Source organism: Pleuronectes platessa, chromosome 22, assembly GCF_947347685.1.
Source record: "Pleuronectes platessa chromosome 22, fPlePla1.1, whole genome shotgun sequence".
Lineage (NCBI taxonomy): Eukaryota > Metazoa > Chordata > Actinopteri > Pleuronectiformes > Pleuronectidae > Pleuronectes > Pleuronectes platessa.
This window is the reverse complement of record NC_070647.1, coordinates 6,654,835-6,943,192: the sequence shown is the minus strand read 5'-3', so window position 1 is coordinate 6,943,192 and position 288,358 is coordinate 6,654,835. Positions and strand designations below refer to the sequence as shown.

The window sequence follows — 288,358 nt, the reverse complement described above, 5'->3', positions numbered from 1 at the left end:
GCATTTCTAACTATTGAATGCATAATCGTAATAAGGATTCCGTGTCATTTCCCCCCCCCCCCTCAACTAAAACTACAGTCCACAGTCTGTGAAACTACGGGGGGTGAAATATGGCATGACCGCAGTGGAGTATTTTTCCTTATGTTGGACCTCACATGAGGAGCAAGTGGCAGAATGAGCTGCGCTGCTGACGGATGAACAACATTTGGCCGCGAGCCCACGGCTTCCTACTATGTTCCCATTCGGTAGCGATCACTCTGAAATAGTTGAATGACTTCCAGCAGCAATATTTCTCTACTCTTCTCTCCAACATAAGCTACAAGGACAAGGACCCAAACACAGTTGGGAAAATAAAGCAGTATCTGTTATCTTCATTATTTGTCTGTGACTGACAGAGAACCCCCGAAAAAGATATTTTCCATAACTGGACCTGTAGGATTACGGAGTAGTAAATATAGCACATGGGGAATAGCATCAATGACAAATGTGAACATGGCAGAAGTTAGAGTTAAATAAATCTATAATTGGAAAAAGGTCGTAGAAACTCATCACCTTTCTGATTAGTTGATGTTTAATTTTGCCAGAGAGGTCGAAGGCCTCCGTGTTCACATGCTGTGAAAGGATGACTTGTTTGTGTCGTCTGCTGGGTGATAACTTTGTGTGGTTGTTATGAGAGAGTTGCCGAGGCCCAGCGCTGCATGAGATCCAGACCCACTTCTGCTGCAGTGGCCACACGGCTGCAGGTGGTAGCCACAGAGCGCCTCATAGAAGTTAATTACATTGCAGGGCATCATGACAAAATGTCAAAGCAACGTAAAACAATGCAAATTATAAGCATTTAGAGATAAATCTAAATCAGTGACATAAAGAGTAAATAATAAGAGAAAATCAGTATTGATTTGATTTAATTTCGACCTGTAGTTCTCTGGGAGCTGGCTCCAGACATTCCCTGATTGACCCCCAAATCTAAATTGCAATGATCAGATTCCCTCTGATTTGTGCTGTTCACACTGAAAAATCTGATTTATCTGAAAAGATCAGATAAGTGACCACATGTAGCTTCCTTCACTGTTTGGATAGTAAGGGGGCAAAGTAGGACAATACGAAAGTACAACTGGCACAGCTATGACATTAGCTTGATTTCGATAGGAAAGCAACAATTGTTCAGTCTGCACCGATGTGGATATGGTAGAGTAGAATAAAGATGTTGACAGCTGGGTTAAATCTGCTAATAAATTTGAAGTCTTGTAAATGTCCAAGGGTTATGTAACTGCACTCTCAATTATTTTTAATGATGGCATTGACAGTGTTGGAACACAAGGCGGTCTAGATTTATTTAAAACAGTATTACAGTAACTTGGAAATCCCCGATCAACAAAGGAAGTCTTTCTGTCCTCGTTACACTTTTCCCATGGATCGAGACAGTTTCCCAAAGGGTTCCATTGTAAGATTTACTACAACTAAAAGCAGTGTGGAGAGACTTCCAACAAATAAGTGAGACTTGTTTGTCAACCAGTATAACCTCCAAGCCTCAATCGGCATTCCGGAGATCATTTCTCTATTACCAAATGAACCCTTTGTTATGTAACTTGCAGCGTGCTCTCCTCTGCACGCCTTGCAGCTTTTCGACGGCTGGGACCTTTTTTATCAAGGCCAAGTCTGGCTGGCTGATATCTCATCTGGTCCAGCAGGATGATCACTGTTACTTCTTCTATTTAACATCTGCACATCTGCATCGACTCCTATAGCAAAGACGGGGTTGAAAAAAGACATCTAAATAATAGAGTTTGTTGCCAAAAATAACAAGGGTAGACCAGTAAATGTTTCTGTAATAGTTTGATACAGGGCGTCAGGGCTTCAAAATAACTGTCTTCTACTAAGTAATTACTACTATTAACCTAATGGTGGATAAGATGAGAACAGAGGGTTTTCTATTAGAAACAAAGCTGGGTCTAGATACATCATCTATCCCACCATGTAACAAGCATCAGACAAAGTTTATACATTAAGTATATGATGTATAGATGTTCATAAACCAATAACAATCTACACAGTGTTGGCGAATTGCACAGAAATCGCTCAGGGGAAGCACCGCAGACTTGCAATCAATGGCCTGAACAGAGGTTTAAGACTTAGCCAGTCATGTGGTCTTTATTATCTGGTCATAATAATGATTTCTGGTTTTAAAATGATGTTTTTTTCAGCCACCGGAATAAAAATACTGATAACACTAGTCGCCCGAAGGCCCACATTAAAGACGACCAGCTGAGGAAAGAGGTCATAGGGATATTCACGGCTTTCACACCAACCTTAAAATAAAGACCACCGTTTTTTCTCTCTTTTTGCTGAATTAGATTTCATAGACCACAAATTATTCACTTCATGTTCTATTTATAATGGTGGGTACAATAGTTGGTACAGCTGGGAGAAGATTTTCTTATTTTTTGCCAGCTTGTATTTGTGGCATAGGAATTTAAATATGACAACAAATTAAATTTTTAATTGATATGTTCCGAGTGTCACAGGTCTTGCCTTGTCCATTCTTAAAATGGACTCTCCAACCTATTGCCATTGTTTAATAGTGCAATCATCACCTACGCCAGCATTATGATCTCTGAGTACACAAACCAGATGTGCTGAACCAGTAAACCATGTATATGTGCACCACTTGATGGAAGAATGGTGGATAAAGATTAAACACTTTCATTAAGAACAAGGTTGGCCTATCACGTAGCAGCAGAGGCGTCGTTAGTGATCGTATAGGCAATTTCAAATGCATTCTAATCAACCTACTCATTCCACAAACATCTCTATCGAACTGTTCATCTTGTGGGCTTCACACTTGGAATGTGCATTGCAAAATTCCCAGAGGAAGTGCAGTGGCAAGTTTGATTTCGACCCGAGATACGTTCAATAAGCAACACTGTTCTGTGACGGTCAGTGTGGGTGTGAGTGGGGACGGGGGCAGCGTGCCTCAACAATAAAGTCTGCCGACTGTATCGAGCACGTCTTCCTCTATATCCTCAAACGTATCTATATAAACCAAACACATGAACAATAAGAAAGAAATTCTGTTTCATTTTCCGAAGAATGACGACTAAGCAATCCTCACTGCTGATAAACCAGGTAGGATGAACCCAACGTTTTCTAACTTCACTCGGCGCCAAAAAAATATTTAAATTGATAAAGATTGTTTTTTAGAGAGCCTCTTAATAATTAATTATCTGTTCATATTGTTTTTGTAATATTTGAATATATCTCAGTGAGCTTTTCCAAATAGTTACCCCCGCTTCAGGAGCCACCAGAAAGATGATACCTTCTATTAAGCAGTATCAAAGGTACTCCGGCACAAGTGCTCCTGTATCATTGCCTGTCTCATCGGGGCAACAGTCCGTATGGTCCAGACGCTTTGACGTCACGTTAGGGAGGTTTCCACTGGGACAACTGCTGGAGGATATTGCTGTGACGTGCAAACCACTTCATGAATGGACGTCTGTTGCTCAGCGGATGAAAAGGCCTCGTAATCCGCATGTCTGATTCTAAACGGATCTTATGCTAAACCCACCTACATCCTCTTCATCTCCCACTTCCCGTTCTGTCCCTCATCATTGCGCCACGTTCCACTGCCCAGTTTACCCCACAATCCAACTTCATTAGGGAAATGAGATTTGATGTAAAGTCCAAACGGATGTGTTCACTCAATCCAGAGGGGCAGCAAGGGGGGGGGGGGGGGGGGGGGGGGGTGATGGCGAGGGCTTCCCTGATGATGTTGCAGGAGGATTAACGGCCCACTCCGCCACCTCTGTGCCAGATTACGACTTTCGGATTATGTCTACATTTGCCCAAAGAAAAAAACATGGCCCGACTTCTAACCCCTAGTGGAAACGCTGTGACTTATTTAAATGAGAGGCAGTTCTGTGGTCAACAGCGGTGCAGAAATCAATCAAGTCTCTGAGAAGGGAAAGACAGTTAAGACATTTCATTATTTCAATTTTTTTTATATTAACTGTTCAGCTGCGCTAAAATGTTGATGAAAAAAGTCTGAGAGTCAGGTTTCCCAATATAGCTTTAAACTATGTTTTTTCTTTGACAATTTGAACATTTCAACAAGAGTCTTTGTCAAATTTAGTTTTTTTTTCTTGAAAAAAAAAGGAAAAATGCAGCGTAACAATGATCATTACCATATAGTAATAAAAAAATTATTAAAGAAATCATAGCGCAACCCTGCAGTACCAATGTATATATAGTCTACTGAAATGAACCGAAACCGGAAGGCGACAGTTCCAGGATGTAAAGTGTTCATGGTGTAAACCATAAGCTTTAGCATCGGTATGATAAACTGGAAATATATTAATATGAAATTATAAAAAGTGCATGTGTGTATCCATATTGGAGTTTGTGTGCGTGTGTGTAATCCGTGCATGCCATCAGAAGAGCAGTGATTAACGCTCATCTCCACTTCCTGGTGGATTAGTCTGTGATCATCGTGTGTACCGTCACGACAGCGGCAGGAGGATGTGACCCGTTACAGGGACGGTGACCCGCCCCTCTCCCTCGGTGTCGCCGACCCTGCGTGGTCCGTTGGACGTTTCATTCAGAAATAAAAGTATGAGCTTGGGCTTGTGGATAATGGAAATGTCCATTATGTCCATAACTGTGTAAATACAGTTTGTATGTCTTAGATTTGTGTGTTTTTTAAGTTTGATAAAAGGGTACTGACAGTAAATATAAAAACAATCTGGTGTGCATTCTGTAGATCTGGATTTATTCTAGTGTGACAGCAACCTGAGATAAGATCCCTCTCTTTTCTTTTTTATTTCCCTTCTGTTACTGCGCAGTTTTTAATCAGACAGAGAATTACGTCATTATAAACTTCTGTGGCAGATCCTCATCCAACACTGCGTTTGCTCCCAGCCACAACAAGTGAAAGGATAAACAGCGAGAGTCTGTTCAACCTTGGTACACGTGATTATAAGATAAAGGAACAGTCAGCAAAATCACATCGTGCATAACACCTAACCCAGACACATTCATTTAACACTTATCAGCTCTAAACTCATCATCATTTGTCTCTCCACCGTCAGGGCCAGGGAAGCCAAGTGTTGAACTTAGAGCATCACAGAGCACCGGATTTCAGCACCAAAGTCCATTCAAGGAGTGTGGTCTCTCATATTGAAAGCACCAGTTCTTAAATTCCCATTCAGACTGTGTGATGCATCCCCTAAAAACTGTCAATGTCATCCCTGGTATTCAATTGAGTGAACACAAGCAACCTGAGCACAAGGAAAATAACTCAAATTCCACAGGGCATTTGTGCATCAACTGGATACTGAGCACAGATGAAGAGGAGCAGAGCACATCTGCAAATTTGAGCAGGGGCTGTTTGAAAATGAAAACAAGACCCTTATGAGTAAAGAAAGGAATTAAACTCCATAATTTATAGTCTTATGAGAGGCTGTACTTAGCATCTGTTATAAAGATGAAGGTCATATCTTCTTGCATAACAAGAGGAGCAAACACATGCTACAAAGACAGTTCACTTCACACTGTATCTGTCTGTACTGTCTGTGACACTGACAGACATTTCACGTCGAACTCGAACTGGGAGTAATACAATTATCCATTAAAGTACGTATTTAAATTTGATAGAAAAATACGTTTTCCAAAATCAGTTGAAAAAAGTTTACAACTTTTGATGCTCTTACATATATTGTGTTATTGATTTGTTGGCTTGTTGTTCTGGGAGAATAAAGGAACTCAAATCCCTGACGAATCAAGATCCTTCAATACACCGCTGCCTAAGTCATAGACACAAGCAAAGTAGCTAAACCCCTGAAATAACCTATAGTGCAGTTAAGCATCTTGACATTACCTATCACCTCATAGTCCGGACTAGGACTCACAGATTCGGCTCAACCACAGCCAGACAGTCTGCCAACATTTATAACAGAACCTTTATTGCTGTGTTTACTGGTGTTTCTTGTATAACACAGATAAGTGGAGTCAGCATGCTATCTGATGGCTCAAGGAACATTGCATTGTCAGCGCACTGTAAATGGGCTCTTGGTGTGATCACACCCTGAGGACAACATGGGCCGCATTTGTTCATGAAAGGCGCCTCTGATCGCACTGTTGATTACATAACACCGGCTCCATTAATGTCAGCCAGACCCACCATAGGCACTAAAACAATTTGAGACGCCCAGTATGCTGCGAAGGTGGCATGGAAACAATGCTGCGCTTATGAGCTATGTGAAATTTCCCGATTTGCCTCTGGGCGTTGAGTTCTTGAACGGTATGGGAACCTGTAGCACTCAGCAGAGAGAGACTGACAAAGACACCCCCCCCCCCCGCCCCGCCCCCCAGGAGATCGGCTGCTCTTTACCAGACTGCCCTGACTGAGATGGTTTGTTGAAAAAGCAGATTACATAACACTACAGTGCAGTCATTATTAGAGTGTAGTGTGGATTTTTAAAAGGCTCCAGTGATGCCCACAGACACTCTGCCTCTTATGATACAGTTTTACGGCAGCTGTTATGAAATGTCCTGTTCCGACACCCTCGGTCAAACCAGGATACTCCTGACGAGGTTTCGTAACGGTGGCGAACAGAGTGTTATTGTAACAGCTACACTTGGCTGCTGTGTCCATGCACCCCTGACCACAAGCCAGCTTCTATGCAAATGTTTGAAGTTAATCTTTCTGCTCATCTTTATGTTGTTATTGTTTTTCGTGTTGGGATGGTTTTATCGACCCTTCACGTCAAACGTCGACAATGCTTGGGTACAAATAATGACCCCATTTGTTTCGTGGAAAAAAGTACACATAATAAGTTTAGTGGACAATTTTGAAGCAACGCCTTAAAATAATAACAGCTTCAAAATAATTTTAATACAATAGCATGTCTGTCATTGCCATAGCGCCCCCTGGACTCCTGGACCTGAACTATATGTATCTTCTTTAGGCATATATCTCAAAAACCAAAATCCAGAATTAGCAGCTAGCTCTAACAGACGAGATATCACTGACAGAGTCACAGACGAAACTGAAGAGGAGATTGTCGGAAGAAGCAAAATAAAAGAGGAAAAGACAAATTGAAAGTGTAGGAAACCGAACAAGAATGAATATCAGAACATATTTCACTTGCTGGCGAGAAAGGAAAGAGGCCAAAGGATGCAGGCGAGATGCTGAGCTGGCGTTGTTGTTATTACACAAATAATTCATCACTTTTGCTTGTTTGCTATGTCTTGTGTTATGCTAGCTTGATGTGAGTTAAGATCTCGACTTGCTCATTTATCCCATCGGAACCCTTATCGACAGAGGTTTAGCAAGTTAGCTCGAACATTTATAACTTACTTGGTAGATGTGTTAGCTTGTGTGCTACTATTTGATTCTGAGTTGAGTGCATTTAATGTACAAACTTACACTGACAGGCCCCCGAAACCCTTCGGATGAATTTAACTATTTTAATTTTTGCACTGTGGGAATTTGGATTTGGCATTTTGGATGAATCTGTTTGTTTTTTTTCATGACTGTTATGAATTATCTGGAGCCCTGCTGTAACCCTTCTGACTGGTGTCTTCTGTATTGTGCTATCAGATGCTGTTTGCTATAGCGAAAAATAAAAACTATAATTTCTCCGAAAAATTTAATCAAGATAATTGTGCGGTGTGTCATGTCAGAGATGGTGTTGCGTATTTGAGCAGTAATGCTTTGATCGTTTTTGTTACACTAAACTGAAATTACAATGGAATAAATAAAATAAAAATCATGTTTGGTCAAATTCTTTCATTTGTAGTATTAGCTAAAATCTGAAATGTGGTTATCTTTTTAATGGGGGTTGAATGTATTACTATCCCACAAAAAAAGGCAACAAAGATAAACAATAATGAGAGATCTGATAATTAATTCAACCACAAAAAGCTTGAGTGTTAAATCCCTCATTTTCTAACTAAATAAACAAAATTTTGTATTCAAACCACATCACAGCTTTGTAAAGCAGCTGTGGTTAAGCTCCAACAATTTATTAAAGCCGCACTTGCTCACACATATTTTCATATCAACATGTGTATTGTGAAAGGTGACTGCGGTTCATCCCAGTTTTGAGGAGTGATTCTTTAGATTTACAGCAGCAAATGTAACTTTTCCGTTTAAACTTGTCTGTACTTGCCCAGTTCCAAACAGCAGACAGACACTGTTAATGACTGACGATCAGAATTGTTTTTATAGTTAAAGTACAAATAATGTGGATACTTAACTCACAATCATAAGGTCGTCAGAAACACAAATTTAAATGAATGCTACTGTTCTGCTCTATGGAAACCCCCCTTGAAACATCACAAGATGATATTCCATAGTATGCAGCTATAGGCTGAACCTTAGATCAACTCTGTCAGCGAACAAGTTTGATCTTGACTGTCTTAAGCACAGTGCTTTTCTCAATGTGCATGAAAGAGATCCACTATTGAGAAACCTGGTTACATAACCGGGTCTGGACTGGCTGGAGGCGCTGAAAAAGCTAGTCTGAGACCTCTTTTATTGCAGAGATGTCGCAGAACAATAAAACATTTGGAATCCGCGATTTGACACCAAACTAACTTTCACACCACACAAGAGCTTTACACAAACTGCTCACAAGTGCTGTTAAGTATCCTGGATGTCACAAGCTCTGTCTTTCTATTAATACTGTATGTGCGGGAGTTAGGGGAATTCGGAGGGTACAGTGTTGTGTGTTGAAGCAGCCTTTTAGGACAGTGGTACTGTTGTCAGCCTGATTGGTGACTTTGGACCAGCAGAAACTTTCAGGAATACACAGATGTCTGTGGCACTGATGCTTCCTGCAACACCAGATTCTAGGGATGAGAGCACCATTTAGATCAAAATGGATGAACCACTTCTCACTGTTAATCTCCTTTATACATCAATATATACATTCTCTTGCACAAATTTATTCCCAAATATTTGAAGGTATTCGTTCTCCCACTGACTTGCCCAGTTTCCTTCCCACTAAATACAACTCAAGACAAAGATTGAAGAGTTACACAATAAGTTTACTACATCAGCTCAATGCGAAGACTGGTAACAGTGAAAAAGAAACAAATAAGTCACCAGAACTTCCTCTAAGTAACCGTACAGCTCATTAATATATCTAATATTAATATGTGTTATAGCTGGTTTGTTTAATTGAAGTGTAAATTAGGGTATTCAAGTATGTTGCAGCGAGGTTGCAGCACATAATCCTTCATAAAACCAGTGAAGTGGGTTTTTAATACATTTTACTTAACCATTCTAGGTATTTGTCAAAGTTTCTAGTATTTTGTTGCTTTGAAATGGGTTAATTTTTTATAAGTTCACCTGTTAAATAAATATAAATGCCTCTCTGATGGTTTTCATAATGGTTACTAAGTTATTAATTCTAGTTTTAGTTGAATTACCCTTTTCACACAGGAGATAAGTGTTGATATCACCAGCGGCCCCATCTTTTCCATTTGTTATCATGCTTTTCCATTTGCTGTATTATGCTACCTGCCTTCCATCGTACTAGACTGTTAGCCTCTGTGGCTTCGAAACACAGAAAATAACATTGAGTACATGTGGACGTTGCCTAGCAATGGTGATCTCACAACTTGACCACTTAAATAGCAAGTACACAGTGTGCACAACTTTGTCATAACCGCAAGCTCACAACTTCAATTTGATCAACTAGCTGTAGCTTCATATAAAGAGTACAGACTTGCTATTGTGAAATGTCATACATTTAGGATTTTAATAGGTTTGCATCCAGATACACCTTGCCTAGAGGACCGCAAGCCTAAAGCGCAGCTGGGGCTCAGGAGGTACAGCGGGTTTGTGGACAAACCAAACGATCTGTTGATCCCTGTCTTCCCCATTCTGCATGCCGTCGTGTCCTTGGGCAAGATACTGAACCCCGAAATTGGCCCAAGTGCTGCACATGGATCGAAAAGCTGTACTGGTTGAAAAGTGCTATATAAACTCTTTACAGACCATGCACCAAAAAAGACCAGCGTATGTTTTGGGATACTTAGGCCACATTTGCTATTTAAAATAGTCTCAAATCCATATTTTCTCAAGAAGAAGGCCAGGAATCCCACATCATTGCCTGAGGTGGATAATGCTATGTGGATAACGCCCACGTTTGCACAGGATTCTTGAACGTTGGGGTAAACATTTTTCTTTGAGCTCTCAAACTCGACTGATCCTTTTATTCTTTGGATTGCTGAAACAATGTCTTTAATCAATCATTACTTTAGCTGCTGGAAATACCTGGAAGTGGCACACAAATCAGCACACAAGCTCCACTGGCACGAGTATGGCGAGCTAGGAAACAACATGGCTCTGTGCCGGCCATCTACATGGGAAAGAATTTAGGAGCTATTCCCAGTCAAGTTATTTTTTTCCCCATATGTCAAATGTTGAGTCGCTCACAACTGGCAAGGGAAAACAGGGTGACTGCATCCAAATAAAATCGAGCAAGACAGACAGACGTCACTGATTCAATTTAATATGTGGTGTGATCATTGTTGTAATTGGTTATGAAGTTCTCAAAACCTTTCAGCTGTTCATCTAAAGCAGTTGTTTTGCACTTTTATGTGACAGTAATATTTAATGCGGATTTCAGATGATTCTGCCAGTCGGGAAACTAACTTTAGCTCTGGGCCCCATAGCGTCACATTCAGTCCAGTATTATTCTCCTGGGAAATGCTAGTTTGTCATTTATTCCAGTAAAACAGAGCCAGAACAGGCTACTATCTTACACAGTCATTACAGAAGATTAATAGGGTTATCTCAAGTGGCTGTGGAGGCTTTGTGGGTGTGATTTTAAAATCCTCAAAAATGGATTTCAGTGAGTTTTTCAGTTTTCCCGCAACTATTTAAGTGAAAATGTGGATGTTTGACACTTCTGCTCAGAATTCCTTCACCAAATTTTCTCAATTATCGACGACAACAGTCTTATTTGTGCACTTAAAAAATCACAGCTGGTTGTGTTTGTGGATGGGAAGCAGGTCATGTTGTCAAACATTACAGTTGTAATGTCTCCCCTCAAAGAATAATTCATGTTCGTTTCAACCCAGCATTTTTTCCCTAAATATGACCAACTCTATTGTTTTCCAGAGAACTCCTTCTGAAGCAGGTGATGCGAAAAGGGTGACGAGGTGATGCCATCGACGTTGTCCGGAAAACAATGGTTGTGCCAGAAATCCCCCACTCATTCACTAACCCCTACTTCATCTCACTATACTACTTCTACGTAGAGGTAAAAGTTAAAAAAAACATTCTGACATGACTCGAGCGAATTACGTCATTGTTGCTGGATTGACAACTTCAGTTGTCGGAAAATGCCATAATAAATTCTAAATGTTTATTTACAAAGTAAACAGCACGTTAAATGTAGAAAAAACTTGTTAGCCACAGCTCGGACTGTTCCCTCTGCCCTCTCTGCTGCGAGTGCAATGCTTGATGGTATATATTGCTTGGATAGTGACCATCGGCTGTACGCCGCTTTTCACGATGCATTATGGGAAACAACGAGTGCAGTATAGAGGGTATACAAAATGTCACTAAATATTCAGACAGTTTATTGTTATATTTAGGGTTTACTGTGTTTCATGCTAATGTTATGGTACTAGCTAAGAGACATACACAGGGAATTATATTTACAACCAGATGAACACACACCATGTTACTCAGCTGTCAGATTGACAACCCTACGAATCCAATCGTTGACAAATTTGTGAACATTGGCGATACAAATCAAATTGTATTGATTGATTTACGACATTTGATTGGCTAGTGTCTACACCTGAATATTTGTACAAATGATAAAATTGGCGTCAACATATTGATTTGAATGATGTCATCACATTCTAAATGCATGAGCAATGTTTTGGTTGGAGTTCACTTGATTGTATGAGTTCACAGGTAACATCATGTGCATGAGTTCACAATTTAATTTTAAGCTTTGGGTTGTTGATGGATTTTGTTTTTTCTTAAGGTTTTTGGGTAGCTAGCTATAGAAATGACCCAGTGACACAAGTCAAAGCAACTTTGGCGGTGAAATTGAAGTGATCGTTGCATGTCAGCTGATCCTCTGTTGCATCCTATTATCAGCTCTAGCAAGTCATGGCCATGTCATGGAACTAATTTAACAACACTGTTTTCAAATGGTAAATGGATGGCCTCAACACTACACTACAATTAGATAAATACAATTATATGTAAAATGTCCTTATCTCCAAGTAAAACTCAAAAACCGAATCAAATTCGGTTTTACTTATTGACATGTTCACATTACATTTTTAGCTAATAAGAAATTGTTTTTTCTAGAGCTGTGAAAAATAACGCGTTATGATTAAATTACAGGATTAATTCTTTTTTTTTTTAACGCATTTAACGCATGCGCAGAAGGACCTTCCAATTCCGCCGCCCCTGCACTAGTTGCCGCTCTAACGCCGGGTTCACACCGGACGCGGAAGCGACGCCGAAGCGAGGCGTAAGCGCAGCGCCAATCCTCTGGCTCCCATCCACTCCCATGTTAAACCGCAGCGCTGAACACACCGGAGGCTGAAGGGCTGCCTAGCGCCGTGAAGCGATCGTTTCGGCGTCGAGTCTATTTTTTCCGCTTGACGCGAGCGTATCGCGACAGGAAACACACTGAAAAATGATTTTAAACGATATAGATGACATATTTTATATGATATAAATGATCAAATATGCATCCCATACTTTGTATTCACGTTCTGTTGTCTTGGAGTTTTAATTTTACCACTTTTACCAAGCACGTTATTTAATGTCCCCCTCTGCCCATCCACTACAGCCACACAAGCAGTCATAAAGATAAAAAGAGAGGGGGGGCTACGTATTCTCCACATAGGCTTGAGTGGAGAATACGTAATTTACCCTCGACACCCGACATTTACCGGAGCTAACAGCGGAGAAGTTCTTCAACATGGATGACATTAAATGAATCATTGAAGTGGAGAAGTAACTTGAGTTGTTGATTCTCAGCATATGTTGTATAAAGACAACACCAAAAAAGACACATGTTGGGATGCTGTTGCTTAATGTTGGAGCAACAAGTAAGTATATGCTTGAAAAAAATGATTAAATGCCGTTTTTACTGCAGGCTGATAACAGCAGAAGTATGTGATATTATAAGTAATGCGCGGCGCTTCGGCGTCGCTACCGCGTCCGGTGTGACCAGCCAAGTGCCGGCGCGCCAGGGATTAGCGCTTACGCCACGCTTCGGCGTCGCTTCCGCGTCCGGTGTGAACCCGGCGTAATGCAGTCAGACGGCAGCTGCCATTCAAACAAACAAACAACATGGATAATTCTGATGAACCTGAGGACCTTCTGGACGGGAAGATCGTGTTCCAAAAAAACAAAGATCGAACATTCAGTAAAACCAAGGTGATATGCACACTCTGCGAGAAGTTATCGTTTCGACGTAGCAATACCCGCCTAACCACCGCAACGCGAAGCATGTGTTGGTCGGCGAGGGGCGTTCAAGTGGAATGCGCCAAACCAGACTCACTCGCCGGACACATTGTGCAAAAGAAGCGGTCAGCTTTACTGTCAGAGAATTTGAACAAGTTAGTTTGCCTCACCAACTGGCTAAAGACCGAGTAGCTAAGAGGGCCTTTAGAGGCATTAGATTGTATCATGGTGTGGTTAATGGTTGTGTGACAAAAAATATAAAAAATGTCAACCATCCTATGGCTAAGAAGCTCAAATAATTTCTGTTTGATTTAAAAAAAAAAAAAGTTTTATTCAACCACACAATGGCTAAGGAGCCCGAATATTGTTTAGGATGAAGATTATATTAATGTTCCATATGGAAAAGCAATGATAACTGCTGAAGAACTGCTGAGTTGCAGCACAAAAGAAAAGTTAAATGTCATAAATCTTGTTTTCACAAAAATATTCCGAGAAAATCGGTAATGTGATTAATCATGATTAATCCATAGAAACCTGTGATTAATTTGATTAAAAATTTTTATCATTTCACAGCCCAATTTTTTCTTCTTGTGTAAGCAGAAAAGAGTGAAAGGAAGCATATTTACTGTTAAATCTGTGTGTTGAAATGGTGGTAGTAAAGTGAAATCAGATCTCCTGTCTCTGTTTCTCATCAGAGGGCCAGCGGAGGCTCTCGGCCTCACTGGGGAAAACAAGCAGGTTTATTTCATTAAAAAACAGCAACAGCTCGTGCTGAAAGGATTCGAGGAAACATTTCGAGTGGAGCCAAAAACCCAGGGGACCTGAAACAGAGAAGCGTAACAACTTTCTCACACGTGAACTTTCATGTTGACAGAAGAAAGAGAAGGGCAATGACAGATGAGCAACCTTTAACAAAAACCTCCTGAGTGGAAGCCATACCATCTCTCTGCGTTTCTCTCTCTATCCATCAAGCCCCCATCAGACAATGTTTTGACATTTCTGTCTGCCAGCCGCCCCAACACTTCACTTCCTCTCCATTACCTCTCTCTGCCTCCATCGTGTCCCCACGCTCACATCCTGACTCTTCGCCTCCTGCCTCCTAAACGGTCATACCCTCAAGTCTTGATTGTGCACACAGTGGACTATTAAGACTCCATTGTCGACTCCTTGCTTAGCGTCAAACAACATATAGATAAAGTTATTTATTAGCTGGTAAACAAAGTGGAGCGTTTAAAAGGTAAAGAGCAAGAAATTCTTCTCAGTAGATCAAAAATGGTAAAAATATGTAAATGCATGCTAATGTTGCATATCTGCTTAACCAGTGTTCCCAGTCCATGAAGGTCTGGCCTTTGTTGGCTCTCTCAGTATGCTCTGACGGAGCAGGGCGAGTGTTTAGCCGAGGCTTTCCCGCCTGCTGAGAACTGTGTGCTTGTCATGTGAATTCACGCGGTAAAAGTGTTAAAGCTGAATCCTGCCTGCCTGTTGAGGATGCTAAAAACTTTATGGATGTTTTAATGGGCCACCAAAGTGGGTGGGGTGTCTCCCAGTGACAGATCGTTATGTTGATGTGAGAGAGAAAGTGAAAGAGAGAGCGACAGCAGGGCTAAAAACGCTGCACAGTTTGAGTATCAGTGCAAAGTTAGAGATCCTTTATGTTGTTGTGTTATAGAACACTTGCAGACCTTCTACTCACACTTCCCAATCCTGTGCAATTCCTACACTGCGGTACTGCATTCACACTCCATAGATCAATGTTTTCATTTTGTATTTAAAGTTTTCCCGTTTGACTGCTGAGAACAGTGTTTTTTGGGTTAGTCATACGAGTCAGGTTGTGACAAGCAGTCATTTCAGTTTTGAGGGTAAGGACAAAGCAGTAGGGCATAACCTTATCTGGAATCTTAAACTAGGAATCTGAAGTTATACAAACGTCAATCACTCCTAGGTTGCCTTGAGCAGAAATTCCGAAAACGAAAAAAATACTGCATCAGCAAACAATTCTGCTGATAACTCTGGCACAGATGAGCAGTATTTCAATATTCTTCCTCAGAGGCAGTTGGATAAAGACAGCTCTGGCTAAATGTATTTCTTTTCAGAAGCAGGTCAACAGAACACCGGTAATCCTACGATCCTACAATCCTACATGTGGCACCTTCAAACAATGAAAGAGTTAAACTGGAACAAGAAGAATTTCTTGATTCACCGACTGAAAGCGTAGCTGGAAGATGAAGGATGTGGAGTGACTTTTGGTGTCCTGAATCCCTCCCTTTGCCTCTCTTTACAGGACAGGGCCGTGGAAATAATTAATGTTCTGTGTCTGTCTTCCCTGGGAAAAAGTAAAAAAAAAAACTGCTGACATGTCTGGGACGGGAGGAGAGGACACGAGAAGGATTTCTAAAAAAGAGAGATGTGACGTAGAGAGAGATTGATGGGGAGGGTGAAAGCGGGAGGCAGAAAAGAGTGTGTGACAGAGAGAGAGTCGTCAAAATTTGGCTTCTTTGCTGTTTTGAGTTCCTTGCTTCAACTCAGTGTGTGTGTGTGTGCTTTGAGTCAGAACCCCTGCTATCTGAAAACCAAAATTACATTCTGTAGTACAAATAAGCAGATAAACAAATTATTATATAAGTATAACACGCAGGCTTAAATCCTAACGCCAAGACCAGAACTTTAGTGGTTAGGGGATGTTAACATGTGCTTATGTAATATATACTCATATTTATCTGAAAAAAACTCTCAGGGAACACTTCCTATTACACAGGAATTCCTTCCAGGACCCTAAAAACCTTTAACTCATCCAACCTCTTTGCGCAAATCCTTTCATTACTTTGAGTCTCAGCTCGAAATGATTAGGCGATGTTATAAACGTCTAACTCAAAACTGATAGGATTCTGATTTGAGCTGGAATCTTCACTGGAAACCCCTGGAACCATCTCAAACAGATGTGGCCTCTGGTTCCCTCTCATTAAACGCCCTGGGGTCCATTCAAGATCACGTCCCATGCAGTTCTTTTAAGGACTCCAGGGTGCCTGTCAAGAACTTTGCAACAAGGACCTAGAAACCCAGGGGTAATTTCATGGAAGGTGCAACATTTCATTTAAAAAATATAAAATATTAGTTTGTAATGGCTCAATGCACATTACCAGACTGCATATGTTTAATTTCTGGATAAATCCACTTCAGATAAAATACATGTTTCGCAACTTGTCTCCATTAGTCGGATCAGAAATCTGTTAAGGTTCCATGTTTGTTATTATTAGTAGGATAAACCCCTTCAGAGGAATTATCTCATTTCCTTCACACAAAAAAAACTACAGACAAACAACAGGGAATACAATCATACACATTCAAACAGAAGGTCTTCCACACCTTGCTACACCCTCTAGATCCCCAATGATGACAAGTTACAAGTAATATAAATATAATTTTTGTTGTTGGATTCATCATCATCATTTAATCCCATTAAAACCCTGGAATTTTAGAGATAAGTGTGGTCATTTGATTTTAGAGTACTGAGCACTGACAACAAAACCTGTTTGTGTTTCTACCTCTTCGCGCACATGCACACACACACGCACATGTACACACTGTCTGGCCTGTAATCAGAGCCATGTGATTTTTTGACAGAAACTTGAACCTATTCTTGTTTAATCTAATGTGTAGTATCATGCCCCTATAGGAGCTATACCCTCTGGTCACTCTTCTGTGTGTGTGTGTGTGTGTGTGTGTGTGTGTGTCGGTGTGCGTGTGTTGGGAACAGATATCTGACTGAAAGACTAAAACCAGTTAATTAGGGGCAGCATGTCCAATAGGGGAAAAAGCTTTGTCCTGAATTGGGGCAATTGATTTTGAGGTCAGTGGTAATGTTCCCTGTCCAGGATGGTGACCTGTGACAACATGTGTGTACATGAGTCTAATCACTCTTAAAAAGGAAATAACCTTTGTCCGTTTATGGTGTGGCATTTCATTTTTATAATGATAATGTGAAAATATAGCTGTGACTCAACGCAGATTTGTCTGCACATATCACATGTTCACAACACTGACTCAAGAACAGGTTGCAGAGTCAAACACATGACAGAGCCTGAAGACACAAAGGAAACAATACTGGAGGGGAAGAAGAGAACATTAGAAAAATAACTCTCTGTTGTTCTCTCTTCCTGCTACTGCAGTCTGCGATGCTAATTTAGTAACTGATCCTGAGATTCTGCACTGAAGTTAGTCTCTCTGTGTGTGTGTGTGTGTGTGTGTGTGTGTGTGTGTGTGTGAGCCACAGCCCTTCTTGTTCTGAATCAGGGATGTGGAAGAGGAAGAACGGTCAGCCCCTGGGAAAGCTAAAAAAGGAGGAAATTGCAGGGAAACTAAATAGAAACTACTGAATAGGAGAAAGGTCTAAATGTGGAGCCGAGGCAGAAAAAGGGAAGTGATTATGAAAGCAAAAGATGGCTGCTCTTAAGAGAACCCAACAGGTTTAAATCAAACAAACTAAAATTCTTATTTTGACTTTCTTCAACTAAATTGTTTGGTGGAAATGAAGGTTTTCCAGGAATATGCATTCAGTGTATTTACATTCAGTAATTACCTTTCCTATAGTTGTTTTCATTGGCAGCAGCTGAGTGAGCCGTTCCTGTGAGGGATTTACATTACTTGCCCACGCACAAGACATGTACAGGAAATGAGTGTGTAATCCAGATGTGATGTTTTGATCCTCTCTATCAGTGTCGCTGTTTCCTGTTCATTCTCCTGCTGCCGTATCAGAACTGGATTATGTAACTGCCAATGTAAACCCAACATTTCCCCGTGCTGCCGCTTCCCATTATAGAAGTGTTCAACTGCTGAAACACAAGTTCCCTCGGAGGAAACCGTGTATGTGTCAGCGAAGATTTGTCCTAGTAGAAGAAAAGAAAACGAGAATTGATCTTTTCACTACTTCTTTATGACAGTGGATGAGTTTGAGATGTTTAGGGAGCAACAAAACATGACACTGATGTTGCAGTACCACAGCAACCAGGAAGGAAATCTTATGCCGTGTTCACACCGAAGCAAATGGTGGTGTCGTGTTACTCAGACGAGTTTGACCACAGTATAATATTTGCCTTTTCTACAGAAAAGAGGAGCGGAATCCGCAAAAGCTTCTGGGGGCCCACACAGCTCGGTGAATAACTCTGACTGCTCTGGGAGCTGTGTCTGGATAATGGCCGATTCCAGGTCCACAAGTGGCCAGTTTGATGCCAGGACCTGTCTCCCGTGAGTTTCCTTCTCAACGCTGATTAGTGTAGGCATATAATCTCAACAAATTTGTGATGCAAATAATGCTAAATTTGCGTGTATCCCGGAGTGTCATTAGCCAGTTCACAACATCCAGACCGTTCGTGTGGCCGGACACGAGTTTCAAAACTATTTGCATGTATTTGCACTGAGTTTGGATGTACATATATTCCCATGGTGTGCGAAAAATGTACTTTGCATTTGATGGGAACGCACCATTCAAGGGGCTATTTTTAGGTTTTTGCTATTGACTAAGTATGAATTGCAATTTACCCAGCAGTCAAGGAGAAATAGCATCAAACACAATTCCCTTATTTGCCAAAAGCTGCTTTGCTATTTCTATCACTTCTACCTCTGAGGCTGTTCCGATAGAGAAACGTCGAAAGCACCTTTAAAGAATCAAACACAAGATGTAATTTTCATTACGGAACAGTATTTAACTATTTTTTATGAGTTCATGTGCTCATGGGCCATATTTTGAAAAGAAAGAAAGGTTTACAGGCTTTAGGGGCTTAGATGCACAATGAGTAATGGACCAAAATGATGTATTTCATATGAAGGCTAAGCTGGTCTTGAGAAAACACATGTGCTGTGAAAATTCCAGACTGTCTATGGACACATGTAGCTGACAGAACAAACGGTGATGGCAGTATTTCACCCTGGTCTCTGTGAGCAGAAGGCAGTTAAGGATAATTGTCAGGACGTGGCTAAAGGGGTTCATTAGAAATAAACCCAAACACTTCATGCCTGTAACATAAATAATATGGCGTTTTACAACAATTTAATACACAACAGAACAAGGGTAAACAAGGTAAGATTCATAATTTGACATGTTTATTAACTTGAGTTAAAATTGCACAAACTACACACTCATTTGCACCACTAGATTTCAATGAGCCTGCCTGTCCTTAGTCATCGCTCCATATGCGCTAGCAGATGATGAAAAAAAGGTGCTGTTTTCGACATATATTATATTAAGTTACTTTAAATGCTGCCAGCAATAAAAAGCACAATCATGATTTTTATTAGAAGTGCCAGTAATTTGGTTCTTAATTAAATGCTTATGATTTGTATATTTAGATGTTTTTGTTATGATGTCAAAGAATGTTTTAAGGCTGAGGTTGATCACAACCAGAAACACAGCAGATGCCTACTCTGGCAAAAATAGAAGCCAGGCATTAGCCGAGCCTCACTGAGATTATCCAGGTTTCTGCAAATGCAATACACGTTCACAGGTTTTTTCCATATAGAAATATTTGTTGTTTGATAATGGCACATAGTGAAACACATCTCAGATCAGAATTCTTGCCCATTGAAAAAGAAATGTACCCAGAAAATCTATTTAACTTGTAGGTGATCATGTACAATTTGCTTTGAATGTTACAATTGAAATGTTTTGTACCATGAGGTTGTTTATCTACCGTGTTTTACAAATGTGTACACAGTGAAGGAAAACCATGAAAATACTAAACAAGCAGGAGAGATTTGTTGCTCCTTTAACTGACTGTATGATTTATAGGCTTTAAAGTTATTGATAGAATTTATGTCATCTCGCAGGACCCTTTGGTGAGTTATGGCTTTTAGTGACTTCCCAAATTCAGTACAGCACAATTTTAACACAATTTATTACAGAGGATTTTACAGATTTCCCAGGAGATATTAAAAAGCTGTATTACTATAAGCTGCAACTTAAAGAAAATCTGATAATGAAAATATGGACTCAATTAAAAATCTTACATTAAAAAATATATATGTTTCTCACCACTTTTCTTCAGTGGTCTTTTTAAGCTTTGTTGGCCCAGCACATGGACAGTGTAATGCCCACAGCATGAAACACATTGAAACATGTGGGAAAGGTTCATCGGATGCAGACTTATTTTGGCTGAATCCACAGGAAGAATGTTTCTAATTTTGCCTAAATTTTCCAAGTATTTCATTGTGTCTTCAAATTAAGATTTGTAACCATTATGGCACCAAGATATTTTAATTCAGTAATTATAGGGCGCTGAACATTAGTTTATGGGATTCTTAAGCTGTTGTACAGCTTTTACCCCAGGTGTTTTACATGGGTGTACACAACAGGTCAATACAACTGACATAAATGTACAATTCTATCCACTGATATGAGGATTATCCGACTAAATGATATGGGGCCTGACACTGATCCCTGAGGTATACCTGTGATTGACATGATGTTACTGGACAGTGCATCAATTATTGTAACACAATGCTCTAGTTAGATAAAAATGAATCCATATATAATAAACCTCTAAATTAAACAATATAATTGAGACACAGTAGAAATTTACGTAAATTAAACAAATATAGCAGCAACTAATCTTAGAGCTTTTATGTGCCCTGTTTATGCTGTAAATCTAACCTGGATGAGCGGCCACTTTCCCAGAGTGTCTTCAACAATCTATAACTTGAAACTTTGGATAGAGTTACAGAGTATGCCTGGAGGCCCGGGAGGGGTCAAAGGTTAGGGTCACATTCACAGTTGTGGTGTAAGGTCACCTGCAGCGGAAAGAAATGCCTCTCACACTTTCTCTGTCGCTCACAACTATAACTTTGCAGAAGAACTTTTGCCACCGAGTCGACTCTGACACTGTCTTCATTCACTCTGGGGGGTTTGTGTGTGTGCGTGTGTCTGTAAGCAATCCGCATGCGAAAGTAATGGAAAATCAAGAGAGCCGCCTGTCAATACAGATAGAGATTAGAAGGATAAGAGATTCTGCTTTCAATTTGCCAATGTGTCTTGTCTTACTCAACATTTTGGTTTGTGAGTGTGTGTGTGTGTGTGTGTGCGTGTGTTTTACGGATTGAGAGGGTCAAAAGAAAAAGACACTTCCATTCATCAATGTCAGAGGTGAAAGGAATTGCTAAGGTTTTGTTTATACCAAGTCACCACGACCACACACAAGGAATTGTCTAGCAGCTCAGCACATTTGTGCGACAATTTCATGGTAATTTCCCCCGAATGTGTTTGTGGATGTGTATATGTGTGATGCCTTGGAGGATAATGTGGAGAACTTTGAAGTCGGATTGATAATGCCATAATTTATTTGACCTTTTCTAGCTATCCAGAATGCACTGACCAGTCGTGATACTTTCTATAGTTACTATGGGATTTGTTTTTACCCGGAAAGTATCGATCATCATGTGCTGATCAGTGTTGATACTGTGGCGGCGGGGGTCACAAACCAATTAAGAGACGAGAAAATACAATTGATTCATAGTGAAGCTGCAGCGGGTTGAGTTGAGGTCAGCTGATGAGGAGGTCCTTCATATGTGGCCCAGGACACCTTTGCGTTCACACTGTTTAAAGACTCTGGGCACATGTGGCCAAGACCACCTCCGAATGTGGTCTGGGGGGATTGGATCTGTATCCGATCTGAGTGCGTTCACACCTGCTGTTCACCTGAGATCACAAAAACCACATGTTAACACCAGCTCTGCACGGGGCCAGAGCCTGATCTAATCTAAGACGTTATCCTTTATTCAGAAAGTAGCTGTGATCTTACAAACTGATGTCTTCACTTGTCTTCATGTCTTCAGTGTTGACGTCTCTCCATCGGTCACTTTATGAAAGAGTGTGTTGTACGGTTTAAAAAATGGTCAAGGTTTTGCTTTGAACTTAAGAAACATCATCTTTTCATTTATTTCCTCGTGTGGCTGTGTAATTGGAGAGAGATTTTTCAAACAGGAATTGAAGAAAACAGCGGCAGAGAAGACACATGGTGGAAAAGAAACAAGTTTGGGATGCCGGTGTGTCTCCTTTAACAGATGATCCCCGAGCTGACGTCTGTTCTTCATCATCTCAGCTCCAGTCGTACGACCCGGGCAACGCCCTGGTGCGGGCGACGGTAAACATGTCAGTGCAGAGCAGCAGCCGGTCAAATAGCTCCAGAGAGGAGCTGAGAAATGACAGGAGTAACAGGTCTGAGGCCGCGCTAAAACGGCAGGAGGTCCGAGTTCACACACATAACTGCCCCGAGCGTACTGCAACATGTTTATCACGATCCATCCCTGTTCTCTTTAAAAGATAAACCCTCATAGTTGACTGTCCTTTAACTGGGCAGCTACCACAAGTTGTTTTATAAATGTTTTTTTTGTTTGCAGCAAATTTCAGCCTTCCAGGCAAACATGCTTTCTAGGCTAGGTCCATTTTCCTTTTTTTAATTTCACTCTGGGGATTCTAAGGAGATTTTTGACAGACAATATTTCACATTTTGCTTTTTTTTTGGTCCTCTGGGCTTTTATTTCCCTCATATCATAACTCATGCGTGTAGGTGCGTTTCAGGAGCCAAAAGTCAAATCTTGACAGTTGAGATGGCCCGACTCCAAGCCTCAGCAGGCGATCACTGCCACATGATAAACGGTGGAACACGCTGCCAATGTGGAGATGCCGACAGATTGATACAGGTCGTCCAAGGACAGAAATCACTTCCTGACATGTCAGGATTTTCCCAAAAAATGAAATTAGATTATAATCTACACATGATCCAAGTCTGATGATCTCTTCCATTGCACGTCTAACATGCAATATCCATCAGGGACGAGTTGAAAAAAAAACCTTCCTGTTGTTTAAACCCCGGCTTAGATTATCACATATAATCTAATTTCACTGTAATGCTAAATAGTTCCAGGAGGCAAACCCACCCCTTATTGAACCCTTATTATCGGTTTTGTCTTGGTAGATAGACGGTTCGTGTTGGACTGAGATTACTGGCTGGGGTCGCTCAGTGGGACGACAGCCAACCCGTTCATCTGAAGTGGGAAACAGTGCACTAATGTGTTTATTAACCGTCAGTCATGTGTAACAAGACGTTGCATCACTTTAGCCTGCTGACTCTGAGCGCCACTCCCTCGTCTTTATCCAGCACCCACTTCTAAACCCTCGGCCTCTCATCTTCCCCACGAAATCAAAATGATGTCTTTATTCTGTATTATTTCTTAAATGCACCCAATAACATAAGGTTGTATTTTTGTTTGGCTTCCTATCGGACGGAACAAGGTTAACAAATATAATGGTTAAAATAGTAGGTGACTGGATTTGGCCTTTTGCCCATTAAAGTCCAAAGTTTAAATATTTCATTTTTTATTTTTTTGGTCATGGCCTTCCTGTGGCCGTAACAATTACTAACGATTTATCTACTGATAAATTGACCTGGCTCCTGAGGGCCAGTTTACATCACATGATGACATGAGGTCATCTTTGTCATTTCCTAGAGATTCAGCTGCGACCTGAAACACTGGAGACAGTTGAGGTTTAATTTTACCTTTAAAACAGGGAAGTTTATTTCCACTTTGTTTTGATTTGTGTTATAGGATGAAGTGAAGAGCATATCAAATTTTCACAGAACGAGCATTGGCCTCTATTTGGTATTTCAAAACCTAGTAAAAAATAATGAGGATAGATTCTGGATTGAGAGTTTGACTATAGAGCAAGCTGTGTGCACGCACACACACACATATGATACACACAACACACACGCAGACAAACATATACACACACACACAGGAACACACTGTGATTAAAAGGTGCTATAGATCAATTATTTATCATTAATAGTTTGCTTTACAATTTACACAATTGCTTGTATCTTAAATGTGTTCTGCTTTCGCATTCGTTTTGTTAGTTTTGATAATTTATTAAGCAGTGTAAATGTGGCTTTGCAGGTTCAAACTAAATTAAATATTAATCTTGGTAGTTTACTATCATCACATGAGGGATCATGATTGATTATTTGCATGAGGTGTTGAATAAATGAATGCTACAACATCATATAGTACCTTGTTGCCAGATGGAGAGCAAAGACAAACTGATAGATGAGGTGGGGGATAGAAAGAAAAGAAAATGTCTTCGCCAAAAAAACAAGTGCAGGGAACACAAGCCAGGAGACATGAGTGGAAAGAACAATTCCATTTGACTTTCTCTTTGAATATGGGTTACCGTTTGCCTGAAATCGGTAACTGCTTCAACCATTTTTGTACCGATTCTGCAGCCGAGTGGCTTTTCAAAGATGGAATAGATTTTCCTTCTAAAAGGTGACTACTTCAAATGATATGAATAGTAAAATGTATAAAACAACCCCTATAATTTCACAATCTACAGGTTTTTCCCCACTATTGTTTCTTTCATGTTCACTGAAAGGTTCTAAATTTTATGATCTTCTCTTATTACTTTTAACCGTCTGAAGACGCTGCCAGTAAAGCATTTTTTACCTCCTGCTCCAATTTTTTTTTTAAAGATTTACTTTCAATATCATCTTCTTTGCTTTCTTCCCCTTCTTCTCTTTCTCTCCCTCTTTCTGCCAGCTGTAATGAAACAAAGAAATGCTCTCGAATGCATCTCTCCTCCATCAGTCCCACTTTATCACCGCAGGCGAGCTTTACCGACTGTAACAAACCGAACCGATCGATTCTAGCACAAGCGGCTTTGAAACAGTCAGTTATCAAACTGCTCCTTATGAGATCTGACAGTTTTGGAGATAGAACAAAAGCAAAGCAGGGATTTCTTTGTGAGCAGCAGGTAACTGATTTGTACACATGGCTCCATCTGTAAACCAGACTGTTGCATCAAAGCATCTGAGAAATCTCTCGCTGACGATAAAAGCAGGACGCTGTAAAAGCGGATTTTAAACGGGGCAGATAAAAGATTTTACTGTTTGAATGCTGCGTTTTATTTCACCATAACACAAACTGTTAAACCAATGCAAAGGGTGCTTTCTGTTCAGACGCTGGAGTAACAACTACATTTGCGAGCCAGGCCTGCAACTGTTCGGTTACAAGACATCTTTTCTTATACTCTGTTATGATGCTGGTGAATTGTTTATAAACAACAAATACAAAATATGACTGTACTGTATTTTCAAGAGAAGGACAGTTTTTAGTAATCGACTATCAGCTTGATTTACGTCATATCTCAATGAAAAAAGCAAACCATCTTCTTTCAGTCAGAATGGTGCTGTAAGAAGAAAGATTATTTTATCAGTAATTTACTGGAGATGATATATTGATTTAATATCTAAAATAATAGGCCTTTTAACTCTTTTACTGCAAGAAAAACCCGAAACAAAACCGTAAACAATCAACTTAAACATGACAAAGAAACATTTTCGAGAGCTTTTCAAATGTTATATTACTTTTACTTGTTTTATCACACAAAACAGTGGCACAATCTGCAGCGTAAAGTGTTGTAAGGCTTTCACGCCACTCAGGTTTATTCAAGAGACATATGCAGTAGTGATTGTGTAGTGGAAGTGACTTATCAAGATCCCACTGATAGAAGAGAGCGGGAGAGCGTGGCCTAGGGGATAGAGTGGGTGTTCTGGAGCAACAAGAAGGTTGCTGGTTCGAATCTCACTCATTCCCATCTGCATGCCTAAGCGTCCTTGGCAAGATACTGAACCCCTAAATGGCCCCTCATAAATGCTGAGTGTTCCAAAAATGTAAGTCGCTTTGGACAGTCGATAAGCGCTCGACCAAGCTCACCCCATTTTTATAGCATCAAATACATAATTTAAACCAAACTTACATAAACTTTTGTCATTTGACATGAACTTTTTCTAAATAGTTTGTTCCAGGTTTCATCCACTAACATGGAGGGGGAAGGGTTTATCCCCAATACTGCAGCCAGCAACCAGAGGGTGATCCAAAGGTAATAATATGAATAATAATATGAATAATAATAGGCTGACTTTATATCGCCCCTTTCAAGAAGGGTTCACTTTCGGAAGCTGTCATGTCGTTCACCTTTAAATACAGTGAATCGTTAATAGTCCGACGGATGAGGATCACATAAAAGTCAGTAACACAACCTTCATTTTGGATCCTCTCAATGTTTCTGTAAATGCCAGCACTGTGATAAACCTAACACTAACAAAAAGCTAAAAAAACCTAAATAAACCTAACTCCGCTTGTGCCGGAGGACGGTTTCGTAAGTCAGTGTTTCTGCTCCATCAACAGAGCCGACAGAGCGTTCAGCCACACCAAACAAATGCTCCGCTTCTCCTGGTTTACAGATGGAGAGGACGAGATAACATTCAAGTGAAACAAAGCGCACAGAGGCGGGTTGTTCTCAATGAGCCAGGGACAGACGTGTGGTTTAGAATGTACACTAAATATGTGTGTGTTGACTGATTGGGTCTGATTGTGGAAGAAGTCGGGCAGCGCCAGAAACTACATGTTCCTATATGACCTTAAAGATGAATCAGCATATTTTTAGAAGGTCTGTCAATCCAAAGAATGACAAAAGACCTTGCTTGATGGCAACATGACGCAGTGGGATCTCATGGAATTTGTTGAAAATCTACCTGACATGCAATCTGGTGCAATTCATTGTTTATAAAGTTATAGCTCAGATGAAAAAAACAGACATGACATAACTAAAAATGAAACGTCTCATTACGTTGTACACAAGAAAATACAATATATTCATTAAACATATTGTTAATATTTCATATCAAAAACCCCTAAAATATTGACAACTGTACGGTTTCTCCTTCAAATAAAACAACTTTTTATTTTACTCTATTACTCATAGATGCAACAATGCCTCTGACAGGGAAGATCTTTCTTCATTAAGCTACCAAACTATGAATGTGAAATATGAACTCATAGAACCACTGAATCATATGTGGCAAATGCAATTGAAGGCACAAGTTGGTGCACAACACTTCAACAGTCGCCAAAGCTTTACAATATTCTCATGGAGGAAAAACACGCACAAACCAAATGTCATCCATTGTTGCCAGTAAGTGTATCTGTGGTGATCAGGAAGCCACTGTGGGGGCAGAGAGAACATCAGATGTGATTTACCCGGATTGATAGGGAGAGACAGAAAGAGAGAGAGGCTAAGGAGAGAGAGAGAGAGAGAGAGAGAGAGAGAGAGAGAGAGGAGGTGGACTGATGACGCAGTTTAAATCACGATGCCTCATCTCCCTAAATCACTTATTATGTTGTAGATGTGTGTGGGTGTGTGATGATAGTCATGGATATATGCCTGTTTTAGTATTACCAAGGTCCAAAAATCAAACTTGCCAGCGATGTTGACGGTTACTCCCTCCTGGAAAGTTTAATTTCCCTTATTTTACTACAGTATGTGATGTAAAAGATAAGAGGCAAGAAGTGGACAACAATTGTTTTGTAAACACGTCGGTGGGCGGTCGCATCAATTCTGCACGAGAATCAGGTTAAATGTTGTAATTAAATTGAGCCTTCAGGTTCCACAGTGATCACATGAGAACAGGCAGCCCATAAATCTCTGTTGTGATGAGGCCTGCTCCAATGAGATCAGGTCATTCAGTTCTTCCACAGAGACATGATGCTAATCACCTAAAAAGCTTAGCTCCCAAAAACAATAAAATCGGGGGGGATATAAGAAGCAGAACACAAAAAAATTAACTTACAATGACCTTTAGAAGGAGGGAAATAAATTACCTGATAAAGGTAAATATCTTCAACTGTACATTTGAGTATAGAGACCTCATGGTGGCACAGAAATCACCTGTAGCTCAACATTAGGGAAAGCAAGGAGCTGGTATCGGACATATGACACAGAAGGAGATCCCCCTCCCCTGTTGGGATCAATGGGGAGGGGGTGGAGTTGGTGCACAGCTACAAGCTTCTAGGGGTGTGTGTAAGTAACAAACTGGACTGATCCGACAGGTCCTCTACAGGAAGGGACAGAGCCACGTGCTGCAGAGAGCCTGGGGGGGGGGGGGGGCTTTGTGACATCAACCATTAGACTACAGACACCACAGTTCAACAATGAAATCCATATATGGCAGGTAAGAACTGCTGCACATTTTGTACTCTGTATAGTACAGAAATGGACACAATGCATAATTACAACTTTGATCCTTTTCTCTATATCGCACTTTTTGGAGGTAAAAAACCCAGCCTTGTAATTACAGCATTACTATTGCATATGATATTTCAATTTCCTCTTGCGCTGCTATCTGCTGCTTATCTGACCCCTTGCCTAAATTCTAATATTCATATTGTCCTGCATCTCTTCCTTTCAAATAGCTGAATTATGATTGATGCTGACTTTTTATTTACATCATTGCTGGTGAAGAAGAACCAAAATAGGCAGTTTTTTAAAATGTTCATTGAATCCCTTGCTTTCTGCTCACCCTCTTGACTCCATGTCTCTGTCTCATCGTCCCTTCCGTCACCCCCACAGCACCTCAGAGGGACTGACTGCCATTCAGATGTGTATCAATTAATTAAATCTTCCACATCATAGTTGTGGTTTGGAAACAGTGGCGCCCCGAGCAGGCTTCACCTGATGTTAATGCTTAAGGTCAAAGACATCTGACTGTCATATCAGACGTTAGAATCACTTTGTCTCTGTCTCAACACAACACACAGACAAGATCTGGTCATGTCCCGTAGACATTGGTGCACAGACACCAGCCTTTAGCATCACTGCTTCAGGCTGTTGCTGAGTTTAACTAACAGTAAAATATCCATAGCAAGAGCCACAACGGGAGCATTGCTTGAAACCACAGTGAATCTTGACACACCTTTGGCACAGATTCATACAACTCTTTGTGGTCTGTATCTACATTTACAGTAAAACAACATGTAATACAATAATTCTATTTTGTCTTTGGAAGTGGGAAACAAAATATCTGGAGGAGAATGTCTTGCCTTTTCCAGTAGCAGCATGCAGACTGAATTGTGCTACTGGTAATTTTCAACAGGTCATCCTCTACCCAGAAGGTCAGTGGTTCAATCCCAGGCTCCTCCAGTCGGTCTGTATCAGTGTCCCTGAGCGAAACACTAAACCCTAAAGTGCTGCTGACGGCTGTTATGTCAGAATGTGAATGATGTGTGATAGAAAAGCACTGAATATAAAACTGCTGTATAAGTGTGCAAATGGATGAATGCGATTTGTACCGTAAACCGCTATATAAACGGAGTTCATTTACCATTCTGAGTAACAATGGCAATGACATGATGGTGTTTCCAATTTGTCCAGTTGTCTTAACCATTGTAAATATGAATGGATCTTATCTGTGCTGAATTAACATATACATACAAGCATATATATACTTGTATGGCCATCGAGACTGAAAAAGGGTCTCAAGAAACAAGATTAAAAAACGTTAGAAAAACCAATTAACCGACACTACCTTTAATAAATTATTGGAGTTCAAGCAGTATATAGTACATCAACAGTACCTCACCCTCCGGTTCAGCAGTAAGTGAGAGGTTAAATTCCTGCAGTAAGTTCAAACAGGTCAAGGAAACAATATGACACTGATTCTTTATTAGTCTTGACATCATTCCCTTGAGTGGGCAGCCTCAATGGAACTTTAATGTATAATTGTACAGGTTTTACATGAGGCAGACATGTGTGGTTTACATGCTGCTCACACCCAGGTTCGACAGTGGGGACAGCTCTGTGTGAGAGGCAGGGCAGTGCTCCACTTGGGTAAATAATGCTTGATAACATATCTGACATTACACAAAACCTCCTGATATCTGCGCTGAGTATGAAAGCCCAGTCGACGCTTTACAGCAGCAATGGAAAGAGAAAAACAGAGAAATACTTAAAAAGGTGACAGCTAGAATGATTATCTCTTATCCAGGACAGAAAACACACAACGTGCCTGATGATAAGCCACAAAGAAAACATACTGGTTTGACGGAAGCGTAGCGGAAAGGCTTGTCGACCTAGTCACCAGGTGTATTAAGTTACCAAGGAATTCCTTTAGATTTACCCTCTCTTTATTTCTCACAGACAGACAGATAGACAGAGAGACAGACACAGTTTTGATTGTTTATCCGGCAACACAAATACCTGCCTATTAAAAAAAAAATACCCATAGCTGCGTTGTACATGTGCTTACTGTACCACTACTGCTCCTACCCTGGTGCTGGATCAGCAAAGGGCGAAACATGATACTGCTACTGTTTTATCTGCACTTGGGCTTGACGAGAAATTATAAAGAGACTAAATGTTTCCGTGATTTCCACCCAGCAATGTTTGAGCGTGTCCCGAGCAGGATTAATATTCCAGTTGAAGGCCTGGCACTAACAAACACCAGCACATCCAATCACAGTTAACCACAGGTAATGCATTCATATAAAAATGTCAATTTGATTGATCTGCCAAAGGAGTTGCCAAACAGGCACAGGAATGCATGCATGCATTGATACACACTGCAATGGCTCATGAACACAGTAGTTGTAACCCATAATAGTTCCTACTGCACATAATTCATCATTTCCCAAACAATGTATCATATTTTTGGAACATATTAGCCCCTGGGTGGATGGCTCCCCAGTTTCCCCTGTCCCCCCACTTCGTATGTGACCCAGGGGAGTGGAAACAGACTTGGCACGAGGTACATACAGCGTGGGACTCACTATTCGGCCCAAAGCAAGCTTGTTACTGAGGTAAGTGCTCTGGATGTGTCCTAAAGATGACTGATAAACACCACACAAATATGGCAACAAATTGCTAATTGAATGACAGTAACCCCCCCCCCCCCCCCCCCCCCCCAAAAAAAAACACATCTTACCACTAGGGGGAACACACAATTACTGCTGATAGCTTTCACTGAACCTGAGTCAACACACCCTGCCAGCCACACTGAACTCCTCTGAATGAAACAGCCAACAAACCAAATCAACTTAGTGTTTCTACATGAATCCCCCAGAGACAGGTTGTGCTGGACTTATCCCTGACCACAGTTCTCAGCCAAAAGAATGCAGTTACAAATTCAAGCTTACATCAGTGAGGACAACGGACATCCGCCACATACAAATCAGATTTGGATAGCGGAGTCGCAATCAGGACCATGACAAAAAAAAAAGAAACCCACAATATATTTTTTTTAAAGTAATAAATCTAGGAGGAGAACTTAAACTGATGATGGTAATGCATCTACAACATCCGCAGTGTAGGTGGGGGTATGAGTGTAATGTTGTGTGGTCCCAAATGCCAAACCACACCTAGGAGTGATGAGAAGAGTGTAGCTACCATCACACTTATACAGGAGGCAAACAGGAATGACCTATTTGTCACTATTTATTATTTACCATCTCCTTTTATTATCTTCTGCAATAGTTTAAATATCTTACTACTTAAGAAACATCTTTATTAAAAATCCTTTACCACGTGACGTATATTGCATTTATTATCATTATTTGTGAGTTTTATATTTCAATTGTATTGAAAAGAGCTATACAAATAAAATTATAATTACTCTATTGTTATAATGGAATTCAACTACGGAATTAACGCCTCCATATTCTCATTTTAACGGTCCATCCTCTGATGTTCACACAGCACCAGCAGCGGATGGAAATACACAAATGTATATTTCCTTTTGCTGATCATTTGGCTCAAATGTGTGTCAATTAAATGGAAACCTGGCTTATGCTAGCACTGGTGTTGTTAATTCGTCCATTCTTGGTAATTGCAAATGAGCAGGCTGCCAAACCTCGGTCCCAGTCTGGTAACCTCAGCATGTTACTCCACAATTTGAAATTGGGCACAGACAAGTGCAGAAGTGCTGAAATCATGGGAAAAGCCAAATGGCAAACAGCGTTGACCGCAAACTGGTTAACCAGCTACATGTGTTGCTGTCTTCAGTAGACCTTCCACACAAGCATTGTACAAATCTAATAACAGGACTGTTGCACATCAGAATGAACAATTAACAATTTCAAATAACACAAAAATCTTTAATACAATATATCTGAAATATATCTGAACTGTATTTGGAGTTTCGACTAATTCTGCAGCGATAGCATCATGTCAAAAACATGCTTGTTTTAACAGTAAATATTTTCCTTCTTCATTCCTTCACTTTAAATTTACTGAATCATTTTAAATTATACAGTACATCAACACATTTTGATATTAGAGAGCTATGGGCGTCTCTCATAGATTACGTACATGGCGGTCCCGGCCACACTGATCTGTGATCCCTCAGAGGTGCAGAGCAGCAACACCACACAACCACTTTGTGACAAAGAGAAATTGAGCCGTCCATTAATAATTCAGCTGTTTGCACTGTTCAACTTAAAGCATCTAAATGCATCAACAAGGTCTGTGCCAAACAGCAATAACACAACCCAGGCGTTGGCTTCAACCCTGTGACCCGGGCTGTACCCCGGGAGGAGACTTCCTGCTCCTCGGACCCTCCAGCAGGTGAAAACACTGCAGCGCCGTGAGAACAGGAGACGGAAAGTCCAATTGACAATGAAAGCCTGCTCCTTTCTCTCTTCCTTTTTCCTTGAGGTTGATGTGTAGCGTAGAGGCCTCTCTCTCTTTCTCTGCTGTATCACCTTACACTGTTAGGTCCAGAGTTACACACCTGCTCTGCCGACAGGATTTATCACTGAGAAACAATTAGACAAGTCATAACAGAACTTATGACTAGTTGTATATGTGCAGCTTGCTTAACATATGAGCACATTGAGTTCATCTTAAACTAGAATTAAAATGTTGTTCTAACAGTTTATAGTTGGAATCTGTTTGGACTTACACTCATCGGGTCAAAACACAGACTGTGTATTAAGAGGACGATGCTTTCCCCATTCCTCCTTGTTAATCTGGAGCTGCTAGTAAAAGGAATGGAGAAGTGATAGCGATGTCCAGCTGATTCCCCCAACCCGACCAACTGCGAGTCAGTCTGAGCTGTCAATCCTGACTTTGTCTTCTTATAGCATCAAATAACTAAATTAAAAACAAACTAAGCGGACAAAATGAACACTAGAGAATAAATCAGGGTGATAAGAATAACCTAAAAAGTCATAGAAACTATCTTTGAGTACATTTTATATTATTGTGCCGTCTAACAGTCAAAATGGTAATTTTCAAGTATAGTTCAAATCAAATCTGTCCAAAGAAAGGTTATATTCTCATTCGAAAAATATTAACTGTTCAGGATTGCATCTACTTATTAACCTTGTTTAGATTTGTATCCTTCTACTGCTCTGTTTTTCATTTTATGCATGACCCGTGACATGTAGCTGAAGGCTTCTTCGGGCTAAACTGTCACACACGTCACAAGAGGAACATCATGAAAGGTTTTTTTTGTTGTCCCGATGACAGCACACAGTGTCCTGCTCTCCTCTGGGCGACGTCCCACCCAGCCACGCCCTGCAACAGACCCCAGATGGCCGGCATCACTCACCCTGAGGTGACACGCAGGCCAGTGGGACAAAGTGACAGGTGCTGCAGGTGGGAGTGGTGAGAGACTTGTTTACCTCTTTAGTGACTTTATTCTGAAAGCTTTTTCAACTCTGGCATAAAAATATGAACACGCATAGTTCAAAAGGGTGAATTACATTAAAAAAATGTAAAAGTGCAAGTTTCATTACATCCCCACTTTTGATAACTACATCTGTTCTTTTTGCCAGTCATCTGTTAAACTAACTTAAGTTAACCGTAATAAGGCATGACATTAACTAAATTGTATATGGTAAAAAATATGTCAACAAAGTGACATCTAATAATATTGAATAGATTTAAAGTGTTGTGATGCCAATTAAAGCTTGAATTGAAACAATTAACAAAAGTTGAGATTAATAAGAATATTACTGTAAACGTGTTGAACTTAGCAACAATGTGCTGAAATATGAATCAGAAGAAGGACTGTTAGTACTTAGTCAACACAAATCAATTTTACTCAGATAATTAGTGAGTTGCTGCAGATAATTGGTAAATCGAAATCAAATCCACCCATATAGTTAGTAAATATAAATTAATTTGACCCACATAATAAGTCAATCTAAACAACCATTGCTCATTCTTAAATATAGATGTGTTTTCCTTGTGAAAGAGATTTACCAAGCAACCCCTTGTTACACTTTTGCCAGACTCTAATCAATCATGTTAAACACAGACCAAGCCAGCAGCGGACTCCTGCACGTTAGAGTGAATTTAACACAATGTCAGGTTGGTTAGTGAATATAAGTTCCCTCCCTGTCTGCCCTCAAGAGCCCAGGCTACACAAAATACTTTGTCCTCCTGCATCACGCCCTTCCTGCCTCTACCTCTACTGTTAATTGCCTACTGTTTAGTGACTCTAAATTCCCTCATAATTCTCCACAGGCCAACACCCTTTTCCTTTCTATTGTACGTTTCCCCCGTTCTCAGCGTGCGCTTTATGGCCTGTTGCTTTTATCAGAGCCAGCGTCCTTGTATGGAAACGTGCGGCGGCATGGTTACAGTGCTAGTAAACACTGATGCAGTTAATGGCGCTGTGGAGCAGCGGGACGGTGCCACCGCTCTGTGCTTCCTCAGGTTCACAAGCTCGACTCTCTGCTCCTGTCGCTGTTTCGTTTGACTCGACTGAATGTCAAGATCAGTTAGGAGGAGCACTATCAGCATAAATAACAACTCATGGACCTGTTAACACTTGCCACATGTCAGTTTTTGCTCTTTTTTTAAATTCTAGATTTAGCCATCGGATGAAAGCTAATTAAGTATTCATTATATTATATTCTGCTCTTTTTATTTATATGCTAAATGTAAAAACACTTATCTTAAATAGAAGAGACATAATTTTTTTAATAACCTCCTTACACAGATATGGTGTAATACTACACACATGTAAAATCATTTTGCGTCTGTTTCCTGCTCGTGTTTGGAGCCTAGTCATTTTCTGTATGTACAGTATGTGAAGGTTTTATAACCCGCAGTTCATTTTCAGTCATACAAGCACATGTTTATAAATTATACAATGTGATTGTATGTTATGTAGTTTAATTGCTTATGCTGCAGTTAATTATTTCTGGACTACTTTTTATTAGTTTTTCATTACCACAATGATGCTCTAAAAAATTCCCTTAGGGGACGATAATATACTGAATTGGTTGAAACGTTGATGAGTTCACTTGATTCCGTTAATTTTAATTTTAAAATTAGTATTTTCCGTTTAGTGATGCAATAGTTGTCATCCACAGTAAGTCATATACGTCTGAGCAAGTTAGATTTGCTGCATTTTTGCAAGGTTACGCTGTATTTTGTTAGTTTTCGCGCTGACATTAATTGGAGAAATTAGTATAAAATCTGCGTGAGCTCACACGAGAAGTGTGTTGACCATGAACAGTTGATCGGTTCAAAAAGTCCAGACCCGGAGAGAAGTCTGTTGTAGGTTGAGAGTCTATAACTCACTCCCATTGTAACCACTGTAATTGCCTTGTGCCCGGTAATTAAGCAGTGAGCTCCAGAACGTGTAGTAACAAATGGGGGTCATGCCTTGTGTTATCAGTCCTGACTGTCAAACACTCAAGCAACTATGTGGTGAAACTCACCCGAACAAATCACTACTTGTTCAGCCGCAACTTTTATAATATGAAAGATCAGATTCAAGTGACAAAAGAGCCGAGCCCAAGATAAGACTGACAGTCTTCTAACCAGTGTGAAAACATCTTAACCACAAAACCACCACTGCTCTTTCTCACTGAATAATAGCTGTCCCACCCAACATCATGATCTCATAAATGCACAAGCTGGAATCCATATGGAGTTTAGTGTTACCCCATCGGACAAGACCAAAGAAATCGAGCACCGCTTTTCTTTTCTGTCTTCTTGCACACTTTTTGAGTGGAGAAGACAGACAGGCTGTCCCGAGCCCTTGACAAAGTAATTTTGACTCTCCACAGCATCTGACAGTGTCATGTACTGGCTGTACTGTGGTACTGCCTCGGCTTAATGCCCCCCAGGAAATATTAAGATGTTTTACAAGCTAAAATACATAGACTAATTTAAGTTTATTGGTCTCTGAGAGGCCATCTCTCCAACAAACCTAATGCCCTATCTTTTCCATGTTAGAGCAGTGTTTTACATTAACTATCTAGACTGTGGCAGCACGCCATATTCTCATTTGACCCTCCAATGTTTAAAACTTCTCTAATGTAAGAGATCTCTAATGTGTGCGCTCAGGCTATTGGCCATAAATCTGTTACCATCCACGCAGACAGTCAGACCTCATCGTTAAGATCATGCTCTCTCCCTGAGGCGAAAATGCCTCATTCTCTTTTTAGTGTGGGCTGCGGAGAAAGTGAACATCTTGAGTTCTTCGCTGACCCATACCACATCCTTCCACCAAATTTCATGGAAATCTATACAGTATTTTTTGCAGACAGACAAAACAAAAACATATTCGCCTTGGCGGAGGTAATTCGCCTTCAAATGAATCGAGAATTGAATCGAGACGCTGTCGTATTTCACTCAGCAGCCGTATAAATGTTTCACTTGCTTTTCCAATTCCTCTTTCCCTTTCAATGAAGAGAAGTCTTTATTTACTCCAGGAGGACCACTTATTCTAGTGTTACCTGTTACCTACCTACTCCCATATGGGAACTGCCGACTTATCAGACACGGCAATCTAACCCGACAACCCTCTTGTGCTCTCGTACAGTCTCCCACGCACGCACGCACGCACACTCACACAAATAAAAAGCTCTCTCTCCCTCTCTCCTATCTGGCAGAGTGATCTAATGCAGGAGCTCCCCTGCCGTCTGGCTGCCACGACAGGTAAACCAAACCTGCAGCCTTGAATTACCCATCCTCGCTCCCTCCTTCTCTACCTCCACCTGTCTCCTCATCCCTTTCCCTCCTTCCCCCTCTATCTGTCCTCTGTGACTTTCCACATGGTCTCACGCTTGAGGTTAGTAAGCGAAGGATTGGACGAGCCCACACAACAGACAGACTTTGTGTGTGTTTATATGCAAATGACTGGGAGGGAGAGAGCGGGATAACAGTAACTGAGACAAAGCACATCCTCTTTCCTTTAGCTCCAATCCTCCTGGAGGAAGCAGGTGTATTGTAATCCCCGCTCTCCCTCCTGCACCCCGTTGGTCAACTCCTGACCTCAAACAGATGTCACTCATCTATGAGCTGTTGTTTCAACAGAGCTCTCATTAAAACTCCCGTAAAACCCCCAAGAAGTCTTTTCCAAGTTTCCTCCGAAAGCATCCGACCTCTTACCGTCATCTTTAATCCATTTAGAAAGAATGCAAACACAGTAAATGCTATCTCATCTCAAACTTTAATGGCACATTCCACGAGAGCCACAATAAGACGGGAAAGACCAAATGTTGCATTCAAGGGCCATGCTAAAGGAGCATGTTTGTTCTCACAGATGAGAATGTAAAAGAGCAGAAGGATCACAGAATGACTAAATTAGCTGCCAAACATACAGTATATTCGACATGTGCAGCTAGAGGTAGCAAAATGAAATACTGTATGTATGTAACCACAGTCTTTGCTTTGTTAGGCCTGTGCTTAATCATTTTACACACACATTGTACACACTATCAAGCTGAATCCTAACTCGGTGGCAGTTAACTGCTGCGATTTGCCAGTGACGCCACATCACATTGTTTCCACCTCAGAGTGGAGGATATCCTATCTTGTACTCCTACAACGTAGAGGTTGGGGCAATGAAGGAAAATGTGTTCGTCAAAAAATCCACTCTCAGGAATAAAATTTTTTTTTAAACAGATGCACAATCCTAATTTTGAGGATAAGCCTTTACCCACGCAGATTAATGTAGCGCGGTCAGATTAATTTGATTTGTTTTGAGTGGAGACTGAGGCTCAACAACAGACTGACATAAACTGCCTTCAGACCATGTCCTAATGAGCCCATTGTGAGAATACAGGAGAAGATTCGACTGAGGGTTCATTGCAAGTGAGTGACATTTTTGTCATCAAGCGATGGATGTATTATTTAAAGACACAAAAAGTATACAAATATCCCAGGATGAAAAAGTGACGCCATACATACAGAAGACACACTACAGATATGTCAACTTTCCAAGACAAAGGGATTCGAGAGCTTTAGGGAATAAGGGCCGATGCTGACTCCAGTGCTGCAAACAAAAACACATGACCCGTTTGACAAAATGTATACACAGCAAGAACATGCAAACCCCACACCAGTAGACCTCAGCCAAACCGGGCTTTTATCTGTAATTCAGATTCAACTTTTCACCCTCTTCTTCTATTTATATACCCTTTGTCATCTAAATGAGCACAAACCTAATAGACTATAGCTTGAAGTCAGAGACATTGGGGGTTTCTTTGTGTTTAGCATGTTCGAGCCGGGGAGGCACAGAGAGAGGAGACCTTGTGTCCCGACATGCAAGCCAGGAAACCAAAACCCTCTGAGATGGTCTGCACACGGACGTTTACACTCTGCTGTTCTACACACATATGTGTTTGAGCATCAGCCAAGAGTTGTGTGTGTGTGTGTGTGTTTGTAGGTTGGTAAACAAAATCGGACAAGGACATCCTCGGCCTTTGATGTAATGTTGAGTGTAAGCAAAAACAAGTGTTGGTCCACACAGATTAGATGTTGCACATGTAAGCGAGAGCATCTGAGTGTGTAAGCAAAAGAAAGAGACAAGAGATAAAGGCAGTGCGTGCGTGCGTGCGTGCGTGCGCTGTAAATATGAGACCGATCCAACAACCGAGCCAAGGAATCGAGAGGCCCTGAGGGAAAAGTCACGAACTTCACGCTGGGAAAACTTGTATCGGGCGACCGTCTAACATTCAATATTTGGGTTTGATTTCTTCTTTAAAAATGTAATTGATTTGAATGTTTTTTTAAATGTTATCTTTAGAATGTGTAGTCTTTTTTACTGAACTTTTTCCCCCTATTCCCTTTGTTAAAAAAAATGTTTAACGTTCCTTAATCATCTTACTTTTGTCATCATCTCCCAACATGTGTTTTTGAGACACTTTAATCGATTTCTTGAGGTTCCTATGAAACAGTGGACGTGTGTGTGTGTGTGTGTGTGTCTGTGACTTGTATGTGAACATGGACATTGCTTCGTGTTGATGTGTGTGTGTGTGTTTGTGTCTGTGTGTGTGTGTGTAGAAGTGGGGTAAAAAGCAAAGCGATGACCCATGAAACTGAGTAGAAATCGGATCCAGACAGGAGTAAAAGCTGCTCTCCTCCTCCTCCTCCTCCTCCTCTCTCTGTCCTGGTCTCACCTGTTTTCACCTTCTTCTGTTAAACCTTTCCCTCCCCTCATGTATTTCCTTATCTTACTTCCCTCTATCTCTCCTCCCTCCTTCTTCACGCAATGTGCTTCTTTTTCTCCATTCTTTTTTCCCCCTTTGCCCATCTCGTTCCTCTCCTGTGCTATTCAGCCCCAGGCCAAGGATCACTGTCGCTTGCCAAACACACAGACACAGAAGAATGCAGTAAGGGGAGAAGAGGGTCGGGGGGTGTAGACAGTGTTAAAAGAAACAACAGTAGAAATGTGTAACTCAGGTTTAACCACCAGTGATAGTTGCACTGAGTTGTGTTGAGGACTGAAGGACGTGAGGCCTGCTTCTTTTTCTTTAACGCCATTATTTTCTGGACAGGGACATAATATTATAGAATGTAAACAATAATTCACAATTATAAAATATAATTAAAATGGATACAGTCACAGTCAGCTGAGGCATTGGAAGGTTAAACAAATAAAAAAAGCTGCTCCTAAAGTCTCTCTCTTTCAAAATAACCCCGAAAATAAATAAACAGAATCCCAGTAAACAGTCTACAGAGCGGAGGTGCTTTCAAGCCTGTATATCACCATGAGTTATGGCAAAGTGGTAAAGTTCGTTTGGAAAAACTCCAATAGGTCAAAACTGCTGTAATTTTCTCTGGACAATAATTTACTGTCCCTCGTCATCATCTGTGAGAAAATAACTGATTTCCACACAGACCAATAAATAGAATGTATTTGATGCTGCCATGCTTCAGGAATAAAATCCCATCAAAGTAGTGTCTCTCCAGTTTTCTTTTTTTTGTTATAGACCCTTTATAAACGGAATATGGACAGAACTGTATTTGAAAACAGACAGAGAGCCGCGTCCATTTCTGTATATGTATCTAAAGCTGAACATAAATGAGTTTATAACATTTATAACTTCTGTACGATGATGTTGCTTTGCAAGGTGAAATTCTGGCCTTCTTCAAATCAATGTCGCGACAGATCCAGGAAATAATCTTTAACATTGCGAGATAGGGCTTTTAAATACATATAGATATAATTTCACCATTTCCCAAGAGAATAATGATTTGGTCTTAATCAAAAGAAATCTGGCATCTTTAGGGATACGATATAAATGAATAGGTGTATTTTGGTTCAGCTTGATTGATCTTGAGCAGACTGCTGGGCCTTGGCAGATCTATGCTTTTTTACCAAGTGCCCTTCTGATTGATGGAATGTTTGCCATCCTGTTATTGTCTAATTGTCGAAACAAAGAGAAAAGCAACACAACCCATAAGCAGGCCTGTTCATTAGAGCTCACTAGTGAAAGCCTTTGGGGAATTGTGTTGTTGTTGCTGCTTATTGCGACTCCTTTCAAAACTTAAATGTGCACTGCAGGAGGCTTGAGGTTTTCAAACCCCCTCACCAGGCCCCAGAGTTGAAGGTAAAAGTGACAAAGATGGAAAACAGGGAACATATGAAGGCACAGAGGACACTTCCCTTCCAAGAAGAAAACCCACAACTGTTTTATCTGAAACATTTACCAGCCTCGTGAGACTGTCCTCTTGGGAAAAGCATCAGTGGGTTTCATAAATGCCCCAAAACAACAGAAACTCCACCAAATCGTGGGACCTGTTTCCAATGACAGTCAACATTCATTATTTTCAAACCAGGAACACAATCATCACCCGACCTTTTTTGTTTTATTTATTTGTCCTTGTATTTCATTGGGACCTTGTTGGTGAAATCGAATATTTCTTAGGCCAGGTCAAAATGTGCAGTGTTAAAGTTAAAACGTTTAAAAAAATTACACACACAGGCATATAAATACACACACTCACACACAGGCACATAAATACTCTCACACACACACACTGCAAATAGCTTAAAAATAAAGAACAAACGTAGAAACATAAAGCCAACATGGTCTTTATTGCAACTATGTCAACAAAGGTCTACTAAATCGGACACTGAGATTTTATTAAGCTTGTGATTCGACTGAACGTATATTATATCTTCAGTAACGGTTTAAAAACAGTCAAAGTGCTGGCAAGTCTCCTAAGGCAAAGAGTCCCAGAGCCTCGGGGCCCTGAGGATAAAAGCCTGAGGGTGGTTGCTATATCTTTTAGGTGAGGTTATGAACTTATATCTGTCCTCCCTTAACCTCAACAGAGTTGGTTCTTTCAACCCTGACCACAAACTTTCCTTGACCTTTGCCAAGTAGTTTCAGTTGCCAAAATGTAACCAAACATCAACCATAGAGAAGATTTGTCTGAAAATGTAATAATTTCTTCAGCAGTTGGGTAAAACCACTGACATACATCCTACTGGTTAGGGTGCCCAGATCAGATTCACATGGATGATTCGGTTGTCGGTAACAAATGACACGTTTAGCATGAAGGACGCATTGGAGCAATGACAACAACCCAATCTTGAGTTTGTAATCCAGTCACAGATTGTTGCATTTCTCTTTCTATTCACAGGCTCCGAAACTAAATAAAATTCCAATAATACCCAGCGGACAACAATCTATCCATCTAATGTGGCCTCTTTTAGCCCGGTCAATTGGCTGCAGATGCAGGACTAGCACTTGGATAAGCGTGAGATGGATAACACCTACACAAATGCTAAAGCCGAGCAGTGGCTGATGATAATAACACAAAACTGCAGGTGCACACACACACACACACACACACACACACACACACACACACACTGATGTTGGGTAAATTAAATCCTAACATCCAGGTCATTGAGAAAATTCGAAAGGATATTTTGATTAGCATTATTCTGGATGAGATTTAAAACCATTGGGTAAGTAGCTGGATCATCTGAGTTTATTATCTTGTCATTGACTCCCACACCAACTTTGTAATTGCAGGGCTCAGCGGGTGTTTAGTGAGAAAACAAAGCTTCTAGGACGACACTTCTATGAGAAGCAAATGATATCTACTGGCAGGATTATTATTATTACTCTAACTCTTTATTAGCAGCAACACAGGGCAACAAAAACTCGGCCAAAGTCAAAGGGAGAGGATCTCTGAAGGGCCAGATTCTTCCAGATGGAGCTGAGGCTGTTTTACAACCATGAAGAGATTTTGGTTTATTTTCCCCCCTCACACGTATTTCTGAAAAGCGGCTCTTAAGAAATATTCTGAACGAGAGCTGGTGGAACAGCAAAACTCCTCTGCATGTCATGGGAAAATGTTTTGGACCGGCTACTCACAGGAGTGGCTGTGGACCTCTTGGCCTCACAGTTTAATTAGGGAATAAAGTCAGGAGATGAATTAATGGTTAAGATGTGGTGATTCCTGTTGATCTAACACCTTGCTACGACACTTCACGTTGGTTTTTCCTTTAACCCGTCACCCATCTGTTTGTCGGAGCTTGCATGAAGAAGACCAGACTCCTTGATATCCATGGAGAGGGATATCTTCATCTCTAAGAACAACATGGCACAAAGGTTTGCCGGGATGATCAGAGGAGAATGACACTGTAACCTGAAGCCACAACATTGTACAGTGTGAAGTTTGGAAGTATGTCAGAGCCTGCCATGTTCAAATGGGTTCCATATTTCAGACAGTGTTGTCTTACACGGATTTGATTCAATCTGACAGCTGCTGGATGAAAGTTGTAAATTGTGGTTATTTCTTCCATATGAGTTATTGGTGATGACAACCCTTCTTATAGATGCTGACCAGATGACACAGCATGTATGAACAATTTGGTTTGCCACTGTTTGTGCTACAGATCGCCATGTCTGCTCTATTGGTCCTTATATGCTCCTGTGGTGTCATTACAGCTCATCGGGTACAGTGTACACTTGAACAGAAGAGAACACTATAGAATTGAATAGAATATTAGTAATCTGTGTCAAGAAATATGCATAAAACTAAGCTCAAATTCTTCTTTACCTAAGAAAAATATCTTCTGTCGGGACAGGCTATGAAGCTGCTGCAGTCAGTTTCCATCAATACTTATCCAGAACAATTTGAGTTTCCCATAGTGGCCTGATTGTTTATTCATACCAGATCTGTTACACATACATAGATTGAAATCCTCTCAGAAAGTGTCACCGTGACAGGAATGCAGCAGCATGGAACAGAAACACATGTAGTGAGGTGGATTCAGAAAATAGCAGAAGACATTAGAACTTTAATAGAATACAATTTTTAAAAGGAACAACAACAGGAAGTCTGTTGTGGATTTGCCACTTTACCACGACACTGGTTTTTGTAAAGTCTCACTTCAGTGATTCTGTAACATGCAATGGTGACTTCAATTTTATTTTTAGAGCTTAAAACTCCCAGTTAGAGGGTAAAGGAGAAGTTGTTTGTTTGTTTGAACTGGCTTCTCTGTTCAAGATTGACTTGTTTTGAGTTGGATGTCGTTTGACATCCATGAAAAAATAGCCATCAATCAGGTAGTTGAAAAAAGCTGCTCCACCTGAGACACACATTTAAACATTTTCTGTAATCACAGGAAAAATTTAATTTAATCCAGATTAACAATACAAAATCTGTTGCTGGAGGAGGTGCAGTAACTTCACGAAAGTAACTTTGAACTTTTCACTCAAGATATTTTCACCCTGTTATAAAACACTGAGTTTCTCTGTAACATCTCAATGGACTGCTTTGAGCTGAGAGCACAATGTTGATCTGTCTAATCCAACCCAGCGGATTAATCACATTTTATTTTATCATTTGAGTTTTAAGATAATGATTGAAATACTTGTCTTTCTCTTAAATACATGTATAGGCTCTTACTGTTCGATGCTGGCCCTTTACCTAACCTGTGCATAGCTGGAAGCAGGGTTCTTCCACTCTGTGTGTGTGTTTGTGTTTGTGTGTGTGTGTGTGTGTTTACAAAATAATTCTAAAACACATGCCCAGCTTTCACCGACCCTGGAGGATAATTTGGGATGTTTGGAGCTGATCTGTCAGAGGTCAAGGATCAAGGTCACAAAAACATGACATGAAAAACCCATTTGCCAAGAAATATCCCAAAACAATGGAACTAAAAACACAATCTAAAGTTAATATCGATCAGAAAAGTATGCCCCATCACACGATGTCATGGGAGTGAGTGGATTCATGAAAGAAGTTGTTATGCATGGTTAACAAATGCCTTTTTCTTGGCATATAGAAGTAAAGACCGAACCGAAAGCTTAAATAGATTGAAAAAGGATTAATGATCGATTAGGAACGATATCAGACGTCACCGTGAAGTCACCAGAGGATGGTAAATATTGTGGTAGAGCCAATCATTCAACGTGGATTTAAGCAAGTATATTTTTTATAGGGAACATCTTTCTTTTGATCTCTGGTTCACCCTATGTGTACACTTTGTGTGAGTCTATATGAAATACAATTAACCTTTATTTACTCAGGAAGGTTTGTTCAGCAGAAATTTTCCAACGCCAACGCCCCATTCCTCATTCAAACACACAGGCGGCCCAGTATGACCACATTTTGCAGCGAGCCGAGCTGCATGTCCTATTGTTCAGGGGATTATCATTAGTCACTCACGTTCGTTGGAGAATATTTTGGAGTGTCTGATGTGCCCTTTCTCTCTCGCATGTCACCCAGTAGCACCATATTTGTGTAACCCGGATATTTGCTTAGTATTTCTTCTCCAGTCAGTCATCAAACCATTTGTGGTGACTACAGGCCCTGTCACAAAAGGCGACAAAGAGGTTGTGTGTGAGACAAACAAAATTTGAATTTGGCTGAACATTCGCAAAAGAAACCAAACTCAAAGATGCTATTCGCACAGCAGGAGGAGAGACAAGGATTTATTATTCATTTAACTCGGCTAGTTCATTATTCACTGGTGCGTGTCTGCACACATGGCCGTGGATTTTTCTTGTGTGAAGCACTTTGTAACCTTGTTTAGATAAGTGCTATACAAATAAGTTATTATTACAGGCCTTTTTTTGGGGTGCAGCGTTTATCTCAACAGACAAATTTCTATTAAAACCTTGAACAAAACAGAATTCACAAAAGTTTATGAAGAATCAAGAGATTATGTATGTACACTAATACAGTGCTATTTAAATATCCCCTCATAAGATTCCATTCATTACTCATTATCATCCATTAAAGAACCGTTTTAGATCACAAAGGATTTTTGCCTCATATAACTTTAATAAACATGAGTAGTATCAAAGTGTTACTTCTCTTCTAAATCTGGGCAAATTTTTTTTATCTGTGACGTCTTCTGCTTTTGTCACAAGTCTCATCACACACTTAAACAAATCAGGTGAAGTGGTAAAAGAGCCATGAGCTCATTTCAGTGATTACATAACAGTCTGTAAATTAGAATAAAATCTGATTGTGGTTTTATCTGATTATTGACCGAAGCAGTCCTTGATATTGGGTTCAGGATTCGAATTTTTGCTGAGGAGAGTCTGCACGGATTTAGAAATAATCCACAAATTCAACATTTGCAGAGACCAACTTGATTCAATCGATGGTTTGTTCATAAAATAAATGGAGCCGGTACATGTCACAGTAGAAGGCAAGTATTGAAAATAAAGAAAAACACAAGTACCGGCTGGGGTTGTATAACTCCACCAACCAACAGTGTTGCCATAGTTACTTTGAAAAAGTAACTTAGTTACTTTACAAGTTACTTGATTTTAAAAGTAACTAAGTTAGATTACAAGTTACTTGATTTTAAAAGTAACTAAGTTAGATTACAAGTTACTTTATTAGTTACATTCAGCAGCTGCCGACAACACCCCCGCCGCCTCAACATAAAAATGACAACCGGTTTTGCCAACACTAACTTTATTAGACACCGCCGGAGGTCCCCCCCCCGCGCGAACGGAGGGTTCCCCCAACGGGCGCTGTAGCTGAGGTGATCTGACGGGACCGACACGCGTCCAGAGTCGCTGCCGCCGACCGCCGTACCCGGTCCCCTCCAACCGGTCCCCGCCTTCCGCAGCGCCGACGGACACGGCATACTAGAAGGAAAGCCCCCGCACCGCGGACGAGCACCTCCCCCCCTAAAAAAACGTCGAGGCGTGCCGCACACCGAGCCTCCGGCGGCGTGGTGAGGAGGGCGACGGGGCGACTGCTCCCCCAGCCGCAGGACGTGCCCAGCGGGTTAACCACAAATACCGAAATAGTAACGCAAGGTGACTTGGACAAGTAATTTTAATCTGATTACTGGTTTGGAAATAGTAACGCGTTAGATTACTCGTTACTGAAAAAAGTGGTCAGATTAGAGTAACGCGTTACTAAGTAGCGCGTTACCGGCATCACTGCCAACCAATGCAGTTTCAGTCCCCTTAGGTGCTCCTGTCATGTTCCATTCACAATTATATGAGGTAACTCTGACCTTTGACCTTTGACCACTGAACTCTCTACAGCTCCTTTTTGAGTCCAAGTGACAACTGGTCATAATATGAAGAAATTCCCTTAAGGCAGACTTGAGATATTATGTTCAAGGGGCCAAACACATGTTTTGTGAGGCCTCTCTGACTCTGACCTCAAAGTGAACATGAGTACGTACAAACCCACTCGTGACTAATTCTTAAAAAACTTGTTTGTTTAGTTCAACTCAACAACCTCAATCAGATGATGAAGCTTTTAAATTGGTGCAAAACATTTGTTTGAAGCATTAGCATGGTGTCCTTGCCTCCGGGGACAATTAATTAAATTAAATTAGGAAATTAAAAAGTAGATATATGAATAATGTTCAATTCCTAGAATCGTCACCAAACTTTTGAATTCATCACCAGGGGCGATTCTTCATTATTGTGATCTTCAAATTCATTTATTTATTTGACATTTTGTTCTGAAACTGACTGAACTTCACATAAAACAACACTGGTGTCAAGAAACTGTGACCTTCAGTCGTGTGTTGTACATCATCTGTCTTTTTTATCGAGACACTAGAAAGTTGGAGCTTCAGTCAAGTGATGATCGTTTAAGTGAAACATCTTCCTGATGATGTGATTCTAGTGTTTGACACTGCTCTGGTGATGGTTCGGTTGAGACACAGAGAACCATGTGTTTGGGATTAGAGAAACACAGAAACCAACACTGACTGTGAGAAACAGGATGTTAACATTTCCTGTTTCTTTGAGTAAATACAACACTTCCTCCTTTACTCACTCTTCCCTTTCTCCCTTTTCCTCTTCGTGCTTTCTTTCATCTCTTTGTGGTTTTTGCTCTTTCCTCCCTCACCTACTTTTTCACGTTCCCTCACTCCATCACTTTTTCCTCCATCTCTCTCTCTCTCTCTCTGTCTCTAGTGAGTGGGATGAATAATGCAGTCTTCTGCTCTGGTAATCATCATCATCATCATCATCATCATCGTCGTTATCCCTGTTCTTTCCTCTGATAGTTAGTGAAACATTTCTATATTTCTTCCTCTTTCTGGCCACGACAAACACAAATGTGTGTAAGGCAAAGGAGGCAGGTTTGATTTTAGAAATATCATGTATTTTTCTAAGATGAAGGTAGAAATGATGAGTGTGTCATAAAACTCTTAAAGACAAACTCATGAATTTTGGATATATGAATAATAAATATGACACCGTTTCAGCAGGTGAGTCTACAGCTGCCAAAGGAGAGAAGTAGTGTAGCAGCTCTGTTGTAAATATATATAAAAAAAAACCACTGGGACATACAGTTTTGCTCTATTTTGAGATATAGGTGAAATGCGTATATAAGACTGTATGTAAAGATGATTCATATAAAGATAGCTCCCAAAAGTGAAGACAAAGCATCTTGATTGCCCCCTGGTGGCAGGCTGCAATATAGGACACAAGCCCCGCCTCCTCCATGTATACAAATGGGACACGTGTCCCACAAAATCTAAAATACACATTCTCAGAGTTGTTTTCTGTCATTCGAGGTAGTGTGTGAGGGAGCAGGCCATCCATCTCTATACAAACTGTCTGTACATCACACTTTTTGTGCGGTATTGTTGTGTGTATATATATATATATATCATACAGATTGTATACAGATTGTATACTGGATTTACAAACACTGTAACTACATACATATCCTGTATGCATTAGTATTGCTACATAATTTCATGAAGTACAAATACAAATTCTTATTAAGGATCTCAAAACATAACTTCTCAAACTTCTTCTGCAACGACTACATCCCTAAACACACACACACACACACCCCTAATCCGCTCTGACTTTGTGTGTCTGTGTCAACACGAACACGCTCGCTCCCTGTGAGGTCTGCTAATATATATGTGTGCAAGTGTGTTTGTGTGTGTGTGTGTGTGTGTGTAACCCCATAACCTTCACTCTCTCCTTCCCCTGTTTATTTGTCTAAATGTCTGGGAGGCAGTAGAGCACAGGGGCAACCATCTCCTTCCTGCCTGTTTTTTTTTTTCTCCTCATCTATTTCCTCCTCTCTTTGTCCACTCTCCTCAGTGTTCTCACCTTTGCTCCCTTGTTTCCCCTTTTCATTTACTTTTTTCCACTCCTTCTTTCATGTCCTTCCTCATCAACCCCCTTCCTTCCCTTCCCCTCATCCTCACTCATTCATTTTACTACCTCCCTCGGGTGTGTTTGTTTTTCATACTAGTTCATGTCTCTCTAATTATAAAGGTGTGTTTGTGTTCACTTTGTATTGCAGTTTGAAATGCTGCATTCAGCTCTTGTTGATATGTGCGTGTCCGTCATATCACTGCAGTTTAATTTTCCACGGAGCAGAGAACAGTGTGTCCCACATGGTGCCGTGACAGAGTCATTGTCCCATCAATAATTGCTGTTGATATTTTCAACATTATTGTTTGCTGTTGGTGTCTGGGATTGTTCCCATAAGAGTGCAAATAAATAACAGAAGTGTCAGGTTGGGTGATATCAGAATAAAAGACGTGGAATTTACTGTGCAAACAACTCTAATCTGCCTCATGTAATCAGCATCCTATTTCTCCCTCTGAGAGGCAACTCCACTGTTCATATCTCATATTTTCTTATGGGGAAGATTAAACAAACATAGGGACAGACAAAACAAAAATAAAGGGACACAAGTCAAAATAAATGCAGCAACAGCAGAAAGAGATGCGTAATTCCCACGGAGAAACTCTTAATATATATTTACATTCGCTGTGATCCTGGTTTTGAGTCTTAATATGATCATATTCAGGATACAGCGTTATCTTAGAACATGGGGATACTGATTATCAATCGCTGTAGGAATGATATTAACAGTACCCAGGTTTCTGATCTGAATCTGAACAGGCAGGCGACCTATACTCACCACTGCATCAACACACCCAGTGACGAATGTGAAAAGCAGTTTTACTCCCAGATCATAATCCAGTGGGGCACTTTACGTGAATATATGGAACTGAAACCATCCTGCAACATATTTGTTTCCTGTTTTATCATTATTTGCATTCTCAGTTTCCCACCTTATGTACAATGTATGCTTGAGGAGTTGCTGTAGTTGTGTCTTCAAAAGGAGCTTCGAATAACACACCACTTGTTACTGCGTCAGCTACCAACCTGTCAGGTTCTGTTGCTGTTACCGATAGAACGTTTTCCATTGATAAGAACAGTGACATCTTTCTGCTGATCATACAATGTGTATTTATTGAGCGTATTAGTGTAAACACTGCATTTGGTTCCTTGGTAATCGGTTTGAACTCTCTTAATTCAGGACCTTGGACAGCAACTGGCAAGCAAGAGCCAAACAGTAAAAGGTCTTTATTTGACCACCAAAAGCACTTTACAGTAAAGTTGTTGTAATTCAACCATTCACACACACATTCAGTGAATCTATGAGCACTTTTTATCTACGAGAACGATAATTTGACTTGCCCAAGGAAGCGGAAGGGGAATACCGGGATTGAACCAACAACCTAGAAGATGACCTACTCTAAACCCTAAGCCACAGCCATCACAGTGTCTCTTTTTACACCCTAAATTAGTCTAATGCTACTCATAATCAACACAATAAACTCTGACGTAAGAGGGACACAATGATGATTTAGTCTAACTCGGAGTATTGCAATGACAAGTGTTGCAATTGGAGTTACACCATCTATTGGCCGAGTCGAGTGGTTTCTCTGCCATTAACATATTACGTCTTGTGGCTGCTGGGGCCATGGATTTTGAAGTTGGTGCCATCAGAGCATTCCAGCAAATCCGGGAATCTATCCACCTCCAAAACTTGTTGTGCCTTTGGCAATCGGACAAAGTTACCAATGTGTCTTTCTAGTTTGAGAGCCACTCCCATAATAGCTCTGCTGACAGTTGTTAGGCTGTCAAGATCTTTATCAAACCAGTGGCATCATAATTAAGAGTAATACAAACATGTAGACCAGTTAAAACTGCACTGTTGTGGTCGATCTGTTGTACAAAGTCAGGTGACAGGATCCATAATCCTCTCACGCCTGTATCATGAACATTCATTTCAAGGTTAAAATCCAGTGAGGGTAATCTGTCACGTTTTATTTCCTTAAGAAAAAGTTTGTATGGTGCAACTGTCTGGGTTTTCTCCAGTTTCCTAATAGTCCAAACACAGGCAGATGGAGAGTAGGTTAATTTGAGACTCTACAATGACCATACATGTGAATGGTTGTTTGTCTCTGTGATACCCGGCCTCTCGCCCAGTGCCTGCTGGGATTGGCTCCAGCCCTACTGCAACCCCTTAAAGTCAAATGTTTTACTGCTTATCCAAAGAGGCTAAGTACATATATTTTCTACTCCGTCTTTCACTCCTTTATCACTTTACTTCTGAATCACACCACTCTTCTTCTCCTCCATCTTTCCTGTCCTCTCCTCTTGGTCATCACCCCTCCCTCCTCTTTTCATTTCTCGTCCGAGGACTCACCATCCTCCTCTCTCTCTGTCTCTCCTCTAATCCCCCCCCAAATCTTACATATTTGATGAATACGCTGCGGTCCGGGGTAATAATTACACAGTTGTCACGTCACATGGCGAGCCCAGGGTGAGCTGCTGGAGATGTGGGTTTGCCGTCGCGCTGATAAAAAATTCAACACATCCTTCACAGTGATGAACGAAAGGCCGGTGTTGAGGGACCTCTTACGATGTGTGACTAAACGCTGAGTCATTGAGGTGAAAATAATAAAAACAGACCACACTATATTCCTCACTTTGTTACAATGCAAACATTGTGTACAATTTTCTTTATTAATGGAATATACTGAACTGTGCTCCTTTGGAGGCTGCTTTTAAAAAGCGGTTGCATCATGTGGACGCAAGGTTGCTGTCCCATTTTCAATGTGAAAGAATCCACTCACTGTCCCCGACTTTTACACAAGTTCCTCTCATGTTTACGAGACCTCATTTCTCTGAGCTGCGTCATCCTTACAGGAAATCAGTCACACCACTTGTGTATCATCATTCAAATGTGTCATTTTTTGTCTGTGTGTCAGAGTGACAGAAACAGAAATGTGATGACAAACCTGGTGAATTGTGTTATGCGGCCTCGAGGGTATGATCATTAAAACCTAATTGAACTTTATCAATGGACTCAGCGGGTATGATTAACAACGTAATTTTCACAACAACAACAACCACAGCTTCATGCTCGAGACACTCTTGCCATGCTAGCTGTCAAAGCAACGTTTAAGAGAACTACACGTGGTAATAAAATCTTCAACCAGGTGATCACACACCGGGTTCACCAGCTGACTCCGCCTCCTCTCTCACATTATGGATTTGCATGATTTGATTTACACCATGTTTTGGGCCTAAATGTCCCGCTTCTGTGAACTATCCATTTGTGTCACGTACCTGAGTTTCAGAGTAACTGCTTTAGAAGTCTTCAGGTTACAATGACTTTTTGTTGTGGCTGTGGTTGAAGTGTCAACGGAACGTATGCTTATACTGGCTGCAGCAAACCAGTTGACAACGATATGTCAGTGTGAGTGTCAAGGTCTGGTCCAAAACCAATTTCTAGACCTCGGAGTTCTCTTGACCAAAATTTGATAATTTAGTGGAGTTTTTATGTAGCACGCAACAAGTCCAGCTGTGAAGGAAAAGTGTTTTTCCTGGCAGCATGTCACACTGGACTGGAGGAGCTCGAGCTGCTGTAAATCAGGAGCAATAAGCAGGAGGCCGGCCGACCAGTAAAGTCAAGTGAGAACAGATTGGAGCTTTGCCGCGCTCTTGGGTTGCTGAGTCGAGAGCTCCTGTAAATTATTTTATGATGCATTGTTTGATTTGTATTTCTTCCTCTCAATCACTCATTTACTGTTTCGTCTTTCTCACTCTCCAAATATGTCCAATAAAACCGGGCTGCAGCTTTTACACCTGCTTTTCTCAGATGTTCCATATCACAGGAAGTTTCGCTCCGGTGCATCGGCAGGAATGTGATTGTGCCTCCACCACTTTAAGCCTGTGAGTGTGCATAACATGTATTCATGTGTGTGACCTCATGATACAAACAAAATGAAGACATCCAAAAGTCTCCAACATTTTGAAAATGAGACTTGTTGCCCTGGTTAGGCCTTTCAGATAAAGCGTCTGTCAGAGGGTGAACAACATGGTGGTGATTTCAACTTAAGACTCAATTTGACCCCGTCGGGCGGCTGGGTTGAACCTTTAGGCACCGAAGTTAAACGCCACCCAAAGCCAGGCAGGGAATTTGCTGCTCCACAGGAAGCGAGAGTAAATCGCCCCCTCACAGGCGTGCAATGGAGCTGCGGCTAAAGGTTTATAATGTGTCTTATGCACTCAATGCACTAAATGCCAGGACTATACATCATGGAACCAGTCATCTTCAGAGTCAGCACAAATGCTTCACGGCTTTTTATTTTTTGCTAAAATGAAAAGCAAGACATTCTGTGATGCACAAGCGCCCCTCACCCTCCGGATTGGACATCAGGAGGGTGAGGGGCAGAACCGCTTCTCCTTCACATTGGAAGGAGACGGTTTGAGTGGTTTGAGCATCTAGTCAAGACACCTCTCGGTCACTTTCAAATGGAGATTTACCAGGCACACCCAACTGGGAATGCATTTCCCATCTGACCTGGGAATGCAACTGCATTGCAGAGGTACAGCTGGAAAGTGTGGCTGCGGAGAGGGACTTATGGGAAACCCTACTCAGCCAGCTACCTATGCAACCCGAGCCAGAATAAGCAAACTAAACCAAACTAGACTAAATTAAACTGTAGTTTAATCTGGCCCACCCACCTGTCCGGGCCGGGTCTCGCCTGTGTACACTGGCCAAAGCATCCATATCTTCCCAGATGTGCTGTGGAGGCTGACATGAGATGGATAGGCGAGACCAGATGTGTGGAGTGCTGCCAAATCTGGTTTGATGTGTCGGGTTGAGAAATCAGCTCAGACGCAGAAACAGAACAAGAGTGTGTCCATATGCACGCATAAGCTGAATAAACAAACATACCTAAACCATGTGTGCGGACACACACACAGTAGAGAGAGCATCAAGATGTGCAGGGATTGGCCAAATCTGATGCCATCATCGGGGTCTTGAGGAGAATCATCTGAGTTCACAGCAGCACAGTGAAGTTGAGCAAACAGGGTCCTGATATGTATCAATAGCAGTCAGATGGCTTACAGCAGCGATCACCAAATCCAACAACAAAACAATTAAACGTTTTTATTTTTATTTTACTTCCAAAGCGAGTCATGAGTGTTTACCGATCAGCTAAGTCATTTGGTAGGGATGATATGCAGAACACACTCCTCCCACCTTAATATCAAAATAGGGCTTTGTCGTCTGCTTCCAAACCGATTAATACAAAATTTGTGTTTTCTTATCTGCCATCTCTATGGTTGAGCCTCGGCTAAAGACTACGGCCGTGATTAAATAAACCAGCTTTGTGTACTGGTCGGAGTGCGAACTGTTGTGTCAAGACACGCACTTTGTTGGATTTTTTACTTTATGTCCATGATGAAATAATCAGCTCCCAGTCAGAAACATTACAGATTTTTCATAGAGCCCCCGATAAGACCTGTGGCTGCCTGAGGATGTGGGAGGAGGAACCAACTGATTAGTCCTCATGTACCAACAAAAAAGTGATTTCCCACTTTTAGAGTAAGGATAATCCTGGTCAGACAGTACTCTCAAGTTTTAGAGCCACTAAAAGGGAGAAAATTGGAAACGCTGCTTTGCCACATTTTTCAAAACTCACAGGAGGTGTTGGTCTGGATGGGCAGATACAGGAACATTTGGAAACGACAGCCACTTGCTGCTTGCGTTTTTGGTCACGATGTGGCCTTCGCTGACTCCTCAGGCTCTCATCACATGCCCCCCATGGAAAAAAACAACCACTGGCCCACCGACATTATCCCCGGAAAACACTGTAGAAAACCACATGGATAATCAATTACAAGTGTTGGTGTTCCTGTTGTCTTTACAGACAGCTGAGGTACACTTCAATTTTGCATTTTGCAATGATAAAACTGAACTGATAATGTTTGTAGGAGATGTGCACATGCACGAGTAGTTTAAGTGAACACCTATTAGAGTGAATGTTGTCGGTTCTTGAGCCAACAGACCCCTATACTTGATATAAACTTTCAGTCTTGGGGAACTTAACTTGCAGGCTTCATTAATCACACAAACACACACATGCACACACACAAGCACGCTCCTAATTCGGTGTCCTAATTCATGTCAGCAGGCGTGTTGCGCTGACAGAGAGTGGCAGCATGCATGAAGGTCTTTGCGGCGACATGCGCCAAGAGCCATCTGTCCTGTAATAGAAAGAGCGGCGTAGATTATGGTGTCCAGAGAGAGAGCGAGAGAGAGAGAGAGAGAGAGGGCGGGAGAGAGTGACAGAAAGAGAGAGAGAGAGAGGGGAGGAGGAGGAGGAGGGGGGGAGAGCATTACGCACACGCTGATCCTTTTTTCCACACAGAACCAGTGTGGCGCACAGACCAGGCGGCAGCGCTCAGAAAGTGGGAAGTTTTCGCCATTCTGACAGAAAAATTAATCACCTTCATGTCGACTCTGTTGGATACTAACCCGCCGCGGCTATGGTTACCTTTATTACGGTAGGAACTGCTTTACTTGTTCTTATTTGCTTCGTTTAACACTATTTTTCCCCCCTCGTTGAGAAACTGTTCTTTTGGGGACTCATGGCACCAGATAGAAAGCGATTGACCCTTGACTAGGTTTTGCACTGACAAAAAGTCGTAGAGTTGTACACAAAGTGCATCTGATTATATGAGAGCAATACGTTTGGAGTAACTGGAGTTGCAGCTTGCAGGAAAAGTTTCGGGAAAGTGAATTTACGCACCTCAGTTGTGTATAAACAGGCTTTAAGTGTAGTGGATTAAATCATTGATTTATGTGTAACATGGTCGGTGGGTTCAGGAACTTATTCACCCCCCGCTCTGCTTGACTTTTGGCAAGTTTAACAATTATGAGACGCGAAGCGCCACAGAGAAGCAGAGAGGACATCCTCTTACTTCCACCCGTCTCTTCCTGTGTGTGTGCGTGCACGCGAACAGGTAGACAGGCGGGATGGTCTTTTCACTGCTTGCTAATGCACACAAACATTACAGTCTCCTGCTGTTTTCAGTTGCACCCGCTCCTCTTAGAGACGCGTGTTTGTGGATATTACAGGGAGCGGAACTGGCTCGATGCGCACGGGAACCCCGCTCAGATGTGACACAGGCTCGTGTGTTTTGGATTTCCCGACGCGCAGATTTTTGCCTCGACTCGCTGTTAGAGGACATGTCAGAGACGACTGCCAACTCATAGGCGAACTTTATTTCCTCCTTACGCGCTCCTTGCAACGTATGCGCGTTTGTTTACGTATATGCGTATAGAATAAACAGTGCGCACGAGTTGGAGACTGCGTCTTTGCGCGAGGAGGTCCTCTTTAGAAGTCTTCTGCGGACTCAGAGGGATCCCTTTTTGATGAAAGCATCTAAATAATGTATGATGTTTGTAGGATAGTGGGTGTTGACTAAATGTTTCATGTGCCAGTGAACTCAGATATTAAAAACGGTGAAAGTTGGAGTAAAATGTATATATGGACTTTCTTCACTAATAGGAGACTCACCCACTCGAACCCCAGACTTCAAATGTCGGGAACTGGTGATGGGGATTGAGCCAAAGAGTCCAACGACCCCAAAACTACTCCTGCTCCCTGCTAGTGTGCCCCTGCGCGTGTCCAGTCACAGTCTGATGAAATAACATGGATACATTGCTCTGCGTAATGGCCCTTTGCCGGAGCTGCGGGGCAGCCGGGTATGTCTGACATGACATGTGGCCTGGGTGGCTTTGCGTAATAGCGCGCATCAGTGGGCGTCTTGAGCCTTCGCTGGATGCATTTCCTGTTGCTGCTGTCCGCGCGTGCGTGCGTGTGTGCCTATGTGCGTGTGCAGAGGCCGCTGAAGCAGCTGTTGCAGCTGCGGATCTGAGGAAGGGCTACTCCTGACATGCCGGCACACAGCAGGACGCAGCGAAGGAGGCGAGGGGCCAGTTCCAATTGTTACTCCGCGTTATGCGCGCTGGAATCAAAAATGGCCTCCCAGGCGGCCTGAGAGAGAAGCCCACTACTACAGCTGGGTTGTTGCGCGCATGTTGGAGCTCTGGGTGCAGTACAGCTGCAACGATTCAGTTTAACAAGGCTCAATTTGTGTTTTACTGCAGGAGAAAAGAGAAAAAGAAGGAGTAAGGGGTGTGAACAGATTAGGGGGTGGCCTCATGGAAAGAACATAAAGAAGATACGGATAAAAAGGCACGCAATGGCTCCCAGGTGGTTTAACAAACCACTAGTGTTACTATGGAGCGTTAGTGTTATTCCTTTTTTGGCCCTACATTCCAGCCTTTTTGTGTCTTTTCGCCCTCCCCTCTCAATCTGCTTCAGTCTACCTGGTTCGCTCCACCCTCTTTTCATCCCGGCTGCAGGATCTGTCCAAAGGCACCTGCTGATAGGGATACACAACATTCGGCTTATAGCGTCAAGCCTCGGGAAGCAGCCTGAACCTGAGTTTGCTGGTTTAAATCCCTGGACAAACTGAGGCGTGTCATGAAATTACTTTCGAGTAAATAACAACGTTGTGGTGAGCAGGGAGGGAAGCCAAAATACAGTCAAAGATCAAGACTGAAGCTTGAACACAAAATAATACCATTGAACCGGGGAAGAAGAACATGTGTCTCATAAGTCATGTGATTAACTTTCACTCCCTGTGGCAATTTACCGACATAGTTCTCACTGTTGCCCAATACTCCTCTGCAGTAGTGTTTTGAAGCTCACAGATGTAAACGCTTAAAGGTTCAGTGTGTAAGATTTCTTTCAAGGGAATCTACTGGCAGAAAGCGAATAGTAAATATCCTAGTGATGTTTTCACTATTGTGTTTCATCTAAATTGAAGGAATTGTGGTTTTCTTTACACTCGAAGGAGCCCTTTGTTTTTAAATAGTTAATATTTACATGGGGATTGGGTCCTCTCTACGGAGGCTGCCATGTTTTAAACACCTTTTGATTTTTAATGACTAGGGGAGGGTGAGGTGACGGGGTATTCAGCTGCATCAAGCAACTTCACCACTAGATGTCACTAAATTCTACACACTGAACCTTTAAAAGTACATGTCAAGTGTGGATTATGGGAATGTGCGCTTACTTAACTTCGCTTCCTAGTAAGAGGTTTAAATAAAGAAAACTGTTCAAATGACTTGATTTAATTCCCCCCTTCATGCTGTATAAACTGTATTATTACAGCAATTTGCTGTGGTGATCCGTTCACTCAACACCGGATGTTTCACATTTCTTCACCTCTGCCAGTGCTTCCCCACATTTCCACAAGTAGCTACACATGCTTCAATGAAAGCATGACGTGTTTTTATCTCACAAGAGAAAATAGGAGTTGATATATGAGGAGCTGTTTCTCAGGGAAACCTGCAGAATTAGCCTGAACGTGTTTTGTCTGCTCAAAATCTTTCTTTTAAAACAGGCGATTTGAAATGTTGGGATATTTAGCCCTATTAGTTAAGTTTATATTGTACTCACAGGGTGCAACAAAAGGAGGGAGGGTGCTGGTGTAGGAGGGAGGTCAGTATTGGGGCCTACTTGCAGATATCAGCCCAGGGCCTCCTAACTGGTTTCTCTGGCCCTGCATGAATGGGCTCACTTGTCAGGACTCAGGACTCAAACCACAAGAAACTTAAAGTTCCCGGACTAGTTGAATTGTTTGTTAACAATTCCACCTGTGGCTCAGGGATCATATAATTTGGTTGCTAATCCAGGTGGAATTTCATGGACACTTTTATCTTCTGACTTTGTCGCTGCTGCATTTGAGTCTTTATGAAAATCCTTAATCCCAGACCCTAAAAGAATCATCAGGTCAAACAGCTACAGGCAAATATTTATTGTGATAACAAAAAGGGAAATAGAAGAGACTGAGTACAGCCCTTGTATTGTGACATTTCTGGATCACAGCTATTCTGTATAATCAGCCTTTGTCAACGCAGACCTTTTGACTTGGAAAAGTGGGAAAAGCACTGACGTTACTACTAATATTATCAATGTGCACGTTTTCGTCTCAGTTGCGGACATTTTAAACGAAGCTTCCAGAAAATTGACCAAAGAAATGCAAGTTAACATTTGTTGGTGCCGACAAGTAGTGCTTGAGCAGTTAAAGCTAAAGTGGACATCAATTAGAACAATGCTCCTCAGATGCATCTAAGATCAGCACCCCATCCCATAAAGGATTTGATTTTTATCCCTTTGCATGCATCTTTTGTTTACTGCCCTCTCGTGGGCGCGGCTGGCTATCGTCTCTGGAAGCTAGTCTGACTGTAATAATAATTTATATTTTTGTGGGCATGGCTGTGTCCTCTTCGACAAAGACTGGCAGGGCAGCATTTCTCACACTTTTGTGCATTGTGGGTAATCCTGCGATCTCTGATGGGCAGTTACAGCTCGCGATGGACAAATGTGCTCTTCAAGCTATCCTTCACTCAGCTTCTGCTGTTCTGAGATCAGTTATGAAATTATTTTACCTAGATGCAGTAGTGGGAAGAATCTGGACTTGTACATTAGGAATGTGATTCATCCTCTTAAATGTGCATGAGTTGTTATAGATCGACTTGACAACACGTGACATCTTCTCCTGCCGGTTAATGAAGGTGCAGGATTCTATGTTTTAGATCTGCTGGGACTTTGACTAATTTCAGACTGCACAAGACAACAGATTCACACTTAGTTTGAAGATGGCTGTAGCATGGAAGTTTTCCCTTCCACGCCGCACATTTGAAATTTTCCCTGAGGGAATAATTGTCATCTTTCCTCAGCCAGGAAGGAGTGCAGAGAGGTGGAGATGTCCAGGCAGTGTGCAGCAACGACACAGCAGAGAGTCTTTAAACACGGGAAAGACAGGAAGCACAAAATCACAAGAAAACATTTCTACAAAGGCTCAAACAAACATGCTGGGCCAGTAGGTGTCCACATCCACGATTCAAACCGAACCAAGCCGACATGGTGGCTGCTTGTGTCGCATCCTCGTTACACAAAGCGTTAGTGGGCATGTGTAAAGTAATCATGACCTGTAGGTTTTTCCAAATTGACACATGGGTAAGCAGAAACCAGAGTTTTTGAAAATGGGCACTTTGGAAGGCGTTTGTAAATATCTAGATTTCAGTGACTTTAAACACAGAGGAAAGATATCTGCATTAGTGTGGACAGGGCGTTTGTCGGGTCCACATGTTTCTTGTTCTATAGGCGTAAATATCTTGCCTTCAGCACCATGTCACCTTCAGGGGCACCACCAGGAGCCTCTGGACATCCCAGCCATCGCTCTACACCTCTAAAAGCACTTGATGTCACTCGTAGATTGTTTCGGCCTTTCAAACCGTTAGAGGGTTTTTGTGATTTAAGTCAAGTGGCTCAAGTACTTTCCTAACAAGTCTGAGTCAAAAGGTGGTGTTTGTCTGACTTCCGGGGTCAAGCATCTGAAATGTTTCTACGATGCTCTCCAGACGAGTGAAGCTGTGGCAATGGAGGATGAGATGGAAAAGACGTTAGCATGTGTTTAGAAAAAAGTAGTGATTCTTTTTTTTCTTCCTCCGTACTCGCTCTGCCGGCTGGAGCGAGATGCACCTCTCGTTCCATACGGCCGCGGCTCCACATCCCCGCCTGCTCCGAGATGGTTTACACATTTAGCCGAGTGTTTATACGGCGCACATTCTTATGGCTGGTTCGAGCAAAACACGCTGTAAGGATTCTGGATACGACACAGGCATCTCTCTCCGCTCTGTCAACGGCACAGTGCACACTCAAGCACACACACACACACGCGTCAGGATAGTCATTACACAAACTCATCCATTTAACCTGTAACCTCGACTCTCACCGTGATGTAAACAGTTCTAAATCTTAACTGAAATCCAACCGTCGTCCAAACCGTGCAGAACTTTCTCTTCCCGTCTGTTTTATTGTCTTCCCCACATTTCCCTGAGAGGCAGATAGAGATCATGTGGTTTCAAGGTGAGGCTGGAGCTTCCCAGCAGCTCAGTCATATGACGGTTCAGCCTTCCTCCCTCTGTCCGTTCTGACCCGGTAATCTGCCTCTCTGTCTCAACGATTTTCTTTATCTCCCTCACATCCACTGTCTGGATCTTTATGTCCCCCATTTTCCCCCCTCTCTCTCCCTCTTTACATCCTCCTCTGCATTTCTGAGTCTCCCTCCCAGCCTGTTTTTCCACTCTCGTGTTTCCACATTAAAAAGTAGACTCGATGACCTCCTGATACCACCCTTATCCTTATATAGATGGCCGCTGATAGAGTCGACCGGGACGGATTCCCATTCAAGCATGTATTTATCTTTCATTTACTCATATGCCTCTGAGGAATTGATTATGAAAATGTAACGCAGATCAAAACATAGCTATTTGTTTACGTCATTTTCAGAAAAGCAAACTGAGATTTAAAGTATCGATAAAATGCGCACCTACATTGACACTTGAGCGTCACCGTGATAAGAAATAGCTCAAATCACATGTTGCATCTTTGAGAAAAACAGGTTTGACGTTTGCTATGATGTTCTAGTTTGGCCCATATGTCCCATCTGTTAACATGGAGGAGAATGGATTTACAACCTATACTGCAGCCAGCCACCAGGCGGCGATCGAGACACTTTGGCTTCACTGTCAAGGAGCAGTCATCCCGTCCATCTTTATGTACAGTCAATGCTTCCACTGAAGTGCCTCTAATTCTTACCAGGCTGCCAATGAACACATTAAGAGATGCTGCAAAGTTATTGATGCGTTTGCTGCAATGGGAAAAAAATCACTCTGTTCCTTAACACAGGTTTAAATTAAAGTTTTGCCCCGGTCTGGAAAAACTTTGGGGATATTTAGAGCTTGCAGAAAACAAGTAACTATTTTTTTCTTTTCAACCCTAAAAAAAGTTTGGTAATCGCTGCTTTATCTTTTAAGATGCATTGCACATCATCAAAACTCGTTAATTTTCTTTTTAATCCAACAACTTTTAGATAGATCTTTGTAGAAATAGTAGCGTAAAGGTGGAAAAAGCACTAAATTAGTTTCCACCCCTGATCAATGTCATATTTATTTCCATTATTCCCATTCTCTTGTTAGTCAGTCTGAACGTCAGCTAGTTGTCTAAAGCAGCATTTGCAATCACTTTCATTACATCTGGTGGAAGAGCCCTCCTTATCTAATTTGCGATTGCGTTACACTGCAGTCAGTAGTTATATCAGATTAAGATCTCAGGTCTTTTTTTCCCATTACGACGATTAATGTTCCCCACCTATAACCATGAAACCACAACCAAAGTCAAATCTATTTTCAAAATGAGAGCAGAGATTAACACCAACTGAGTGGCTTCTTGTTAATCTTCTCAAAAAAACCCTGTTGTATAATTTGTTCTGAAATGCCATGGACAGTTTATTTTTGCCACGTCGGCGTCAGGAAAATGGCGGAAAAAACTGCTTTTTGTCAAAGGACTGCAGAGTTTCTTTCTTGATGATCACTCCGGGGTAATGACACACAGGCCGTGTTTAAAGTAGCACAGTGTTTAGTGGATACAGACAGGGAGCGCAGGAAGGTCACCGTGGATTGATGCTTTTAATGCCTCGCTGGAATGAAAGGACACAGCTCCGGTGTGCCTCAGACAATCCGGCTGAAACCACACGCTGCATGATCGCAGCTCAAATACTTGGGGCGGCCATGTTCAATCTCTCCTTATAGAAAGAGACGCCCATGGGTGACATCTCAGTGGACTGATGCGTCTTTGATATGAGAGCTGACAGATGTTTGAACGGCCTGAGGGTGAAATCTGCCGCCTGGCGTCTCAGCGGCACAAACCCAGTCGCTACTTGTCCGTGTTTGATTCACCTCCAACCCTAACATGAGACTAATCTTTACTCACGAAGACAAAAATCCTAACCCTTGACTCGGCTGTTGAAAGACTCATTTACTCACTGCCATGTCACATGGATGGATCATACCATGTTGCATCAATACAGCGTGAAATACGGCAGCTCATCTGACACAGTGTTACAACATGTTATACGTTTTATGAAATATTTGTCGACGTAAACAAACAGTCCACAAAGAGGCCCTTTTTATAACCTACGTGTTTGTTTGCATTTTGACCAATGAGCAGCATTGAACTAATGCTGAGTTAGCTATAGACAGTCCCCGTTTGTCATGTAGCCACGGATTTACAGACAACTATCACTGGATTACTTTGACTGAAAACAAAACTTTAAAACCAGTTTTTTCCAAATGAATTTCTCAGGCGTTTTATTAATCTTGTGATTTCAACGTGGATAACCTGACGTTCATTTACGTCAGACATCACAGATAATTAAACCTCAGGAAGCGATAGTCACACTCAATGACATCAACGGAGGTTTAAAGTGACTAAGTCATTACTCCAAGATGGAGATCGATTTATGACTCAGTTCACAGCAGGAACACATCAGATTTTCACTACTTGTCAATTAATAATGCATTTTATTTATTGGTGCATTAAGGACACCTTACAGCAAAAAAAACTGCAAAATATTAAGGCATCAATAAGAAAATATACTATAATAATAAGTCATGAAATTGACAATAGTAAAAACTTCACATAGATCATGGTCACACAGAATAATCTTAAAATTTATATACAGTTTGAAAAAAATAAAATACAAATAAAATCAGTGTAGCAAAAATTTCTCGTTTGCTTTTTCTCATTCGGCTACTTGGTGACCCGTGCTTGGATGTGCACCTGATATTTGTGCCACAATGGAAAGAAATTGAATTTATATAAGATAATAATTTATTATAATTTTCATTAAAATTATCTTGTTATCGTAAATGCTGATATATCGTGAACCCCATAATTGAGATTCACCTAATACAGTATCTAACTCTACTTCAAGAGGTTTTTGGATTTCACTTCTGGGTCAGTCCATGATCAGAGTGCATCCTGTTAAAGTGTAGTCTTGAACAAGGAGTTGAATTACCAAGGATTACTCCACTCATGTTAATCCTGTCTGCATGAGGATTTAAGTTGGGCCCAGAGATACTTTTCTGCTTCGGCAGATACATATTAAAAAACACATTTTCTTGTAACGTGCACGTACACCTCTAAAACAAGTGGAGGATGGAAGGAGTTCGAGCTGATTCCCCAGTGGAGGGGGACTTAAAATACATTTTGGGTGGTACTGCACGAGAGAGCCTCTGTGGTGTGTTTCAATGCTTTGAGACTGTGACACCTAAGTCTCATGCGTGAGTGGGACTAAAGGTCAAGCAGCAGAGGTGGAGTAGTTACATTCAAGTCCTTAAGAACAAAGCTCACAATCCTGCTAAACCCCAGGTTACATCAAGTTGGTTGGAATCCAGTATCAACAGGTTTTCCTGCCTGTGCACGGTGGAAGACATACTTTAGAAGCAATGTTTTTGTCTGTATGTTGATTATGCAAATAAGGACTTGATGGATTACCATTTAAATGGTGGAAGGAAGCGTTGTGTGAGTAATGATACAGGACGTTCAACAGGAGAAATGATCGGAGCTAATTTGTTCCACTCTGATGAAATTGCCAGCACAGCACTCATTGGCAGTTCTCACTTATTTTACTTCACTTTACTACTTTACCAGTGTACATGCACTGACAGGAAGAACAGCGATGACGTGACACGCATGCATACCTGTCCACCCATCTCTACATTGTTAGCATGAAATGCGATAACCCCAGAGCACAATGTGTCGTACAGGGCAGAATGCAGAAGTGTAAGTGAACCAGTAGTGAGGTTGACAGAAGAACCGATCCTCCAGTGCAGCAAGACTTCAATGGCTGAGATTTTGAATTTGGTTCTTGGTTCTCGAAATGTAGAATGGATGGAATTACACTATGTTAAAGTATGTGTACACTTACCCTGTGGCACTTATTCCTCAATATGCTGGAATGCCTCTATTTTCCTCTGTATCTGCATTATTGCCCCCCCCACCACTGCCAACAGAAAATGCAAATAGCCAATACTGCTCATGTTTGATGTTAGAAACCTTAATGGTCATCCGGCGACTGTCAAGACAGTTGACTTTAAATAACAACTGATAAGCTCAAGTCGGCATTAAATAAAAAGTGTGAGGATCAGCATTAGTCATTGGGATTTACCCCCTGGGGACAATGAATGTCAACATTTTACTGTAACACAAAGTTGTCAGGATTGTTAAGTCAGATGGACCAACACAGGACAACAAACAGACCCACGGACATTGCCATCTATAGAGCTATGCAGTTGCAAGTCTAAAAAGGCTCTGTGCATGACATCACATCAGACTTTGGCTGCATTCTCGCCGCATTGCATGTGACTCAGTGTTCAGTTTCTAAACTCAGATAAACTGAACTTGACACCTTTTCACAATAAGCTCCAAATTTGAAAGTTTAATTCTAAATTCAACCGAGCAGATTAATCGTAGTTTTTGGCCGCTTGGTTGACGACAGCTGGCAAAGGAGAGAAGGCCGAGCAGCTAAGAGAAAGACAAACAGCGGCGAGAGTGGTTTTTGGACGGACTCTCACTGAATCGTGAGCAAAACGGTTTGAAATATGAATGGATGTTAATTCCTTGTCACATTCACTCATTGTTTTTCTTTGTAATGTTTTGCAATTATGCATCCCGGTGTGACTGGAGCCATTATTTGTCCTGGGACAGCCAGCTGAGTACAGTCAGACCATTTGTTTGCTTTGATACTAGTGAGGAAGTTCTGGTTTGGACATGAAAGAAAAAAATATGTCCCACTTATAAATGAAAAGGAGGCTTGTGTGAGATTTGTGTTTTTTGACATTGAAAACGTGTTTTGGCACATTGTGAATTTACTGAAATGTGGTTGTGGTCGACCAACCCTCATATCTTTAAACAATGCCTCGTCAGCACGCGGCACTTGAGGGATGTTGCAAATCCCAACAAAGAGTCACTCTATTTGCCAGAATAATGCCAAATCTTTGAACAGGTCATTAATCATCCAACATCTGATTCAGTCTGCTGTAAAAGATCAGGCCAAAAGTAATAAAACGAGTTGTTTCATAAATCTGATTCTTTAAGGTTCAAAGGTGTGAGAATCAGGTTTCCAGCCAAGTGCTTAGTTTCAGCTTCTTAAACACTTTCTTCCTTGTTTGCAGGTTTAAAGTTCTCAACTACTGTGTGGAAAAAAATAATTTTAAGCCACAAATATAAAAAATCTAGTCTAGTTCGTGCTAATAGGAACACATCTGATGCGTCTGGTCCAACGTAGTTGAAACCAAATGTAGCTGTTGTGGTGACTGTTGTTTTGAGAACCAGAAACTTGAGATTGATGAATTTCAGATTGGAAAAATTCACATGTGCACAGGCAAGTAACAGACAGTTTCATTAGGTTGAGGGATGCTTTAATCCGCAAAGCTTCACACTACAAATATTGCAGGTGTTTTCTAAAACACACCTTCTCCTTGAACTCACACTGCTTCTGTGTGTGTGTGTGTGTGTGTGTGTGTGTGTGTGTGTGTGTGTGAAACGTCTGCTCTCGGATTTCTCCTCTGCTCTTTTTCTTTTTGCAACAAGTCTGTCAAGATTCCCTAAACAATAGACTGTCGGGTGTAGTGAGGACAAAACTAAAAACATTGTGTTACAAAAGGATAAATGAAGAGCCAACAAGTCGGCGAACTGAAAGTGTCTTAATTCGACATTTCACTTGTAAGAGGGTCCCCCTCTTTGTATTTCTACATCCATAAAGATCTGGGATTGAGTGAATGATAGATCTGGGTTCATTACCAAGCCACACAATTGATTGGCTAACTTAATGTTTAGGGTTTCCCCATTGGCCGATTCTCTTTTACTTGCGTGAACAGTTTCCAGACCTTTTGTTTCTTCTTTTTCCGAAAAAGCTTTTCGGTCAAACCGTGGCTTTTTCCCCTAGAGGACAGTCTCCAGTACTGCCCCTTGTGTGAGAAGAACATTTCTCTCTATGCGTCTACTCCCGGAACTTCCGCTGACATCTTTGCAGGTGTCTTCTTTCTTCTGTGGCACCTCTTTTTCATTCTGAGATATTTGTACCTCATTTGTGTTTTAAAAAACGCAATCAACATGGCCACTTGCTCGCAATGAGTTGCCTGCAGTTTACTCACATGGGCTCACTCAGAGATTGTTCACAGTTTTTTACGAGGGGGCTAGCAGCAACTCACTCTTGACATTTCTAACATTCAGCCCCAACGATGGATTATCTCCTGAAATTGTCCGAAAGCAGCTATAGTCCAATTTAAAGAAGCATTATTAAGAAGCAAGTTTGTAGCATTATATTTGATCCGACTACAATTTTTCGGCTTCTCTCCTGGAACAATTGGCACACAGACCCATGTTTGGATGACTGTCAGATGACCAACAGCGCCTGGGAGGACAAAGCAGCTGAGCAGATCCCATTGTGATGGAGATCATCATGACCTGTTCAAGAAGCTCAGTAATTGACTGATGTTTCCGTTGACATGCTCGGTAAAATTTATTAATTATTGCACTTCTCTTATCACTCAGGGGATGTCTGATCATGTGCACTGCATGTGACACATCATCCTAATGACCCATTTGCCCCTTATCTCATCTCCCATGGCTTTAGAGCTAATTATTGGTAATTACAAGGAGGAGATGTGCAGATTTAATTAAGGCTCCCATTTTAAATTTTGGTTAACCCCCTCCGACTGATGTCAGCAGTTTAGAGACAACAACAAATACAATTTGAAAGCTTTATAGTTCATCAGAGTTCATAGACCACAGTTTGTGTTTTGTGTGTTTTTGTTTCATGGCCATATGAACCTCCTGAGGCGCCTCAGGATAAACAATTATTCAATGATTGAATATGACCTGTGCGTTGATTTGATTAAACATGTCCATTCAAGCTGGGGCTGGTTACTTCCGAGAAATTAGCAAGAGCAGGCTTTCCCCCCCCCGCCGCCCCCCATTCGGCTCTCGCATCAAAGCTACGCTCGCAAATCACATGAACGCAATGGTCCCTGCTTTGGCACTGTACGGTATGTTTCTCCAGCCAACACCTCCAGTCTTGCACATAGAGAGCATGAATAACTTGCAATAATTATTATGCACCGTCAAGCAGGAATACTGGGCTCCAAGCACCTGAGATTATTCTGGACCAATAGTGCACCAACTCGAGGCAATGGGGAGGATGAGTCAAGTGTTGAAATGACCTTTAAGTGGGGTTTAAATTTGGTTTGTATGCTTGGGCAGGATGAGATACCCTCCTGCAATGGACACTGTCAAGATCTGCTCCAGCCTCTGACCTTTGTCTGGAGAATCTGTCTGTGTCAAAATTATTCTCAAGACGTCGTGTTGGGCCTCATTCAGTCTCCTGGTTTAAGGACTGTTCTCTCAATATTCTCAAAAAAGAGCATATCGCCTGCCCTGGACATATTTATTTGATCTGAGAAAGTATCCATATCAAATCAGCACGTCATGATGGGTCCATCAAATAAAGTGTATCTGATTTCATGCACTTGCAGCTGGGGCACTTTGGAGACATAGGTTGGTAATCCAGGAAATACTACCATAATACACACACACACACACACTGAAGCAAGGTCAAAGCCACATGCTGAGCCCTGCAGTCTATTCCGGTGTCTGTGATTCTATTAGGATTGACACTGGATTAGCTTCCCCTGATCTCTGCGGCTGGTTTTGGTTGGTTATTATCACCCATTACTGCCCGGACCTATTCAGATCACACAGTTCTCAGTTGTCAACCTGCTCCGGTGTTCAGACATTGTTTCGTGGCCCGCCGGAGACACTGTTTCCGGCCTGTGAACAAGCCGCGGCTTTAAGTGCTTGTGTGGTATCAAGTCAACGCCACTTAAATGTAACTTTAGATTGCATGTAACAAACAAATGTGTCACAGAGTGGTGGGTAAGGAGCAGAAAACTGATTAAATAAAGGAGGGCAAGTGGAAGTAAAAGCACAAACCGCTGTGCAGCATGTGTGTGTGTGTGTGTGTGTGTGCGTGTGAGTGTGTAGACACAGTCAGAGTGGACCTTGTCAGATGTAGGGCATAATGGAAACCACATCAAAGTAATAGAGGATTCTTTTCCCCTTCACTCATTGATGAAACCGCAGACATCCAACACTGGGGCCGGCCCTGTTTCGTTTGTCTGGCCTGTTGTGTAATGAGATGGATAGAGGATGTCTTGTTCTGTTCCTTCATCTCTCCGACACACAGGGATTCAACGGGCATGAGTCAACACGGCGTCAATGGTTCACCCGCTTGACCAGTGAGGGAGGAACATGCGCCACTGGCGGTCAGGAGCCGAGGCTGCCGGTTTGGCGTTGCTGCCCAAACACTTCAGCAGCTGCTTTCACTCATTCGTTCAGGCTAGTTCAAGTGTTTGAGGTGCGGAGGCTGGCTGTGTTGATGCTCTCACACTGCGGTCACCTGCTGCTGTGAGTTCTGTGCTTTCTCTGTGAGTGAATGGAATTTTACTCTGGCCCTAAAAGGACGATTCATCGATTTTGCACGTCAAAGTCCCACTTTACAACCGTTGTATAAGATCCTCCTGTGAAGGAGCTTTGTCGAGTCAAACGACTTGCGAAAGGCAAAGAACAAATTTCCTAGTACAGGACTGTATACAGGACAATAAACGCTTTGAACTTGAACTTCACATTGGTTTGGATATTTATTTTTATTCTACCCCCGTGCCAGAGGCTGGAGACATTGTGGTTTCGGTTTGTCTTTTCCTACTTCCTCACATCTGACACATACCCAAAAAACACTTTGAGGAATTTGTTTCTTCATTTGGTACAAATGTTCACTTGAAGCCAAAGATATACCGGTATATTTTAATGGTTGAAGGTCAGGGTCATGGAGGTGTGATGTTTTTGGCCCCTCAACATGGTATCTTAAGTCTGCCTTTAGGGGATTTCTTCAAATTTTGACAGGTCGTCACATGGACTCAAAAATAGACTGATTCGATTTCCGTGGTCAGAGGTCACAGTTACCTCATATGAGACTGGAAAAACAATGTATGTGGACTGAGACTTTCCTGTTTGGCAGAGGCATACAACCACAATGCCCCATCAAAGATCATGCATTCAAAAGTTATAGAGGCTGAACAAGGTGTGTATTCACCTGACAGAGGACAAAAGAGTTGCATTATGGGAAATACAGGACAATATTTGGTACTAAAACCAATATTTCCTCTTACCAATATTCATTTTTAAACCATCTTTCACAAATTGTCCAACTGTATGGAGTGGATACTTAAGTAGTGACATATTTTTTTTATATAAAACAAACTTTTGTCGAGAAAATTATTGTCCTTGAGACCGAACACGCTGAATCAACTGCCTTTGTCATAAAACATTTACAGAGAAAATTTGAATGTATGTTGTCATGAATCATCTTTGGGTGACATTTGTACGCATTTTGCTATAAATCCTGCATTGTTTGCATCCGTGTTTACTCGCCTGCAGCCATTTCTTCAAATAATGGTGTGAAAGGATCTGCAGGAAGGTGTGTTGCATTGAGAATGTGCACGATTACGTGTATGCAAAACAAGAAGTAACTTGTAAAAACAGTGTTACTTACATTTACTTACAACTTATTTCCCAGTTGCCACCCACTGCAGTTTGTACCAACTAACATATCATTCTCCCCACTTTCTTAGGTGGAAGAATTACATTTTACTTTCGGCTTTTATTAAACCTCGATCAGACCTGTTGTGGCTACAGAAAAATGGACCTGCACAGTCCTGAAGAAGACGTTTAAGAAGCTTGTTTTGAGCTAACTAGTGCAGAGTCGGTTTCCGAATGGCGTTTGTTTCTGAAACTGTCAAACTGACCTGCAGTATTTGAGTGGCAGCAAGTGAAGACCTGCTGCAGGACTCTGCACAAAGAGCTGTTCAGCAGTTGAGTCAGTACACTGCAACAAAGCACCGGTCGCCTGTTTATTGTGAAGGGGACAAGGTGGTTTCTTCATGTATGCGTTCCACAGAGAGGCCGACAGAGATATCTGGAATGATTCAATAGATGGATGGACTCGCTGACAGACAGTAACCAGTCCAGTGTCCGGCCAGGACTGTGTTCACTATTACTCCTTTTTAAAGTCCAGCAATATTAAAGTCAAATCAATGACTTATCGTAGGTTTTCCTTTGCTACACTTTCTCCATACAATGGCCATTTCAGGATATTAATAGTGGTGACAAAAACTACTTTTAAAAATGTATTGTAGTTGCCTTTATAATGTGACAAAGTCACTTTGTGTCACTTACAGAAGGGCATTAGGTAAAGTAGTAGTAGTCCAAGACAGTCAGAGATTTAGAGAGACAACAGGGCTAACCTCGCTGTGGTGAATGTATTGAGACTCCCTGCAATGTGTGTGTCCTCACCTGTTTTTACTGTAGACTGAAGGAATGTGTACCTGTAGCTGTGTGTTCTTTTGCACATGTGCTCTGTGCAACCACTTACACTCGTGCTTTTCTCAATCACGCAACACTTTGACCCCAACACGCATACAAACGCTGCCCGTTTCCCCACCAGCTCGCACCACCGCACTTTATCATCACTCTCACTCATGAAAACGAACACACACCACACCAAAGCCGCTTGCCGTTGCAACCACACTCGTGCACAAACTAGTTTTCTCCAAGAGATAATCACCACAAAATGCAGATGACTCACCTGGCTAGAGGCAGCTAAACATTCAACGCGTTGTTATGATAGGAATTCTGCCCTTCCCTGCACTTACCTTAAAGCCCCGGGGGGGAAAAGAGAGCTCGGTGGGAGGTGGAGGAAGACGAGAAGGATGAGCAGTTCAATGTGGGGCCTCAGGTTTATTGTTTTGGCTCCGGTAATATGTGGTGTGACACTTGCTTCGTTTCCTGCAGAAAGTAAGAAATTGCACAGATGAGTGAAATATAAATGTCGGATAAGAAGATCAATAATCTTCTTTTCAAGCTCTTAAAATGACAGCTCAAAGCAGGAGTGAGATTTTAAATTGGAAAGTTTACCTCGGCACTCCTATACATCAAACCAGTTTTCCAGTCAGGCCTCTAATGCATCGAAAATGCAATGCAAGCGGTTAAACGACATTCCCTCTTTTTATATTCCTCGATAATCTCCTGCTTGCACGTCAAGTGCGTCCGTGTGGAATCCCGCATTTCAAAATTCCCTGATCAGTTGGGAAACCTGCAAAGACCTTTCCAGTTTTTCCCTCACTCAACATTCCCAAACAGAGGGATTAAATGTCATCAATTATTTATTTTTTGTCTCTTTCTATTTGGCTTCACTGACCCACATGAAAATGCATTGGCTTTCTATTTTGCAGTAGTCTAGGGACCACAGAAACCACTTGTAAATAGCTGTGTAATTGACACTCAGCATACCTTTGATCCAGAACATAACTCTACCCATAACAACATAGCAGTGTGGACCTCACTAAACTCTGTTTATGTTGAATCTCTCACCGAATCCTCCTCCTTTGCCCCCTAAAGACATTATCTTAATCTTTATTTATCCTTTCTTCACTTTCTTGTGTTAATTATAACTTTGGCTGGAATCTGAGCGACACACGGGGACCTCTATATTTCATTTTCTCTCCGTCCCTGTGCTGTAACATCTGGAGTCAATTGGACGGTATTAGGGCTCAGACTTTGCCGGGTCAAAATCCCTGTGGAGGATTTGTTGGTTTGGCACACCGCGCCGTTAAGCCCCATCACTAAGCGCCCTGACTGCATCATCACCGGGGTCTCCACGGATACTACCACGCACGCCGTTCACACCAGTGCCCTCAAATGAATATCGTTGCCTGAGCCGGCAGGTCTCTGCTTTAAACCACAAGGTCAAAATAAGTTCAAGCAGGTCATGGCTGTTTTTTTAATTATTGTAGATGTATTCATTTGGCTTCATGAGGATCAGGAGTGCTGCTTGTACTGAATCAGGGTTTGACCTCCGCTGTATGTACGGTCATCTCTGTGCTAAAAGTCACGCAGAGTTTAGAATCAGTTCACAGTGACTCAGGGAAATTGGTCAGACACTCATGGTTTATGACGTTAAACTTGTTTCTGACTTTATTCTGTTGTCTATCCTAGAATCTGATAATTAGGATTACACTTGTATTCATATTTATATATTTATCTTGCTCATAGTGTATTCATCACTCTTATATCATACCTTACCTCTTAATACTGTTCATATTCCATTTATATTTCTAACTGTACTTCCTATTTATTTACATATTCCACTATGCTCAGTACTCTGCACTTTTACTGCCTTTTTTTGCACTTCTGGTTAGATGCTAAACTGCATTTCGTTGTAAATGTACTTGTACTGTCCAATGACAATAAAGTTGAATCTAATCTACACTTGTATTACAATTATACACATTTTAACAATTCTGTTATCCAACTCTGTATTATATACAATCACGAATTTAAATGATCTGGTCACCAACCCTTGTTAATGTTGCATTGTTGCTTCTATACTGACGGTTCTGCTAGGTGCGTATATTGTAGGGGCTGTATTATTTTGGAAAACTTTCATGGCATCAAGAATATTAATAATACCTCATAAAAGTTGTTATACTCTCAAACATTCCATCATCAATTATCATTCGCTTTGCGGCCTCAAACACCAACTCAGCAGTTAGCTCTGCATTACAGGCAGTCAGGAATCCTGCAGTCTGCCTCAATTACACTATCGCTATTGTTTACATTGTTTGGCTGCTGTTGAGATCTTAAACTTTGTGTTTTTGCACAAGTCTTATTTTCTGCGCAAAAAAAAGCAAAGCACTTGTAGCACACAGTCATTCCTTGGCAGTGTGGATAGCTCTATAATAAAGCAACACATACCCCAGGAATCACTTTAGTGTCCAACATCCCTGAAGGCCTAATGATGGCTATAACTTTTTAGTTTTCTTCAGTTGTACACTGTTTTGTCACATGTTGACACTGATTCTCGCTCTGTAACTTGTATATGAACTTGTTTTAAACATGCTGTTCTACCAGAGACATCTGTGTAAATGGGTAAATGTCCTTAAATTATGTTGAGGAATGTGTTTGGGGTTTGCCAGACGTCTTTAGCCTACCCCTCATTTGTGTTTACGGCGAGAGGCTTTCGGGCTACATTGGCTGCTACTAGCATAAACAAACCCCCATGTTAAATTGTTTGTGTGCTGCCAGGATTGATGAGTGTGAGGCAAATCTCTGGAGCTTGTCCTCAGGTCATGTCTGAAAACGTCTTGAATTTGTGTTACAAGCAAAGGCCTGTCAGCGATTCCAGGGTCATGGGGATGGGGTTCTTATAAATCCTAAACGATTACTTTTCAGCACAGCATGTATAAAACGACCACATGAAACATATATAGCTTTGTTACAGCACAGTGGGAACTTGTGTCACTAATCGGATTGCCTTGTTGAAAGTGTCAGTTGTGTAACTAAGTTAGTAGAACACCTGAACATGTTAATCAGAAAGGCCTAGGAGGTTTGTCTTCAAGTATAAGACGAAAAATGCAACTTAAATGCACCATAAGGTTTAACATGAGGTTATAATCAAAGATGTCCAGAAAACAGCATCAATAGCAGTACAGCGAGTTCACAAATCTATGTACTACATCTTTGTAGAATAGGAATATCCCCCAGATAAAACTGCAAATTTCTCTGCCTGCAAGTCACTTCTTCTTGACAGCTCCAAAACAGCAGTTGTGCTGCCACTGGCAAGATCTGTTTTTACTTGCTTTATTTGTAGCATTAGCCAGATCGAGCAAAAATTTCCTCAAATTGACAATATTTCACGCTGGAAAGTCCTTCAAATAAAATCATGATGTGTGTCGAATGCAAAACTGCAGTTTTAAGGGGTGGCACCACTTAAATAGTTTTTTTGTGGCTAGTTTAAAAGGGGTGATTATTTTCTCTATGTGTTTTCTTTCAATTATGGCTATCAAGCTAGATAAAAAAAGAAGTTCAATGGCATTCATTCAAGGGAACCTGAGCCAAGGTCTACAACAGTTCCGGCAGACTGGCAATTAAACTGCGGCTGACGTTAGCTATGTATTAACAGCAAAAAATCCCATGTAGCCGCGTTAAGACTTTGTAATTGAAGTAGCATGTTTGTTTTCACTGCTGGGATTTGGGAGATCTCAGAGCTGTTAGCGGCGGCATTTAAAAATTTACGCTCCACCGCTCTGCTCTCATCGGTCTTTGGGTTGGGATGACTCAGGAGAGACGGAGATTTTTGGAGGCGGCGGCGGTTAGGGCATGTCAGTCCTGTTCTCCTCGTGCTCCACATGCAACAGTGCATCTCTAAGTGGCTTAGAGCTGGTGTCCTGACATTTTTAGCCTGGCACCGAAAGCAAAAGGGTAATCACTTGGCCTTAGAGCCAGGGTCAGGAGCTACTACTCAGACTCATTGAAGGTAAAATGCAATATATGAACCATTGTCTTCAAGATGCTGCTGATTCTTTGATGAGTTTAATCACAAAACATGGATTAGTTGCCCATTCACAGTATTCACAGTTGTGTCATTTTTCTCTACGATGTGGATTTAATACTGGGTCAAAGGTGCGAGCGCCTGATTCATTTTCCCTTTGGCCTTATTTATTTTTATTGCCCTTAATGACTAGGTTGGCATCCCACGTACAGAGGATCAGTGACTTGCTGGTCTCTATTGTTAACAACCCAGCTCCTTAAAATAACTTAATCTTCTCCCATTTTTATTTCCCTCTTTCCCTAATTTGCCTCCTGACAAACGACAATTCTTGTTGTGTCACTTCTTTTCTTCCCTATCTTCATCACGTTCCTCCTCTTCTCTGGGTCCACAGTCCCATGCACTCTTTACTACACAAATTATGATCAACTGCCTTGTCAAACCAGCGACCTCGGGTCAGTCAGACCTTCCTCCGAAGCTCATTGAGTTTGGGGAGGAAATCCTGACGCTACAAAAATGTACATTTCAACTGAAGATGAGTTCTGTTCCCCGATCGGACACATTCCCATGGTCCACCTCTCGACCTCACTGCCAGACGCTCAGTGAGGTCGCCTCTGTCATTACTCTGTGTCAGTCAGACAGACTGACAGACTGACAGACTGACTGACAGACAGAGCGTCTGCTTGGTGTTTGTCTTGCTCCGACACGCCGCTGCCAGTAAACAGCCCTTTTCTTTTTTTTCATGGCCTGTACAATCACCTTGATGGAGTCTGTGCAATTAGTTATGACAGCCTTTTTATCACCACCACACCCTGATGATCCTACATTACATCTGCACTGGGATCTCTGTCAGTCACACACCTACACGTATGATTCTGTTCCCACTCGTGGTGTCTTGCATGAACCCCCCCCCCCCCCCCCCCCCCCCACACACACACACCCCCAAAGGTTGTTGCAGCATAAACCAATTGTATTTATATTGATGGTTTAAAGTTTTTCAAATAAAGGAGGGTTGATCACACCATCTTATTAAATGTCCCTTGTATCAGCATGTGAGGCTGTTAATATCTACATTTCTGAATATTGTTGAATGCGATGCGTATGACTGCAGATGTATGAGATGTGTGTTTGCCTCGAAGCCATGAGGCAGCTGTTGTGGTTTCATGTTTATTTGAACTGGCCTGCAGATCTGTGCTGTGTATGTCTTTCATAATCCACCATGCACACAAAAGCAACCACTGACACGCACATGCACTAACACAAAAAAAAACAAAAAGAAAAAAATAGCAGATACAGGAGTTTTTGAGGCTCACAGAGAGCACACACACACACACACACACACACACACACACACACACACACACACACACACACACACACACACACACACACACACACACACACACACACACACACACACACACACACACACACACACACACACACACACACACACACACACACACACACACACTTTTACTTTGAAATTGGGTAGCTGTTGGAATTGTAATGAGCAGGTTGAATCTGCGTGACTCAGAAACATATGCTCTGCTTGTCTGATGGTATGAATCACATCCCTGGGAATGGATCATAACAACATTTCAGGTGCTGGACGTGGACGTGAAAATGCAAAACTCAAAACATCACAGTTATGACTAATAGTCACCCATCACGCCACAGTGACACAGTCAGTACAGTATGTGACTGCAGACAAAACCTTTTCCTAAGACGCTGCCACACTGAGGCTGATTATCGGAATAAATCTCTCAGGTGTTAAAAGATCAGAAGGCATGAGACAGCAGCTTTTACCCCGGGCTCTTGAAGACTGCGTGAAAGAGGCACTTTTTCATTTGCAGCTCTAACCTCAGGGGCAGTTCTTCCATCTTATATACCTATCGCTCCACTCACATTTGAGCACGTTACATATGCATTCGTGAACATTTCTGTGCGCAGGCAGCTCTGAGCTCCAACACAGGCTTGTACCAGATTAGCAGCTTCAGTGAGCGCAGAGCGGAGGAGCTAACCAGGTCCCTTTTGTAAGCGAGGTTTAGCGTATAGGTCTCTCAGCCACAGGGAGATAAAAAATAAAGTTAGCTACATGCCCACATGTAACTCCAAGAGCTCTGCTTCATGGGACTGAACTCTTTCCACTCTTTGAACTCAATGATTTGTATCAGCAGGTGAGATTCTGGAATATTTTGGTTTAACCGCAGCATTTGCCGTCTTCTAAATAAATAGAGAACCTTCAGTATTAAGAGACAAAGGAAAGGGCGAGAGGAAGGAGAAGGAGGAGAAAGGATTGAAGGGAGTATGAATGCAGATAGGACAGTGAGATGATGAGCGTCTGAAGGAGAGATAGTGTGAGAGGGAGGGGGAGGCAGGCTGGACACCGACCTAATGGCTCTTGAGCCCCCCTTAGCTGTGGCTATGAAGCCAGCAAAGGGCCATCACTAACTTGATGATGAATTATGGCACCAGGTCCATACAGATGCCTGCTGTGACCATTGAGAGGACCACGCAGGTCATGTGATAGTGGGTCGGGCGCCGCTGCATTGTTTCTTTGTGTTCATAGATCATTATATTTCCGCCTGGTTTGTTGGATTATCTAAAAATGGACCGTTTCTATCAAGATTATTTGAAATGAGACTTGTAAGAAGGATATTCTGTTGAGAAATACAATAAATGATTTATTGGAGAGTGGAAATGTTCAGCACATGTGGGGAAAAAAGAGCCTTTTGTCCAGGAAGCGGTTTTTATATTGACAGTATGTTGGTTTTAAGTGAATGTGATTTGAGTTCAATTTCAACAAAGACTTAATCTATAGTGATAAGCAGTTGGATAGGAGTGGTTAAACTAAGATTGTATCATTTTTTATCCGAGCAACTATTGTACGAAACAGTAAAATTATATCTATATATCTAGAAGAAGTCAAAGAATAAGCCCAAAGTGGTGCACCTTGAGGAAACAAGCCAGTGCCAAAAACTGTGCTGTTCCTTTCTTCCTTTCTTTTTCCTCTTTCTCGCTGTGCTGTCGGAGAAGTCTGCACCGAGTCACTCGCACCTCAGGCTCCAGTATGAAAGGGAAAGTCGCTGTGGTGACATCACAGTAGCAGCAGAACCACAGCTTAAGAAATCTCTCAACGAGCTCAAACCAGTCCTCAGATCTTTTTACTGAGCGTCAGTGAATCATGGTACAGAAAACACATCAGCCTCAGTCAACTAGTGGCCAAGTCTCTGCTGTACACTGATGATGTGGTGGCGTGATGAGGGTCAGCAGTCTGTGATTGACAGGGGGACCGCTTTGTTGAAGGGGAAGCTGAGTCACAAGTTCTAATCTTTCAATTTACCGGTCAGTCTACGTCCATATATGGTCATGAACTCTGGAGCGAGATAAGAAGAGTCTCCCTCGACAGGGTGTCCGACACAATATCCCTCTCTGTATAATTGGATTGTTTGACATCGCTGCTGTTATGAGGAACCTGCTGTGAAATGTGATGAATTCAAAGAAGATGAGCTCCATGTTGACTCACTGAGTGTCTGGAATGAGGCCAGGCGCGTTTCTTTTTATAAAGTGTGAGGTGGACGTTCATTCCAAAGATTCAAAGAGAACCAGTACTGACAATTAAACATTAATAACTTTGGCTATATGGGTATTAACACCAGATCCCTAATCAGTATACCACAGTCTGGATCCAGACCCAGTCGCTGTCCTATCCAATCCCAGACCTATAATTAATAAAGTATTGGGAAATAATAAATGATGACAGAATGTTTTAACAAGCACTGTTTTTTATCTTTTACAATACTGGTTTAGGGCTAGGGAACTCACAACCAATTGTGTGTATTGTATTTTATATTTTCTGATGCTTCCGAGCCAAGTGAGAAACCAGTGTTTATACCTTCAGTAGAATAGTGTTATTAAATTAAACTACAAACTGAGTGTAATCTACTTATTCCCCAAATCTCTACCTGTCTGTGGCTCACATATCTTGAGAACTGCTCATCTTATAAACTTCATACTTGTGCATGTGTGTTGTTAAGGGTCCAAGGAAGTGAAATGTCAAATTTGGAGACGCTACATGTTCAGTATTAATAAGCGAGTCTGGATAAATTGATCAGGAGGGCATGCTCGGTCCTAGGATGAGCGCTTGACTCAGTGGCGGTGCTGGGATGGGGGAGGATGATGGCGAGGCTGTCTTCTCAACCAGTCCCACCATCACAGCACTGGGCAGCTCCTTTAGCGACAGACTGATTCCCCCAGGTGTCTGAAGGAAAGGTATCGCGGGTCGTTTCTTTCTGCTGCTGTTGGACTGAACAACCAGCTCTGCTCCGATCAGACCACCGGCATCTTCTATGGGCTTTTGCACTGTTAACTTTTTCACTTTCCAAATGTGCAATACACATTTCTCTCTGTGAAACCCAAAGGCTAATTTGCAACAAATTTCACTGTACATGTATTAAAACTGTACATTCTGTCGACAATTGTATATATTTGTTCATATCTACGACATTTATAATTATTGCATTCTACTTATTATTACTTTACTGCCCTCTTGCTTCTGTAGTTTTGCAAATTTCCCCACTGTGGGACAATTAAAGGATTATCTTATATGATCTAATCTTATTTTATCTTATGCTGGTGACACTTATCTCACAGAGGCACCCCCATATGTACGCCAAGCTGTTTACATGCGTATGTTTAACACGAGTGCTTGAAAGCCTGGTGGTGACCTCCTGTCAGCAGGGATTTGTTTGTTCGTTGTGTTTGGGAGAACAACATGAAAAACTCTATACTCATGTGACCGGTTAACAATGATGTGACTTTGAGATAATGAAATTTACTTCACCTGGATCTACGTGAGCTAAGACGACCTTGCAGAGCAGTTTTTGTGTCGAACAAATTTCATGGCAGTTTTTTTCAGTGCGGACCAGCCTTGAGGTACAGGGACGGCATTTTGTCTTTTAAAAGTCTGCCAGGGGACAATTGAGATTAGGGCACAGATTGTTCCAGAACCACATGTCCCTGTGAGTCTTGTACAACCACCAGTCATACGAGGGCAAAACACAAGAGTTATTCTCAGTTGATTTAGCTGGATAATGTTGTATAGATATTTATTTAAGATGCAAAACATAACTAATTCAAATTCGGTTTAATTAAATTCTACAATACTTAGCCACAGAAACAATCCAGCGGAGGAAAGAAAGAAAAGTCAGATATGTTTGGTGCTGTATTCACTTTGAACTAGCCTGGAGTTAGAATATTATTATTTGGTCACATGAAAACATAGGAAAAAGTACTGGGGCTATACGAAGAAATAAAATGATGAGCTTCACATTCATCAGTTCAACAAAGGCATCAGAGCGATCCTCTGATATTTCCCTCCTGATATGACATTTAGCCTAAAATCAACTTTACTCTCGAAATACTTTTTCAGATACAACTCATTTGATGTTTAATAAGGGTGTCATGGGCTGTATGTGATGTTTGGATGGGTCAGTTTGAGTCAAACGTCCAACGCTGATGTTATATTTCCACTCCGTCCCTTCCTGTAACAACACGGTGTCCATGCCTCCATAGACGGAGAGGTTCTAATGCCTCCATGTGTCTTGGGGTTGTCTGTTCGTCCCGTTCGACCCGTTCTCGTGGGTAGAGAGTGAGAGATTTCTCAGGAAAGCCTCGAGCTAACTTCTTCAAATTTGGCACAGTCATTGGATTCTTGGAGTCAAGGACTTGATTTTGTCGGTGAAAGGTCGTGCAATTTTCAGACAGATGTCAAATTGGATACAAAGGATGAAGTGGTGAAATTTTCGTGTTAAAAGGTTCAACATCACTGTCACATCATTATAATGCTCTACAAAAAAACCTTCACTGGCCAATGTTCATTGCCATTACCCCAAAACAGTAGAGCAGACTGTCTTTGTGTTTCCGACAACCTGACTGGTTGGCGGAGGCGCACGACCACGAGGTAATATTTTTAGTTGAATATGAATTGAACACTTATAGTATGAAAGCTTACAAACACAAAGCCTCCTTTGAAATTATTTTATGATTAAAAATCAGCACCAAACTCAAGGTTCTGTTTGTTGTGCGAGGATATGAGGCAGGCTGTGCATGATTGCAGCTCTTTGACTGGAGAGTTGCCTTGGGACAATCATTTAAGAAAACCGGTCTGGACCATTGGCACCAGCAATCGCCAGAAAACTGTCAGCCAATATTCATGTTGACTTAATGGGAGTCACATGGAGTGTGGTGGTGGTGGTGGGGAGACGACAAAGCCCCAAAAAAATCGTCAATCCAGTTTCACCCAGTTCTGTGACTATTTTCAGGCCACAGTTGCTTCTGAATGTCACATGAAAAATATATTTTCCTTGAGCAATTATCCATTTAAGTGTGAAGCCCAGGGCTCAGAGGCACACCGTGCACTTCTTATAAACATGCAAACCACCGTGTCTGATAATGGGTTTAAGGAAAACTGCACAGAATAGATGCTGATAGTTATCTTTCCCTCAAAAACAACAAGCTGGTAATGGGTACAGATAATGTATTTCAGGCCTGGAACACAACTGCACAGACTTGCTGTCATCCTGGACATGAATGTGAAGAATCCCTTCGCAGTTCCCTTGATGATTTAGATGCTTCTTCTTGTCCAGACCTGCTGCTTTAGTAATTCCCAGTATGTACACTGCATTTACTCCCGTAGGTAACCGACAAGCCCAGCGTCACATTGAACGAATTCTACGCTTCGATGATCACTGTTGCTAAAGGGTTGCAGGCTCTGCCTCGGCTTTCTTCTCCGCTAATGGAATGTTTTTAATCAACGAAAAATCAAGATAATGCTGCGTCCTGTACTTCCAGGAAATTTGACATTTTGGAGAAACAAGTTTGGCGACTTGGTTATAACCTCATCTGCCAATTCTCAGCCAACATCATAGTCATAACACACACACACACATAAACACACACAGAGGGGGGTATGTGTTCATGTTTGCTTGGAACGTAATATCGACTTCCTGTTTTGGCAAAACAACATTAAAAACTGCAAGGTTATGTTGTGTCTCAACAAAGTATTTTGGATAAAGTTAATTTAGCTTCTGTATATTGACCTATGATTGATATCAGGCCTATATACTTTGGTATTTCAATGCATAAAGGCAATGTACAAGTATGGGTGTCCAGTAAGGGGGGGAATGTTACACATATCGGTGCCGAAAATTCTCGGACAAAGTGTATATCGATCCGTCCGAGCCCGAGAGAAAACTAACTGAGCCCAAACAGGACCAGACAGGCAGTCTCTATTTTAAATATTTGACACAGTAGTTGTTGATGCAACAATCAATTGGATGTTACTCTGTGAATCCTCTAAAATATAAAATATAACGAGTACACTCAGCCTCTGTGGTGTCACTGTGCTCCTTCCTGTTAAACACTGCCAACAGGAATCAATACAAATAGTGCAAAAGTGGTGCACTAAATTCAAAATATAGGTCAGCTATCCACCATCTGTATTTTAACATTTTTTATTTAAGCAGACATGATAGCTGGGTGGTGCATCCAATCACCGGCTTCATCTTTGCTGCAGATTTGACTCTTTTCCATTGTTGTGTTCTTACGCAGTTAATCACATCTTCATCATGTGACTTTTGGTATTACTCTTTAATGATTTCAAGGTGAAACTTTCAAGAAAGAATAGTCAAGCAAAACTGTATTTTCAGATGTTCTGTGAATCAATCACCCGCCCGAAAGGTTTTTGTTGTTGCTGCACAATCAGACGCACAAACACACTGTGCGTCTGAGAATGGAGTCACCTTGATGTCTTTAAACTGGTGGAATAATATCTTCCCAATCTGTTGCCGCACACTAATATATTATATTGCACATTATCATTCAGAAGCATTAACATCTGTCAACCTTTTTTCTCCTTTTCTTTCAACACACACACACACACACACACACACACACACACACACACACACACACACACACACACACACACACACACACACACACACACACACACACACACACACACACACACACACACACACACACACACACACACACACTCTCTGCAATTACTCCAAATCCTCAGTGTAAGCGACACCTAACCCTAAACACAAATCCTCGTCCTAACTTGTAGACATGAGGATGTGTGAGCGTCCTGCCTGTGGAGGCGTCTCCTTCTGTGGAGATTTGATCCAAGGAGTCAAACGCATAGAACAACTGTGACATATTGTCTCGTTGTCCCTCTGCCCACTGGGCGAATTGTCGTTCACCACCCATGTCTGCCAGCCTGTATGTCAACATCGTAAACCACAGTGAGTGCTTTTATTACAGTGATTATGGCAGTGGGAGGGGAATTTAATTTGTCTCACTAGATGCAGTTTCACGGGCCAGGCGCCTGATTTACAAAGGGATCCTTATTCATACGCTCGGATCTAATAACCAAAGGGGAAGAAGTTGATTGAAGACTCAAGTGTTGTCTCAGTGTCACAGTAAGTGCTTCATGAGATTCAGACAGTTTGACATGAAGAATTTGGATTCTTTTATAAACCGGTTTGTCCCATTTAAAGGGAGGTGGACCAATATTATCATTGCCACTAAGATTGTCTTTCAAAGCAGCTTCAGTCACAACATTGATGTCTGGGAATGAATTTCCAGTGTTGCCACATTGAACTTTCTGGAGCTTCAGCTACTTTTTATTTTGAAAGATGAAACTGGTTGAGGGTGGCTTGCGGTGCTTTTTTTCTTCATTTCTGTTGATGAAAACTTATAGGCTACGTTAAAATGAATATGCCATTACTATTATTTTATAGCATAAAGATTGACCATCACTATAATAATAAAGACGATAAGACTGTGAACACCCGAGGTAGAAGAAGAACTTGATGAAAGTGTTGTATTCTGGATGCTTCCATTTTCTTTTTGTACTCATATTCATCCACAGAACGTAACAGGGGGGCGGGACCGGAAGAACACATGAATGACAACTTGTCGAGATGCAGGTACAGATGAAAGTGTAATTATCACCGTTATCGATATTGTTAAAATATGCAGAATACGTTCAAGATGCAAATTAAATAGAATTAACGGAAACCATATGACACCACCACTCCACCCGCCCCTCTGAAGCACTTCGGACACCCCTCTCTCAATGGCATTGGGAAATTAATGAATTTGTTTTTACATCACAAAACAAATGCGTGTTGCCTGCTGCACCTGTGTCTTTGAGACTTTTTTTGGTTGATGCTGGACAGTGGATTCTGAAATGGTCCAACTCACTGTCGGGACTTTTATTGTGCATATTGTGAAACCACAAACCATTTCAAAATATTGTCATATCCCAAGTCAGACTTTGAATACTGTTATCCTTTCATAGATACTGTTTGTTGGACAGAGCAAAACATCTTGTCCAAGGTGGAATATAAACGTTACTTTTATGACCATTGAATAGGTTTGAAGAGCAGATTGAGGTTAGTCAGATCTGAAGACATAGTAATTCTGTGTGTGTGTGTGTGTGTGTGTGTGTATACTTGTAAGTGTGTGTGCGTCTTTTCTGAGCCACTGATGGTAAGGTGACATTGCCACTGAACAGATGCCCCTCCCTACCTCAGCAGCTGTATCAGTCAGCCATACCACTGCTGATGGGAACAAGTTGTCTCTTTTGGTTTGCAGCCGTCTGTCGCCCTTCACCCTTTTTCTCCATCTCTCTCTGAAAGACATTTAAACCTTTACTTGGTTGGAACTTTTACAGGAGATGCGTGCGTGCGTGAGACATAAATAATAAACTTCCCATTCTTCCACGAGATCCCCATCACCACCTGCTTGTCTGTAGAGGTACCATAATTATGGGTGACACAGAGGGAAAGTATGCTGCTAGCTCATGCTGATGTTTGACTTTAGCATTTTTCTTGGGAAAACGTTTATTAGTCTGGACTAGAGGCTTGGACTGACTTCCCATAGCTTGGTTTTCAAAAAATACGTCCAATAAAAAACAATCAATATCGGTTATAGGTACACTGTGTCCTTTAAACACCTGCTCAAGCATTATTTCCACCTCATATTCGCAGACACATTCACAACATGGGATATTGATTAAAGTTTAGCTGTTTACATTCCATAAACCCTTCAGGTTTCCTTCAGTCAGTCAGTCAATAAACAAAAACCTGTTGTTCGTGGGTTATTGTTTAGCAGAGGTGGCCCATTTCTGCCATCAGTGGAAACCTCCTCTGTGCAAGTCAAAGAGATGGAGATCCTAGAATTGAAGGCCAATGAGACTTCGAAAATGTCTATTTGCAATGAAAAGTGCAGCAGAGAAGCCAAATTATACATTATATGTTGGAAAAAGAAGGACTCTTCGTCCATCTTGTTGCTGGTGAAGTTAATGTCAAACCAAATGGATCACAAACACCACAGGGGAATTAAAGAAGATTCATATAAAGCACAGAGATGAGTGACTTTAGTCAGAATGACCATTAAAACATTTCCAACAACTTAGCTGCTGGCCAACAAAGGAAGTCTGTGGCTGCAGTAGGAGACTATTAATATGTCCTTAAAATGAAACTGTATAGTATGAGGAATCCTGGCCTTCCTGTGGCCCAGACAAAAGGGATGTGAGCCTAAAGCTGTCCACCTGTAAAAATATAAAATGTGGCTCAAACATCCCAAAATAAATGTGGGATTTTGTTTGGCAAACATGCGGTGCTCTAGGCAAGGTGTCGTATTGAACCTAAAGCGTCCCAAGTGGTAAATGGTGGACATGGCCCAATCAGCACAAAACCAAGGTGCCAACATTGGCACCTTGGTTGACATGTGTTATTGCTATGGCTGACTTGTGGTTCAGGTCTGGCAAAAAGGAGCTGTCCGCCCAAGTGCCGTTATTTCATGTGGTTTGTGGGTTGAATCTGGGCCCAAACTATTTTGCTATGCGGGTATTTGCTGTGGTGCTGTGTTGCAGTCTTTAACTGTGGTTATTTTAAATACAGGCTAGAGTTCCTCAATAGGTGGACCAGTAAGGAAGAAGGAAGGGAAATGAGTTTTACCAGAAGGATCAGGTCTTAACTATTTGTGTCTCTCTGTCTTTTCAGATCTTACAGGTGAATCTTGTGATGTCCATCCTGCTGTATGTGATGGTCCTTGTGTACCTCTATGGTATCCAGGCAACCAACATGGAAAGCGGTCACCAAGGGCAACAACAGCAGCAGAGTCCCGACGCTTTAAACTCACTCATCATCCAGCTGCTTCAGGCTGACCTGACGAGGGGGAAGACCAGGGGGAACCAGAGCCAACAGGGGAAAAGCAGGGACCCGGAGCCCCGGGAAGTGCTGCCTCCTCTACTGACTGCAAACTTTCCTCAAGAGGACCAGGGTGATGTGGAGAACTGGGGGACATGGAGTCGCAGTGGTGGGAGCAGTGAAGGCACGGTGGACCAGCAGGTCATGCTGTTGAACTCGGACCTACTCAGGCAGCACAAGCGGTACAACTCACCCCGGGTGCTGCTGAGCGACTGGCCGCCACTGCAGCCGCCGCCGCTGTACCTCGCCACCGACTTTGTCAGAAGCGGACCAGAGGGGGGGGCGGTGGGAAACAAGACACGCAAGAAGCGCTATGCTGAGCACAAAAGCTACCGAGGGGAATATTCTGTGTGTGACAGCGAGAGCCAGTGGGTTATTGACAAAACCCAAGCAGTGGACTCCAAGGGTGACCGGGTAACTGTTCTGGCTAAAATCAAAACCAGTCCCACTCAAGAGCTTAAGCAGTTCTTTTATGAGACGCGTTGTCGGACCCCCAGGCCCTTCAAGGGCGGCTGCAGGGGCATCGACGACAAGAACTGGAACTCGCAGTGTAAGACGACGCAGTCGTATGTTCGGGCGCTAACACAGATTAGAAATTCAGTGGGCTGGAGGTGGATACGCATAGACACTTCCTGTGTCTGCGCATTGTCGAGGAAACGTCGGCGGACGTAAACAAAACAAACTCGCCAGTGGACTACCTGTTTGGAATTTTACTGCCTAGAAAGGATTTTGGTGCAATGCTCGCCACCACAGGATTATGTGTTGGGCTGGTGAGGAGCGAAATTCTGCTATAAAGTGAGACTTCAACAGAAGAAACCTTGGGTCCGTTTAAATGATATTTCACTTTTATGTGCTGCAAATCCACAAACCTGTGCTGCGCCACTGTTGACTCGTTTGAGAGGGGTAGGGAAAGAAGGCGCAAGTGTGTGGGTGAGAACTGTACATATAAATTATTTAAGTTATATGAAATGCATGTAGTTTATACATGTTAATCTATCTATATATGATGTATGAATATATTTGTGTTATTTATTGAAAGAAGTCTTCTTCAAAAGGCAACAAAATGTCTATAAAAAAGAAATGAAACAAGCTATGAACTCATTCTGAGACAATAACACAGAGCTGGGCTGCAAAGGTGCTTCACAGTAAGACTTTACATGTGCCTTGACCAGGGTGACTGCAGAGCAGAGAGATAGGACGTTGTAACTCACAGACAGAGTGTGTGTTTAGGGGTGAACCGAGCTGCAGGGACCCGTTCTGTCCTGCAGTCCAACGTGGGGCCCAAATTCTTAGCATTGCCACTCAACCAGACGGATAACAATATCATGACGTACAAGGAATACTGTGACCAATGGGATTTGTGACCAAAACAGAAAACATGTACCCTGTGATCACAATTGACCATACTGTTCTGCTGTAATACACCTTATATTCATTCATTCAACTCTGGGACACTTTGACGAAATAAAAGCAGAAATCGCTTCTGCTGAGAGATTCAAGAAAATCCTTCTGTTTGGTTTTCCTCAGGCCACCTCGATGCTGTTCGTCACATTTTAATCTCAACTGGTATCATGAGCTGTTTGTGTGTCTTCCTATTAATAAAAAACTATATTTCTTAACGTTGGACACATTTCATGAAAAATTGCCAATTAAAATTTCTAAAGAAGGAAAAAAAATATTTTGCTGTTGATACCATCTTACACTGTTTTGACAACCCGCCTGCTGCACACTGCTGGCTCTGCTCTATGAGGGAGCATGTTGGGTGACGGCTGATGAATTTTCTAACGAGGGTATTTATAAATATACATTAATCTAAATATATGAGTTGTACATTGTGGAAGTCGGCCATGCCACGGGGCTTTCCCACACACAGCCAGAGATGGTGCTGACACACACAAGAACCTCAAATTAAACTTCTTCAGCTTTTTTGCTCATCTCTCCTGTTTGAGTGTCTCTGTCTCTCTCCTTTTGTACCAGAGGACCAATCAGCTAACAGCTCTCACCTGCACTGTAAAAAGTGGAGAGAAATGTGTGTGTGATGCTTTATGGCCCTACAGACTTCTAACTTCCGGCTGCTTAACAAAGTGTTGCAACTAGATTACGTGTGGGACAAAAGTAGAGCGGATCCAGGAAGTATCTAGACACTTCTACAATGCACTGTGTGCAGCACTAATGCAGGATAAATACAGGATGAACTGGAAGGCCTACTTATTGGAAAGTTGTCACAATAGTTAACACTTATATTATCTAATAGAGTATTTAAGTTTTGAAAATCCAGAAAGGTCAATCATATTTATAATGTTCATCCACTGATTCATAAAAAAGGTTCCAATCTGACCTGAAATAGGAAAAAGCCTTCATATCTGTTGTGAAAACCATCTGAGACAAAAAGACCTGAAGAGGTTGCAGGGAGACACATCAGACATAAACACAGAACAATTGAACAATCAAATCAAGCGAATTCGAGAGAACAACGTGAGACAGAGACTGATCTTGTGCCCTGTGATTGACAAAGGTACGAATCGGACATTGTCAAATTCCTCAGCAGTTACAGTGAAGCACAGAGACGTGCATGTGTGTGTGTAAGGAAAGACTCTGGCAACCAGGAAACAGTGAGAAGAAGCTCTCAGATGGAGGAGTGATACATAACAGAGGAGCGCTTGCATGACAGCAACACGTGTCCTAGGTTACCACGGGGTATGCGTCATCTGGAGGATCAGACAAAGCAAAGGAGAACATTTTTTAAAACAGATTCCACTGTGTTATTTAAAATGGACTGATGTTAAGGAATAAAGACATCCCAGTGTCAGTAAAAAGGACTAAAAAAGGGATGCTGGCCATGTGTTTTGGGTATTTTCAAACCATTATGAAGGGGAGGACTGGTAAGTATTTGTTTTCGTCAACTGATTTTAAAGATAAAATCTGCCTTTGAACACTAACAAGAGGCCTGCTGCTAACCTAGCCGCCTTTGTGCTCTAGAGACAACGATTGTTGTGTTTACGTTCAATCTTCATCATTGGTCATCAGACAATCATGGGACATCAAGTCCAAATGTCTCCAGGGGGCCTGTAGCAACCAAGTCTGACATTTCCTGGATATGTTTCCTCATCAGGCTCCACTGAACCGATCACTGACCGTCCTGGATAAACGTTTGTTTTGTGAAAATAGTGACAAGAAGAGTGATTCACAAGACACATAAGACATAGAAGTGGTCTCGGCCAAATCATAGGGAGTGTGGAGCAGAGAGAGAGGAAAATATGTGGGGTTAAAACTATACTTTATAAAAAAATATTATATTCCCTATAATATAATAACATAAAATAATATTAAGCATTATAATAATTAACATACATCTCTATGTATGTAGGTGTGACACCACCAGGCCAGACTATCTCGGATTAACTGTATGAGGTTGCTTGTCTATTTTCACAATTAACTCTCTGTTCAGGAAAGCTGAAACCTGCAGGTAAATACAGCTGCAGACAAGTGGCATTCAACAAAGGTGAAATTTAAACAAACTGGTCAAATGATTACAATAGAAAATAAACACACCATGTTTCGGAATTTGAATCCAGGCAAAGGATAGACTGCAAATGAGCACAGGAATTATCAGTAGGTTTACTATTGAGCATTTTAGCTTTACATCAATGTTAAGTAATGACAGACTATTTCTGCTGCCCAACAGAGATAAATAATCAATGTCTGCTGAGATCAGTCAGAAACTAATGTTTATTTGTAATCAATGGAAATATTGAGCAGTGTGTGGATCATTCTTCTTATAAAAGACATCAGTTTAGTTTTAGTTCGAATCATCATCTCCTCATGTAGGAGAGCAGCAGTGGGAGAATAAGATGGAGAAAGCAGGAAAAAAAAGGAAGAGCTAGTATTCATTATAAACAAGAGGCTCTGTTTTAAAACCAGAGTGGACACATGGAAAGTCTAGAGCAGCAAAACGATTCCACTTAAATATAGAACAAACATCTGCTGCTCTTTGCGGTCCCTAACTTTATTATAAAGTCTTTCGTGCCCATCAGGATCCTGTAAATCCACGACTCTGGGTTTACCAGCGATCTGATTGGTGAGTAGTTGAGTCATTGACAGATTTCGATCCATCATCACGAACTCAACCTTCACCGGAGTAGATAAGCGGTTCTGCATAGGTTGACATGGTGATTAATCTCGGTAAGAGGTGAACCAGCCACGAAGGACTGACAACACAGCGGTAAACCTGAAGTTATCTCAACAACCATCAATCCTGTCTCGTGGAGCGGGCCTTGGATTTTGTTTCAACAAAACAAAACGTTACCCTAAAGCTATATCTATGAGAGCACCAAGGATCATGTGACAGGAAGTAGTGTGACATTAAGGTAGTTGCAATGACAGGTGGTTTTAAAGCACTGTAGACATCAGTTTGCAAACTGGAGAACTGGCACACAGCTTGATGGTTGTCGAATGAATTTCAACGAAGTTTAAACTTTCTCTCAGGACTTCGAAAATACAATGATTTTTTTGTGGGTTTAAAGTCTATTTTGATCAGTCACTGAATTATAACAATAGGTGCTTTTGAGACAACAGGTTTTGAGGCTGTGTCCGAAATCACTCGCTATTTACTATGTAGTGAAATCACCATTTTGTAATGCCTTCCGAATGTTTAGTGAGGCTTCTTGTAACCCATAAAGTCAACGCATAGAAAAGTAGTGTCCAACCAATGGTCACTAACTGAGCAATATATACCATCATGCATTGCACTTGCTACGTTGATAGTAAGAACAAGGTGGAGAGACAGGTCAAGCCGTCTCTGTCTGGTGATTCTACTCCTTGTTCTGATCACATCTGAATTATTCTGAGGATAGAGACAGACATTTTGACAGACGGATTTTAAAAGTCTCCCTAATGTTTCTGATGGCGGTGTATGTTTTTTGATGACTGATTTGGACACAGCCTCGGAGCTCCAAACTGAATAGGGTCACGAGTTTGAAAAAAAAAACTGGCAGTAGAGTGGTTTTCACTGTGTGTGCAGACAAACTCGAAAGTAGGATTGTACCCTGACACCAGAAGTGTGGTCTTTGTTGTGCTACAGTGGATAACACAGATATAACAAAGATATTACACACAACCTCTCACAACTTGCATGGTAATAAGTGTACGAAAAAGAAAAACTTTGATACTTTGCTGCCTTGGGTTACTGATTTATGTGGGTGAAACTGTTTTATCCATACCTTCAATTATTTCTGACGTTTTTTTTACCTTATTTATTTTTATTAAACAATGACAGGCACAACGCTGTAAAGGGATCTCAGCCAAGTCAGGGCACCCTTCAAACTCCAGCTCAAGTCATGAGGTTATTAACAGCTGATTATCTCCTCCCAAAGCTTGTCACAAAATGTGACAGCATCAATTAGACCTGGCATGATTAGCCATCACCCCTCTCTGCCTCCAAGTAACCCCATCATCCTCAGGCGAGAGACTCCTCTCCAGATAGTTTCCTCCTGCCTGGAGGTGGGATCGGACGAAACACCACTTTTTAAGCCGTTTCACACACACACACACACACTGGTACAGGGCGCAGTTTGATCTGTTTTTAATATGAAAGGCAACTGAGGGAAGTGGTTGAAGGGAGCAGCAGAATGTGGCGTCTCTAATGACCCAGGGGTTTTACACAGAGGTAAATCGGACTTAAGGAGATGTACATACATGCAGAGCCGGGATTTGAGGCAGTAAGCTCCTGTTCTAAGAGGAGCTTACCACTTGTCAGGCTGCAGAGGAGAGCAGATCAGCAACACTGCCCCAATGTGTGCTTACATTTAAAGTGATTTAGGCAAATTTCAGCGAATGAAAGAAATGTAACGCCCGGGCGGACTGGAACTGAAAAAAAGTACCTGGAGATTTTACTTTTGTCCTTTTCCTACGTTCATTACTTCAAACTATTTACCCGAGCCAATGCTTTATGAGGGTGTAATAGAATTTAGTCTTAATTTAATTCCAAAAAATTGGCATGGTTGCGTGTCTTCCTGCACATGCTCTCCTGTCTCCCTTCACCGTCCCTCCTGCAGCCAGGGCTAAAAGTGCAGACATCGCCACGGTGTGTAATCTGTGATGTCACAGAACACACAGCTCCAGACAGCATTAGGAGGTGAACATGTCAAAGGTGACAGTGAGAGCAGCCAGGCCTGATTGCATGTGTGCAAATAGAGGGGGGAGCTGAAGCTCTTGCCTCGTTGACACTAGTAACACAAGATCAGAATTAATTGAGGGCAACATCTCAAATAAACATCCCAGACCTTTTTGCACAGTAAAGTTTTTTTTTATGGGCTGCTAAAAGAATAACCATCCACTAACTTCATCTTACATTCCCTGTCCAGTCTGTCAGCTATGTTACCAGAAAAGGAAATGGAAAAGATCTGTTGCTAGTAAATTCCACGCTTTGGCATTTCCCACCCCAACCATTATAAATGTGCTCGCTGGTATAGCTGCTTGGCCAGGGTGTTAGTCTCGACTTCTATCCCTGTTGCAAGCTTGACAGGTAAGACAAGACGGTGGATTATATGAGGAAATAGGATTCTTTCAGTGTTGGACAACACCTACTTGACAGACGTGGGCCTAAAGAAGACTAGTTGAACTGGAGGTGTGTGGGGGAGGGGGGGGGGGGGGATTTGCTGTATCACACACAGCCATGTTCGTGCCAAGCGGTGCGTGAGAGCCCCCCCCCCCTTCTTGAACTAAGGCACTGAAATCTATTTGGGGAGGGTTTTCATACAGTCAGAAAGCCTGCTGGGAGTCTGAAGGTCACAGGTCAGGAGTGTTTACAGATGGCAGGATAACAACGTGGATCAGAGGAGGCGGCGAGATCTGGCACCTGTCGATGGCACTCATTCTTCTCCTGACTGGAGTTTGGCCATTTTCAACATATTTGACATATTTTCCTTCCTGGCGGGGCAGTGAAATGCTGCAGTCAGTGCTGGTGAGAATGGCTTCAAGTCAAATGTGAATGTGGCATTATTTAATCTGAAAGTCAAATTACCGATGTAAAAAACGGACGAAGGCCGGTGACAAAACAATGCAACCACGGACCAGCTCTGCGTGTAAATAGCATTTTGTAGATGCTGCGCTTTCATATTCATATTGTTTTCTGCACTGAATACCTCCACCAAGGAGTTTTTCATTTGTGTTTGATTGTTAGGAGGGTTACACAAAAACGACCTGGTGGATAATCAGGAAGCTAAACTAAATAAGGACAAGCAGCATCAGCAGTTTAAAAAATGCAAGGATTTGAACATTAAATTATTAATACAAACAATAGAAATATGCGAGAAGATCTTTTCATTTTCAAACTCTTGTAAAGAATTTTCTAAAAACCTACAAACATCCAGGGGTCTTTGTGGTGTGCCAAACATTTATTTGATCCCGGCTCTCTTGCCAGAAACGGACTTTCCAAGGATTAAACAGCAGTTTGGAGGGCAGGACATACCCAGTGCTTGGTTCAGCATCAGACATTCCACATAAAATACAGCTTTGAAAGGATCCACATTTTTGAAACTCTCAGCATCGAGATACAGGTCCTAATATGGTCCTAGGGAGTCTTGATATTCCAAAAATAGGTATGTTCTGCAATGATGTTTTTAAATATATGGATGCCAAGCCGAGCTTTGAATGCTCGTGATTAGTGGAACAAAGCAGCCAGTGTTCTGCAAAACAGATAATAAGCGTATTAAATTTGTTTTCAGGTCAATCAGAGGCTGCAGACATGTACACATTTCAATTCACGGAAACAATAATATGTACAAATTAAGTTTGCTCCCGAGCAGTGTTCATACAAGTGTCATTACTGTGAGCTTTTAAATAGTCATTGTTCAATATCTGAAGCTGTCTCAGTCACAGAAAACAGAAGCCACCACAAGTCAAAATTCACAACCTGCAAAAAAAAAATTCAAACGTTTCCGACGGTGAAACGTGTTTTCCTTCTAATGTGTTTTAAGGCCTGTCCGCATGTCACAGAGTGTTAGTTCTGGCAGACGTCCCTGACATTTGAAGGCCAAAGAAAAACAGACGCGAAGCCAAATGATTCATCACCAGAGAGAAAGAAATGCTACAAGATTCCGGAGCTACAGTAACATTCGGTATTGACATTGGCAGCGGTTGAGAGAAGCCGTCCCACATGCAGACCTTCAATTGGGCAACAATGAGATGCCTGTGTACATGGCAGAGGTTGAGCCCAAGTCAAACTCATCAGGGAACAAGAAAAGAGGAAGAGGAGGAAATGGGAAAGTGCTTTCCTCCGCGATGATTGGCAGGTGAAATTTCCCGAGGTGTGGGGTCATCTCCGAGTCGGCCTGTAGCGAGAACATCTGGAGTTAAACGCCGCTCCGGCCACCCACTGGGGCGACGTATGTGCGAGAGACAGAGATCAAGTGGGCGAAAAACAAAAACACACAGAATCCACAAGTCACGTCATTTCCTCTACAACCGTTTCTCATTGGAGGAGCGGTGCCGACACACACGTGAAGGACACGAAAATCTGCCTTTGTGTTGCACTTGTGAAATGTCAAGTCCAATTCAAATGGACAGAGCAGCAATACACAGCTCGACGCTAAAATAACAGGACTCGACAATGACCGAATATTATTTTTCTTTTACATAAAAACAGGTGAAGGAGGAGAAGAGAAATCGGTATGATGTCCGGTGGTTTGAAAGCTTGAAAAGGTTTTGTGTGAAGTTTTGAAGCTTTGCTGCTTGATATGAACGTACATAGGAACAAAGTTCTGGGCTGAATTTTGAAAGGAGTAAGTCTTTACTTTGAAACTTTGCGGATGTACACCTACACTCCTATTACTGAAGTACATGCAATCCAACACAAACATTTAATGAACCATTGAAAATCTTTTCTTTTGCCATTCTTTACTCATGGATTGTTGATAATATGATAGTATAATTTTTAATATTGGTACTCTACTATATATAGTATTATAGTATATTTCTCTTGTGTAAATTAAACATGAATATTTATGTGTTAGGCTTTCTCAGAGTAAGCATTTTAGATTGATGGTGATATATATACTGATAATGCTGACACATTGCGTGAACACATTGAGGAGGAATAACACATAATTGATCGACCTCAGATTTGTAGTCGAATGTGTGTCTCTGCTCACAAAGAAGAGTTTAAAACTACAACCTCCATTCACAAGCTTTATACTTAGAAGATAATGTGACATTTCATGTGATAATTATCAATATCACATCACTAAGGATGTCTATCTTGAAATTGTTTTAGGGCCGTATTGCACCGTCCGACTGTTATAAAGCAGTCGGACTCTACAATGAGAAACAGCTGTTTTCTGAATTCACCTGTAACTTCATTCTGCTCTGTAATTTTCCTTCAGGTGCTGTCACTACCTTCAACTCTCCGATATGTGCTCACATCTATTGTGGCGTCCTCCTATGAACTCGCAGCTGTTTTCAACCTCCTCAGGTCCCTTCATCGTGTCGCCGGAACACACCCAATGGCTGTCAATCATCCTCACATTAAAGTCCAATGAATGTCAAGTTATTGCCGCAGTTCACCGAGGTCGCCATTAATCTGATAACCCCTCGTTTTCCTTCTAAAACCCAGTGATCAGTTATGCCACTGAATCTGACTCCAGTGCAGTGAACGGATGTCCACGGGCCATCGAGCCGAATGTGTTACTGAAAGCGTTCAAATCAAAGGAATGAGTCAAAACAAAGGAGCCTTAGTTTTCTCCCCTCTTCGCCCTCCTCTTACCTCCCCTGAGCCATTAAGAGCTTCCTGGGGATGAAATTAATGTGACAGCTTTCTATTTTAGAAACGGGTGTTCGTCTGTGCCGTGTTTGTTGTTAAGAAAAGCTGACCCCTGTCCATTTGAGTTGTCTTGTCAGCTGGCGATTCACGACCATGCACAATCTCACATGTGGCGAATAGTATGGGTCATATTATCTTTTCAAATCCACGGAGCATACGAAGTGAACACTTTTGTTTTATCTGGAAAAACAGTTCAAGGTGGGCTCAGTCACTGAGTGTGATGGGGATGAGAAAAAAGTGTTTGCATCCGCATTGGAAAATATGAAGTGACCCATGTCTGATGGAGTGTGTGTATGCATGGCAGAGCTTCTGAAAGTTGATTAGATCTAAGGTTCTAAACTCCACAGAGGTGGGGAACGATAGAAGGAATGCCTGTAATCAAATTCCCAATTCTGAACGCAAGAATGCCGCAGCCATCTTTTTTGGGCAAAACACCATTGTGAACCTCTAAGGTAAAGTTCACCCGCACACGAAACCTCACCTATTATCTAGCCACAACTAGGCTGATGGAGGGATGGGTGAAATGTTTGAGTCTAGAAAACACAGATCAGAGAGAACTGCAGTAGTAACTTACTGACAGACACATGTATGACAACACAGTAGCAGTATGGAGGTATTTTATGTCCACCACATACCTCTAGAAAAACGTATAATAGCAATAAGAAGAACATATAGAACAACTATCAGCTCCATGTGCAGACTAAATCAGCAGAAGTGTGCTTGGCCACCTGCAGTAAGTGCTGCAACCCTTGCATGTGTTACAAAGGGCCATGACCGATCTGATAAGAATCCTCTCTCCGAGGCCTGAAGACATTGTCCTGACGGAGGGTTTAGAAGTTCACTTAACACACTTGGACATCATGGTTTCCTTCAATGGATGTCACGGACAATGCTAGCATTCTGATATACCAGGTACTACGTTTAGAATGTACCATGCCTGTGTTTTGTGTCTTAATATGCCATCCTTCAGTACTAGAGATGTTGTGATACCATTTGCGACCAGTCAATTCTGATTATCAATCTATTACCAATGTACTAAAAACAACACAAGTTTTCTAGGAGCAGTATGACAGTAACCCTGTATTGAAGTGATTGTATCTATTTATCTTGTATAGCCTGGTTTAGGTTAAACCCTTTGAAAAAGAAAAACCTCCTCAGATTGCTAGTTTCCTAATTTGCAACACCAGTGCCACCTGTTGAAACTGAGGTCTAGCATACGGTATGTGTCAACGTTTCATCTTTGGCAAGTGTGCATATTGCTAAATAGGTGACATGTTAAGGCTAACCTTACATTTCCGTTTATAATATTTTCCTTGCCGCTCTAAAATCTGTGCTGGCCAGTGGCAGTACAGCGCAACCATGACATTTAATCAGGGTGGAGACATGGTATTGGATTAGAACAAAGATACAGTGCAGTGCGATGGGAATGTGATTATTTTGCAGGCTTGTGGAGAGATGAAATGATTGACCTGATGACGGCACATGATTTGTTTTCAATCGATCCCCAGGGTAACATTCATATTTGAAGCAAATTTCATAGAAATCCATGCAGTGATCAGAATCGGGTTTTATTGCCAAACAGGTTTACAAATTCAAAGAATTTTCTGTGGTGTATTTGTGCAAGTATTAATAATAAAAATAGGAAACTAATTTAAATAATATAATACAGACTGTGTAGCTAAAGCTAATTTTCAGCTCCCCATCATTTGGTCTTGATTTGGAATTGGGGTTTAAAACATCTGAACAAACAACTCTGTAACACTGAAACAACATGTTAACAGTAGAACGGATAAAGAACATAAGTATGTGTGTGTTTAACTGTAGTGTGTTGACGTTGACATCTAGGTATTTATGACGAGTGAATTTAACGAAGTTGTTGTGTGTAGAGAAGACTGTAGAGAACATGTTGATGAACATAAACGACCATTTGAACTCCACTGTTCTCTCTGCTCTTGAGTCCTTCCCTCTTTTCTATTGATCAATTTATAGATTGCATTGTAGGAGGAGCCTTTTACAGATGCTGTTCTTATGAATGAGAAATCCCAATAACAAGGCAAATTTTTATTGAAGAATGACTAGGATATATTGACACATAGAGCTGTTCAGGCTTGAACTCTGATCATGAGACAGACGTTTGGTGGTGATAGGACAATGCACAGTGGAGTTATGACAACATCGTCTCCTCTGGCGAAGGATGAACCTTCGGCGTACCTCAATGTTTACACGGTTTGAGGAAATGTTGAATGGCGTGTCATCAAAACTTGACGCCGCGCCACAGTCACACCGTGTGATGACAAAATCGATCTTTGAATAACTTTTTACCTCCATCTTGTTCTGATGACACTGATCTCAATTTGAAGTTGATCTGATGAAAGCCCTGATACAAGTATATCAAAATAAAAATGTGGAATATGGCCAAAATGGCCACTAAATGCGTTTTTCCAATTGCACCAATTGAACGCGCTCTGGGGGTCTCAGGGGACATTGAGACATTTTGCAACGCCCATTGAAAATTCCTCCAGAATACGAAAATTTTCACCACTTTCTAGCTCTCTGCAAATTTTGGTAAGAATTTGTGCATGTTAAAGCCCTAAAAAAGCCAATTCATTTGCCTGAATAATAATAATAATAATCATTACAATTTCAATAGGGCCCTAATAATATATACTATAAGCACCAGAGACTGGATTGTGCAATGTAGAGTTAGTCTGTTACTGGCCACAGTGAGTTAAATGGATTGTTCGAGGACTGCATTTCAAGTCATTAGGAAACATCCTTTAGGGACCATAAACAACTGCACCAAACTTTGTGCCGTCAGAGGAACAATCACCAAATGACTCATCCTCTAAGTGCCTTGGATATCTGCAGTCCATCCAAAAGACGTTCATATTTCAATCTTGATCGCGGATGGACCGTCCAACCAACCAAAATCAAGTTTGTGCCATGTTTCCAAAAAGTGTAAAGGGTTTTAAAGCACCTCGCTGTGAAATGTGGTGGAAGCCAGCTGTGTGCAACACTAACTCGTCTGACAAAACTAATGACTTTACATTTCATTAGTAAAGGCTGCTACTTTATGTCACATGGGGAATTGAATGGTTATCACTTATATTTTCACAATATCGCAAATAAGTCTGAGCACTGAGTCATTTAATATCTGAGATTGCCCTGAAAAAATGACATTACATACTGTAAATTATTTTTACAGGGCTCTTTCCTCCATGTCTTAAGCTTGTTATGAGGTTTTTGACCCTCTGTGGAATCATTCCTTTGTGCGCTTATTGTTTCAAAATCTTAACAGCTTAGGAACAGGAGTGGAAATAGAGATAAACAAGGAGGTGCTTTTTGCAGTGTGTTATGTTCTAGTCTTTTTTCCACGTCTCATCACACGCTCTCGCGGCGCAAGGTTGAAAATGTGAGCGCTCGGCTTCAACAGAGCGACAGAGATCCTCTCCATAGCACTCCTCCTGTTCCCATAACTCTCTGACATAATGTTATTTTAGTCCATGTTCAAGTAGAGTCATAACCCGGTCACTCTAAATAATACCTTGTCTGATTCTCTCATGGTTTGAGGGCCACAGTTTTGGTCATAAAACCCCATGTTTATCTTAAGTTAAAAAAAAAATGTCAGTCTCTCAGGCAGACAGATCTACACGAGAAATATCATTAATTTTACACTGGTTCACGAAGGGATGTTGTGATTAATCATGAAATCTGGCAACCAGACAAATTTGACCTGAATGTAATACCTTTCACATGAAGTGAAAGTATTAAATAACACTGGTCGAGCTTCATCTCAGCAGCACAATGTTGGAGGGAAGGGACCCCTTGCAATTGGGGAGACTTTGTTTGGGAGAATTAATGTTTGTTGAGGAAGATGTTGCTGTAAAGTTTGTAGCCATGATCAGAAAATTGACCCTTGGTCCAGACAAAAATAACTTTCTTCCTGAACAAAGGACAGACTACTGTGAAATCTGGTTTCAAAATCTGTTGCCCTGAATCTGACTGACTTTGATGGTCTTCTGAGTTAGTTTCTGTTAGCGCTACCATGGGATGGACTTTTGTGGTGTTAAGTGAATATTTCAACAATAATTGGTTTTCCATGTAATTGTATTCAGCCATTCATGTTCCCCTTGTGATCTTCAGTAATAAATTGACAGATCCCCTGACTTTTATTATAGCACTCCCAGGTCAAGAGTTGAAATTCTCCTATACCATTGGTTCCTGTTAGAATGCCAAATAACTAAGAATGTTCCCATCAGCCCGACCTGTACTAAGTGGTGAATAAAAAATGCTGGCATGCTTACACTCTTTACCGTTGGAGCTCTGGTGGCCGAAGGGTTCAGCTGCCAACCGTGAACTGCTAAACATCTGCTTGGTGTCGTCACTGTGAGTGTGTCATCCTTAGCATTTGGCCCAAAGCACCACTGTGTAAAAGCACAGCCCCAGTGAGCTGCTAGCATGGCTTTACTCATAGTCTTCTTCAATTTATCTGCAAATAAAATGTATTAACCTAAATTGCAGTAGAGTTGTCGTTGCCAGAAGTTTTTCTCCTGAAATTGTGTCCAATATGCATCAGAAGCTAAATTACATAAACTGGCCAAATTGTTTGGCTTGGTGCAAGACTTGAAACTGTATTATTGCGTTTACACATAAATTACATAATTACATAAATCAGTACGCAACACCACGATCATATTTGGACATCTAAGTGTGTGGGGGAGGGTGGGGGTGCAGCTTAGGGGGTAGATATAAGCTAAGAAGTTCACTTTAAAATAAATCTTGTAATAGAAGTAGCTTGTGCTGCAGTTAACTACGCCATGTTGTTGTTGCCCAGCTCGCTACTTCTCTGCGAGGGTTCAGCTTCAGTGCAGTGCAGCATTATTTAATGTAGAGTAACTGGTGGCTTATCTCACTGCATGTTCCAAGTAGCTTTACCAACACTCGCCGTTCCATTCAAGCCCTTGCCAGACGGAGTCCGCTGATTAAGCCGATTAGCACCAGGGAAATCTCCCCGTATTGTGCCGTGTACTGGATATTTAAATCTGGTGTGGTTCTGCATCGACACACCAGTAGTTCTGCATTTTATTTGCATTTAAACCAGAGCTGAAGAGGGAGGGGGGGACCCATGTAGGAACATTTTTGGCTTTTTCTGGAAGCAAGACAGAGTTTCAGTACAAAAGTTGTGTTTAGATATGTTAAGTCCCATATTCCATCTCATACTTGATAAGTATTTGATTTAGGTTGTGTAGTAATAAGAGTAATTTGAGCCCAAATTTAACAATCTGAATGTCGTGAAATGTCTTAAATAAGTACGCCCACACACACCTGCATGTTTGATGCAACACCAGGGATTCTGGGGATGATGTCTGACACAGATTTGTGCAACCAGCGTACATTCAGATCCATCCAAATACACGTCCACAGTCCTGCCCTACAACAGATTGAGGTCAAGGGATTGTCCAAACAGTTTCATTGCCAAAAAACCATCTCCTACAGTCACAACCCTACTCTGCCTTGGATCACAACAGGATACAGACATGTACAACAAAACAAAAATGCACTAGAAGAAAGTCCCTGACACCTACAGTCCCCACCTGTGGGCTCATACACACAACCACACACAAACAAACAAGCTCTACAATGAGTATATCCTGAGGCCGCTCAGCCGTGCCGAACAATGGCTACTGAGGGGAAGTTAAGCCTCTTGCAGCGCACCACTTAGTGGCCAAGGGATCAGGCGTTAAGACACAAGACGTGTTGGGAATCCTTCATGACAGCAGCTTTCACGGAGTCACGCTGGGTCACCACACACCAGCTCGCTCACATCTCATTTCAGGCAATAAATTAGATCTTTAGAATGAATAAAAGGGGAGGAAATGATTTCAGGCAGGCATCGAAGCACTGAAGTGTTGCACTTTGTGCTTGTGTCACTTAATTGAACTCTGCTCTTAGTGAGACTTTGAAATGCTCTTTATCTAATCTATACCACAGCTGTCAATGTCTGTCTGCAGCTGTGTGCAGGAACTGAGGGACCTCTAAGTGTGACCACGGTTTACTTTGTTTAAGAAGTTTCTCTTTCTCCAGCTGTGACTTCCACAACACACACGAAACTGCAGACAACTTTTGAAGCAGCCATCATGCAAGCCCTGTGAAAATTGAGTTTTAATGGGTGTTTAGTTAAGCGTATGGTTTGGTTCTGGGGATTGATAAAGAGATGGTTGCAAGCTTTGTTGACGTGGGACTGTCGCCGATCGGCCTTTGGACGCATCTGGTCAGGATGTCTCCAGGATGTCTTCAGAGTCTTTCCAGACACATCCTGTACTCAATTCAACAACCACATATGTCACTTTAAGCTTGCCCATAGAACAGCAGATGCTTTTTCTGATCTGATCTCTCTATCAGAAAGGCAACAGTGTTCATCTGTGCAAAACAGATGAACACTTCAATAGAAATATAAATGTTCTATGATGTGATAATGCTGTGGGTAATGTTTGGGTTGGTTTGGACACAAAAACTACAGTTGTATGTTGAATTATCTTCATGTCCCAGTAACATAACATCTGAATCCAAGACATTATTGGCTGTTGGGCATACTTGTCTGTCACTGACCGACCTGCCTCCCTGTGCACACGCTGCCTGTGCTCTCACTGCGCATGGCCGCCGTCTTCACAAGCCCTGAACACATAAACCACTTAGGCGGAGACGATAGCCAGAAGTTAGAGAGTGAGTCATGAATAAAAACAGCAGAGAAAGATCAGCCAAATTTCCCTCAATGGCTACAGACAATGACGTCGACTGCAAAACGAAGCAAGACAAGTGTGCTTTCATATGTTTGGGTTGTAAATCACATGTGAGTTTATTCAACAAACACTCTGTAGCATGAAGTTAAAGTTTGCAGACGTTTATAGAAGCAGCAGACGTGAAGGGACGAAGACAAAAGAGAAGTATGGCTGATGCCTGCATTTTGTCCCACGTGCCCAAAGAAGACCATGTGAAGAGTTGCGTTATTAGAACAGAAACAGTAATGACAAAGGCCATAAATAGAACTAAAGCCCTATACTCTGTGCAATGTGACAAAGATGTAACTGGAAAACAACGAAACACAATGAGCTGCATCGTATCTGAAGTGTCACTCCAGTGGTATGATCACACATGTTGTATAATGAATGTTTACAGGTTGCTAAAGGGTCGTTTCGTATATTTCACCGGGGCTGATATTTGACGCCGTTTCCTGTTATGAGTAAAGCGATGAATGACATCAGGGCTTCAGGGGTGTTCAGAGATCAAAAAGGTCAAAGGTCGCAGCTGGTTGCTCTTTACAGGGTGCCGTATGTACACAGACTGTGTGATCAGGGGGAGTTGATGAACATGTGTTTGTGTGTGTGTGTGTGTGTGTGTCCTGTCTGAGTTTTTGTGCACACCGCACTGTGAGTGCACATGTTGTCTTTGTGTTTTGATAGATTTTTTTATTTCCTGCTAATTGCATCCTAATGCCCTGATGAATCGTTGTTAGAATGTTCGGGGGGAAACTGTTTGCTGGTTCCTTCATAACGATCTGTCCGATCCAATTCAGATCGGGCATGTTTGACAGTTATAGTCCTGCAACATCATTATGCATTTCATTTACTGTAAGTTTGGACCGTGTTTTGAATGCAGCTGTCTGGCTTTAATTTAGGCATTCAGGGACCACACTCACGCTCACAATGAAGAGGACCTTATTTACGGGCCCCCCAGGCCTGCTAGAGTCCTGGGATGTTTCTGCGAGTTTGTTCCGGGGTTAACGACCTATAAAAACCTATTTAAAGCTACAGACATGTAACATACATTACTCCTGAGTGGGGGGGATGCACATAAAATACTTTCCTCCTCTTTTTTTGCATAAATCATACTTTACATGTCTTATTCACTTTCTGTTTCCATTTCCCTCACATGGTCATTAACCAACACACCAGGTCTGGAGCTGATTCTCCTGAAAAATAATGGCTCAGGAATTGACTCATTTTCTTGTTTATTATCAGCAGGTTGCCTGAAAACACAGACATGTCAGTATGTATTCAATTATTTGTTTTTGTGAAAACAGGCTTTTGCTACAGGGAGTACAAATAAATCACAATATACAACCTCCACTCCCTTGTCCACTTCTTTTATTATGTATATGATATTTAAAAAATTGTATATATTCAATAGGGAATAAAGGCAGTATTAGGTGGTTTTGTGGGGCATTTCATTGCTTATCTTTCCATCAAGCACACAGCAAACTAAATATGTAAATATCAGACAATTATACTTGTATGATATTATACTTCTACATGTTTGTTATGACTAAGAAAAATAGCTTTTTTATTTCCAAGTAAGGACTTTTGTGATGTCGTTCCATGCAACTGCACTGAGGTTCATATACACATTATGTTTGTTTCAAAACTGCTGTGTCAAAGGGACTTTGTGCTTCCACGCACTATTCTTCAATGCATACGTCTGGTTTCATGGGAGAATCAAATCGGCCTCTCATAGTGATTGTGCAGTGAAACTGTGAAGTCTGAAACTAAACAGAAAGCAAACTGCTCCGATCCGACTCCTCTCGGTCGGGCCTGCTCGTCTGCTCTGTCACGGCAGCACCGTGACGCCTCCTTTTCATAACTGTGTCAATGATATGACTGAGTGAGTTCACTGGAAACACTCTCACATTTTACAGCAGCTGACGTGGATGTCATGCTCCTTGGTAGCAGCCTCCTGAAAGAACTATTAATCAGGATGAGAGGACATGGTGTACTTCACCGGTGCCAGTGTGGAAACGCAGCTGCAGCAGCAGAGAGCAGGCTGGAACTGGGGATACAGTACGAACAAGGATTAAAAGTTATATTTATTCTTTCCCTTTTTTGCCTGCTTTAATAAGAAATTTATTGATAAACGATTACTGAAAAAAAATCCTGTGACTTTACACACAATAAGAATTTATTAGCAGTTATCTTAAATAACTATACAGAGTGGGAACTGACTGCCTATAGCAAAAGCCTGTTCAGACTTGGTTTTAGGATCTAGAAAGCGATCAGTGTTGAGTTTGTGTCCTCACACCTTGAAAAGCTTCCAGAATCTGTCTCCTGGGATCAGATATCACTTCCCTGCTCTCTATACAAATATCTTGTTAGTCATTTTTTTGACATCAAATGATGTTATTTTTACCCAGGCTGAGTTTATAGATGTGTCTGATTTCACTGATTTTGTGAACTAAGAGCTAAGGACATACAGACTGTGGCTCAGCAGGTCCACAGCAGGTCTTCACTAACCATGAGGTCAATGGTTCAATCTCTGGCTGCTAGAGTCAAGTGTCCTCGGGCAAGACATTGAACCCCTGATGGCTTTACTAGTAGTATGTGAGTAATTTGTGATAGAGAAAGTGCTGCACATAGATGTACTTTACGGTTATCAAAACTAGAGAAGTGCATATAGATACAAACCATTCACTATAATAAACAGGTTAATTAATAATTAGAAAGCACACAAAAAGTAAAAAAAGTTATTATTTTGGGTAAGTTAAACCAATAAAATGTTATTCAGTAAGCGTTAAAAGTCCTAGTAGGGTGATCTGACCTCTGGACAGATCCTGGCTCGCCAGTCAGAGCTAAGATAGATTAAAGTCAGCCATAGCTTTTACTTCATATTCTACAGTATAACATGATACAACAAGGCTAAAACCCCAACCACTAAGTTGCACCTATTGCAGCCCCGATAGGTGACACACACAAAACGTCTATGGCCTTTTTGACATTGGCAAAGGTTGAGATCGACGACATCTCCTACAGATCTCATTAGAAACCAAATCAGAACCAATCCATTATACTGTTGTGGCCTCTTGACTTTTTATTAGTGGGGCAGTGGCATTTCTATCACAGTGCTGTGGAAATGATGGGCATGTCGTGCCGTCATTGAACAAGCACCTCTATAACTCCGATCTGAATCTATGTGTTGGGAGTCGCCGCTGGGTTAGGACAGAGGACGCATCGCTGGTTATTGAGAGAAACGAAAAAGGATCCAGGTATTTGATCAGGAGACGCACTTGCTGTTGACCTCCGGGTGAGTAATTGACTGACTTTTAAAAGTTTTCATATGTTGGTTATAATTTCACCTCAACGGAGCTGATTATTCCTCGACATATCACATATGTCTCTGCGTTATTTCAGAGAGCCGTCGCCAGGTAAACATAAACCAAACTCTGAACACCTGTGCGTGAGGAGCCACAGCCCTGTCCTGGATGAACATGGCTCATGTGAAGCGGTTTCAAGGAATCCCCATGTCGAAGGTACGTTAACACACTGCCTGAATGAGGAGCACTCTGTGATGACAGTACACAGGAATAGGGCTGCGGTAGAAAAAAACACACACAAGCATACCTTCGCTGAGAAGTTGCAAGTTTCTTCACGTATTTTTTCTGGCCAGACGATCACTCCTTGAAGATCAATCAGCGGAGCCAAAGTGTCTTTTCCAAGAAGAGTCAATCTAAGAAAAAAGCAGTGAATCAAAGTAATAAGCGAAACATTTACACTGGGGATTTGTGCTGCATCTGCGTTAGATGATTTGGATTTAAGAATTGGGGACTGCAGAAGGCCACAGCATGTGATTCACATCATTTTCAAGCTGGATTTAGGCATTGTCATCTTAACACAGACCAAACTCATCATCAACCATTTTTTCCTCTGTTTGCATTTCCAAGTAAATATTCACATTAGTAGATTCATATTATATAGACGCAGAGAAGCATAGCTTTACAAGTGTTCACCCTGCTGCTGTGCTTTCTTGATTCATTGTTTTTTTAACACTGGGTCAAAGCCATGTGGGTGTTTTTTCTGGAGCGACCGATATAAAGATACCGTTTGATGTGAAAGTGAAAACAGATCTCCGCAATGTGATCTAAATTATTCAAAAAGATAAAGGATAAAATCTTTACACACACACCTCTTCCAAATGCTTGTGCACATTCTTCTTTGCTTAAACTCTGTCAGGTTGTGTGAGAAACATATTAGTTCAGTTTGACTGAGTCTGGACTCTGACACCCAAGGAAATATTTTGAAGCCATTTGTGTCTAATTCTGCCAAGATGCCGGGAATTCACGATGATAAATCCGCGATGTGCAGTGCAGTCAAACAGTGCATGTAGTCTGATGGACCAAATTTGGTCGCACAACTCTGGAAAGTCGTCCTTAATCGTGAGAAACCAGGTTGGCTTTCATTCACATCATGTCTGACGTCAATCTGCTTGTAACAAAACAGACGAGGAACACGACAAATCCCCCAAAAATATCATGACATGTTCAAGAGTTGGGAAATCTGATGTCCACCTATGTGATGAAGTGCAATGAAAACAGACATCAAACAAAAAAAAAATTATCCAGGCGTCCATGAAGCTTGTGACGAAAACTCGCAGCACAGCAAAAAGCTTTTTTTCTTCATTACTTCACTCTTTGTATCATTTGTGGTTGGGGAACATTTTGTTTTTAATGCTACATTCTCTATTCCGCAGTGATTCATTGGAACATAATCTCAGAGCCCATCGGCTAACATCTAACCACAAAAGTAGCTTTTAGGGGCAAAGGATAATATATCTGGGTTTTTTTTGTGTAGACAGCAGATATCCGTGCCGACCCTTTAAAGTCTGACTATAGTCGAATGATACTTTTAGTAGATGTTTTAGGTCCAGGCGCTCAACACGGACTGCTTACCCGCGGGCAACCAAACGCTTGCTATAACCTGATTAGTCAAGTAGAAACTAAAGGCTTCGTGTCTCACCGACCGATTCTACGTATTCTCGTGCCAAATCTGTCAAAAACGATTACACGGAAACCTGACTGGAAATAAACAGCAATTCTTTTTTCATAATAGACATGTGTTTTCTTTGAAACTAATGGTTTTCTGTTGATATTCTTTTGAAAAGGCCAAATTTAATTGAATTAATTTGTCGTCATAAAACATGTGTAAATACTTATTCTCAGGCGCTTGACTTTGAATAGAAATAGGTCATTCTACATACAGAAGGTTTATTCAGGATTTGTGCAGTCTTGACGAGGGCTCAAGGCAATTAGGCTCCAAACAAGTATCACTCTGATGACTGGTCGTTTCTCTGGTTCCAGTCATTGAGAGGTTTGTGTAAAGAGGAGGACTATGCGTTTCTGGGAACGTCTAAAAAATCAGCGGAGGAGACGGCCGAAGGAACCGGAGCTCTGAGGGACGACAGGAGGGACCCGAAGGAAGAGAGGGTGAGAGATAAGACTCTTTAAATAAACCCACAAAACTCAACACTCCACTTATTTTAAAAACTATTTTTGAAAGAGAGCGTGTTTGTGCGTGTGTCCCAGGTCCGCCGGCGACTGGAGAGAGCAGAGCTGGAAAAAGAGAGACTCAGGGAGATAGAGGAGAGTAAGAAGGTGAACACACACTCACACAAACACACTTTTCCTTTTTTTCTTCTGAATGATACACATGTCTGTACAGATGTCAAACCAAAAAGCCTCTTTGCCTTCAGTCTCTGGCACAGGATGAAATGTCGGGACACCAGCTCGGCCTCAGTTGCCGGTGTTTGTTTTCTCTTGAGGTCGCACTCTTGCCAACACGTGCAGATTTTCACTGTAACCCAAACAAAAGTCTGAGAGCACTTACTTTTGGATCCCACAGTACACACACACAGTACAGACACACATCTTTTCCCTGGGAGCTAAGCAGTAGTAACTGGAACTGATCAACGTGATGACAGGTCGTTCTTGCTCCAAGGGAATTTTTTTGGGGGGGGGGGGGGGGGGGGGGGTATACTTGAGATTTTGGATCTAAGTGTTCATAGGTTTTGTGACTATTTTGGTTTCATTAGATAAACGTTTTTCGAACTCGGACTATTTCTGAATCCTTTCCTCATATTATCGTTTTACTTGGTATCTCTAAGTTTTGAAAATTTGAATATTCAATGAGCGTAAAAAAATCATATTCAAACAGTAATGGCCGCTTCAAATTCCAGACATACTTTGGTAGTTTGCCTCGGGATCCAGCAGAGGGTGCTCACAATCAGCTTCATCTATTGCATAACCTCTAGTAGATGGCATTTATTGATATATGTAATTGAGTTTAAGTGAAAAGTACCTGAAAATGAATCTACTTAAGTGAGGCATAGATACATGAACAAACGTATTTAAGTACAGTAACAAAGTGAATGCACTGTGTAGTGACACCGAGGCATGTGGAAGTGTTTTGAGTGGAAGGCGCAGTATCGCACAAAGGTGAGGCTGCTTGTCGACTTTGTACCATGCAACTGCCCTACTCTTCAACGACAACAATTCTGTGTCCAAGTGGGGAAGTGGAGGGGGCATCATCGAGGAGCGGAGCAGCGTTGAAGGCTCAGTCAACGACAAACAGCGCGTCATGTCAAATTTGTGAAAACCTCATTTGCGCCGAAAGTGACAGTTCTCGTTTGAACCAAGGACTGTGCATAAATTAGCTCCCCCGTTTGACCATTAGCAGATAGCACATGGCCGTTGACTTACGCTGATGTTGCCTTTGCCTCATCACTCCTGTGAATGGAGCTCATTATTAAAAATTTAAGACGCTGTGCTTAACATTTGGTGAGACCAGGCTGCAATAATCAGCCGAATGGAAAGAGCGGTGCTGAACAATCAGGCAGACGGGCGCTGCTGGATCGATGAGAGTTAATTCCCCATCAAGGTTCACTTCATTGCTCCGGGCAAAATCAGATACATTTCCATTGAAGAGACCGGCTGTTAAAGGCAACTCTGACCCTCTGTCAAGGCGGCTGGGCTCATCAGAAACTCACACACACACAAATAAACATACACACACACGCTGGAGCCGAAAAAAAACATTTCCAGTAAGAAAGTGGTTTTGAGTTCATGCCGTAGATTCATTCGCAAACACACAGTTGCCAAAGCAGATGGACATCCTCATTGACATGGAATGCACACGCATGCGCACACAAAACAACGGCCGGTGCTTTGAGCAGCTGCCCCGTTTCTGACAAGAGGGTGTGAGGTCAAAAAGGGACATGGTCTGTTGTTGTTGTCAGTGTTTCCGCAGTGTGCACACACACACACAGACACACAAAAAGGCAGGAAGTGGATGACAACATTTACCCTGATAGAGACGAGTTACTCTCACCTCAATGTGGAATGCACTTTACACTGAACCCAAACTTAGCCCCACACACACACACACACACACACACACACACACACACACACACACACACACACACACACACACACACACACACACACACACACACACACACACACACACACACACACACACACACACACACACACACACACACACACACACACACACACACACGGGCGGGGACCACTAGCACTCGGGGTGTAAAACGATTTGATCTGGCCTGCGAGGTCATTCATAAATGGGCTTAATTTAAGCAAATGCAAAATACAAATCAAAATCATAATCGAACCTTTATTTTTTTCTGAAATCAAATAAAATAGAGACAGTTGACTAGCTTTCTCCAATGGGTCATTGCTAACAGGTGTTATGGCGACTGCCAGGAAAACCAGATGCTGAGTGTTGCGGTATCAAATAGAAATGGAGTTACAACTATTTGAAGTAAAAAAGGAAAAAATATGTTGCAAAACAGGATGAGTTACAAGAACAAATGCTTTTATATGAAGAGCAGAAGTTCAAGCTATTGCTTTAGACGGGTTAGTATGACATGCAATACGTTTCTATGTAAAAACACAGTGGATTAATGGCCGATAACGAACATTACCTACTGTTACATCTCAGCAGGTTCAGCTGATAGTGGCAGCAGGTGCACGAGGACTTGAAAGAATGAATAAACACAGAAGAGGAGGTGGTTATCAAAACAAAATGTATTTCATGCTTTGACTTTTGTGTATTCAGAGTTGTCTCCGCACCAGCATCTCGGTCCAAAACAAACACTTCACCACGCACACTCCGCCGACCACAATCTCTTTGTGTACTCTGCAAGGTGTTGCACAACCTGGTGAAAATGGCTCCTCGTTGCATAAACGACTTGTAAAACTGCATCGCAATGGTGGGTCGGAGCTTTATTTAGAGCCTGGTCTTATTCTCCTGAAATAATAGCTTGGGGGCTGTTGCCTGCCATGATGGCTGCTGAGTGGCGAGACGTGCGTATAGTGGCACAAAGAACGCTCAAAGCCTTGTGGGTATCCTGACTTCTACACCACACACCAGAAAGTAGACTTTCCTCCTGTCTGCATGTGCAAGCAGCCCATTACGACCTGCAGTTAGGTTTTATTGTAAGGCGACCACTTGCAGTCACAGTAATTGTGACAGGAGCAAGTTAAGTGCTGCAGTACAGAGGGGGTGGTTGGGTTGTTAAAACAGGGTGTATTCTCTCTTTAAGTGGTGAATGCATGATTTAAGCTTCAAAGAATATTCCAAGTTTCAGATTTTCTTTCGCCTGCCGATCCCGAGACATGCGTCTTATCTTATCCCCCAAGTCTTTTCAAAGTTAAAAAATGTCCACTACACTTTTTTTTCCCCCCGCATACCTTTGGGACATTTTCCCATCTGTGCAGACAGTTTATGTTCTTGACCCTCAGACCGCTCTATACCCGGACACACAACTACACAACCCCCACTGCCGGCCAGATGGCTAATTGCCAACATGATTGGATCACAGACAGAATGCAAGTGTTAACACAATTCATCAATTTGGCAGCGATCACCAATTTGAAGGCAATTTGTTTAACTTGTGCTGCTTCCTCCTCACACAGCATGAAGACACATGAAGTGTGGATGGAACGTGAGTGAAGTAATCATTCAAATGGCCACATGCTCATTTTCGACTCAAGGCCTTTTTGGAAAGAATGTCTTGATTGTTGACGCTGTAGCTGCTTTCACCTTCACGCCATATGTGTCAGCAAGGCTTCCTCTTTAAACTGGCCGGCATAAAACTAAATGCCTCCCTCGCTCACATCAACTTCCTCCACACATTACTGCTCCCCTGACAGAGACACACACACACACACGCACACGCACACACACACACAGTGACAGAAATGTTAATCGATGGCAGACGTTGTCCACTGAGATGAAATCGCCTCGCCCATCTCACATGTATCTCTGTCTGTTGTCCATACACAAAGATTTCTCTCAAAAACCCACACTTGTGATAAATTCATCTTATTGTGCTTTAAGATTTACTGTGAAAGGTTGTGGGTGTTTTTTTTTTCTGCCCAAAGCTGGTTTGCAGCTGTGAAATTGAACAGTTTCTCTTTACGCATAGGAAGTATAATATATCTGTGCTATATGAGGTGGGTCCAATATATTGTTAAAGCCAACGACCAGTTAATGTCAATAAAAAAGTTGCTTAAATGAGGCAATTTATACATCTATAATCCACCTTTCAAAAAAGCACACATAACTACAACATAAAGTCTGACAAACAGAAACTATAAGAAGGTAAATCAAATACACAAAATATTACTGAATATTATAAAAAGTTCTATTTACTGGATTCATTCAGTTTCTTTTCTGAAATTGGTTGGAAAAGGGTCTGGAAATCTATATGAACTTTGCCAAATCTTATTGAATCCCCGGGGTTTTCGTTCAGTGCCTTTTTCAGGATACATTGTGGTTCAAACGCAATCTATTTGGCCAGAGCTCTGGAACTGGGTTAACTCTTAACATGATTGTACAGTGTTCATAGTCTTAAAAATGATCATAAAACTATGAAAAAGTTAGTTGAAATATCGATGAAGTCTTCGTTTTGCAGTTTCAAAACAAATAAGCAAAGGGTATAGATACACCATGTTTGTCCAAATTTTTATATAATTTTTCAATATTTTTCGTCTTGGCATTCATGCGCAAAATGGACTTCTTGCATTTTATAAGAACAAAAATGTGTCAGCAAATCGTTGCACGTGTAGAGCAGAATTAGCCTTCATTTGGCAGTTTCTGGTCCAAGTCCAATATTAAAATATTTGGTTCTTAAACTACTGAAAGCTCAAACTCTAATCCCGAACCAAACAATGAGCCAAAAGAGGCCAAAAGGCTCATTTGACCATTTACTGCAATGAAAAAACGTCCTATTAATATGAATTATTTTGGAATAAAGTTGCCTCTAACCCAGTGTGCACTCTGTGTTTCAGGAGAAAGAGCAGCAGTGGCAGACTCATGTAGCAGAGCTGACTTCCAGCCAGGAGAAGACTCTGACCGACCGACTGGCACGACTCAGAAGATTCAGGGTGATGATGACAGACGGACACATCGCGATCTGAACCTTAACTCCAGAAACAAGTGTCCATGTCAAACACACAGCTGACGAATCACCCAGCTGCCGTCTGACATGTCTGACACGCTAACAATCTGAGATTCAACACCGCAGCAGACACAAGGCTTCTAGTGTTTCAAAGCTCCTGGAGAAGAGAAGAGGCTTTTTAAAAAGATCCGGCCCCCGCTATTTATCACACATAGAGCGTTCCGGGACGTCGTCATCGAGTTACACTGCGGCCACAGTTCAAGGTCACAGATCAGGCATCTGTTAATGAGACTTGTCAGAGGCTCTGACATGAATGCATGCTTTGAAGTTCAGGGAGCAGCTTTAGTAGATTGAAGGGTTAGGAGCTGTCATCATGGAGTTAGCCTCTGCTGCGTGTCAGACCAGTGCCAAGTTATCATTTCCTGGACTTAAAAGAGACAACCTGTTAATCAAATATTCTGGGTGACGTTAAACATACTTTTTTTCCTTTGCTTTGATTGGCCATTCATCAAACTTCTACTAATTCTTACCTCGATCCCTCCACATAGACTGTACAGTATATAGAGATGGACGACATCACAGCTTCTAAAAGTTAAGCCAAATCATCTTAATTGCCCCCTGGTGGCTGGCTGTAATACAGGTCTTAGACTTATTCCCAGTTAAGATGGTGGTACCCATGTCCGGTATATTTTGGCTTCAGTTTTTCAACAACAAGAGGAAGTGGAGACACGTCATCATATACAATAAGGATTTTAGAAGAATTGTTAAAAAGTAAAACTGCTAACTCTTTAATTTTCTTTTCCTCTTTCTCTCCTTACACCTCTCTCGTCCTGCAGGAGTTTCAGAGGAAGGTGCTGGTAGAGGAGTCGGGGACGGAGGTCGGGCCAACCACAGTCAACCAACTTCTCACCAGGATGTAGATTCCCCATAAGAGGGAGTCACTCAGGATACATGTGTCCTGTGTTGCTCTTTAACATGAATAAATCATCAGTGTGACTGAATGACATGATAATAGAAGACAGCATTTTAGAATAGATATCAGCAAGCACTGACAGATGCTGCACTGTCTCTATACACTCGTATCCCTGCTGCCACACCTCCACCACATCACCTTTGCTCATGACTGGGATTTCCAAAAACCTTCAAGAGCAGCAAAAAAAGGTTTAATAGACACGATTATTTCATATCTTTACTTTTCAGGTCAAATTGTGCGTTTAGGCCCACTAATGGAGAACATGTCCTCTGTGATCCTCGATGAATTCCTTAAAGCAACAGTGTCCTTGGAGAGAGTTAGATGAGGTGATGGATACCATGTTCATATTTGTGCATTAATTATTGACCAATAATGCCAAGAAGTGATCAACATACAGATTAGCAGCCAAGAAAGTCACATGTACAGTAGAAATGGTTCCAGCATGTAGTTCTCCATAAAACCACAACTTTGCCGTTTTGAAAGTTTGATGCAGATGACGTGCAAGTGAGCTTCAGAGTGAGTCTATGCTAAGCTAACTAATTCCATCTGACGCCATGTATTGGTTCCTGAGAAAACTGTGAAACTGTATAAAGGAAAATAAAAAATAAAACCCTGGATCTGCACTAAATTGAATGGGTTATTGCCTAACCCATACCGCTTCCTCTCACAAAGTTTGGTCGACATCTATTCTGTTGTTTTTGTGTCATCAAACAAACTAACCAACCAACCAATGAACAAATTAACTGGAATGTTTGAAAAAAAACAGTTTACAAAGTGCTTCAGTCCTTCCATCCTCTCTCTCTCTCAAGTCTCACCCTGGGTACTGAGAGCAACAGATACTTTGATACATCTAAGAGTACGGGCCAGGGATATCAGGGATGAGGAGGTCAGCTAGGTTAGGCCATTCAAGGATTTAAAAACAAGTAATCAATTATCAAATCAATTCTATTGATGACAGATCACCAGAAGAATGAGGTGAAAATGGGTGTGATGTGCTCATATTTTCGAGTTCGTGTAAGAACCCGTGCAGCTGTGTTTTAAATTGGTTAAAGGAGGTTGATCGATTTCTGGGGGAGCCCGGGGGAATACAGAGTTGCTGGATGAGTGGGATGATCATGACCAGGTTTTGGGGCCGAAAGTCGTCTGGTTTCCGTTTCTAGTTTGACCAATCAGGTTTGAGCAGGCATTGGTTACCCGCAGGTAAACAGTCGACATGCAGAGCAAAAGAGGCAGAGCACACCGACCTTTGGCCCAGAGGCGTGTTGCATTTTGTAGCCAAAACGTCATCTGGACCTCCTAAAAAAAGTATTTATGGATTTATGATCAGTAGTTCGAGTTAAACGGTGTGTAGCGAATGGAAAACAGAATCTCGGCCTGAAAAACCTGTCAACAAAAAACGCAAGTTACTGCGGTTGCCCCTAGAGGTTGATGCGTGAAATACTCCCTGTTTTTTTGAATGGTTTTTAAATCTACAGCATGTCTGAATGTGTGTTTTGTCTAATTTGTTGATGCATTCCAATAAATATGAATGTGTGTATGTATTTTGGGGTTGTTGTGTATTTGTCCTTGCATCCTTGTCACTGCATGTGTATATTTATTTGTCTGCAGGAGCAAGATTCAGCTCACTGTGGCCTTTTATGGTAAATGAGGGAGCTGAAGAAGACAACAGCAGAAAATAGACAGTGAAATGAATAAATATGAGGTCTGAGTCTGCAGACACAAAACAAATGGCCAGAGAAGGGCGAGTAGTGTCCTGGACACAGGTTTATACTTGTAAACAAAGGATTGCGTTGAATCCTAGTTAGCTTTTATCATATCCTATGAAACAACCACTAGAAAACCCTCTACATCATTATACAATAACAAACAAGGACATCTTTAAGATGTTATATATACACACACACACAGAAACATGTTGCTGATCATTTTGGTTTTATCCTATTTTTGATGCTATAAAAATGAGGTACAATGTCCGAAGGTAGAGCTGAGACTGACTCATGTTGTTCAAGTGTGTGTAGGTTCTGACATTGTGTGTATATATATATATATATATATATATATATATTACAGGATAGCTCCTATAATTTCGGAATATCTTATAACTGTCATTTTCTGTGAAAAAGTGAAGGGGAAAATAATGAAATGGAGGATTAACTACTACTTTTCTTATTTACGCAGATAGACAGAGAATCCTGTGTCTTAGCTGTGACATGTATTTATGTTTGTGTGTGTGTGTGTGCACACCCATGTAACCGTTAAATAGATAAGATAAGATAAATAAGATAAAGTAGCTTTATTGTAAATTTTTCCACATGTTCAAGACATACAAGGAATTGATAGGACGTTTCCCACTGAAAATGGCTCTGAATGAAAAAGCATGAGTGCACAAGCATTTAAATTAATTGTACAATTGTAGTGTTTGTTAGTTCATACAGGTTGTGAGTGCATGGAGGCTGGTGGTGTGTGTGCCTGTGCATGTGTGTGCTTGTGCATTTGTGTGCAAGGTGTGGCCTGGGGCATTTTTTCCAGAGCGACACATGAAAGCATTCAGAAAGTATTCATATCAGAGTTCCATAGAACTCTTTCATTCTCTTTTCATTAAAGGGGAAAAACTAAAGCAGTTGACAGAGATGGAGAGAAGAGGAGGGGGAGGAGGAGAGGAAGGTGAGATGAGGAGGAACAGGTGTTTCCAGAGTGGCAAAGAGAAAGAACAAAAAGGAGGAGTATATGACTTCTAATGCAAAGTATAGTTGTGCCTGAGGACACAGACGTACAGGGGGGTGAACTCTCCTCACTCTCTCCCGCTGTATGCGTACCATTCTCTCTTCCCATGAGAGCCCACGGTGTTTACATCCACCAGAGACTATGTGAATGTTGAAATGTGACAATGTGAAGAAATTGACAGTAATAATGTTAATGTCATTATCTTGCAAACGTCCGACCCTCCCAGCAGCCACATGTAACAACGTCTTCAATCTGAGGTTGGGCTCTTTTAAAGGGGACATATTATGAAAATTCCACTTTTGTACTGTTTCTACACGTTAATTTGGGTATCTGGCATGTCTACCGTCCCAAAAACTCTGGAAAAAAACATTTCCCGCGATTTCTTGTGGTTCCTCTATGTCAGAAACGATACGCTAGAGTGCGTAGAATGGGATTACGAAAAATACGTCATTTTCCAACCATGCCCATGTAGGGAGTCTCGCTACATGCTGCTACCCGTCACACATCTAAGTGGCCGCATAAACATGCCGATCGTCGAGGCGGACACCCCCGGGACACCTCAAAACGTTGACTCAACAGTGTGGAAGGATGCTGCTGCTTCGCAGGTCCAGTTCCCACTGCTCCCATTTCGGGGCTGAGCTGGGGCGCTGGGGCTCTCGCAGCCAGGCTTCGGCCCATCTGACTCTTGTTCAAAACGATATGGTTGCAAGATTGTATCTTCGTCTCCAGTAGCCATATCTCTACAGAGGTAATGGATAGCTAAAAATCTGGGCGCTTGTATCTCGTGAAGGAGGGAGGAGGGGTGAGGGTGAGAGGGGGGCGGGGCACTCAAAACAGGTCACTCTGAGGAGGGCTGTTTAGACAGGGTAAAAAGGTGCTGTTTTAAATGATCCTTGTGGTGTTTTGACCAAAATATGTTACAGACACTTCATTAAGACCCCAAGGAACCATATCAACTGTGGCACAGTTGAAGAAAAGAACCGCACCAAACAAGCCAGATGAAATGTTTTAATAACATAAATATAAAAAGATAAAAGACAAAGCAGAGGAGCTTAAGAAATGACTTTCTCTGAGCTATGTGTAAGATTGTTTCAGTGACTGAAATGAAAAACCTATTAACCTACTAAAGATTTAGTAATTTAGTAATTGATTTGTCGGTGTCTCCTGAGGTGGGGGCAGTAAACCCGCCAATCCCGTGCCTTGTGTAGATCACATGACACTTTACATTTAAGCTTTTACAGACCGTCCGGTGTAAACTGGTCAGGATTTATTTAAGGCTTTAATGTAAAAGGGTCAGACTTTTGATGTCCGACCCTGCCCTGACTTAACTAGGAGAGAGAGGGAGCAGCGGCGGTCGAGAGATCTATATGATGAATGGAGAGAAGAGAAAGAGCACTGATACTGAACCCAAAGCAGTAATAAAGATACTTAACATAAATTAATGATTTTTTTGAAGCGTTTTCGTTCTACAACACAAAAACATCTTTGCTCTCTGTCTCAGGCTCGTTCAGCAGGACAAGCTTTTTCAACATTAGTGTGATTATCCACAATATATTTATAGATGTCAGCGATACCAACTTGACTAATTCTACTTTCACTGTTGACTAGTGGAAATTTTTATTATTTTGAACTACTCAAAAACTCTTTGTGTGTTTTCTCATTATGGATATATGCAATTAAGTTGACTCATGATATTATAATATTTAATTCCAGTTTCAGATGTCTTCAGTTTAATTCTGTCGAGGATTAAAATCAAAACAGCAATGTACAAGAAGATGAAGTTGCTTTTCGGATAAGCCGATGGAGGGAGTTAATTGTAGATCTTGTCTTTAATCGCTGAATCGAAAAAAAATTATCAACAGATTAATCGATTATCAAAATAACCGTTAGTTACAGCCCTACTTTGATTGACAGCTCCCTGGGCTGGGCTCAGAGTGGGATTTCTGTGGTGAGCTGAGCAGAGCTTTCCACGGTCCATGTCCGCTGAGAGTTGCATGCTTTTTACAATAATGACAATATTCAGAATGCCGTGTGAGATTTATGTGTAATTAATGCATATTGGCAGTAGGAGAGCACTTTCATGATCGGGTGTGATTTGATGCCTGACAATGTGGGAGTGGCAACGAGTTGTTTGAAGGGTTCCAAAGAAACCTTGTGCGTAAAAAAGTTCACATGTCAGCAATGATAGCAGGCCACAGCCTGTTGAATCATCCATCCAACATCCATCAACTGTTGGGCATCAAAGGTGTCTGATGAAATGCGAGGTGAAGATAAGACGAGCTCTGAAGATATTTTCACTAGCCTTCGCCATGACGGTAATGTTACATAACCTGCGAATACAACTTGGAAGTTACGAATGTTTCCAGTACGTGAGAGGAGCATGATTAATCATATGAAAATTGCGGTCTATACGCGATCTAATTTCTATCGGACAAGTATTCTTCAACAATTTAATTAGGCTGCATCAAAACTACCTTCTCCCAAAGATTCTAAAACAAAATGGTGGGTGATCTTGTCTTTCTCCATCAATCAGTGATAAAGTGGCGTTAACCCACATGATGCAGGGAAATAACCAGCAAAGAAACAGCAGTGACATGGAGCTTGTGAGAGAAAAATGGAGGAAAGTTTGAGTTAAGTACAAATTCAAACAAATCTAAATAGGATTCCAGAAGAAACCTCAAACGATTATATACAAGAATCAGGATCTTTCTTCTAAGCAAGAAAATCTCTATTCTCGTTTTTTTCACAGACTTTGCAGCGTGAGAGTCCAAAGAGAAATAAAAAACCACCATGGAAGGAAACACAACCTTTTGTGTTTCCTTCAGTCTCTCGTGTTCATAAGTTTACAAAACCCAACACCGACAGATCACTCGTCTGTAACAGCAGAGGGTTATTTTCTTAACTTGATTTATAGGTATGAGAAAAATAAGAAAAATTAACCTCGGGAAATATCTTTTCCAGTTGCCTCTGAGGGCTAACACGTTTTAAAAGAAAACATTTTCATTATCAGTTCACAGATTGACATTTTTTTACTTTCCTCTCAGCTCTTATGTGCTATTCCTATCTTCTGTGATCCTGGATTGACTCACAAACCCCCCCCCTCCCCAAAAAAATATATGATTTCATCTCAAGTACCATTTCAACGGTTAGTCTATTTTCTATAAACCTTTTCCAAAATCAAAAACATGATAACAGAACTTTGCAAAACTTCACTATTGTTCTGTTTATACTGTTAAAATCCAGCCACCGTTTACTGCCTGTTAACAGTGAATGGAGAGTTAGATATGTAGGAGTAAACAAATTAAATTTAGCTCTGGCTCTGTCCCCCTATTGGCCTTCCCCTCTCTACAAATAAACTGTATATTGTAATTAATTTGTACAACTTTTCTTCCCCTTTCACAGCTTTGGTCAGTCTATCCAAGTTAGTTAAAAAACCTGTGGGACTGTAAAAACACTACAGGCTTTACATCATACTCAGATGTCTGATCTTTAAAGTCCAGCATTTTATCTATCCTCTCTTTTAACCATCTGTTTGTAGTTGTAGCCTCACCCTATCTATTCCCTTTTGCTACATATTGTCTTTAACGCTCGCATGAAGGCTTGTCCCAGGTTTGTGTAATTCCCCTGCGGTGTGGTCAGCCATCAGTTTCACGCTGGAAACCCAAACAGTAACGGTTCCTGAGAGCAGGGCTTGTCAAATGAACCCATAGGCTTTAATATACACTGACTACAGTGACTAATCATGTCTGGAAACAGACCTAGTCAGCACAACTGATAGGCGAATTTACAGTTGGCTGCAAATGTGCCCTCAACATTTCTGGGTTTTTTAACTGATCACATCATAGACATTTCTTTTCCAAGAGAGCAGAACTGAAAGTATCTCAACTACAGATTTCAGTTAACTGGGTACATTTGTTCTTCAGAAGCACTTATTGCTCAATTGCTTCCCCAAACCAGCTGTTTTGTGGTTCCACTCAGTGTTGAGGCTAACGCAGCTCAGTGGAATAAAAAGGTCCACAACAGCGGCCGGCAGAGCTGTCAAGTCATTCCCAGTTAAAGGTCAGGAATGTCTATCCCATAATATTAAATCCAGGATGCTGATTGCATGATATGCAAGCCACAACCCACAACGGAACACCTGGTTTCGATCATCATTGTAATGTTGCAATCATGTAAGCAGTCACTGCTGGTTCCATATTTGTGTACGTAACAAATAAAGCTGATCTTATGTTGTGTCACTGCAGTGTTGGTGTCGATGACAGAGTTAGTGAAGTCTAAAGAAGCCCACGTGACACTGTCATCGCAACGTGGCGAAAAAAGGACGAAAAGTGGAACGAAAAACACCTTGAAAGATTCTTAATTTGGATTCTAGCCCTTAGAGGTTTGGTTGGTTATTTGTTTCCGAATCACTTTTAATACAATTTCCGCGTTTCTCTGTTGTGTTGTCATGATGGTCTTCCCACGTTACTGATAGGTCAAGAGGGCATGCAATAGGTCAAGCTGACAGTGATCGCCCTCTGCTGGAATATAAGGCAAACTACCTTAGACGGTCTAATGCTCTTCTAAACTGTATATTTGAAATTTTGAATTAAAAAAGGGACAGCCCTAATAAATACGGTTGTCTGGAAAAGACGGTGTATGAGGCCCTCGCACGACTGTAATAATGTGTAGCTTTGACTACATGCGTTAGTTGCATTGTTTCGTAAGTGTGGCCTTACGATGATCAACCCTATAGCTATAATCCTGTTCCATTACCTGGATCAGCAAAATAACCAAATATGTTCTCTGGTAGGATGGGCACGTACCAGAAAACTTTTACCAGAAGAAGAAGTTTGCGAAAAGAGGTTTTTAGATTCTCTCTCACGCACTAAGACACACACACGCACACACAAACACACACACAGCACTATCTACCCTCACTGCGTGCAGCTCATTCTTCTGCAGTGGGGTTCAGCTCAGTTGTGGTTTCATGCCAATTTGGCTCCTAAACTACAAAAAGGAAAAGTACCTGATCTTCTGTTCCAACATGCAAATGAACACCCACATGACCCTCACTATGAAAAGACATCACTCCAGTTGTGGTGCATACATGAGCAACACAGATCCCAACTAAGTTCTCGTTAATTTTCTACTTCAGGATTCTTCTGTTTTTTTACTTGTAGTTAAACAAGAAAACATGTTTATGTGCATTATCATCAATTACTGTTTGTTATATGCATGAAGAGGACTCATAATGATTCAAACATTTACAGATCAAGCTTTTGTGTGATCCAGTGATGTGGATCAGCAGACACTCCCACTAACCTGAACACGGTGCTGCACATCCTTCTCAGAAAGATGGGGCTGAGCCGTAATCCATGAAAAACCATAACTTTTGATGAATTTTCCCATTAACTACAAATGTTTTCACCTGCAAAAGATCAAGGGACAAGCTCCTCCATTTAAATCCACTAACAGGAAATGATGTCAGTGTTGCCTTCAGGGAAAATCAGAAAACACAATGGCAGAGATGGTTATTTTTCACTTGAAAAAGACAAACTGCTGCACAATCAACAACATTACATACATTCATTTACTTAAAGAGATGGATCTTCACAGTAAATTAGGTGACACAAACAAATGTCCAATGTTTATTGCTTTTCTCGACATTATATGTACCCCCTGCTATTTAATCTAAAACTATATGAAGGGCTTTCACTTCTTGTTTAGTTGACAGGTTTCTTTCCAGAGCACTAAAAATAAATAATGTTTTCAGGATAAAACCACCAGATAAAACTAGAGGAACAACAGAGCACTCGACTAAGCATTGCTGCTGCCCCACTACTGGTTATAAAAAATGAAAATGAAAATGCAAGTCTACAATCGTGTGTAGATATTAATATTAAAATGAATGTGCAATAATGCTAACTACCTGTTTAAAGCTGCAAATGCCATAGAGAAGACAAATCAACTCATTATGTCTTAACTGAAGTTACCTCAACCCCCCTGAGGTCTTATTCTAACAGTGTCACATATGTAGCAAGAACTACAACGTCCACTAAGTGACAGAAATGTTCATAAACCATTATCATCATCCCAATAGCGTTGTGCCACAATAGCTTTACAAATGCAAGTTAGGTATTCACTCAGTTTTTTCTCGTTTTATTTTTGTTTTGGTCTCAATTCCCAATTCATGAGAACAATATATGGGTCTTTATATGTTACAAAAAGCTTGTTTAATAGTGTTTCTTGGCTCGATTGGAAATCATTGTACTAAAATGCATTTTTTTTAATTTTGTATTTGAACATAAAGTGAGCAGAGCCCTTTCTTTTGTATTTCTTTCTTAGGAGGGACAACCCGTAGCAAGGCTAAGCTGGAACAAGGCAGGGGGAAACAAGGGAACATTTTATCAGGAGTCATTTCTTGACCTGCTGCCATTTTCAGGCACCTGTCAACTGGGTGCCAAATAAACTTCCCACAAGACCAGTCAACCCCAGACCCTCTCCACATCTCCACAGTGGAAAAGTCTACAAGAGTAAATGGGTACCTGAGATAATAATCAATATTATGTCATTTTAAATGCATTTCCTTGTGGGGTTATCTAAAAACAATTTACTGGGTGGTTGCATTGCCACATTCTAGCAAGCAGAGAAACTTCAGCCTTGTAGCTTTAATATTATCTTCTGGCCAGGAAATCTCACTAGGACTATATGGCTTCCTATAAAGGCCAAACAATAAAATAGAAAAAGAAAAGAAAAGGCCAAAGAGAAGAAAGCAAACAGATCACACAACATATAAAAATCATTTCATAATCCATCAACAAATCACGTATTAAGGAACTTCTACACCAGCTTAAGGTAAGGATCACATTTTCTTGAATGACAAAATCCAGTACATCACTCCTAATTATGTCCTTGTCCTAAAATCCATGTGAACACATTTAAAGTGAACAGTCTGTCACTGAGTCCTAACCGAGACAGAAATACACAAAAGGCCTCTTAAACAGCACTGAGGTCCACATGTCGGCATGGTGATGTCACAAGAGCTGGATATGGTGTTCAAAGATGGCGTCTAGTCGTTCCAATTACAGCACTCTTAATTTGCATCATCAAAGGAAAATTATTTTTTGTTTGGGAGTTGCAATATCTGGCCCTTTGTTTTCAACACGATTGGATCTACAGCTACATTTTGAATAATATTGAATAAACAGCTCTGAGTCTGCAGAGGGTGTCAAAGGCTCAGCCGGTGTTGAAATAACACAAACAAAAAATGTACATGGAGCAGCTAACATTAGCTTCCACTGTCAGAGTAAAACGCCAGTTTAGCTCGCTGATTTCCATATACAAACATATCACAAAGGATCCTCCCAAATATTGAATGTTGTTAAGGGACATGACAATTATTTCACCAGCGCTATCTTAAGAAAGTGGCAAACTTCTTATTGTTCTCTCTAGTGAACTCTCTGTCATTTGAGTAGTGAGCATAGACTGTAAATAAAGATGGACGTCCCTTCACCACTCGCTACACCAAAATATCCTGGATATGGACACTGCAGTATCAGGCTCACTGCTAATGCATGCACTCGGCAAATCATGGGGCAATCTCAGCTGTCAATCAAAACATCTCACCATGTTTTTATAGTGTCAAATTACCAATTGAAACCAAACATGTCTGACGAATGAACGATTGACGAACCGAACTTTACCCTACTTTGACTTTTTTGTTTAATCCATGTCATCCACTAACATGGAGGAGGCAGGGTTTACGACCTATACTGCAGCCAGCCACCAGGTGGCGATCAAGATGTCCAATCTATATCTACAGTCCATGGTATTGAGTCGTAGAGATTTTAGACACTTACTTATCTTTATTATTGTACATCATTACTGTCAGTTTTTGAGTCGCACAATCTATAAAATGTGCAGCGTTGTATTGTGGGATTGTCGGCAGAGAGCAGCATACATGCCATGGACTCCATTTCTGTCACTCCATTGTGTTTTTGCCCTTAGAAAATGAGGGCACAAGTGTTAGCCAACAAGCTGAGGTTGTCTAAACATATAATCTATCAGATGTATCTGAGTACTGGAAAGACTGATTCAGTCAGAAACAGATGGTCCTGTTCGAGTCTGTGCACCGTCTGTGTTTCTCAACAAACCTCCAACATGGCTGCCAATCAGAACTTGCATGACACCATTAACTTCCCCGATCAGAGCTCTTCTGTTTGAGTAGTAGATATCCAGATGTATTACTTACCTGCAAGAAAGTCAGTGTATAGTCTGGTATTTTATAATGAAGGAATGCTTATGAAGTATTGGTTTCCATGACAATAAACACATAGACCATTTCTAGCTATTCACAGTTTGCAAAGTTTTAACAAAGTGTAGTCATCAGGTAATTCTACCGACAGCTGTAAACGTCCATATGGCTAACAGGAAAAATGCTTCACAATTCATCTAATTCTAAAACTGTAGCTTGGACTGGAATCTAATAGTGGCGTACAACAATATGCCACATTGGCATGTGCATCCATCCATCAGTACGTACAGGGAGGTGAGAGACAATGAGCGGCAGATGTAGCGTGACTCACAATCTTAGTAAAGTCTGAAAATGATTCCAAAGAGATTCCTGAATTCTATGACGAAAAATGAACTTGAACACAATGACTGGTGTAGAAAAAAGAGAAAATGATTAGCTCTTCTAGGAGGCGTGTGTGCTCTCGGCGCCATGCAGCGGAAAGTATGGAGAATGCGGAATGTCGGAGCTGCTACAGATTCAGTTCAAAACAAAAAAATGACGTAAAGAGCGTAAGCACAAAAAGCAGGCAGCTTCTGACCGTCCCCCGCTCTAGTAGTAAGCCACAATGTCCATCTATCAGTCTACGTTGAAGCAGTGAATCTGTCCATTAGTTCATAGATCTGTCTTTATCTCCAGTCTCTTCGTCCCTGTAATATTACATTGTTAACACAGTAATTATTGCTTGTCTACGCTATGAAGCTAGTGTTGCTCACTAAGTCATTTATTCTTACCAAAAAGTAAAAATGGTAACACTATCAGGTGAACAGTCGCTGCGAATAGGAACAACATACACACCCACTCAACCGGTGTGCACATCCAACCCAACTTGAGACCAGTTAATCAAATGTCATGTTCAGAATTAGGCTGTGACGTCTTTAATCACAGCGCTACTGTGTCGAACGCACCCGGACACAAGAGACACAGTCAAAGACGTGTGCAGACCGAATCGCCCGAGCAACGCAGTCCTGAGCTACACCCCGCAGATGTGTGTCACACCGCTGTGTGTTTGGAATTCTCGTTTTCGTTCAACGGTGGAATCTTCCTGCTGAACTGGCTGAAGCTGGCGGCCCTACACCTCGCCCTCGGCACTGCTCCGTCTCCAGCCGGGGTCTGCGTGGGGCCTGGGGGGAGGGTGCTGTAGCGGCCTGGGATGGAGAAGCCCGTTCCCGGGGCGAGCAGGTTGCTGCCCGGCTGCAGCGTGGTGTCCTTGGCGAAGAGGCTCTGGATGAGCTGGAATTTCTCCTTCTCTTCCCTCAGGAAGACGTCCACCAGGAGCTTCTTCTCCCGCTTGAGCTGCTCCACGATGGTTTTGGGGACGTCAGGGATCACCCAGGCGACCACGAGGCTGAGGAACATCACGAGGTTCTGGAGCAGAGAGGGCGAGAGAGAGATGGATGAAGAGATGAATGTTTAAAAAAAAATGACAGGTCGTGTAATATATGTTTCTGTGGAAGTTAAAAGGAACCTATAATGTGTATGTGCTCCGGTTTTCAACACAAATGCATTTACGCCCTAATAATATCAAATAATGAAATAGCACCTCATAATATAATGGTTTTTTTCTCTTACTTTATTTTGCGGACAATCCTGCTTTAATTTGATACATGTAATACAGTTCACAGGGCTTTGAAAAGAAGACACATGTTGGTAATTGGTTGAAAGCCGAATGAGTTGTTTATGAAAGGAGCTGGTGGGAATGTGACTCCAGCATCTGGTCGTGTCTGCGACCATAAAGCACAATCCACCGAATTAGAACTGACTGGTCCACAAACGCATGAACACACACAATCACTTTCTGTGTCTTTTAATTTACAAATCACCTCCATACAACTGAGCCACATCAAATGGGCAATGGAACAACACATACAAAATCTATGCTGTGCTTTTTACTACACTGCAGTGCAACTTATGTAGCCTACTGAAAACACATAACCATGTATGCACCTGTTGAAGCACTCCTATAAGCATTCCTATGTGTACTATGCTTGTTATTCTGTGTCAGCTGTAATAAGCATCAGATCATAAACAAAAAATAAACAATGAGATCACATACCTGGAACAATATGACAAAAGCCAGCCGTGCAGCCAGGACACACCAGTAGTGTTTGGAGAACTGGTACGCATCTGGAGACCAAGGGGGCTCCCTGTAGTCTTTGTACCTAAAACGAAAGCACACATTAAAACCTGATGGATGCTGGAGAGAAGAGGAAACTCAAATTCCTTTCTGTTTTATCGTTTCATGCTTGATGGGAAATAAATAGAAAAATGTATTGGTTGGAATCGAGCAGGTGGTTCACATGAGCAGCAAAACAAAGACGGACCACCTACACAACAATAATCCCAGTCGAAGCATGATCCACTGAGCGCATTGTTCGACAGGTGATCGCTGGGAGCTGCTTCAAGTCTGTCTCAGTCCACTTTTATTTCCATCCTGATTTATCTTTACCAGGCTGAGGCAAAGCCTCATTACTACACATGACTCCCTCCCTCAGCCTGGGACCTGACACAAAGTGCAATAAACTTTATTAGGACTCCTTTCCTTTGTTTTCCTTGTAGTAAACACTCTTTATTGTGCTGGCAAAACAAACAGGCTGAAAACTCGAACCACATGTGGAGCCATAAAGGCCGGCGTGCTCACGGTGAAGAGGAGAGAGAGGGGAGAGGGAGACAAGGGAGGAAGGAAGACGAGAGAGGTAGAAGAACGACAGTAAATAAGTTAAGACAACGAGAAAACGTTAAATAGAGGAATTTAAAAGAGAAAAATTATATAGGCAGAAGGAGATGTGTTCTCTTTGTGGCAAATAAAGCAATGGTGTACAATAAATGATTTGACAATGCAGGATAAGAACACACACACACACATTCTGTCTTATCTGTTGTGGCCATCAGTAATGTGGAGTCCAGTTGCAGTTAAAGGCCTGATGGAGTGAAGGCTCTAACACATGAAAATGAAAACATATTCCTGAGCCAAACTTTGACTCTATATTTATAAAATTAGGTCACACTTTGTTATCTCCGAAAAAGTTAAACACTGATGATGGTTGGACCCAGACCCAATGACTGTTGGGTGTAATACTTGATATTAAATGCCTGTTGAAGGCTGTTGAAATGACAAAAAGAAAATGGTGGAGTAATGTAAACTCTGTGGCGGCCAAACAATTCAGGCGCCAGATATTCTGAATCTGTTGGGTCCAGGATCAAAAGGCAAAGTTAAGTGATAAAGTTACAGCTTCATGACTCAGAACTTCTTAAGAAACCACAGGGAAGCGTGTTGGTGTCCCGTCAGTCAGAGGAGCACAATGTAAATGAAAATCTGGGAATTCGAAGAAAACAACCTTTGATGCTTTTTTCCGGTTAATCTGCAGTTACGACGAGGCCAGACATTGAATAAAAGATGAATCTAGTGGATCGGCATGTATGGACAGACATCTGGTTTCAACAGCACACAAACACTGATAGTTCAGATGAGACCACATCTTATGTATGGGATAAGTATCGTGCCATATTCGGACACAAAAAATGTCCACGTCTTTACCAAAAAATGTTGTGTATAGCGTGTGATTGGACTGTACCTTCAGCAAAGAGCAGACAAGACTTTCTGTGTTTCTGATCAGAGCTGGGGGACAATGCTGTGAAAGATCACATGATTCGTGAACTCGGAAATATGTGGGCTTGGCCTTGAAACAACAATGCAATAGAAGTGTAGGTGTGCGTCTGCAAAGTTTTAAAAATCAAGATTTGCCGTTTTAAGCTTTTTCTCCAATGTTCGTGCACCAGTTTTCAAATCACTATTTACACTGTTTACATTTACAAGTGACACATTTGACAAAGCGACAAAGAAGGAAAACTCAAATACAAAATAATATTTGCAGAGAGAAATTTCTTTCAGACGATGAAAACAATTTGCAAGGCAAGGCAAAATGTTGCAAAATCATTTTACTGGATTTCAAGCTTTCATACAACCACGCTTCCACCTTTCAAAGTGTTTTTTTTAAGTTTTTGAATATGGCATGATATTCATCCCATACTCGAGAACGTATGTTCAGGAGTTAGTGGTACAAAGCCAAGCTGTATCCATGTGGATGCAATCTCTCCTAGATAACGTAAATAGGGTCTCACCCTCTGTTCCACTACATGGCTTATTTATAATGTAAGTGATTGGATGAAGTCAGTCTTTCATTTTATGGAAACCTGAGTCTGCTCCCAAGCAGAAGAACCAGCTGAGCTGACAGTGTGGGTGATAGTGCTAAAACACCTGCAGCACAAAAAGCACATTTATCAGTGCAAACAGCAACAAATGCAAGTTTGACTTTGCAGTGGTAAGTTAAACCTTCTGAATATGGACCAGCGGACTGACAATCACCAGCGCTACTGCCTTCCTCACACTGGTTTCTTACAGCAACGTTATGTAACACCAGCCACTGCGGTGACAAGTGGTAATTACATCCTGATTAAACGGAGACAGAAAGAACGTTGTCTACTTAAACAGTTTTGTGGTTTGGAGTCAGAGTACTCGGGTTGTTTTGGTCATCAATTGTCATTTCCCGTCAGTCGCTTTAACAACATTAACCCAACAATTATTACATAAGTATAATGACATGAGCTGATTGCTTTCAAATGGATTGAGATCAGGGGGAGTAAACAGCTCGGGGTCTCCTGGTGAAGCACGATGAGTTTACTACTTTTACTGTCAATAAAAAAAGAGTACCATGACATCTTCAGAATTTCGTAATCGTCTCGGTACTCAAGTAACTGTCCTCGTGATATCCCAGCTAAAGAATCAAAGATAAGTTTACTCAATCATCAATCAATCAATATATAATTTGTGTAGCCCATATTCACAGACCACAGTTTGTCTCATAGGGCTTAACCATGTGCGACATCTTCAGCCCTTAACCCTCATTAAAAATAACCCAAATAAACCTTCTGAACAGGGGAATAAATATTTAGAAACCTCAGGGAGCCACATGTGAGGGAACCTTCTTCCAGGTCACAGACAGAAGTACCTTAGATGTTCTTGCAGGAGAGTAAGAACAGCATTGCAGCAGAAACTATGAACTCCGACTATCCACCTGGACAGTAAAAACATTATGGACAGTGGTGGGAGCATGCGGTTGCTTGCATTAGCGGGAGCAAGCACTTCGCAAATAGCACGGCCCATACCAAGTTAGAGATCTCTCATTTCATTGCAAATATGTGTAAAGATATTTTGGTTCAGTATGAAACTGGAAACCAATAAATAATCAATGGGAAACACTTGTCGTTACACTTGAATCATGGGTTAGGGTTAAAGTGTGATGAGTCAGAACACACCAGCATCAGGATACTGCCGTCAACCAACTCTCTCTAAAGATGTTCAAGTAACAGGCTTCCAGATTTATCTAAGAGGGGAGTGTGCAGTGGAGGGACGGGGGAGTGAGTCGGCACCGGGAGACAGGCCCCCTCTTTGTTAATCTTAACAACATCTTTAGGAACAAATCCATCCTCTCAGATCACTGAATGCTCAGAGGAGATAAAAGACACTTAAGTGATTTACTGACAAATATCTGGATTATGTGGATCCATATAGCTACAGACAGAGCCAGTCAGGACATTAAGACAGACACCAGACAAAGTCAAAGTCGAGTAAAAACATTAGACTGTCCCTGATCACTCATCGAACCAAGGCAATAATGTATACAATTTGAATAAAAATCTGACATATTTTGGAGACTGAATTTTTTATATATTGTATTGTATATTAAGTGTGTAAATTGATTGCATTTAAGGGGACTGTTGATCCTCAGCCGAGGTACGTGTGCTCTACTGATTATTTGTAACTGTCACAGAAACATAACACAATGTAACAAAGTAGGTGTTAGCCAACTTAGAGGTGAGGCACAGGTGAAGTGGAAAGATAAATGCAACATCCACAGTTTGACTGCCAGTCAGAGAACATTTGTTTCATTTCATACCGGTCTCCCCCCCCCCACACATTTCCTGCCCCCTCTCTGCACTCTCTGTCTGAATTCATGCTTGAACACAGCTAAATTGTCAGGCAATAAAACGTTAACATCAGGCTGTAACTTTATATGTTTCGCTTGTAAACTTTATTCTCTGATTTCCACGCAGCCTGGTGTGTTTGTCTCTGCATGACAGCCCTGTGATAGACTGATAACCTGTCCTGGGCGTACCCCGCCTCTAGCCCTTTGTTCACTGGCTCCGGCCCAAGTAGCAAATCACCATAACGGCTGCTACCTTGCGAGCCAGAGCGCAGCCTCAGATCCGCAGACAGGGGCCCACTGGCTGTCTGGAGCTAAAGACTAAAGGGGGCCGGGCTATTCGCAGTCAGGGCCCCCCCGGCTCTGGAAACTTCCGGTCTGAGCATTTGAGGCTTGCAGATTCAGTGGCATATTTTAAATCCCTTCTCATAGCGCATCTTTTTAGGAAAGCTATTTATCAAATTCGGCTCAACGTTGTTTTTTTTAACATGTCCTACCTGTTTAATTTGACCATAAATCATCGTTTTTTGTTGGGTGTCTTATTTGATTGTAATTTTGTATTTACTGATTCAATTTGTTGTATAAATAAAGTTTCTCATCATTATTATTGGGTTCTGGTTTGCCGCTTTGAATCCTCGACTTTGGGATTTTGTCGAGTGCCATCTTGGTTTTTACGTAATCAGAAGTAACCGCATTAGGAGCAGCGGGGGGCGGAGCCTGATACTCGAGGATACTGCATACCCACCTACACATGAGACCTGGACGGTAGCTGTCAATCACACTGTATCCACACCTCAAACATGCCTCATTATCTATTTGACGCTTAGTTGAACCATAATAAACACAATGAACATGAATATTCTATAAATAGCTGGAAACTAACGATTGTGCCCAAATAAACTAACTTTAGAATTATATATATTTTACATTATTTATTATATTAGGTGTTCTTTCATTCTGTTGTATGCAATGCTTACAATGACAATTCAGATTTAATTTATACAAATGTTCAGTGAGAATTAGTCATTTTCTCATAAAGTGACTTCTTGTTGCAACCCGTGGAGTCGCCCTCTGCTGGTCACTCAGGTATAGTTTTCATATATAGTCCAAGCTCGAGCAGCCATCACACAGTAAGCGGTATAGCTGATGGATGGAGAGAATCAAGATTTTCATACATACATACTTTGTTTCTATCATGAAATATCGCCCTGTGTTGTCAAAACTTAAAACAATCAGGAGAGGAATGCAGGAAACTGCGATTGAGTCGTTCAACACATCAAGGATGAAGTTTAACGCTGACACGACATAATGGGTCTCTCACATCCTCACACTCTGTCATGAAATTAATTCCTCCGTGGCTAAAATAGATGAAAAGGTCTGATTGAGCTGTCTCACTAAGCACTTGACCAGCGGTATAGAAATAACAGAGGGGCCGGCAGAAATGTGTCTGTGTGTGTCAGCGAGGTCTTATGGTGTCTGATTCTTTCTCCTTATACAGTCATGTGTGAGGAATGCTGCCCGCGAGAGGCAACTCTTCTCTCTCTCTCTCTCTTTTCTTTGATCTGTTCATCTTTCCCTCTTTCGCTCACCAATAATTCTGATTCGTTTCGTCCCAGATACACTTCCTGCGTGAACAAAACTGCAGAACAAGAATCTGCGTCCTGACACTTTAACTACACTCACCTGGGAGGAATTAAAAGCTAAATGTTATTATCAAAGAGCAATTTGCTCTCTCTTTATGTGAGTGTTTGTGTGTGTGTACGGTGTGTGTGAGTGTAGTTGTGTAGGCGTTTGTGTGTGTTCTGGACGCTCCATGTTTGGATATAATAGTGCAGCCCAGCAGCAACTGGAGCATCTAACTCAATATTCTATCATAAGACTGCTCAATGAGATTATGATTAGATGTGAGGAACCCGAGAATGTGTGTGTGTGTGTGTGTGTGTGTGTTTGTGTGTGGTCCATGTCTTCCTTGTGTTGTGGGGACCTTCTGTAAATCTGTAAACTTAGTAACATTACGGAGTCTTATCTGATTAATACTGTTGACATCTTTCAAAGCTTTTCACATCTCTCACATCCATACCAATACGTTTTTTTTTTAAAACGATATTTTAAAATGAAAATGATCTCCTAGCGCTTCAGCACTGCATCAGCAATAATCCCAGTCCATAGTATCTCACCTGAAAACACATATCACCTGACCATTTCTCAGGGCATGTGCGGTCTGAACAGTAGGCAGATTTTCTACTCTGCAGTTCGGTGCTTTGCACAAAATACTACAAATAAATAAACAGCAGTGGTGAAAAGAAAGAGGAGGGATTTCTTTAAATCGATAATTCGATAATGAGGGGAGACTGTTATTGACGGTAATCTATGCTACGTAGTCCGCTGACCAGTAAGTTGGAAGTTTGAATGAGGCATGAATCCCCCTGACTGGGGTGCCCTCCTCAATTATCACAATGGTTGCTTTGACATGCACACTCGTAAGCAAGAAATCAGGTTATTCCTACCCCTGTATTCATGGCAAATACAAGTATCCCAGCTGACCGATTGTGATGGGTGGCAATTGAAGATGAGGTTGCTTTGGCTTGTTAAATCCCACCATCGCATATTACCATGCAGCAATGGGAGATGAGAGCAAATATTGATATGCAGGCGTGACAGGTGGGATCGCATCACCATGATGGAGTTCAGTTTTCAGGAACGGGGATAAGATGTATCCCTGCACCAGTATCCTGGTTAATTACAGACTACTCCATCTTGTTAAATCTGCTTTTTATAACCCGGATAAGGGCTAAGATCCAGGATACTGAAGACAGGATACTTCAAAAACCTGACCGTGATACTAGTGGGCATGTACACGCAGTCACTAATGTTCATACTTGTTTCTCTGTAAATACCTTGGCAGCTCTACCTGATGGAATGCATTGAAATTTGGCATGTCAACATATTCCTCAGGATGAATGCAATATTTATGATAATCCTCAGTTTTTTCAGCGAGTGGGCTACACTCACTTAGTCAAAATTCTTAAGAACAATACCCAAAACTGTATTTTGTATAATAACTGAGTGCTGATGAGGGTGTATTATGATATTTGCTCAGTCAATCATGTTTTGCACATACTGCTCAGACCCCACTCCAATGATTTAAATGAATAAAGACCTAATGCTGTAGCTGAACCCTATTATTTTAGCAATGAGACAAAAGGTAACTATAGCTCAAAGACGTCTTGAATGCTATATTTTATTCATGAAGCCTTGTTCTGAACCAAGTACATTGAATTAAGACCTCCGGGTAACAAGAGTGGTACCAGCCAACTTCCTGTCTGCTCAGGGAACAAGCACTGTCTTGACATGAAGCAGGGTCTACGCCTACAAGTACCACATTCATCATACATTTAAAAATCTTCTCCTGAGAGAAAATCATTTCCCACATACGAAAACTCTGTGTGACTGATTTGTGGCTAACTCTCTCTCCTTCTTGATTTTATAATGGTTTGATTTATCTGCTTATACTAAGCACGTATTGTTTGCTGTCGCTGTGAAGTTCTCCGACTAAATATATAATTTGATTTAAACCTTGCTTCTGTCAGCAGAGGTCACGAATGCGGATTCAGAACAAACAAATACAAATATTCCTGAAGTAAATCTTTCTTTTCTCTTGCCCCCTCCACACAAAGGTCAGAGGTCAGCTGAAGATCAGTACAGGCTGGAGTTCGCGATTCTCTCAACATCAGCAGAAGCTTCGACCTCAGTCACCTACGAAGCACCACATTTTATGCGACTCTTGATTTTGAAGTTAAATCAATAACAACCACTATAATGATCACAAATATGGAAAATGCAAGATAACAGCGGATAAGAGACCAAAGGGACGACAGGTGACTTAATGAGAAGCTGGAACAGACGTTTCAATTTGTCACGATCAGAAAAACTTACCTCAGAAGCCCTGAGGTGAAGAATAACTTAATTTGTCATAGTCATTTTTAACATCAACAAAAGATTGCCTTCCACTTGCCTTCAGGGTATCCATACAAAAAAACTGAGGAGCTGCTAATAACAACGATTAACAATGGCTTCATTCTATTTAAGTTTAAAATGATTCAGGAACCTGACAACGAAACAACTTCATGGAATTCAGACAAACAACCATTCACTCTCACAATCACACCTAAGGCCAATTTAGAGTCTCCAGTCTATATAATCCTGATCTGCATGGGAGATTGTGGGAGGAAGCTGGAGAAACCCACAGAGACGCGAACATGCAAAACTTCACACAGAAGGAGACTCGACTAAAACGGGAAACAAACCGAGAACCTTCTTGCTACAAAACGAAAGCACAAACCACTCCACCACCGCTCCGCCCGTCTCATCCATTATTCAACTTATAATTCCCCCCCCCCCAAAGTTTATTTTTGTGTAAATGGGCCAATAAAGTTGTGCATTGTACGGATGTCAAACAGATTGGCCTTGCACAGAATAACCAGAAGCTGTTTTTGTTAAATTACCTAATGTACTATCTGATGGGAAATTGTTCTGTTGCAAATTACCTCTGTTTCATTTACATTTTATTTTATTCATGATATCTTTAAAAAAAAGTATATATAGATTTCCTTTTTTGGGCATTGTGCCTTTATTTAAATCTCTACAAAAAGACAGTGAACAAAAGCAGAGACAGGGATACGACGTGAAACAAAGGCCCCCTCACCGGGAGCTCAACCGTGGACATTATGGTTAAACGCTAGACCACATGGACCACATGGACCACAGACCACGAAGCCGCCCGACGTACACAAGGTCTATTTTTATCAGATATTGATTTGGCCGAAAAACTTGGAGCGAAAGCGAGACAAACAAAGGGAACCTGACCAGAATGTGTTTATACATTCTACATCTGCTTTACATTGCTAAGTTTAAGTAACCTAAGCTACTGCAACCCAAAGACATAAACAGCCAGCAAGCACAAAATGAATTTACTCATAACTTACTAATAATAACATAAAATAAAAAAAATGGAGCAGAATAACTTGGTTTCTACAACAGGCCTCTTTGGGGAAAAATGTATTCTCTATAAATAGACTGTAACTTGTGTTTGCAGACACTGGTGACAGCTCTTAATCGTAACCACTGTGCCAAATTCATAGTTTACCCACATTTTTTTATTTACAACACTGGGAGTATAGTGGAGAGAACATGACTGCAGAGATGCAGAGGCATGCTCTGCCCACTCAGGCAGAAACTCTCTTCAAGCTCCCCACATGGCTTTTTTTAAACGCCATTAAAGATTGAAAAACCTCAGGGGTCGGCCTCGATCACACCACCCTTCTATTCGCCATTCACCCATCCCACCACCCTGACTCTCTCCTTTGCATTATTTCTACATGCGTCCACGCTGCCCTCTCCCTAACTGTTCCCCCCCTTGTCTGGATCTGTACGTCTTATCATCTCATCGGATCATCTTCTTCAATGATATCTTCCCATTTCATCTCGCTATCCCCGTCCTCCATTCAGTCATCCGCTCGTGACCTCTCTCCCGCAGCCCCAGCCCTCTGCATGTATGCATTCATGCAAGAGACCCCTTCGAATTAACTGGGTCAAAAGGAAAGAGAGCAAGCAACCAAAAGAAAAGAAAAGAGAAAGACGTGAACTGTCTGGAGCATCTGACATACTTTGAATTACATACTGCGCTGAATCATTTGCTCTGAGCCCGGAGGCGTCATACCCCCCCCCTGCCTGGATACAGTCTGTACATACACAGTACACACCCCGCAGACACATGGGCCCTTCTTGGAACATCCACCGGCCAATTTCACGCCTAAAGCGCGCTCGGGACGTAGGGCATCTTGTCGTGTCTCGGACGGACACAAAGACTCGATTCAAGGCATTGCAGTACTTCGCTGTCTTATGTAACAGCAGGTCAGCCCCAGCTATCCGTGGCCACTGGCGTCCATGACCTCGTCCTCTGCTGCGATTTATATTGGTGTTATGAATGAAACGTTTGCCCCCGGCACTCGTGAAAATGTACAGAAGATACAATGGCGCACTGTCTGTAGCTATGCACTGAAGGAGCCTCACTGGCCTTGTGACATCATCTGTCATATCCGTTGTCATTAGCTCAGGATTCAGAATGCGACGAGGCGGGAAGGTGTGTCTCTCTGACGAAACCATGTCGGCATCTGAAACCAAAAACTGCTGCAGCTTTTTGGATTGTTCATGTTGTTTTATTTATTTCCTCCTCCAAGGATGATATGTTTTCATCTGTGTTTGTTTGTTATTTAGCAGGATTACGCTGATTTCAATGACATTTTCTGGAGGGGTGGGCCGTGTCCAAAAGAAGCACCCGTTGCATTTCATCAAGGGATATTCTCTAAGTTATCCCAATTTGATTCAAGAACATCTTATTTGTTCCACTCTATCTCAGAAACAACTTGTGCAGTTGCAAAAGATAGATGCAAAAAACCTTTGATGGCCAAGAATGGGATTACCTGTGGCAATTTAATGTTTTAATCTAAGAATATATATATATAGCAAAAATACTTAATTCTATAGCAACCATATAGAGGCAAAAGATACACATAGATCCCCAAAACAGAATATCCTGTCTTCCTTTATGGCACAAAATAGAAAGAAGGCATGCACAGTTGCTGTTGACAACACAGGCGGACAGGTAAAGGGCTGTGAATGCTTTGCATGGCTTTGAGTGTAAATATAAGAAAGGGTAAATCAGTAATCAGGATGTTACTTAAGCATTTCTAGATATGCATATTAAATTGAATTGTGAAAGGAAAATAGAGGATCCAGTTGGAGCTCGACTTCCACTCCATAAACCAAAGGAGAGACGGAGGCGTCCCTCTGTCAGATTAAATAGATACAAGCCTTTACACGAGCATGATTGGGAAAGTTATACTGTATGTTGTTGACATAGAGTTTCAAGGGCAGTGTTTATGTATTCGTTAAGGTCAAAGTTATAAGTTATGAGAAGACAGGCTCATGCTGTTTTATCCACGAACACAAAAATCCCCCGGACTAAAGCCTTCAAATAGATTTACTGTGTCGAAGATTTATAGAGTTGCCTTGACTGTTTTTTTTTAACCCCAGTAGAAAAGGAAAAATCGACATGACAAAGTGACGGGTGCGTGCAAGCTGGTGTGTATGTGAATGAATATGTGAATAAATAGGTATCTGTTTTGCTATATTTAACCAGGTGGACCTCATGGGTGTAGGTTTGTGTGTGTGTGTGTGTGTGTGTGTGTGTGTGTGTGTGTGTGCGTGTGGGTGTGTGTGTGTGTGTGCGTATTTACCGGCAGACGGTGATGTCTCCGGAGTTGTGCGGGGCCGTGCCGGGTTTGAGACTGGACACGTTGAAGTAGGAGAGGGTGTGGTCGATGAAGCCGTGCATGGTGCCACTCTGACTGTACATGTACTGGTAGACGAGCCGAGGGATGAAGTCTGACGTGAAGGAGATCACAAAGGCCTCCGGAGGGAAAGAGCGAGATGGAAACACACATGGGGCAGAGAAATATGTTGTCTGTCAGCACCGCTCAAAATCACAGCGTGAGAAAATTGGTTTAGCCTGAAAAAAGTTGCGATTTGCCAAATCTTATCCCTCGGTTTTTTATCGAAAGAGGTTCAGGGGTCAAAGTGTCTTTTTTTTCAGATGTTGAACAGCACAAGCAGCAGTAACATCAAATAGAGTCTGAAGAACTGAGAGAGGCAAGATACATTCAAAAAAAGGGGGGATTCTGCTTCCAGTTTTCCATCGCCTTGAAGCTCCCAGGGCAGCTTAAGTGTGTATGTGAGTCCAGTGCCCCATAGCTGTAGGATAAATAAAAACTCCAGCTGCTTGTTTTTCCAAATCCTCCACAAATCTGTTTAGTATTAAAAGTAAACGGGATAGCATTTAGTTAGCTGGCCGGAGACAAATCCCGAGCAGAACTTCCCTGACCTCGAACAAATACCCACACCTTGACCTCAGATCAGCATTTACGGGTCTTTTTGGTCCTAGTTCTCAGAAGGTCATCACCGGGATTATCTCGGGCAAACACAGGTCTAATATTGTATTTGACATCGACTAGCATCAGTGTAGGCAGCAGACAACTTAAGGTCTGCGCAGGACACGCTAATGTCAGACGTGATGAGAGCTGGATTACATGATGAAAGGTTTCTGCGGAGGAGTTAGAGGTCAGTGGCAAAGCCCTGGGTTGTGTTGTGACCTCTGTGTCTACACAACCCGCCTCTCCCACAGTGCTGAGCTGTGGATTTCATTTTCATTCATATTTTTTTGTTGAAAATGTACAATCTAATCTGAATCTAATCTCAATGGCACAATCACGGGTCTCGAGAACTATCACTATGACATAACATTTTACGTTTTTAAAACACATGACTTATCAGTAATGCAACATTTTGGCCAGGTAATAACAATTTGTAATTTACTCACATTAATTTGTGTGAAAAGGGTAATTTATACGTAACTGTAATTTTCATAATTTAGGCTGTACAGCACATACAGTTTTATCTCAACACATCTATTGTACATGCATCTGCCTTCATCACTAATTTCATAAGCAGATAGTGAAATGCAGGAACACTGCATTAAATACTTACATTTATAATGACGGAGAACTTTCCCATTCCACTCAGTATGTTGTACCATATACCTACAGAAAGAGGACATTTGTGAGAACTTAAACATCTTTGTGCTTAAGCATGTTACATCCTTTATTTCTCTCAAGGCACAATTAGGGAAATCCTCACACACTTTACTTTAAAGGACACTGTTGTCCCACAGAAAATGATGTGAGAAAATGTCCTGAACAACAGGAACAACTGCTGACTCACAGGATGATGGCATCTCATAAAAGCCTATGGTTAAACTCCACAATGCAGCAGTCAAGCTGATTGAAGAGTTATTTGGGTTTTAGCCAACAGCAACAACATGGCTCTATGGAACTGCTAAAAGGAATCTGTTTGTCAAGCTCTGGAAAAAATGCAATCAATCTAGTTTCACTTGAGAGATGTCTGAAATGGGGATTCACAAGCCGTACCATCCTAAACAACTGGGATTTATGGGAAATTCAATACTTATTATGAGGGATTAGGGGGATTTTGGTGATCTGTATTATATATTTGTCGGAGCACCTTACCGATGTCCTTAGCGCGTATAGCCACCGGCCTGCGTAGCTCTGTAATAAACTTCTTGGCGTCCAGTCTGATCTCGATGACGTTGTTGAGCAGGGCGAAGAGCGGGGCGAGCGGAAAGGACGCCACGAACAGAGAGACGAAACCGAACTGGATGACTGCAGCAGGCGAGAGAGAGAGAGAGAGAGAGAGAGAGAGAGAGAGAGAGAGAGAGAGAGAGAGAGAGAGAGAGAGAGAGATTATTTAACCTGCTACATTAGGTGAAGGGTTGATAACAGTCATTTCTGTATTCTTCATTTGGAACAATCAAATATTTATAACAGCCCAGTCATGAATTGACATTTTGTGTTTTCAAAGGGGGGGCCACATTTCCCATCATCCAGCTGCTGCTGCTGTGGGATTATGGTAAAACAGTAACATATTTACACACAGAACCAACAATGAATGGCATTGTCAAATGTCAATCCTGTTAATGGCCTTCGTACTAGTTCCTACTGTAACAGTTCTGGTGACACCCCCATTACAGTTTGTAATAAACACAACCAGATACTTGTCAGGTTCAAGTTTACAACACAGTAGTATCATGAGTGTCACAACATATCAAATACTACAATTCTGCCACAGTCATAGCCGCTGTGGCAGAGCTTGAGCCCAAGGTTTGGTACATATATATAAAGGAGCAATTTTGCAATAAAATAAAATATAACTGTATTAATACATTTATTCCTTCAATACAAAACACATAGCTCAAAGTGCATTACATTATTAATGTTATAATGAAAAAAAATAAAAATAATCAACAACAAGTGCTTTACAACAATAAATTTACATAAATACATGAAAACATACAATTACTATAAAAACAGTTGCAGAAAATGAAATGAAGTTCTCTGTAGGTTAATCGTGAGCTAACAGAATGTGGGTCTGAAGAAAGAGTCCACTAAATAAGAGAAGTAAATTGAAGTTAGTTAATTTAAAAACAGAACATAAAGAAAAGCTAAATACAACATTATAAAAGAAAAAAGAATTGAAGTATTATTCAACGCTAAAGTAACATTTCCTTTTCAAAGTATTTCATTTGCTGGCTTCCCCGATATCTAATGAAAAATAGTAATAAGAGATGCTAATCATTTCCAGTAATGTGCTAACAAGTTAAAGTAAAGTTCATTCTGTCCTGTTCCTGCACAAACACAGGATGATTTAAGTCTTGTTTCCTTAACCTGCTGGAGACATGAGCTTAGTTAACATTGGCTGCACTAACATCTACTGTAATCACACAATCACATGCAGCACATTTAAATGCTGATGAGATCATATTACTGTAAGTGTGCTCCCATTTGGAGGAGGCATAAACCTACTAAAGACCCAGTAGGATTTGAAAACATCTGAGTTAAAGGGCAGAAACACAAACTGCAGTGCATGTTGTTTTGTTCCATGAAACTGAGACGTCTTACTAAATCTTCAAAGCTGTGTATGATATGAACTTATTCCCAGTGATTTCGAGCAGCCATTTCTACCACGTGACAGGAAGAGCTAGGTTGGCATGTGGGAAAGAAATCAACAGAATTTTCTTTTTAGATTGACGGCCGTGAATGACGCTGGTCCGGTCAGGAGTCACACTGTCTGTGCTGCGGATCAGATGATGCCTTTTAAGGTTAAACCCTAAACGCTGCAACAGTTAAACAGGGACTTCTCATGATTAAGCAGTGTGTGGAACTATGTGTATATATATTTACTGTATGCTATGCACTCTATTAGATAACCCACAGACACATCATGCATGACTTATATTTAAACTAAGCAGGATGGGAATTTATTGGACTGGATTGTGCAGTTGATTAACGCCCTGGCTGCATCCAGGCAAATAGCAAAAGAGACATCTTCACAAGCAAATAAATAAAGATCAATAAATGGTCAAAACAACATCCACCTGCTTCCTAAAAAGTAAGGAAAGTAAACATGAGAGAGACGAGGCAGTTTCCCTGATGCACTGATCGGAGCAGGGGAACTTCAGCAGTGTGGGAACGGGGATTTCCAGCGAGCCGGAGACTGACGCCTTCGACCTCGGGACGCCACGCACAGACAAAGAGTGGCGAGGAAGAAAATACAGCAGCAGGGCAGCGAGCGCTAGAGGGCAAGCTTAGAACCACCTCGCTATCTACCTGAGACGAGGTTGACGGGTTCGGGGGCTGGCCCGGGCACACACACACACACACGTGCTGTGCAAACACAAAGAAAAACACACACACACACACACACCTCAACATAAGCAGAGGGGCTCACAGAAACATAGACGAGTACAAAACAGAGATGTAACACAAACCCAGGGCAACCCATTCACACGCTGACAACTACGTGTACATTTTCCGTCTGTTTCTCTACCTCCCACCTCCCTCTCTTGTCTTTAGCACATGAAATCTCCTCATTATCATATCACAGCACCACTACACTTGATTTTATCCAAAGCGACTTACAATAAGTCCAATCAAACATGAGGGTACAATCCAAGACACTCTTGAAACTAGCATGTTAGTAAATTAGCTTATAAAAACAACAACTACTTTTTTGAGAACTGTTTTAGACCACCATCTTCCTAACCAAAGTGTGGCTGGAGGAGATGAGTTTTTAGTCTGCCGCAGAAGATGTGTAGACTTTCTGCTGTCCCAATGCCAGTTGGGAGCTGTTTCCACCGTTTGGGAGCCAGGACAGCAAGCAGTCGTGATTTTGTTGAGTGGCTAGCTCTCAGTGAGGAAGCAGCAAGAGTGGACAGGCCGGGGTGTAAGGTTTAACCATGTCCTGGATGTAGACACAGCACGATACACAAGTATTAGGGTCGCGAAGAGGATACGGGCAGCCACTGGTAACCAGTGAAGGGAGCGGAGGAGCGGTGTACCGCGGGTGAAGTTATGTTGGTTGTAAAACAGTCAAGCTTCTGCATTCTGGACGAGCTGCAGAGGTGGGATGGTCCTAGCACGCAGACCATCCAGGAGGGCGTTGCAGTAGCCTGGACCAGAACCTGCACTGCCTTCTGAGTGAGAAGGGGGAGTATTCTCTTGATGTTGTGCAGCGTGTGCCTACACGAGCGGGTTGTTGCAGCTATGCTGGCGATAAGGGAGAGTTGACTGTGGAGTGTCACACCCAGGTTCCTTGCGGCCATTACAAGTCAGAACTAAAACATCTCCAAAGACTGCTCTGCATGTGGGAAACATTAACCTCCACATAAACATACCGGTAGATGCTATTATATATGCCAGTAAATTTTTCCAAATATAACCGCCTCGGTCCATTTTTCTAACTCTTTCTAAGCTTATGTCTTGCCTTGTCTAGTGTAGAACACAGGAGCAATATTTACCAGCAAAACTTGACTTGCTATTCAAAACATTTTGACAAAATCAATTTTCTTTTCATTCTATGGCTGTAGCATGATATGGCCAGTCTTACTGTTTCACTATCCACGGACAAACGTTGGCATTTTATAAATATTATGTTGTTGCATGTTTACTGAATTGCTGCAGCAATTTGTCAACCAGGAAACGCGCTGAGATATCAATCTGCGAGGAACATAGACGGTAGATAAAGATGGAGGACGCATCTGTACGTCCTCCCACCATCCGCCCATACCTGCACTCAACCAATCGTGAGTCAGTCTTAGCTGCATTTCCATCTCCCAATAATAATAAGTTCTCAATGGTTTTCCACATTCAGAGAAGGAACTGCACTCAATGAAGTCTTTTGTATTTCCCTCATACAATCAACTAATCAACCAACCGACCAACTGACCACACGATCGACCAACTAACCAACAGATCAACCAAGCTAGCAGCAAACCGAACACCCGACCAACAAAACAACAAACCAACAAATCAACCAACCAACAAATCAACCAACCAACCAACCAACAAACCAACAGACCAACCGATAAATCAAGGTGGAGATACATTGGGATAATTGTGATAAACTGTGATAGAACCAAGACAATTTTTTATTTATGGGATACATCAGCTGATCACAATTGTAACCAAAACACTTACAGTTAATCATAACCGCTTAGTAAATATAAAATTTTTCATTCTGCATTTGTCAGTAACTTCTTCATCAAATCCAAAGATTTCTCTTTATCCACCCAAAAAAACGAGATATACGCTAAGAGCTGCATCTGCTTGTGGTTCCGTGCATGTGAGTGTGCATGTGTTTGTATTTATGTAGCGGCACACATAACAACTCAACACCTGCAGCTCTTAACCAGCTCCATATAAATCTCCCCCTCACAGGCAGTGAATCAGTCGACTTTTATGAGCACAGAACGGTTTCTCTTTGAACCAGTGAACGTTCTGTGTGATGACATTTGGCAGACTGACATACTAACCGCAAACATTTATGAAAACTGTCAATACTCTTGATTTTATTTCACTCTCTCGTCCTGATCACATTTCCCTCTGTGTTGACTTCATCTCATTGTTATCGTGGGTTATCTCAGTTGTTTCACTGCCTCCCGGTCTTCCTCAGGATGCATTTTAACGATTCTCTGGATATTGTTATATGATAATTACATTTGGGGGATTTTTTTTCTTTTTTTCTACGTGTTTACTTGTGCCAACGACAGTTAAAACAACCGAATAGTGCTTAGCAGCAGTGACACTGCCAGTTTTCCTAAGAGGGTCTGAATTCTCTACAAATGCAGTAACAACTAATATATGCTCAAAGTTACTGTTTCAAAAAATCTTATTTACATCATTTGCACTGGACCCAGATGTTCAAACTTCATAGATTTCCTTCACTGTTCCCCTTCTCATTTTTTATCGCAGTTCAAAGTCTGCAGGCTCTGTTAATGGGAAACAAACAAGGTGGCTGAAACCACACAGCGCTGGGCCTTCCTGCTCAGGCACAGGGTAAGAATAAAAGAAGAAGAGGTCGGGGAGGGTTAAAACTTTTGGTAGCTCCATCTCACGCACACCCTGACTGACAGGCACAAATAGAGGAAAGGTAAAGCATCTGAGACTGTCTACACATGAAGGAGGAAAAGATTATTCATCTGTGACTTTATTTAAAAAATTAATGTGGAAGGGTTTGTGACAGACATGCGTGTAAACAAACCCTGTAAACAGAATGTACACTTGTTTGCATGTGGATGAATGTAGCAAGTTCTGCACACTGAATGAGATCATCGCGGATCCTTAAATTCTTCATTCAAGATGTGCACGTTTAGCCGAGTAGGGTCTTGTTGTTCCTCACAGATACAGATTACATAACACCTCCCAGAGATGGACAGAATAATTAGTTTAAAAGTATGCAGGTGTCCAAATGGCTGCTTTATGTCCCTGAGGCTATTATTCTCACTCCCTCAGTGTGTGTGTGTGTGTGTGTGTGTGTGTGTGTGTGTGTGTGTGTGTGTGTGTGTGTGTGTGTGTGTGTGTCTGTGTACGTGTGCAGACTCACTCATCTCCATGTATTCGGGCGTGAGGCCTTCAAACGGAGCCAGAGCGTGGTCCAGGTTCCACTGCTGTGGGGGCCTCTCCACCTCCCTCTCCTCCTCTGCTAATCCTTTATTCTTCAGCGCTCGGACCAACTTCTTCAGCTTCCTGCCACGACAGACATAGAGATGGATAGAATGATTAACTATAAAACGAGAACACCAGGTAATATGAAGGTTATTTTAATTAAAAGAATGTAATGTTAATGTGACAAAAAATTAAGATGGTCAAAAACCTAAGAGGAAGCTGTTATAACTGGAAGGTGCCAGTGACTTAAATTTGATTGTGACATCATATTCAACCTTGTGGAACAGTGACGGATGGATGTACCTGTTCAAGTCAAGTTGAACTGTATTAAAAGGTCCACTGAGTAGGATTTAGTGATATCTAGTGGTGAAGATGCATTTTGCTCCCGTCCCCTCCAAAAAATAAAAGCCGTAAGAAAACCTGTGGTAGACCCAGTCGTCATAAAAACTCAAACGGTGTTCAGTTTGTCCAGTTTGGGCTACTGTAAAAAACATGGCAGCTTTCATAGAGAGGTCCCGCTCTCAATGTAAATATAAAGTATTTAAATATGAAGGGCATATTCCAAAAGAAGAAAACAACAATTTGTACATTTCAGAATATCACACGTTATTTTTATATTTAATTTCTGGTAATATAATATAGTATAAACTCACCCAAGATTAAGAATCATTTAAAATCGTATTGATGTTATATTAGAATATGAGCCTTTTATTTACATCAGCAGTGGTTCCTAATCCACAAAGTCCACCATGTTTCACTGCCATGTGTCAACACAATCCCGGAATGGACACATCTAATCCTTGCACTGAAGAGAACCTTAGGTGTTTTAAAGTCCCCAGGAGGCCATCATGGATTGTCCTACCCTCTTGAAAAGGGCAGGTGAGGCGATGGGTATTCAACCAGTTCGAATCTGCAACCTCACCACATGATGTTGCTGAATTCTGCACACTATAATTTCTGTCTTCCTGATTAAATAAAAGAAAACAATATTTACTTTTAGAACCTCCGTGATTTCAACATATCGGCGGGGGGCAGGATGATGTCGATGGTTTGAGATTTGTACTCAGAAAAACCTTGTCCTGAACCAAAGGGGCTGACATGGTTTCTTGTGAAACATTGTAGCCACACTAAGTATTTACAGGAGTTCAGTAAGGCAGAGATCCCAGTGGCAGCCAGGAGAAAACTGTTTTCAGAGAAATATCAACACTTTCACAGAGACTGGCAGAGATGCTCATGAAGCTGTGTGATGCTAAGAGAGAGCCAGGCACAGCGAGATGAGCGGGGGCAAGTACACTATTAGGGTGTGCATGTATAGTAGCTCTTATTAGTGACAACTTACATACAATATCATGTGTGAAGATACAAAAATGAGTGCATGTGTGTCTGTATTATGGTGCATGCATGTGGCAAAACATGCGAATGTGTGTCCTCCTTGTAAAATCTCCAATTAAAGCAGCTAAATGCTTAACTGCTTTAACAAACACAAGGGAATTACAGTTTACACGGTTCACACAAGGAGGAGGTCATAAAGACACACACACACGCACACACACACACACACACACACTCAAGTTACAAACTCACTGGTCAATTACATTGATCAGTAACCAGACTTTAAGCAGGTTAATAAATATTAAATCACAAAAATCTTTAATTTGACCTGTGTTTTGCAGTATTTTTTTATTTGAATGTGAGCTTCACTTTAGAGAGGTGTCAAAGATAGATTTGAATACAATGGGATTCTTTAAAGTCACAAGCTGTCTGGAGACACTTGTACCTCCCTCCGACACTCACCACGGTTAACCGGTGATCACCCATGTTTGTGAGCTCTGGGTAGTGACTGAAAGAACGAGTCTGTGAACACAAACCGCTGACAGGAGTTTTCTCCGTTGGGTGGTTGAGCTCAGCCTCATGTCCGGTTTCTTTTGGTTTGCTTGTGTTCTGCTTTTCTTTTTTTTTCTTTTTCCATCTGTTATGTCTTTAGACAGAAGCTTTTCGGGTCAGGTACACTTTTGCAGACCTGTAAAATGTCTCTGCCTTCACTCGTGAATCCGGCGGGCTGGCCCACAGCATAAAGACAGTGGTGTTCCTGGTCGCCTCCCAGGTGTAAAACTTTTGCGGGTGGATGAATGCGTAACAGATGTGGAGGTGTTATGTAGAGGGTATGATGGTATGATGGTATGTGCCGCAGCTCGCTGGACGTCCTGGAGAAACCGCAGAGTCTGATGAGACTCATCCAAAGGGAGGTCAGGCTGCGCTCACAGCAACAGTAACAGTGCAGCCGGCAGCCAAGAGGCACCTCTGTTGTGTGACAGTTGTTATAGACAGAGCCGACCTCTGACCTCTGGGATTTGCATGTAAAGGCTGAGCTATTGCCATTGTGAAGACATGGGAGGAATGTTTTTGGAACAAAAAGAGGTGAGGGAGAGTTGCATGCGCTTGTGAGCAAGTCTGTTGAAGCATTTTAACAAAGCTTGTCAAAGAGGTACAGAATATATCAATGGCTTTTTTGAGATGTAAACAAAATTATACTTGTTTCTGGTTTAAAAATCACATTTATTAACAAACAAATTTTTTTATAATCTACATTTTGGGTTTTAACATGGCTCATAATGCCACCTAGTGTTTCAAACCACCTTGCTAGCAGGCCGATGCTTATATAAACCCCACGGATAGGGATGTCTGTAATATTTAAAAAATTATAATTAACACCCTCTAATCAAAGGTGGCGCCACCAGCAACCATTTGTGAGTTGGAGTCTGGAAAGCCCCACTCATTTTGAAATCTATGTAGAAACTTAACCCCTCATACCACCACGTTATTTACTGTTCCTTTTTGAATGACTCTGGACCAACACGCTCCTCAGACACAGTTTTTATCGTTTTTATTTTATTATATTGTGTTAACGTTGTTAAATACTTTAAATGTTGTTCACTGATCTGTCTTGTTCGATTGCATTGCTATGTATGATCTGGCTTTTGTATTATTTACTTACTTTGGACTTGTATAATGGTTTTAAAAGGTGCTACATAAACAACGTTTATTATTATTATTATTGTTAAAACTATAATTTGATATGGTATGGGAATTAATAAAAACCATGAATACAATTTTTTATTGGCTGATTAAGATGTATTTATTTGTCCCAAACACATGCACAGGCACACTCATGCAGGTAGGGAAATTTAACCTCTGCTTTTAACCCATCTGGTGCAGGACACACAGAGCAGTGAGCGACCATGTACGGCGCCTGGGGAGCAGATGTTGGGGGAGTAAGGTGCCTTGCTCAGGGGCACTAGACAGGGTAGGGAGAATCCTCTTGGATTTTTGGACAGATCAATCCAGGTTCGTCTTTTTGTTGTTTCTCCGTGGAGTCGAACCAGAGACCAACCAGAGACCTTTTCTGCCCATAGTCCAAGTTTCTGCCACTAGTCCACCGCCTCTCTAGGGTTAGGATCATTGGGGTTATCATCACTGTCTATTTATGTGTATGACAGGTGTCAACCTCCAAGTGGTATATTCCACGACTGAGCTTATTGTCTGTTCACTTTGTTACCTCCTCCTGTGTTGTGTACTTACGGGATGCCGATTTCAAAGATGTTGTTCTGGATCAGCTGCTTCCCGAGCATGATGATGCTGAGCTGGATGCACAACTCGATGAGGCAGCCTCCTGGAGCACACTGAGGGAGACATGACCACGTGGTATTTATACTGTTGTGCTCTTGTTTTACATATTCAGACAAATGCAAAGAGTGTCAGATAAAAAAAATACAGAAGACTGATTACAAACCTCTTCCATCCGATAATCGTTGAAGACATACACGTAATTTCCAGGTCGACCTGCAAACCTGTTGAAACACAATGCAACATTCAGTCTCAGGTGGACTTGGTGTGGATCCTCATCAGACCGGGGCCGGATTCTTTGTTTAACATTGTGAAATAAGGTATTGTTCAACTTTTTCTCTGATTTCCCAGAGAATTATTCAGGGATCTTAAAGAAAAACATCAGATACAGTTTAAGGGACTTATTAATATGAGTGTTTCTGCAGCCTGATAGAATTTAAGGTGGCTGTTGGGCAATTACAGCTATATATGTGCACAATACATCTACATTATTATAACAGGACGGATATGCGCACACACACTCCTTTACACACACACAGATGCATGACTTACCTTCCCTTGAAGAAAGCCACATAAAAGATGGGTGCGTACGCATTCATGAATTTGAGTAAGAAGGCTTTCAGGATCAGACGCTCCTCAAAGTTGGTTTCTGTTTTGTGAATCTCTGAAAAGAAAAGAGAGCATGTTAAATAAAAGAGAATTTGTATGTACAGTCGTGATTATGTCAGCTTGTTAATTGAAGTTATAACATGATCAATGTGGTGGCACTAGGTTAACACTGGCACTTTTCACATGGCACACACTCTGTCTCTCTCTCTCTCTCTATTTCTCTCTCACTCTGTGACACACACACACACACACACACAGTGATTTCCCCCGTCGTCTGATCTGGTTGGACCTTTGAGATGAGAAAATCTGAATCTATGAAGCACCCGTCGAGTCCCGGTTATGAAACACACTTTCTCAGATGTCTTTCTTTTAACGATTTATTGATCAATTCCTCAGTAAATGATCAGTTATGTTGCATCTCATCCATCTCACACACACACACACACACACACACACACACACACACACACACACACACACACACACACACACACACACACACACACACACACACACACACACACACACACACACACACACACACACACACACACACACACACACACACACACACATTCAGTCGTTGCTCCTCGACTTCAAAGGACATTACTTTGACTGACATTGATTTCCTCCTACTTACCTAACCCTAACCTAAAGCTTAAGCAATGTCTTCATCATAACACTTTATTATCTTTGTTATGAGGAATATTTCCGGTCCCCATTAGGAGGACAACTCCACATAATGTGAGCCATCACAACACACACACCCCCACATACACACACAATCATGTCTCCACCCTAATCTTAAGACAAACCTAACCTTAACCTGACCTTAAAATACATCGTCAGCTTAAATGCACGACCGGCAATACACACACACAAAAACACACACCCATTTTCCCTCTTTCTCACACATCTCCTTGCCATTCTTTTTCTTCTATTCCTGAGGTTTTGAATATGAATGTAAATGTGGTTGAAAGCTCCTGGGATGACTGATGGGACAGCTGGAGCGTGAAAACATCAAAGTTTCATCAAACTGTCCGGCAAGAGGCAGAAACACTTTTTCTTCCTCTCCCACTCACACATACAGGATGATGCCAATCTTTCCTTTTTTCTCTTGTATTTGAATTGCTAAAGGCAGTTCTTTCTAGTATTACTGAAGTATGTCGCGGATATGAAAAACACAAGTGAGGCCATCGGACTGATGAAGATAAAATCAGAGTATATTAAGAACATGTTATGAGGATACGCTTCAGTTGAAGGAACATTTCTAAACTGCTGTTTGTTTTGAGGAGGTGAAATGAAACTTTTGACATATTTGACATAACTGAAAAGTGTAAAGGAACAAACTCTTATTAGCTCTCTTGCCAAGAGTTGCATGATGAGATCATAACTACACTCTCATAACCTCTAGATCAAGATAGAGTCAGGACATGTTTATCTCGAGCTTTACAATACACACTACAACTTCATTAATCCTGAATTTGCTTTCGGGCAAGTAAAGACGATAAACAACTTGACATACACTGAAAAACATCCAATGTGATAATAAAACACAGTGAAAGAGCTGTTCAATTGTGCTGCTCTAAACACCAAAGGTTATAATACATAACTGAATAAATCAAATAGCTCACACAGCATTTAAGATTAAGTGTTTCTGTTTCATGTGCCAAGCTCTGGAACTAGCACAGGATTGTCCTGTAAAGTTTTGATCACATGGCGGAGTGCCTCTGGAATGAATGATGCCCTTGGCCGTTTGCTTGAGAACCTGGGGAGGTGGAGATGCCACCCAAGAGGGTAGAATCTGGAGAAAACGGTTTGTGTCCCTCATAACGCAGGACACCTCTACTGTGGCTCAGGAGATGGAGCGAATCCTCCTCTAACCAGAAGTTGGGCGGTTCGATCCCCGTCTCTCCCATTCCATGTGCCCCAAATTGCCCCTGACAGCTGTGTCGGCAGTGTAAGAATGTGTGGATTGCAAAACTGTGCAGTCCAGGCTAGAAAAGCGCGATATCAAACCATTAACCATTGTGTGAATGACATGGGCCTTTCACTGAACGCAGCGGTAACAACTCAGCTCAAATCTTCTTGCAGGAATTGAAAAGTTTCTTTCTGTACCTAGCTCGGTGAGCCACACGGCCACAGCTCCGTAGATTTCATCGAGGATCAGAATGACCACCAAGTTGATGATGACCGCGGTGGCCGTCACCGTCACCCGGACGTTGGACTTGGTCTCCGGGTCGGGGCTCATGGCCATCAGCGCCGACACAGCGATGCGGTAGACGATGACCCCGAAAACTGCAGAAAACGTCAGCCCAAACTGGAGGGGTAAAAAAGAAAAGAGAAAAATTTAAATAAATTAGTCATCACTGCACCATATCTGTCTGATAGTCAAAGTGCAGTGGCAGGGATTAATATTTCAAGGAAAACATTGATGTAGGTCAGCATAGGATCCATTGATTCTGTAGTTTACCTGGTTATGTTTCCACTTTAAGTGTTTCCATGCACATTTCGAAAATGTATGATACAAAGAAAATGTGTGAATTACTTGTTTTATTTAAATAAACTAACCATGAAGAGGATGGAGGAAACGTTGATAAGGTATCCAGGAAGACGGTCTTTCCAGGTCAACTTGTCTATGGCAGTCTGTCAGGAGGGGAGAGCAGGGGAGGGAAAGAGAGAGAGAGAGAGAGAGTGATGCATTGGACAATCCTTCATCGGGCAGATCTGCAGAGCACAGAGCCCGAAAGGAGAAGACACATAAATCTCCTGATGCAGAGAGCGGCATCGTGGTTCTCCTCAGTGTTTAAAGGACAGAGAGTTAAAGCTGCATGTCACTGCCTCCACAGGAAATATTACCGCATCTCAACAGAGAGGGATAAAGGAACACAATGACCAGTTTTACAGTCTGCATCCGGAATTTGACAGCCTGGGACAAAGGTTTACATTCCATGGAATCTCATTCAAAGTGATTCAGACATTTTCCCAGGAAACAAACGTGGGAAAACTGTTTGTAAAACTTGTTTTTGTATTGAGATGAGAAAATAACCCTGTCACTGCTACTGCAGACTAATTCATAAGAAGAAGGGGGGTCACTTTAATCCACCTGTGAGAATCTGTGGTGGGATGTAACAAAGCACATTGGTCATGTATCTATATTCTACTGTAGAAGATTTCTGCAAAGCACTGTGTTACATGTTCACATTGTTTTTTATCATCTTTAAGAGAGAGAGGAACTGTTGAATTGATCCAATCAGAGCGGGCCGGTAACATTAGACCCCGCCTCCTTCAACAGGAGCAAAACACCTGAAATGGCTTCAGAAGAGGACACCACCAACACACGCTTTTAATTTAAGATTAAATGTGGTACTTTGACTTTTGGCGTGGAGAGTCAAAAGAGCAAGTTTCATAGGAAACTCTGGAAAACTGAGGAGTTCTCTTAAAGACCATATATACACTGTCAACATTCAACTTTTCAGTGTGCAAAAATTAATTAATCGGTGTTAATCATCACCCTGAGAGCACTGCGGTCAAGCCAGCCAACATAGGGAAAATGTTGGACTTTACTTTGAAAAATCTCCAAATCTATACAGTAGATATGTTTAATATTCAGTATGTAGGTAGTCAGAGAGGTCCTGAACACAGGCATATCAGTCTCTCTCTGAACTTATTGAGCAAAGTGTTTTTACAGTACTTTGAAGTATCCAGAAATACCTACTTGAAGCTATAAATGTGTGATTTTTATTTAGTAAAATATCATAATTCGTTTTTTTTGTCCAAATGCTTGTCATAAAAATGACATAGGTAAGACACTATATATTTCTTTTGAATTTAATCCAAGAAATTATTTTTCAATTATGCATTTTGTAGGCTCCATGTCAACAGTTTATTTTGAAAACCGGACGTAGGCCCACATGTGTTCCTCCTCTAACTCTGTTCTGAGGATTTTTTGACAGGCAGGAAAAGATCGGCACAAGACCAAGTCCAGGCTGCCCTCAAATATGACATTTTTGCATGGTCTCCTGACAAAAAATGAGAAAGACTGCCCCACACGTGGAGGCCCGAGCCTCAGGTTTGGTTCTGACCCTCTGCTGCATGTCCACTCTCATCACATTACTCTCCTGGTGTCAGTAAAGGCACCAACTCACAACAGAGGTTTAGACCATCCTGTTTATATTGTTATTCACAGAGAGCCAATCAATGACGCCTGGCCATCCCTGAGATGTGTAAGGTGTACAACATGCTCGTCTGCCCTGAGGTCCGGTGGGAGCACGTGACCCACTTGTGTCAGAAAGAGAAAAGCTGTTTCTCCAGCCTGTCTCTGGTTTGATCTCTGCTCATTCAAACTCTGCTGCATCCCCATCCTCAGGAATGTGACCCATCTCCCCCAAGCAGCGTGATTACTGGCCCATACACTCACATATACTTACATGGGCAGGCTCAGGCAGAGGAGGAGGAATTTATCCCACTCACACACACACTTGCATATGCACACGCACACACTAGCTCTTTCAAACAGATAATGGACTGATAGCCAAGACAATGGCGCCACCTAGTGAATATACTGGCACAGTGCAACCTGTAAAACAAACTATATTGAATATATATATTGAACTCAAACTTATATAAAGTTAATACTTAATAACTTATTACACAAATACATTTTTATTTTTGCAAAGGAAGCCCATTTTCTACATTCATCATTCTGGTATCGTGTTAGGATATGTATCCACCGATGTACCTGTCAATGCAGTTGATGGAAATAAATTAATCTGTTTATTACAATTATGAAATATATCCTTTAAAGGACAAGAACCTTACAGTATATGTTTAGCTTCTTCAGTATAATGTGTAGATGAGGCACTGTATAGTAAGAACAGGTTTGTGGGCCGAATCGTTATTCTCAGGCAAGTGCTAAATAACTTTGTCTAGACATAACCTGCTACCTCCCACCTTAAATGTATACTTCAGCAAATAAGAACTCATGCATCACTGTGAAGTTGTGTGTGAACAGACCTTTTCTATACAGAAATACTAGACACATGCAACGTGATGCTGACTTCCTGATAGCAAGACCAACTGCTTCTTTTAGTTGCATTTGGCCGAACAACATTCACAACCTGGACCAAGGATCTGGAATATGGTGCACGAAACATGCTTTTCCGTCATATTCACAGTCAGCACACATGTAGTGCAGTTAGACCACATGGTCTGTCATTCGGGGCCGGACCCACAAAGGAGTCTGCGTGGACCCTTACAGACACTTGTAGAGGAGGAAAATGTATGTCAAGGAGAATATTTATTTTCACACACATACACAAGCTGAGGAACCTGAGGGACTGAGTTAGTGAAGGACAACGAGACCTCCAGAGTGAAAGAGTGTGTGTGTGTGTGTGTGTGTGTGTGTGTGTGTGTGTGTGTGTGTGTGTGTGCGTGTGTTAGAAGTGAGGACAGATATCGGAGATAAGAATAGTAGTAAAATGGGTCAGGTGTTATATTTGGCTTGTTCTCGGGTTCAGCCGGAGTCCTAATAGAAATGATTCAAACAGTGACACACAATGACAACTGGGTATCACAAACAAGTGCGTGTATATTATGTTCATCTGAAATCCCCACAATCATCCGTGCCCAACCAGTGAAGCCCTCTAGAAGCGTTGTATTTATTTTTCTCTTTTCTTCTTCCTTCCTTTTCTTCCTCCCTCTATCAAGTATTGGCATACTGGCTCGGGTCTTCTGCTCTCTACCCTTTACACCTACACTAAAACCCTCACGCTCGTCCACACAAATGCACACACGCAAGCATAAACACCTATACACCCACAACAATAAAATAATATAAGCCAAACATGATGACCCCTTTTCCTTTTCTATTATCATGGCGTTTTTTCTCCATGTTTGACTTTGTTGATATTGATGTTTTAAAGTCTAGTTCCCTTGTTCTGCGCTGTGTCTTTGTGCTGGTCAGCAAACTGTATTGCACTATAAGTAAAACAGGTTTATATATAGTAAATCTCAATTGATAGAATTTAATACAGCTTGTTTCACTGTGTCAGATGTAAAGTTTGCACATGAATAATTAAAGGTTGTTCAACTCAATTTACTGTACAAGTGTCCTTATTCATTTACTGATTGATTAAATCAATAAATACAATGAGCTACTTCAATTGTACCTTTAAAACATAATCTCTGTCTGATCCTGCAGAACATTTCACTGTCTCAGGCAAATCAAATGGTTCAACTGTTTGAGTGTGAGAGTTTGTGTGTGTGTGTGTGTGTCAGAGAGTTCTGTGTCGCCATAGTGACGGCCACTAATCTTACCCCTGGCTTCCTGCCCAGCATGCATCACTCCCACTCATCCGCCCTCCCTTTGCCTCGCTCCCTCTCTTCATTTCCAAGTCTCTCTGTTCATTTGCAGCAGGTCCGTCTCTCGCTGTCTTTTTTTCTTTGCGTCTCTTTTTGATGTCTAACACTCTCTGTCTTTTTTTCTATTCTTCCACTGCCGATTGGCGTGAAGGCCGTTCAGAGTGAAATGTTGCCAAAGCTGACGAAAATGCAAATTTGGCATTTCTCGGCGGATAAATTGAGTCGTCATTGCAGAAAAGGCACGTATGTAACTAATGACAGTAATGAATGAAGATTCTGCTCCATTTTTAGGATTTCTAATGGGCCCCAGCAGTGAGTCAGCAAAGCATTAGTCATCGCAAAATCATTATCAATGTAATTACACCAGCGTTTGATGAATCAAAAAGCCCACAGTGCTAGTTACTCGGTACTTCAGTAAAGGATCCAAGAGGCTCGGGCTTTGTCTTTCCAATTAAAAAAAAAAGGTAATGTGTACACAGTGTAAACAATATAGTCACTGGCGACAGTGGCGGATGTAGGGACATAAAACCATTAAAGGGCCACAATTTATACAGCAGGTCCAATTAAATAAGTAAGTAAGGTGCACATTTAAGTAAATTTCCTGTTTGCTGTTGGCTCTATAGCTTTAAGCTACACGTCGTTGAAGATATTTTCTAATATTTATCTTTTCTGTATCTATATATATATATCCAGTTTTTAAGACTGGACCCCAGACAGGGGTAATTCTGCATTAGCATCAGTCCTGTGTCTTGAGGTCTGTCCAACAAGACTTTACCGTTTCCTTCAGCTTTGGATTAAAAACATCTTCACCTGGTTGAGCCGGATATACTAAGTATATCCATCCATCCATCCATCCACCCTTCATCCATCCATCCCTCCATCCATCCACTGTATCTCTCAAAAGTCTATGTGTCACCAAAATACATTTCTGAACCAAACAAGCAACATTAGTGTGTATTAGGACTATTTCTCGCCTATAAATAGCTTGAGAAGACGAGAACAATTACAAGTTTCTTTCCCAAAAATCAAGTGTCACAAAAGTATCATAGTGAGTGACGGTAATAAAGACATACGTAAAGTATAAATTAACGATTGGCTTCTTGAAATGCTGCCTTCAGAAAGGTCAAATCTTCCCAAAATAGACATGATACTGATTCCTGCTCACACAGGTTCACACAGAAGAAGAAAGTATAGGAAGTGAAATGCATTTTGATCAATCATGCTTTTCATCCGATATACAGAGGACTAAGGCAGATACCTGGAGCTACATTAAACAAAAATGCAGAGAAAGTTGCACAGATACCTGAGGAGCTGAGACTGTAGCAGCCAGAGGATGGGACAGCAAGAGAAGGACAGATATACAGCAGCCTGCAGGAGTGGAAAACAGAGGAAACAGAAAGAGGAAGAGGAAGAGTGGAAAGAGAAGGAAGATGAAAAGAGGGAGAAGAGGGAGTAGAGACAAGGAGGAGAAGGAGAGGAGAGGAGAGGAGGGGTTACCGGTATTCCTGCAGCCATGGTAGACAGTAGTTTTTGTCTCCATCTGTCCTTCCCTGTCACTGTCCCTTCCTCCTGCTTGTCTGGCTGCAAGACAGAGGGACACATTACACACACACACACACACACACACACAGACACACAGAGACACACACACACACCAACACACAGGTACAGACATTCACGGATAATCGTACAAAAAAATCTATGTTATGTATTCATGTTAAGGATAAGGGTGTTTTCAAACCCAAAAGTTCATGTTTGTAACATTTCCCTGCCACTGTAACATTATCAAGGTATTACTGACTGAACTGTTATGTGGGCACATTACTCAACACTAGTTTCCATGAATGTCCTCATCATTCAAACATCACCAGAGGGGAAACCTGAAAGCAACCCTGTGAGTCTGGGCCACTCCGTGCCTGGAGAGATCAGTGCTTTTTACTTCTTCTACTATTTTATGCTGTGTCAACTTCCTGGAAAGACGTTGAGCCGCAAACAACCTGCACTCAGTTAACAAAACAGGCATGAAGAGCCCTATTTTGCAGTGGCCCTTTAAAGCTAACAGAGAGCACATTTTTTTGTTTATTTATTTATTTGATGGGGACAAAGCATGTTTATGAGCATCAACTACATGTTAATATGCCAGACTCTAGTAAGAATGCTATTTTACATCTGCAAGCCCCCAAACAGGTAACAATACAAAACACAGCCTTTAATATATCAAGTCAGAAGTAATATTTACTCCCCTTTACTGTAAGCACAGTCTGTCCAAATGTGGTTCGCCTATATGGCCCCTCACAGCGCCCCCTAGTGGTGACCCTGGTGCCAATACCAATCACAACCTTCTGTCTGATGAATTCATTTAAAGGGGGTGGGGTAAGCCCATGCACAACCTTGTATCTCAAACAAGCATACTTGACATTTTTTTAAATAAAAGCCAACCTTACTGATTGAGTGCAGTCGACCAGAACAGCCCACTCTTCATTCTCTGAACATTTCAACGTCTGAGCTTTTCACCCAACATATTTCACATTCTATGACTGTACCAACTGGAGGAGGAGGAGGAAGCGCCCAACGCAAAGCAAATCAGATGAGATGATTCTCAGTGGCTCTGTCATAACTGATATATCGTGTATCCCCTGTGGGTGTGCCGATAGCTGCTTTTTTCTTTTTCACATGTTCCCCACAACTTAACCCACATCAGGTATTCAGATGGTGCAGCATTGGTCCTGTACCATGTGAGTTAGTTCTCTCACCAAGGGCTTTGGCAGGCAGCCATCTGTCACCACAGCAAAGTGTATGTGGGCCAACAGGACTCAATGTGATTGACCCAATTTACAGCAGGAATCTAGATCGTTCCCAGTCATTAGATTATCACAGTAATGCCTGTTAACGCCTATTTTTGTCATCTAAAAACTGTGATCAGGATCAATGGGAATCAACAGTGGAGACTGAGGGAAAAGGCTTCATCATCAACTGATGACATTTTTTTACATGGTACAGTGTAGTGGTAATTTCAATGAGGGCACACTTATGTAATAATGAGGCATCATGGGAATGAATTGTATGTCACTTGACCTGATGCTGTTCAAGTGTGATGATTTGTTATCATGAAATGATATGTGTCAGGTCGAGCTCGGAGAATAGAATCCATATTTCCTTCTTATTTTATGACACAAACTGTGGGATTTACTTTGCAAAAATCTATCAGTTAATGGGTTTTGTGGGAAATGTAGTCCTCGGCACTTAAATGATGGAGGTGGTTGATCTTGCCTACCTCACTCTTTTTCTTCTGTTTCTTGTTTTTCTGCTTCCTTTGTCTCTTCTGAAGAAGGATGGTCTCGTATTTTGGCCTGGGATGTTCCTGATGGGAAACCAGAGGAGGAGATAAATGTGTGAATAGTGTGTGTGTGTGTGTGTGTGCGTGCACGTGTGTGTGTATTTGTACAGAACATACCTCCTCCTCCTCGATGCCTGTCAGATCCCAGCTGAAGCTCAAACTGATCTGACGACGCTTCCAGTGCTCCAGGAACAACACAGCTAAACACACACAAACACACAAACACACACAAAATAGTTGTTTGTAGGATTAGTATTATCTTTAGATACAGACCCCATTCATGTTCGGAGAGCATGTACATCACAGCATGGAAAGTTTATTTTCCACATTACACAATATGTGTGCTTTGGTTGTGCACTGGAGGCTCTAACTTTCCATATCACACTTCTGCACATTCGGCTTGATATTAGTTATGTTGTAACAAAAACAAACTTTCTTTACCCAATTTTAGGTTTAAATGAAGAACAGAGACTGTCGTCCTTCAGTAGAGTGATTTCAATTATCAAGCCATGCTGCACAGACACACAGTTCTGGAGTCACGATAAGAAAGACGTTTTTTTTAGGTGGAGGCAAAATTATTTATATGTATTTTCTGCCTTAACCTCAAATTCCTCTTTATGTTATGGAGGTAATCAGGTATTAATGAGCAACACACACACACACGCGCACACACACACACACACACACACACACACACACACACACACACACACACACACACACACACACACACACACACACACACACACACACACACACACACACACACAAACACAAACAAACACAAACACAAACACAACGACAAACCCTCACCCCACAGAGACATGAAGATGGCGAAGAAGACGGTGGCCGGGTTGTCGAAGAGGTGCGACGCTCGGGCAGTGCCGCAGGCGGTGCTCAGCTGCCAGAAGTCACAGGCTCCATCACACAGAGGACACATGGTGAAATTGAGACGCTCGTCACACATCTCCAGGCTGAGGGGGGGGGGGGGGAGAAAAATCTTTAGTCACAGAGCACCTGGAAGTAACCCCCTTTAATGCCATGGTACTTAAGAACTGACGACAGTACGTGAAATGTAAAAAGACCCAAAGATCCTTTTGTCTGTTCAATTTTACCATCAGAAATGAATGGAACTTTAAAACATTACCACCATGCATCCTTCATAGTATTCACAGCAACTGTGGGCTAAATTATCTTCAGGACACACAAAAAACACACAGCTACACACACACAGCTACACACACACACACACGCTGCCAGCTGTACCTTCTGTGTTCCTCCCACACAACTCTGACTAAAGCCAGATACAGCAGGTATCTGGGCAATCCCTGTTTAGTGTGTGCATACATTAACATGGTGGTGGGAAGAAACGGCCTTCTAGTGCTGGTATTTTGCCTTCATCACTTAGAATTGTGGATTTTATTCCACGACTGAGGCTGCACTACAGCTTGCAATAAAACTTAGTGGATTTAAAGCGTGTGTGTGTGTGTGTGTGTGTGTGTGTGTGTGTGTGTGTGTGTGTGTGTGTGTGTGTGTGTGTGTGTGTGTACAAAGGGCACAGACCTGGGTATGTTAGTATCCACTGTCGCCACCCCGTAACCAAACACAATGATCCCCACTATGGAGGCCGGTATGAGCAGCTGAGTGTAAACGCCGAGCCACGCGAAGTAGAGTCCGATCTTCTCCCCGAAGTACTTCCTGTGGGGGTCAGAGGTCGAGGATAGGTGAAAGTGACAAGTGCCATTCCAGGTCATGGCAGAGCAGACTGTAAAGTATTAAACAACATGTAACGCAGGTGTGGGAATCCTTATGCTCTATTTGATCCTAGAATAGAGTCAGAGCACTGCTAATGCCTTATCTAGAGATTAATTAATTGTCTTTAGGTCTTACTCTAAACCCTAACCCTAACCCAAGTGTATGAACATGTCTGCCTCCTGTCCTACTATTAACAGACCTGAGCCCCAAACATGGACTATAAAGTGAAGCTGCAAGCTACCATACATAAGGTGAGTGCAGAAGTGGATGTTAAAGACAAATTCCTTCATGACCCTATGTGAAATGTTATGCCGAATGCTCTAAAAATCTTATCAACTTAAATATTGACTTGATGTGACAGAATCCTCATTTTAGCTTCGGCTGAAATCTAGACTCGATATACAAGTTGTGCCAAAATGTGGAATGAGTTTTTTATCAATACAAATGTCTGGATCTGTTGCCCTGAGCTGGTTATTGATATGTGGGTAATGTCGCACGTGTGAGTGAGCTACAGAAACCACTGTAACTTTAGCATGGTGTTGTCGATCAGATACGAGAGCGCCCCATATTCCATATGTCATAGTTACCTGACCAGATCAATGGGCTGGTACTTGTAGAAGGCTGAGTATCTGGCCCACTCCTCATGCAGGACCTGACAACAGACAGAAGACACAGACTGAGTCAGTGTGGGGTCGGGTTGGGAGTTTACCAGTTGTAGAAAGCTGAAAATGAACCAACAGCCCTCAGGGGGCAGAGCCGATGTGGAGGCAGATCGGTCGAGTTAAACCAGATCTAAAGCCAGATCAAATATTATAAAGTATAATATGTATATTGGATTCCACGCCTCTGTGAAACACTTGTGTCTTAATGATGCTTTTTAAATACACCCGCTTTGCCTCGACGTTGCTGAGGCTGAAAGAATATACAATAAAATATTCACAGTCCAAAACATTATTGTAATTATAATGGCTGAATGGATAAAGAAGAAGTTGCTGTTTCAAATTTTTAATTCATATTTTGAACAGAAGTCTTTGTTTATCTTGGTTTTTCTCCAAAATCAGAGCCACGCAGGCATTGACTTTGTATTTTCTCCAGCCTCGGAGCAGCAGATCTGCCTCAGAGAAATGTTTATTCAACTTAATCCTCAAGCTGTGACTTGCTTAGGCAGATGGTAAGGAGGAACAGTCTGAGAAAGGAACAGAGAAAGTATAGGAAGGAGATGAAGATGATTCAAAAAGATGGAGGTTCCCTTTTTTCTGCTATTGTGCATTTAAAAGTCTTAGATAAGAAGAGTGGCTCTAGAACTTCTTTTTTTTTAAAGATGAGTGGTGAGGAGGAAGGAGGGGGAAGAAAGGACAGAAAAGACAGAGGAGGCGATGTACCTGTCGGTCATTCCTCTCCTCCATGTTTTCGACGGCTGTGTAGTCCCCCTGAGGAAACACAAACTTTCATTAAAATACAAATCCTTCAACAGACAGGGGATGTGTGACAAATCAAATTTACTGGGGACAAACTTTGAATTTTCATCTTTCATTTGTTTCAGTTTATTTCAGAGGAGCCTGCAGAAACTCAAAACCATACTTGAAAATGGGAACTGAACTGAAAAGCTCAGGAAGTTGGGACTGTCTCGATAAAGTGACAGAAACTAAAACCAACTGGCATCTCGTGGGAATTTCAGAGCTCACACTTACGTCGTGAAGAGGGAAGGCAGCATCATACACGCATTTAGCTATCAATGTGCTGATGCCTGGAAAAGAAGAGAGAGTGCAGAGTCGTAAGAAAACAGCCGGAGAGCATTAGAACTTCCCTCTGAAGTGTTTTTCTACAACAAGAGTAATCAACAAATCTCTATTGTACAATTTATGTGGATCATGAACCATTTCCTCTGGGAAGAAGATATGCAGATATTGACCCTGAGCCTGAACCGGATATTGTTTTTGCCCGTGTGTGTGTGTGTGTGTGTGTGTGAGAGAAAGAGAGAGAGTATGCAGTATGATAAGTGCCTGTATTTTAACCTAGGTGGGATGATTAACTAATGGAGCTGATGGACAAGGTCGACAAAAAATGTGATGCATACACAGAAAATGATTACTTCAGACATCAGGATCATATTATCATCATAGGGTGAATCATTTTTATTTTTGTATTTCAAGCACAGTCAGGATCTAAAGCTTTTAAAGATCAACAAAAGATGAATGCTCATAGGAATGATGTCATCATGACAGCAACATGAAGTCAGACAATAGCTTCATATGGTTATGCAGTAACCTTTGAAACCAATAAGATTAGAGACATAATCTACACTTTATATAGAGTAACCAATCATTCATAACCATATGGTACAAATGACAGAAATTAGATGAAACCAATATCCTCTAAATTGAGGTTTTAAATCAAGTGGCAACTTCTTGTTTTTATCTTAAATCTACTGGACTTCTGTTTTCATGTTTTATCGACTTTTAGGGGAGATCCTTTGGAAATCAGATTAAATGTCTTCTCTCAAAGAAATTTCAGCTCAGTGGATTTGGATGATGTCCTTATATTCAAACAGGTCATGGAGGTTAAATTTCAGAAAGCCTATTGACTGGTATTTGCACATCAGCCACACATGTACTGTATGTGTGAAGCATCCTGCAGCTTGTACTGTTTTAATTCAGGGTCAGGAAGACTGGGACCAGTTCAGGTGCCACTTTTAGTCTTTGGAAAATGTCATGTGGGAAGCGGTGTCCTGGCCTGTGAAGGGCGGCGCAGACATCGACACATCAGATGACCTGGCACACGCAACTGGCTCTTTCATCAGAGTAATGAATCAATTAATTCATCGGGAACTCTGCAGTGACTTGCTGTGCTATTAATGAACCTCAGCTCAGACTCACACACGCACATGCCAGTGCACGGACGCTCACTCGACCAGCTAGAAACAACCACAACTCTCAGAGGCTTCAGTCTCAGCCTGACCCAGGAAGTGTGACCCACTTGTACGGGAGGCGGAGGCGAGCAGCGGAGACACAAGGAGTGTGTGTGTGTGTGTGTGTGTGTGTGTGTGTGTGTATGTATGTGTGTGTGTGCGCGCTCATGTCTTTCTATAATTATGAGGGCCAATTTTGGTTCAATACCATCATTGTGAATGGGCTGTTTCAAGGTTAGGACCTTGTTTTAGGGTTAGAATTAGGGTTAGGTTAAGGTTAGGGTAACTATGGTTAGGCATTTAGCTGTGTGGTTAAGGTTAGGGGAAGGGGCTAGGGAATGCATTATGGCAATGAGTTTCCTCACAACTAAAGAGAGACTTGCGTGTGCATGTGTGTGTGTTTGGTACATGTGTGTGCGTGTCGGTTAGAGAGAGACACCAAATGTAAGGAGGGACAAGAAAATAGAGGTTAAAGAGATGCATCTCTATCTTGTGTCGCCTGCCTCCCCTGCAGCTCCATCGGTACCCGCTGGCTGAGACCTTCTGCTGTGATTGGTGAGCCAACTAGACATATGGCGGGCTCTAGAAACGAACTGGGTGTCAGCTCGTTTCTATATGCGGCCGATGGGCGTCATAAAAGCAGAAGCAGCTGTGGTGCGTCATCAAAATGTACAGATATGTCAACGCTGTAAGACAAAGCCTGTTAAGACCCTGGTGATTTAAGACATTTTCCCTTGTGCCTCCTGCTTGTGTTTTGTTATGTCATGTCTTTCCCCCTGTTTATTTATGTTGTCATGTGCTGGTTGTCGTTATGATGTCAGGCCATGTGTGTTTTGTTATTGTCCTGAGACTCCGCCCTCTACTGTTTCCCGCTCTTTTTCTCCCTCACCTGTTCCCCATCGTCAACCTGAGTGTTTGCCTGATTAGTTCACCTGTGTCTTGTCTTTGTTCCCCCTTCTATTTTAAGCCCGGTCTTTCTGTTGTCCCCTGTCGGATTGTATAATTCTTTGACTGTGAAGAAGCCATGCAGGGATACTGCAATTTTTTAACTCTGTTAACTGATATGATTTTGGACTCTCTGATTTTTTTAGCCTCTTTGGTTTTCCCTTTTTGTAACTGTTTTGCCAAGTTATTGAATTGAATTTTCTGTTTTTGGCTATTGTCATTTTTTGCCTTTTTGGATTTCTTGGTTTTCCTATTTTTGTGAAATAAAGAAGTATTTTTTGGCATCTTGGTCTGCGATTGGGTCCTTGTTCTGTGAAAGCCTGACTTCATTTTCATGCACAGACGGCTGGATGACTTGACGTTCATTTGGAAAAATCCACAAAGGAAGTTCATTGGTCTGTCTCAGACTTCCAGTAGAAACTGTTTATGTTTATTCACAAACGTCTTACACAACTGACCCCATTACTGAGGTCACGGTGGACTTTAATCATCCCAATGGACGTTGAATTAGTGTTAATTTACGGGATCCTCCAAATGGGAACAAGGTTACCAAACAAATTGGGGTTAAAAAAGGTGCTCGCCCTCATCCAATTATCCAATCACTGCGCTCCTTGTTCGGGTCACAAGCTGAACTCCACTTTACTACATTTCACCTCACCACTGAACTCACAGCAGGTGTCGATGTCGTCTGACACCTCACCTGCAGTAGTTCACCCAGAATAAATTACCTCCGCCAAGGAAGTAAGGATTTGGTTTCTGCTTTGTTCGTTTTTTCCGAGTTAGCAGGAATACTCAAAATCGACTCAACCGGAGCAGTGGTGCATGACCCCAAAATATGTTATGTTAAGGGGACCGATATTAATGAATGTGAGCAATTTGGTGCAGATCCAAATAAAAATCTGGAGCTAGTGAACTTAAATGTGGTATTATATGAACTCTGTAGGGCCCTGGTGGAGGTAGGAACTCTACTGAGTGAAATGTAGTTGTATTTTGAGCTACATATTTCAACTGCAAGTGATGGGCCGGCTCTTTTAAAATAGATGTCACTCAAGCTCACCACTACATTCTCTTTTACTTTCTTATCTCATCCTTAAAGGGCAATAAATACGATTTGTAGCTACAATGGCACAACAGGGAATCACCACAGCAGGTTTATTCTCAGTGACTCAACCTTTAACCCCCCTGTTGCTGGGATTCTAATTTGCTAACATGTTTTGGAAACAGCCAAAGCAATCAATGTTCATGACACATCCACTACAAAGGCTCATGAAGCCTTTTATTAGACCAAAACAACCGACTGCCAACAAGCGTTTTAATGCCGCTATTCAAGACTCCTTCAGTCGATTCTTCTTGACCCCTGCTATTTTTACACAGCAGTTAGTCAGCCACACTTAAAGGGGAAGCGAGGGATCAGAGAAGAACTTGTCGCTGTCTAAAGTCATGACTGAAGCCATTGATTACCACTACTTTTTAAAGCATAATGGAAAGATCATTGACCTCTCGCATTTTGACTCCGGGACAAGATCAATAAATATCACTAATTTAGTTATGTCCAAGCTCAAAGTCGTCAGATTAATGTGAAGAATAAAGGGCTGGAACATAATTTCAACAAACCCACACACACAATGTCTATGGACGGTTAGTTGTCCTCACCTATGGTTTGACAGGTTCGTACACACACCGTCCGTCTCAGGATCTCGTACACCTGAGGAAGATGTGAGATATAAACCAGTTCTGAGCCACTACATCACATCGGAGAAGCAGATGAAAATATAAATGCACACTTACAACTCGGCCCCTCGTTGCATTGTCAAAAAACGTGTCTTTAGATGTGATGTTGTACCTGAAAGAAACACAACCGACACAGCTGTTAAGTGCAAGCTCTATGCCGACCCTAAAATCTGCAAGTGTGTGTGTGTGTGTGTGTGTGTGTGTGTGTGTGTGTGTGTGTGTCTCACAGGTTGAGTTTGTCCCTGGAGAAGCAGTGCGAGAGAAATTTGGTGCGTCCATTGTCTGGATTCGGGACTTTGGGCTGAAAAGGTTGATTCAGTTTCCTCCACACGTTGCTCATACTGGACCCAAAACCACTTTCCTCTTTAAGTTCGTAGCTCTGGTGAAACACACAGCGTACAGGTCAATAACAACACAACAGGTCAACTTATTACACAGGTTAGAAGCACATATTTTGGGTCCAAAGGATCTTACTGTTCTCCAAAAATGTAGATTTTTTTGAAGATTGAGGAGCCTTGTAGATGTAAAAACCCAAATTCAGTATTAGTATTACTATGAAGTGAGCCACCCACAATACACATCACCTAATCTTTTGCAGTCTTGGTCTATCTGTATTGGCAGTTCTATGAAGGAGTCCCACTCTTCATCTCAAAGGAGAAATATTACAATTATTAATTGTAATTAGTTGAAAAGTTGTTCAGAAAAGACAACTCTTGCCTCATTTGTCCATTGCTGCTCTTCTTTTCAGCCTCTGTATGAAACGCTAGTTTTAGCTCCTATCTCTTTAAGCCCCCCCACCAAATAAAGCCAAGTCTGCTCTGATTGGCTAGCTGGCCTGTTCTGTTCTGATTGGTTAGCTGCTTCCAGAGGACATAGGAAATGATAACCTCCGCTTTCGCTATAGCTTTGTTAGGGTACATGTCAGACGAGCCACTAGGCGTGCATAATGAAGTCACATGACATCACAATGTTGTGGAAGTATCAATCGGACTACTAAGGAAGCGTTTCAGGAGCTTTATTGTTTTCTGTTGAGATCAGGAGCTCCACACTTTGTTTTTCTTTTTAAGTCTGACATTCACGAAAAAAACTATATAATACACTAGAGATAAGAAAAGCTGAAAATCCATAATATGTCTCCATAAATGATATTCCTCTAATAAAATTCTACTATCGCTGCAGAATATACGAAAAACCATTACTGCATATGAACCCAAAAAGTCAATGTCAGTGTCCACTGGCCTAATCTAGATTGATACTGATGGGTATTGATTTTACCGTTTTAGTGGGGACCTTAATCTTGAGGAACTCGGCCTCTCGACAGAGCACTGGCCAGGGTGCATGGAGACGAGTGAAGCTGGGGCTGTGGGCCTTAAACTGGAAAAGAAACAAAACATCATATTAAGGACCCGAACAGAAAAGAGCAGGTCTACCCGGACATGTGATCAGATGTAGTGGGTCGCACTGCAAGTGGTGCTTCCTTATTTCTTGACCCACAATAAACACAAGAAACTCAGTTACATCCCTTCCTTAAGAATAGCTGGCAGCGTTAACAATGTACATTTTACTCATTATGTTTCTCTATCTCCAATGTTCAGGTACTGTAGAGTTTGTGGGCTAAAGTTTTCCACTTAAAAAGGGATTTGTGCGCAGTAAACTTTAATGTTTTGGGAATTATCTTCAAACTTTATCAGTTTGCTAAAGGCTGAAACCACCTGCTGTATAAAACCCTCCTATCGGACCATCTGCTGGTGCTGCTTTGCAATTCAATACAACTGACACACTGTGTTCTAGCAGGGGGGACCTGTGTGTGATCTACACTTCACCGCAGTCAACTGCCTCTCTTCTGCTTTTACCTCCACATCTCAGTGTCGGCCTCTGGGAGCCGCAACTCCACATTTCACATTACTCAGCTCTGCGAGTCATGCTTTCATTTCGAGACAGGCACAGCCGCTCCCCGCCACTGTCCTGACCCGGTGAATCAGATTGGCTAACCAGACTCGCCAGCAGCATCACTCTGGTCGTTATTAAAGATGGATGCAGCCTTTGGTCTGACGGCGAAGCCCCGGGCTGTTTTCCTCCCTGCTTTTGTTGCTGCAGCCTGTTCCCGACACTGTTTGGGTCCTTTTTTTGTTCAAATCTATTTATCATAAGTTACATCAAATTCTGAGTCATCCAGCTCGTTCTGCTAATGAACCAATGTCCAGCGCCCACGCAGTAATTATTATTTAATGTTAAGATGCATTTGCAAAATTTGATAATTGGCGGTTTCGCATATCACCCAGAGGAATGTGATTGAGTTCTGCATTTTAGTGCACCGACAGCACCTCGTCTGTCCCTCTGCGACTGAATATGGATTAAATTAATCAACAGGAACTGTGCAGCAGCGAAATTATACACAGCAGCAGCAGCCATTACAGGGCCGGCCTGCACTGTGAGAGTGAGTGTGAGCAGAAATGAAAGAGAGAAGAGGCAGCGGGAGGCAACAGCCAGGTAACCTTACCCTCCTCAGACCCCCACCAGCTTCTGTAAGAGAGGGGAGGGGGGGTGGAAAAATAAAGGTGGCACCGGCAACCCACGGAAACCTGAAACGATTCTCTTTCTCCTCCCTCGACTCCTACTCTCCTGAGATCTTTCACTCCCCCCCCTCCTCACATATATTACTGTACCTTCTGCCACCCGCTAGCCACTGTTTCACTGACTGATTGACTGACTGGCTGACTCACTAACTGTCACTCGGACTCCTCTTATATTTCATTATCTTCCACCACTCGCACATCCACGCTGCCCTTTGTCCTTCACCGGGGACACAGTGGAGCGGGACGCCACCTGAACTCAAACCCCTAATATGACAATTTTTTAATAAGATCAATGGGACAAACTTGTGGGTTTGTATGATTTGTTTTAACTTGATTGCCATCTGTCAACTCAATAAACTCACTAATGTATTGGGATTGTAGCCTTACAATCAGCCTGAGGCATCCTCTCTCATCTCCACCTGCTGCCACCATCCAGTATATTTAACCCACCAGCTCAGTCGCCCCCTTCTCCTTCCTCCTCCTTCCTTTCCTTCCTCCTCCTCACCCTCCCTTCCCCTTAGTGCTCCATCAAAAAGCAGAGGATATAAATACCTATCAGCCCGGGGAAGGTTAATTAGTGGCGGGATTTCCAATTATCTCTTTATCTCTATCGGGGTGGTGAGTGGGAGGGTAACTAGGACGCAGCCGGGGGCGTCTTGGGGTGGGTAGTAGGGGTACTGAGTCTGAGAGGGTGAGCGGTTGGGTGATGGGATGTCCAGGTAGAGAGTGAAGTGGTGTAAAACTGAGAGTGAGGAGAGAGAGGGACAGTGACAGAGTGAGAGCGAGTAAAATGGATCCGTATTGGATTGAATTTGGCTACAACACTCCACCCACCCCTCCATTGGCATATTAGTGAGTAGTGAATTAAAAAAATTCTGTGAACTATCCCTTTAAAACAATGAGGGAAAACAGCATGAAAAAGCTGTTAGTTGTTATTAGTGGAAGTTGCTGAAAGATGGGGGGGCTGACATTCAGCCTGGATGTACTGTACTATCAGTTAGCATTGCTCTTCTAGTTTGCACAGGCTACCGCTGAAACACACAAATGCACATTCTCAATCATTGGAGGCGGTTTGATCCCCAGCTCCTCCAGTCTACGTGCTGAAGTGTCCTTGGGCAAGACAGTGAACCCTGAATTGCCCCGATGGCTGTGTCAAACAGTGTATGGTGGGCATAGAAGCCGACTTGTTCTGTAAGGAACTTTGAGTGGTTGAAAAGCGCGATATATCAATGCAGTCCACGATCTATACAACAAAAGAATTTCATTACAACTCTTTTAACACAGAATATTCAGATTATAATAGGACAATGGGAAAATACGTGATGCTTTATTCATAGAGGTTTTATATTTGTCAAGAGCTTAGGCTAATTCTATGTGTGGAGGCTCATCACAGTGTTAAGTACATGCTACAAACAAGATGTGATGGGCAGGGCCGGCATGAAAAAATCCAATATGCACAAGCAATTTGTGTGGACAGAGAGGGACTCGGTCTCGAGCAAATTATGTGTTACAGAAACACTTAATGCTGCTCGCTCTGTTCCTCAAGCCCCCACAGACCGAACCCCTCACAGGTCGGAGCTCCACTTCTTGAATTAACATCTCCCTGAGATTTAATTAAAAGTGCTCGTCCCTAGGAGATCGAAGGTCAGCTCAATAATCCTCAGGCACAGTCAACAAGTTTGACATTCAAGCCAGGCTTTCTCCCCCCCACCCTCGCACATCCAATTAATCAAACAGGTTGGACGTGAACAGGAGAATTTTGCTCAGTACAATGTCCCAATATATTCAGAAAGAAAAATATTGTTGTTGGTTTGTTTTGTATCTACACTTGAACATGTATAACATAAGTTATGTGTTTAATGTGACAAACATTTAAGAGATGATTGTCCATATCCTCTTATTTCCGTCAGTTATAATATTTTAATCCTGTAACTGTGTATAGAAATGTGCTGTAGAAATGACTTATAATTAGACTTCTAATTATTATTATATTATTACTATCATTAAGAAAACCCCTGTTTGTCCACTTTCAGGTGTGTGTGTGTGTCTGTGTGTGATCATTGGGCCTGCAGTGGATGGGAACAACAACTCTACCCAAGCTGTAACTTAGTTTGTTTAGTGATAAACGCCTTCATCACTTATTCAGTTTCCATACAGTCCCTGACAAAAGTCTTGTCGCCTGGGTACAAGTTGCCCTCAAATATATTTGTAATCAATTTTTTTTAACAAGAAATGGCTAATTTCAATCCCAACAGCTTTTGAAATAATGTTTTGGTGCCAAATGAAACTGCTGAAATGCATTCTAACATTCACAGCTTGGAAAAGCCCACCGAGTCAGTTTTTGCAAAGACAAAAGTCTTGTCGCCTTGTCATATGATGAACCCAATCGTAGATTACAGTCTCACCTGTGATCAATAATTGATCAATCAATTAGTGGGTTTGTATAAAAAGAACCCCAGCACACCACACCTTCACATCAACTGTAACTTGACCTCTGACAACATGCCCAAGATTCACCCTGAGACCAAAGCGTTGCTTATCAAGAGGCTGAAGACCAGATCCACTGCTGAGGTGGCTGACACCTTCAATGTGTCTCAGCGTCAAGTACAAAGAATAAGAAAAAGATTTGAAGAGACTGGAGATGTTTTTGACAAGCCCAGGTCCGGGAGACCCCGCAAGACAACTGCTCGGGAGGACCGTTTGTTGGCTCGAAAATCCAAGGCCAGCGCCTTTTCCACTGCAGCAGAGCTCCACCAGGCCTGGTCACCTCAAGTCCCTGTGTCAACCAGGACAGTTTGTAGAATTCTGTCTCGAAATGGCCTCCATGGTCGAATCAGTGCCCAGAAACCAGCACTAAACAAAAGGCAATTAAAAAAACGTGTGGCATTTGTCAAGGCCCACATCCTGCTAAAAGGACGAACCCTGGAAAAGTGGCAGAAGGTGGATTCTCAGATGAATATTCGGTTAAATTACATCACAGCCACCGCAAATATTGCAGGAGCCCTACTGGAGCCCGCATGGATCCGAGATTCAACCAGAAAACAGTTAAGTTTGGTTGCGGAAAAATCATGGTCTGGGGTTACATCCAGTATGGGGGTGTGCGAGAGATATGCAGGGTGGAAGGCAATATCAATAGCCTAAAATATCAAGAAGTATTAGCTACCTCTTACATTCCCAACCATAAAGGGGTCAAATTTTGCAGCAGGATGGTGCTCCATCGCATACTTCCATCTCTACATCAAAGTTCCTCAAGGCGAAGAAGATCAAGGTGCACAAGGACTGGCCAGCCCAGTCACCAGACATGAACATCATTGAGCATGTCTGGGGTAGAATGAAAGAGGAAGCATGGAAGACGAAAAAAAGAATCTTGATGAACTCTGGGAGGCATGTCAGACTGCTTTCTTTGCTATTCCTGATGACTTCATGAATAAATTGTATGAATCATTGTCAAACCGCATGGATGCTGTCCTTCAAGCTCATGGAAGTCATACAAGTAATTAAATATGGATCTCACAGCACCACAACTTAATTCACTGATGTTATGCAACATATTTTTGTATTTGAAGTAAAATATTTTGTTAAATTTTCACATTACTCTCTGTAGGCGACAAAACTTTTGTCTTGCCAAAATCTGACCTTTCTGTGTTCATTAAATGATCAATCTTTCAAATCTATTTTAGTATATTAACATAATTTGGGAGGGTTTTAGAATCCATATAGAATCCATTTCTAAAACCAATGGATTAATTAAAAGTCAGTTTATAAGCTGTTGTTTCTACAAAATGGATAAGTGACAAGACTTTTGTCAGGGACTGTATATTCCTCTTTCAAAATGGGAGCAGTCACATTCAGATGTGCTACATACATTTTTGATGTTGATCATACGAGACAATAGATTCACCTTAACCCCCCTAATGAGTTGTTTGCCTCAGTGACCATTGAAACCTTTGGCCACACGAGAATCATTTTGTATACAGATAATTATGCTTCAGAGGCGGGTACTGTTTAAACTTAATAATAACATAATCATCACACACCTCCGCTAAAAACTTTATTATCTAATTTATTCCTTTTTTATGTCTTTCCATCCTAGTTTGTTTGTATCAGAGGCAAATAAAGAGACAATGTTCCTTCACATCACCGGGAGCTCCTACAACCACATCTAGCTCCGCACCGATGGATTTGTCAATCATTCTGTCAGAGTACCTGTCACACATATACTCAAACAAAGGATATGGTAATGAAAGGCTTCCTCTTCCTACTGGCTGCAGATTCAATCTACCCCTCAATCCACGAGCCGAGATAAGGAGCTATCAGTCAGCCGGCTAATCTCATCCTGGTTTAGGCTTCATGGCCACACTGTCAGCAATCTGATTAATACTAGCCTGCGGGATACACACTGCCAACTGGATGAGAGCCAGCACACACACACACAGACACACACACACACACACACACACACACACACACACACACACACACACACACACACACACACACACACACACACACACTTGTCTCTTGTTGTGAGGACCCTCATTGACATAATGCATTGCCTAGCCCCTTACCCTAATTTCAACCATCAGAACTAATCGCCTTACCCTACCCTAATTCTAACCCTAACTCTAAAACCAAGTCATAAATCTCAAACAGCCATTTGAATTTGTGAAGACCAGGCAAAATGTCCTCAGAACTATAGACCAAATAACACACACACACACACACACACACACACACACACACACACACACACACACACCAGAGCCTCATTCTGCACATCAGTACAACACAATCATCTTTCATTTGAGCTGCAGACATCTCTTCACTCATCATCACACACAGCATCTGAAGTCAGCAACACTTAAATTTGCCAAATTCTTCTTCTCGTTGTTGGAGCCAAAATGCAGCAGGTCATTAGGTAACAAGTGGAATTTTAACAATAACTAAGTTTGTACAACTCTGTGGCAGTGAGCCTGCGGTGATCACAGTCTGTGTATACTGCCAAGCACCCACTGCAAACACACATACACACACACGCACCACACACACACACACACATATTCGCACAGACACACACACAATTAAACCAAAGCAGGACAGAACTGCACACTCTCACTCTGGTTGCTACGTAACCCACAATCACAGTGAAGGCGATTGGTACATGTCAAAATAAAATTACCCATGTAAGGTTCAATTAGTGAATCATTACAAAGAGGTCAGCAGCTGTGTTGGCTTCGGCAACTTAGAATTAGAGTCCACCAGCTCGGATGTAACCTCAACCGTCGTGAGCGGATGGTGAATCCAACACAAACCAAATCCCAGAGTTAAACACAAGGAACCAGAAACATCGCAGGGAAATAGGGGTTGAAGGTCTTGACCGTGATCCAAACCGAGGTTCGTTGTTTACATTTGATCTGGTTAGTTTTGGTTTCACATAATTTAAAGGCTAATGTATCACAATCCTGCAAGTCTGGACAACTCAGACTCTTGAGACCACTGAGGTGTCTCCCTTTTTCTATGTTTTTTTGCTGTCTCAATTTCCTGCAATTGGTACAAACTGTCCCAAAAAACGTTTTCACACTGCAGGCGATAGGAACCATGGTTTAGTTTGATCTGGACTGAGACCACTTTTATTCCGACCAAACAAGGTAGCAGTGACAGCGCACTTAGTCATAATTAGAAATCAGCAGCAAAGGTGATCCATACTCAGTGGACAGCCTATCAGCATACGATTGGTACTTTGATTGTCAATATTCAGAGCAAGTGAGAGGAATTAATTATATCCTGTGAGAAAATAGGATGCAATGCTTGTCGTAGGTGCTTTGGCTCAGCTGTAGGAACAGTCTCAACGTGGCTCTATTCTGATGATGACCGACGAGCACCAGTCGTTACAGTGTGACACCGGCACAGATCCATCCGAGGCAGTTATAGCAATTGTCGACTCAAGGTTTCCTTTGTTTTCTTCAAGCGTTTTGTGGCTGAAGGAACGAGGCTGAATGACTCATCGCATTTGATTTCTTTTCTCTGTTTCTTGGGTTTGGGAATCATGTGTTGCCCTTAGATACAAGCTGCTTCTGACACACAACTCTGCCATTCGTCAAACCCCACTGTGTGAAGGAGGTTCTGCTAAGACCGCGCTGCAGGGGAGATTTATTGAGCTCTTCTGTGGTCACTTGTTGAAGAAGATTTGGTTGTTTGGGAAACTCTAACTGGTCTCAGTGTTTTTTTTTAAATTATCTTTTTTTACACAATATGCATTATTTATCCTTCATTTGGCCTTTTTGTGTAAGTTGCCTTTATAAAAGTCAAAGGTGGCATGTCATTTATTTAAGATAAGGTAAGAACCCTAGACGCAGGTGCCCATGGGGTCAGGAATGTAACCCGGAGCCTCTGAAGTGAAAGATCTTAAATTCATGTCAATACCAGAACCTAAATAAACGTTTCTGGAAAAGACACTGCCATATTGAGAGTGTCCATTCCCATTAGGTTTTCTGTAAGATGCAAAAAAAACTTGCAATGGTCAAGTGAGATGGGTGGACTCCATCTGTCTTGAGTTCAAAAAATTATATTTTGTGATTATTAGAATAAACTTCCATCACAGTTCAGTGGTTGGCTAAATTCCACTCTATCCGCTGGGAGTAAATTGACCCAGTAATAGGAGTCTGATCATATTGTGCAAGACAATGGAAAAATGTTCTTATTTCTCTTATTAGTGGCTAAGAAAAAAAAAAAGTCACATGCTTCAACAGAATGTGTCTACCTCCTAAATCTGTTGATGTTGTCAGTGCAATTATACTCTGCACTGTAGGTACACAAGACATAGGTGGATACCTTATTGTGCCTTTGGCTGTGATTGGACCTGCTCTAAAGAAGACTGATCACCAGTATTAACGTAATGACTCCTTTGGGTTGTGTCTTACTTTCTCTTTTATATAACGTTGCTATAATTTGGTCAACAGCAGCCAGGAAGGCAAAAAAAAACAACTCTTGCTGCTGTAACAGACAACTTATATCCTTAAAAACAACTGAATTTCACCCACCACTTCCCTCTACCATCCGAGCCACGGTCCTATGTAGGCGCAAACCTTAAATAGCTCAAGACAGAGTTACATCAGAGGCTGTGTGCAGGTTTGTCTTAAAAAAACCTATAAATCTATAGTGTAAAGGCTCTATTTTAACAATATGCTCTGAAGCACATGGTGCAAGCACATTCTGGTTCAGTCCAAATCCATTTCTACTATTTTAACTGCAGAAAAAATTGTTGGTTATAGTTATAGTAATGTTATAGTTATGGTGTAATAAATATAAAATGCTCATTGACTTTGAATAAGGTGACCTCATGCATTACAGGATTGCATCATGGCTCTATTGATCGGCTCTGCTTGAGCTGTGTGCGGTAGAGCAGGCACCAGCCAATCAAATTGGTGCAAACAGGCAACAGCAGATTTCAATATTGGTGTCGGTAAGATAGGGGAAACCTGTGTTCATCTGATTGTGGTGGACAGGTAGTACTGCACGTTTGCATGACGTCACAGTTTTTTTTTTGAATGCTCAGTTAGTAGGACCACGCACTCACCTCTCTGTCTCTCTCTATCTCCAGGCCGGCCTCCAGCAGGTTGGCCTCAAACTCTTGTCTGATCAGGCGCATCTCGTGCTCAGCCGGCTCAATCAGCTCGTTCCCTCCTGCAAATCCCAGTTCCATGAAGACCTCGTCGATGTTCACGGCCTCTCCCTCCTGCGCGTCCCCTCCTAATCCCGCCGCCGAGTGCGAGCCCACCGACTGCCGAAAGTTGCCATTGGAAACAATAGATAATCTGTCGTGTGACAGTGATATGCTGGCGCGGGACCGTGAGAAGCTCTGCCGTATGGAGTTGTGCCGTCGCTGATGGTAGACCAGGACATAGTCGACTTTCCGTCGGCCGTCAGAGAAGTAAAGGCCTTCTCTGTTGCTCTGGGGGCTTGGCGTTGGACCCACAACCTGCAGGGATGCAAGGGGAATCAAAGCCAACGTTAAATACGGAGTAAGCATCACCAAACACAGAAGCAGTATGCTGTGACATAGAGGCTATATACTCTTATTAGTTGTGATCATATAAAGGTATCTCACTCACTTTAACAAATTGAAATCGTGTACCACACAGAGCATCCTCAAGCATCGGAGTTACGTAATAACTGTTTGAATGAACTTAAACATCCAGTGCAGTGTCAGCGCACGCAAACATAAGTGGCTTTTGGCAGGTTCTCAAAAACACTGAAGTGAGAACCTCCAGCAGCAGAGTGGGCAGTTAGCTCACCTCTGGCAGTTTTATTCTTTATTTAGACAAAGAGAGAGCAGAGAGACTAAACATGGAGGACACAAGAGGGAAAGCTCAATAGGCTCTGGGTAGGTATTAGGGGAAGGTGTTTTAAAGTTCAGGAAAACAGGTTTCTTACCTATCATGAGGACAGGTTTCTAAAATATGTTATCGCAGTTTGTGTGCGCGTGTGTTAGTGTGTGTTTGTTAGTGTGTGTGTGTGTGTGTGTGTGTGTGTGTGTGTGTGTGTGTGTGTGTGTGGAATCATGAAAGCGCTGCATTTTAGATCTAACTTGTTTGTTGGAGTTAAACTAATTAATTGACTGTCGTAACCTCCGCTAAATGTGTGTCTTTGATTTTTTTAACGATACTCTAATAATAAACATCCTCTCACTACAAATCACATGAATAGCTGTGCTATATATAGCTGGACACTTCATTAAATAACAAGAACAAGCAAAATAGGCTAAAAATGCCAATAGATGGAAAGAACGCTTTATAGCTAAATAAGCTAGCTAGCGTCCCTAATCAAGATTTTCGACCAGTTCACTTTTGTGGGGTCCCTGCTTTGAAGAGTGGCTTCCACCGTTAAGTCCCCGCTTTTGCTGGCGTGCTCCACAGGAGGGGGACGCAGCATTCTGGTCAGAGAAAATTCCATGTTTTAACTTTTCTGTCAAATTAAGTGCATAAGTTCACTTTTTGTATTAAAGTAATTGACTAGTATGCTAAACTGCCAGATTATGCACATCTCACAACCGTTTTAACGACATCCTCAGTTTTTAACATTGAAACTACACAGTCCAGCTGTAAAGTAGGTTTTGACCTCGATTTGCTTCATGCTTCTTTTCCCAGTAGCCGGACAGTTCAATTTGGTTCTCCGAACACGGCCTTCATATAGCTAACTCGCTAGGAGAACATTTAATCTAAAAACGTGTTGTAAATGACACCGTTTCAGGTAGAATTTGAATGTCGTGCTTACAGTCACTTGGATGACACCACAGGAGCAGTGTGGAGCCATTTTATCTTTATTTTCTGTTGTTTTTTTAACGTTTGTATAAGTGGTCGACATATACTCGGCTGCACCACTGTTTTCCCCTAAAACTCCGAAAGTGTTTTGTGGACTCAAACACTTCACCGTCCTCTTTGTTACCACAGACTTGGTATACATATCGGAAACATCATGAAACTTATCTCGCGGACTCAACTGGTCTTGGCCGGCGGCCATCGTGAGGATTAGCTTGGATTTCAAGGAAATCTGGCCACATGCTTTGTTAGTTCCACATTAGCTAAAATATTAAACAGCCCATAAACGTCCATGGTTCTCCCACACACGTGGTTTCACTTTATACTAATGAGGCCTATTCTACAGACTGTGTTTGACTGACATCTCCTGTACGACTGCTGGGTGGAGCAGCTAACTCCTCTATCACTCAAAAACCCAGAGTGAGTCCAACCCCCTAGAGTTCGTTATATTGACTTTGTTACTTTTCTATTTAGGCGTCTGACTTTGCAATGTGAAATAAAACAAATACAACATGGAGAAATTAGAGCGACCATGAGCAATTTCAGACAGAGCCACGGAGTTTGATGAGCTCATGTGATTCCCAGCGTGGCTCCACTAATAATTGGCTCGTAATCAGCATTCGTGTGGGCGAGCATTCTTCAGTCAATAAACTGTACATCCGCACAAACTGTAATATGATACTGTTTCTAACGTCTTAAATGTTTCACTCTATCAAAAAGGCTAGTATTCCATATATTTCTATTTTCAAGCAGAACTGTCACAAATGAATCTTGTGCAGCTTGTGTCAGTTTTCAGAGATTCAAAGTAAAACCACTATGAGGCTTGGATGCAGTTGCGGGAGACTTTTTAATTCTCAGCATCATTCAATTTAAACCCAATTCAAAGTCTACTATCAAGTGAAAAATGCTAATGTCCTTTGGAGGGTTTGGAGGCGGGCTGTTCTGCAGCTGCACACTGTACATACATTCAACAGTACACACAGTGGTTGCCAAACTCCTGGAACTTTCATTAAGGGTTTTTCCTGCAGAAACATTATTTATAAGCTTCTTATCAGGTTTAGCCTCAATGGTCAAATAATGGCCGTGAACAGATTATGTGGTTCTTACAGTGTCCAATCGGAAAAATATAACAGTAATAAATATATATTACATGGATTATTGTTAATATGAAAGCAACAATACTAGATGTGATGTATCTTTGTTATGTCACTATGTAACATGGTAATACAACCAGAAGAGTGGTAGTAGAATAGGGATCGACAGAGATTGGTCCCTGGTGAAGGTGACATCTAACATGGAACAGGGTGGCAGCGGGCGGACGGTGCTGTACTCACAGGGATCTTGTCTTCACTCGTGGACGTCTGCATGCTGTTGCGCTGGAGAGACACACAGAAGTAGAAGAAGAAGAAGAAGAAGAAGAAGAGAGAGGAGTGAAAGTTGGATTTCCCCTCAGAGAGAAACAGACGCGTTCACCATCACCACCTTCATCCACGTCGTGCCCGCATGACACCTGAGGTCAGTCCGGTAAGTCCAGAGTCCGGGAGGAGAGACGGCTGCTCGGAGCCACGCTGCATTGTTATTATTATGTTATACAGGAGTGCGTGTGTGTGTGTGCGTGTGTAGAGTCCAGCAGCCCGATCACACGCTGGTGATACCCATCTATCCCACTGTGTGATCTGGAGGCTGCCTGCGCACCGCCGGCGCGTTTGGCACGAAGCGTGCCACACTGTAAAAAATGTAGGTTTGAATGCGCCACACTCTAAAAAACACTTTGACTGAAGACACTCTACTCTACTGAGACTGAAGCACTTCTTGCTAACTTGAGAGTCAAATAATTTTACCCTAGGGTTTTTAATTTAAAAGATTTAAACATTAATTAATTTGTTGCCGGAATACATTTTATTCAGTGGACTGAAATGTATCACTCTCATTATTCTGGCTCCTGCAGGTTTTCAGAGCCTCATAAAATGTATTTAAAATAATAACATTTGTTTCGACCATGAGCCGCATATTTGAATTGTGATGTAACAGGAAGTTAAAAGTTAAAACAGTAAATTCTAGGCTACTGCATTACTCTGGAGGTAGAGCTTGTTTATTATAACCATTATTAGTATAACAAGTTCATTCTTTTATATGTATTTCTCATTTATATATTTCATCATATCTGTATGTAAATATGTGTATTTAGATGTTTGTTTCCATTGCTGTCTTCTAAATTACCACGATTTCTGGATTAGGGACGGGTTCCTGTAGTTTCAAGACTCTTTATTTCAAGATTGGTGTGATTTGCTCATTGGAAAAACCTTGTAAAAAGAAGTTTATAATGTCTCTGTAAACGACAGGGTATTTTTTGCAGTGTGGAGCGAGAGGACGCAGCCTCTTTGATTAAATAGCGCACTGATGAAGCTCGGAGAGAGACAGGGGTTTTCTTCCTTCTCACTGGCTACATCACAATCACAGACACTATCTATAAATCATAATGGAGCACTAGCTTTTGTCCCAGCACATGTTATATCTCTGTCTGCCACCCCAGTGTTTGAAAAGCTAGTTTGACCCTTTTAAAGAAGCAATGTGCAGTTGTTATGGCATGTCATTTTATCTAATTTTATTGTATTCTTATAAAATATACAATCTTTTAACATAGTTAATACCTGAGCCCTGTATTGTCAATGTGGGACATTTGGTAATGTCCTGTATCACATCTACCCCCCCTTTTCCATGGGAGAGGTATGTTACATTTAATTCGTTCAAGATTTTTCTATGTTAGCTTTCATTGGGTTTACACATTGCTTGAAAGTTATGGTATCATATGGGAACGCAATACTTCTGATGTTTACTTTGTGACGTCCAAATATGTAAAAACTGTTCAAAGGGTTAGTTTTCATTCGCTTGGTTTATCAGAATAAACAGAGATCGCATTCGGTATCTACATATATTCATACATTTATATACCATGGGTACAGGGTCCGTGAGGTGGGTAAGACTTCATGGGTTAGGGGTGAGGAGAGGGTGTTGTGGGCAAAGGGTTCGATTCCTTGGGTGTTCCAGGGCTCAATATATATATAAAATATAAATATATATATATAAATATATACATACACTCACAGACACACACACACACTCACCCCAGGCTTTAACCCCCAGCTTTGCCATTAACCTATTTCTAATCATCTTTAATCCTGAACTGAAGTAATTTCTCTCGACAAAGATTAACTTCGAACTGATAGGTTTCGCTTCATGTCGGTGCGGAGTCCATTCAATTCATCCCTGTACATTTAAAAGATTTAAACATGAATTAATTTGTTGCCGGAATACATTTTATTCAGTGGACTGAAATTTATCACTCTCATTATTCTGGCTCCTGCAGGTTTTCAGAGCCTCATAAAATGTATTTAAAATAATAATTTACATTTGTTTCGACCATGAGCCGCATATTTGAATTGTGATGTAACAGGAAGTTAAAAGTTAAAACAGGAAATTCTAGGCTGCTGCATTACTCTGGAAGTAGAGCTTGTTTATTATAACCATTATTAGTATAACAAGTTCATTCTTTTATATGTATTTCTCATTTATATATTTCATCATATCTGTATGTAAATATGTGTATTTGGATGTTTGTTTCCATTGCTGTCTTCTAAGTTCGAACAAAGATTAACTTCGAACTGATAGGTTTCGCTTCATGTCGGTGCGGAGTCCATTCAATTCATCCCTGTACATGTGTTCCAACTTTTATTTTGAAAGAGGACCAGAGTAAAGTATCTTATTCTCTGACATTATACTAATGAGACGTTCTTTTCATGCTAACTTGCAAAGTGATGCAACGGAGTGAAACACATCACACACGCAGGACATATTAGATGGTTAGCGTAGTTTAACAAGTTTTTTTAAACAATCTAAGTCTTACATTTTTATTTTATTTCTGTATTAAACCCACCCTTTCACTCCTTTCTCCTTTAGTCAGCAGACTTTGTGACTCCTCGGCCCAGACTTCTGCTTTCTCAGCCTGAGGTCTCAGGATGCTGAGAGACATGTCCCTGGTCAGCTGGTACAGGGCGTCGCTGTGGATGGAGGAGGACTCGCTGAATGCCGTGGACACTCGGGCTGCACCGTTGGTCCATGACTCTGAAAGACATTTAGTTTGAAAATTTAGCGATGACGTTGTGTGATGAGAGTTTCACTAAAGCTCTGTTTGGAGCTGGAGGCGCTACAGAGGTCCAGCCACTGTTTACTCTGACTTCACTTTACTCTGGGAAAACACTTCCCACCAGGGGCCAAACACAAATCTGAATCCACAGCTTCTTGGATGATTCACGCGTATTGACTCAAACCCATTTTCACATTTTGTCCTGTGCAGCTTTCTTTTACTCATCCAGGCAAAGTCAACCAGTGGTGGAATCAAATGATTAGTAAAATAGTAAATAACAAGTGTATTTACTTAGTTACTACATTTATTTGATGACTGTTATTATGTACTACCTAAAAACACAGATTTAACATTAATAAACAACCACAAATGAAAAACTTGTTGTGTTGTCCACAACAGTAAAATCCTTACACAGTAATGCTTCAGTAAAGATAGAATAGAATATACAGTCGCTATTGTTAAAGACTGAAAGGAGCATTTTTTCTATATATTTTAAATAATTATACTCACACTTTTGCATATGTAATATTTTACTTGATATCTTTACATTTTCATAATGAGCTTTTCAGGATATTCAAAGACACTGTATGAATTTAAAAGTGATCATATAAACAGAGCATAACAAGGGCTACCATGTGCAATATAACTGATGACAAATACTGATCTATTTGAATATGTCTTATTATATTAGTTTGACATGTATTTATTAGACTGTGTCTACTGTGTTGTTATCTGTACCACTGAGACACTTGCTTTCATTGTGCACTCTGCAATTACAATAAAGGCATTGAACTGAAAAAAACATATGACCCTTGACAATACTGTCATATTAAGAGCAGAAGGTAAAGATGACCTTTCCTCGACTGATGTTGCAGAGCCATACTTTCTGATTCTGATTCTGATTAATGTTTCAGAACTTGTTTCATGCATATCAAACTGGTGTAAAAAATGAATCACACGATTACAAAAAAAAGGAAATGTCTCTCCCCCCCCTCCGACACACAATATACCAACAGTGACTGAAACAGGTGCCAAGAGCTTCACAAGTGAAGGAAAATCCTTCTCACATAAACAAAATATATTAAATCCTCCGTGGCGCGGCGACATCTCAATATCTCAAATCTTCTGCACTCAGATCGTATTACTTCTCGTCATGTTTCTCAATTCTTACACCTTCACAGCATCAGAATTTTTCATCTCCATACATTTGCACTTCGAAGCAGCACAGTATCATCACAGACTTGTATTTCCAGCGACTGAACAGTTGTAGTGTAATACCCGGGGGGTTCAATACCTTGCTCAGATGCACATCGTCTGTCATTAAGAAAGAGAAGAGCCTTACTCATCCTCTTTTCCCACGTGCATTTACCAAGTCAGGCTGGGGATTTCATGTGTCAGATTCCCATCCGCTCCAACCCAGCAACGGGGCTGCATGGTTACAGTGCAGCCTCACCATTTCTGAGTTTCAAAGAACAACACTTTCCGTTTCTAGAAGGCACCAAATATGCAAAGTGTGGCTTTGTCTCAAACTGTGCAAATTGGTACGAGCGTCACTCAAACTGTCGGAAGGCTCGTTACAAAGCACAAGCTCACATCGAGACGCGCCCTCGACAATCAGCCTCGGAACGCAGAGGGACACAATGAAAACGCAAAGGGACACAAGGGTGTGCACGTGATGGGGAACACAAAGGCACCAGCAGAGGGTGACTTGTTGCCCCGCTAGCTGGGAGGTCGACAAACACTTCGACTTCGCTGACATCCCTCCATCTTTCCCAGTCTGACTGCCCTGTTGCCACAAGCCGCAACAGATTGCCATTTCTGGTAATAAGGTTACTGTGTGCGTGTGTGTGTGTGTGTGTGTGTGTATGTGTGAGTGTGTGCATGGTTATTTTAGGGATACAGACAGCTGTAGCCATAGTAACGCACCAGGCCACGTGCTGTGCTCTCATTTCACTACCATAGACCAGCTACATGTTTCGCTCCCTCTCATCCACACACGCAAGGATGTAGAACACTTAAACATTATATATAACGTGAGATCTGTCAACCAGGTCAAGTGTGTGTGTGTGTTTGTGGGGGGGGGGGTTCTCATTATGTTAATTTTTCAGAATTTTCAAGCTATAAGAAAAGACGTTTCATGGCAACAGTTGTGTTTCGGTGCCGTACAGTTGACTTGACAGCAGCCCTGTAGCCTGGAGGTGAGAGAGGCAGGCCTGCAACTGGAAGGTCGCCAGTGTGAATTTAGTAGGAGTGGGAATGAATGAGAAAATCCCTCTTGTGTAAATAAAAAGCAGAGCATCGCAAGAAAAAACCAAACAGGCTTCTACTGATTGCTCCATTTGAACATATTGTATAAAATACATTTGACAAATGTGTTTATATCCAAGTGAAATAGTATCATCCAGTATAAATGGAGGGGTTCCCTGGTTTCTTCAAATTTATGCTTTATCTCAGAAGAAATTTATTTTTTGTTCCACAGGACGCTGATTTCTAAGAGCAAAGACAAAGGGCATCGTTCAGGGAACAGCTAATGTGCAGCATCACAGCACAAAGACTTTGAGCTGAGGCTTTTATCACACGTTGTCTCAGCCCCGGCTCACTGATTGTATGGAAGCCGCTGCCAGGGCGCAGCTGAATACAGTTTTAGCCCACTCTCATTTGGTTTCATGTTATTAACCACGTTGATGAGACATAAAAAAAAACAAATGTAGGACGGCGATAAATGTTTTCAGCACTTTCAGAGTGAGAGCTCGATTAAGTGCTTTCAAAAGCTTTCAAGATGCACGTCATTGTGTTGAAATTAGCAAAATTACTTGGACAAAATAGTTTTTTTCACATTGATCTACTAAAAGGAACCATTTCTCCATGTTTAATCTAACATCTTATTTTGAGGTACATACATACGCAACAAGGTCGCATCAATCTGAGCACAAATGACCCCCCCAGTCCCCCTCCTCCTTCCTCCCTTCTACCAAGCCACTTTGTCAACTACTTTACAAAAAAGATAGATGACATACGCTCTTCATTTTCGGATCCTCCTTCTATAACCACACTTCCATCAACTTCATCTTCATCACCTTCGCTTTCCTCTTTCACCCCCCTGTCTCCCAATCAAGTTCTGACCTTGGTTACCTCCGCTCGCCCGACCACCTGCCCCCTTGACCCCATCCCTTCTCACATTCTCCAATCTATTGCTCCTGACCTTCTTCCTTTTCTTACCCATCTTATCAACACTTCCCTGTCAACTGGCTGTTTCCCTAATTCTCTGAAGGAGGCAAGAATAAATCCTCTCCTGAAGAAACCCACCCTTGACCCGTCTGAAGTAAATAACTACAGACCTGTCTCTCTTCTTCCCTTTGTTTCCAAAACTCTTGAGCGCGCTATCTTTAATCAACTCTCCTCCTATCTTAACCACAATAACCTCCTTGACCCTCACCAGTCTGGTTTCAAGGCAGGTCACTCAACTGAGACTGCTCTCCTTGCTGTCTCTGAGCAGCTTCACACTGCTAGAGCAGCCTCTCTCTCCTCTGTCCTCATCCTTCTAGACCTCTCTGCTGCATTTGACACAGTGAACCACCAGATCCTTATTTCCTCCCTTCAGGACCTGGGTGTGTCAGGCTCTGCTCTCTCCCTGCTCTCTTCCTACCTCAATGAACGCACTTATAGGGTAACTTGGAGAGGATCTGTGTCTGAACCTTGTCCTCTCACTACTGGGGTCCCTCAGGGTTCAGTCCTTGGTCCTCTCCTCTTCTCCTTGTACACCAACTCTCTCGGCTCTGTCATTCACTCACATGGCTTTTCCTACCATAGCTATGCTGATGACACCCAACTAATTTAGTCCTTTAACCGATCTGAAACACAGGTAGCAGACCGAATCTCTGCCTGTCTGACTGACTCAGTGGATGTCTGCACACCATCTAAAGATTAACCTCGACAAGACTGAAATACTTTTCCTTCCAGGGTAAGACTCTCCCATCCACGACCTGACTATTAACTTTGACAACTCTGTGTTAACCCCCACTCAGACTGCTAGGAACCTGGGTGTGACACTCGATAGCCAACTCTCCCTTACTGCCAACATTAATGCAACAACATGGTCCTGTAGATTCATGCTGTACAACATCAGGAGAATACGCCCCCTACTCACTCAGAAGGCAGTGAAGGTTCTGGTCCAGGCTCTGGTCATCTCACGCCTAGATTACTGTAACTCCCTCCTGGCAGGTCTACCTGCTACTGCCATCCGACCTTTGCAGCTCATCCAGAATGCAGCAGCTCGACTGGTTTTTAACCAACCGAAATTCATTCACACTACTCTGCTCCTCCGCTCCCTTCACTGGTTACCAGTGGCCGCTCGCATCCGGTTCAAAACACTAGTACTTGCGTACCATGCTGTGAACAGATCAGGTCCAGTTTACATCCAGGACATGGTCAAACGTTACACCCCAGCTCGCTCACTCCGCTCTGCCTCGGCTAATCGGCTCGTTGCTCCCTCACTGCAAGCTAAACACTTATCAAAATCATGACTGTTTGCTGTCCTGGCTCCTAGATGGTGGAATGAGCTCCCCATCGACATCCAGACATCTGAAAGTATACACAGCTTCCACCGAAAACTAAAAACACACCTCTTCCGACTCTACCTTGAATGAATGAAAAAAAAAACACTAAAAAACACTAACAACTCTTTGAAACTAACACTTTTAGTAGCACTTAAATGGTACTTACTTATAGCACTTTGTAGTTTTGTTTTATTTTGAAGAAATTGTACTTTCTTGATACTTGTTGTCCTGGGTCTGTACCCTCGGGGTTGATGCACTTATTGTAAGTCGCTTTGGATAAAAGCGTCAGCTAAATGAAATGTAATGTAATGTAATGTAAAAATAGCTGTCAGGATTCTGCCCTTGTGGACTTTTTGATTCATCTGTGGACTCGTTGTATCCCACAGGGCATAATGAAAAGTAGTTTACAACTGACAACAACTCACAGAGAAGGATATACCATCACGCACTGCACAAGAAAAATGACGGCAAGAAGAGAGACGACATGGTACCAAATCTCAGCTTTCTCTGTCTGGGGATTCTACTCCTCATTCTTATCAAAAAGATTAAGACTGGGTTTTATATATGCCGCCATTTTCACAGAACGATCTGTTTTAGCCCATGTCACTAATATTTCCAAATACAAATCAATATGTAAAAAGTATATTTCTGCATCTTAACATGGCCATTAAACGTACTTTATACCCTAAAAGTGGTAATACTAAAGTTTAAAATAACCATTTCGGATTTTCCGACGGCCAATATTGAGAAAAAGAGAGTAGTAGTGTCCGAAAGTGTTTTTTTGTCTTTCAGCGATGAACTCCCAATACAGTTGTTGATATATAGTGCTTATATACTTTATAGAATATAGAGAGTGGGTGAAGTCGGACACAACATCAGCAGCTACATTTATTACTTCCTGTTTTATTCAATTTATTTCCTGTGTTTCTTGTCTCAGAGCACTCCCCCTCCCGTCTTTGTCTGCCTCACCTGTGTCTGCTTAACTCTGTGTATTCAGTCTGTGTGTTTTCCTTCTGATCAGTGCCAGTTCCTCTCCTCTGTATTCTGTGAGCATATACAGTGTGAGAGTATTCCTGCGATGCTATGTTTACTGACCTCGGCTTTCGCTTTTTGAAACCTCTGTTCTGACTTCATACCTGTTCACCCAACTCCTAAATCTGATTAAACACTGTGAATAGAACTGTTCATTTGCTGTCCTAAATTTGGGTTGAAAATGTTAAGTTTAGGTACAAAAACCAAACTTGATTCTGGTCAGGGTAGAAAATGGTTTGGGTTAAAACACCGAAAGTGTGTTTGTGATGTGGAGACGTGAACCCCTCTGGTTCAAGGGACTTTTCAGTGAATGAGGAGGAACTATATCGTTTTCATATTGACATTTTGGAGGTGTTTACAAGGCAAAATTAGATCTAGTACATTAATGAGGATATATAGCTTCTTCTTTTTGAAAGCATAAGTTAATTTCCATTGTATTTCTTGTCTGTGTTCCAACAAGTATATCTCCTACAGCTCTGATGGAACTTTAGACATTTTGATAAAGCAAACTACGTAGAGGCTTGAACGTAATAGCTGGTAATCGATCATCTCTGATCATCAAAGCTACAGTTTTATACTGACTTTGGAACATGAAACCTCCAGGGGGCACATGAGTGACTTCCTTTGCATTCCAGAAAAACCTCATTATTAATCTGCTCCAGTCAATTAAGCCCATTTGTACCTGTTTGCCCAGTAAAATATTCCCATCACAATATCCCATCCTCTGAGCTCAGCTTCTCAGCCGCAGGTGGTTTCTAACCGGATGATGCTTTGGTTTAGCCGACATCTCTCAGGGTTTATTATGAATATGTTAGCTTAGCAGTGTCCCGCTGCCCCTCTTAACCACAGGGATCATTTCATTTCATCTCTCACGCCTTCCTCAACTCACTTACACTAAAGCAGAGCAGCAGTCAGGCCTGTGAACTCACCCGGATTACTGCCCTGCCCACGGCTTACACCGCGAGGGAGCACATGTCTGAGATAAATTCATCTTTAAAAACGGATTACTTCTGTTGCAGCGAGGCAAAGACAGTGCCTCCACGAGACAAGATGGAGAACAACGTGACTACATTAGCACAGAGGGGTCTGAATGAATCATCCAGTTAAACTTCAGCAGCCTCACATGCAACAGTATACCCTGCATGCTGTAAAGAGCTGCCTGGTGACGGCTGCCCCACACACAGTCTGCTGACACACACTCACGCACACTAGGGGAACAGGGGAGGGAACAATAGGCGGGTTACTCTACGGTGGTCCAGTCTAGTGTGTCCTTTTTGTTGGGTGAGGATACAGGAGGGACAGGCAGGACAGGCCACACAAAAGGAGGGAGAGAGGAGGGTTTCCTATGGGTTACTGTGCCACTCACCTGCACATGTAGAGGGGGGGGATCTGCGGAGAGCCATTTCACCTCAACTCTGAGAGACAGGACCTGTTTTCCTCTGGGTTTCCCGTCAGTCAGTCAGCCACGCTGCCCTGCTGTCAGCAGCAGGTGAGGGGAAGCACGACAACACTCTGACTCAGTTGTGCAATCCTCAGCTCAGTGGAAGCTTAGCTCTGCTGGGATAATGCTCCTCTCCAACTGGCCGGCTCGGGGGAGCCGAAAACTCCACGGCTCAGCTTATTGTGTAGCCTCGCTTAATGCACCGCACACCGGGCTTGTGGGTAACAGGCTGGCCGGCTGATTGGGTGTTTGTCCGGGGAATTACAGCCACACAGAGACAGGCAGAGATTATTAGGCCCTCTAATTACTGTGCCTTCTGTTGAGGTAAAACCTGGGGGATCTTACGGGTTTGCTTTATGGAGCTTAACACCAGGTTGGAGACACCTCAGTGCAAATGAAAGTTACACACTGAGATGTTCTGTCAAAGAAAGGGAGTTAATGACAGGCACATGGGTCCTGTATGTACATCATGGAGTTCAGCTTCTGCAGAGGCAGGTTGATTGTCATCAGGACAATGGAGAAAGCACATATAGGGGAAATTAGCCCACGTCTCTTTTGTCAGGACGTTGGACAACTGTAAAAGTTTCTCCTGATTTACATTTCCTATTTTTGCATTAATGCATTAATGATATCTGTAGGAGTCAAATACTGTGGTGTGATCACTGGGTGGCGCTGTGTTGCATGCAGCGCAGGTATCAGGATAGGTGACTGTGGGCGCGATCGAATAGTCCATTTTGCTAAGGAACCATCCTGTTTCAATCATCTGACTGGAGTGGACTAAATAAAAAAATTCCTTTCCTTACCCCTTACAGCTTCTCATCTCTCCTTGACACTGTGACGTATACTATCGGGGTCAAGGATTAGTGGTTAGGAAAAAAGGTTATTTGGACTTTCAGAACACAGCCTCTGTCATTAGATGTTATGACCCCGGTAGGGACAATGGTTTTGACCGCTGCAGCACGAAACTGTGTTTAAACAATGTTCACTGTTAGGAATCTTGGTGGAAATGGACTTTTTCCACAACCAAGCAAATAGAAGGATGTTCTGTAACAAGAAGGACCGTTGAGTGCACCCACATCACATGGCTCATGCATCAAACTAGCGGAGTGGGGTTTGAACAACTCAGTAGCTAGAAGCTAGCCAGGCAAAGCTCCTTTAACAATGTCCTTAATTTTACTGCTGGGATATGTAACCATCTTGTATTATCTCCCAGTTTTAATTATATAATTGTTGTTAGTGAGGAATCATGCTTTAGCATTGCAGGACAGCTCTAAATACTGCAGTACCCACAGGCCTTTGCTGCTGATGCTGAGGAGAAGAGGCCGAAGTTGGCAAGAGAGTTGCTGAATTCACCCAAAATAGAGCCAGAGATCAAAAGAGGGCTGATGTAATCTGCCGAGGGTAAAATCGTTTTTCTCCATGACATGATCTTTAGCTCTCATTCGTCATTAGTGCCCCACAAGACAAGGCTGCTCCCTCTTCACAGCTATGGCCAATTCAAAGAAACTTGTACAGTGTTCGTTCTAATCCTGCCTGTTTGGAATTGGCTGTATATATATATACACACATAAAGATAAACTACATATACTACACTAAATATAATGGAGTTTCTTTAGTCGGATTGACATTGGGCCTTGGAATGTACACCTGAGAAGTGTTGAAGTGTGACCAAAGTGAAACTGACTGGATACAAACAGAACTTCTTGTATTTCATCCACTCAAAGGAAAGTAATTAAAGAAATAAATGATCAGATTCCCAGCTTAGTTCTGTGTGGCCTTTTCTATGATTGGCCCCGTCTAATTGCTTGGCCAACCTCCGCAGTGACTAATTGGTATACCTGATGCTAACGGATGCTAAATACAGATAAAGTGTGAGAGGCAGCGTTGGGTTGTGCGCACACACAAACACACACGAACACAAACACACCGACACACACTCCCATGCGCCCTTGTATTCTGTCAGTAAGGGTATCTGATGTGGCACACAGACGAGCAGCGCCAACCCACACACACACACCTCCACGCTCAGTCTCCAGTTACAGCTGGCTCAGATATGTTCGGTCTGTTAAATATTAAAGGCTGTAATACTAACGGCGAGGTGTTGTAATCGAGGAAACAGCTAAAAGGTCAAGTTCAGACCACAGGCTGTGCCGTGGTCATGTGGTCGACCATCATGTCATATCTTCTCCTGCAGCACTTCTCAAATGTTCACATGCGAGAGTCGCCTACATGGACTGGATATGAAGATGGACGATCCTACAGCTCCGGCAAAGTGGAGCCGAATCATCTCGGTTGCCCCCTGGTGGCTAGCTGTGGTATAAATCTTATTGACATCATTATATAATCTCCTCCATGTTAGTGGATGGAACGTGGGCCAGACAAAAAGTCAATCATCTTCACATTCTACATGAAAACCCTCTTTCCAGTTGGGCCCACAGAGTTTCTCAGACGACTGACTTGTACTGAGGTGTAGCAAGAAGCACTGTGGATCTTTCACGAAACCTTAATTGCATTTCCTTGCCAGCATTAAAAAATGTTACCCTGAGCTAACGAGGAGGATGCAAAATAGATGCATGAATGGCGACATCCTCGACAGCCCCCTACTACAGCTCACACTCGCACCGTGAATTTAAAGGGAAGCATTAAATCTGTATTTATACTCTTCAGGCCACTTAAAAGCAGCCGCCATAAATAGACACAAGTGCATCACACCCACATCACAATCATATGCATGCACACAACTGGAGTGCCAACAGTTTGTGCACATGTGCATGTACAAACGTACTTGTGAGGACTCTCATTTCTTGTCCCTTTGACATTTAGCTCAACAAATCATGGGAATCCTTAGCTTAATTAGCTTAATATGTACTAATTAACTCGGGTGACCCTAGTTCTGACCTTAAACTAACCCCAAGGGGGGTCGGGGGGAGGGGGCAGATACCCTCACCCTGAAGATATAAAACTCAAATAATTCCTTCCTATAACAGAAGTACTGGAACAGAGTGATTCACACATGCAGTCTATATCAGAACACACACACACACACACACACACACACACACACACACACACACACACACACACACACACACACACACACACACACACACACACACACACACACACACACACACACACACACACACACACACACACACACACACACACACACACACACACACAGTGATTTCCCCCGTCGTCTGATCTGGTTCATGTCTTCCTGGAAAGGAACCCGAGATAATAGAGAGAGCCAGTGAATCGATTCTCGACGCTCCAGTTCACTCCAGTTTCTTCCAGTTTCCTCCCACACCTGCCTCACACACCTATCACAGCCGAGGAGGTTATTCCATCAAATCTACAGGGCACATTTAATTTGGAAAAAAACAAATGTTGGAATATCAGTCGGTCACGTAGAGATACTGTATGTCCTGCAAAGCCTTTAGAGTTAGTCTCATCCTTAGTCACAACACATTCGGCTGTAGCTGGTGCTTTTGTACTATACCAGCAGCATTTTGATGGAAAATTTTAGATATTCTGGGTTTGCATATGCCTTCAAATTAAATGATGGTCTATTACAATATTACCTCGGTTCCCAAACTGGGGTACATGTACCCCTTGGGGTACGCGAAGTGGTTCAGGGGGTACGTGGGGAGAACATTTTATCTGCGTTTTCAAAGTGAAAAAGCCCATTACATTTTCAAACTGAGCTATAAATAATCATGCAATATTAAATGTTCTGAATAGCCAACTCGCATTGCCAAAAATACCCATATTCAGCAAAATAATTACACTGCCAAAAAAAGTTACAGGTAGGTTAGTGACCGTTAGTCAAAACTAGGGATGGGCATAATTAATCGACAATCGATTAATTGATCCTTAAGAATTTCGTAGATGACATTATTTTATCATCTACGATTATTATAAGTCCTGAAATCCCTGACAATTTCAAAGTTTCAAGTGTTATAGGCTGTATACGCGCGTGGGGGGGGGGGGGGGGGGGGTACGTAGCTGGAGATTGAATGTCTGAAGGGGTACGAGACTGTAAAAAGTTTGGGAACCACTGCAGTATTATATTACATATCATACCGGTTAGGGTATTGCTAGAGTAGAGTATTCAGACCCCTTTATTTTTTTAGTTGAATAGATATGTGCAAATTCACCCAAAAAATCTCAATCTCTCACTATGTTTTTTTTTAAATATATTTTACTCTCAAAGATAACATCAGGCAGCAGGACTATGCATCAAGTTGCACGTTAAAACCAAACATGGACCCACTGATAGTAAAAACATTACTCTTTAGCCCCACCTGTGGCCTAAATCAACACAGAGCAGCTTTAAGTTAACATTAGCTAGGTGATATACATCTGATTATCACTAACTGCAAATTAATAACTTCCAGTAAAATACAGGATTCATAGACTACAGAAAAAAGGACTTGCTCTAACTTGCTGAGGGATCGGTCCCACTTATGTTTGTGACTCTCACCGCAAGATGTTTCTTTTCTCATTCATCAATTTATACGTGTCTAGAGAACAGCGAGGGATGGGTCGTTGTTAAAGCCACTGACACCATTGCATAATATTAATTATTTAACTGAATAGTCCCAACTCATATTCACTTTGGATTTTCTGTTTTTCTAATAAGTTACACTTTTAAAGACTAGTAATTGATTGTTTTTTTGTTTGTTTTGTATATATAGATGGAATCCATATAATTTCCTCAGTAGATTTGTGACTTGCTAGAAAATAAAGCTGCCTTACCTGCTTTGTTTTTTGTTTTGTCTTTTTGATTCAAGATGGATGATCTTATTTATGTTCACTGTGATCTCACATCTATACTGCATAAGGACATAAACAGATTCATATCCAACAATATGAATGTTAAAGGAGAAATGCTATGCAAGGGGGGGGGTGTTAAAGGCTCAGCAATCTGTTTTCATGTCTATTCACGCTCATCACTTGTCAGATAAGCTTCTACAGTAGGTATGATAAAAAGCTCCCATTGTTTCTACAGTAAGAGTAGAGAGAGGCCTGTGGGGAATGAAGAGGATTATTGTCTAATCCATTTAGACTCTCAATGCCCTGTTCATCAAAACATATACATCAGTTCATCGCCATAAAGCAAACTCACAATGAAGAGACTGCACTTCACGCCCACTCACACTTTTCTGTGGAATGAGACAGGGAGATTTAAACAAAGAAAGACTTGTGAGTGCAACATAAGGGAATGGGTGACAGAGGAGGAAGAGGGGGATTGGAGAGGAGGGGAAGATGAGCTGGTGATAGGAGGTCAGTCCTAAAAACGTGTTGCTGTGAGTGATTGGTTGCAGCGTTGCCCCCTCTTCTGGTCAAAGTTGAGTATCACATTTGATAGAAGGGTCAGAATAGTACTCATGTGAAGATGGGAGCTAGAGGATGACAGAGGGGACGTACATTGTTTGAACTTCACTATAAAACGCTGACAATCACTCAGTTTCTTCAGAAAGAAAAAAAATACAAGAATTCTGAGCACATGACTTTAATTTTCTGATAACACCAGAAGCTAACAAGTTCCAATTATTTCACTTTGCAGAATCGCTTGAAAAATATTTACAGGCACAAAAGGCTTCAATAAAAAAAGTTCGATCCCTGCGACACATTAACATAAAAAAAATGATTTTCTGATATTTATTATAGCTTTTATCTACAACTCAGAAAGATTATCTGATTCTCTCAAAATTCATCCATAACCTATGATGATCAATACTTTTCCAGACTTAAATTATGGGTCATCACTTTTGTCTCTTTACTTGTGTCCGTCTCTGCCTGGCTGTGCTTTGACACAAAAACCTCTGAAAGCTTGAAGGGTTAAAGTTTAACTATCCTAAGCAGTATATTCCATAAGCCTATTGGAAGTGACATCAGCACTGACCAGCACGTGCTCGATGTCACAGGCCACGGTCACATGACTGTGCCTCTAGTGTCTTCCACACTAGTTATAAATTACCATTATTAGATTTGACTGTTAATGTGTTCTTTGGAATCAAAATGTCACGAGCACCAAGTTTTTAAGTACATAAAAGAATCCCTGTTGACGGTCTGTGCAAATAAAAAAGAGAAATTGATGTATAAATTAAAAGAAAAAACATTATCACCCAAAAACACTTCATTAATATTCCATTACCTTCAAGATCTGCACAGGGCATCGACATTTGCATATGTGTGACAGTGTCCTGACAGTTCTCCCTGAGATAACAGCAGCACGACTTCAGTGACAATTCAATTAACATCTACCATGTTTTATTTGGGGGTTGTGCTGTGTTTCATCAGTAAACATTTCACGCTCATTTAATAGATATTGTAAGACTTTGGAAACAGGACTAAAGGAAACTTGGGCAGCAGGTTTGAGATTGAAGATTTTGAGCAAAAGAAAATAAAAGATGTTATTGTGTGAGCTTGGTGTGGATGTTGGACTTGGTCTAAGCAATGTAATGAAAACTCTCTCTCCTGCCTATGCCTATGTTCTGCTCTGGTTATCTTGACCAGTGAATAGATGTAAGGCTGGATTACAGGACTTTTAAATACGTGTGACTGTCTGATACATATATATATATATCTGCTAGTGACCCGTTTTCAATCCGCCAGCAATGATTGGTCACTCAGAGCGGAAGACGGGCACAACCATGGGAGAAAAACCTTGGAAGCACCCAACAAACACCCAACCTCAGAAGCACAAAGGAACAGTTTGCTTGGCGTTCAAGGAAAGACTACCGTGTATAAAACAGAAAGAGATGTGTAGCGAGGACGTGTGTAATCTCATTGCCACAAGGGGGAGCCATCTGACAAATCCTCCTGATGCGATCGCTTACAGTTTTTGTACTGAAAAATTTCTCAACTTGAACTAAGTAGACCGTTTGTCCACACCCTGCTTGATCCCCAGCACCAGGTGAACAAACCAGTTGATCTGAACCATCCAGCCCTTCTCCCTGCAAATCTCTATCTGGTCCAGCAGGTGGCGTTGAGCTTCCTCCTCGTTGCGGCCGACAGTCAATGCCTCTCGGATGTACTCGATGTCCTCCTTGCTAGTCAGCTGGGGCATGCCTGTTAATACACAAGAGTTATTAGATTCCATTTCCAGACAGAAGTGTGCACATCTGTCAGTATCTAGCTATTGGTTTATTATTTCTAGTTAAGTAATGTATATGTTCTGTTTCAGTCAAAAACAAAAAGTGTCTATGAACAATAAAAAATGTGATAAAAAACCTACATCTAAATCTAAATATTGTCAACTACAGTTTTTTGTGATCCAGTTCAGAAACATCGACAGCGCTATGGCTTTAACAAATTAATGATGTTCAGCTGTAAAAGGTCAAAAACACAAAACATTGGCTTTATGAGGAAGGAGGTCTTACCAGTCATCAGCATCATGGAGAAGAGGATGATGAGCAAGTCAGTGTGATGCCGAAGGGCGAGGTAAGCCTTCACACACACGTCCTGTGACCGAGACAGGAAATGCGTAATTAGAATATATATAGACTGTAAATACAGGCCACTATAAATAAAGATGGACGACCTGACTGATGCCTAAGGGTATTGATCGCCACCTGGTGGCTGGTTGCAGTATAGGTCGTGATATTATTATATACATATACGCCATGATTGACAGCTGAGATTGTCTTGCACCGCAGCTCAATTCCCTGATCACTCCTGCGCAGACTGTGACACCAAATGTGCAAGATGGTGGCAATGATATCCAGGATATTTAGCTATAGCCAGGATATTTGGAAGATGTGGACATAAGTCGTCCATCTTTGAAGACAACATTAGCTAGCTGATTTGGTTTTTTAAAGGAGCTACCTCTACGTTTTGCAACTGCTAGGAGGCTAACGTTAGCATTTTTCCCATTTATCAGTGTGACAGTAACATCAGCATCAAACCTAATCCCTTTACTGTCTCCAGCAGTGGAAAACAACACCACTGTTATTTTGCTTCTATTTCTAGAAGCATTATTATGTATATATTACGTGTTATGCAACAATGGCTGAAGGTCAGAACCATCACCGCCAACCACCAGCTCCAGGAAGAGTGCAAACCACATTCATTATAGATGACCTATGATGGCCTTTCTCTGACAGACTCAAACAATGGTGGGTGCATGTTGGTGCATGTGTGAATATATCTGTGCATGTAGATATGATGCTCAACGTATTCACATGAAAAAAATTAAAACAAATCCTATGTTTGTCACCTGGAACTTCTGGAAGTGGGGGCTACTTTTCTTTCCCGACGTTCCCATGACGTACAGGAAGTCTGGTGTGAGCACGAAGGGAACCCACTCCTTATTGATTCCCATGAAGCTCTTATAATTCCCCAGGATGTGACCGAAGTCGATGTGGAAGAGATTCCCTGCAGGAACACAAAGGGAACTAGGTTTAAGTACTTCCTGTTGAATTAATGCATTAAACAAAGTGCATACGAGACCATAAGGAATGTGTATATCCCTTTAAGACTCATATATTAGAATTGTTTTAATTAAGGGGAGGATTTTAGCAATAACAGAAGTCGACACTGTAACTTCAGTTTGCCTCACAGTGAGAAGAAAACACAAACAGCCTCATTACCAGATTCAGTGATCATGATGTTGTCATTGTGGCGATCCCCAATGCCCAGAACATATGTGGCCACACAGTAGCCACCACAGGAATACAGAAACTTCTCCACAGCCTCCTGAAACTACAGAGAAGGAGAAAAAAAAAAGGTTTTGACGCACAGGAAACCCCCTTTTGAAGTTTATTTACCATGTCTATGAGTAAGAAGAGGAAACGGTGTCTTTGTGCTGTGGTAGCTCGACAGCTCACAGCTGGGCAAATGTGTGAAATAGTGCAACAATGAAAAACCACCCTCTTCCTTTAGAAACCCTCAATGTGCATGTTATAAAAGAACTGTGCTGTGACATGTTAGACAGAAGAACATACTGAAGCACAGAGTGGAGATGCCTTTAGGAAGCAAACTTGCAAAATACAGTGGATTGTAAAAAAACAGAGCTAGAACAACTAAGAACAAATGAGATACAGACACAAAAGGTGCAGGTGTCATGTATGATGTGCGTGCGTGTGTGTGTGTGTGTGTGTGATTGTTATGGTGAAGGCGAAAAACTGTGGGTTATTTCCTTCCTGCGAGTCACACTGCTACTTCCTCTTACATCTGATAAGCTTTCATAACTGCTCCATCAGCACATTTAATCCATTATATATATAGAAGGTTTTTGCAGAGTTTACAAGGTTAACTTAAGACCATAATGAATTAAATTTAACATATATGTCAAGTACGACAGATATAAGGGAACATAGAACTGTTTACAAAAAATGGCGTAAACAAGAGGTCTATGTTTGTAGTTTTATTACAGTGTGCTAATATATTTATCATTGAGTAAGAAATAAACATAACAAACTAGGTGGTCCACCAAGAGTAATTAAAAAAAAGTGTGAGGTTGTAAACCTTAAATGAAGATTAACATAATTAAGACCCATTTAGACATATTTAAGACCTAGGCCGTAATATTTTAACATATCTAAGCGATTGTTAGGCCTAATTTTCAAGTGATTGAATTTAAATTAATAAATTTGAGACATTTTAAAACCCCTGCAGAAACCTTGATTATATTAAACACCTAACCTCAACAAGGAATACACACAGATGTATTACTTCTTGAGATGATAAGTAACTGAAAGGATTGAAGCATTGGAAAGTGGGCATTTGTGTTTCTGAACAAAGAATCTTGAGGCCCTGCCGTGTACAATATCAACTCAATAATAATTGACATGTTGTCTGATTTGCTGAAACTGAAGCCTGAGTGTGTGTTGTACCTTGTCCTCACTGACACACTTGTCCCGCAGCCACTGATAAAGGATTTCATCTTTAAAAGCACCAGTGCTCCCAACGACACTCTGCTGGATGTTGGCAATGGTGGTGGCATCCTTTACAATCTCAATCATACCTACAAAGACAAAGACGAAGAGATATTTTTCACATTATTTTGTGCTTTTGTATACACAATAAGTATCAGTAATGTCACTGTTTAGGCACTGGAAGGGTTTAAAAAGTATCAACCCAAACCATACCCAACCCTGGGAGTGTAACCGACCTATTCTGTTTCCAGTGGAGATGCAGCCGTACGGTAACAGGCAGAGATCCAGGGACTCAGTCTCCCAGATGGACTCCATGATCAGTAGAATCTGCAGGGACAACATGTGTGAATGAATACGCAAAGAATAAGAGTCTTTATTTAACAGTATTTCTTAAAAGCATCTTTGTTTGAGACCAAGTCGCCACTCACCTGCAGGATGAGCATATCCTGTCGGAGGTCGTCTCCGTCTTTGAAGATGATGCCGATGGGGTCCTTGGACAGAGTGGTGGGGTCGGCCCTTTTGAACTGCAGCCACAGCGGCTTCTTCTTAGACGCCATCACTTTGCACTGCTCAATCTGTGTGCGCGTATACAGCATTTATTCTGAAAGTCAGTATTATACTCCAGGATATGACGTTCCTAATGTAAAACCGGTTTAGTCTTCTTAACCACACTGGACTGTAGCCACTTGTTTCAATTTCAGTGGTTATTTCTCATTTTCCCTTAAACCGTTTTTATATGTCATTCTTACAGGCATCACAGGGATCTTAAGAAATTGAAAAGAACGTTTAGAAACATATATATAAGAATGCATGTGCGTGTTTATTTGTGTGTGCGTGTGTTTGATCTAATACCAGTATGTGTGTATGTGTTTCTCACCATCAGGGCTCCAGCTCTCAGTCCAGGATCGTACGGGACCCTGAAACTCTCTGGCAGACCAGACGACTGCAGAGTCTCCAGTTTCTGACGCAACTGAAACACCACTGACACACACACAAACACACACACACACAACCACACACACACAAGTTAGTTTCACTTCCCGGAGGTTATTTCTCTACATTAATCTTTAAAACGAGATACTTCTGCTACTCAACTTCAATATTTTTTCCTTTCTTTAGTTTTCATTGCAACACTTCAGCCAGTATCTCTAAGGTGTAGTGAAAACATCCACTCTAGTTCATATTGCTAAGCTCAGCTCACAGAGCTCAGGTAGTTGAACTTCTTACCTTGTGCAGTAACGTCATATTTGTCAGCACACATGGCCTTCATCTCACGGGTGACTTTCTGCAGCGCCTCCGTGATCTCCACCTTGGAGAGCATCAGTTCATATTGTGAGTTGCTAAGAAAGCTGGTCAGTGATTATTATTATTTTTTTTCTAATTAAACCCAAACTGAACTACAGGAGTCGTGTTAAAAGCCTGACTGACCTGTTCCCTGTAGTCCCTCAGCATGGCTTCCCCACAGCCCCTGAGGTAGGCCTCCAGCAGGACAGCATATCTCTGCTGGTAGTGCATGGACTGAGCGATCTCACTGCGCAGGAACCAGAAGAGAAAATGACCAATACGCTTACTCTGTGGAGAGATGACCAAACACAGGGAGGAGAACAGGAAGACTGAGGTGAATCAAATATCCTGTCCAAATGCATCATATATCAATCCATAAAAAATGCAAGAATACACAGCAGAGATGAATAAGATCAAATATAGACACCACAGAGAAACACACACACACACACACACACACTACAAAGAGTGTGAGACAATGTAAAACAGACAGACAGATGCTGGGCCTGCTTACCCTCAGAGCTCTCTTCAGCAGGAACCTCACCAGGGCACTGTCATGGTAGGGCTCGAACTTCACCGCCTGCCACAGACAAAAAAAACAAACACACACACACAAATTGATATTAGGAAAGTACATTATTATCATTATTAATTATTGTCTTAACCATTGTCGCAAACCCTTAAAGTTGCGACCCAGCGATGTAATGACTGTACCCTACTCTACCCCGTCAGAATTCTTAACTAAATGATAAAGCAAATAACAGGATGAGTACTTTTAGATGGATAGATAGATGGATAGAGAGATAGATGGATAGATGGATAGATGGATAGATGGATAGATGAATAGATAAGCTGTATGCCACCCAGAGGTGCTCTGCTCTGGTACTAGGTTTGGAAGCAGTGAGGAGAATATTAAAGAGGATTTGTCACCAGATGGGAAGGAAGAATCTTTCATCAAATCCAGTCTGCGGCTGAATCCATACAACTACGTCTACATCTCTGTGCACACGAGCGTTTTGCCTCCATAGAAGTTGTAATCCCTGTCCATACTTACACTCCTGAACACGCATATCACATGACCACTCACGTACAGCAGCATTTAACTGCACAACAGCTGTTAGCAAAGACAACAGGGGGAGCAATGCTTGTAATTGATTATCCATGTTGCGCTCTACACTTTTTGTTTTTGCTCTTCTAATCAGTTCATCCAATTTAGTTTATCTTCGAGTCCGAGAGAATGTTTGTCCCAAGTTTGAAGAAAGTCCCTCGAGGCATTCTTGAGTTATTGTCCTCACAAGACTTGGACGGACAGACGCATGGACAACCCTGAAACGTAACGCCTCTGTCCACTGGCTATCGCTGGGTACGCTGGGTTACACATAGTAACTGCCTAAAGGACAGAGTTCCTACAGTCTGTGAGTCAGTAGTTATTTATGTCCCTCTCTGCACATGCGCTGGAATGAAAACCTCCATGTGTTGCTGACGTGTAGAGGATACAATGACATCAGTATGTTGCGGGACAGAGTCATTTTCCTATCAGACCAAAAGGCTGCTCTGTTTGTCTCAACGGATAATTCACACTGCTCATGCAAAGTGACCACAGAGTCAAATATGGAAACAAGTCAGAAGACAAACATGGAGCAGGATATTTACTGGAAGTAATGCTCCATCGTATCATAAGGTCATTTCGTACTGTCCTGAAAAAATAAACAATGACTTGGTATAACAGCAGCTCAGATGAGAGAACCCAAAACTAGAAATTGCTTAAGGAAGTCTCAAATGCTGTCGTGTTAGCACTGTCGTGATTGGTCGGGTTGCACCTACTTCCTGCCACAGGTGAAAACAAACTCTCTGACTTGTTTGGATTTATTTAAACCAATCAAAATTGGACTGTGCTGCTACAAAATAGTGCCAGGGTGGAACTTGTTTTGCAGGGGCAAGCACTGTCATTATTGTTTTCTTCCTGATGGGCATCATGTGATAGGAGCATGACGAATCAGCGCTGCCCATCCAGACTAAAACGGCCTACAGAGTTTTCAAAGTAAATTGGTTTAAAAACTGTTTAGTAAACTGTTTTAGAAGGGTAATGTGAACACCAGGCTTATCTTTAGCAGAGTTGATGGGTTTTTAAACATGTAGACGTGTGGCTGTAGCCCAAGCATCTGTAACAAGCCTCACCTGTACAAGCTGAAGAAGATATCTGAGCACATCGTCGTCCTCCAGCGTCTCCAGCTTCCTGACGGCCATGGAGCGAACCTGGGCGTCAGAGTAATGACAGTCCAGCAGCTGCATGGCCAGACCAACATCCAGACCACTGCAGGGGAACAACACAAACCACGAGTTATGGGAGTCTGCATCGACTGAGGACACAACCATGTAGAGGCAGTATGAAGAACCCGTGTACCTGCTGTCCCAAGCACTGCTGCGCTCCAGCAGACGGTGTGTCGCCAACACGTCCTCCTGCTTCCCCCATCGGACTGAGCTCAGCAGCTTAGGGTACGCCCTGAGGACAGGAAGAGATTACTTTCAGAATTACAAATCAGGTAATACCAGGAAGAAAAACACTAATTATATATCATTTGAAGTCAGACAAGTACCTGGGGTCGCGCATACACTCGTGTCTGAAGTGCCAGAGGAGCTCTTTGTCCTCAGGACTGAGCGGATTCAGGGGGTCGGTCGCCACGATAGCCTCAAACTGCTTCTTCAGATGGTTGGGCATCTCCCTGTGACCCCGCTCCCCGGCCTCGGCCTCCTCGCCCCCAGCGGCCGCGTCCCGGCTCACGTCCCGGCCCTTGGGCAGCACCACAGGGTAGCAGTACTTGTCCAGTAAGATGGCGACGGCCATGGATGAGGCCTTGTCCGGGTTGGTCGCCGAGGTGAGCTTGTCTGCGTTGATGCTGCTGCTGCTGCTGTCCTCGCTCTTCTCGGGCATTTTCCACATGTGGAGGATGAACTCGCCCTGGCGGAGCAGCGAGCGGTGGTCGATGAGGAGCAGGTTGACATAGTACAGGAGACGGCTCTTGGTCTTTGCTGAAAGACGGAGAGAGAGACAGTGATAAGTCTCATTCGGTAAACTATCAGCCTGAGAGCCTGCTTCACGCAAGGAAACCTCACCATCATGGCTGCCTCCTCCTCCTCCTGTATTGTCCTGGTAAGAGCTTCCCTTGGAGTTCGGTGTCTGTGATTGTTTCCCACAAACCACCTGGATGACAAGAAGAGTGTAGACTAGGATCATTGCACAGCAGAGAACAGAAATATAATAACGATTCAAGCTAAATTCATTCATTTCTACAGTGGTTACAAACACCAGCTCTGAACTAGATGTCTGACCTGGAGGTTGAGGCGCGCCCCTTTAGGCAGGTCTTTGATTTTAATGTTGAACTCCAGCCAGCAGTTCCACAGCACTTCTTCATTGAAGGTTTTGGAGGATGTCCTCTCCTGAAAGAATAAACTCAGGGTTAAACTCTCTGCCGTCCAAACAAAGCTCTGTATTGTTTTTTTAAACGGGACAAAACAAAAACAATACAGTCAGTGCTTTGTTAAATAGATAGTTATAAAACTACCATAGATCTAAGACAGATGTAATTTGCTGGATCTAGAGTTTTTATTTTTTTTATGGATTCGAGGAAACTAAATGTATTTTTCACAATAATTACACCTACGCAAGACATCTAGTCTTTTCTTTTTTACATAAGATCCCTTTTAAATATTAAAAGTGATCAATGAAACAGGAAGGAGCTGCCACAGTGGTGCTGCTGATCTATCTCCTCCTTTTTGTGTGTTTCAAAGTTTCCTTAAAATGCCCACTTTCTGTTTTGTTTACCTGAGCTAAAAGCTGCTGGCCGTGGAAGATGCTGGCCTCTATGAAAACAATGAACTCTGGGATCTTGGGCAGCGATGGGATGTCTATGCCCAGCACCTTCACTCTGAACTTCCTGTTACAGTCCCACATGGAGATGGTGAACACTCGCTCATGGTCCTTCTCATCGATGGTCAGCTGCTCATGGGTACCTGATGAAGGGGAAATTAGGAGTCAGAGTTTGGTCATCTATCACAAAAAAAAAGGAAAAAATAGATATTGAACATCAAACACGAATAACACAGTATTTGTGTGTTTGAGTTGTTACCTGCGACACCGGTGCAGTCATCCACCTGGGCCCAGTCCTCCTTGTGGACCAGATCCAGATCAGGATCAGGCTGCGTCTCCAGAACCAGGTGGATCTCCTCGCCATTCTTCAGACACTGACGGATCCAGTTGAAGCTCTGCAGTGGTTTATCCCCGTACAGATACTCCTCCCTGTGGAAGCAGAGGAAAATACTAATACAAATAGAACTACCATGAAGATAATCAAATCAATCACTGTTTCACTTTCAGAGCAAAAACTGATTAGCTGCACCGAAGCAGCTCAGGTGTGATTCCAGATGTTTTAGCATCTCACATACCGGCCACACACACGTAGCACGTAGTCGGCCTCACACACGTCTTCAGGGATGCCCAGCAGAGGTCTTTTATTTGCCAACTTGACGAAAAAGCTCGACAACACCTGATGGGTTGAAGCAAAGAAAACATGGATTAAGAAAAGAGAGCGGTAAAACACATGAGCCGAGTGCATCGCTGCATTTGTCTACCTGTGCCGGTGTGTCGTCCACGGAGACCTTGATGGTCTGGCTGGCTGTGGTGATGTGGATCACCACCAGGATCTGACTGTTACTGAGCTGAGGAGTGGAACAAAAACACTGAATACAGAAACATTCAGTACAAAAAAATAAATCATTTTGAAGTATAAAGAGTCAAAATTAAATTAACAAAGAAATATGAGGCGATAGTCAGTTGATAAATCAGTTTCATTCCTCGGCTGATTAAAGGATATTGGTGTTTAAAATGATGGATCACATGCTGTAATTTATTTTTTGTCACATATCGACACATATTCCAGCTTTGAATTAATTTGAAAAAATACGACTAAATTCATTCTATATATGCTATGACTGAAAATATATTTGGGAACAGCTGCACTTTATTCCAGCTTTGAATTAATTTTAGAAAATACGACTAAATTCATTCTATATATGCTCCTAACCCCCCCCCCCCCCCCGCACATAATTTATACTTGATATATTATTGGCACTATCACCAATCTCTGCACCTTAGCACCGCACGTGACCATAACTATGGTACTGTATATATTTTGTTCCATATTGTTGTTTTATTGTTTTTATATTGTTGCTTTTATATTGTTGTTCTTATATTGTTGTTTTTGTATTGTTGTTTTATGTTCAGTGCACCAACGAACGACACCAAGGCAATTTCCTGTATGTGCAATCATACTTGGCAATAAAAAGAATTCTGATTCTGATTCTGATGACTGAAAACATCTTTGGGAACAGCTGCACTATATTCCAGTGGTCATTCATAAATTGTTCCTTCAAATATGAAAACCCCACATACTTTGCTTAGAAGATGCTCTGGCAGTGGTTTGCGGGTCACCCAGGGGTCCATGGAGTAGAGCTGCGGGTCGCGGTTGGACAACTCGATGCGCCGCGGCGTCAGCAGCTTCCTGCGGGTGAACTCCAGCTCGTCGTCGTGTACGTTGCTGACATCAGTCACGTCGTAGGCGATCAGGTAGTTGAGGTAGCGCTGGTACCGCATGGCCTCATCCGAGGGCTGGGGACGGGGCACCAGCTGGATCCGCCCCACGTCTTTCTTCAGGGCTTTGTTTTTTTACAAACACAACACACACACGTTCACAGCGGTACAGCTACAGACTCACTGTGCAGGAGTGAAAACGTCAGTCACTGGTCAGTACCTCTCCAGTAGCGGATGCAGTCGAGCGTCTGGAAAACCTGGTGCTTGTCGTAGATCTCGCACACGTTGCCTTTCTTCTGGTAGAGCAGGATGCAGTGGTCGGGGGAAAACCGCTCGTAGAAGTCAGGACTGATGTTTGAAGTCACTGCCTTCAGCCAAACCTGAGCTTTCACCTGGGGGTCAGGAAACGTGCAAATTAAGAAGGTGTTTAAAGCCACTATCATTCTCTCTGTAACATCCATAAACACATGATCATCAGTATTGAATCGGTGAAGTAGCAGACCTGTTCCACTGTCCAGTTCCCGGCGACCTCCAGCTGCAGGACGTCAGGGCTGACTCCGCCCCACGCCACCGTGGGCAGGACGAACTCGATGGAGATCTGGTCCATGGAGGCAGTGGAGGATGACGAGATGGCCTTCTTCCTCCTCCTCCTCGGGATGTCTTCTCGCACGTCTATAGGCTCTTCGTCGCTCACCTGGATCTGCTGCCGGTCCATCGCCTAGCTTCAGGGGGACAAGAGACAGGAGAAACCAAATGAGACACTCTTATGCTGTCTACCATTAACCTGTGACCCTGTGACCATCACTTGTAAAAATACGAGACGGATCAAATAGGAAGGGTAAAGAAGATGACGCTGATATGCTGTAATTCACCTTTATTATATTTGAGATGTGAGATGATGAGGGTTTTCTGTTCCAGCAACTGAAAGATGAATGATATGTCCGCTCGCTAATTGTCGAGTGCGTGCATCAGCAGGACCTCAACACTGTAGCTTGCCACCCAATGTTACCTCTTTTATGATCAATCAATCATGAGTGTAGGGACAGAGACATCCACCCAGCTTCCATTCAAAACTTTAACATTATGGCTTCATTCTAATAATAAAATCTACACAGTCTTTATAACAATGTGAGATATTAGAACATCTGTCAGGTTGTCAGTCATTCTCCTGCACTGAAACAATAATTAATAGATCCATTCATAGAGTAAAATGCTATGCGAAATCATTTCTCATTGAGTTATCTTTATTTACCAGTAGCCATTGAGAATAGCAGGATTAAAATGCCATCCATTATTTCCCCTTCGTCCTACATGTGCTTATCTCAGAGTGAAGTTGATGGAGCCGACTCAGATCAGCTGATCTTGAAGATGTCAGAGTTCACAGTAAGAATCTCAGTCTGTTAAACCTGGTTTCAGGCTATGGACGAACATAAACAAGCTGTATTCATGAGAGTGTGAGTGCACTGACAAAGAGTCTGCTCGAAGCAGCGTCTGTTCCTGCACATTTAAGTCTTACGGCTGAAACAGGAAGCTGAGGTGGGATATAAATAGTGATTCAAACTAGACAGAAAAAGAAAAAAGGAGGGTTTAAAACTCGGCTGTTATTTCCATTATTGATCAATAAGCAGATTATTTTCTCCAATAATCTTTAAATTACAACCATCATAATTTGTCTGGGCAACAATTCAAATCCCATACACCCAATATTGATTGAATCGATTATTCATTTACTTTTAACAGTACAATTGTAAGTATAATTTTTATTTTTTAACTAATCAGGAACATTACATGATCGACAACACTGCTGACAGCATCGTTAAAAGTGACTGTTCCCCTGCGATCACAGGAGGATTCATGACTGGAGTTTCTTTCTTCAACCAGAGGAAGTTTAGAGAAGCAGGAAGCAAAACTCGACGCAGCCTGGATGTGAGTGGAAACTACAGCCTGAACTACACAGTGTGGTTTTAAACAGCCGGTCTGTAAACCGGTGTCCGTGTCTGCTGGTAAAACAACACTGACACAACACTGACCGGAGCAAATCCACTTTAAACCCTGGTGAGCGTCGGTCAGCCTGGGACTGTGTAACGGTATCTGCCATAATAAGGCGTCGCTTTAACTACATTCACTTTATGACTCACCAACGAAGGCGGACACAGAGGCCAAAGAAAGCCCGACGAGTGAGCCCGAGTGCCGGCATTGATGCTACATGAAGAGACCCGGAGCCCAGAGGATAAGTGGAAAGTCTCGGTCCAACTTCAGGAAACTCCAGCGGCTTCCACTTCACCGGTGTTCTGTCGAGTTCCGTCCGCCCGCAGAGAAGTGCCCGCACCTCGCGGGAGCGCGCACAGTCAGCCACAGCGGAAAGCCGCTACCAGACGTGATCATCACTATGGCAACGTGCTGATTATTAACTATATCGTCTCGTTTGTCGGCGTTTACTCACGATGATAAATTATCCTTTTGTTCATGAATGTTTAGAGTCATCCATGATTTATTGGACTCATATTTATATGTTTTACACTATATCTACCAGTCTTAATTCCATTTAAATGTTTCTATATTCCTTACGCTAAGTCTTATTATTCTAACATCTAAGTATTGCATGTTACTTATTACTGGCGTATTGATGCCTATTTTGACTCATGCTGCTGTAATATCGCAAATTTCCCCATTGCGGGACAAATAAAGGATTATCTCATCTTATCTTATATTATCTTATATTATCTTAACTTATTTATCTTGCAATTGGTCTGATCAGTCAATAGTCAGACTTCATTGGCGTTAAAATGTCGAAAACTTCATAACTGCATCAGTCAATCAAAGCCTGAGCTAAAACATATGTTTTCTTCTCACACTTTGATTAAAGTGTGGGTATTTTGTGTTGAAGTGCTGAGAGTGTGACTGCCATGTAATCCAAATGAGTGTTAGATGGATGAAATTCAAAATTTTGAGTTAAAACAGCACAAAATATCAGCTGGTAACAGTAGTGCGTATGTAGTGTTGCAGCTCCTCACTGTGGCCACCAGAAGACAGTGGACTCGATCTTTAGATACACCTTAAAGATTATGGACTGACTCCAATGTCATCACGTGACTGGGGACAGGGCATCTCAAAAGGGAACCATCCTTTCCACACCAAGCAACTTTTAGTTACTTAAATCCTTATAGATTTCATTAACTTTATTGTACTTAATTATCATGTGAGATAAAGTGTTTCTTCGTTTATCTCACAACATAATGACACTATAGAAAGTTGACAATCTTTGAAACTACTGTTTTGACATAACAGTAGTGTGTTCCACATGTGTTCCATGTATGAATGTCTAATCTAAGTTTTTCCCTCACCACATTTGGTCACTTGATACTTTTCCTCTTCTTGCTCAAGTGATTACTTTAATTGCTTCGACCTGACAGCTTGTTATTATAACAAAACTTGTTACACACCACTGAAAAAAGTAGAGGCTGCTGTTTACTCTTAACCTTTATATTTACTTGAAACAGTGGTTATGAGTGTTTTTAACCAGGTTATCTAGCTAAAACTACCTGTTGTACTAGTTACCCTGGACACATGAACACACAGCTAAAGGCTATTTGGCTCCTGCTGCAAATATCAGCCACATGCATACCTGCATTTCCACTTGTTCTCACACATGCTTCACCTGAGTTTATTGCCTTTCTTGTTTTGCAATGCCTCTGTTATCACTACACTAAACACTTGGATGCTTTATTTGCTTTCATTCTTGAATATTTACTGTGTCATATGATCACATTATTTCTCTAAGAGCTGTCATCTGGAACACGTCTGCTTTCTGTCCCCAGAGTCTAAACTAAAAATGGAGAAGCAGCGTTCAGTCTCTCTCTCTCTCTCTCCCAGAGAACTGCAGGTCCGCTGCAAATCTTAAATCCTTCCTTTGAATCAATGCTGAACACATCAAATAATTACACATTTATTTCAGTGCACTGTTACCGTCCCTCTTAATTCGTTTATTTCTTATTCTCCATGCAAACATTTTAAATTTCTTTTGAAATGCCGCTTATGTTGCTTTTACAATTTGTCATTGTCAATTTGTTGCCTTGTTGATGAAATGTTCTACACAAACAAACTCACCTTACCTTAATGTCTTAATGTGTTTATGTATTATATATATTATATATGTTTCTACTTGTTGTATCTTGTGAAACTAGAGCTGAATTGTTTTTTCCTGTGAGCTACTTTCTGTTTTGCTTCCATCACTTAAAACCCACCCTGTGTTTTATTGTTGTGATGAAGAGAACAAGCCTGCCCGAACGGGCCAATGAGGACGAGGGACACTGTTGACCGACATCAGGTGTGGCCAATGGGATCGCCGGGGGAGTTGTGTTTATACCCGCCCCCTTCCCCGTACAAGGAGACTGTTTTGGTGAGTTGAGGAAAGTTCATTGAAATCGTTTGTGGCTTTTAAAGCGTTGAATGTGACGAGTGTTCGCTGCAGTTGACAGATGAGTCTTTAAACTCGACCCGGGGACGATGAGCGGAAGCTGTCAACCTGTAGTTCGAGTCGTAAACACGTCCTCGCTCCTCGTCGCGCAGCTCCATTGTTGTTAGCTTCTTGTTTTGTGCTAACTGGCTCCGCGCGACAAGATGGCTCGTCTGTTTTGAAAGTGTTCGCTCGCATTCCCCACGCTCACAACCACAGACACGTCGGTAACTCGTCTGTTATGACACGTTCAATAGAGGTCTGTGCTTGTTGTCGTCGATTAATTCAGTTTTCAGCAGCTTTCACTTGTTGGTTTCGCCACAGCAGACGTAACTTTGCTCGGTTTTGAATTTTAAACCGTGGTGACATCTATCACTCTTTATCAGTGTATACCATCACAGCAGACATGTTGTTCTCTGTGGTTAAAGTGGTTTGTTTGACTGGTATCATCGCCAACCGTCCGCGTTGAATGAATGAGCTTCGTCTGCGCGTGCGCACGGAATCTCAAAGTTTATAAACAAGAGGGAGTCACATGACGACACATTGTGAAATAGATAAACACGCTCCCGTCGCCTGCGGAATGCGACTATTTCACGGTGTTATTCCCCAAAGTCCGCATCACCGGATCGGAGCGTTGAGCAGATGAACGCAATGGATCTTTGTCAATGTGTCTATACTTAGCTGGCAGCCGTCCCGATGCGACCCTGTGTCCCCCCGTCACCCCAAACCATATCCCTCCGGATCATGTTCCCCCTCCTCTGCGTGGGTGGAACGTTTATGTCAGGATTGTAATGTGACACTTATGTGTAGATTCAACTTCCCAGCAGATCCAGTGCTCTAAAGCAGGGGTCTTCAACGTTTTTCAGGCCAAGGACCCCCAAACTTGTGGAGCGATGGAGCAGGGACTCCCTACTATATATATATATATATTGTATAAAATTGTGTTTTATATTCAACTGGGCCTAGTGCCATGTATAAACATAGCTACCCTGTTATTGTGCATTCAATACTAAGCTATTCAAATATTACACAGGTTCATATATTCCTGTTTTTAATGTAAACATGTGCAAGGTACAGGGTGGCCATGCCACTGCCATTTATAAACATACATCTTGCATACAACAGTGAGCTATTAAAGCAATTCACAGATTCATGTTTTTATTTTAAACATGCATGTAGAAGAGACAGTGAATCTTCAAGCCATCTGTGGATTGCACACATACTCCCACATTAGTGAGATGTCTGACCCTGATGGGTAGCACACAACTTATCTAATCTTGGGCGGATGGGGGTTGTCGGGCAGAGGGTCAAATCAGCCTCACAATATGTCGGATGCATGTTAATGTGTATTTAAAGACATTTAAACTTGTGGGAAAAAAATTGGTTAGAAAAAAAAAAATTTGTCTCATCAACCAAAGATTTCGCGACCCCCCTGCAGTACCTCCGCGTTCCCCCTAGGGGTCGCGAACCCCCTGTTGAAGACCTCTGCTCTAAAGTATTAAAATATATTCATTCACATCTAAAAAATAAATCGCATGTAAAAGCAGTGTAAAGTATAATCCAGCTCTCTGCCTGTTTCAGTGACATCATGGTGTGGGAGGTGGTGACCCCAGCTGTGCTGTCCGGCGACCCCAAGATCCACAAGGTCCGGGAGCCAGAGCTTCAGGCTGAACACACAGGTAAAACATCTGCACTGCATCATTCATGACATAAATCTATTAATGATGTACTTCAATAAGTCAGAGTTGCACTTTAATAAAGTTTGGTGACTCACAAGAGACAGAGAAAAACAAGAGAATGGTTAATAACTGAACAAATAATTTGTATTAATAATATAATAAGTTTTAGAAAGTTTTTCATGTTTTGCTGCTTGTTCTTCTATTATTCAGTGTGATATAATATTACTTTTCCTTATTTATAATACTAAAACTTTGGTATTCTATTCAGTAAATCAAAATTTGTATTTAAAGGCTAACTATAGTTAAAACACAAATTCAACCTGTAAGAGTCGATCATGTGAGCTAACTCTGGTTTCTCTGTTCTCACCTTCAGTAGTGATGACGGATGTAGAAGGGGACCAGTCACATGAGCTGCTCCGCTGTGACGAGCACTTCCCCTCCTCACCTGGCTGCCCCACCAGTGACAGCCACATGGAATATGGTACATAACACTAGGCTTAACACAGCAGGTGAAATAGTATTGAGATGAATGTGGGCTCATGTGTTTTCTAAATTCTGAAATAATTAGGGAAGCAAACCTTTCACCGGGTGTTTGCCTTCTCTTGCCAGATGACCTTCCAGATTTACAGGAGGTTCGGGAGGAGGCGGAGCCAACAGCGCCACCTGTGTACCAGGTGGGGGTGTGTGTGTCCCACCAGTGTGTCCCACCAGGAGGTGCATACACAATGGCACACAGCCCACAGCCTCCTGACACACGCTGGCTCACGCAGCTGGCTCACATCGCCACCGGGCCCCAGAGCCCCCTGCTGCAGGGGTCTCCTCACAGCAGGTAGGTGCACTTTGTACTAAAATTTAAGTTATATTGAGAAAAAGTGTTGCCGTTACTTCATATCTTCAAAATGACTTTTAACTAAAAAAATTCCTGTGAGGACTATTTTTGCCATTTTAATTATAGTATCCCTTTTACCACTAAGTACTTGTATCGCGTCTCCCCATCCACAGGTCTTTAAGAACACAAATAGCAGGGCTTTAGGATTTTAGACAACTGGGGTCAAGAGTCCAAACATACTCCATGCAACCGCAGGCTCCTTCTCCTTCTGACCTTCAAATTTACAAGTCTGTGTCATTTGCAGCTCCTCCCTGGTGTGCATCTCCAGGATCAGCAGTGATCTACATTCCTACGCCCGGCCTCCTCCTCCTCCTCCTCCTCTCCCCAGCAGCTCCCTGTCGCCCCCTCGAGGCCATGGGAGGGAGCGTCGACACAGCAGGGTAGAGCTAATGTTTGCCTGCTTCCTTTTCTTTGTTTGTTTCATCCCCACTCACTGCCACTTTATACAATATCTGTTGAACACCACAGCTTCCACCTGTAATTATCTTTGGAGTTTTAAACTCATGGTGCTTTTCGGCTCTGAGTCAGTTCTGTGTTGACAATGCTTTTCTTTCCTGTTTCCACAGACGAGCAGTGAATGTGGCTCTGCCGTGTCGACCAGATCCTCTCTCTCTGATGACGAAGACATGGGCTGGAGCTTCTCCTGGCCCCCCACTGCTTGGCACTGTTTTCTCAAAGGTACACACACACAAACACACCCACAAACACACACGTATACACTTGAAAAATATGTACAAGAACACATCTCTGTATGGTTTTATATCATCTGTTTCATATACTGAATGGGTGACCGCTCTTTTCTGCCATCAGGCACTCATCTGCGTTTCCACAGTGGCCGTAACGTAGAGTGGCAGGAAGCTGAGGAGTTGGATTCTGCTGAGAAAGACTCCAGATCTCTGAAGGTACATCATGCAACAAGTCTGTGGCCACACTTAAGCTGTTTCAGACAGAAACTCCAGAGAATGTCCAAACAACAGAGTCCCGCCTTTCATCTGTTCTATAACAGATTCACTAGAACCGACACGTCAGACCACAACACATATTTAAACAACACATATATATATACAGCTTTACAATAAATGCTTATCTGTAAAGCTGTATATATATATATGTGTTGTTTAAAAACCACTGCTCCCTCTTTCACAGAGTTACGGCTCTGAGGGTCTGCAGCTGGTGGAGCGCTCGGAGGCGGTGTTGTCTGGTCGCGCCGTCCTACAGCTGACCTTTGACCCCGGTGCATTTGGACATGTGCCTATGACCGCCCGGTGCCAACTCGACCACCCCTTCTATGTGAAAAACAAAGGTAGGAGTGATGCCGACATAAACGCTACATCCGATTGATCAGCTTCGCTGAAATGACTTCTTTACACGTTGTCCGTCCTTCTGTCCATCAGGATGGTCATCCTTCTACCCAAGTTTGACTGTGGTGCATTATGGGATACCGTGCTATGAAATGAAGGTAGGAGACGTTTGCCTGCCTCCAGGACACAGAGATGCCAAACACACAGACGACTCACTGGTCTTCGACGCCTTTAGGAGGTAAAATAGATCATTTTTAGTCTTTTACTGAAAATGATTCAGTGTTGTTTGCTTTTCAAAACCCCAGAAAGCAAAACAAAGGCCCAATGCCAATCACCAGGTTGATATTTGTGTGTTTAAAGACCTCTGTTTGTGTGTGACTCTTTCTCAGTCACGATTTCACTCCTCTGGACTCGTCTGCGGTTTACGTGTTGAGCAGCATGGCCAGACGGCGGCGGGCCTCCCTGTCCATCGCAGGAGCTGCTTCTCCAGACAGAGACGCACCACATGGTGGAGGTACTGTGTGAATAAGCAGAGACATTAGGAGCTGGCACAAAATATACACAAATAGTAAGATATAAAACCACTGGAGCACTGTTGAGGATAAAGTTAATGAGAAAGAAAAGAGAATGTAGTAATTGGTGATTGTCAGCTCAGGGGGATTAAAAAAAAATATCTTTGTCTTACATGAATCTGTTTGAATCCCACAGAAGCCCACAGTCCCAGCCACTCCAGCTCTCCTCATCAAAAGCCAATCAGGGGCCAGCCTGCCGGTGCACAGAAAGGAAGTAATGCCCCGCCTGTTAAGTGCAAGAGGCCAATGAACGCCTTCATGCTGTTCGCCCAGAAGTTCAGGGTGGAGTACACGCATATGTACCCGGGCAAAGACAACAGGTAGCTGTGCTCTCTGATGTGTGCAGTGAAGCTGCAAGGTGGATACGTGTGTGTTTAATGTTAGTGCATGTGTGTGCGCGTGTGTGTGTGGTAGAGCGATCAGTGTCCTCCTTGGCGAGCACTGGAAGAAAATGCGAAATGAGGAGAGGCGGGCGTTCACCCTACAGGCCAAAGCCCTCGCAGACGAACAGAAAAGACTCAACCCAGACTGTTGGAAACGCAAACGAACCAACTCTGTAAGGACACACCAACACACACACAAACACACAAACACACACTAACACAGACATAGACACACACAGTTTGTTTTGTACTGCAATTTAATTCAATTCCTCCTCTTTGCCTAACAGGGTTGTCAGTGAAATTAAGGCCACAGAGATGAAAAGAGGACAAACACAAATATGAGAAAGTGACAAAGAAAAGAAAAACCGTGCTGAGCCTAATACTTTGCTTGGATATAAGATTTGATATACAGACGGGCCTTGAACTCCCTAAGCGAAAGATTTACTTCCGCTTTTTTTAAAGATTCTGCCAAACCATGTCTCGGTCGAAACGAGAGGCAGTGTCTGCTTTCAAAAAATGTCCCCTTCCTCTCACTTGCTTTTAGAATGAGCTGATTGTTCAGAGGCAAACATCTTTATACTCTTATCGTGAATTAAAACAAGGTGTCTCCATCTTCAGTGAGGACACATTTCCAAACTAGATTAAGACACAGATCATCAGGGTTCTCGCTACGACTGGAACTCCACAAGTGATAATAGGAATGTGACAAGAATATTACATTAAATAAGTGTGATGATTTTCAGTTTCTCATGCTTGGGTGGGCGTTGTGGTGCTGTAGCATTTAAGTCGAAAATGTAGCAATTTCCCCCAAATTATACTTATATTATAAAGAAATATACAAATTATTTAGTGCTTTTTTTTTTACTTGTAATTGATGTATTTCGCAAGATATTTGATGTAATTCATCCTGGAAAATGTAATAATTAAGTTAGTAAGTGGCTCATACCTCCGCCAAGGCCAAACAGAATATAACAAAAATTTTGCACCAAAATAATGAAACCACATTTTTTATTGGATCTGCACTAAACTCAGAGATATCAGTCACCTGATGCCGGATTATATTCATCAAGATCCATGAATAGTTCCCTGGAGAATTGGTTTATATATAAAATGAAAGAAATCCCGGATCCATCCCTTTTTCCAGATCTGCACCAACATTTAATTGGTTCTTTCTCAGCCCATTTCCTATTCTTCCTCCAAACTGACATCAGTTCAGTATTTTTTAGTAATCTTGCTCATAAACCTACAAATTCCTACAAAGGAATGGACAGGGGTGAAATCATAACCTCCTTGGCGAAGGTAACACGAGTACATCACACATCCTTGACTGGCTTACGGGCTATATCTACCACAACTTAACAAATAACAGGCCTTAAAATAAAGACATTTTAATCAATTTAAATGTTTTAGATGGGAAAAAAACTTCCATCTAACTCTGATCTGTCTTAAATTGTTATGATTGACAGCCTCTATAGCAGTTAAGGATTCAGAAGTCCTTTACTTCCTTTTGAAGAGCTTTTATTTTGAAAAAGGAGTTTCCTTTGTGAAATGCAGTGTAATAAGATAGTGGCTGTTGTGGTCGCTGATTATGCCAAAAGTACCGTATCGCCATTGTAGTACAGGTACTATTAACATAATTTCCCTCCTAATGGTCGATAGACAAATCGTTAGCTCTATGTTGCTGCTTTCTCTTTGCCATAATAACATGTTTTTAATGTGTTCTGTCAAAGTGTGTTTGTGTATAATCAAAGAAACATGAATGCAGGAGAGGGTTCATGTTTCTCACAGCTTTATAAAAAGCTTTATTTAAGAAGTGTTTAGCAAAATATCATCCACCAGTTAGACCGGTCAGAAAAACAACTTTCACTTTCAGTGTCAAAATAGTACAAGATATTTTAAAACCAGTTGCAGCACTTTTCAGTTCTAAACAAAGGAAACTGCTTTGATAAATGGTGTGGAAACAAATTTGGGGAACAGCATCGGTATAATAATGTTCAGTTTTTGTAATATTTAAAAAGAAATCTATTTTTGGTGTGTATTTTAATCGAGGTGTTTTTGTTTTTTGGATTTTTTAAGGTCAGAAAAGCAACCGACAGTATTTCTCATTTCTTTAAAACTCAGCATTTCACTCTTGTTCAATGTGTCACAAACCCCCCTTTGGTTGAAAAGATGGAGGGGAGTGTTGCTCTCAGAGCCCTGAGGAGTCAGGACTTATTTTTAGCTTGAAACAAACTGTTGCACACAAAGTTTTTAAAAACAGAGTAAGTTGAGGAGCTTTTAGAATAATTACAGATAACACGACGAGACAGCCCCGGGCCCTCAAGGACTTACTGGATATTAGGCTTCTGACCACCGACTGTCTGTTTGAAGATCTGGCTTAAGTCCATCTGTAAAAATGTTTGCCTGAAAAGTAAAACCCAGGACTAAGAAAGCGTTAAACACGTTGAGTAAAAATTGTACCTTTAATAAAAACCCAGCGTCGTTAAAGTAATAGTACATTTACCTCAAATACTGAGTGGATACTCTCTAACCAGGTGTGTGAGGCTTTAGAAAACATGGTGTGACTGTATGAATCTGTGTTTTCATGTGTGAAGGCAGGAATCTGCTTTGGGTTTCAATCGTAGGCTGTTTATAAAGATGGACGACATGATGGCTCCCCAAAAGTGAAGCCACAGTGTCTGGATTGCCCCCTGCTGGCTGGCTGTAGTATGGCATAAATCATGCCTCCTCCATGTTAGAGGCAAACTAAAAAGTCAAAGATGGTTTCTGTCATTTTTGTTATCAAACTGATTTTTATTCAGTTATCTGATGCTATAAAAACCGAGTGAAACTGGCTTCCAATGACGTTAAAAGCACAAAATAGCAGCATCCATATCCCAGATGTTTGACGTCCATCTTTATTCACTGTCTGATTTCAATGCTTGAAAAAAAAATGTTTTTACAGAAAATAATGAATATTTCCAGAATATTTCCAGCGCTCACACTCTCACTGCATAACGAGGTTTATTCTTAATGCACTATATACACTTTATCTTTTTTGACTGCTACAGTATCACGACAAATATTAATGTGACTATATACAGAAATATCTATTTTTTGGTTCTGACTTAATCTTTGTTACACTTTCATGGTTGTGCCTTGATTATTTGACTTTTGTATGTCGTTGTGATTGTGTCGTGTACAGGTCCATCAGGGGAGACAATGCAATATATTGTATTATAGTATAAATAAAAGCATGAGAAATTTATTTCCCTTTTGTCCTGCGTGTATTTTCTTGTTTCAGACCATTTAAAAAAAAAAAAAAATAAAAAACCCTTTTCCCGACCAGAAAAATAAGAGATAAAGCAAACGCAGTTTGAAACAATTCTTTAATTGTGCTGCTTCAGCCTGTTGCTATATACAAACTGCACCAGTATATATCTGGAGATAAAGGTATAGACATTAAGCTGCTACATAATCATAAAGAGAATAAAAAGAGACAACATTCCATTAAAACTATAAACATGATCAATATTTCCAGGCTAAAATTATCAAATAGAAACCACACAGTTATTTATATATATATATTTGTGTAAATGGCTAGAAAATCACCTTTTATAGTAAAATAGAAAATATATAGAGGTACAATATAAACATACGGTAATTTGGACTTTCAATGTGTTCAGGGATATTTACACACAAACAGTGGGAACAGCGACTCAGAGCGCGATTGATTCAGTCGGACGCAAAGGAAACATTTGGACTTTACTCAAAAATTGGAAACAGTCATAAAGAGTGGCACGGGGACACAGAGAGAGTCACAGCTTTTCAGTTTCCCACCCCCTCGGCTCATTGTCTGAAATCTGAGTGTCTGCAGCAACAACAGAAGATAAACGATGTCGTGATTTTCCTCTGGCTGATTCCCCCCCGTTGATTATTCTGCAACAAGACTCATCTGAGAGGTCGGGATATTTTTCTGCTCACCATCAAAACATCAGAATCCAGATATCGATTTCAACCGACCACAGCTACAATCTGAGTTTGATGGATATCACTTTATTACCTCCCCTCCCACCTCTACAACACTGAGACACTCATCCCCTTTAAGAAAATAGATACAGACCACACATCAGTCTTATTATTTTGGCATGTTATTCCCACAGTTGTATCAAAACAGTTTTTTCAGGACAATAGCATGAGTTACAAAAAGGCACCAGAGACCATGTGGCAGTGGCAACGAGACAGAAGCAGGAGAATTCAACAGCAGTAAACACCAGCGGTCATTTCACTGTCACGAGTGAGGCCTTCAAGGTTTTGGTTATTAAAACGTTTCAAAAAATTCTGCCAATTATTGTGCAGGGAATCAAAGGTTTTGCAGGAAATATTATCATCAATCTCATGGTTCTTTAGACTGATTTGTACTTTTATTAGTAATCATTTCATTTCAAAATTTTAAAAGGAAAGATGAAAAGAAAAGCTTAGAAAGTAACAACGGCGGAGAAACAATAGATGAGAAACTACAATTAAAAGAAATAAAATTTAAAGAAAGATTCAGAATAAAGGATTTTAGAGACGGGTCTTTACTGTGATTAAAAAAACAATAATATACAACGAAATAATGAAATTAGAATTTCGTTTTCACTTTTTCAAAAATACATTTTTATTCTATATATTCGCCTGTTTTTAACAGACTTTTGGCCGTTTCTCGGAAAGTACTGAACCTCTGCTGCACGAAGCTTCACACTGAACAGTCCCAGTTTTCCGCTGGAAAGGCAGTGAAGCTTTTTTGGTTCCACACTTTTTAACATGGGATTGTTTCCACTTCGTTTCATAAACCATCACATTTTTAATAATCCATGTGCTTAGATCATCAACTTTTAATCTGCAGCCCTTTTTTTGTTTTGTAATGTAGAAGTTTGTAATGCTCCAATCAGGTGGAGGTTTCACAGCCTGCTTTAATCCAAACACTGTTTATGTGCTGATCTATAAAAACATAAGAACAGGATCTATTAACCATATGTAATGCCATTAGTTAACTTATAAACCCTGTGTGAAGGCTGCTGCTACGACGATACCACGGATAACACCAGAAATGTGCATCTGGTAAATTCTGTAATTTAGCCTTCTAACACGGGGACCCTGTTCAGACCTGGTTTTAACATGTGTCCTCAATGCGTCCCGATCCGATCCCTGAACCCCCCTCCCCCCCTCCCCTCTACAGTTTCACAATCAATCCAATGGATTTTATATCACATTTATTCTTCTCAATGATCACATGTTGATTTGTTTGTAGCCAACAAACCAATATCAACACTGGTCAACACATCATGGTTTATACTCTTTTTGGTCACATTTGTTTTCGCAGCTGCATGAATTCACTCACTCACTCACTCGCTCACTCACTCACTCAGCTGTTATCAGACACATCTGAAAACTCACACGGGGTAAAAACAGCACAAATTACAGTTGTGTTTATTCGTCACAGGAGATCGATCGGGACAGATGTTAGAACCAGATGTTAGAACCAGAAGTTAGCACCAGGTGTGAACAGGGTCCGACAGCAGCCTATGGAAAGACCAGTCACCTGTAATGATCTGTCTCTCAACCCGCCGGACGTGTTGACTGAGCTCAGAGACTAAATGAAGTCACTATATGGAGATCCTGGCCCTGCTCTGATTTTGTTTCCACATTCTAACACCTGCAGTGGTTTAGATGACTTAAGGCTTTACTGGATTAAACTGGATCGTTAGGTTTTATATTTTTAATAATGACGCAACACACTGTGCAGTCAGGCAGCAGCATGGACCCAGCTGTGAACCACAATGTTCATTCTCTCATCACAAGCCCAACCTCAGTCACCACATCACTGGAGTGTGCGTTTCTGTGTGTGTGTGTATGTGTGTTTGTGTGTTTGTGTGTCTACATGAGTGACTCCAGGCTCTCTGCGATGTTGGTCTGTCCCAGTGGTACAGATCCGTTGGTCTCTGGACTCTGCAGGGCTCTCTCATCCTCTTGGCTGCTCACCAGACTCAGCACCGCATGGTACAGATACTGGTACTGCTCCTGTGGGAACACACACACACACACACACACACCTTCTCAGACTGCTCCTGCCATATACTTATATCAAAATACACATCAACAGCCACTTCTTACCAAGATGAGGAATTACCCGCAAACCCCGAAAACAAGTAAATATGGCTGAAAATAACTTGCTTATTAGGTTTTTATTAATTTAAAGTTCATAAATATGTGGTGTTTGTGTGTGTGTGAGTGTGTGAGTGTGTCAGTACTTACTACATCATTGAATACCCCAGGCCTCATGAGATTGGTCATCCGTGCCACCTGGTAGACGTCTACAGCCCCCTCCTCCTCCAGCTGACTGGACAAGGTGCTGAGAGCACAGAACAGCCCTGATGTAGCACCTCCCAACCTACAAACACACACACACACACACACACACAATCAAAATAGAACACAGCAAATTTTGGTGGCCCTGGTGTGGAATGACTGAGCGATGCCGTCTCGGTGTACTCACGGATCATGTATGACGGTGGGCCTGTCGGTGTGTCGGCTGTGCTCCCTGACCGCGTTGACCAGATCAAAACTGTTCCTGATGGGACTGTCTGGGTTCGGCCAGCAGGGGGCGCTGTACTCTCGCACCTCCAGCACATAATTGTTCTGGATGGATGCAGAGAGAAACAGAGACGAAGGATTCAAGATGTGTTAGAGTGAGACAGTCCAGTGTCTTCATAACTGTCTCAACACGTACTTGTACAATTTGCTGTGTGTGTGTGTGTGTGTGTGTGTGTGTGTGTGTGTGTGTGTGTGGTCGTGTGTGTGCGTGTTACCACTGTGGACTCCAACATGAAGTCTTGCATCAAGAGTCTCTCATCATTGGACAGAGAGACATGCTCCTCCCCCGATTGCGAAACAATGAAACCCTCAAAGCACATTGGTTGGTCTTTGCCAGGCCAGTAGACACAGCCCCCCCCCTCTTCACTCTGACATAAACAGGCAAACAGTAGGATGTGTGTTGATATACGGCATTTGACATAGGACGACAATGTTTTTTAAATTTAAACTAAACATCCACCTATTTAGTCCAGCTTTTATTTTGTATTTTATAATTTAGTAGTTTCATTTTTCATATTTACATTGTATCAATATTATATATTGTGTTTTACTTAAATCCTTGTGTTGATTATATATAAATACATGTTTGAAAGGTGCTATAAATAAAGAATGTTTGCATGTGTGTGTGTGTGTGTGTGTGTTTGTGTTGTACCTGACAGTGTGCGTCCGGCAGGCGAACAACAGTGTGTGTGTTGTGTTCCCAGATCATTCTCCAGAAATCAGCCACCGTGCTGCTCAGAGGAGTCTGGCTCACTATGAACTCTTTACTGTGGTGATGTCCCTGTGAGAAACGTGAGCAGCTTCACTTTAACTGATGTGCAAAATGAAAACAAAAACAGCAACAACCCTTTAATTGAATCCGATTGGGATGAATGCACAGAGGGCAGTTTTGTTACCGTGACGTAGGAGGCGTTGATGAAGCCGGTGGTGTTTGTTTCGCAGGCGGTCAGACACACTCTTGATCTCTCCACTGTACAAAAACACAAACATGTAAGTTTTCAATTAAACATCTGAAAATGTGAAATCCAGTGTTGTTTATGGGCCTCTCTTCACTGCACTGTCACAATAAGAGTCATTCATGTGATCTTATACCTCAGTCCACGACTCACTTAAAGTCACACTTAACTACTTTTTTACCTTAAAATAGCAGCTCAAAAATGAGTTTGATGCTTTGATTCCGACCCCTCACCCTGAATGTCTGTTCTTCATGCTCTATGTATCTTTAGGTCTGATGGTCTGTGAGAAGTTAACAACTCGCTGATAGTCGCAGGTTAAATGGTCAGACTCAGGTCAAAAAGTTCAGGAATAATGTTGAACTATAGATCATTTAAAAATACTGAGAAATCATTAAAAAACAATGTTTATATCCAAAATTCAGCGAGGAAACGTTTCAAATATACGAACTCTAAAGAACTCTAAACACAGTCTGGTAAACACTATTTGTTACAAACTGTTAAAACACAAATTAATTCTAAAAGTTACTCTTAATATCCTCTATGTTTGGGACGGTTAATCATCCAGATCTGCTTACCAGGCATCAGAGCTCTGGCTCTGTTCTTCTCAGCGTTGCCATCTTTCAGGGCCGTGCTGTAGTCTGCGTGCTTCGCCTGACGCTGACTGATCAACTGGAACACAAAGAAAACACTCATCATGTTCACTCTGCACAGTTACACGAGAACAAAAATGATCGAGAACCCAAGTTTGCTCTACTTTGAACTGTTTGTCCATGCGCGTCCTGCCTGACAGCCCAGGGGTCAGGAGGTCAGACACGTAGGTGTGGAGGAGGTCAGACGTCACTGAGGTGTCCCGGCTCAAGATGGCCTCCACCAGGGCATCATGGATAAATACATACTGCTCCTAAAGGACAGAGACACATGTTCTTGATGAGGACTGACTGAACAGAAACCAAAAACAGTGTGTGTGTGTGTGTGTGTGTGTGTGTGTGTGTGTGTGTGTGTTGGTTCACTTACCTCTGTCTGAACCAGGAAGTTCCTCTGAGTCCGCACGTGCTTCAGGAAACCAAGAACGTTCACTGTCCCCTGATCCTGGATCTGCTGCAGCATGCCGTCTATCACAATGTAGGTTCCTGTTCTCCCTACGCCGGCACTGTGATGTGCACACATATCATGTCAACACACTGAGTACAGTCAACACATGTCACGGGCAGAAGAAGAACCTGTCCCCTACCTGCAGTGCACCAGTACAGGGCCCATCTCTTGTGTGCGGGCCCGGGACGATGCTCTGATGAAGGACAGGACAGGTAGAGTGTATTCTGGGACACCCATGTCAGGCCACTGGGTGTAGTGGTAGTGCATGACTGTGTGTTCGACTCTCTGGGACGCCTGGAGGACCAGAGGAGGGGTTGTTATGTGTCAAAGTTTCAACCGGAATCTGCGGCTCCTGTCGTGAGATGGTGTTTGTGTGTGTGCTGCACCTTATTTGAGGTATCCCTGACGGTGAAGGTCCGCAGTGTGTAGTACGCCAGGGTCTTGCTGCTTTTCAAGGTCACCTGGTACGGACCATACTCCTCCTGGTTCTCGTCTGGCCAGTACTGGTCACATTTTGTCTGTAGAAGGACAGTGAAGATAAAACCTGAGCACGTGACCAGTGGAGACTAGTGAGTCTGTTGGTACCCATGTCACACTGAGGGTGGCAGCAATCAAACACTGCTCATAGACTGTGTATAAAGATGGACGTCACATTTCCACTTCCTACCCTGATCCAGGAATGAGTAAATATCCCTAACGAATGCTGTCGTCCTACGATTGATTTAAATTGAGGAAAGGGGATCAGCTTTGTCTATTTTTGTCAGATATATGTTAAATATGGTTTGTGAGGCCATGTGACCTTTGACCATCCACATTTAATCATATCATCTGTGATCTTGAGCTTTGAAATTTGACCTTCATTCACCTTTGAGTCCAAGTGAATGTTTATACCACATTTTGAAGAAATTGAGATATCGTGCTCACAGGAATGGGACGGACGGATGGATGAGACCACTCTAAAACTCAAATGATGTGTGTGTACTAGATCAGATGATCTGTGTGTAAGCTGCTGCTGGCGTCAGACCGGTGTTTGTGTCAGTAGCGACCTCGTACCCGTCCTTTCTCCTTCAGGTTGGTGATCATGACGATCACTCCGATATTCTGCTGCCAGATCATCCTCCAGAAGTCTCCCCTGCCCGCTCGGAGGGGCCCCTGCGCTGCCACGTAGGCTCTGGTTCGCTCATAACCCTGCAGAGGGAAAAAAACACTGTTTACTGCAAGAACTGGACACTGTGAATACATTCAGTAAAAGTAGAGGAACATTAAAGAAAAGTGTACCTACATCAACAAAGTTAGCGTTGATGTAGTCCCCACATTTCCCGTCTTTGTCTAAACTGTTGACCAGCTTCACTCTGCTGTGGTCATCTGCGAGAGGACAAACACAAAATCAACTTCATCGTCAGTTTACACGACAACATGTGAATGTTGAGCCCCGACCGCAGAGCCCGGTGACGTACAGGCCAGGATGTTGATGTATCGGTTCTTGCTTTTGTTGTCGGGGTGGTTGGAGCTGTCGGTGGTGATGCCCATGTCCACTGTGCAGGCTTGTACCTCCTGAAACACAACAACACAACATACAGTACAACACATACAGGACTTGGTTTAATCACTCAGAGGACACTAAATAAAACTAACGATACAATATGCTGATTAAGCACAAGAACACAATTCTCTCTATTCCAAGTCAGTGCATTGTGTAGCTTTAAAGGCTCCAGGACTGACAACATATGCCAGAGATGAAGAGAGCAGCAGGTCCACCTCAATTTTTTCCCGACAACACAAAGTTTACATTTAATATCACGTCTGAAAAGATGCAGAGGGTCAACAGAGGATCAGATGCTGGAGATTTGATTTCAAACAAAGCTCGAGTCTTCCAACAAAAAGAAAACAGCACCCCCGCAGGTGAGGAGGGGTGATACTGCCGGCGTCTTACCTCGTAGGATTCTTTGACAATCTAATGGAGGGTGGTGAGGATGCAGAAAGCACGACGATGGTGGTGGAGGTGGTGAAGGGAGAGCGGGAAAGGGGACAAGATGACAGACAGACAGACAGACAGACAAGGAGTCAGTGCAGGTCCAGGAATATGGGGTTCAGATACACACAGAGAGGCTGTGCTCGGTGGGAATCACTGATGTTCCCACCTGATCTGTGAGACTTTGATTCTACTATTAAAGCATTTTGTCCAAATACATAAAAGACTTAAATCAAAGTTGCGATCTGACCACATGCTCCTCCAATATAGACTTTTGTTTTGTAAAACAAATTAACCTCCATGTAAATGTAGGATTGTAGAAAAGGTAAAAACACTGTAAGAAAATGGGGGAGACACATACAACACACTGGCAATTACACAGGAGTATATTACATTAATTGATCCTATCTGTGTGTGTGTTTCTCAAGAGGGTCATGCTCGGAGACACAGGTGACTTATGCCATGCAGATGCACCTGTTGGTAGAAATTAACCCACACGCTGTTCTCAATCAACAGATTCAGATTCCATTTCTACACATTACACATTAATAAAAACCTTTGTCCACATTTAAAAAACAAGAAGACGGAAGTTTTAAAAGGCTGAAAACATGTGACAGATATTTATTTATCTGTACAGATCATAAACTGTATATGAAGATGGACGACACGTCTCCACTTCCTCCCACTAAATCCAGAAAATGACGCCAAATTATTCCGGATACATGGCTGCCATTTTGCACATTCTGAGCCAGGGTCTGCACATTAGCAATCGTGGCAACACAGATACACTGACACATGCACTCGACCAATCATGAGTCAGTCTAAGCTGTCAATCATGACGTTTCACCTTGTTTTCAAAATAGCAACTGTACTGACAAACATCCACAAACACAATAACGCAATTAAAAGAGCTGCTCAGTTGCACTAGACAAAAATGCAAATTCTTTAAAGAAATACTAAACTTCTTTCAAAATAATAAACCTCTTTGAAAATACTACATTTATTTTAAAGATGCTTTAACAATAGCGACAGGTTTCTTTAGAAAATAGTACATTCTTGTAATGAAACTAAACGTCTTTTAAAGTATTAATTAGAAACATACTAAACTATTGAGGTAAAGGTGCAACTTCTTTATCAACATTAAATGTCTTTAAAAATACTAGTTATAGTAAATAAATAAATAAATAGGTTAAATAGTCAACATGGCAGAAAGGCCTTTAAGAGTAAGTGTTATTAATTAATATGCCAAGCTCAAGTGCGTGAGGTATTAGACATTAATAAAAACGACTTCAAATGACAGAAACTATCTTTGACGTGTTCTCGTTCAGCCAACACATGGTGAACGAGATGCAGGGTCTTCAGTTTGGGGATCAGACATGTCGTCCATCTTTGTATACAGTCCATAGTACAGATTTCTGCAAGCCTGCCACTGATATTTGAAGTTGTGAATGATTTTTGTGTATTTGAATTTAGAGACTAAAATGAGAACCAAGCAGGATTGCCATGGTTCGTACCAAACACGCCTCGTAACATGTTGCCTAGTATATAGCACATGGAAGTTACACATCAACACCGGGCCCAATGATACTCCTGCAGAGCGTGATGTTAATAGACATATGGAGGAGCATTAAGGGACCATGACAAATGAGATGTTATCTCCTGATAGGTCGTCCTCTTCAAGAACAGTCTCCCGACAGAGCACCCACCTACTGTCTCTAAATGGAGGATCATTTTATAAATATTTATTTTATCTTGCTTTCCCTCGTCCACAGATATTCCACTGAACCAGAAATAGTTTACGGTCCTATACAGATGACATACCTCAAACTCCGTGGAGAAGGTGTTGTTGGTGTGGAGCTCCATGACATGCTTCACAAACTGCTTCACCGTGAGCGGCTCATGACCGTCTGCAAAACACCACATAAAGCCATATTGGATATTGCAATGATCATTGAATAATGTGAAGGTGTGTGTTACCTGTAGCCAGCAGCAGGGGGGTAGAGGGAGCAGATATGACTTTAGGTGAGGCGCTGTCGTCTGGGTAGAAGTTCGCTGCCTGGAAACAGTTTCTGTGACGTAAACAGATCAGAATGTAACTCAGCTACACAGGTACAATGAATGCAGAGAGATATTGACCTTGTGTGTGTGTGTGTGTGTACCTCCAGTAGATGAGTATGCCCACCAGGACCATCAAACAGATGATGGTGAGAGTGGAGACAACAGCGAGAGGAACGACTGTCCTCTTCTCCCTCTCCACGCCTCCGACCAGCCCCACCCGAGACTCGTGACTGCTGTTGCTGCCCTCTGATGACAGACAGGGACGAGAAGGATGGGGGGTGTGGTGGGGGAGTCAGTAAGAGGAGAAAGAGAAACAGACATCATGTGCAGCACTTTCAAAATAAAAGTTAAATTGTGTTTCAGTTGGGTAGAAAAAGGATTTAAAATGAAAAGATAGACAATGTTGTTGTGGGCACAGTACTTAATCGTCCCCTAAATTACTGTCATGACATGACATTGAACAACATTAGCCTTCCTTTGAGTTGTAAAGGTAGATTTAATAAACATTAGTTTAAACAAGTGCAATGCCTCATTACATCACAGGGGGGCAGTGGTGAGGAAAAAGCTGCACACGGTAACATTTACCTTCCTTTGGCTCGTCCGTGGCCTTGCTGGCGTCGGTCACTCTGATCAGAGGCCCCAACACTGAGCTCCCTGCAGCATCAAACAACTCGTCCACACCCGTGAACTGCTGCAGACTCTCACCAATGACACCTGCATCACTGTCCGCTATACCACCTCCTTCACTCTCTATACCCACGGTTAGTTTACTATCACCGTCTCCCTCCCAAATGTTCTCAGGAGTTAAGTTGCCCCCATTGAAAGACCTGTAAAAACTCGTGTTTTGATCCTCTTCATCCGGTCCATCACTACCACCATTTTTCATTTCTTCACTGCTGTCAAACAGTGGGAACTCCACTTTTGCCTTATTTCCGATGACAGGCAGTTGCAAATCATCCCTTCTTTCAAATGCAGCTTGTTTTCCTGCATCTATACCATCACCTTCCTCTTCAGCTATAGCCGTATCATCTTGTATGTCATTATTCTTTCCTTTACCAGCTCCATCACCATCTCCAGAACCACTGACATCCTCAGACCAGCTAAAACTGGACTCAGCCTCAGCCCCGCTCCCACTCTCGGTGTACATCGTCATTCCTGCAGCAGGTTCACCTTCAGGTTGCCTCAGCGTGTCAAAGCCTGCTGTGTGATTGGGCTGTCTGACTCCCTCCTCTGGGTCTCCATCTACTTCCCTCACTCCAGTCTCACTTATTTCTTCTCCTCCCATATTTTCTCCCACCTCATCTCCATTATCGGTTATTTCCTGATCTGCGTCGGTCTTTGCTGAAGTTGATCTACCCTTTTCCCCAATATGATCCACCTTTGTTGTAATTGTTGAGCTTGGAAGAGTAGACAGGTCCGTGCTGATTGTAGTGACTTCATCAGAGTCCTGTTTGACTCTGTTGCCATCACAGCCAGAGCCTGATCCACTGCCCTCTGCTGGTCTGTCTGACAAATCCAAATGTTTAGAATCATAGAAAGAAAAGTTGTCTTTATATTGAGCTGTCCTGGCTTCCTCCTCGTTGCCGGGATGTGGCAAAGTATTTAGACCATCTTGAATCCTACTTTCACTTTGAGAAGGGGAAGTTTTTAAAATACTTCCTTCAATGGCATTTGTGTTTGATAAGTCAATTGCACTCAAATCAAAATCAGGCTGAAGAGAAATGTACGCAGCGCTTGAGAAATCTTGTGAACTCAAAGTGGTAGAAATCTGAGCGTCTTCTGAATCAATTTCTAGATGGATACCAGCGAGCTCCTCAGAGGACTTATCTTCACTGCTCATATTGTCTTCAGGGAGGGCAGGAGAAGGACGGAAACTGATGGCGTCTTCGTTAAAGGGCTCAAATGGTGGAGGTGTTGAGCTGATTAAGTCTTCTTTGGCAAACAGCCTTTCTTCCAGGAGAGAGATCCCAGGGTTTGCAGTGTGGACGATCGCTCCAGTAAAAGTATTGGGAAAGATTGAGGAGTGGTCAACGGTTGAGTCCTCAGACCTGGACGGTGCTGTGAGCGCTGCAAGAAAAGTCAAAGTCTGAAAGGAAAAACTTTTCAAGGACACCAATGCATTGAAATGTCTTGATTCAAAGTCTTATTCAGGTCAGGGAAGACAAAGGAGAAAGGTAAGAAGTCGATTCGCAGATATGGTGGACATGAGAGACAGAAGTAGAGTCAGAGGAAGAGTATCTGGGAGGATGGGCTACATCGGCTGGTTGAGGATGATTTGATTAAATGAGCCCTTCATTCTTTAGAGACAGAGGAAGAAAGCAGCCACCAGAGTGCGCCCTTCAGCCACAGAAAAAGAATGCAGACCCAGAATGAAGAGAGACAAGTCCATAGACGCTGATCATCAATCTTGAGTGGATTCAAGTCGATTAAACAAAACCAAGAAAAACATCTCCTCATGTGGAAACTTAAGAATTTGAAGAAGAGTTGAATTCTGAACGAGCTCAGAGAGAGAGGAAGATGCTGATTGTTGCTGTAATCATCATCAACATCAGCCACATTCTCTGTAGGACCATCATCATCATCATCATCATCATCATCATCATCATCATCATCATCACAATCATCAGCCATCACCACTGCCATTATCAGCATCATGCCTCTATACAACATGGCACCCTGATCACAGAGCCCAGCAGTGATTAGTTCAGCAGCAGGTTGTTAGAGGGGAAAGACAATTATCTGCTGTAGTTAAGTGCAACTCTCTACCCAGCACCAGAAAACATGTTTGTACAACATTTTCACTTCAGTGAATCTCTCATGTTGACGCTTTACATAAGAACTGGAAGTTTGCATTACAGATTCTTTTTTTTAGACCACTTTCTTTAACATTGTGAGACAGGGCAATTTCTCAAGAGTAATTCATGGATCTTGATGCAAACAGCAAAGGTGCTTTTAAGAGACTCATACTCATGACAGTGTGCAATGTGGTGCAGATCCAAATAATTATCTGGATCTGAATTTAAATGTGCCTTCATTCGGCATTCTAGCAGCATTACACAAAAACTACTCAACGGATGACTTTGTTTGAAGGATATGATCAGTATGGGTCAGGGAAGAACCCATTCAATTTTGGAGCTGATCCCAATCAGGGGGCGGATCCAGTAATTTCTTTTCCACTTTCTTTAACATTTCGAGACAGGGAAGAATCTGGAATTCATATCTCAGGGACTGATATCTAGTCTGATGCTGAGTGTGCGCATTTAGTGCAGCTTGATAGAATCAAAGGGGACATGACCGAGGGTTTCGATATACGTTTCGAGAGATGGCGCTCTCAGGTGTCCCCTACCGTTGAACATGGGCTGGGTCGTATGCATCAGCACCCTGAGCAGAGAGGAGGTGGTGAGTGATTTGTAGACCGAGTCGGCGAGTGTGTTGCTGGAGGTGGCCGTCCTTGCCGTGATCCAGAGGGAGGACGGGGAGGAAGAGGAGGCAGACGTGACGGTTTCCAGGAGTGGTTTGTTCACGGGAGCGCCGCTGTCCTCGGCGGAGAACACTGGGGAGACTCCGTCCACTTTAATACCTGTGGGAGAAAGGGAACATGATGTGATGTGACGCGTGTTGTGCCACATGATGATGTGGCACAACATGATCAGATTCCTCCTGTTATGACTGGATGTGGCCTTGCGGTGCATGAATCTACTGGGCCTGATGTGATGTGCCATAATGAGCCGTGGCTTTGATGTCACAACATGACGGGTGACGTGAGGTTGTACGACCTCATATCTCTGATGATTGGACATGCCGTGATGTACCAGGTGAAGGGATGTCATGGTATGTCACATCAGATGATTCATGTGTTTACATTTTGGTAAAGTTCGATTCCTGGCTCCTCCAGTCCATGTACTTAAGTGTCCCTGAGCAAGACACTGAACCCCAAATGCCCCCTCCCTCTGGAACCATCTTCCCAAAAAAATCTGAAACCGCACTGAACTGTCCACCTTAAAACACTATATAGTATATAAAACTGAATGTTTGATTCTTATGTGTAACTTACATTTCAATGTCTGATCATGATTTGCATTTTATCTGCTCACTGTTTTATTTGTAATCCTTTAAAAGCACTAAACAAATCAAATGTATTACGTTAATTATTGTTACAATCTATTGAATAGTGACTATCGGTGCTGCTGTACATCTTAAGACTCTCCTCATAGGACTCCGCAGCATCTAGCATAAACAAAACCTTCAGCTGGTCCTTATTTAAACATTTATGAGTTTAAATTCCCCCCCGGCACTGGACCAAGAGCTGCTGCAGCAGCAGCACCAATCCAAGATGTTTATGTGTAAACTAGACTGACAACAAAAACTGAATAAATTTCTTCTTGTAAAGTCTGACCTGGCACCGCAGCAGAGGACTCTGTTGCCGCGGAGGCGGAGCTTTCCAGGGGAAAGTTGTTGACTGTGTCTTCATAGAAGATATCTGTGACTTGGATTTCCTCCACAGGAGGGGTGTAGAGGTCCGACTGCAGAGAAGGCAGCTCACTTTCACCAGTATGTTCTGGTGGAGCCTGATCCTTTGACTGCAAGTGGAAGACACAGTCGAAAACAAAAACAGTGGCTATAAACTGGTTCCCTGGATGAATAAATGTGCAAGACCACAGTAAAAATCAATTAAGCAAACTGATCTGACATTTGGAATTTACAAAAAGGAACACTGCGTTTTATCTTGTGTCATAATTGTTTGTTGCTGTATAAATTAAAATATTCAACACACATTATACTATCAGGTTTACATGCTCTAATGTTCAAAAAACTTTCCTCATGCTGTCCATTCCTGCAGCTCCTCTTGTCAGCCACTGTCTGAAACACTTTTAGCTTATGTCTCGTCAAGGCTCAACTTCTGATAAATTCCAGCCTGCTCTGATTGGCCCTCTGTTGTGATCAACGGGCTGCTGTGCCAGACGAGCCAATAAGTTGCATTATGCAAATACGTTTTTTTCTTGAGTACAACTGAACATCTGTATTGATTTGAAGAAATGAGATAACATGCTGGCAAGAATAGGACAGACCGCGAACAAAAACCTAATGCCTCAGGCTAATGGCATAAAAACCAATATAGTGCACTTTAGAAAAGAATCTGAAAAAGCATAATGTGTCTCCTTAACGGTTGATTAGCTTTAAAGGAGAAAAACCTGGGTACCAGGTCGAATTTTCCCATCACTTTGTCACCAAGAAGATCCAAAGGGAGTACCTGGTTTTGGAGCTCTGACAGTGAACCCTCTTCTGTGATTTGTCGGTGGATCGTCGGCAGCCTCGTGGTCCGAGCCACTGGAAACAGGAAGCCAGGCTGCTCCGTTGCCTCGGTTATCCAGATTGCACCGTTTCCGTCAAAACCTGCATTAGTGAAAGGCCGCTGTGTTGGAGTCATGCTGTCCTCCTCGATCCAGTTCTGATCCATATCATCTGGTTCGGGCCTGTTCTGATCCGGTTTCTTTTTCGCACTCTGGTTGAGGCGAGTTTTCTGCAGAACCACCGATTCAGAGGGAGTCTTGGGGGATGGGCGGGGGATGACCTGCACCGCGGCATTCTGTTTTGCTTGGGTCTGGTCTGTGGGCTGGTCCTGGAGGCGTGTGGGATGGTTCTGGTAAACTCTGGTCTGCTCTGCTGGGACCTCCTCCACAGGGCTGTGGTCCTCTAGGGGCAAATCCACCTGGTTTTGGTTCTCAGGTTTCCCCCACTTGGCTTTAGATGAGACCTGCCAGGAGGAAGAGAGCACGGCTGTGAGAAGAAGAAGATGTTTGGATGCATGTTTCGTTGAGAGCATGTATCTGTGCTCTGTTAAGAGTTGATTTGAAATTTTACTAACAAAACCTTTAAGCTCAAACTACATAAAAGAAATGTTGACCCAATATGAGCCAACTCGGCGCCTTAGGATACTTCCATACTCTACGTTTTAATCTGAAAACGCATACTCTGGTACAGAGATTTAGAGATGGAAACGCTACTGGCTCCATCTTAGTTAGAATTTTGATCTGGATTGGCAGAAATGGAGATGTCACTTGCTGATGGGGCCTTTCTGTCTAAACTTAGTCTTTCGCTGATTGGTCAAGCTCGCCTAATCCACTTCCACAAGAACACAACCGGCATTAGCATTGTCTACCAGTGTAGAACCCAACATGAATAACCAATTAAGAGTGTGGCTGACCCTGTTGTCTTTGCTAACAGCTGTTGTGCGGTTTTACAATGACACAACTGTTTACACGTGTAGGACACAAGCTGTTGTTTCAGCAATCTGTTTACACACGCGTGCCCAGAGTACATGAGTGGTCATGTAATACACTTTTTCCAAAGTCAAGATTTAGGATTAAAGGTGAGGGTCCCCCGGTTGGAGAACGACTTGCCTAAGGAGATGAGGCTCACGGATTCAGTGACTTCTGTTTATTCTCTTTTTAAATCCTGTCGTCTTTCTTCCTACTTTTATTTTTAATTGTATGTGATTATGAGAGAAGAAAAGTTACGGATACTTTCACTACTTCTTCCTTAAATTGGTGCATATAAATATTCATCTTGTGGTGGCGCTGCTGGCTTTTTCCCTCTTCACTGTTTAAATGAATTATAAAGTCATCTTCATTAATGCAGAGTGAGCGAGCGAACTCTGGTACAGCCCTCTGAGCACGTAACAACAAGCCTCCGCTGACATAATTACAATCATTTGCATAGTAATTAGGCTCACTGACAGGATTGAATACGGGGCAAACAAAATAATTTCGCTAAATTAATGCCGAATAAATGAGTGGTGTCAGGTGAAACCACAAAAATACACACAAACACACACACAGATTGTCCTACCTCCTTGTTAACTCCCACATCTTTGGTGACAGTGTCAGGGTCTGACTCAGCTTCTACAGAGAGGAACAAAAAAAAATAAAACACTATTGTGGTGAATGAAACAGTTTATACCTATGCTGTGTGTGTGTGTGTGTGTGTGTGTGTGTGTGTGTGTGTGTGTGTGTGTGTGTGTGTGTGTGTGTGTGTGTGTGTGTGTGTGTGCATGTTTGTGTGTACCGGGGTCTTCTAAAGGCATGTCCACGATCATCTGGTCGCTCCATCGTCCTCTCAGTCCATTGGTGCAAACAGCCACCACCTGCACCACATAGCTGCTGTTGGCCAGCAGGCTTGAGATGATGGCGCCCTGTGAAGTCACATAGGACAGTTTTATATTCACCAAACCACAACAGAAACCGATGAGTTCACACAGTCCTTCATCACCATCCTAGTGTTCAATTTGAATCCCCAGTAAATAAGGCTTTAAAGTGTCTATATCCATTTGTCTGTTTGACTTTCTCACCAGTTTTCTTGCACTCTTGTTCTCTAAATCAATATACTAAAGATTATCATCACAGCCATTTGTAATCATATTTGTATGATTATTTTGCTCCAAAATTCAATAATGGGGATGTTCCTTGTTTTTTTTATAAACTTGAAAACTTGAAAAACTTATAAAATGTTTTCAAAATGTTTCAAAAAAGATCTACTCTTTCAAACTTTTAATCTAAAGTTACATCTATCCTATTCGGAATCACGGACTTGAACATGTGTCTGTAAAACGTCTTTCTATTTTAAATACAAATACAAATGATATAACAAGTTCTAGACATTATGGTTTCCTCTTAGTGTGCTTTCATTCGAATATTTAGCCTTTGGGGTTGAAAATTTCCCTCCAACACTCCAGATGCGGCTGCAATTACATCATAAATATATATGTAACTACTGTGTATTTGTTTGAAAGACACCTCATGCTCAGTAATTATAGTATATATACTACTATACTTATAGTATGTTTTAGTCTGCATTTGTTTTTGTTTGTTTCTCTGTCGGTCTGTTAGTGGGCAGGATTACACAAAACCTACCAAGGTGGTGGAAGGTTGTGGTACAGGTAAAAAAGGATCCCATTCAATTTTGGTACGGATCCAGGATTTTAGGCACGTTTAGAGGACTGATATTTATGACTGTGGGCAGTTTGATGCAGATTCAAATAAAAATCTGGATCCAGTGAATTTAAAAGTGGTTTTATAAGGGAGAGAGTTGGGCACTCTACTACGTGCACTCTCTGCTTTGGTTATAATATGGACCTGAGATCATCTTTACTGATGACAGTCAAGTCATAACATCACCACTCTGTTTGCAAATCCTATTAGAATAAATAAATGTGAATCTTAAATTGGATGTATTATGACTTAAATAAGCAAAAGCTATAAATACATATGTGATAGTATTGTTGCCCATTTTCAATATAAATAATCTTTAAATAACAACTATATCAGAAAAAACGTACAGTTAAAAATAAGGAATTGAAAACGATATAAATGCAATAACAAATTATGGACATCAACAATATGTAAACAAACAGGTCATCACAATGTGTGTTGCTGTGTTGTGGTGATTAGTCAGAAAATTGATGATTAAGTATACACACACACACACACACAGAGATATAGATTTAAACACACACATATTACTGGTCACATTAAAGGGCGCTAAGTGACCCGTTAAGAAGGCAGGATTGATCGTTGCTATCGATCAGTTGATCACGTTGATGACAATAACAGACGAGCGTGAGAGTGGACGGTTGAATCTAACAACATGACTGTGACTCATTATGTTTTTGTAAGTCCTGTCTAAATAATGTACCAGTGTGGACTGTAGACAACAGCCCATAAATGAATTAAAGGCCCCATGAAATGAAAAATGCGTTTTCACAAATTCTTTGCTCCCGTCTTAATGCTTAATTTATCCACATGTCGAAAACCAACTTCAAAATATTCATCTTTTCTCATCCGATTAGGTTTTTTAATGATTTATCGTGCAGTCAGGGACGTTCTCTCATTTTGAATCCAGTTATAATGCTTTTTGTAAAAAAATATATATTATTGAAAAATTATGAACTTCCTCCAAAACTTTAACTCCTTCCCCACAGAGTTTCTTGAACTCTTCCATGTGAATATAAACTCTGCCAGTTGCCTACTAATGCATAAAGACCCAAGCTTTCAAATTGATTGGTTAAAATATGCAGGTATAAGCAAAGGTGGTGCGATTTCCTAGACAGCAGAGAGCAGGCTGTCACATGCAATGCTATTGGATACTGCGAACGTTAATCAATACCTGCAACATTTCCCTTCACAGCCTCCTGTTTTTACCAAACACATTTATATATGAGGAATCTAGTACAGCTCTAACATTTGTTTCACAGGATCTTTCAAATGACATGTGTTCATATGGATATTTTTGTTCGTTATTTGGAAAACTGTAGAGAAATCTTTTCGTACCACATCCTGGTCCCCGTCTGTCCTGTACTCCTGCTTGGTCTGGTCTCGGCCCTGCAGCCTCTGGTACGTGACGGTGTACCAGTCGATGGTCGTGTCGTAAACCACGCGGGGGCGCTCCCACGTCACCACGATGGTGGTGTCGTTCTGAGCATCGGCCTGAACGTTCTCCGGCTCTAAGCTGCAGGCTGGAGACAGAGGTAAGATCGGATGAGATGCAAGAAAGATGAACTAAACAATGGGAGAAACATGAGGAGAAGAGTCACAACAGGACAGCTGGATCCAAACATCTGAAAAATGCTGCAATGTCTCACATCAGTGTTGCTGAATGTTCGACTGTACTCGAAAATGGAAGGAATACATTTAAAACAGAACAACTTCGGAGGTGAATGAGGCAAAGAGTGGGAGGCGAGTGTGCGAGTGTGTGCGTGTGTGTGATCGTGAAGAGGTTGCAGGCAAAAAGACCCCTCTCTGAATTTTCTGAATACTTTATATCAATTTCAAAAAGAGCAGCCAAAATAAATTGCCAGCTCGGAGAGGAGCAGGGGCGCTGAAGTACAAAGTCGAGCTCCCAGGAAACCCACTTTAGACCCACTTTACTTGAGGGGAGACTTTATGAAGATGGAGAGCGTCGTGAATTATATCTTTTAATTATCATAACGAGGCTGACCTTGGAGGCATAGAAGGATAATACATTTTCTTATTGCAGGAAATGTGTCTTCTAGTTAGTTGAATGAATTGCCTCTGCTAATAAATATGAAATCAATAATGGAGAGTGAAATTTGGAGGCATTATTTTGCACAACATAAAAATAAAATAAATATAATCAAGTAAATACTTTAGTAAAGTACGAACATTAGTAAATGTAGTGACTCTCTGCCACTGAACAACTGATTTTACATATTGACATGTTCAGCGTGTTTTCCTGTGATTAAAAAGTTGTAAAAGCAAGAGGTGACTCAATGGGAAATGAAGTGAAATGCAGAAAATGGAACAAACTAGCAGCTTGAACTTTTTTCAGTTGAGCTTTTGGTGACGTACTGGGCGTGAGCACGTCCTCCACTCCGGTGTACGAGGCGAACACCTGACCCATGAACTGCTGCTGCTGCTCTCTGAAGTTGTTCTGCAGGTAATCGGTCAGCATCACGTATCCGGCCTGCTCCATGGTCATCACCTCGCAAAACATCTCCAGCTGAGACACACACAGAGGGACACAGAGAGACACAGAGACACAGAGGGACAGAGGGACACAGAGAGACACAGAGACACAGAGGGACACAGAGAGACACAGAGACACAGAGGGACAGAGGGACACAGAGGGATGTAAAGTAGGTTAGGTTTAACGTTAGGGTTTAGGTTAGGCAAGTAGTAACTATGGATAAGGTTAGGTTAATTCTCCTGGATATCAATTTAATTCAATATAAAATCCTCTTAAAACATGGAGACAAGTGTGTCTTTGTGTGTATGTGTGTGTGTGTGTTTGCGTGTGTGTGCAAGTGTGTGTAAGAGGCTTGTGTTGGTGCCAGTCAGAGCCAGAGAGATGGTACTGCCTTATTTTTGGTTATCTTGGATGTGCCCATGCTATGCCTTGCCGCCCTTATTTCAATCATGCAAACCCTGATACACACACGGACACACACGATCACTGGCCTGTCCTCGTTCACTCTCCAATATTCTTCTACATAACAGAGGATTATCACACGGATGATCTCAGCCACAGCCGCTGTTCCTCGGAGGTCCTGAAAAGTCTCCAGTCTGGAATCAAACTGCAGTGACACCACAGTGCCAGCTCCTGTTGTTGCTGCTTGACAGGACCTTTTTTTTTATTACACTGGATTATTCCACTGCAAAACCCCTTTTTCTATAAATTCACATTTGAACTCAGGTCGTCACATTGCATTACGTCAATGTCACAAGCCACAGACACAACAACTACAGGCGGCAGCGAGAGATGGAGGAGAAGAGGAGTTTTTTCTTTTATGATGTCGTTTTAAACGGAATACTAAAGCCAGGGACGACTGATGTTTTTTTTAACGATTTTTACATCACTGCAGCAAGAACCCAAATTACTTTTTGTTTCATGATTACAAAGCACTACATGACTGTGACTGGGAGCGTCTAACATTCAAAAATGAAAATTTGCATCATAAAGCTTGCAGGCTCACACCAGACATTGCTGTCATTGATTTTAAAAGAAGCTTTTCATGACTGTTGGTTGTAAGTGAATGAGAACCAGAATTAGACGAGCTGAGGTTTCTTTATCTAGTCCAGTGAAATCATCAGTCAGAAAGCGTTGTGAATTATTTTGGTTTGGAATAAATAAATAATACAATTACAATACAGTAACTGTGGAAGAAAAAACAGTCTGTTAGCCTCATGATAATGATCTGCCTCAACGCAAAAAACACACAATAAAAACATTTAATAGGACGTGCATGTGCAAAACATGAGCTTGTGCAAACACAATCCTGTAAAAGATAGTAGGAGCAGTAGTGATGGACAGGCACACCCGCCAATCATTTCTTTCAGCCTATGTGAAATGATTGGACGACTTTATTTATTGATAGCTATCGGGACGTGAAGAGAATTTCAACAAATAAGATAAAAGTGTTTCAAAAACAATTAACCAACTCTTCCTTTAATTCATATGGACAGTGTTAATAGGAAATGCTTTTATATTGAGGTGCAAGGAAGTAGTGGTGCTATCGCTAGATTAAGTGATGGACCCAAGACTCCGATACAAAGCACATGAGGCTTTTTTCTTCCTTGTTAAAGTAACAATGTGAGTGTGTGTGTGTGTGTGTTTGTATGTGTGTGTGTGTGTGTGTGTGCGCGTGTGCGTGTACTGACCTGTTTTTCCGATATTGCCACAGTCTGTTTGAACACAATCCATTCCACCATCTCAGAGCAGGGAGGAGCAGTCAGGGAGCCGTTGTAGATGTAATATTTATCGGTGTTATTAGGCATTAAGGAGCGCAGGGTGAAGGCTTCCAACGAGCCGCTCTTACCTGGTTTTAGGAAAAAAGAGAAGAAAAGAAGAAAGTCCCCTCAGTAGCAAAATGTCACAACAGATATTCCCAAAGCTGACGGACCACCTTCAATAAAGCATTTCTCTCAGAAACTGTGTGTTAAGTCTGTGACATCCGTGATTTATCATTTAGGAGAGGGACGCATCATTTATTGTCTCATTATATTTGTGGCATTTCTGTTTCATCCCAATGCTGCAATTTTTTATTCAAGGACATTTTCAAACCAGTTGTGTTGAAACTTTATCACAATGAGGTGGAAATACAGTGACTCTGAATGACTTTGTGAAATGTCCTGATTTAACTAGTGGTTGCATGCTTCGCTGAACACTATCATCTTGCTGCTTTCTCTGTTGATTAAATAAATTATTCTCCAGAACACCTCCTATAATTTTATCTGGTGAAAAGTAAAATTTAATTTACTTGAGAGTTTTTCCCTCTTGGGCAAAATCAATTTGTGCAGTGCTCAGTGTGAGGCTCATACGTGCAACGACAGGGGAGATTAATACAATGTAAGGGCTTGTTATTTTACAATTTGCACCAAATGTAATGACACAGAGTGGCGACCTACCAAACCTGCTGACAGTGTTGATGGCATCTATCACAGGATTAAAGTTCTCATTGTCTTCCAGGCTGATCTGTGGACGAGAAACACAATATTCTACTAAGGTTTCACAGACAGGCAGCATTTTAAAGAGGAAACGACTGAGACCTGCACCGAATCAGGTGGGTACCCAATGGCTAACCTGCAAAAAAGCATATCAATATAAAAATAACAGAATGAACTAAATGGGGGCAGGGAGCAGGTGAGAACTAAAGTATATCATTTCTCAGGAGCAAATCAGAAATGAAAAAGGCTGTGAAGCCCAGTCAGCCGTAAAGATTCATGTCTCTACCCACACTGAGCTAGTTAGTAAACCAATTTGCATCCCAGTAAAACAAAAACAGCTGGTGGTGAATATGTCAGTGGTGTTGCTGCTTAAAAAAATGCCACAATGTATTAGCTTTGATAGCCACAAGCTGGTTCCTCCATCACAGAAGAAACACACTGACAGATGCAGGAGCAGCAACCAGGACGAGGAGGCCATTACCCAGTTGATGTGTGTTTAATTATGGTTGACGGGTTGGATCGACATATGTTAACGGGTGCAGGCGGGTGTGGGTTTGACTTGGAGATAATTGTGGGTAACGTTACGGAGCTCTGCGGGTGCAGGTTTGCAAAAAAAGACCAGTGCAGAACTGGTGGACCTACCTCAAAGAGCACAGCCAAGGCAGAGACCCTCCCTCCTTCCCTTATAGCATCATCCAGACTTAGAAACTCATCCGGATCGTAACAGTAGATTTGCATCTGGATGAGAGCAAGACACGGGTCGGTTAGGTGGACTCAGAACAATGTGTTATGATGCAGCAGACGAACAAACACTGCGTTTACCTCCAGGGGGTATTTCATCCCATTCAGGCTGTGTTCAGACCCCTCTGACGTTGCGTTGCAGCGCCCCCAGTGGAAAGTGATCCTACTGACACGAAGCCTGGAGTTCAACCCTCCTCCGCTCACAAAGAACTCCCCCTCCACATCGATGGCCACTAAGACACACACATAAACTTTGATTTTACCTTTCTGTAAACCAACCTGTTGAAATATAAAATTGCAAAGAATAATGGCTATCAATTCAATTCAAATGATGAGCGGATTTGTAAAATGCTATTTCAATGTTTATTTATTCGAGTACAGGTCATAAAGCCCTACAAACTCCCTGTTAGTAGATGGGAGAAGAGAGAGATGGAAGAAGTGCACATCAAATACATTTTTCTCAAGTATGGTTTCTGTCATTTGAGGTTGTTTTTCTCACACTGATGTTTGTTCGAGTGTTAATTTCCTTTCTCGACAGTGGTAGGAATACATCTCACAGTCTATGGTCTGTAAGTGCAGTACCATGGTGGCCAAATTATATTCAATTATTCTCCACGTTAAAAATCTTCTAAACAAGTGATAAGATGGAAACAGCAACTTCGGTCATTGCTACATTGGTGTCATATACACAAAATATTTCTCTCCACAGGAAATGACATGTAGGAGCCAGGCAGCTGCATCTTAAATGTGGACATGCTGGTCATTTGATTTATGTGCCATGTCATGACTATGATATGTGCCTGCACATTTGCTATCAGTCCTCTCATTGAACTTTTAATGGTGAGATTCTAACGTGAGGCACATGGGGACATTTTGCAAAAACTTACAACATGTTCTGAGGCTCAGTTTGTCTTTTAATATGACATTTCAGTGCAGCAAGACAGAGCAGGTCATACATGTATCCCATAACATTAAACCAGCTGTTCAATATCTGTTAAAATGCAATTTCCTGTTTGATTTCACAGAGAGAAAAGGAGATGGGTTTTAGGACCATTAACATGCACAGGGTCAACCAACTCACACACACACACACACACACACACACACACACACACACACACACACACACACACACACAGTATTGGCGGATGGTGATGCTATCTCAGACAGCTTTAATTTGCTCTTCAGTCCAAATGTCACTACACCCTCTGCCTTTCCTCTCGCTGTCTCTTCACATCGTCTTTTCTACATATACATTTCCTTCTCTTGCTCCTTTGTTGCCTCTTCTCTGTTGCTCGGTTTCACCTCGTCTGCCTCTCGACATCGATCTTCCTCCCCTCTCTCCGCATGATCTCTGCGCTGCCCTCACTGGCTGCTGCTCTCAGTTTCTTTTCCTTATCTGACTTCTTCCCCTTTAAATCCTGGCTGCTTCTCTTCTTCATTAACCTACAGGTTGTGAAATATATGCGTGTGGTTTTTTTAGCTTCTGAAAAGTTAAGCTTCTTTCCACATCCAGGGATTAAGACGTGTTTTACAGCAACAGAAACACGTCAAAACCATTTCCATAGGATCTACCACATGCCGCATTTTCCTCCTCTGCTAGCTGCCTCAACAGGCTCCTCTCTGGGGTTGAAAATAACAAAGAAGTGAAATGAAACAGCTTGTGGTTTGATTTCCTGCAGGACATCATTGTGAACATGGCTTCAGCAGCTTAAACACGGCCGTGCAAAAAACCTTCTTAATAAACCCCTGGGGGGTTGATATGAACAAAGAAAACAGTTTTTGAAGGTTAGACTGTTAACACTCACATTTCATATTGCAACAGACAGTGTGGGAAAGGTGTATTAAAGTAATACAGTACATGTGTGTTTTTAGCTGTAAATTGAATTATGAATGTTCTTTGAATTTTCAATTCTATGCTGAGATGAAACAGATCAACCACCTGCCATTCAGAGACGACTCCCATCATCCACTGTCCCTCCATGTCCTCAGAGACGACTGACACCACAGCTCTTTGATCTCAGCTGGATGTCCGGAAACTCCACAAGACATTTCTGTCACGAAAGTGATGCTACTGGAGTTGTTGCTAATAACTAGACAGCCTAGATCAGCAGTCCCCAACCTTTTTTGGGCTACAGACCAGTTGGATGTCAGACATAATTCATTATTCTCTCTCTCTCTCTCTCTCTCTCTCTCTCTCTCTCTCTCTCTCTCTCTCTCTCTCTCTCTGACATCACACAAGGGCCTGGTGACATCACATTCCTTTGATAAACATTTTAGCTTTACAGCAAAGCAGTTCTATAGTGTACTATTCAAAGGAAATATTAGGCAAGTAAGGAGCAGTAAAGCAATTCATTAGCTACACATTTGAAAGGCAAAATAATTTACTTAGGGAACATATCTAGGTAGCAGACTGACCGGCCTCCTGCCAGCATATACAGTACTCTGCAGTTTAACAGTGTGATAATTCATATCCTGTTTCCCTCTGCCTTTCAGTCATGCGTCGTACGAGTACACGCCTGAGGTCCGCTGGCTACTACGACACACATAAGGAATATGATGCGTCTGTCAAATATATCCCTAACCCTAACCCTAACTGCGAGAACCCTGTCAAGTACGTAACACTATGTGTGTGTCTCAATCTTGAATTCAACATTTGTCTATTCCCTAATGCCAATTTCTTCAACTGTGCGTGTGTGTGTGTTGTCAATTTTTAAAGGCTTTTCAAGAAGAGGAGTGCTACTGAAGCAATCAGCTTCATGCCACCCATCCCTGCAAGGTACTTGATGTCTGAGGGCCTATCCAGCAGGCTGCCCATTGACGATAAAACCAGTACTACCAGCAGTACCTGGACTACCTACACCTACAGAATTACCAACGGTCCCAGCAAAAAGGATTCAGCTGGAAGTTCTGGAAACATGAGATCAATCAGCAGTGCCTTATTTTTTTCGATGAGTGAGTGTCAAAATTATCCGGCATTGTAAAATATAACATGATATCATATATTATTGCATAATAATCTGATATATTCAATTTTTTGCAGCATCACTCTCATGGACGGGGGCCAAAGCTAAATCAAGGATGATGCATGTGGGAGATTTAGGTAAGTTGATGGTGGATGTGTTTAGGTTTGGCTTTTGTTTCCTTCAAACTTCAAGCTCATACTTGTGCTTGTTTTAATGGCACTGTTAAGTCGATTTGTGTGGGCTGTGTTCACATTGCTGCATGTTTACATGAACAACTATCATTTGACATAAGTTTGTGTTTTCACAATCACTGCATGTCTTGGCTCCATCAAAACCTAAAAATCTCCTTTTTTTCCCTTGTCCTAACATGAAAAATCCAGTCAGCAGTCGCATGAAGAAGACATGTGGTCTGCTTTTACTTCTCCTCCTCATATCACTATGTAAGTGGCATTGACATTCTACAAGATTCAAGTTTGCAGGTCATCTGGCAAGGAGACTACTTGCTGTTCTCTTAGACCTTTGGAGCTCTAAGAACTGTGCCCCCTTGTTTTCTCCAGGTGTTTGGTTACTCTTTCCTTTGATGACCCATTTCAAGGATTTAAAACTGCTCAAGTTTCTACCTCATCAACCCAGCACCCATCTTGATGCTGCTGAGGAGGTAGGACTCAACTGCAAATCACCTACATGTCTCTCACTGTGTATTTGTGTTTATAATTTCTATTTAGCTTCTGAGGAATTCAGATTCTCAAACTATACCCTTGTGTAAATCATGCATTTCTTCATTTATATTTTCCTATATTCTTGAACAATATAGTAGTGCTCTAGTAGAGTAGTCCCTAATCCAGATTTTAGACTCTGACTCTGGATTGTGCCTAATATCCTTAGTGAAACATAATCCCTGTATCTTCTGTATATTTTTACAAGTACACACCACTGCCAGTACTGACGAATTTTACAACTCTAAACCTAAAACTACAATTTCCTTTGAAAAATTGAAAAAAAGGTCTTTTATCTAAGTTACTCACATCCATGTGATTTATCCGGAAAGAAATTATACAGGATTTAAGTTCTTGCTGAGAAACTAGTTAAGTTGCAACAATGTAGCCCCAATGCAGAGACATCTATTCACTCTGACCATATCTTTCTCCCACAGAACAAGAAGCTGATAAATCTAGAGATGCAGGACTTGATCGGGCTGATATCCAGCCTTCGTGACAGGATCAAAGTGCTGGAGATGAAGAATGCAGAGGTAACAGTGCTTCTAGAGACGTCTACCAGTGACAGACACACACAGGCATTAATCTTTAGTTCTTGTTTACTTCAAACTTGCTGCTGTGTTTCTTTGACATGGTGTGACTGAAATGTGACTGCAACTTTCTTGATGCTTTACCAGGGGGTCAAACCACCGGCTCCTTTAGCTACCAACGGTCAACTAACCCCAGCGATCCAACAGGCCATGGAGAAGTGGCTCAGTAACCACATCAAGGTAGATGGAGAGATCCTCTAGATCTAGATCATCTCCAAGACTACTTATCGACTGTAGATGTCACAAATGTCAATACAAATTAATTATGTACCATTTTAATGTCTATCAGGAGCAGGCCGTATTCATGCCTGATGACAAAGGATTTGGACATTCGAAAGCTGACAACATGGCTGACTTTGCCCTCGAGGTTCAAGGTCAGGAATATCTCCATGTCACTGTTACTTGTCTTAAGTGAATGATTCTGCAATACAGATTTAGTCATCAGCATCACATATCAGTTATAAGTATCACTTCTATAAGCTCAGTATGACCATTCTTGTAACATTCTTGCAGAATGATGACTTAGCATTCACACAAATGACCCATTTTTGTGTTTCTGTTTGCAGGTGCCAGGGTGATCACTTCCAGGTGTTCAGAGACCTATCATGGTAGTATGGCGTTTGTGACCCTGTTTGGCTTCAAGATTTGGAGTTTCACTGTGGACCCGCGGACCGTTATTCAGGTATAATGAATGATCAACTCCTGCCCTGTATTCTTTGTATCTTCTGTGGGGCTGGGTATTGTTCACTGCAAGTCGGTGACTATTAGTTTCATACAAGGAGATATTGTTTCCTAATTGCATCTCCTCTCTCCACAGGGTCTGGCACCACTGCTCCCAGGGAGGTGTTGGTCATTCCCTGGTGCCCAGGGAACTCTTGCCATCACTCTCTCTAATCCTGTTAAGATTACACACGTGACAGTGGACCACATAGCCCGCTACATCTCACCCAGTGGCAGCATCAAGTCCGCGCCCAAAGAATTTGAACTCTATGTGAGTGCTCTCAATACTATTAGTTGAAATCCATTATACGAGGCACTGCAGACGTCCTATCACTCTGTTTTTAAACCTTGGAGAAAAAAGTGAGTCACATACAATAGTCGCAACTCTAATGTATTATTTCTCTCCCAGGGAATGAGAGACATCTCAGGGAAGAGAAGTCTTCTTGGAACGTTCACCTACGATCAGAGTGGCGGGTCGACGCAGACGTTTCAGCTGCCTGTAAGTGCAAATTATCAAATCTATACAGACAACGACACCATTGTTAAGTCCTAAATGTTAGAATGCAGTAAAGTTTATGTCTGTTTGATTCTATCTCTTTATCCCACTCTATCCAACTCACTCATCCCAATTGATATCTGTCTTCTTTGTTTCTCTCCATTCTCCTCTTTTCTCCTGTGCCCTGGTACCAGAACCCAACTGACGACATATATCGTGGTGTGGAAATGCATGTCCTCAGTAACTGGGGACAAGCGGAATATACATGTCTTTACCGCTTCCGTGTGCATGGGAAGATCGCCTCCACATGAATTTAAAAATAAACTGTCTCTCTCTGTATCTTTTTTTTTTCCTATTCAAATCAGTTGTTAAAAAAAATAAATTTAATTCCCCAAGTTTTTCTTTTAATCATAAATTCGGTTAAACTTTCTACTTCCACTAATTTGAACTTTCAGTTCTTTTCAAACTATTCTACTTTTTAGAATAGAGAACGAAATGGTGAATATCCCACGTACGTTTGAAGGGTAAGGGCTAGGGTATGCTGAGGCTAAGGGTAAATCTGACTGGCTACTGGCTTATCAATATATTATAAGAAATATATAAAGCTTTCTTAACAACAGCATCACTTTATAATAAAATAATAACTGCAGACTCCAAAGCTGAACAAAACGAATTATTCACATTGGCATGTACAGTGTGTGCAGGCTTGGTGCGTAAATGTCACCAGACGGAGATTGAGGGAGTTTAAATCATGAAATTCAACCAGTAAACAATAATGGAATGTGATGTCGGAAATGGCAGCAGAGTTTTTAGTGCTGATGTGGCGATCTCAGGGTATTCTGCTGTGACTTTAATCCAGAACACCGGCAGAGTTGTTTTCTCGAACATACTTTTAAGGCCGCCGTCATTTGCGATCTCCAGCAACTGATCTTATTCTTGCACAGACATGCTGGATTCACCTGATTTGTTGACAAATGGGTCCGACAAATACCATGTGGCTTTGTGTTTGGCGAAAAAGTCACGTGACCGAGACAAGTGTCTTGACATGTGTAAAGCATGAGTCATAACGGAGAGGAGCCGGTCATTTTTTCAAAATAAAACACAGTTCAGAATCAGATAATAAATAAAACAGAAATAATGTAAGTTGTTTATTCTTTCTGTGCGGCCCGGTACCAAATGACCCATGGCCCGGTACCTGTCCGCGGCCCAGAGGGTTGGGGATCCCTGACCTAGATAACAAGCTAACTGGTATGTGTGTGTGGCTGAGAGAGAGATGGGAGTGTGAGGGGTAGGTAGGCGTGTCTTGGCCACGCCTCCCAGCACTGCGTTCGAATGGCATTTGTAGAATTTCACTTCAGCCAAAACTTAGAAGTGAGGTTACATTTGAGGAGATTGTGAAAACATTTCCATACCAGTCTTCCCGTTGTTGTGGATGGTGCTGGACTCTGCTGTCAGTTGGTCCCAGCCCTCGAGCTGTAGGTTCTGGTACTGCAGCCTGACCTGGGTGAAGGTTTCATCGATGTCCACAGGAGACTGCCGCCCGCTGTTGCAGGATGGGTACTTCTTACCCCAGATGTGCTGGTTCAGGGTACCTGCATAAGAGAGATGTAGCACAGATAAATAAAGAGATACAGAGTGTTCAAGGACTACTGATCTGAAAATGTCAAACTCCCTGAAAACAGTTTTTCTCTTGCATCTGCGTCACCAGAAAGACTGGAGGCTTAGCTGTGTTTGTGTTGGGAAAACATCCTGTGTGCTATTTTGTGACAAAAAACAATAAAGCAGGTTTGTCTCTTTTATTGCTAAAAATCGGAGTTTGATATTAAGATATTTTCGGTTGCTGACACCCTTCACTTTACACTCTTTGCTATATCTGTATCACAAATGTGTGTTGCTGTTCACAAACAGTACACTGGCTGTTAAATAGGTCCAGCTCTAATGAGAGCAGATGGTCAAACTATCGGTCAAACATGACTGGTTGGCCTCAGGTCTCATCGCTGCAACCTCTGAGTCCGTGTGTTTGCGTGTACTGTTAACACATGAGTACACGTCTCACATTGTGTGTACATTTATTGATGTCCTGTGTATGTGTGGATGTGTGTTTCTGAATTGTTGAGTGGAGTGCACAGCGGGAATTCATTTTAATCGTACTCATGCGGCGTGGGTGTTTATATGCATGCATATGTGTGTGTGTGTTAGTGTGTGTGTGTGTGTGTGTGTTAGTGTGTGTGTGTGTGTGTGTGTGTGTGTGTGTTTGAACAAGGCTGTGCTTTTTTACATCTATAATGTAAGAGAATATGAGCAGCATCTGAAAAACATTTTGCAGTTAAACGTGAATCACAATAAATCCAATCAAAGAGGCATAAAATAACGTAACATAAAAATTGCATTCTCCTAATTTCGTGCTCGTAGCACATTCAGTTTGCACAAATGTTCGACTAGGTATCACCAGCTCTGCCTCAAAATGTGTGTGTGTGACTGAATTAATTATTTATGAGTGTATGTCTGCATGCACAAACGTTGTTTAAATGCCAAGACATGCACGCGTATGAATCTATTCATGATACCGTCTCCATCCACTGACATACCCATCTTTGTGTGCTTTTATTTGTTACACTGAATGTGCACCCACACAGCACCTTCTCATAGGTACAAGCTACGTGTATACTGTACTAGTGTAAACTGGACCACCGCTGCTAGTCGCGTGTAAGCATGAATAGTCATCGTCTTTGCATGAGTGAATGTGTTAATTCACTGTGCAGCCATTCATCTGCTGTTTCCTCCAGGCGGATTCAGGGAAGCCTCTGAGTAAACCCACTGAACTACATTCAGCTTGCTGACTTATGTCTCAGAGGTGAAGTTACAGTGTATCATGTTGGCAAACAAACAACAAACTAAAAAAAAAATTCAAACAGCTTATAAGTAATGTTTTATTGTGATACACAACTTAATTGAATAATTCAGCTCTAGGTTCGATTTTTTTCCTCATATGTCCAGTCCTCACGTATTAAAAGGGCTGTTAGAGGGTTAAGACCTGGTTCTAGGGTTAGAATTAGGTTTAAGTTATGGTTAGGGTAAGTGTTGGGGTAAGGGTTAGTTGTAATGGTTAAGGTCCCCCGAATCTTGTCCCTTGCCTACAGATTCTGTATATTCACAAGGAGAATCTGTTTATAGAAATTAATATAAGGGGTCTGTAATATGCCATTGAGTGTTACCCCCCAGTGTGTGTGTGTTTTACAGTACAACAATAAAGACAATGGGCCTAATGAGGTCAGAGCAGATGGTTTAACCGTAACTGGTCACACATGACTTAACAGGTATTGGCTTTACATTCCTGCTTATGTGTGGGTGTGTGACCCAAGTTCAGCTAAATCAATGTCCTCTCTGTTGTGCTGCTTCCAGTTGGACAGCTACAGTTCACACATATCCAACCTATGAAAATGACTGAGGTCAAAATGTTCTGTGAGTTCACACGTTCAGCACCATCCAGCTGTTTTTTGTTTACAGAAGCGACCTTCAAACGACAACAACCTACAAAACCTGCATAAGTCCTGGTTTACAGTCTGAAAGGTGCATAAAGTAACAAGACTTAGTTTTGTCATAACCCAATGAAGACCCAACAACACCCGACATACAAGAGGCCACATAATAACCAAGACTATTGTCATGGAAAAACACCACAGACAACAAAGTTACAACAGACTGAAAAAAAACTGTTTGTGTGTCTGTTGGCAGGATTAAGCAAAAACTACAGAACCAATTTCATATGAAAGTTGGTGTAAGGGAGTGGTATGGACAAAGGAAGAATAATAACATTAATTGTTGGCGCGGATTTGATTCAGGACGAGGATCCAGGATTTTATTTTGGCTTCTTTAACATTGCATAAGATCAAAAAATACATATAAACAGTTAAATAGTAATGTATTTAAAAAAAAGCTGTGTTTTTGTGGCACAGTTCATTATTTCAATTTGAGTGGCATCTGTACGTTCAGCTCCACATTTCCTTCTTCATCTCCATTTTATATGACGGTGCTAATACACTGTGTGTGTGTGTGTGTGTGTGTGTGTGTGTGTGTGTGTGTGTGTGTGTGTGTGTGTGTGTGTGTGTGTGTGTGTGTCGCTGAAACGACAGGGTCTGTCGTCTGGCCCCTGCAGCCTCATCCTTCAGCATCATAACATAAACGCACCCGCTATGTTGCTCCTCTGGCATAATGCTACCATGGCAACAAGTAGCTGACAGGTTGGAGAAGGGAATAAAAAAATCCCCTGAAGCTCGACTTTCCCGTCTTCACTCACTTCCACAAACACACACGCACGGACACCCACTCACATTTAGTCAAGGAGTACAATTTGGATGATTAAATATGGAAATTACATTTCATATCTCTGACTTCCACTTGTTTTTTCACAGTAGTTCCAGAATAAAGCCCTCTAATGCAGCCAGTGTGAGAATGTCAGACCTATTGTTGTTGAAATTCATGTGGAGAACGTTTAAAGAAGATTCTGCTATTTTCAATAAGAAATATTATCAGTATTATACTAGTTTTGTCCTCTGTCCCTCTCTGCTTCTACATTTTAAAACCAATAAACCAATAAACCAATAAATACAGATCTGAGGTTCTACAGTAAGAATAGAAAGACAGTAATGCAAAATCTGCATTTATTTATGCTCATTACCTACATCGAGGAGGATAAGTTTTCATTGCTGTTTGTCTCTTTGTTTCACTTTCTTGTCTTTTAGAAGAATTACAAACTCCAAAACCCATGTAAGTTAAATTTGGTGAAAGGATATGGGCCACAGCAGAGCCCATTGTTTTTTGGGGAAGATTTGTCTAATGGGAAATAGCCACGATTGCAAAGTAGGGTGTTTGACATTTACAAATTTTTCCCAGGGTTTAATTCTTGGATCTTTGTTAAATACCAGACATGTTTAGGGAACTGATTTTTATGAGCAACTCATTTTAAGGGATTGTTAGACATTATGAGGGTATTCACTCTGATTGCCATTCTAGTTAGTAAAGTGGTCAAGATAATAGGAACCCTTTGTGACATGATGATTTGTTTAAATGTAATTTGATTATGATTAAAAGCTGTACAATATAGTATAATAGTAAAGATGTCTGGAAAGATCCTAAATGTCTCTGCCGCAGCCAACAGAGCAACCAGCTGTCGAAGGAGTCAAGATCAAGACATAAACCATTTACACCTGTTCCCAATGCTCCATTTACCCCAGTACCCCTTTCATTTCAGCTTAGCCTTGACTCCCGAGGGAGGAGAGGTGAGAGGAGAGAGGAGGAGAGGTGAGACCACAGAGGAGGAGAGTGCATTGAGTACAAGAGGAGAACAGAGATGGAGCAGCAGGGGACCAAAAGTTAGAGCGCAAGAGGGAGGAGAGAGGACACAGGAGAAGACATGGACGTCGCAAAATATGAAGTGTATGAGACATGAGGATGGAGGAGAACAGAAGACAAAGACAGGAAAGAAAAGGAAAAAAAGAAAGGAAAAGTGTGTGTGTGTGTACTGATGTATCGTGCAGCTGTGTTTCATGCTGAGAAAGTGCTCATTGACAAACACAACTGTGTACATAGTATCTAGCTATCTCCTCCTGCCTAATCTCACACCAGTTCAGCTCCCTTGAATCTCTCTCTCTCTCTCTCTCTCTCTCTCTCCCTCTCTCTCTGAGCTGATTTCACCCTCTGCAAGAAGGTTCTGCACTGTTGAGCGAGCTAACCGTTCAGAAAACACGCTGGTTTATTAAATTGAATAATGGAGGGCTCGCCTTTTTGGAGGACTGTCTGCTCCTGTCTGCATCACTATCGGTAAAAATAGCTGAATATGTATCAAATATTAAGAGCAAAAAAATGTTTCTTGGTTTAGCTTAACTCAGGGGCGGAGCCTCTGAATCTGCATCAGTGTGTGGCTGGCAGGAGGAGACAGAAGCACTTGAACAGTTTAACCTCAATCCATGCACAGAGAGCTCTCTATTTCCTAAATGTTCCAGATGCCGCAGTGTATAAATATAGATGACTAAAGATTGGTTTTAAAACCCATCCAATCATACCGAGAAAAATATCGAGACAGAAGCCCAGAAGCCAAAGATAATTAATTTATAATGATATAAAAAAAAGGAACAGTACCAAATGATTTATGTTTTTGCGTAATAAATCAGGGAATTCTTTTAATTTATGTAAATAACTTTCAACTGCTTCCTACGGACCTCTCCTATTGTAGCAATTATTACATCAACACTATCAAAACAGCAGAGCCATGACATCGACCCTGTTCAGACCTGGCACTAACATCTGTCCTGAGATATCCAATCACAAGTGGACAGTGTTGTGTTTGTGTGTTGACACCTCAAATTGAATTGTGTTTTGAGTGAGTCTCTGTGACCGGATCTCAGTTTCCCACTCCATATGTAAATAAAGATTAAATGAGGTTGTTTTTACCCAGTCTGATTTAAAAAATTCGTCCATTGTTGAAAGAGAGAGAGCAGAGCAGCTTTGATTGGTAGAGGTAATGCAAGTTTAGTTAACCTGGTTATTCCTTGACCCTCATCCTGTCAAGAGTCTTCCAGTGGCTCAAATATGTTATGGCATGGAACTGAGTTTGGTGACATTATTCATGAAAGCAGAAGATTAAACGAAAAAAAAGAAATCTTCTGGAGCTGTCTGATGGTAAATAATCGTTGTTACCTCCAGCAAGGAAGTTATGTTTTCATCTGCATTTGTACATGTGTTAGCTTGCAGGATTATGCAGAAAAACAACACCGCTTTCCATCAAATTCTGAGGAGGGGTGGGGCATGACACAGGGGGAAATCCATTGAATTTTGATGTGGATCCGGATCATGTGGCAGATCCAAAATTTTTTTTTTTTTAATTGAAATTTTCTTTGATTTTTCAGACAAGAATTAATGGACCTTGACGGCCTTGGAGGGGGTATGCACCCTACTATGTGACATTCTGGTTTGATAAATATACTGCATATGTCTGTTTTGCCATTTCAAATGATAATTTCAACATTACATTACATCCAATGTGTACAGTGAAGGCCCAAAATATGTTTAAATCATCCAAATCCAAATCTTTGACACATTAATATTCAATGTAGACTTTTACCAATTAAAGGGCCACTGCTCTGTCACAGCTGCTTTCATGTGTTTTTCCATCAGTTTGTGTTCGCAAGAAATCTTCAACATAGCAGACAAATGAGCTCAGGAATAAGAAATGTTCCTCTGTGTGAAAGAAGACTTCAGTCACTTTTAGTCTGCAGCATCTCTGCATTCATGGGCGCGCACACACACACACACACACACACACACACACAATGACTGACATAATGGAGTGAGCCTGAAGCAGATAAGATCTGAGCTACTAAATGAATCTATTATGTATGGTAGAGAAAGGACTATACACACACACACACACTCTCTCACATCAGCCGCTCAGTGAGATCTACTCTATGGTAATGACGGCCTGTCAGCAGCCACCATAACTGACAATCAGACCTGCCAGATTATTCAGATAGAGAAAAAACAAGAAAAAACCTGTATGCCTCCGTATGCTCTTCCTGTGATCTCTTATGGCTCCGTCTAGACGGGAGAACATAGGGAACTCTCTGGAGTGAAACAAGACCGAGGCCAGACTGCATCTTCTCAGTTAAATATTAAACAACGGCAGACTGCCTCTCCTTACTGATATAACGTCTAAATGTACAGAATGAAGGGTTAAGAAAAAAAATATAACTTACTTGCACAAAAATCTGTGCTTCGGTACAGGAGCTTTTCCAAGGACTTGGGAAGTAGGGGATCCTAAGGGACCCCACATTAAACGAAACCCCTCTCTCCTAGACCAAAGCTCTAAAATGATGAAGCTTTTGGCAGAAAGCTAATGGCATGGGGCCTCATTAGGAGGTTTCCGACCGTGGTGTTGTTGTTGCCGTCTCCTGCAGCCGATCATAGAATTTAGAAGTGGTTCACAGATACTTCTCATAGTTGTGGACTGACGTAAATTGCCTGCCTCGTCTACCCCGTTGCTATGCCCCTCCTTCTTTGAAGAGATGCTGCTCACTTACATGTATATTACAATATCGCTGTGATGAAACATATTAATGGTGACTTTAATTTCCCATTTCTTACCCAATATATAAAAATTCGGCATTTGGGCAAGTACTTCAAAGGATGATGCCGATACAGCAGTGTTAATTTTGGCAGCTATTTTTGATTTAGTCTTAGTCTTAGTCTTTTGACGAAAATGCATATTAGTTTTAGTCACCTTTTAGTCATTTTAATCCTTCTTAGTTTTAGTCTAGTTTTAGTCGACGAAAACAAATTACATTTTAGTCTAGTTTTAGTCGACGAAAACTAATTCCATTTTAGTCTAGTTTTAGTCACATTTAATAGCCACATTAAACTCCTTTTCTATAAAAACATATAGCTGCAGCCTAATAGCTTAAAAATATATATTTAATTTTAAATGTGAAAACAAAAAGGGAGAGCAGGTCAGACTGGAGCCGGACACAGCAACTTCAGCTCTGTACAAACCAACTGCAGCTTCTGCTCTGATGAAGAAGCTGAAGCGCTGATCTCTGAGCAGCTGAGACCATAGAAACTCTGGTTTTCACTGTTTCCATAGTTAAGAAGCAGTCGGTCACTGAGAGGCTGCTCCACGAGAACGCGCTCTGCTTTCACTGTGTCTCTCTGAGCGAGTGCGCGAGGCGGGGGGCGGAGCTACGGACCGGAGCGCTATCTGGGGCGCACACACACACATACACAGACACACACAGACACACTCACTCGCCCGCTCCTGATACTTCATGACGGCCTGATACGATGATGTTTTAAAAATTATTGTGACTTAGTCAACCACCAACATTTTCGTCTCGTCTCGTCTCGTCAACGAAAATTAAAATAGATTTCGTCATAGTTTTTATTTTCAAAGATTCGTTTTCGTTACGTCTTCGTCTCGTCTTCGTCATGGAAAAAAGGTCGTTAACGAATATATTTCGTCATAGTCTTCGTCAACGAAATTAACACTGCGATACAGTCAACCTTTATGGATGTGTTTAGGTCATGAAATTGATGTTAAAGTTAACACCCTCTAATCAAATGTGGGCACGTTAATTAAGTCGATTTACAACAGATGGCTTGAATAAAAGCTTTCCTACATGTCTGTTATCTGTTATTTTATCAATCTTACAAAGCAACTTCTCATATATTATCCTATATTATATAAGATTCTCTTCATTTGTACATACTCGTTTATGCCATATCTGTAAATAGTTCTCCTTGCTGCTATTTTATTAACTGTGTTTTTTTCATGTTTATGTTTTTTTATACAACATATGACACAAACTTTCACCTGTAAATATTGCCTCATCATCACCTTAATCTACAATTTCCTGTACTTGTGAAATGACAATAAAGTTGAATCTAATCTAATTTAACCTAAACTACACATCACATCTGCTACACAGCATTTCCAAGTTTGAGCAGCCCTGAGACACCAGACCACCGTGGGTTAATGCCGGATGTATACATAGCAGAGTGGACACCTTACTGAAGGAAGACATAGTGGTGTGGGTGTAGCCTGATGGCCACTCCAGGCCCACTTCTGAAGGGGAAAGTTCCTGCACTTCCTCTGAGGACAAGGTGCCATGAGAATTTGTGTCACTCTCCACTTTTTAATGGCCTGAGAATGTCATGACAATGACACTCTCACTCAACATCCAGCCCCGCCTCCCTCGCCCCCCTTAACCCCTCTGTACCCTGTTCATTTAACATTTGTTCAAGACTATCAAAGGATGGAGTTACTGCTCAGAGCTGTGTAAACTTAGGTTTACGGATTACTGCCCATGTTTGTATAACTCTTGAACAGGCCATGTTAGTGAACATGAGCGTGCAATGCAGACTTCCCTAAATATCGAGGTACTCTTTGTTCCCACTCTTTCCTCTCATGGCCGACAGCATGCGGAAACTACAGCCACTGAACTCGTTACCCACTGGTGCAAGCGAAAAACAAGGACAGAACATGGGAAGCACAGAGTGTGTATTTGTGTACAGAAACCCCCCCCCCACACACACACACACCTCTGCATCATTACAAGGCTCTGGGAGCAGCCGCACAGATTGAGCAACAACTGGAGCAGAAGAGCAGCCAGTATTTGGTGACTAAGAGAGAGAGAGAGCGGTTGTTGTGGGGTGAGCGCACGAATATCCACAGAAAAGGAAACAGCAGACACATGAGCTGAGAGAGGACGGGGGGGGGGGGGGGGGGGGGGGGGGGACACACAATCAAACAGACAGCTGACTGGGAGACACTAAGATAACTGGGATCAAAGTCATGGGTGTAAAAGCCACTACAAAGAGCTACGAGACACAGAAACCCTCCAATTAATAATACGACAGTAAAAAAGACAAAGAGTAATCAAAGGCTTCCAGCAGAAAGACAGATCAACACCACAATGAATATGCATCAAGACAAACGGCATTGTAACCCATGGGATGATGAAGGGTGGCTGATTTGACTTTTAAATTACTTAGCAGGGCGCTGTCTTCATGTGTGTGTGAAGTATTCACGAATGATTAGCGACGTTGTGAGTATTATGATCAACCAATTAGTCATCAGCAGCTTTACTCCTTGGTTGATTCATTCATAAGTTGCAAAGGGAATGCGTCTGTATCATTTGTGACATAAATGAGGAATCAGCAGGGACAGTATTTTTTAGGTTATCTTGCTAACAGGATCCTAACACAGTTTCCACTGGTCACGTTATTGCGTGGCAGCCCGTCACGCCAAAATCTTTGCCACTGCTGATCCAGCAGAGGGCGATCACTATCAGCTCGACCTATTGACCTATCAGTAAAGTAAGTCAGTCATGTTATGTTGTTTTGCTAGAAAAACGGAGGTTGTGTTTTCTAGCTTATAGCCTCTTAGCTCCATACTGTATTTCTGTCCCCATAATTGTATAGTGATTGACAACACATTTGCATTACGAGTCCCTGACCACCTTCAGAGCTGGATTGGCCAATCGGATCTAATTCCCTCCACAATACATCTTGGGTGCATACACACTAGAGTGCGCCTCGGGCTGCCTGGACCATGCATGAGAAAGAAATTGCGGAGCACAACCCGAATCCAACAGACATTTTGTTTTTTTGTGTCTGAATCTGACCCGAGCCCCATGTTTTTCCTGAGTACAGGCCCAGCCAACGTGACCCAACCCGACCTAGGTATAAACACTTTGATTCACACCTGTACTTTTGTCTTATCTTATCTTATGACCCCGAAATGCATTTTAATTGCAGGTGACATGTGTGAACTGTGCTTTCCTTCATTCACTACAGCATCTTGGAAACTGCCGCTGTTATCTTCCCCTTCATCTAAAACAGAGTGACATGTACACGGAGTGCATACATGCAAAGTGAGTCTATGAATGTAAACTGCTCATACACGCACAATGACCCAGATTTGCATTTCCATGGTGAACATGAATTTTACATAAAGAATTCTGCCGGGGGTTTGGGGAGACGGAGCCATCACACAGCCGCTCCCGTTATTCATATCAGCCTAATCCTGAGGAGAAGTTGCTGGTACTAATGCTGCAGAGACACGTCTTTTCTTGGAAACTACGGCTCCGTTTAATCGAGGCTGTGATCTGATTCGAAATGGGAACATATAAAGTGTTTGGCGTCTGTCACAGTCCACTTTTCTCTCCAATCACATAATTAAGAGTATCAGGAAACAGTTCACCGGCAGGGTTTTCCAACTTATGTGAACAGGCAGTATTCATTTATTTCAAATCTGTACATGTCAGTGTGTGTGTGTGTGTGTGTGTGTGTGTGTGTGTGTGTGTGTGTGTGTGTGTGTGTGTGTGGTTGTGTGTGTGTGTTCTCCAGATAAAGCGCTCGGGGAGTATTGAAGCCTGAATGGCCCCCGGCTATGTCTTAGTTGGATCAAGAAGAGCGAGGAGACAGAGAGAGGGAGAGAGACAGAGGGAGAGAGACACAGATTCAGAGGTACAGAACGAAGGTATCAGAAGAAGTAGCGGTGGTAAAAAAAATCTCAGTACAAGTCCAGTGTAGCTCTGCCGTGGTGTTTGAACACTATGCTTTGAAAAATATATCGCATCTCATTGCATTTAGCTGGAAGCATACACACACATACACACAGACACACACAACAGATGGGGTCCTGGGGGGTGTCTTCCAGGCAGAAGGATCCCAGGGACCCCCCAGAGACAAAGCAGAGGAATGCTGAGGACAACATGGAGATGGAGGAGGAGGAGGAGAAGGAGGAGGAGGAGGAGGAGGAGGGAATGTTTCATGCATAAACACAAGTACAAAATGTACAGTTATTACTGTACTGGTTAATGTACTGTCGTAAATGTACAGTTAGTACTCCAAAGTGGAAGCTGGCAGAGATACAAGTCATATAATTGTGAAATATGCAATGAAAAAAAAAGATAAAATCAAGCAAATGTAATAACTCAATCCAACTAAAAGGCAGTTTTACAGAGAAGATCTTAATAAATTGTATGAATCATAATTTCTATTTTATGGCTTTCAGAGTTCTGCCATACAAGCCAGTAGCCAGTCAGATTTACCTTTAGCCTCAGCGTACCCTCACGTTCGGCCTGTATCCTTGATTACGAGGCCAAAACACTTGATCACTCTAAGGTGCACGACTGAAGTTACGTCCCTAACATCCGCTGGTGGATGCTAACACCTGAAAACATCTACTGGTAGTGGGTAACTTTACTTATGTTTGCTGGCGACCTGCAAACATACATGGGATATTCCCCATCTAAACCTACATTATAAAATAAAATGATTGTTGTATCCATTTTTAGTGGTCATTCCTGCACAGGATTCAAATGTTCTCAGTGTGCACCCGGGATTAAAATGGAACAATGGATGTAATGTTGGTCTGGAACGTTGCATCTCACTGATACAGGCTCACTAATGTAATGTAATCACAGCTGGATTAAGTAACAGCCAATGCTAATGCACTTTGATTTAAAACCATGACAGACAAAGCACAGGGTGGTTCACTGTTTGCCACAGAGTTCAGTGCTGAGTGTGGCTAGTAATCTAAAATCCATCTACCAAACAAGAGCTGATCACGGGACTGCATTCAATTGTCAGTTTCCTAGTTTTACATATTGCAGCACAGACACGGTGAGATGATTGATGAAGAGCTTCGGGCAACAACAAACCTCCAGCTTTAAAACTACAACTGCAAAAACATTGCGCAGCATGAGGCCGCGTCGCCGTGGCAATCACTGAACACATTCTTCACTCAAATATGTGAGTTTGTTGCTGCACTGTAGAGCAGACACGCCCGTTGCTTTACTGTTAGGTTTTTCAGAGATGCTCAAAGAGTTTTTCTCTTACCTCCAGAATTCTGCCAAACAGAAATCCCAAAGATAATAACGTTAAGGACTTCATGCTCACAGTCATACGCTCAACTGTGTGGCAAACACTAACATTACAGAGTCTTCTTGGCTTGTGTACGAGATACTAGATCATAAACTGCTCGGGACATAAATAAGCTGCCTAAAGATACAGACTACAGGCATGACGGTATAAATCCGAATGACGGTTGGATGAGCTGTGACTCTGATCATTTTTCATTTCTCAGATTTTAGCCATTATAGTTACGGGAGTTTCGGCTCTTTTAAGTTAACTTCCGGTTTTAAATACACCAAAGTTTAGCGCTTCAAAGACCTATGTTTTGTATGACGCTCTCAAATTATAGTGATGGCAAGACAGAGATTTTTCTGTCTGTTTTGTTGCTTTCAGATATTTAGTCAGGCTCTGATGGAAAGAGGCATCCACATACAAACAAAAACAAAAAAAAAGAAAACGAACCAGACATCTAACTACATTTCCTGAAAGCACTACTGAGGTAGCGCAGATGTTTTTCAAATGCAACTACAGCTTTGGAAAATGAAAGGAGAATACACATGAGAAACGCCTGTTACCTTAACTTTTGAGTTGGTGCCTTTCTCCTAAGACTTTAAAATATGGAGAATTGTAACAAATGAGCAAAAGAAAAAAGGAAAACTGTCTCTCAGATCGGAGCCGGATCAATCCATCAGCTCCACACAGTTCAGATTGTATATCTCACAAAAGGACTTTGTTGCAACATGTGCCTTCCCCCCACCATTTACTGCATCCAACACTGCTGATCTATAATTAACCCTTTCTCCTGCATGATGATGATTGGTTGGCTTGTTGTGAACTAGTATGTATAGTACAGATAGCTTTTCTATGTGATTGTGTTTGACTGAATTACGAGTTTGAACCTTTAATAAAAAATTGGATCATACAACCAGTTTGTTAAACAAAAGCAGTTTGAAAAGGTTTTGATGTAGCCCACTTTAAAGCCTTCCTCCTCCGCCTCTCTCGTCCTTTCACTTTGGAGCTCTTTTTGTCAAATTCAACTCTCCGTCTCTCCATCACTCACCCTCTCACTCTCCTGGCGCCCTCTTTCTTTTATTTGCCTCTATTTTCCTTTTGTCCCCCTCTACTTCTGACCTAACTAAAAAGCTGTGCACGGTGCCTCACAATGAAGTGCGCCTCTTTCAAATGTTAATGCTTTTACTCACGGCTCAGTGCACAACGCAGGGTACGTAACAGAGCTGGTCCGAAAAACAAGATTGTGAACACATGCACACACTAAACACCGACACACATACCGACACACACACCGACACACACACACACACACACACACACACACACACACACACACACACACACAGCGAGAGAGCAGAATGGCTGAAGTTACAGTGAATCCAAATTAACTGCCACTGAGAGGCCTTCAGCTGTGATGAACTGCAACACAGGGGAAATTGAAACGTTCTGAATATCATGTAGAAAGAAAGAGAGGAAGAAAGTAAGAGAGATAGGGAGAGAGAGAGATGAAAGAGAGAACGAAAGTAAGAGAGAGAGAGGGAGAGAGAGGGAGAGAGAGATGAAAGAGCGAAAGAAGGAAATGTGAGGGAGCCAATATGGGAAAATCTCGAATCTAATTCTAAACCAATTTTTTTTCATCCATACAAAAAAATTCTATTACACTTGGACAAACAGTGTTTGTGTATGCATGTGTGTCTCTGTGTGTGTGTGTGTCTGTGTCTCAGAATTGGTTTTAAGGATTGACAGAGAGGGAGAAAAACTATAAAACTGGATTTATTGACATTCCTGCTGCTTCGTCAAATATGAGTGGGAACAAGTCACATAAACAAAATCTCATGGCATCCCTGGGTGCATGTGGGTGAATCTGGACTGAGTCACTGCACTGGCTCATTAACAGGTTTCACACAAACGCTGTGCGCCAAGTTCATTTTAAATGGTTCAATTAACAAGTTCATATAAGCACAGTTGCTTCACTTCCACTCTGGCTCTGTTCCGCACAGAACCATAGTCTGTAGAAAAAGATGGATGACATGGATTGTTTCCATGACACTGTAATGTCACTATGTGTCTTTCTAGGCAGGCTTCCCCTTCAAGCAGCTCATAGAACAGAGCCAAAGACTTTACTGGACAACAGCATTGCCAAGAAACACTGTGACTGGCCACTCAAAATGTCATGTTATGGCAGGCGCACACATACAGATTAACTCCCATCCTCGGGCCCAACTCTTTAGAATTGGATTGAATCTCTTACAGAGTGGTTGTCAAGTTCAGTTTGGATGGGGAGGGAACAAGAATTTCAGCCACTCGTGTCTATTGTCCCCAGCAATCCATTTGGGTTGCAGGTTAATAAGTTGAATAGCTTTGTGTTTAGCCAACTGACGACTTGTTGAGCCAGATCGCTCATCCTCCTTCCCCCTGACCACTAAGAAGCTAATCTCTCCCTCTGGGACCATTACCTTCTTTGTTTCTGTCGGAACGCAGCTTAGCGCGGCAGGGGCTCCGTGCCGGGTTAGCTGATGTCATCTCACCATATGCTCCGAGGCAGATCTGGGCTCCCTCGGGAGATGTTAATAGATTATTCCTTCAGTTTATGTGATAATTAGACTGTTGGAGCTGATGAACCAGTCTCTTGCGCATTCTGCGCAGGGGGGCAACCTGAACAACCCACCTTTAGCTTCCTGTATGATTGATGGTTGAAGAGTCCAATTTGAGTCATTTAGAGAAACAGTTTTTGTTACATGTACAGTTCAAATTGAAAAAGAACAGCAATCAGTGACCCTGACCATGCCTTCATCACCTTCTATACGGGGTACCCAGCATGCACCTGGACAGGCTGCAGTATGTGCAGTGCTCAGCTGCCATTGTTGTCACCCGAATCAAGCCCTGGCAGCAAACCACCACTTCAAGCACCAATTGGAGGACGTTTATATTTTGTATTGTTGAACCTGTCAGAGTAAGGAGTCGTGCTGTGATGACTCCACAAATAATGACACTCTTACAACACGTATGATGAAAAAAGCCCAACACCCAACAGCAGCATTCAGGTGTCAGGCCGATCAACTCCCTCAAACAGGCTGTGCTGTCTTTGCCGTGACGCGGCCAGTACAAGCCTCTACATTCCTGGGTAACAAGGGGACGAGTCCTGCATCATCTGACTGGTTACATGAAAAGAAGCAACAGGGACCACATCATCACCTTTCTGAAATCCAGAGATTTTCCACAAGAAGTAATTGGACTAGCCAAGCAAAATAAAGGGAGACCGCTCTGTGCAAACATGCTGGGTGCAGCGCTTTTCCTCTAGGCCGGCCCATGGGGACACATTCACACTCCTGGTCAGGAACAAAAGACTGCTCATAAAAAATGCTGGCATGCTTGTCACACTGAAAAAAGAAATACATTTGTTTTTGTGAAATGTATCTTGCGCCTTAGATATGCTGGGCTGATTTGATCCCTATAGAGCTGTCAGATACACTATGTGACTGTAATGGATGCCAATCAGTAGCAAGTTGTATATTTCTTTGTAATTCTAGTACTGTTATGTATTGATCAAAGTATTTGACTTTGCATTTATCCTTTTACTTACTGTACAGAGCTGATGCTGCCTTTTTACATGTTCTCTGCACACGTATACCCTCAACAATCCAACTTCCTGTCTAACACATCCTACCACTGAGGACACTGGGAATCTGTCAGCTGTGCAACGCTTGCGTAAGAGTGACATGACAAACGGTTTTACAATTGTACGGACAGGAAATGGAAAAGGTTCAAAATGGACTGGTACAGACCTGAGTACGACCAGTCGATGTCCTCTGGGAGTTTCTTCAGGCCTCGGACCAGCGGCTCCACTGCCACGACTACAGGAGAAAGACAGAGAGAGACACACAATTATTATGAGAGTTGTTCTTTATTTTCAAAACCAACTGACCAATGGGACCATGAGCCGACCAGCTGCTGTGTGGCTTTGACATATACATGACAAGCTTCAGGGGATACGTCTCATATCTAGTCATTTTTTATTCGCACTATTCCTCTCTGACTGAAATGTTCAGCCTCTGTAACAACAGCTACATTTACAACAGACCAAAGACTAATGTTGTGTTCATTGGGTCATAAGTTTCATTTGAATTTGTTGAGCTGCCGTTGGGCATTGTTAATGTTAATAAAGGTCTAAATGATTTATGATGTTTCTGAGATGTGGTGGAAACAAAACACTAACCTGCGGTCTTGTTAACACCCACACACACACAGACACACACACGCACACGCACACCTTTCTCTCCTGTCGTAGTCATTTTCACTCAGGGACAGTGGAGGATATTTTGATGTATGAAGTCACAGGTGGAGAAATGGGTGTGTGAATTGGTGTGAGTGCGATTTGCCTCAAGGCTGAACAAGCTGAACATTCGCTGAAAGCTCAGTGTCTCTCTCCTCTTGCTCCTTGACATACACACACACACACAAACACACAAACACACTCTTCCTCAGTAACTACTTAAGTCTATCTCCCCATTTTCACTTTCTTTATACATGTATATCTTTATATCTTCCTGCTAATCTTGTCAGCAACAGTCATTGGTGCATGTAATGGTCAATAAATAAACTGATTACAGAGAATTTATGTTATATAATAGTCCACATAGTTGGCCCGGCACGAACGCTGTGCCAACCTTATAAATCATTCGATCTGTAGCAGAGTGAGTTAATGGCATCTGAATAATGTAAGAGTGTTGATTGAAATAAAAATTGTGCTTGAGAGCAAAAATCATCCTCATTATTTTAAGAGTCAAATGTGGTCAAATGATAGTTGGACTGTAGCACTTTTCAGTTTTTTTTTGACCACTTAAAATTCTTTACAGCACAAGTCACTCATGACATTCATACAAATCACCTGGTCGATCACACATCCTTCACACCCACAGCTGTACTAACATCAATATGTCGCCATTACTGCTTAAAAGCAGAGCCAAGTATCGACGAGTGTGCAAATTTACGATATCCGATATCACGTTTTCAAATTGCATGAGTTTTAACCACATAAAACTGCCATTTTCCTTTTTTCCGAAATCACTTATCTTTGATGCTTCAGAACAGAAGTCGTGCTCTACTGCCACTGGCAAGTTTTGTTTCTAGGACAGCGAAGAAGATGGCCAGAGCCAGCTAGCTAAATTCACGGAAGCCAAAATGTCAGATTATAAGCTAAAGTGCAATTTGGCAACATTCTCACACTGGAAAGTCCCACAAGTATAATGCCATATGCACCATATGCAAGACTTCAAAGCCAATACCAACGTTTTTTTAAAGGATTTCACATAGGCGGGGACATACAGCAGTGATAGCAATCATCACTTCCATACAGGGTTAGAGTTAGAAATATTTTTTTTGTGTTATTAAACGGTATGTGGACTGAGGAAGCAAGGGATCGAACCGCCGACCTTCTGTTTAGAAAAAGCTCTTCCTCCTGAGCCTCAGCTGAGCTAATGTGTGCATGTGCACTACAATGATCCTGTAAGGCACTTAACACATAAACAGATGGCAAATCTGATGTTTTTCATGGAATCAGGAAACAATGTAATGAGGCCTGTTGCTGAGCCAGACAACCCCCCCCCCATTATACCAACATATTTTATTGTTGTGTGATTAGTGTGTAGTGAGTAAGAAAAAAATATATAAAAATATGGATAGAAGTGGATAAAGGGAATAAAAACAACAACACATCCCTTCATTTTTGATCTTTTGCAGCACACAGAGGTATTAAAAAACCTGTCCTGTAAGAAGATGAAAGCCCCGTATCGTGTTAGATTTAGGTCACAGCCAGCTATCATCATATGCACAACATTTAGTCTGTCCATGCAGCACAGATGAACTCCGCATATAAAACAGGGGCAGCAGGATAAAGCCGGATAATAATAAAAAAGAAAACCCTGGGCAAATTACCGCACATATGCAACAGCTTACATTTTTAACAAACCGTGTGCTGCTGAGCCACTGAAGACATGCGATGCAATGCATCCCCCCCCCCGCCCTCCCTCCCGTGTCATCTGTAAAATCTTCTGCATCAATGAATATTCAACAAACCTTGATACTGAGGCAGCCACAAGGGGATTTTAATGTTGAATCTCACTCATTTTGGCTCCTTTTCCCTTTCCATACGAGACTGATACTACCAGTAATAAATATTTAATTTTTTGAGGGTTTTTGGAGATTGCTTGAACCTCATGAGGAACTAAAAACAAACTACTCATGGGTCTCTATGTCCATACTGCTACAATTTCATTCGGAAAATTATATTTTTTAATTAAAAGGATCTCCGTCCACACAATCGTAATTTAACTTCTAGCTGTGATTATCCACGTCGAGTTTTACACTGGTAGCTGAGACTTGTGCTGGTTGATTTCTCCCGAAAAGGGGGTCATGTGACAGAAGCGAGACGAATCAGCGAAGGCAACATCGTGACCATAAAGAACCGATCGCCAAGTAGACGAGTGCCTACGCCTGACTAAAAATGAAGGCCTGGAGTTTTCAAACTAAAATGGGGACAGCAAGGTTTCCAAACTCTCGGATTTAGCTGCTATAAAACTAAGGAGTAGTTTGGATGCCAGGTGTATCAGTAGAAGAGTTTCAAACAAAACCTATATATTCTTTTAAAAAATCTGGGTCACTCGATTCTTAGTCCTAAAAAGATTAATCCAAAGCATGGTTAATAGCATGGAAGTTCAATCTCAATAAAAAAATAAAAATGATGAATGGGAATGTGGATCTATTGGATAAGTCTCCAGAGAAATGATATATTAAATCTCGGACACATAATCACTCTGACATATATTAGACCAATAACAAAATATAAACTGAAGACGGATGGACCGAAATGTCTTTGTGATATAAGTGGAACGTGTTTCAGAAAAGAAAGACTTAAAAAAAAGGTGAATGAAAGGTGGATATCAGAGTGTACTGTGAAGCTCCAGCATCATTCACACTGCTCTCTATATAACTCCAGTGTATCTGATGATTACATTCATGTCGGCACAAAGCAGCAGAGACTGATGAGAGAAATGAATGAGAGCGGGGAAAAGGGAGAAGGAGCCAAGAATGGAGTTGACTGTGGGATTGTGGTGTCAATAATGGCTTCATTAACATCACACTGTGAGGGATTTTAATCTAATTTGCCCTTGGTTACTGAGTGCGACACACACACACACACACACACACACACACACTAAAACACTCAAGCACACTATAGGAATCATTGGCTTAATGTGTGAATATATTTTTTATTTGAAAAGGAAACCGTGAGTTTAAATGTACTTTTATGTATGAGAACTAAATAACAAGATAATGGATATAAAAGTGTAATTCAGCGGTTTTGAATTCATTATAAAGGTTGATATATGCTGTTTTTATGATCATAGGAGATGTCCCTGAATTATATGACATATTACGTTTATATTGAGAACTCATTTGGATTCAAGTAGGCATGTCAGGTACGTTTTAACAGTCAGGTAGCTTGTGTATAAAGGAAACAAGTGCAGGTGAACCCAATAAGAGTGATGCAAAAGGCTGGAAGGCAGACAAAGACGGGAAGTGATTTACAGGAGGAAAGAAAAGCTTCAAAGTGAAACAGGATATAAAGACCTAAAAGTACAAACAAAGATATACATCCAAAAACAACAAGGTCCAAGTCAATAAACATAATGAGTCCGACCCATTTGTGTTTATGAATTGAGGTAATGTGTGTTCCACATAGTTCGGCTGTGGGGACCTCATGGTAAGAGCTCAGAGACACACACAGTAGCTGTCTGCATATAAAAGAGGAACGAGGGGATGAGCCAGAACTGCACGGGCCGACAGCCAGCAGCAAAAGAGACACCGGTGCTCAGCTCTAAGAGCACAGCGGGCTTCATTGCTGCAGGCTGACCATGCATGAAGCTCACAGCTGAATCACTGTGTTATTCCACCCATCTGCACTCAATCCGCTTTACCGGATCTCCCAGGAGGCTTCGGAGGCCTGACACTCAAGGTTTAGGTGACTGCCACTGCAGCGACGAGAAGGTTCAGTGGAAGGAGTTCTATTCATCCAGGGAACGGTCAACGTTCATGCGGGTTTGCATTACAGCAATGTTCTGCATCCGCCTCGCTCGCTCACACTCCTGCTGCATCTCTGATGAAACAGGCACAGACCTAAACACGATGGAGTGGAGTACTGGTTTCCAGTTGTGAATCTGTCATAACAATATGCTTCAGCCTCAACTGTGTCCTACATGTTAACAAGAGAGAGAGAGAGGATGAGTCCAGGGCTGTGAGTCAGAGAACAATGACGCAAAGTGAAATGAGTATGTGTGTCTGCCAGACACCTGATACCCTCATACTGAAGTGTCAGTCGCTGAGCATAATTCTCTACAAGAGCACCACTTATAAACAATGTGGTGAAACACACAGAGGGCTAGTGATCAGTGAAGAGCATCACTTCTCACCATCAACCAAGTGGATGTTAAAAGACGTATCATGGCAAAAGTTATTTTAGTAGTTAAGCAATAAATAATTAATAGAAAATTCAATCCACAATGCTGGCGATAGCAATATTGTATAATACAATAAAACATTTAAACGAGAGACCAAATAAGAACTGGAGAGCAAGGGATTTAAACCAAGGCTGAAAAATAGACTATAGAATGAAAAAGGAGAGCACAAAGGGGTCAGGTACAAACAATTAGAAGAGCAAGGACCGGGATTTGCATGTAAACTTTTTTTTAAATTTATGTTATCTATCCCTCGGTCAGGTAAACAACTCTCTCACGTCAGGTTTTGCTTTTTGAAGAAATAATGATTAGTTTGAGACTCGCACAAAAAAACGTGGACAAGGTTCTTGAGAGTGAAGGTGATAATTCTACAACCTTTCTACTCTCGCTCTCTCAAACAGTTTAATGTCTCTCCTCAGATCCACTTTCATCGATTCGTCACGCTTCCCCCTCATTCCAGGAGAGATTTTTGATGGAGTGCTGAAATGTACTGTTATGGTGGAGACTGTTGCTCTTGGCCCTTACACTTCTTCAGTTACTTGTATATTTTTTTTACGTTTCCTAGAAGGCCTCTCAATGACCCTAGAGACAGGGCATGAACTTTCCATTAAATGAGGATGCCTGAGTGAAAAACTTCTGCTGATACAGTACTTGCTCGACTTGAGTTTGTGAACCCTCAGGCATTTATTGGATCACACGGTACCTTAAACTCTGCCTGTGCTGTAAACGCATCAAATTAAAGTCTAATAGAAACTAGTGTGGGTTTTTCGAATTTCATGCAGCAACAGCCTGAGATGGTTTACGCTGCAGTCGGCTCTGTGTTATTAGTGTTGGGAGAAGTGAGACAGTCCCAGCTGAATACTGATGAATAGCACAGTGTTGGACAACAGGACCCCTGAGGGTGATTGAGCCCGAAGCCCTCAGATCAGGGAATCATTCATCAGCCGCCTTTACACAACAACAATCTGATTTTTGTAACAAGAGATGTGATGAATGTTTTACTATTAAATGAAGCTCTGATTTCTTCAGGGACAGGAAGCTTCAACCCTCAAGAGGAAAATGAATCTGCGGATTTAGCTTTTAGTCTGAAGGTTCATACTAGTAACTGCCTTCTCTGGGAAGATGATGGCATTTGTCATTTCTTCATTTATCCTAAAATGACATGTTGACAGTCAGTGCTAAAGCAGGTGTAACATTCCATCACCCATTAAAGAATAAGGATGTAAACATATGGTGGAAACATGTTGAGCCAGTGAGGTGGACGTTAAACCACGTATCAGAGCAAACATATTTTTCAGTATTTTAGGTATTTCCCCCCAAAGTGGTATCTGATCAAATGCATTGCTTCTTATCTTAAGTCCTTGACTGAATCAATTCAAACATTAGTGAGATTTTCATTCAACATTAAGATAATTTGCATCCACTGCTGTTATGCTAACATTATAATAGAGATTGGCCTGGGCCATTAAACAAGAGGAGAAATGAGATGACTTAATTAAATAAGGTGCCAATCAAACCCCTAATTAGAGGTAACCAGATGGAAAATTATATAGAAATATGGAATTGCAGTTTGTCTAATGGTTAATGTGAGGAGGGTTACAGTCTCCACATCTTCCATGCACTTTGAAAATGCACAATAGAAAATCATTTAAACGTACAAAAGGCCACTGCGACCGCAACTACATGATTAACTGTAACTGACAGCAAGGCTCACGGTGACATAACATAACAAAAGCATATGGAATAAACTGATATTATATCCTTTGGTCTAACCCACTCAAACTGAAGTTAAAATAACCTTGTAAGAGACACACACAAATACACACACACATTTGATATTTACATCTATATATAAAACTAAATAAGCTTGGCGATGAATCTCAGAATTTGGCTGCTCTCAACTACATGCTACAGAAATCCTTGCGTACAAGTAAAACTAACGACTGGTAAATATCTTCTGCTAAGTGAAAGGCCTGGCAGATGACAACTGCCATAACGGATCACACATGAACACGGGAAACGTGACACCTGTTGACCTCAGTGTCACACGCACACACACATACACTCAGATACACACGTACATACCGCCAGAGGCCATGCTATAACTTATATAGCATTCAGCTGCGTTGAGTGTCAGCTGGTTAAATTACAACGCTCGACTTCTCCCTCATTCACTGTCTCACCGTTTTTCTGTTACCACGTTTTACTCTGTCATCCGCTGTCTGGTTGGCTGCGTGTCATCATTGGACCATTAACAGCACGGTTACACACAGACAAGTGAGAGAGCCGCTGTAATATCCGTGATCATAAACAGATATTGGTAGGAGAGCACACACCATCATAATTTACTCATCTAGTTAAATTTCTGAGACAATATTAACCACTAAACTAAATCCCAATCCTTCATATAGAAAACAGATGTATGTATAAATTTAAAAGCTCAATTGTATGCATGTTTATATGATCTCATCAGACATTTTGGGATCCTTCATGGTCCGCCTGTGTCCTGACGCTAACGCTGCAGCATGAGGAAGACGTCCCCCGGTCATCTCATGTCCGCCTGACTGAACCGACCTCACGGTGAAGTCCAGCCGCGCAGGTTGTGAGTTAACGAGATTAGGCTCCATATTAAATGCAGGATATTGTTTCGGAGCATTAAACAAACCCAGCATTGTTCCACAGGGACTGGACGGTATTAAAGCCGCAATATAAAACCTTATCAGACAAGCCAATCACTGGAATCTGTGTGTGCGTGTGTGTGTGTGTGTAGGTGACCGTGAGAATTTGGGGCCCCGTGTTGGAGGTGATAATACAGCCGAACAGCTGCCGGGGTTAAAAAGCACACATGTGCACACACACGCTCACACACATGCATGCACACACACATCCAGTGTCAGGTAACACCCCCTCTATGTCCAGCCTTGTGGGGTATCACAGACTTTCCTCGCAGACCTTTGGCTCCACAAACGACCATTAAAACCAAACTGGTCTGATATTTAAAACTCGGCCGCGACCAAAAACACACACTGCTGACAACTGGACAGTGATTTCTGGGTAGGTATCTGTCGGGTCGGAAAAGGACAAAGGGTTCAGAATGATTTAAGGTAATTGGAGGTGGACAGCTGGGGGGCGGCCACAGTCGTCATGGGCTGAGCTCGTAGATCTGGTTTTTGTTTTTGGTATCACATGTACATCATGGAGCCGGACACATTTCTGATCCTTTGCATAACGCTTTAGTGCGACAAATGTAAAATGACTCTGTAATGTGCTCTGTGCTCTGTAATCACACTGGCACAGTTTTCCCTACTCACATTAAACTGCAGACAGAATAATCTGGCAGTATTTTAAATGAAGAATGCCCACAGTGACAGCACAGGTCAGTACATGATACATTACAAAAGTATCTTTTCCATCCACTATTTCAACTGCAGATTGTATGTAAAGAAAACCTTATATTCAATTAATTTGAACCCAGGGAGATTCTATGGTGGCACAACATTGTCTATGTAACCTGACAACACATTTTTTAGTGTTATTAGTTATATATTACATCAAATGTTTAAATATGTATGACTACAATTTGTAACAGAATTAAAAACCATGTCATGATGCCTGTATGTGCTTTCAGTGCATTTCCCAGGCCTCCGCATAAAGCTGAAACTTCCCATGATCCCATGCTGTGCCACTGCCCTTTGACGGATTTGAAAAAGAAAAAGAAAATCAATAGTGCAGCTCCTGTCTGTACTCCCAAGCAATTTTCCAGGTTTAATCCAAATTGGATTAAGACTGGCCGAGTAATGGCTGTGACAGACAGATACACAGACAGACACCACTAATTATACACCGGCCTGCTACCGCCTAGCACGGATGTAATGAAAAGAGGCTCCGATAATTAGATATTCAGCCACTAAATGAAAGCCGAGATTCAGGCTTCCTTAATCTGAAGCTATTCAGCTGTAAAACCTTTCTGAATAACTACTTATTTTGTTATTAATGCAGCCAATCGGTGACATGCAGCTACCCCATTTCCTTTCATTAGCAATGAATCTGTCACTTTATCACGAATAAATGACAAAATGAATGTTGATTCAGGAGAATTAATTTGGATTTCTAGTCATGTTTCAGCACAAAAAAATATAGATACGTATCCTCAATATTGTAATGTATTACCAAAGGACTTGGACTCATCCAGATCACAATGAAAGTGAGTATATTTACACATGACTTCCAGTGGATTCACGTTTTGCCTGATGACAGATGGTCACTTATTATCCAAGGCTTCATACTTGTACCTACTCAAGCAAACAGCAAGAGCTCCTTTCATCACTTTTTCTCTGGCCTAAATTTGAATGTTTCTAATCCTCGTCAGCACATTTCGCTGTTACAGTTTGACTTCCCCCCCCCCTCTTTTTTTTTCTGAGCTGCCCAATTACGCTCCAATCACCCCCAAGCTTGGGTTAAAGCCAAATGTAAAGGGAATGGATGAGCGTGTTTCCTCCACAGTTTACCCTGGAGCTGAGATATTTCCGATGAGCTGTGAGTGGTGAAGGCCCTGCAGGGGACTGACCTCAAATCTCTGCTTACAACTGGAAATCAAAACCAGGCAGGCAGCACATATCTTATCAAAAAACCTATGAATAAAAGACGTGCGCGCGCACACACACACACACACACACACACACACACACACACACACACACACACACACACACACACACACACACACACACACACACACACACACACACACACACACACACACACACACACACACACACACACACACACACACACACACACGTGCAATGATCCAGACACGGGCAAACACGGACCATCTATCCAGGTGTGAAAGTTTCGACACACGTATCCTTGTTAATGTAAGAAAGTGGTTTTATGTATACATCATTACATCGGTAACCTAACTCTGAATTCAATTAAAATATTTCTAATCTCAAATATTATGTGGATTTATTTTTAGTTTGAGCTGAAAAGTTGGATGTAGAGCAGATTGTGGAGGATGTTGAGTGATGTTCAGACCTTGGGTTCAGACAGATTAAATGTACAAATGGCTGATTGTTGTAAGTCACTGTAGAGAGGAGGGCATCAATATCTACTGCATTGCCTAGAAGCAGAGTATTTTGTGTGTTTTATTCTAAGGTTATTTAAAAAAAGAAATGACAGCTATTTGATTAATGCATTTTAATATTACCACAAAGTTTATTGACACCCACCGGACGACCATAACGTATTTAAATACCAACGCATATAGACCTGCTATCCCAGTTTTTCATCCATGTGTTTTCTGTGCATCCAGGCAGCAAATTCTGCTTAATCCTCTAAGCTTTTATGATTGCGCATGTCCACCTCAGTTGTGTGAGTGTGTGTGTGTCTGAGTCACTAATCTGCCTTAGTTAGAGCAGTCAGATGCACCATTTCCATCTGCTTGGTACAAATTGAGAAAAGACTGCACAGCGTGTGTGTGTGTGTGTGTGTGTGTGTGTGTGTGTGTGTGTGTGTGTGTGTGTGTGTGTGTGTGTGTGTGTGTGTACAGTATGTGAACAGTAATCCCGTAGGAGTTCAGTGGAGCACAGCTGCAAACTCATACAGCAGCTTCTGGTGAAGATCATTCAGATGTTCTGGTATCTGAAAGCTCTGATCAGTGGTTTAAGAGAAGAGCGGAGCCTGAAGTCCGCTCCTGTTTTAAATCTGTGGAAACGGAACGCTTAGAAGGAACAATGAGGAAGAAAAATAAGGACATCTGGCTTTCTAAAGGGATGAAAGATAATATTTGTTTTTTGTTTAATTTAAAAAGTTCGGACACCAACCGAAAAGAGTGACCCCATTTAGTTGAATTCATCTGCGAAGAGTTTAGAAGTAAGTTATACTTCTAAACTCAGTAACTTTGAAATCAGCAGCTTATCAACAAGTGTCGAGGCTGTGGATGATCTACTAAAGAATCCAGTCAACATGTTTTCCATCAGCATTCAGACTCAATCAGCTACATCTCCATGACGACAGTTCACAGCGTCATGACAACAGAGGGGCCCCCCGATGGCGTGCGGAACACCCTGACTTCCTGTCGGCTGGCTGCTCCGACTCTCTCTATCGCCATGGATACAAAACCATCCCCTCGCCTCTCTATCCTTCAGTGGGGGGTCACGCCCCCAATTCCTCACTTGTCTGGCAGGCAGCAGACTTGCGCTAGCAAACACAAACACGCTGGGATAATAACACAAAGACACGTATTTGGACACATATGCAGCCTTAGACCTGCAAACATAACCCCTACGCTAAAAAAAACGTGCACACGTTTATTGGACTTTAGAGTGGCCAGTTTGTCTTAGTGTCTCGTCTGTTTCTCTGCTTTAAGTGTTCACTTCCTAGTTCCTACTCAGGCTACCTGATTCAAAAAGAGTTCTTAATATACACGTAGTATGTCATATGATTCAGGGACATCTCCTTTCATCGTAATTTAAAAAAGCATTAATCAGCCTTTATAATGAGTTTAAACATTTCATATATATATCATATACATATGAAATTGTACAGCTTTTCAGTTTTATGTCAAAATGTCCTTTTTCAAATGAAAAATATATTCACTCAATGATTCTTATAATGTGTGCATGTGTGTCCTCCCAAAGATCTCCATTGAAATGTGTTTGTTTGTGTGTGTGTGTGTGTGTGTGTGTGTGTGTGTGTATGTGTGTATGTGTGTAAGTGACAACAGTGGGCGGTCGGCTGGTGGGGGTTAATAAACTTCAACCCACCGATTGGTCACAGTTGCAGCCCCCTCATGAACTTTCTCACTGGTAAAAAGAAAGTCGGCCCAGCGCTGGATTGAGTTCACTTCCACTATGCTCGTCTCTGAATTCCACGCTCGACAAAGCAATAGAGGAGCCTCTATTAACTTTCATCAGACTTGCTGGTTCCCATTCACTCAATCGCTGCAGCCCATGAAACGAAAGCACCGCAGCAAAATGCCAAATTTATAAGAAGAAAAAAAAAAAACTGCAGACTCTCTGGTGTAATTTCAGTCTTTGTTTCTCTCTTTGAACTCAGCCATTCTCTGAATAATAAAAAGGTCATTGACAAGATAATTTGCTATTCATCTTCCTCTGTGACTTTCATAATGTTTTTCCCAATGTTTACACGTGCAGCTGTTTTTCTGTCTCTCCGGCTCACAAACTTAGTTTAATGTCACCTGATCAATTCAGATTAAATCAAATTGGAGTTGAAACAGGGAAGGAACACTCTGATAATACTCTAAATATGTCTTTGTTGCCTTTGACCAAGAAGGTTATGCAGCATTACACAAAAAAACTTGGTCTAAGGATGAGTTATGGGTCAGGAAAGAACCCATTTCTTAATAAATGAGCAGACCCAGGACAAACGTCGCTCTCACGTTCAATAGAGTGACAGGCACACAGACTAAATAGTGAAGATAAGTTCTTGCATGAAAGAGAACACTATTGCATGCCCCTGGTGGGTGAGCGCAGACCTGCATTTGAAACTACGATGTCTGAATGTCTGCGAGGAAGGTAAAAACTTTATGGACAATGGTGTGAGCAAGCATGCATCCAAAAAGAGCAGCACACATCTTTACACTGCGGAAACAGAGAAAAACACCAAGTAAGAGATCTCTTATGTTAAATATATTGGTCCATTGTAAAACTGTGTCCGGACTGTGCCGCCCTGGTCTAGGATTCTAATTGCAATATATAAGAAATGAAGGCTGACTGAGGAAGTGGAACTTGCAGATGTTTGATGGTTTTGCTTCAAAATTACAGCCATATATTTCATTTAAGTCATTAGTTGCCAAATCAACTAACTGTGCAGATTTAAGCTCTTACTGCCTCCTTTACAACAAAAAAGCAGGTATTTTTCGAATTAAGACAGAAAGTTTGGGCATTGTTCCACTGTTGATATTCTAAAATGGAAATAAAATAATCAAACTAATTCCAGTTCCCCCCTTTAGCAACATCAGGCAGAGAAAGTCACCAGAGCGGTGCGGTGGGCTGATGGTGCTCTGATGGTGGTCCATGGATGTTAAACAAAGGCTTTGAATCGCAGTGTGTGCATCATTTGCAAGACAACGGCCACGCGGGTCAATCCCAGAAACCCCATGACAGAAAGAACAATACTTTACAACAGAGAAAAATGTGGTTGTGACGCACTGTGGAAGGAACATGTTCAGTCATGAATCGAGCTCTGCTCCATAGCACACATGTGAATGCAAATAGTTCCATAAGCAGCCAATGGAACCAGACGGATCCAGCTCTTATAGGTCAACAGTCTGGTTGTCACTTCTCCAACTTAACGCGTACACCGAGTTTAGGAATAGCCCTGAACGCTGAAGTGTGGCCATGTGTGTCTATGTTTGTACATCACAAAGTCTGGTACTTCCATTAGCCGGCCCGCCGAGTGGCAGCGAGGTTCTCTGAGGACTTAGGCTCTCCGGTAGCCTTGGTCCTCGGTGCCAGCCCTTTAAAAACACAACGGTGGCTTTTGTACGTGGGCACCGACAGAGACAGACGGCCATTGTCAGCGGCTGTAACTTCAGACAGACCTCTTCGGCTGGAGAGAATGCAGAGAGAGCGCTGGCATTCTGTGGTTTCAGCAACTTGGTTTCACTCTTCCTCTCCTTTTCACCTTTTGTTCTCTGTGATGCGGTCTTCATCCTTCCTTTCTACTTCAAACTCCTGCGCTAGTTATCCCCACTTCCCCTGCCCAAAAATGTTGAATCGATATCCTTCCTCTAGTCACGGCAATTTCACCTCCTCCTTTAGAATCATATTGTTAGAGAATTACAGAGAAAGATCTCAAACACAAATCATTATTTTATACACTAATTACAAAGCACAACATTTTTAATGACTCCTCAGGCAGGAGGAACTTGAAGGTCATGCTGAGTTCTCATTGGGAAAGCAGTCATTAATAAAAAGGGAAGCTGGTCAGATGGTCGATCGGCATCTGAAACCCCATCACCTCGCAGCTTTACAGCTTCAGAACCAGTGGGTGCTGAAAATGTCTGTAGCACTCTGAAATCCCAATCCAGTGGTCACACCCAGATGTACAGATGGGAGGGAGTGCGCAGGGATTGAACTTTGCGGTAAAAATTCCTTCTTCTCATGTTTTGAAACGTCACAATTATAACAATAGATTATTAAGGTGATTCTTAATTTAAGGTTTAAAAAGAATATTGCTCTCTCACGCTTAATGATAGCTGGCTCTTCACGAAGGGGTCATTCAAAACAGCCATTAACACATTTACCTAACTCCTTGGTCATACAACAAGTATTATGTACAAGTTCATTTTGAGTAGCTTCTTGGAACTATAGTCCCAAATACGAACTGCCTTTATTTCCTTTAAAAACAGCTCTGGGAAGTTTTTAGCTTGGTGCTTTATGGAACAGGTGCTGTAGTTACCTTGGCCTCAGTGTGCAGTGTGTCTTAAAATGGACTATGATGGAGAGGAAATTCTCAAACAACTCCTGCAGCATTACTTACTTCTCCTTTTTTATGTTGTCAGTCACAGCTAAATACGCTTTGCCCCCTCGCCTCTTCATAACTCAGGAGGAGCTCTACGAGCATTTGTTTGATATGGAGATTTAACGGTTAAGAAGTGGATGATGCTGCAGGGGCTGTTTGGGAAGTTTCTATTTCAGCACTGTGACTCGAGGTCGGCATTGGAAACCTGACGACTAATGTTGCTGATCTCCATGAAAGCCGGTTGTAAACCTTTCACGGGCAGACAGGATGAAATGAAGAGGCGGAGGAAGGAAGAAGGAATGGCAGGGTCCTTGTCCCACAAAGAATAGTAACAATCCGTCCAAGCAAACAAATCATATTGGAGTCAATGACGAGTCCACGCCTCCTCACATCTGTGTCTGCTCTGTTGAGCTCTGCAAGAGAAACCTATCAACCACTGTATTCCACTTCTATCTCTAAGCCTTTTTTCTATATCTAACAACCACAGTAAGTAGTGAACAAACTTTTGAGTGACACAAGTGTTTCGCTGAGCTGAGTTCCTTGTCCAGGCCGCTCTGCATCAAAGAGATCCAGCTGTCCTCATGGCACAGACCGGCTCCAAAATAACCGTGCCCGTACGCTGCAGCCACAATGAGAGCAGACTGCAGCTAAGTGGATTGGAGAATAAGAGCACTTGTGAATAAAATGCTTTAGATGGAGAGGCCAGTAGAGACAGTGAGAGAGAGGGGGGGGGGGGGGTTAGAGGGAGGGAAGACAAAATATTACAGCAGAGAGCAGCCAATCAATTATTCAATGCAACATCTGTGGTGACGATAACCCACTTCTATCACTACAGTCAGAAAATATTTCAAGTTTGGTTCTCAAACTAAGAGAAGAGATATGAAGTCTGCTGCATAGTGAATCAGACCATTTCTGAATGCTAAATCGAAATTATGAAATATTGAGTCATTATTTCGAGTTAATAAGTCATTATATTGAGATATTAAAGCAACAGTCCCGTTTTTGAATACCTTAAAATAACAGCATCACACCATTTTGATTGGTAACAAACTTACAATGAAGAGATGGTAACTCATAACTTTGAGATACTAAGTTCCTATTGTGAGACATTTACACATCATTTTGAGTTGGTACATTTTTATTTTTAAAAGGTTTGTCATTAAAACGATTTTTTTAACAAAGTGGTGGAAATGTCAGCACGAACTGAAACTCTACAAACTTTAAAAACAAGTAATTTTTCTCTCATTCTGAGGATTTAACAATCTGAATGAAACTTTTTACTTCAGTATCTCCTTCCCTCCAATTTGAATGCCAAAGACAGAAACCTGATTATATATTTTTTCCCGCCAAAACCAGACAGTTAAGAAGGCTTTGGGAAATCGCGCTAACAAGATTTATTTCCCTCAGTGAAGATTTTTATTTGGCTGGTTTACAGAGTTTGACTTGAGCATGCTGTGAGTGTGTGTGTGAGTGTGAGTCTGCATGAGTATAAGTTGGTGCACACAAACATAATCTCATCTTAAGCAGGGTTAAAGCTAGAAGGAGGGAGACACGCAATTATATCTCACTGCCCTATACTGAAGTGTATACTGTACTATATACAGTCACATAAAAGAGGAGATGAGAATAGATGGAATAAAAATAAACTGAAGTGGTTCAGTAAATGAGTCAAGGCTCTGGCATGGACAGTGGGATATTAGTGCCAGTGTTCCCTAAGTTAACAGACCAGTCTCTCACTGTGTCAAATCAGAGGATTTCCAAAATCATTAACTGTTCACAATTTGCCAATTCTGCCAAAATAATGACAGGCAGCAGCATCCTTATAAATGTGGTATTTCATTCATTATAACTGAATGTTTAAGTGAGGGAGGCCTTGTGGTGTATGCCACCTTGTTGAGCTTATTAAACAGGTGGTGTATTGGTCAAATGAGCCCATATTTAAACACTGTGTCTTTTATTTACTTCTATTCTTTCATTCAGAGGTAAACTGGTGAATAATAACTGTCTTATTGATCACGATTGGGAAGATTTGGAAACTTATTGATTGGGAAACAACAGTATCAAATCAGTTCTCAGTACGAGGAAACATCCACCCTACAACAACTTGAAAAGGCATCAACTCTGCTAAGTATACGCCTGGGATCTGGAGTTTTAGAGCCGCTACAACAAAGGAGTTTGAAAAATCCAGAGCGGTGTTGTATTCTGTACAGTCAGCTTAACATCAAGCAACATGGAGAATAAATTACCAGCGATGCTGACCCTGTTGTCTTTGCAAACATCTGTTATGTAGTTAAATTCTGCATTTTACAAAGATATAAATGTTTAGAAGTGTAGAAGATTAGCAATCTGGGGTCTTTTTGCAACCAACAACCAAATGCTTCATGTTTACACAGGTACGTGCGTGCCCAGTGTACATGAGCTGTTACTTGATATGCGTTTTCAGGAGTGTTAGTATGGACGGGGAATAAATCTGATAGGGAGCTAAAACCCTCATGTGGACAGAGATTGTAGTGAGTGAAGTAGAATGGATGTAGCCTGAGTTTTTGGACTGGAACATTGATATTTTGCATAATGATGTTTTATTAACGTTTACTTGATGGCAGAATAGAGACGTTAACTTTTGAAATCCACTTATTTCACGACTCCAGATGCTAATTAATAAATAACATATTATCAGCAGCTTTTTATCTTGTCCTTACAAATCTGATCAATACTGCTTATATCCCAATTGTTATCTACGAGGTATTTGATTGTATCTCATCACTGTTTTCTTCATATAATTCATGGATTTAAACATTCAGAATGCCAAGAGCACCAGAATGTGTGTGCCAGTGTTTTGTAGGCAATTAGTATGACACCATCAGGCATCCCCTTATGCCACCGGATGCAACCCCTATGGTTCGAACGCTGTGAGTGCACTGGTTGGCCAGATGGTAACTCACTGGGAGAACATATGATCACTGAACTCACATTAAACATTACACATGAGCTGTGACACTGTGCGTGGTGGCACGTTGGCTGGATTCGATTCTTTGCGGCTTCAAGATTTCTTGTTGGTTTTCTTGTTTAACAGTTCACATAACACACAAGCACATTAAAGAAACAGCAACTGCAAAAGCTACAACTTGACTACAGAAGGCATAACAGAAATGCAAAATCCACATCACAACTACAAAAGCCACGAACGACAGCTCACTTGACCGCAGTTAGTAACTCTGCTCATTTCATCGTTAACATCTGTTGTCTGTCACTTCATTGTGATTGTGTTTCCGTTGTGTGCCTCATTTGCTGTTGTGTTGTCGCTGTGGCATTAATGAGCTCCTGTGAGTCATCTCGGCCACCTTAGTAAACACAAGTATTCTTCTCTCATGAAAACACACTAACGCTGAATGAATGGTGGCAGTGCACTCAGTATAGATCCTGTTGCGGGCAGGCTGTGTCCCTCCAGCTAACCAATCACCATGCACCACCAATCTATTAATTCCACAGTGCATTGGCAACCACTTCCAATTCAATCACTGTGGCTTAACATCCCACTAAAATATATGTTCAAATATATGACTGTAACGAGACAATCGACAATGTGTTAGCCATTTAAGGCGTTGAGGCCCATGTCTTGTGAGCAACCCCTGCAAATATAACAGTGACTCATCTAATGCGGTCTGCTCGGGAGAGGGAATGCTAACGACTGGAAACAAGCGGCTAACGCAGGCGATCACTGGCAGGAGGCTTCAGATTCAATATGTCCTGTTTGGAACGCTGGAGTCTGAGGTCTGTGTGGTGTCAAGTGCTCTGACCACCACAGAACAAGATCCCAGATCCAAACCATCACGCTGAGCTGATTACTTTGAAATGTCTAACCAGCAGAATCACAATATATCACATGTCAGGATACTTGATGCATCAACACAGGAACACATTCTCACGTCCCCCCCCCCCCCCCCTTACTGCACAACAGTGTGTATGGAATGACAGGGGAGCAGGTGTGGAACCACCGTGGGTCACATGCATGGTGTATATTATGAGAGAGAACCATGCTGTTACTAAGCATATGGCAACGAGGAGGTCTCCAGCTAGAACACTTGAGTCCATTGAGCTGCAAAAGCCACAACAAGAGCACTCACAATATGGCGATTTGTGTGTGTGATTTTGCACGGATGAGTGTGACTGATAGGGCCGAGCAAGAAAATGTGTGAGTGTGTGATGCTGAGAGGTGAGCAGGCGTATTGTGGGACAGATGGCCGGAGGATGCTCCATTTCCTTTTCCCTCTAAACGACTAAAGAAACAGCATCTCTGACATAAACATTTGAAGGGAAATGAACTAGATTCATGACTACAGAGACATTCTGTGTGGTCATCAGCACCTCAGCAGCTGAACCCTGTGTATCAAAAGACTTATCAGTGTTCTCTGTATCACTCAGCTGGATGGACATCTTTACAGTCGAGAAGAGACAGTCAAGCTCTACTGGTAAAGCTTCCAAACGAACCCACATCTCCTCTCACTACATTACACCATCCAGTAACTACATCACCTTAGATATCCCCTGCGCTGGCACAAAGGTTGTCAGAACTGTTATAATCAGGTACGCACCTTTTAAATGGAATGAACAGCAATCTGTCCTACTGCTGAAGTTATAGGTTCATCTTGGTAGTTTTGAATCTTTGTTATCTAATGTTTTTCAATGTTCTTCTAAGAGCCTTCTGACGTTTTGTGCACGTCTTTTCAAATCTTGCGGATACAGATGAAACAGGCAAAACAGAGCAGTAGCACCGGAAATCTCTGGGGGCAGTGGAGCTAATAGTTCAAGCGAGACGACCAAGTGGTTTCAACAACAGCAGAACTTTTTGGGGAAAGAGTTGGTAAGAAACTCCAGGCATCTATATGATGTCGCCTGTTTACAATGTGGCCAATTTTGCCTCTTTCTTGAGTGGAACATTATCATAATAACAGTTTTTTTGCTGTGATGACAGGGGAAGGAAGGAGTCAACAAGCAACGGGCTGGAAATGGACAGTGAGAAATGAACTCATAATAAAAAGGAAATATTAAACTGACAGATAGAAACGACAAACAACAAAGCTCACCCACAATATCTATCAGCGTTTGTGTCTTTATTAAGTTACAGAATAATAAAAACAACGCCTCATTGGATCTTCTGGTTCAATCCAATCACACTAAATCTCATCAAACATGGAAGATGCAGGTTTGTGCTCAGGACCTCGGATCTCTTCCCCCTCAAATGAAGGTCATGAGACTCATCTCCTGAGCCTCATTTGAACGGTATGATAACCTTGTTAAGAATCGATGTTCAACGTTTAAGCTATTTGTTTCCTCAAAGGTCAAATTAAAATGTCAACCACAGCCGTACTGAGGCCGGGCGGAGGCAGTATAACGGGGGTCTGTCAGAGGGTTCAGGGGGGCCATCCACCAAGTCAGACATTTTCCTTTTTACTTTTGATGCCAACTACAACCATAACAATATATCAGCCAATAGTCTTAACATACACCCAATGAGATTATAGTTTAAAGCATTGTGACCACGTCCTACAGGTAAATGAGTTGGGCATTTTACTTATGGAAGAAAGTTCTTTCCAGCGCCCTCTGGAGGGAAAACCATTTAATAGCAGGACTGTTTCAAACCTTGCATACAGTATATCCCAATTTATTCTGCCAGGAATGCATTTTTATAAATTAACTGCCTAGACCAATAAAGCTGCTTAAATTGTCCAATATATTGTCCCTGACAATATATCAGCCAGACTCTCCTGTGCCTCTTCTTGATTTGGCAGACATTTATATGTTTCCCCTCAAAGAGCTTAAGTGTGCTCCAAAGATTTTCCACTATAGCATAACCTCAAATAAATTTCCTGCAGGAAGCAAAGACTAAATCTAACTGTTTATTCCTCAAATGTGATATTGCAGATTCAACTGGTCAAATGTTGTCAGTGTGCAGATAAGGACATGATGCTCAGAGAGTGAAACTGCTCCACATGTTCTAGTTCGAGCGATGATTCATCTTGTTGAGCTACTGACTGAAGGGCAATGCATGTCTTACTTATTTTCCTTTTTTTTTAATTAGTAAACAAACTACACAAAAGGAAATACTACTTTTAACTTATCCATCTGTGATCCAATTGCTCAAATTAGAACCAACTCTCTTGAATGTCTTCAGGAGGATCTGAAATTTTACATCTGCTCCACTGACTCTTGGACTAATTATAGTTTGTTTTTTTCAGTGAAAGCAGTCGACATAGACTACTATGAAAAACATGTGGAGAAATGTCTGGACTTGCATTCACAAACCTTCCCTTTGAATATATTTGAATATTGGGGGCCAGGGAGGCTGAAATATGCTTGGCCCCTTAAGCGTCCCTGTACTGTCAGTCATCAACACAAATTACAAAATAAATTATATAACTTCTAGCAATACAACAGTGAGTTAAAAAAAATCATTGATGTGTTTTCTCTCAGTCAACAAATGTGCACCTTACTGAATCAAGGATTGTGCATGGATGTTGTACATGCATGTATTTGGCACCTCTGTGTAAATTGTGGTTCCTTCATGGCCCCTGACTCGGGAAAAACTTAGATCCACCACTGATGCATATTGCCAGGATATTAGAGCAATGACTCCCTCGTGTCGAAGGTCTTTAACTACAGGACAACGTGACACAAACAAATATGTGATATATACACGTATTAGATGGATTCGGTTGCAGGAACTCAAAGTTGGAGCACATCTCCTCAGGTCCGCCATCCACTAACAGACCAGAGCATCACCACACTGCCCCAACGGTACATTTCATTCATACTTCAACTTGTGTTTGGGCAAAAATGGCTCAACATGTTTGAATCACGGGGAATTGAAATCCGTGCACGTACTGCAGAGGGAACGGAAAACAAAATCTGAGCGCAAAGGGGACATTTAGCGGCAGAGAACACGTTTCCACGGAGGGAAAGGCACGCATTTCAGAAACATACACCGACGTGAGAAACGCATCTTTTTGCAGATAGTGGAAGACGGAGGGAAGTGAGCAGAAAATCCGTGGGAATCAAACGCATGCACGGGCTCAATGCATCGAACACAGCATCACATGTCAGCCACCACCACAGTCACAATTAACGCCTTTTCTCTCCTTCCTCTCCTCCTCATCCTCCTCCTCACTTTCTTACCGATGTGGCAGAAGAGCAGCAGCTGGGAAACGATCGCATCGCTCCTGGCCAGTGGCGTCTCCATGGTGTCGGCGTGAGAACTGAACGCGGAGCGGCAGACGCTGCGTTTATAAGGGACGGACGTGCGGGCGGGCGGCGGAGCGGTCGGGTGGTGTGCGTAAAAGATGCGCTACCAGCTCATCTTGGCTCCTCCGCTGCCTCTGTACGCTCGGATTGGCTCGGCTCGGTTTGGCCCAGCTTGGCTCGGTCTGGGTTTAAAGAGCGGGTTCCTCCCGGGCTGGCTGGATTGATTTGGGGGGACGCGCGCCCTCACATGTATATGTCTCGCAATAACGGGCGCGTTGTGTGCGCGCCGCCCACTGCCCTTTAGTGGAAGGGATTACAGCGTCTGTAACGTTCTCATGATGTTACAGGGACACAGTTATCTGTGCCACAGCACCAGTGTTATTCATATCCTATAGTCGAGATTTATAGCAGAGGCGGATCTAGGATTTTTCTAAACCATGGTACATAAAGGGGCCACAATTTTCACACAGGGGCAAATTTTTCATCATGTTTTGGACTATTTGGGCCTTATTTGCTATTTTACAAGTGGGCAACTTAAGGCTTGCATGCATTTTGGTCGGGCATCAAGAAGGCCACAAATAATGCATTTGCAGTTAGGAGCAGATACATGAAATAAAAACAATTGATAGTTTAAAAACTTGTCATTCATTCTGAATAATTGCAATTTCCCTGAAAGATAAAATAAATAAATTTAGCAAAGCTCTCCAAGATCTCCCTCTTCTTCTTCCTCCTCCTCCTCATACAGTTCTCTTATGAACTGAGCCCTGGTCAGAGGCTCAGCAGTCACATTGTCTGGATCTTCTTCATTGTTATTTTCATCATCGTTACCGTCAGTGAAACGCTGCTGTAATCTGCTTCACTATCCCTCCCCTCGCTAAAACCGTCAGCCATTGCCTTTAACGCTTTTTGCAAGCAAAGAGCACTAACAGACAGCATAATGCCTTTCGCCTTTCTCATGAATA

At 41.8% G+C, this 288,358-nt stretch overlaps 5 protein-coding genes and 1 long non-coding RNA gene across 9 annotated transcripts; 3 read left to right on the top strand and 3 right to left on the bottom strand.

The window, feature by feature from the left end:
- Positions 1-55,524: 55,524 nt before the first annotated feature.
- ntf3 (neurotrophin 3) lies at positions 55,525-88,439 on the top strand. The gene is made up of 2 exons (XM_053414995.1): positions 55,525-55,666; positions 86,614-88,439. Exons 1-2 carry the CDS (start codon positions 55,649-55,651, stop codon positions 87,490-87,492), a joined length of 897 nt encoding a protein of 298 aa, XP_053270970.1. The 5' UTR covers positions 55,525-55,648; the 3' UTR covers positions 87,493-88,439.
- A 20,386-nt stretch (positions 88,440-108,825) lies between these two features.
- LOC128429095 (uncharacterized) lies at positions 108,826-115,051 on the top strand. The gene is made up of 4 exons (XR_008333875.1): positions 108,826-108,884; positions 108,984-109,052; positions 113,778-113,873; positions 114,724-115,051. It is a non-coding gene; the product is annotated as an uncharacterized LOC128429095 (long non-coding RNA).
- An 11,798-nt stretch (positions 115,052-126,849) lies between these two features.
- ano2b (anoctamin 2b) lies at positions 126,850-181,008 on the bottom strand. Its single transcript, XM_053414950.1, has 25 exons — positions 180,976-181,008; positions 177,901-178,302; positions 169,024-169,122; positions 167,976-168,127; positions 167,806-167,860; positions 167,671-167,722; positions 163,856-163,911; positions 163,547-163,594; positions 162,752-162,816; positions 161,973-162,107; positions 161,223-161,383; positions 160,527-160,609; positions 160,347-160,433; positions 158,570-158,653; positions 153,281-153,355; positions 152,828-153,029; positions 150,653-150,764; positions 150,267-150,324; positions 150,056-150,156; positions 146,415-146,557; positions 140,984-141,136; positions 140,445-140,497; positions 139,139-139,311; positions 127,913-128,018; positions 126,850-127,224 (listed from the first exon to the last, which is right to left on the bottom strand). The coding sequence occupies exons 1-25, from the start codon at positions 181,006-181,008 to the stop codon at positions 126,850-126,852; spliced, it is 3,063 nt and encodes a 1,020-aa protein (XP_053270925.1).
- A 15,308-nt stretch (positions 181,009-196,316) lies between these two features.
- pik3cg (phosphatidylinositol-4,5-bisphosphate 3-kinase, catalytic subunit gamma) lies at positions 196,317-209,910 on the bottom strand. Its single transcript, XM_053414640.1, has 24 exons — positions 209,711-209,910; positions 208,075-208,294; positions 207,793-207,964; positions 207,435-207,697; positions 206,615-206,701; positions 206,429-206,529; positions 206,113-206,282; positions 205,809-205,996; positions 205,316-205,423; positions 205,100-205,187; positions 204,583-205,015; positions 204,390-204,488; positions 204,164-204,299; positions 202,500-202,565; positions 202,130-202,273; positions 201,929-202,010; positions 201,579-201,682; positions 201,130-201,276; positions 200,938-201,028; positions 200,660-200,790; positions 199,415-199,526; positions 199,042-199,199; positions 198,206-198,287; positions 196,317-197,894 (listed from the first exon to the last, which is right to left on the bottom strand). The coding sequence occupies exons 2-24, from the start codon at positions 208,285-208,287 to the stop codon at positions 197,695-197,697; spliced, it is 3,375 nt and encodes a 1,124-aa protein (XP_053270615.1). The 5' UTR covers positions 208,288-208,294; positions 209,711-209,910; the 3' UTR covers positions 196,317-197,694.
- Positions 209,911-211,875: 1,965 nt separating this feature from the next.
- LOC128428464 (HMG box-containing protein 1) lies at positions 211,876-217,790 on the top strand. Of its 4 annotated transcripts, none has more exons than XM_053414641.1 (13): positions 211,876-211,971; positions 213,610-213,707; positions 214,081-214,188; positions 214,317-214,536; positions 214,841-214,976; positions 215,163-215,274; positions 215,407-215,498; positions 215,743-215,899; positions 215,991-216,135; positions 216,287-216,411; positions 216,606-216,789; positions 216,884-217,025; positions 217,140-217,790. In XM_053414641.1, exons 2-13 carry the CDS (start codon positions 213,617-213,619, stop codon positions 217,149-217,151), a joined length of 1,524 nt encoding a protein of 507 aa, XP_053270616.1. In that variant the 5' UTR covers positions 211,876-211,971; positions 213,610-213,616; the 3' UTR covers positions 217,152-217,790. The 4 variants fall into 4 exon arrangements, with proteins under 4 accessions (XP_053270616.1, XP_053270618.1, XP_053270617.1 ...); XM_053414643.1 differs by having other exon boundaries at positions 211,957-212,287; XM_053414642.1 differs by having other exon boundaries at positions 211,957-213,523.
- Positions 217,791-222,055: 4,265 nt separating this feature from the next.
- On the bottom strand, positions 222,056-287,394 carry ptprz1b (protein tyrosine phosphatase receptor type Z1b). The gene is made up of 32 exons (XM_053415451.1): positions 287,331-287,394; positions 265,941-266,021; positions 250,146-250,325; positions 243,327-243,478; positions 243,147-243,242; positions 242,466-242,532; positions 241,719-241,876; positions 239,910-240,060; positions 238,872-239,056; positions 236,611-236,737; positions 236,379-236,447; positions 234,797-235,287; positions 233,942-234,125; positions 232,892-233,125; positions 229,647-229,791; positions 229,465-229,556; positions 229,309-229,394; positions 227,449-227,469; positions 226,973-227,069; positions 226,798-226,880; positions 226,569-226,703; positions 225,898-226,033; positions 225,655-225,808; positions 225,438-225,573; positions 225,178-225,324; positions 224,999-225,092; positions 224,364-224,437; positions 224,120-224,248; positions 223,683-223,835; positions 223,370-223,512; positions 223,129-223,264; positions 222,056-222,894 (listed from the first exon to the last, which is right to left on the bottom strand). The coding sequence occupies exons 1-32, from the start codon at positions 287,392-287,394 to the stop codon at positions 222,751-222,753; spliced, it is 4,344 nt and encodes a 1,447-aa protein (XP_053271426.1). The 3' UTR covers positions 222,056-222,750.
- Between the last annotated feature and the right edge of the window lie 964 nt (positions 287,395-288,358).

Excerpts from the sequence above, each read along its gene's own strand:
- ano2b (XM_053414950.1), bottom strand. The coding sequence starts at position 181,008 with ATGCAGACGTCCACGAGTGAAGACAAGATCCCT. Across the intron at positions 153,356-158,569 it reads CCATGGCTGCAGGAATACCG|ACTGCCATAGACAAGTTGAC; the intron begins GTAACCCCTCCT and ends CCCTCCTGACAG. Across the intron at positions 153,030-153,280 it reads TTTCCTCCATCCTCTTCATG|TTTGGGCTGACGTTTTCTGC; the intron begins GTTAGTTTATTT and ends TTACCCCTCCAG.
- pik3cg (XM_053414640.1), bottom strand. The coding sequence starts at position 208,287 with ATGGACCGGCAGCAGATCCAGGTGAGCGACGAAGAGCCTATAGACGTG. Across the intron at positions 207,698-207,792 it reads CTGCATCCGCTACTGGAGAG|CCCTGAAGAAAGACGTGGGG; the intron begins GTACTGACCAGT and ends AAAAAAACAAAG. Across the intron at positions 201,277-201,578 it reads TGAGAGCTGGAGCCCTGATG|ATTGAGCAGTGCAAAGTGAT; the intron begins GTGAGAAACACA and ends ACGCGCACACAG.
- LOC128428464 (XM_053414641.1), top strand. The coding sequence starts at position 213,617 with ATGGTGTGGGAGGTGGTGACCCCAGCTGTGCTGTCCGGCGACCCCAAG. Across the intron at positions 213,708-214,080 it reads GCTTCAGGCTGAACACACAG|TAGTGATGACGGATGTAGAA; the intron begins GTAAAACATCTG and ends TCTCACCTTCAG. Across the intron at positions 215,499-215,742 it reads AAGACTCCAGATCTCTGAAG|AGTTACGGCTCTGAGGGTCT; the intron begins GTACATCATGCA and ends CCTCTTTCACAG.
- ptprz1b (XM_053415451.1), bottom strand. The coding sequence starts at position 287,394 with ATGGAGACGCCACTGGCCAGGAGCGATGCGATCGTTTCCCAGCTGCTG. Across the intron at positions 226,704-226,797 it reads TCAACGCTAACTTTGTTGAT|GGTTATGAGCGAACCAGAGC; the intron begins GTAGGTACACTT and ends TTCCCTCTGCAG. Across the intron at positions 225,325-225,437 it reads ACTTCCTGGTTCAGACAGAG|GAGCAGTATGTATTTATCCA; the intron begins GTAAGTGAACCA and ends TCTGTCCTTTAG.